The 260,089-nt window shown below is 42.7% G+C and overlaps 20 protein-coding genes across 71 annotated transcripts; 7 read left to right on the forward strand and 13 right to left on the reverse strand.

The window, feature by feature from the left end:
* Positions 1-3,184: 3,184 nt before the first annotated feature.
* igsf5b (immunoglobulin superfamily, member 5b) lies at positions 3,185-23,694 on the reverse strand. Of its 3 annotated transcripts, none has more exons than XM_072392742.1 (10): positions 23,515-23,694; positions 20,887-20,982; positions 17,285-17,590; positions 13,413-13,540; positions 10,590-10,755; positions 9,998-10,135; positions 7,536-7,560; positions 6,745-6,833; positions 5,151-5,215; positions 3,185-3,434 (listed from the first exon to the last, which is right to left on the reverse strand). In XM_072392742.1, the coding sequence occupies exons 2-10, from the start codon at positions 20,933-20,935 to the stop codon at positions 3,324-3,326; spliced, it is 1,077 nt and encodes a 358-aa protein (XP_072248843.1). In that variant the 5' UTR covers positions 20,936-20,982; positions 23,515-23,694; the 3' UTR covers positions 3,185-3,323. The 3 variants fall into 3 exon arrangements, 2 of the variants coding, with proteins under 2 accessions (XP_072248843.1, XP_072248844.1); XR_011917147.1 differs by lacking the exon at positions 3,185-3,434 and adding an exon at positions 5,309-5,401; XM_072392743.1 differs by lacking the exon at positions 9,998-10,135.
* A 1,381-nt stretch (positions 23,695-25,075) lies between these two features.
* On the reverse strand, positions 25,076-38,017 carry sh3bgr (SH3 domain binding glutamate-rich protein). 40 transcript variants are annotated; one of them, XM_072392746.1, is made up of 12 exons: positions 37,831-38,017; positions 36,640-36,825; positions 36,389-36,469; positions 35,298-35,358; positions 32,396-32,601; positions 31,782-31,811; positions 30,031-30,054; positions 29,639-29,665; positions 28,430-28,456; positions 27,252-27,281; positions 26,682-26,740; positions 25,076-25,782 (listed from the first exon to the last, which is right to left on the reverse strand). In XM_072392746.1, the coding sequence occupies exons 1-11, from the start codon at positions 37,873-37,875 to the stop codon at positions 26,723-26,725; spliced, it is 735 nt and encodes a 244-aa protein (XP_072248847.1). In that variant the 5' UTR covers positions 37,876-38,017; the 3' UTR covers positions 25,076-25,782; positions 26,682-26,722. The 40 variants fall into 40 exon arrangements, with proteins under 40 accessions (XP_072248847.1, XP_072248846.1, XP_072248845.1 ...); XM_072392745.1 differs by having other exon boundaries at positions 32,396-32,587; positions 35,284-35,358; positions 37,831-38,015; XM_072392744.1 differs by having other exon boundaries at positions 32,396-32,590; positions 35,284-35,358; positions 37,831-38,015.
* A 531-nt stretch (positions 38,018-38,548) lies between these two features.
* LOC140313645 (uncharacterized) lies at positions 38,549-41,658 on the forward strand. Its single transcript, XM_072391643.1, has 8 exons — positions 38,549-39,012; positions 39,095-39,354; positions 39,518-39,760; positions 39,955-40,092; positions 40,305-40,374; positions 40,455-40,567; positions 40,726-40,828; positions 41,094-41,658. The coding sequence occupies exons 1-8, from the start codon at positions 38,802-38,804 to the stop codon at positions 41,615-41,617; spliced, it is 1,662 nt and encodes a 553-aa protein (XP_072247744.1). The 5' UTR covers positions 38,549-38,801; the 3' UTR covers positions 41,618-41,658.
* Positions 41,659-41,746: 88 nt separating this feature from the next.
* Positions 41,747-44,482, reverse strand: get1 (guided entry of tail-anchored proteins factor 1). The gene is made up of 5 exons (XM_072392785.1): positions 44,329-44,482; positions 43,640-43,805; positions 42,746-42,813; positions 42,406-42,520; positions 41,747-42,014 (listed from the first exon to the last, which is right to left on the reverse strand). Exons 1-5 carry the CDS (start codon positions 44,416-44,418, stop codon positions 41,941-41,943), a joined length of 513 nt encoding a protein of 170 aa, XP_072248886.1. The 5' UTR covers positions 44,419-44,482; the 3' UTR covers positions 41,747-41,940.
* A 470-nt stretch (positions 44,483-44,952) lies between these two features.
* On the forward strand, positions 44,953-48,324 carry hmgn1a (high mobility group nucleosome binding domain 1a). Of its 2 annotated transcripts, none has more exons than XM_072392788.1 (6): positions 44,953-45,138; positions 46,242-46,271; positions 47,057-47,086; positions 47,195-47,237; positions 47,362-47,501; positions 47,588-48,324. In XM_072392788.1, exons 1-6 carry the CDS (start codon positions 45,124-45,126, stop codon positions 47,651-47,653), a joined length of 324 nt encoding a protein of 107 aa, XP_072248889.1. In that variant the 5' UTR covers positions 44,953-45,123; the 3' UTR covers positions 47,654-48,324. The 2 variants fall into 2 exon arrangements, with proteins under 2 accessions (XP_072248889.1, XP_072248890.1); XM_072392789.1 differs by having other exon boundaries at positions 44,960-45,138; positions 47,195-47,233; positions 47,364-47,501.
* A 1,270-nt stretch (positions 48,325-49,594) lies between these two features.
* On the forward strand, positions 49,595-71,901 carry brwd1 (bromodomain and WD repeat domain containing 1). The gene is made up of 44 exons (XM_072392796.1): positions 49,595-49,973; positions 50,087-50,145; positions 50,263-50,292; positions 50,510-50,569; positions 51,612-51,762; positions 51,995-52,093; positions 53,364-53,524; positions 53,747-53,968; positions 54,718-54,818; positions 56,478-56,548; positions 56,705-56,805; positions 56,939-56,979; positions 57,077-57,178; positions 58,314-58,467; positions 58,579-58,713; positions 58,968-59,096; positions 59,295-59,443; positions 60,009-60,085; positions 60,341-60,571; positions 60,661-60,844; positions 61,152-61,242; positions 61,528-61,650; positions 61,739-61,809; positions 62,042-62,267; positions 62,430-62,546; positions 62,872-62,979; positions 63,159-63,283; positions 63,513-63,595; positions 63,882-63,993; positions 64,428-64,489; positions 64,575-64,730; positions 64,847-64,967; positions 65,129-65,254; positions 65,394-65,467; positions 66,393-66,439; positions 66,611-66,736; positions 66,823-66,975; positions 67,109-67,269; positions 67,485-67,657; positions 68,106-68,234; positions 68,341-68,523; positions 68,617-68,940; positions 69,076-69,234; positions 69,315-71,901. Exons 1-44 carry the CDS (start codon positions 49,937-49,939, stop codon positions 70,718-70,720), a joined length of 6,750 nt encoding a protein of 2,249 aa, XP_072248897.1. The 5' UTR covers positions 49,595-49,936; the 3' UTR covers positions 70,721-71,901.
* An 841-nt stretch (positions 71,902-72,742) lies between these two features.
* On the forward strand, positions 72,743-99,471 carry LOC140314529 (mitochondrial intermediate peptidase-like). The gene is made up of 19 exons (XM_072392790.1): positions 72,743-73,145; positions 73,281-73,454; positions 74,497-74,585; positions 74,684-74,770; positions 74,876-74,939; positions 75,082-75,264; positions 75,605-75,761; positions 75,960-76,008; positions 76,579-76,639; positions 76,861-76,913; positions 78,223-78,376; positions 78,560-78,637; positions 80,259-80,466; positions 81,168-81,277; positions 81,400-81,474; positions 82,012-82,128; positions 86,323-86,444; positions 88,216-88,289; positions 99,162-99,471. Exons 1-19 carry the CDS (start codon positions 72,999-73,001, stop codon positions 99,260-99,262), a joined length of 2,103 nt encoding a protein of 700 aa, XP_072248891.1. The 5' UTR covers positions 72,743-72,998; the 3' UTR covers positions 99,263-99,471.
* Positions 99,472-100,711: 1,240 nt separating this feature from the next.
* Positions 100,712-116,639, reverse strand: tnfrsf19 (tumor necrosis factor receptor superfamily, member 19). 2 transcript variants are annotated; one of them, XM_072392792.1, is made up of 10 exons: positions 116,038-116,639; positions 114,562-114,653; positions 113,930-114,043; positions 109,650-109,828; positions 109,465-109,550; positions 103,855-104,019; positions 102,576-102,701; positions 102,295-102,397; positions 101,839-102,140; positions 100,712-101,403 (listed from the first exon to the last, which is right to left on the reverse strand). In XM_072392792.1, exons 2-10 carry the CDS (start codon positions 114,625-114,627, stop codon positions 101,399-101,401), a joined length of 1,146 nt encoding a protein of 381 aa, XP_072248893.1. In that variant the 5' UTR covers positions 114,628-114,653; positions 116,038-116,639; the 3' UTR covers positions 100,712-101,398. The 2 variants fall into 2 exon arrangements, with proteins under 2 accessions (XP_072248893.1, XP_072248892.1); XM_072392791.1 differs by having other exon boundaries at positions 102,576-102,704; positions 116,038-116,638.
* A 1,298-nt stretch (positions 116,640-117,937) lies between these two features.
* On the forward strand, positions 117,938-143,520 carry sacs (sacsin molecular chaperone). Of its 3 annotated transcripts, XM_072392793.1 has the most exons (12): positions 117,938-118,370; positions 121,508-121,581; positions 121,787-121,895; positions 122,627-122,777; positions 125,105-125,195; positions 125,274-125,359; positions 125,624-125,735; positions 125,854-126,000; positions 126,152-127,637; positions 127,876-127,967; positions 129,005-129,031; positions 130,757-143,520. In XM_072392793.1, the coding sequence occupies exons 3-12, from the start codon at positions 121,873-121,875 to the stop codon at positions 142,306-142,308; spliced, it is 13,767 nt and encodes a 4,588-aa protein (XP_072248894.1). In that variant the 5' UTR covers positions 117,938-118,370; positions 121,508-121,581; positions 121,787-121,872; the 3' UTR covers positions 142,309-143,520. The 3 variants fall into 3 exon arrangements, with proteins under 3 accessions (XP_072248894.1, XP_072248896.1, XP_072248895.1); XM_072392795.1 differs by lacking the exon at positions 129,005-129,031; XM_072392794.1 differs by lacking the exon at positions 117,938-118,370 and having other exon boundaries at positions 121,213-121,581.
* On the reverse strand, positions 127,473-165,146 carry rps25 (ribosomal protein S25). 2 transcript variants are annotated; one of them, XM_072392803.1, is made up of 5 exons: positions 165,078-165,146; positions 164,267-164,356; positions 163,997-164,180; positions 162,649-162,747; positions 127,473-127,488 (listed from the first exon to the last, which is right to left on the reverse strand). In XM_072392803.1, exons 1-4 carry the CDS (start codon positions 165,078-165,080, stop codon positions 162,653-162,655), a joined length of 372 nt encoding a protein of 123 aa, XP_072248904.1. In that variant the 5' UTR covers positions 165,081-165,146; the 3' UTR covers positions 127,473-127,488; positions 162,649-162,652. The 2 variants fall into 2 exon arrangements, with proteins under 2 accessions (XP_072248904.1, XP_072248903.1); XM_072392802.1 differs by lacking the exon at positions 127,473-127,488 and adding an exon at positions 162,495-162,557.
* sgcg (sarcoglycan, gamma) lies at positions 144,400-158,918 on the reverse strand. The gene is made up of 8 exons (XM_072392800.1): positions 158,387-158,918; positions 153,391-153,585; positions 152,764-152,868; positions 149,633-149,720; positions 148,714-148,833; positions 147,015-147,087; positions 146,670-146,793; positions 144,400-145,829 (listed from the first exon to the last, which is right to left on the reverse strand). The coding sequence occupies exons 2-8, from the start codon at positions 153,583-153,585 to the stop codon at positions 145,662-145,664; spliced, it is 873 nt and encodes a 290-aa protein (XP_072248901.1). The 5' UTR covers positions 158,387-158,918; the 3' UTR covers positions 144,400-145,661.
* A 205-nt stretch (positions 165,147-165,351) lies between the features above and the next one.
* On the forward strand, positions 165,352-167,206 carry trappc4 (trafficking protein particle complex subunit 4). Its single transcript, XM_072392801.1, has 5 exons — positions 165,352-165,569; positions 165,880-166,054; positions 166,308-166,411; positions 166,901-167,027; positions 167,114-167,206. The coding sequence occupies exons 1-5, from the start codon at positions 165,395-165,397 to the stop codon at positions 167,190-167,192; spliced, it is 660 nt and encodes a 219-aa protein (XP_072248902.1). The 5' UTR covers positions 165,352-165,394; the 3' UTR covers positions 167,193-167,206.
* A 197-nt stretch (positions 167,207-167,403) lies between these two features.
* slc37a4a (solute carrier family 37 member 4a) lies at positions 167,404-172,078 on the reverse strand. The gene is made up of 8 exons (XM_072392799.1): positions 171,743-172,078; positions 171,299-171,531; positions 170,441-170,684; positions 169,935-170,093; positions 169,759-169,844; positions 168,338-168,451; positions 168,113-168,251; positions 167,404-167,969 (listed from the first exon to the last, which is right to left on the reverse strand). Exons 1-8 carry the CDS (start codon positions 171,888-171,890, stop codon positions 167,803-167,805), a joined length of 1,290 nt encoding a protein of 429 aa, XP_072248900.1. The 5' UTR covers positions 171,891-172,078; the 3' UTR covers positions 167,404-167,802.
* A 246-nt stretch (positions 172,079-172,324) lies between these two features.
* Positions 172,325-176,753, forward strand: cfap45 (cilia and flagella associated protein 45). 2 transcript variants are annotated; one of them, XM_072392797.1, is made up of 12 exons: positions 172,325-173,899; positions 174,026-174,136; positions 174,253-174,329; positions 174,505-174,649; positions 174,753-174,923; positions 175,011-175,189; positions 175,327-175,456; positions 175,569-175,715; positions 175,816-175,929; positions 176,009-176,202; positions 176,292-176,516; positions 176,606-176,753. In XM_072392797.1, the coding sequence occupies exons 1-12, from the start codon at positions 173,897-173,899 to the stop codon at positions 176,673-176,675; spliced, it is 1,566 nt and encodes a 521-aa protein (XP_072248898.1). In that variant the 5' UTR covers positions 172,325-173,896; the 3' UTR covers positions 176,676-176,753. The 2 variants fall into 2 exon arrangements, with proteins under 2 accessions (XP_072248898.1, XP_072248899.1); XM_072392798.1 differs by lacking the exon at positions 174,505-174,649 and having other exon boundaries at positions 172,325-174,136.
* Positions 176,754-176,900: 147 nt separating this feature from the next.
* On the reverse strand, positions 176,901-197,866 carry LOC140314539 (clathrin heavy chain 1-like). 2 transcript variants are annotated; one of them, XM_072392804.1, is made up of 33 exons: positions 197,490-197,866; positions 195,713-195,920; positions 192,739-193,007; positions 192,434-192,595; positions 192,134-192,247; positions 191,654-191,827; positions 189,733-189,930; positions 189,342-189,542; positions 188,821-188,973; positions 188,557-188,679; positions 188,238-188,375; positions 187,807-187,971; positions 187,521-187,701; positions 186,835-186,998; positions 186,620-186,745; positions 186,389-186,531; positions 186,046-186,280; positions 185,799-185,921; positions 185,462-185,607; positions 185,185-185,368; positions 184,840-185,032; positions 184,545-184,702; positions 184,266-184,430; positions 184,017-184,124; positions 183,576-183,743; positions 183,334-183,483; positions 183,114-183,245; positions 182,852-182,962; positions 182,556-182,726; positions 182,214-182,435; positions 181,287-181,307; positions 178,651-178,726; positions 176,901-178,540 (listed from the first exon to the last, which is right to left on the reverse strand). In XM_072392804.1, exons 1-33 carry the CDS (start codon positions 197,529-197,531, stop codon positions 178,404-178,406), a joined length of 5,061 nt encoding a protein of 1,686 aa, XP_072248905.1. In that variant the 5' UTR covers positions 197,532-197,866; the 3' UTR covers positions 176,901-178,403. The 2 variants fall into 2 exon arrangements, with proteins under 2 accessions (XP_072248905.1, XP_072248906.1); XM_072392805.1 differs by lacking the exon at positions 181,287-181,307.
* Positions 197,867-198,832: 966 nt separating this feature from the next.
* Positions 198,833-224,966, reverse strand: vaspb (vasodilator stimulated phosphoprotein b). 4 transcript variants are annotated; one of them, XM_072392808.1, is made up of 15 exons: positions 224,442-224,965; positions 211,162-211,333; positions 207,859-208,039; positions 206,776-206,842; positions 204,322-204,419; positions 203,559-203,750; positions 203,470-203,522; positions 202,601-202,728; positions 202,431-202,482; positions 202,253-202,280; positions 202,102-202,141; positions 201,795-201,851; positions 201,084-201,153; positions 200,376-200,433; positions 198,833-200,268 (listed from the first exon to the last, which is right to left on the reverse strand). In XM_072392808.1, the coding sequence occupies exons 1-15, from the start codon at positions 224,444-224,446 to the stop codon at positions 200,234-200,236; spliced, it is 1,236 nt and encodes a 411-aa protein (XP_072248909.1). In that variant the 5' UTR covers positions 224,447-224,965; the 3' UTR covers positions 198,833-200,233. The 4 variants fall into 4 exon arrangements, with proteins under 4 accessions (XP_072248909.1, XP_072248908.1, XP_072248907.1 ...); XM_072392807.1 differs by having other exon boundaries at positions 203,470-203,558; positions 203,592-203,750; positions 224,442-224,964; XM_072392806.1 differs by having other exon boundaries at positions 203,470-203,750.
* An 8,360-nt stretch (positions 224,967-233,326) lies between these two features.
* snrpd2 (small nuclear ribonucleoprotein D2 polypeptide) lies at positions 233,327-236,331 on the reverse strand. The gene is made up of 3 exons (XM_072392810.1): positions 236,216-236,331; positions 235,202-235,381; positions 233,327-233,757 (listed from the first exon to the last, which is right to left on the reverse strand). Coding segments are annotated over exons 1-3 (357 nt in total). The 5' UTR covers positions 236,218-236,331; the 3' UTR covers positions 233,327-233,582.
* Positions 236,332-240,893: 4,562 nt separating this feature from the next.
* On the reverse strand, positions 240,894-242,136 carry foxg1c (forkhead box G1c). The gene has a single exon (XM_072391761.1). The coding sequence runs from the start codon at positions 242,134-242,136 to the stop codon at positions 240,931-240,933; it is 1,206 nt and encodes a 401-aa protein (XP_072247862.1). The 3' UTR covers positions 240,894-240,930.
* A 2,286-nt stretch (positions 242,137-244,422) lies between these two features.
* On the reverse strand, positions 244,423-245,743 carry pglyrp5 (peptidoglycan recognition protein 5). Its single transcript, XM_072391762.1, has 4 exons — positions 245,666-245,743; positions 245,371-245,566; positions 245,097-245,215; positions 244,423-244,923 (listed from the first exon to the last, which is right to left on the reverse strand). Exons 1-4 carry the CDS (start codon positions 245,676-245,678, stop codon positions 244,748-244,750), a joined length of 504 nt encoding a protein of 167 aa, XP_072247863.1. The 5' UTR covers positions 245,679-245,743; the 3' UTR covers positions 244,423-244,747.
* Positions 245,744-250,378: 4,635 nt separating this feature from the next.
* On the reverse strand, positions 250,379-254,097 carry polr2i (RNA polymerase II subunit I). The gene is made up of 6 exons (XM_072391763.1): positions 253,930-254,097; positions 253,710-253,764; positions 253,166-253,239; positions 251,396-251,470; positions 250,949-251,000; positions 250,379-250,673 (listed from the first exon to the last, which is right to left on the reverse strand). Exons 1-6 carry the CDS (start codon positions 253,989-253,991, stop codon positions 250,611-250,613), a joined length of 381 nt encoding a protein of 126 aa, XP_072247864.1. The 5' UTR covers positions 253,992-254,097; the 3' UTR covers positions 250,379-250,610.
* Positions 254,098-260,089: the final 5,992 nt, after the last annotated feature.

The raw sequence follows: 260,089 nt of genomic DNA on the forward strand, positions 1-260,089 counted from the left end.
GTGGGCAACTGCACTTATGAGAAGTGAAAGCGAAGGACCTTGTAAAGGCCTCTGCTGGAAAGGCAGATGGCTGAGCAGAACTGGCCTGGCTGGCTCTGTGATTTAAGAGTGACACAGGCAAACCGTTTTGTGGGGCGTCACTGACCCCCACGGAGTGCCCTAAGTAAACCCCAGGGAAGGGTAAGGTTAAGCTGGAAAACAAAACACTAAAGCCGGCCATGTAATAGGCCTCTCACTGACGGAAACCTAATTTATTTAATAGCCTGCTACTTCAATGCCGTGCTTTTGGTGGGAGAAAACAGAAGGCAGTGATGATGAAAGCATAGCAGGGGAGAGAGGGGACAAACACTTTCTTCACATTCACTGGAGAGATGTGTTTTCCAAACTGAGGATCTGTGTCAGCCATCTGGTGATGGAGAAGATGAGGGAACTATGTCAGCATGCTACTTTCAATAATGCAAACATGCATGCTGTCACAAGAGGTTTGAAAATTCATGGGGAGATTGCTCATTAATGTCAACTTCTGTGAATTCTGTCCATATAGTATATGTACACCGTTCACTGATGCCTGTGACCAAACATTGAAACTATTTAAGCTCCCTGCCTTAGCCTGCATCCCACTCTCTTATGTGATTGCTCTTATATTCAGCTAATCAAAGTTGCCAGCGGAGATAAATCTAACCTAAAGCATGCAGGTCACATCAGAATGTGCAGTGGCCTTCAGTAAAATTAAATGGATATTTCCCATTCAACAAAACACAAGCTGCTGAGTGCACCCCTCTACCCTGTTTGTTCCTTTTAGGGACTCTGAATAATTGTGAACTGAAAAATGATGGATGAATACTTCACAAGAACCTTTAAAGAAGTTACTACATCAGTCAGTTAAAGCCAACCTTCCACTGATACAGGGGTTTTATGTCACCTATTATAACAGAATTAACAATGATGATAACCTCAATGAGTGAATTATTTAGTCAACTTGATTTCTGAAATGTGAAAAATAATTCATGGGTACCAGCAGTACAATCAAACTGCCAGACGATCTATAGTGTCTGGCAGATTCATATACCTCCATCTCTACGCCTCCACTCCCCCCTATCCTTTACGATTAAGAAATGCAAATGTTATGTCAACCACTACACACAGAGATGAATCGGTTAGTCCATGCATTACAATAAGAGTTTAACCACAGCATCAATCTCTTAGCAGTACCAGCCACATTGGCAGTTTAGTTTCCAACCTCTCTCACTGATACTGTATTTCATAGACGTTTCCCCTTTTGTGACCATGAAATTAATTAAGATATCACCAGAAGATGGAGGAACTGGATTATGGTGCTCCTGAAAACTGGATTGGACCAGTACAATGGAACAGGCTGGAAATTAAACACTGATGTCAGGATTGTATGATGAGGTATTGTTTAAGTGATTCACTAGTGAGAGGGTCTAAGTAAGAACCTGGATATAGATCAGCACGGGGTAACTCCATATTGCTCACCTCTGATCCTCTTAAAATGTTAATCTCCCCCAGTAATTTTTCAACCTCATTAACATGTCTATAAGATGATATTTTTTGTGTATTACAAGGCATATCATGAGCATCAGCCATCAGTGCTTTGGCTGAGGATTCCCGTACCCCCAGAGCACAGCCGACATAACAAAGGTGAGGTCAGACCGCCTGTATGTTCTACATAGACTATTTTCAGGAACCAATCCTGACTACCTGTTGGCTCGAGCTATTCAGTTCATTTGCATATATCGTGAGGAACTGATGAAATGAGAAGCTGACAAGCTGTGAGGAGAAGTTAGCACAAATTTGGTGGAGAAGGCGGAAAAAGCAAGGATGAGCGATCAGCCAAGGCTCTCAGCCAGGTGATCGAGGCGCGGGAGCCTGGAGCTGGTTGAGAAGCCAGCTGACGGAATTCAGGGGAAAACCAGTGTCAGCTGCTGGTGGGCAGAGGTGGCTGGGACCGTTTAGCATATTCAGAAATGACCGCTCTTTCAGAGTCTGGTTGAGCTGGAGGTTACTTCCTGTTAAAAGGGAGTTTTTCTGTCCATAGTCACATGCACAGCACATTGGATTGATCCAAAGAGGAAATCTTGGCAACACAACTTTTTATTTATTGGCATGACGTGAGCTGGACTAATTTAGATTTGAATTAATGTCATTTAATGATGTTATAACTGAAGAACAATGAATTAGACAGAATGACTGTCTCTCTAAAGTGCCTTGAGATTACTTTGATTGGCACTTTATAAATAAAATTAAACGAATTATCGAATTAATGAATTATCGATCCCTATTTACTGAATGAAAATATGAAGAGTCCATTTAAAGGCAAGCTACCTTAAGTCCATAAGGGTTGGGGGTTTTTTTGTTGCTAAAATTGTAAATATTTGAGAAACAGTTTTTAAAGGGATTAATAATTGTCTGTATATAACTTTAAACATTTTTCACATTAAGATACAAGATTCCATTTTTCAATATTTTTTTAATGCATTTTTATTTGTTTGTAGTTGTTGGTCGTTTAAACACTGCACTGTCAGACAAAGTTCACTGCTTATTTCTGGGATTGCGGTGACAGTGAGACAAACTGACAGCAAAATGTACATGACTGTTGTTCTGAATGATCTGCAAGGTTAGCCAAACGTATTTTGAAAAGTAGAAAGACTAAAAATAACCAACATTTTAAGGATTCCATGGAATAACAGTCAACATGAGTACAATCTTCTCATAAGTGAAAGTAAGCATGAATGATACAAAAATAGCACCCAAGCATGGGCCAAACATTAGAAGAGAATAATGTGATCTCACAGAAAATGTTTAGCACCAAACATGTGCCTCCTTTGCATGACTTTATGGGGGAAAGATGTATTTTCTCATGAAAAAGTGTAAACATAGATCAGTCATCTTGTAACAATGAAATTAAATAAAAATGAAAATAGTACAAAGGGATAAAGCTCTCAGGCCTTCTTCATTACTTACAAAATTGATCTGTCCAGTAGAACTTCCTTGATTATATCCCTGCTTAGTAAACAAACCATAGTTTAGGTTTCTTGCTTTTATTTTAGTTTAGTATACTCTTTTGTCCCTACATGATTTACAATGAATGATGATGAATTACCATAGCCTACGTGGTCAAATTGAATAAACGCTAAGACAAACAAAAGGACACAGAAATACAATATTCTTATATATATATATATATATATATATATATATATAAGGCACATTAAGACACATTGGGCTAAATATCCTCTAATCTTCTTTAGAAAAACACAAAAATGAAACATTGCGTGCAAAAAATACAAAATGGAAAATATTCAAACTGTGGTAATTCTCCTGACATTCTTGATGCTTTCCTCCTCTTCAAACTCCGTAGTATGGCTCTCACTGTGTACAGATAGGCCACTGGAATGCACAACATCAGGCGCCTGGCAAACAAAGTGAACTTTTGGTTTAATTTGCAACCAAAACATACCTTCAGCAGAGTGGATTACAGTCACATAAAGTGATTCAGAATTGCAATGCAAGTTGTGAAACATTTTCTGGGGGAAATTGAATACTGTGCATACGGTACCAAAAAGAAAGGTCACACTCTCTCAGTTCTTAGGTTTTCTGTATCACAACAACATTTTTTTAAAAAGACGTAAACGTAACCATATATGGACAACACTGGACATATTACACTATATATTATTTTTTATTAACAAAAACAAACCCAAAAAGCAGTGTGTGAATAACTAAGAAAACCCATGTTGATTCCACAGGAATAAAATAATAAGTAGCAGCCAGGTACTTATAATGAATGCACTTGATTAATTGATCATCGGTAGCTGTGAGCACCTTTGTGAGTTTTGTCAGTTTGTCTGTCTGGAGCATTCAGGTGAGTGTTAACACAATGCCAAGGAGGAAAAACATCAGCACTGATCTTTGAGAAGCAATTGTTGCTGCCCATCAATCTGGAAAGGTCTACAAGGCCAATTTCAAACTGTTTTCATTCTATAGTGAGAGAGAGATTGTTCACAAGTGGAAAACATACAAGACAGTTGTCAATCTTCCCAGGAATGGATGTCCCAGCAAGTTCACCCCAAGGTCAGACTGTGTAATACTATAAAAAATAGACCAAGAGCTGCGGTGCATGAACGAATACCTGAAAATTATTACCTCAAGTTACTGCAGCTAAAGGTGGATTATGTTCATCGGAGCTTGTATTTCCCTAACCTTAAATCCTGGTGAGGACCATGTTGTTATTATGTCTTGATATGTAAAACCTTAGAAATTAGAGAAGGTGTACTTTCTTTAAACATGACTGTAAACGGAGTGCTGACACTAAGAATGTTGCTCTGGATTGCTCTTCTTAAGAAAGACATGAACGATCACCCCCAGACACATGTGAAAACAACCAAGAAATGACCACTACCCAAAGGCCCTCAAAGAAATTGTCTTGCACACTACTGATAGAGTATTAGATTTAGAAAACCTAAAGCAGTGGTCCACTACTTCAAGCCAATGAATCAAAATCAAATTTGAGGCCTCAAGACAGAGCTGCTCCACATCAGAGGTAATTGGGAGATGAAGCTATGATTTAAAGACTTTACTTGGACTGTAGACCAGCCCAGAGGAACATTCAAGATATCAGTATCATGTTACTGAGAATCCAAGTGAAAATCATGTAGGTCATACCTCTGAGGAGCAATCACCTCTTCAACACTGACATGATACATCAAGCGGAAATGACAAATGTATTTAGAGGATACAGAGAAAAGGGGAAAAGGCTTATCTTATCAGTTTTTTTGACACAGTGAGGGCTCAGTCTGTTCTGTCGCCTCACAATCTGCAAGACGTATGTAAGATAAAAACATAGCTGATTGCTATTATGGAATCATGAAGGGCTCTATAAATTTAGAATGAGCCATTATGGGTAAAGCATGTTAACCTGCATTTAAAAGCTGTGTAATGGGAGAAGCAGCGATACATCAGTGCAGCATCCACGTGAACTCAACATGGGAGGCTGTAGAACATCCAGCTACAAAGTGACTGACTGCTTTACTCAGCTCCAGTTGATCACTCACACTGCTGGCCTTTGTTCTCTCTCCTCTCTTTTTGTCTTTCTTCCCCTATCCAACCTCCTTTTTTCTCCATCTTACCTTGTTAAAACTGACAAGGTCCGCCCTGCAACGAGCCCTCAATGTAACCTCATCGTAATCTGCACCTGCAGGGTGAAAAACAGCTTTTTTTAGATTGATCTGACCCAGCGGCTCCTACCAACAGCTACTGCTCATTTCAATCAAGACTTAAAGTGTACCTCTGGAAGATTAGGTGGGTAAGAGTTGCCAAGCAAACAACATATCCTGGGATTAAATCCATACTTCAACCTTGTTTCGAAAATACTGGATTGCTGTGTAAGATTTATTAAAGAAAAGACTGCAGTCATTTTGTAAATCAGTTAAATACTTAATTTAACTGAAAATACAACATAGATATGTAGACTTTTATTTGCTTTTTGAAGAAAAAAATTGTAAATGTTATGTTTCCAAAAAGCAGGAAAAGTGGTGACATGAAAAAAGACATGAAAGGGCGTGCAAGGCTAAAATGAAAATAAAATACCTGGAGGAATGTCTACCAGCTAAACAGGTTAAGTGGCAACATGTCGGTAACATGACAGAGTGTAAAAAAAAGAACATGTCAGAGAGGCAAAGTCTGTCAGAGGTGAAAACAGAGTGTTTCATCATCTGTGGTACATAATATTCTCAAAAGATTCAGAAAATCCGTGAAAATCTCTTTACACAAGGGACAAAGCTGAACATCAATATTAAGTTGTTGTGATCTTTGATCTCTTTGGTGGCACAGCATTAAAAACTGACTTGTTTCTGTGGAAATCATTGCATTCCCTCGGGAATACTTCTAAAATCCATTGTCATTGAACACAGTTTGCTATGGTAAATGGAAGATAAAAGTCTGCCCTATCAAGACAAAAACTTAAACCAGACACAGTGATATATTGTCCTCTGATGAAACCCACATCAATGTTGGTGTGTTGCAATTAGTGCTCTACAATGCCTTCTGTGGTGGATTATGAAATAATAAGTTCAATTGTACAATTAACTTTCTTTCAAAATTACTGATCAGTCTCTTCAGTTCCCAAACCTTCTTAAAAGAAGGGGTCATGCTACATTGTGCAAAACGTGTTGCTTGCACTAAATTCTGAATGAACGCATATTTTTTTTCCAAAGAAACAATAGCATTTTCTTTTTATTCAGCATTAGATTTGTTGTCTTCACGTTATTCTGAATCAAATTTATGCTTTTAATCATTTCACTGCATTCTGTTTGTAAATACATTTTACCAAATGTTTCACAAAATGCCACACAGATGAACAACCTAAAGCTCGTGACCTGCACTCAGATGGCTGCTACTGGAAAGGTCCTGCACTGTGAGTCAAGCTTCAATGGGTAATCTAGCACATCTCAGGGTAATATGGCAATAAAGCAGGGAAGTTCCAGAAATGACAGACTGTACAAACAGGGCACAAGTTACATCTTGCCACTACTCTGTTTGGCTCAAATGCTTTTGAAGGGATAAAAAAAGAAAAATAAGAGATAAAAAAGAATAAAAAGATTTTTAAAAAACTCAATAAATAAAGTCATCATCTAGATACCCAAATAAAGCAGTCTAATTGCCGTCATGTTGTACATGAATAATGCCATTTGCAGCTGATTATTCCAGTTGTTATTCTCTTACCTGCTGGGCCCTCACCGGAGTACCCCAGGTTGACCTTCCCTCCTGTCGTCGCAGCAACTGAGCTTCTCCCAAACGCCGATAGGTCGAACCTGAAAAATGCCCAAGAGAACTGTCCAATGGAAGAGATAACCTTTAGCTGCGAAACGGCAGAGTCACATTGTGAGAGGCCATGCTGTTGAGAACAGACGATTTTCCTTTTTCCACAGAGCTGCAGGATATCTGAGGCCCCTGCATTGTTCTCATCATAAAGTGCTTTGACAGATAAAAAATGAGCACCATCATCTTTTTTCACACTATTTCATTAGACCCAAGCAAAGTAATCAAGCCTGACTCTGTACCTCAGCTGTATAAAAAAAATGCTGACAAATATAATGCTTAAGATATCCGCTTCAACCATCTGAATCTTAATGAAGTTGTTATAAATTATGATGACTATTTAATGTGTGTCATTTCAAATTCATGTCTTTAATTTTCTCTCATAATGTTGATCAATAAAGACCTGTTCTTTCACAGAAATAAGTCGAATGTATTAAGGAAGATTCATGCTGAGTCTTCAAATTGGCTCAAATAGAAGTGGAGCTCAGTGCAGCCTGTACTGTGCGGTACGTGTCTGATTACTGGGAGACCCATCCCTATGCAAGAAAGCCACTTTCTTTCAAGGCAATCTTTCAAGGTGGTTGACTTTTAAAGGTCTTTTTGGTATGTGAATAAAATCCTGTGTTTTCATTGTTTGAAAACTGCTGCATGAAGGAAGCAAATACTGCCTCAAATAAAGGGCTTTTAAATCTTACCTCATTGGTTCCTGTGGGTTTGCCTCTGAAAAGTAAAAAATTAATGATTAGGTTCAGTATTATGAGCTTTCACCTGACCAATTTTTGTTATTCTCACTGCATTGACTACATATCCACTGAGCTTGCTCGCTGCATCTGCAGTACAGCAACATGAAAGCTGTAAATGTCCTGCTGTTCATTTGCTTTGGGCCCCGCACTAACATCACAGCCTTCGGGCAGCTCGCAATTCAGCAGTAGAAGCTGCAGCTGAGCATTAATGAGTTTTGTAACATGGCTTCATGGTTGCCTCTGGCAAAGGTCCTCGTGGCCATTCCGAAGACACAATATTACAATTACAATGATGCAGATGGTGCTTGCCTTGGGAGAGATGTAAAATGTGCGCTTTACAGAGAGAGAAATAGCTTTTGCCTTTATATTTTTAATCATTGTGGATATACTGGCCAAAGTCTTGTAGGGTGACTGTATTGGATCCTTTCTCTTTTCTCAATAATTACAAAGCATACTTTGCTCCCCATTGAGGAGGATTACTCAAAGAGAGGCTTATTGACTTGGAAGCATGCCACATCCCCTAACTTGTGAAACATCCTCACGTTCGTTCAATTGTTCAGGGATGCTTCTCTAAAGCCAAAAGATTGGAGCAAGGACAGCAGCGAAGGGGGTGTCAGACTTCAGGTGTTGAAAGGTCACACCTGCTTTACGATAATCCCTCAGCTCCAAACCAGAGCCATGATTTGCAGTGGTCCAGAATCAGTCACAGAGATTACAATGACTTAAAAACTGTGACTCAGGGCCACTTTGTCTTATCACACACAAACATGTCTTACCCCTCAGAGCTGGACTTTTTACCATCAAGGCTTTCATCATGCAAAATGATTTTTTGTAGTGAATAGAGTAATTAAATGGATGACACTAAACTATCAGTGTGTCAAATATGAAAACAAACTGTATATGTATAAAGACAGCTAATTATCATGTTGTATACAACTTGTATAATCCCTACAAAATCAAGATGCAAAAAGTGAAATGAGATACATGTTCATATGTTTTGTTGGTGTCAGCAGATGTTGGCAGCACAACAAGGCTCGCTGTGTTACAAACCCATTCTGACAGCTAACATATGAAACAGTAAAAAATATATATATATATATCTATTTCATGCGCCCGCACACAAGGTTTCACTGCATTAGTCTCAAATGACTTGTTGCATCCCATTTAACAGTCAGAAAAGTCTGTTTTTGCTGTTTAACACATTCTAAACTTCTTGGTTGAAGTATTTTTTTTCTTTTTAAAAAGGTAGTTAAGGTTAGGAAAACAGTGGCTTACATTAAAGCAGACAAATCAAAATATCTGAATAACTTCCTGGAGAGTCCCCTGTTTCCATCACATCCCATCTGCACTGTCATCATGAACAAAGCTAATAAGTCTGCTTTTGCTTAAAGGTCCAGCTTTTCCCATTAGCAGAATAAACTGCGTTCTTAGTCAGGTGCTCGCACATTCAAAGATAAACTTTCCTCTTATGTGCCAACAACTGTTATCCTGTTGGCAAACAGGTTTGTAACCGGTTCAAGGTTCCTACATTCCCACCAGCCGTCAGTCGTCAGTCTGTCATTCTCCCTTGGACAGGAAGCAGGACCAGGACACTGTGTCTTTGTTCCACTAAAATTTCCACATAGAGTGACATGCAAATGTTTGGGCTAATTGTCCACGCATATGAGTCACTGAGTAAAAACTGAACTGATGTCGAAAAGGCAAATACTTCCTGCTTAAACATTCTTTTTTCAAGATTTTAAGCAAAATTTTAGTTTTGTTTTGTTTTGACAGCTTTGAGTGACAGAGGGGGGAAAAATGTTGGCATCCCACTAAAATTTAAACTTTTCAGATAACTTTTCCCAAGGTCTCTGGCCTAAATTAACTTGCAAGGGCCTTCTCACGTCTCCTTTTGAAAAAACAGTTGATAAAGGTTGCAAAAACCCAAATTTCGCAGCAATAATCAGCAACCATGTCCAAGAAGCTGCACAGACTGATACCCAAGTATTAGGAGAAGGCTATAAGAAGACAAAGAAGTGTTTTCATGTTGCTGTTTTGTCAGTTGGTAATATAGTTTAGAAATGGAGGTTAAAAAAGGCAAATCACAGCACCTGTTTGGCAGCAAAATGCCTCAGGAATATTTCATCTGTCCACCCTTTCTCAGCTGTTTTGGGGCTCAGACTACCGACCCTGCAGTCGCACACACACACCTTTTGTCTTTTGTGCTGCTGCTTTGCTGACAAATCGTGTTCCGCTTTTGTCAGAAAAAATACTGCATGCCCTTGTTGAAGGCCACCACCGGGCAGTCCCGAGTCACAGCTTGCAGCCGCCCATCTTCTTCATTACATTTTAATCACAGCTTCTGTGCTGGAAAATTGTGGGGTGTGGTGGCATTTGTACACGCAGGGCAATTTAGGAGGGAGAAAAGTGCCTACTTGCTTGTCTCCTTTGTGTGTAACAGAGGGCAGTGCAGATGCAGAGCAGGACAAGCAGCAGAATAGCAGCGAGAGAGGCAGTTACTGCCAGCGGGATTGTGCAGTCATCTTTTTTTTCTTCTTGCAAAACCTCTGCAACTGAGGAAAAAAAAACGTCACATCATTACTTCAGGACAGAGGTGTGGAATTAGAGTTAGCACAGCAAAATACAATCAAATCATTTCATTGTAGCAATGTGTTGTTTGACTAGGACTAAATTACTATAGATAAGTATTTTGGCCCACAGGGAGAATTGTGGCCTGAGTTACACTTTAATTGGAACTAAAGCAGTGTTGATTTGGCAGCCTTTTGCACAACCACTTTGCTCCTCGACAGTAATGCTTACTGATAACTCACATGCTTCTAAAAAGAAAAAGGGACAGAAAAAAAAGAGAGAATAAAATAAAACACACAGAAAGAGACAGATTTAAAAGGAAACCCATTCACGTTGAGAGAGAGAAAGAACCAGACTTTGACAGACAATTTTTACTGCACTGTTCACTGCACTGCACTTCTTGTTTCAACATAAAACATTACATCTGTGTTTTCTTACCCACTGTCAGATTGATGCTGCTCTTCAGTGGTGTTTTCAGGGCAGACACTGAGGCCAGACAGTCCACACGAGAACTCTTTGCAGCCATAATGCTGAGGTTGCTGGTTACAGTGAAGAGGCTCTTCTCCATATCTTCTGTGCTGACGTTGTATTCATTCTGACTCACCTTCACACCATTACCAGTAAGAGAAATTAAAATGAATAAAAATAAATTAGTACTTACAGGTTATTTTGTTCCTAATCTAGATGTTTATGAATCTTTACATGCCACATGGATAACAGAATTTAAAAAAGAAAAGGGGAGCATTTCGAAGGGAACAGTCATGGATTCAACATAGGACAGCGACGGGACTGGAATGCCAACACAAATCTATGGAAGTGGGAGGTCGATAAAGGCTCCACTATAAAGCTAGCTGTAACCATAATGAGTGGTTGACAAATGAAGCTAAGGGGAAGATTAAAGCAGGATGTTATAGTGCAAACACAAAGCTAGGGAAGTCTTCGATCTGGAAAATGTCCTGTGTTGCAAACACACTTATTCTTTTAAATGAAAGAAGGTACAAAATCAAAGGAACATTTGCATGAAATGTCAAAGTATGGTAACTAGCTTTTGCAGGTGGGAGCATGTTTGAGAAAACAGTCCTGGCTGGACTCTTTTTGTGCCATTTTAATGTAAAAAGTATCCTGTTTAAATGGATTCATTAAACATGAGTATACCCACTCAAACAAACCAGCTAAGTCCTTTTACCATTAGCAGCGTGTTTACTTTCAGTGCTCCCAAGGCTACATCTTATTCAATACTGGCCCAGTACATCACTGCCTCCAAGAAGACGAGCCTGTAACTACAGCAACATGAAAGAATGGCGTTACACTGTATCCTACGGACTGTGTTTGATCAGTGTCCGTAAGCAATACTTTTTTGTGATAATTAGGCTCGTTTATTATTTATGACATGACCGCAAAGAACTGCTGGGCCAAGAGTGAGCGACCAGCTGACTTTCTGACAGTAAAACCAATCTTGTATCTTCTTGTCGCTGCTGTCAGTTTTAGAACCCCCACGTGAGACTTTGTGAATGTTGCTGCCAATTGTGTTGTTCTGTCGTTGTTGTTTTTATGCGACCGATTTGCCTTTTTAGAGATTAATATATTCTATCACAGAAAGAGCGTCTCCGCTCCCCAAATGTTGAGCTGTTGGCTGTCAGTTTCTGTCCATGTTATCAACTGAGAGTTCACCCGTGTTGCCTACCAGTGCTGCATGTGTACTCATTAGCTAAGTTGTCGCCAACCTACGAAACTACACTCCAACCCATCATTGATGGTGATTTGTGAAGACTTCTACCACACCTTCCTCTCTGCTACACTTCGTACATGTTTGAATTAAATTGAATAAACTGTTAGTGAGTAGGTCAAACTACAATGTAGTCATGATAAAGCTGCAGGTTCAAACTTCTCAGTGAAATATCATTTATATGGAAAAATCCAATTAACCACTACAAATCTGATTAACCACTACAATTACTCTGTGTAAAACCTTCACTTTTAAACCAATTTCTGTAACCTTTTCATAAGAAACCCATGTCAGTTTTAAAATTACAGAAAAAAATCTCACAGATTTGAAAGTCAACATGAAAAAATATCATTTTCAGCATCAAGACCAGCTTTAAACGGGTGATTTTTAAATCCATATTTTGCTGAAACAGCTCGTGCTGTTCATGGTCAATTACTTTCAACATCATTTCGGTAATCACCTGCAAAGCACAACATAACTGATGAAAAAGGGCTGGAGTGTAATGATTTTATTGTTAACATGAAAAAATTAATACCACCCAAAATGGGATGAGTGGTCAATCAAATAAACTTCAAATTCAGACACATGCTTCAAAACTCATTGCGTAACATTTCATTATTGAGCAGTCCTCCATGCCTAATCAAGTATAGGGTGAAAAAATAAAGTAGCTCCAACTGACTAAATCAATCTGTTGATCCTGATCAGACTGAGCACTGAACACTAAAGTCAGTGATGACAGTGGAGTATATCTCCTACTGATCTCCTACTCTATTATTGTTGATTCAGCCAGAATAAAGCTAAGACTTGGCATGGTAATAGACTATCCATTCTTTTTTTCATATTGAGCAAATCTGCATGTCTCCAGTGATCCACTAAAAATAATACGTTTAACCTTTTAATCTTGAAAATGTCTATAAGGTGTTTTTTGTGTGTTACAAGGCAAGTACCCAAGCTAGCCAGGCAAGTTCTCAGTTGAGCAGGCGACAGTGGGATTTCCACAGCTATAGAAATCCAGGCTTGCTAGTCTGAGAGCTAGGTCGGCTAGCTCTTGAATTCCCTGCAGAGTGAGCTCTGAGAAGGTCAGCAACTTCAGAGCACTCAGCCAGAAACTTGTGACCTGAGATGGGAGCTTGCCTGCAGCAGCTCTTAGCCAGCAAACAGTGCCTTTATGATACTGTAGGAAACCATATAAAATTGATACAGTGCCATTCAGAAACTTCCACTTGCATGTGATCTTGAACAATTTAGCTTAAACTTTATGGGATTTGATCTCTGGTTTAAACATTACTCACTGACTTACCCCAATATTAGAAAAACTAAGCAAAGCATAATGTCAACAGCGTCAGAGTAAACAAGGAAGTCTAATGTAAGCTGTTGTGGGCAGAGATGTGTTTTTTTTCTGCAAAACTTTCAAAATGTATGATTTTAAGGGGAAACAGCTGAGTTTTTAATAACTGCTGGACTGGGACTTTAGTAAGTTACACCACAAAAATCTGAAACCAATTAAGCATTAAACATTGGAATTAAGAATTTACCTTTCTGTGGTCCACCTGCCACTGCACAATAGGATGAGGGTACCATCCAGCTGCTTGACACTGAAACAGGACTGACTGCCCCTTAAAAGCCAACCTGTTGTCTCCAAAGACTGTCACGCTGCCCTTTTCTGCAAATAGACAATAACTGTAATCACAATTGATGTACTTTTTTCTCTTTCTATGTGTCTGTGCATATATGCAGTTTATGTCCACTTGCCTAATCCATATGCATGACAGTAAATATACTAGGGATTGTTGACAAAACTGGAAATCAATGAATTTCATCATCAGTCTTATTTGACATTCATCTGTTTGGTTGCTCATATCTCCACTCAAAGATAAGCATCCCTCTGTGGCTGGCCCGATCACTTACAAATCATTCATACGGGCTGATTGATCACGTGTCTGGGTCTCACAGCCTGTGACAAATGGTTTTTCCCTTTTCCCCTTCATCTTCCTCCCTGCCAGCAAAATCAGCCACTTTAGGCACTGCAACATACAGTATTTTATATGTGAAGCTTGTTGAATCCCAGAATAAAAGCTGGTGGATGCAGCAGAAAATTGCTACAGACAGAAAGATAATTACTGGGGCTTAGGTGCTTTGTCTAAGCGAATGACACGTCTGAGTCGATTTAGGTTCAAAACCTCAGATGTTTTGTACGCATTATAGGCTGTCCTTTTTCTGCAGGCACTTTCATTTGATGCCTGATTTGGTGCCATAAACGCTGTACTATCCTCTTTTTACAGCGACTGGTTCTGATAGTGGGACTTCAGCAGTTCTCTCAAAGTCTCAGCACCACTGCAAAAAAAAGCTTGGCCTGGAACCAGCAGCCTCATTTGCACTGAATGATTGGGAGCTCGTGGCTGATTGATACATCTGAGCAGAGACAGAGTGACAGCAGCACTCCTTCCCAATGTTCCAACATAAGTGATCCCTGGAATAGGGTTTCATTTAGTTTGTTAATCGGTGTGAGGAAACTGGCTGGAAAGTGTGAGGCAGGGAGTCTTTAGCTAACTATAATTCTAGTCATTTTTCAGCTGGAGTCCTCAGAGACCAAACTGTTGCTTCAAGGGCTGTTTAAAAAATGTATGACTCTAAATGTAGAATTGGTGTGTATATGCAAGTCATTTGTTTTAAATGAACAGTGTATAGTTAGAGTTTATTCCGATTAATATACCTACTATGTCCCAATAAGGCAAACTACCACAGACAACCACTATTTTCTCTAATTTATGTCAGAGTTGTCCTCCAGCCCTTGCCTGCACTTCAGATCCAGTTTGGAATCAACTGTGCATGCAACCATATTGAGTTGCTCAAGGGAGGAGTTTGCTTTGATGTACTGTATTTGTGATTAAATGTGTAAGCAGAGATGGGGCAGCTAGTGTGTGGTCATATTTAAATCATCTTCATATAGGACAATTAAAGCAGGGAGTGTGGACGACAGCGCTCAGAGTCAGCCGGCCTCACTGTAAATTTGTGGCTCTATTCCAGCGGTATATCTGAGGCCGCAGTATACAAATCAAAGGCAGAGTTGCTGACTGTTAACTGGGCGTGCCAGGATGCACAATTAATTCAAAGAGTATGTCAGGCCATAGTGATCTTCTGCATCCAGACTGGAGGGCCTGATTCACCATACACTACTGTTAATGGCTGCATATGTCAGGGGGGATTTGTGGCACCGAGCAGTAAGGCAGGCTCTCTCAATATAATATATTGGAAGCTGTGGGTCGTTGGTTTTATTTCTTGACGCTTTGTGCAGAGAATATGTTTCCACGTTTCTTTTCTTTTTTTTAGCTGATCTCTCAGCTCAGTTCAAGTGCAATTACAGGAGATGCAAATTAAGTCTATGATCATGTCAAAAGAAACACAGATCCAAGCAAATCCAGAGGACATTACTGGGCTGCCATTTTGTTTCATACACTACGTCCGTGTGAGCAAAAATATTTTCTTGTTATCTTCTTGTAATCTCTTGCAATAGTTCCCCAGGGTTTCTGAATGTATTTTAAAGTTTGTTTGGGTTTTTTGGATGTTGGCTGCTTCTTTTCAATCGTTTTCGGTACAGTCCTTGCATCTGACCATTCTTAGAGATTGTGGTTCTGTGTTTGTTAAGCTACTTAACACTAACCTATAAAACATTTAAGCATAAAAAAGACACCTAACTTAAGGAATGAACTAGTGTTGTGTCTACACATATCAGACAACGAAAGAACCAATTTGAATAGTATCTTTTGGCACTTTTGTGACTTGAGAGATGCATCTGGCCCTTCAGTTAATCTTTTCCACAGAAGTCTCATTAGAAATGGTCTCCGTTCAAGAGTTGCTGTCAAGAAACCATTCTTAATGAAGGGAAACAAAATAAAAGCCTGGGGTATGCCAAATGACACAAGAAGTGTACTGAAAATCAGTGGCGACAGGTCTTATGGAAGGATGAATCCCTCCCTTGGAATCCAGACCTCAACATTATTGAGGCAGAGTGGGATCATCTTGACAGAGACAGGAAGAAAAGGCAGCCAACACCCAAAGAAGAGCTTTGGAATGTCGTTCAAGAAGCCTGGAGAACTATTTTTGAACAATTCTTGAAAGAAATTAACAGAAAGCTTGTCTATGAAGGTTCAGAATGAATTAAACAATAAAAGTAGTCAAATCAAATATTGACTTTTTAGAAATGCACAGGCTGTTTTTGCTTCATATTCTGTATCTGCATTCATTTGTAAATTGTTTCAATACATTCTTGTCACTGCTTTCTGTTTTCCTGGCAATATAAACGCAATGAGGGATTGCTCGAGATTTTGCACAGTACAGTAACTCCAACAGAGTGACAGAGAACTACTGATTCCCATCGAGTTCTGAATAAGAAGTCATCACACAAGCTTTGGTATAGCATCTGTATTATGCACTTAATAGGGAGAGGAGAGGAGAGGAGAAAAGAGGAGACTGACTGCAGCCTGTAAATCCTGCTCTGCTGTCTCCTCTGACTGACACGGAGTCTAGCCTATTCCAGCTTGTATTTTAATCAATATCTATCTCCCACCCATGCTGTCATTAACTGTTGTCACAGAGACCATAAAACATGCCAGGGTAACTCTTCTCCCCCAAACAGGCTGTGATGATTTACCCCACTCCTGATATACCCTGTGATTGTTCACTCATGCGCTGGTTTAGCTGCTTTCATAGAAAACTGAAAGCTTCCATTCTTCAGTCCCCCACTTCAAAGTGAGCTTAAACAAAGGGACTTAAGAGGTGCAGGATGAATGTTAAGACAATATCTACTTCTTTTGTCTCTTAGTGGAGCAGGCGGTGTGTGTGTGGGCGGGCAGAATCAAAGCAGCAAGACAACTTCAGCTTCGACCCTTCATTTACCTCTCTTTTTTCTTTTCTTTTTTTTTTACACATGCTGCTTTTTGCTTCATCAAGGTTAAATTCAGTGTGTTTCTGCACTCTCTCGCACGGCAGTGGTTTCCAAGAGACTTGCCATCTGCTTGTTTTCTTTAGCTGGTCGGTTTGTGTGCACGTATGTTAGTGCACAGACTCTCGTTTGGCAAAAATTGAGAATCTTTGAGAGAAACTGCAAAAAAGAAAAAAAAACCTTGGAAAATCTCTGTAGCAGAAATAATACTGCTATAGAGAATCAAGGTAACATACCTGCATGAATAAATGTATCCATTGTTATGGAATTCAAGACCACACCACTCCTATCATTTATAGTGAATTCTGCAGGAGATTTATTTCATTACAACTAAAATCAACATCATTTAATGGATGAATGCATGTTGGAAATCATCTTATCTAATGAAAGTGGTGCATTTCAACATCGTGTGAGTACACAAATCATCTTCCTGACACAAACACACACCCACATGAATGCACACACCTTGTACAAACAGGTTTGCTGTTCTCCTGTCAATGAGCTGGAGATCACAGGTCACTTGGCCCTCGTTGTCCCTCTCTGTGTTCTTCATGACAAACCGCCAGCCGTCTTTGTTTAAAACTGCTGTCACATTTGGGTGGATGGAGGGAAGGACACCAGTCTCCTTGGAGATAGTTAGTACCGCTCTACCATTCAGCAGCCACACCATAACAGTCCACGCAGAGTTGGAGGGACTGCAGGTGAAACTGGCTTCATCTCCTCGCACAACTGTTAGGCTTTCAGGTGACAGCTTCATCTTAGCTCCAACTCCTAAAGACATATAGCAGTGTAACATAAACTGTATTGTTACACTATTGAAATAGCCTTTGAAAAAGATAAATACATTTAAAAAGTGTGACATTTAAGAAAATGGGCTATGCTCATTCGTTGTCTTGCAAAGAGTTCAGTGGAAATATCTAATACATGTCCTTGTCTAATACAGCCACTCCCTGGCTTTCCAGGATCGCTTCAGATTTGTTAAAGGAAAGGAAAATTGGCCATGTTTTCATTGACTGCTTTGTTGTTGTTTATGCATTTTGCAGATGCTTTCATCCAAAGCAACTTGCACTCATAGCCCAGGTAGCTATGCTATCTTAACCAAGGACCCCTACTGGAGGTAGAACCTTTCATGCAGGGAGGGAGGTCAGGATTTGAACTCTGGTCACCCACATGAAGGGCAGCAGTCTTACCACAACATTATCCACTTGCATATTCACTTTGGAATAAATTGGACTGCATAGTGACATGAGAAGTTGTAGGTATGGGCTCCATTGTTAGCAGTTGTAATTAAGTAGAAGAAGTAGTTGTCCAAACCAGAAACAAACCTTGAGGAGAGGAACAAATTCTGCAGTAGACATCCTCAAGAAGAAAAAGCAGATATGGCTTTTCTTCAGGACTTAATTTAGTCTCTGGGAAAATCTGGGATATCATATATCCGGGAAGACACCAGTTAGTTTACTGCTCAGACAGGAAACAGCTGGTCACAACATTTCAGTTTTTGCCAGGTCAGAGATGATTCACAAAGTTGTTTCCATCCCCCCTCATTTTCTTCTTCAGAACATGCAAAAACCACCTTAATCACCACTAACATTTTTGCACACAAGTGGAAGTTTTTTCAGTTTTTTTCTGTTTCCAAATCGCTTTTTTTTAATTCGCATCTTCTAATTGCGACTCAACAACAAAAATGGAAAACCAGCTCTGCTCAATTAGCTCAGCTCAGTGTGCTGTAAAGACTAAACGCAGAGGAGCAGCCTACTTGTCTCTGTGCCGTGGTGTTAAATTTAGCCTGCCAACACATGTAAATATAACAAACTTTTAAATACTGTTTATTCAACCCACACAGAGTGTAAAAGTAGTGAGCTGTGGTTTCAAATGGAGTTATTTACTGGACTATCATATCCTTCAAATTGCCAGGCAACCATGTGTGTTGTACATTTCCCCAAACACCATATCACTCATTTGAAAACACTTATTGAAGAACTTGGCTGCTTAAAATGTAACACTTACACCACACAGTACTGCAATATTTCACTTCTGACTAGTTTTGCGGGAAAGACTTATGCAAACTGCAGATATGCAGTTAAACAAAATTCAAATACTGTCGTTCTTTTGTGCGATGCAAATTTAGCAGGAAATAGACCCAGTCAACTTTTATGGCCTAATTAGCATTAGCTTTCTCAAAATGTAACCCAGTGCTTACATGCAGCATGCAATTGTGGCAGAAATATTAGATGGACAGGTTTTGATGAAGGTGTAATAGATGTAATATTTGGGAAGAGAATGGTAACATTTTATATTCTTATATGCACTAAGTGTTAGTTCAACAGAACTGCTGGTTTTGTAAGCAAAGAGCAGAGATTTAAAGGTAAAATATATTTTTATTGGCAACACAATAGATACAATGTGGCATAAAGTTGTTAGCATTGCAATCAGTTCCATCAGAGGACAGCAGAGTATGAATTGCCAATATAAAATACTGTTAGTTACTACCACATATATAACAGCCATGCAAGTTTTTCAGCTGTTGTGTGTGTAGGGTGTAATTGACAGTGTGACTGTTGTTGTGACATTTGCCCACTTTTTAGGTATATTCCATTGTGTGTTTTTTCATAATAAGGACTCTTTCCTAGCCTAAGATGGAAGAGACTTAGAAGGACGCATCCTACTGAGGAAGCATCCCTGACGTTGAAGAAGAAGAAACTTCAGAGGAGAATAATGATGTAACCACAGATTCTTACCAGATGGAGATTTGTGATTCAACCAGATGTATGAACTAAGGCTAATAGAATTTTAAAAAGAAATATATTATAAAGGGGTACATTAATCAATAAGAAAATAAAATGTATGTGGCTGCATAATTCTTCTACTTCAAGGACACCTTTGCGATCCGATGAGAAATGCTGCAGTGGATAGGTTGTGTATTTCTCAATGTCAATGCCTCTCGTCTCACTTGCACATAATTTAAGTGAAATGTTCTATGTTCAACTGGCAGAATGGGAACAAGACATGGGTTTTTTTCCATTCAGGTCAGGTATTCCAACAAGATATTTTTATCGTGTGTGAGGGAATTTACCATGAGAGGCTATCTGCATGCATACTGTATATTTACATCTGTGCACTTCTCTGGTTCATCTTTTGAACTGGGATTTTTATTGCTAATATTGCCGATTCCATTTCTTAACTTACGTATTTGTGCCTTTTTTTGTGAATGTGTTTATAAGCATTCTCTGCTTTCCTGGATACTGCGACTCCACGTCCTAATAAATCGTATGCAATAAGATAGGGACACACTCTAATGTAAAGAGACAAGGGAATGCTAAATACTTAAGATGAAAAAGAAGCTAAGATCCAAGAGGTTAGTCTAAAGAAGGTTCCCATCACCCTGTTTCTTGATCTTCTCTGTTTTTAAAAGAAGAAGAAAAAGAGAAGACAATGTCCATAAATAGCAGAGAGATAGGTGAATCGTGCTCATTTCAATGTTGCAGTAAACAGTTGGATAATACCCCGTAGAAATGGACAAGATAAGCAAAAAAAGTCTATGAGGAAACATTGATAATCCACTGTGCTCTGAATATTCTGTGTTCTTTGGTCACACTAAAAAAATATAGACAATATCCACAGCAGAACTAAAACTAATTTGATAGCAGGTTTAGGGCACAGTACTCAGAGTGATATAGTCCTAACTTGCTTGTGGTGAGCTAATCGGATTACCTTAAATTATGCATCCGTTTAGTAAATCAGGTCTTGAAAAATATTTAGGTCAGCATCTACAGCATTTTCTTTCAGTGCTATCTGAAACTAGCAAACTAATGAGTATTACTTCTGCTTCCTATTGGACACATGAAGTGTTTACTTTAACACTTGCTTACTATTAGATACCTCTAACTCTCAACTAAATAGGCTGCCATCTTAAAGAAAATCGATGATAAGGTGCATGTAGCCTATCAGACCTTCTGTCTTGATTTGATATAAAATCTGAAGGGTGCAGTTCTCAAGCACTCAATAGTGCTGGCCTCTGTAAAACATCTCCAACCAAACATGAAGCTCTGTTTGTTTTGAACTCTCACCTTCAATCCTATAGGAAAGCAGGAGCACTAGCAGAGAAAGGATGTCCATGTTTAATCTGTCGATCCACTCAGTCCATTATTCAGCGCAGAATGATTCTGAAAAAAAAAGAAAAAAATATATGAATGTTTGATCATTGCAGATGTTCATTTTCTAAGGTTGTTGCGATGACCACGGAGGGAATAGCAGAGTCAATCTGTTGGCTTGCCACTTTCGTCCAGACTCATTTTTCGCAACAAGCATTGGAGGAATGTCAAACTATTTGGTTATGAAACTCATATTCCTCTAACACGAGAGCATGACTGATGAATCCCATTTACTCTGAACTCTGTCTTCCTCCCACCATCCAAAATCATGTGTGTTAGGTTAATTTGTGATTCTAAACTTGTCCCTTTGAGTGAGTGTGAGCATGCATGGTTGTTTGTCTCGTTTGTCTCTTTGTGGCCCTGTGATGGACTGTCCAGGGTGCACCATGCCTCTCGCCCAATGACAGCTGGGATAGGCTCCAGCCCCCGTCAGCTCGTTAAAAGTATTTACTTGTAAAAACATTCATGGTTCTCAGAGGATAAAGCCACCATTTGTCATTTTAGATAAGATGTCTTCGTACCATCAATTAGATGAGATTTTGATCAAATTTTCACCCCCAAAGGGAGAGTAAAGCGTCTTTTGGAAACTTTTTAAAGAGGTAATATTGTGTGTTTCAGGTTGTTTATGCCTTGAGATTGTTTTATGTCTTTCTGAGGATGAGGGCATTTCATGGGGAGTAACTATTTCCCACAGGGTGCAGTGTTCCTGGAATGACTGAAACGCCTGGTTTGTAGTTCAGATTTTTCTTCATTTGTTAGTCTACATGACCATGAAACACATTTGCCTTAATGCCTGTAGGTTTGTAGCTTGTCTGGAAGGCACAAAACACAGAATAAGCAGTTGCCTCATGTTTTTTTTTTGCAACACGTTACACCTTTTTTCTGTTTTTTAACTATTTCAGTGGACTGAAACTTTCATGTCACGCACAACGAGAACAATGTTGCTGCATCAATGTACAAAACAGCATGGATGAATATCACTTCAGTTAGCACTCAAGTTCTTGCACACTCCAGAAATAAAAGAAACTCATGTGCATGATATCGCCCTTTATCTTCGCAACAGCTGCCATCGTGTACACGGTTTTAAAATCCCTGCAAAACTAATTGACTGATGACATTTCAGACAGGCTAAATTCCCATTACCAGGTTTAAATGACCCAAACCAAATGTTTTCCGTCGATGTGACTCATATCTTATCATGTCAGACAGAAATCTGATCAAAAAGTCCAAGTTTCAAATATGATTTGTGCTGCTTTATTTATCTGATACACGGCTGTGTGACATGACCGATGATGCTTATTTTTGATCCCCTGCGTCTTTTTGCTTATCCACATACAATGACAGTTGCTAAACCTGGAGCAACAGCCGCTAAAACAGCAAAAGGTACCCGTCCAACTTTACTTGTCATTCTCTCATTTTTTCTTTGTAGCCGGACAAATGTTTGCCAATCTCTATATTGAATCCACAGATTTGTTGAGATAGCTTATATCATGATCTGTGGGTTTTGTTGTGTTTTGGTTATGTTTTGGGACAATGGCCCTAAAGTTCCCAATGCAAATACATTTTACAAAACAAGACCACAAAAGAGAAAACACAACCACATTTAATTAATTATGGCAAAGGTAGGGATTACAAATCCTGCTTGTGATTGGACTGAACCCAAGACCGTTGCAACCCGATAACGTAATTTTTTGGTATTCACTACCGCTATCTCATCAGCTTTTTCATTGAATTTTCAGAGATTAAAAGAATCAAAAGACTCTTTCAGTGTTTTAAACTGATCTCAAAAAAGAGTTTGGCGTTTCCAAAAGAAATTGAAAAACAGTAACTAATCCCATTTGACTATGTTAATTATTTCTAGTGGTGGAATGTAACTGAAGATATTTACTCAAGTGCCATATGGTGCCACTATACAGTTTCCATGTACTTTTTAACTCAACTTCACTCTCAGATGCCAATATTGTGAGTGTGTTCTTGTGTAGACTTAGATGAATGTGAATTATGAATCAGCTGATTAAGGCCATTTCATTAAAGATTCAGCTTTGCAGAAGCAATCAGTCAATGTTATTCCAGCTGCATCATTAAAAAAAATCTACACAAAAATGAATAATATTCATAATCCAATTGTGTATTATTTAAAATTCTGAAACCAGTCTGAGTGCAGAGTACTATGATTTACAAACAGCATTTAACTTGCAGTACAAATGTAGTTTCTGCACCACGGCCATCTTACTGCTTTAGATTTCTCACCTCTACACGGCTGCTGATAGTCAGTCCATGCAAAAAGATCTATCACTGCCTGATTACTTCACCACAGTTTGCAGTCCAAGCGCAACACTTTCAGTTATAATAAATTCAGGTCACATGCTTAGAAACACACAGCGTTGCCAAGACTACATCACTGAGATCTTGTATTAGATGTGCCAAACCCAGTCTCTTAAACATTCGCTTCCTGTGGGGTCAAAAATCATTGTTTCTATGATAAAATTAAAGTCTAAGTGTGCAATAAATATCCACAAACCCAGCTCTGTTGCAATGACTCACCTCAGTGTGGTGTTTCTGTGGATGAGCAGCATGTGTCACACAGAGTTGATGCATGTCCACCATGCTTCTTCCCTCTCATGCCTGGAGCCTGGTCATGTAACCCAAAATGGCCCTGTTAAATATTACCAGATTTGGTGGGAACTTTGTCCCATGCTACACACACACAGTGTGACTCAGACTGCAAACAATGTCCCCTATAAGTCCCCATTTCCCAGAGGACCTTGTAACTAAGCCTCCCTCCTTCTCTTTTCTTTTTTTTTAAAATGAGCCGATTTGGAGTCTCCATTCTACAAGACTTAATACATTATGCAAATCTCACTTCCAGAAAAGTAGTAAAGATTATGTAATAAGAGTAACAAAAACTTCAATCTGTCATCTAACAGAAACAGGCCCAAATAATTCGAAGTGTCTTCCCTGACTACCTTCATTGCATTTGAAAAATATAAAGAAATCTACAATTTGACGCCAACAACACACTCAAAAAAAAGGTTTTTAATAGAAAAATCATGGAACACCATTCTGGAAGATTCTAAAATGAACTAGTCAATTGGTGACAGGTGAGGGGGTCAGGAATAAAAAGAGCATCCATATATAGCAACGGCCACAAAGTTTCTTGGGACTGAGCTCATCTCAGATGGACAGAAAGACAGGTGTTCTGTGGTCAGATTAGTCCACCTTTCATCTATTTTGGAGGAAAAAAATTATGTCTGGTTCTATGTGCCAAAGATGAGAAACAAATTATTCAGTTTTGTTATCAGAAAAAGGTGCAAAAGCCTGAGATGGTGTGGCTGTGCATCAGTGTCTATGACATGGATGACATGCATATGTCAGGGTTTCACTGATGCAGAGGTGTATTTTGGAAGTTTGGAAGGAGATATTTTCCTGGTATAGGGATCATTTAAGCTGGACAATGTCAATACTTTACTTCTGCCTGCAGATCTGTTTCCTACTGAAAATGTATGCTGTATTATGTAGAGGAGTCAGACGGCGACCATGGACAGTTGAGCAGTTGACTGTCTCTTCAACAGTCAAGAACAAAATTCAACAATTAGTATCCACAGTTCTCACAATTAAAAAGTACTATCAAAAGGAAGGGTGATGTTAGATAATGGTAAACATGCCTCTATCCCAACTTTTTATGTTTAAAAAGGTTTAATATTAATACAATGAAGGTTGTCAGTAATTTATTTTGCGTTTGTGGCGGTTCAAACTAGTTAACAAATCACATTTAAATGTTGCATATTTCAAGATTCAAAACTCCCAGTCAATTTTGCCCACTTACAAATACGACTACCAAAAGAAAATATCAACAGGGGCATGTGTGTACTTCTTCCTCTGTCTGTAACTTAATCTTAATTGCAACAAAAACAACATTCCTGTGTTTAGTCTTGGCATTTTTTACAATGTTATCCAAAAATAATAGCACAAGTTCCTGCTGAGCTCTAAACAGAGTCTCGTGAGACGTAGCATTTGCTTTCCTGTTGAACCCGTCACTGCTTTGCTTACACAATGGTCCACTGATCTATAAATATGCTATCAAAAAGGTTTAAAAATAAAACAGAATAGAACCAATGAAACTTTTTTTTTTTTAACAATTCCACTTGATTTAATTTTCCATTGCATCCAAGTCTTAGCCACATGTTTCACTCTTTGTTCAACAAAGTGCATTGATTAGACAGCAGCACTGACAGAAGTAGTAGTAGTAGTGGTGGAGTAGTTTGAAATCTTGCTTGTGCAAATGTCCTTACTCATGGGGTCATTACAAATCTCAGTTGGCATTTAAACATTCAGTTGAAAAAAGGAGTCATTAAGGCACAAGATTGGAACAAAGGAACAGAACAGTAACAAGAGGGTGAGTTATGAAAGGCAGGAGCTACAAGCTAAGGTATGCCAAGGTAACGTTTTTTGATAAGGTCACTGCTTCTTTCTGTAAGAAAACTAGAATTTCCTAAAGTTAAACATGAGAAATCTGTTGGACTTTGACACAACTGTGAATTTAACAAAAACTACTCTAAACAAATACCACTAAGCCACTCTGCGCATCACATTACAGTATGTTTCTACACGCAAAATATAAAAATTAAGTCAACATTGCAGTCAAAAGGGATAAAAGAGGGGCAAATGTGGGTTAGGACTTCTGAGACTTCAAGCACATGACCAATGGTTTCCAGAGGGGTCGGGTGAAGCATTGGGTGAGGCAGAGAGGCTGTCGGACGGGTCAGAGGGGGTCAAGCGTCAGACTGAGATGGAACGAAGGTCTCCTTTAGGCTGGCACACAAAACAAAAAAAAAAAAAAATGAGGTCACACATTTGCCTGTTTTCTAAGGCAGTCGCCAACACCACCTCTACGCCTGTGCCGCCCAGTGTGCCCACTCCTCCTCCGGCACATATGAAAGCTCATTTAGCAGCTTCTTCTAACAAAGCGTGACAGGGGCTCGCAGGGACTGGGAGGTAGCTAAGGGAGGAGGGAGACTAGCATCCATGACCCTTCCTGCAGCAGGTCATGGATGCCCTCACGCGCAGAGACAAACTAATAAACAGGCTTTGAAGATAAAGATTATTACCATCACAGCCATCATCATCAGTGCCACTGCCTCGGGGGATTTCAATTTTTTTTTTTAAAAAACAGGAATTATGAGATGCTTTTTGTTGTGGCCCAAGATGATCCCCAGGCACTCTGTGTGCTTACTGAAGCTGCTTACAGATGGAGCAAGTGGTGACAGTCCCTTGTTAAGGGGGCCGCAGCATTATTTGGTCTCCACTGTTTAAACATCTATTATAGGGCTACTGTAAGAAACTTTTCTTACCACCACTCAAACTGTAAAGGGAAGCAAGGAGAGTCCCAATGCTAGTATGTGACATTATGCATTCTATATGTAAAAAGCAAGGATATTTTACTACAGTGAGAGCATGCCAGTGATTTACGAGTACATCATGAATTGTAGCTACAATGACAGGTTGAGGAACATTGGCATTTTGCATATGCCTTTGATTTTACCGAGGGGTCAAAGAGGCAAACAAAAGGCAAAATGCAGTTCTGAATGCAGTTTTTTTTTTTTTCAATAATGTGATTGCATAAAAGCGTAAATGCTCTATCAATCCTGATGATGCTGTACTGCCCTCTAGTGGTAAAGTAGGAGCAGTTAAGGAGAGTAAAATGATTTTACCTGGACAGTATTGAGTTATCAACGTTGTCGCCACACTTAAACTACTCAGCCTCTTCTTCCTGTTGAAAATAAAAGACAGTGCCTTGATGAACAACACATAAACAGAAAGCAGTCAGAAATGGCAAGAGGAAGAAGACCGGCAAAGGTGTATGCGTTCTGTTACCATATTAGAGCACATTCAAAATGTTTTTGATGGCACAGTTTCATTGACTTTGATGGAAAATAAAGCAATAATGAGTCGGTCTGTCTACGTGTCATTTTCAGGCACCTTAACTCAGTGACTTTAATTAATTCCACTGCAGGAAGATTACTGTGTTCAAATGGTAAAGGTTACAGTTGATGCATAACCAAAAGCAAGAAAGTGTTTCAAAAGCAATTGTTTTGTCTCCGATTGCTCTCCACCCATACTGGTAATTCCTATACAGCCAGTCATTGCTGGAAGTGGGCTATGGGGATTCTATACTTGGTCCCGCACAGATCTTCTCCTCTTAGTGCGACCGGAACAAGACGTTGTGCAGACATGTCAAGCACACGCAGAATTTCAGACGTGACAAACTGAGGTAATACTACCTGCGTCTCTTCCAAGTCGTCTTCTTCTCCCTTTGACACATTAAAAAGAAAGAAAAAGATAGGGGGCTGTGTGAAGTCACGGTCCGTATGGCAGGAGAGTGAGAGGGCTTCGCATGTTAGTGGTGGCAATGAGGGAGGGTTAAAAATGGTGAAGATGAAATCCAAGGGAACTGAGGGTTTTTGTGGGTTAGCGTGATGGAGGGGTTGAGTCAAACTGAGAAAACTAACAACTGACAGTTTTCTGTGTGACCTAAGTGAGACGAATGTGGTGCTTAAGATGGCTTTACTTTAAAATATCAAGGTACAGATCCTGCTTATATGTTACCAATTAAGCTGCAGTGGCTGAGAGCTATTCCCTGCAAGTATAGCGTGATGACAGCCTTATAAAAGGTACAAATGAATTGGCATTGTTATCTAAAATTAGACGCCAAAATCACTTGATTCCTTCCAGTCGCACAGTTTAAGACTGTGGTTGCCACAACACTATCGTAAAAACAGATTTACTGAATGTAGAAACAAATCAGGCAGCATGTCATAACCCAGCGGGTCATCTAATGTGAAATACCAGTTTGCTTTCTCCCAAAATCTGTCCAATAAGTCGATGTGCTCGGTCCCCCTTCAAAACTTGTCGCAGCCACTCCATATCCACTTTGCTCAGAGCGCTCTTGGCACAAAAAAACCACAGACCATGACTTCTTAGAAAAAAAGAAGACGCGTCACCCTGTCAAGTCGGCGTATCCCCCATCTCCGTGAACGCAACCAAGCTGAACACATGTCCGAGGTATGCTCATGTGCACGCAGGCAGAGCCAAAGAACAAGGAAGAAGGGAACAAATAAATTCCACCTGAGAATGTCTTGAGACATCAAAACAAAAAGGGAAAAATGTCTCGGCAGAATAAGAGAAAGAGCATCAGTGGATATTTTTTCCAAAAGCGCAACAACACTGAACAAATGTTGTGTTGTGTCATCTTTGAAGTTTTGCTTGTGAATAAATATCTGAACTGCTTCACATTTGCACATTGTGCACTGGACTGCATGACATACAGCTGCCTTGGCAAGAGACAACAGTTTCTACATAAGGCCTTTGTTTGTGGTCAGATCATGCATGAAAATCCCACTGCCAGTATGATTCACACCATGCCAAACATGGACAAAAATACTACAATCCAAACATATACCTCTTGTGCTTCAGCTTCTTCTTCTTCCTATGGGAGATGAAATCGGGGGCATTGAGTTTAAGAATACAGAAAAAAGGAGAATAAGATCTACATAGTGGTCCATACACGACTGATTCATCTGTTACCACACTAATTCCACCTTAAAAGGTTTAAGTAAAATACAGTTATCATGCTGCACACCATCAGGCAGCTTTGTAGAAAAGACTCTTAAAAGTCCCATGCAGCACGCAGAAACAGAGAGAAAGAAAACGAGAACAGTGGAAATCTAGAAGCCTAAAAGATATAAGATGCTGCAAACCACAAAAAAACTACCTCACTGCCTTGTTCATCTTGGTCCTGCAAGAAAGGTGGGACAAAGACAAAGCGGATGGAAAGGAAGGTTGGAAAGAAGGCAAAGCAGTGAAGCAGAAGCGACAGAAGCTCAGGCAGAGTTTGGAATGTCTCAGAGAAGCCGAGCCCTTTTCACACAGCACTTTGAACAAGGAAATGATTATGTCCCGTACTTTTGTTGAACCGCAGACTAACTGAGGCTTCAAGGTGTGACTGCAGGGAGTAGATTCTAATTTGAGATCCAGTTTGGTTAAAACTCTCAGGGAAAGTTAAGCACTGCTGTGTGAAAAGGGACTGAAGTCATTGTGGACTAAGTGAAACTTGCCCCTGTTTCCAACAGGCTCAGTGTGCAGAGCGACAAACAGAAGGACACAGCTGACGTAGGGGATCTATTTGTTTAAAACCTGACAGGCAAAGCCCAGGGCAAATAATGGCCCATAAAGAACTCTCTTTGTTGCTCCCTGGGTTAATTCATTTGAGCTTACTGTAATAACTGAAATCAGTGAGGAAATATTCTCAAAAAGGGCTTGTTGTAGAAGGCCACAAAGACATAATCTCATTTAACTGCACTCCTAACAGATACCATTATCAAACAAGGGAAACAAAAAGTGGAGAATAAAATTAATTCACCACCAATTAAACTTCATTTTTACGTGATGACGAGCCTCGTGCTGACATCTTTTCTAGTCCCTTTAGGCCTAATAGCTTAGCAAACTTTGGACGTTTATAGAATGTTCCTACTCAGACCACTAGGAAGTAGCAAGGGATGCAAAATAATGATGAGGTGTAGGTCATTTGAAGGAAAGGGGGCTCAGGAGAGCTGAGGGCAGATAATAAAATAAAGGCAAAGTAAGATCAAATAAAATCACATTAATCTACCTCAAGCTGTCGTAGCTCTTCTTCCTCCTAAAAGAAATAACAAATAGCAGGTCAGCTGGCTATGTGGGAAGCAAAAGAGCAACACAGACATGCGCTACAGGGGAGTCTTCTGATCTAAAAATGGAATCTAAGGAAACGGTTGAAGATGTCAGGAAGCAGCTACCGCTGGGAAGAAAGGAGGATGTTAGCAAAAAGAACTAGGTGGGAGAGAGGTGAAGTGCTGAAGTGAGCAAACAGAGGAATTTAAAAATGAATGAGAGCAACAGACCAAGATCTCCTCCCACCCCATCCCAACCACAGCAGCCCTCCCTGATCTCTGCACCATCAAACCCACAATGCCGACGACTATATGGAGGAACCGTTGAAAGAGACGATCACCGTAGCACGGTTACCTCTGACTGCAAATCCTCTTCCTCCTGAAGGGAGCAAACCAAGAGGAAATGGACAATAGAGCAAAGAAGGGGTCAAATGCTGTACAGTGTGTGTGCATGAGGAACATGAATGGTGTTAACACCAGCAGACAAACCTCTGACACCGATTTACTTACATGGCGTGTTAACTGATATGTAACTGATGGACAGAAGCATGGACTGAGGAGATATGTCAACTCAGAACTGTTAAATGAAATGAGACTGTGTGACGTGTCAGTGAATTATTGTATATAAGCTTTCTCAATCAAAAGTTGGCAATTGGGACAATGAGAGTTGAGTAAAACCCAATGTTACGATGGCATGCACTCTAAGTCTATAACATTAACAGCCAGGAGCCAAACCCTTAAGCTAAAAAAGGTGATGTAGCATTTTTGAAAACCTTTCTGCCAGTAGGATTTATTATAATAGGGAAATGTTCAGTAAAGTCAGACAAACAACAAATCTGAACAGCAAGAAGTGCATTTCCTCCAAAAGTGCCTGGGAAACATGGCGTGATCTGAGGTTATTGAAAGATACAAAATTGAAAAGGTAATTTTAGGCGCATTCCAAAGGACTGGGGAATAAAACACCCACTGTTCTTTATGGAGATAGGAACTGGAAGTAGTCGTATAGATTTAAATAGATTTTATACTGTACAGCATTAGCCCTTTACCAGTCTTTACTGAATTAACCGCTTGTGTAACATTACAAGACAAACCCTCAACAGAAGAACCTAGCACCGAGGCTGCAGAATCAAAACAGCATCTGAACAAAACATTGTTGCCGCCCAGCTTAGATGTAAGGAATAAAAACAAATGGAAAAGAAAAATTCATTCTAAGTCAGTTTGAACATCAATAGATATCCTTGATGCTCAGGTCACGTAAGTAATCAGTCATGTTATGTCGTGCTGTAGAATGACTGGCAAGCAGACAGAGATGGGGCAGCGGTGGGGACAGGTCAGAGCTCTCATTCCAAACCAACAACAACTGCAAAGTAAGAAACCAGTTCATGAACATCCACAAAATGTAATGTGCATGCTTTACATGATATGTGATTAATAGGGACAATGAAACATACATAATTTTGAGTGAGTGCAGTTCTGTCCTGCCGCTAGTAATGTTGGAACAATCCACTACCTGTACTGACTGCAATTTATGGCCTGATGTTATCAAAGAGGTCATTTTATGCTTTTCTTAAGTGTGCAGTGTAGATGTCTGGGCTTGTAAAATGTCTGCATAGTTACAAAGTCAAAAGGTCCCGTCATGGAATTTGTTCTCTTGCTCAAAGAAACATGGCTCCCGAACTGCTTGAAAAACCCAGTTTGTAGTCCAAGTTCTTCTTCAGTTACTTATCTACCTCACTGTGTAACATATTTGCATAATATATTCCTTGTGGCTAGTTTGGCAGGCTTCGGACAATGAATGACCAGCTGCTTTGCATTCCACCATTTTTGGCCAGTCAGACTAGTCTGGGCTTTTTTGGGAGGGAAGGGGGGACTTAAAGAGACAGTAGCTAAGACTGAGTGTTTTAGACAGAAGTCAACAAGAAATACTGCAGCTATGTGCAACATTTTTAGATTAAAAGCATGTGAAACTCCTATAGTTGCCCAACAAAATCAAACCAGAGACTTCTATTTTAGCACAAGTTGAACTCTTTAATAAAACAACAGAGCATACTCCCTTTCAGCACTAACTTCAGTTTAGCATGCTAAGAAAAGTTTTTAAAAACTTACCTGTTCTTCTTCCTCTTCTACCTGGGCCTGCTAATAGAAGACACACAGAGGACAGTATTAGAGATGCCAGATGCTCCACGCACTTATGTATATCAATACACCATCCACAGATCAGCCTTATTGAATCAGTTAGAGTGGAGTGGTTGTGGGACTCTACTGACACACCTTGAGCAGGACAGTTAATCGCTAATGATTATGCAGTGCAGTGTGGGTCACATCATCAAGACAAGCGGTAACAGTGTCACTAACTACCCCAAAAAGACAACAAAAAAACTAAAGACAGGGAACGTAAAAGAAGGTAGTCCATAAAGACATTAAACATCTACTGTGACTGAGGAGACATGTAAGAACGATGAACAGGAATGTTGCACACTGTATTAGTAGATGACTGAATCTAGGGAGAGACTTGAGGAGATGACAGGAATATAAGGATGACAGGAACTTCAAAAGCAGGTAAACCTTAAATAAAAGGAAGAGGACATTAAAGGGAAAGAGGAGATGATTGGAGGAAAAACAGACAATTCAAGGAATGATGGGAAGGTACTTCAAACATTTAAGGGAAGGAGGAGGCGGCAAAACGACAGGAGATTGGATTCTTTTTATGTGGCAATTACTGTGTCTTCTGTGACCTCGTCAGTTTCTTCCACTGCCTCCTCCCCCTCCTCCTCCGCAGGGGGCTCGTCTCCTGCCGTTTCTCCTTCTGTGGCTTCATCACCTGCCTCGCCACCCTCACCTTCCTCTTCATCAGCTGCCTCTACCTGCTCCTCCTCTCCGTGTGCATTCCCGTTACGCTCCTCCACTGGAACCTCCTTGTTGTGGGGTGAAAACAACAATGCATGATCAATGAAATAATAAGAATTTAGGGTGAATGTTCATTCAGTCACTGCTTCAAGGGCACTGAGGTGGTCAGCTAAATCAGTGGGAGGGGTTTAGAAATATAGAATGAAAATGTGTTAGGTCTGTAGGCGGGAGTCCGGTGAGTGCAGTAGAGGAGGAGTTAAAAAGGGGAGATAAATGTTTTAGTACTTTGGGAAGAAAAAAATTACAATCAACAAGACAGCATCACAAAAAAATTATTAAAAAAAAGTATCGTATGCTATTTTGTCATCTGCAATACAAATATAAAACTACAGCCAGCTGAACATGAGTTTGGCTTAGCTCAAAGACTGGAAACAAAAGTGAAGCGCACAGCCTGACTCTGTCCTAAGGTAACCATATTTATCTTGTGATGATATGTGGCATGCAAGTTTGTAATAACCTCAAAGCATTACAGGAGTTTGGAGAGTTTAGGATCACCCAGAAGCTGCACCTACACCATGACCAACTCCAGGTCTACTTCAGGCTGAGTTGGGGATATGGCAGCCGGTTGGGGAGCTTCACACAAATATTCACGAAAATGAGAACCAACTTTAGGCCGTCATCGTTCTAAAAAATGCACAGCAAATTGTCTGAGGTGGGTGCTTTGTTCAAAACTGCCAGATTCCATCTAACCGGACATGTTCTCCACGTGTCTTCAGAGAGCATTGTTGAGAGCTTGTTTTAACTTCAGCACATAGCGCACAGACAGCCAGCTTAGCACAGATTGTTTTTTGTGCCTCACAACACTCAGACATTATTAGGTTTGGAAGCGGAGCACAGTGTCTGCCACATCCTATGGAAAAAGTCTGATAAAACAAGCCACATGTAAACTGTTAATTATGAGTTTAAGTGTTGTAGGGTGGATTTTGCTACCTTTAGCCAGAGCTAGAAAAATGTTATGCACCTGTTTCCAGTCTTTGTATGGATTGATGACTACAGCTTTAAAAGAAGCACATTCGTATAACTTTTAGTTAAGAAGCAAGGATATTTCTCAAAGTGATGCTTTCATCAAGACAAGATTTACTAAAAAATTAGTAAATGCAAGTGTCAAACTGAACTCCTCCTGGAAACAAAATGAATATGTTTGTAATTAAATCTCTTCACATAGCTCTACATTACAACCTGTAGGGTAAAGAAAAAAAAAACAGCTTATCATCAGTTTAGTTGATCAGGAGCCTGATGTTAATAACTATTTTTTAGCTACTTTAAAGGGGAACTCCAGTATTTTTAAACCTAGATCTTATTTCTGGCATGAAATACGTTTATCTACTTACCGAGAACAATTTGGCCAAAGTCAGCGTCCATCAGAAGCTATTTAGATAACTCGTGATTGGCGTATATCCATATAACGGAGTGAACGGGGCAGAGACAATGTAGCCTCTAAATAAGGCATTATCTGTCTTTATTTCACCAATACTTTAAGAAGAATGAATGAACGAACGAATGTGTACTATAGCTCTGTTAGCTCATAGGCACTGTTATGTGGTTACTTGCGGTTATAGGAGAACTAACGGAGGGATTTCTACACAGGCACTCTACTGGGACCACTACTTCATCCACACGCCCCCTTGGAGCACAGTTTATTTACTCCTTTCTCTGTGACAGTCGGCTAACTTCACACAGAGTTTGCTACTGCTAGTTTTGTGCAACATGGCAGAATATTTATCAAATTTTGACAATGTGAACGACGACTTTGAGTAAGATGGACTGGAGTGAATGAGCTGTGCTGCAGCCATGCGTGTCGATGAAGTGGTCCCAGTAGAGGTTTGTGTAGAATTCCCTCAGTTAGCTCTCCTATAGCTGCAAGTAGTCACATAACAATAGCTATGTGCTAACAGAGCAATAGTACGCATTTGTTCATTCATTCTTCTTAAAGTATTGGTGAAATAAAGACAGATAATGCCTTATTTAGAGGCTGCATCGTCCCTGCCTTGTTCACTCCATTACATGGATATATGCCAATCGCAAGTTATCAAATTAGCTTCTGATGGACGCCGACTTTCGCCAAATTGTTCTCAGTGAATAGATAAACGTATTTCATGCCAGAAATAAGGTCTAGGTTTAAAAATACCGGAGTCCAAAGGCACAAAAAGCATGTGAGAATCCTGCAACCACGTCAATAACCTGTAATGCAGATAAAGCAGTGCAGTAAAGCTGAGTTTTTTTTGTGTGTCCGCCGTGTCGAAGCCCCAGTGTGACCGGCAGGACTGGAGCTTTCCTCTGAGATTAAAACTGTTAGACAGTTACTGGAATCAGAGAGGATAAAATACACAAAATACCTCTTAAAATTAAGCACACAACAAAACCCAAACAACAAACCAGGAACATCAGTTCAAACTAAACATGATGGGTACATGATGCTTCCCAACTTATTGGTGGTCTGGACACAGTGAAGCAGTGTCACAGTGCTATGATCACAACTGAAAATATTAGGTTAATGTGAAGTGAAATCTCATGCAACACAAAGATTAGTCGATATAATGGAAGGATCTAGTGGCCATGAGGAAATTACAAGCCTGTTGAAGTTAACAGTTATGACAGGAAGGGAAGTAGTTAAGCTATGCCCACCGAAGAGGCAGAGGTGAAGCACAGTGAAAAAGAAACAAAGCACGATGGCAAAACGGGAAAGTAACGACGGCATTACTATTGAGTCGTCAGGGTTTTCCGCAGCGTGGGTCCCGTTCTGCACAATGTGCTCCTTGTCAGCCTGCACTGCTTCCTGCGTCAAGGAAATGATGAGGTTGAACACAAATCATTAAAGAAGCAAGGCGAGATATTTACTGTTTGTATCATCAATACCACAATTCTATGTAACTCGACAGTTGTCTTCAATAATCCACTTAAGTTTATGGCAGACTAAATGTGACTCAGCATCTTTGAAGCCGATACAACTTTGAGCTTTTGGTGAAATAGTTTAAAAGAACCCTGAGATGTTCTGGTTGACAGATTATCGGTTCCTGCAGCATTCAAAGTTTGAAAGGATGTTGAACTGAGGTGTTTCAATCCAGTTTAATTTGTTTCATAAGCATGAAACAGAGGGTGAGATGGGATGTTAACCTCATATGTACTTTGGTGTCCGTGGGCAAATTTTTAAAAATATTTCAGGGCTCGCCATTTTCCTTATTGTTCTGTAAGACTTGTGGGCTGATTTTATGTGAAAACCATGAAAACTACATAAATCATGTACAATTCCTGTGATGATTGCTTGACACAATTATTTCCACTGACTGCGCATCTTATATGGTTTAAAAACTTGCTTCAGCTGAACAAGTTGCTCTGTTCATTTACAGATCTGTGTCGAGAAAAGCAGAGAAACTGTGTAAAATGTAAATAAAAAACACAATTTAATCACTTGCAAATCATAAAAGACTGGATAAGCTGTGCTAAAAACGAAATCTTCTGGTGTAATTTACATTTTACACAGTGTCTCAGCTTTATCGGAAAATAAATAAATATCTGCTTATTGAGCACTTTTTTAAAGCCCTGGTGAGTGCTCGGTCCAAAGATTTCTACAGAGCACACAGCTGAAATAGTTGTTTTGCTGTAAATATATGCAAAATCCTGGAGACTGTCACCAATTAACAAGATATCAGAGATTCAAACTACATTTAATTTATGTGAGTTTAATCATTCCTAAGGAACTTCTATTGGAGTTTGGTTGAACAAACAACACTCCCAGCAGTGATAGCCTGACAGAGGGATAAAAGAAACTGAACTGATTTGTTTCCATTTGATAAAAAAGTGCCAACCTTTGACCCAGGAGGAGGAGGCAGGCCCAGGAAGGCATATACTGAGTTGTCCTCCTTAGCATCGAAGAATGTGTCATAATCCTGCATGAAAAAGAGAGAAACAATAACTATTGGAATTACAATGACTTGCAGACGCAGTCCTCTGAGGCTAAACTTGCCCACATGGTTTATGACCCATATCAATATGGGATCATTTAATTCCACATTCTGGGGCAGGCAACAATTGAATAATAATTTTTCTGCATGCTCACCCCACAGTACTGCTCTTCGTTGAATATCTGCGGAGGGAGGGGGATGCCGTTAGTGGGCTTCTTCTCCTCAGGGACGTTCTGTCTCATCCACATGCGGTTCTCCTCGTTGCAGGCGATGTCCAGCTGGGTGTAGTCCAATTTCAGAGCTTCCAAGAAGGCGACCACATCTTGCTGCTTCTTCTTGATCTGGGGCGACAGAAAAAGTCATATAAAAAGTGATATATACGCTTCCAGGAGGTATCTACTGATTGCACAGTATGTGGGGGATGAGGTGTTAACTTTTTAAAGAACAGTACGATATGACAATATGGGTTCAGGTCAGGTACAAGATGCTCCCTTCCTTCCCTTTTCTATGAGGCCTCAACCCTTAAGAAACTTTTTTATCTTACTTTTTTTTAATGGACTATTATATAGAATAGAAAATGTCATGAATAATTCATTATGGGGTGTGGGGCATGTAAAGGGTTCTCTTTTTACACTGGTTTTCACAGTACAAACCATTCAGTTGAAGTCATTGTTCAAGATAGACCAGTGCAGACAGTGATGAGGTGTCATCTGCTAATCTTGGGTAGAAGACCAGATAAACTTGGGCAAGAGCCAACATGCAAGCAAGTCCACTCAGAGGACAAAGCCCTGGACTTTGGGTTGAGGGACAACCCTGCTAACTACTGAGCCAACAAGTCCGCTCTGCTTCAAACTGCTTATTTAGCTTTGCCAAAAGTAGAACTAGGGAGTGAATTCACCCTCCCCGCAACGGTTATCACCCCACCCAGCACACACAAAATGTTACATTAGGAAATATCTGATCACAAATAAGTAAGTAAGCAAAAACCCTTTAATTTGAGGGGGGGGAAACAACTTTACTAACACAACCTGTGAGCTCTGGATAGGCAAAACTCGAGGCTCCGTTATGTTAAAATAAGTTTGGGAGCCCCTGTTCTGGCAAGCTCCGCGCGTGAATCACCGCGACTCGTGAGCGAATTAAACAAAGAAGACAAACACTCCTCAAGCAGGAATCTACGCACACGTCAAGTCAAACACTTGCCAAGAGATTTCAGGCAAAATAAATCAAGGGGAGTGATTTAAAAGAAAATTTAACCCGCTTGTGTCAGTGTGAGTGACAAGTCCTGCTCGGTTTAAGCAGTTCAACCTGCAAAAGTTGATCCAAAGGGAACAGAGCTGACATCTTACCGCTGTGGATCCCGATGAAGAGGCGAGGAACACTTTGATGACCATTTTGTTACAATATATTTTGGAGAGTAATTTGCAACGAGAGGGGTCTTAAAGGAGCAGGCAGCCTCCTCTATTATTAGAGCGCACCCAGGACGGGGACATAGCACTGAGATCACACACACATACACGCACTGCGGGAGTTATTTTTGTCTCCAGGCTCCATTAGTGAGAGATCGGTGGGTTGGCCCCTAAGGGGGACGCAGCGCCACACACACACTGATTGGCAACTTCAGCTGTCTGTTCGTGCAGGGGACAGGGGCGCTGGTGTCTAAGTCCTTCCCGAGGAGGACAGAAATAGCACTGACCAGCCCTGTAGGTGGATTTCAAACGCGAGGATGCGAGCCCCAAACGTGGAGCAGTTTGCAGGTGCAGTTGGGGCGCAGTGAGCACGACCTGACAGGTTCCTCCCTGCGTCGCACTAGTTTTGGGTTTCCTATTACCTTTGTTTGTTTACCTTTTTATTTAGTCTTTACAATAAAGTTTTCTTTAGTTTTTTTTTTCTTCTACAGCCTAAGTTGTTTGGTTTTTTTTCTTCATAAGCCCATTAAAATGTGCAAGATGCTTCCAACTAAAGAAAAATTGTGGCCACGAAAACAGATCTAGAATTTAGTGTTAGTCTCAATTAGATAGCTTCTTGTGTATGTTTGTGTTCTTGCTTAACCATAAGAGTTTCTCCGTTGGCGTTCCAGCTAATTGTACCGCTTGTAACCATGACAACAGTATCTTTATGAAAAGTTCGTTGGCATCCAGATGATTGATCTATATACCGTATTACTGCAGCCTGTCAGTGCTTCAGAGGTGCGTAACAAACTTCATTGGCATTGGGATTTGTTACTTATTTCCTCTGGAAAAGGGATCTCCTACTTTACTTTTGGTCGACCTTATAGTCAAACTTTTCCTTGAGCAGTTCCTCAGTGGGAAAAGACGTCATGTATGTGAGACAGCAGGTCTTTGGCCTCAAAAAGGAGTGTGATAGTGACTCCGTGAACTGCAGCACCGACACCTCCAGGTGGTCCACTCCCTCCAGACGGTACTGTGGTTCTGATGACCCTCGGGATTCATCTGACTACGAGGACAAAGCTGACTCTCTCCTGACTCCAGAAAACCAGCCGGGTCCAAAGGAATCTGGATTCAAAAAAGGCATTTTGTTCATTTATTTTTTTCATCACACAAGGTGTGTGTTTAGATGTCTCGCAGAATGTCACGATTTTCCTCTCTTTAGATAAGAAAGGTCAGGGGAGTAACAAGCAGAGGACAAGCCATCAAATACTGAGGTTGCCTCCAGTCAAGCCCCTGCAGGGTTCAAAGCCAAGGGCCCAGTCTGCCACCATGAACTGCATCAGACAGCTGAGGAGCCAGGTGTGGGATCTGCAGCAGCAGCTGAGTGAAGCAAAGACTGAGAACAAGCTGCTGAAGACAGTCCAGCATCGCCACACAGTGGCACTGCAGCACTTCTACGACTCAGAGAGCAGCGGTTCACAGGTTGGAGTGGTCATGTCTCCTGATGCTCGGGCACATTTACATCATTATCAAATAACTGTTTCCTGTCTATCCCTCCTCATAGATGACTTTTTTTTTTTTTTAAGAAAATGCCAGCGTGTTCCCACATCACCAACATTAAAATCCTGCTTATTTTGGTGCCTAGATTTTAGCCAAGCATAACAATGAAGCCAGAGCCCTTAAGGGGTTGCTCCGTGACACCCGCATGTGCCGTGACAACCTTGCAAGGCAGCTACAGGCCACAGAAATCAAGCTGCTTAACACAAGGGCCACTCTCCAGCACCTGCAGCTGCTCAGCCAGGACCAGAGCCTGCTGGAGAGGGAGGAGCTCGCCCTGAGGCTGGCCAAGGCCACATCAGAGCTGGAGGAGAAGAACAGGAGGATGCAGGTGGGCGAGTGTGGAAGTTTGCGTGAGATGCTGTGACACACTTTGCAGCTCACACAAGCATCCATGGTCACGCTCTAGAGTCATGGAATTACAAAGTAGATGTGCTTGATTTTATATATATATTTCAATTAATTTTTTTGGGGGGGGAAGTGGGAGCAATTTACTATTTTCTTTATGTTTTCTCTGTATTCTAGGACATGGAGAGGAATCTTGAGCTGTGCCAAGCCTCATTCAAACGCCAGATAGTCACTGAGCAAAGGAAGATCCGAGAGGCGATAAAGACATCCTGTTATCTGCAGGAGCATATCTACCATCTAACCAGAGGAATCCAGGTAGGCTGGAGTAAAAACTGACCAGTTCCTGAAGGTGCAGTTCCTGTTTAGTGGCTATCAGCAGCGTTGAGTTTTGAGAGTAGTTTTTAAAACGTGTTAAAAGTTTTAATATTATTCCAAACTGTCTCTCAGTTAGTCCGTCACAGATATTGAGACACCAGGTTCCACTTTCTAATGTTGGACACACACCTTTGTTTCTTTTCCCAATTCAGGACAGAGAGAAGGAACTGGAGAAACATAACATTTACTTCCACCGATTCCTTCAAGTATCGAGCAAAAAAGGTACACAAAGTTAATGAGCTACTTTCACACTGGGAAGCCGTTCCTTAGTGGCCAGCTGAGATTTGTGTTACATTTCCAAGGTAAAGAAAGCAAGATGGTTCAGACAGATGGATTAGTAACTATCCCAAAAAGTGCATCAAAGCTGCTGGAAATTAAAGAGAGGCCTGGACGGCAGGACAGCTCTGTGAACTCGGTACAAAATATTGTATGTGTTTCAGCTGATTTATGTTGAGCGTTTTTGAGACAAATTGATATTTCAAGTTTTTATCTCTGATCAATTTTAATGAATCATAAAAAAAAAAAAAGATTTAATCCAAAGATTTTCTCTCATACATCTGTATCTCATTTCAGTCTTGTAACAATCAAGCGCAGGACTGTATGGGTGTAGAAAACCCAGAGAGAGCGTTTTCTTCACCAGAGGAGGACCACCAAGAGGATACTGAGACCTGTGCAGGTGAGTGCTTCAGTTTTCCTTCACCATGATCAGCCAGCTAACGCCGCCATGGCAAGGTTTCCATTCGCCAAAGGGAGCAGATCTTAAGCAATCTATAAAAAAGTGGCACATGAAAAAACCAAGATCTCTCTTTAATATCTGCTATTTGATCTGATATCTGGGAAGATGTTAGTCATGCAAGTTTATTAGCTCAACGGCGGTATTAATCCACTAATATGCCTCTCTGTGATAGACCATAAGCAAGGAGGTGCTCGTGTGTTCTCAGGTCTCTCAGAGTTGTTCAAAGAAAACACAAGTGAGAGCAGTTGCTCAGAAGAGAGCGCAGAAGAGAGTGCAGAAGAGAGCGCAGAAGATACCCCCGAACACCAAACTGAGGACAGCTGTGCTGAAGACATGGCAGCATCAGAAACCCCACAGGTGTTAGAAGAAGAGCAGGAGGAAACCGACGTCGCTGACATTTTGGAAAAGTCTCTTAATGCAACAGAACTTAAGAGAAAAGAATACAAGCTCCCCAAAATCAGACGCAAATACATATTCAAGCAATCTATAAAGAACCTGCATATTGGAAAACCTGCCTACAGCTATGCTGACATGAACCCGGCTGAAAACACCAAGAGCACGATGAAGGTGGAGGACCGCAGCAGTGGCACCGAAGACCTCTGTCTATCAGGTGGGAAACTCAGGGGAAGTGGAGAAGAAAGCTCTCCGCAGTGGGAAAAAGGAAGGAAGGCAGAAAGCATCGGCTCATGCGGACTTCAAGTGAAGCCACTTATCGGTTCAAACTTTTAGCTAACAGCGCACACCTTTGATTGACTTCAACGGAAACTACCCGACTTCTTGTTGTGGGACAATTCCCCAACTTGCAACATGACAATAAAAATAAAAATACAAGTATTCTTCTTGTGTCATCTTTTATTAAAAAGAAATGTCATAATAGGCAAATGTCATATACACACACTGGGATAGGTTCTAAAATACAAATCATTTTAACAAAAACTCAAATAATAAATTACCACGGGAATTGGAAATAGCAGAAATGCACTGCGTTTCTTTTACATTCTGGTCAGCAGACAGAAAACGCAGCTTCCATCATTCTGACACAGCAGACATCTCTAGCTGATGGCATTAAGCCCCAGTGTGACGACTTTGTTGCAAACCACCAGCCAGCATGTGATTCCCACTCCACCTGAAAGCAAAGGCCAACTCTGTCAGTGAATCGGATTCAAGTTTTAGGAGAGGATAAGAACATTGTCTGCATCTGCTGTGAAATTCAGTTGGAACAAAACAACCAGACCTACAGTGTCTACAACAATCATTTCATTTTCTAGGTCAAAACTATGTCAAATTAAGATGATTTTTTATGCAGGATCAGACGGGGTTAGGAGGATTTTAATAATTAACTTAACTGACAACTAATTTCGGTGCAGTCTAATGAGGGAAGAAACGTTTTGTTGCCAAGTTGGCTAACTGCACACATCCCGAACATTATGTTCAGCAAAAAATGCTAAATCATCCAGTCTGCTTGCATTATTCAAGCTGCTGTACGTTCCATCAAATATGAGAATGAGGCTTATTACCTGCCACTCCTGTTGGGAAAGCCACAAGGCGCTCCACAGGTGCAATCCACCTGCTGGGTACCACGGTCACAGGATCGGAGTAATACTTCCATATCAATGAGATCATCAATGCAGCCTGAAGAGTAACAGAAAGAAATGTGTATTTCTAACTCAGAAGAAGTCCATACAGCCTAACCACGTTCACACTTTATGATGCTGTCATCGCTTACATTCGATTTCTTAAAGAATCAGAATTAAGTTCTCAGTAAGTATGAACTGGAGGTTGGGAACAGGATAGATGGCCCATGAAGGTACTCATCCAGTTAAAGTTTTTGTGCTTCCACTTGAAATCTCCACCTACCTGCAGTATGTAAAAGACAATGTTCACGACCCATTTCATTTTGGCTTGTTGAGCGGTTCTTGATTTCACTGCAAAAGGGAGGGAATGAATAACAATTACACTCGACTAAAGGCATTGATTTTCTTATGGAACACAAACATCTTTAATAATGACCCCATGAGACTTTCAGCCTTTGATCGGATTGAGTTAACATTTTGCCTTCAACTGGATTTACGTCACTGAAAACGTTCAAGACCAGGCTAAGTACTTTTTATTCCACTTGTTTATTCCACTTGGGTGATATCGAGAATGTCAAAGATGGATTCCTAGCAAGATCTTGGAATAAAACAAAACATACCTGATAACAAGGATTACCCAAAAAAACGTGTAAAAAGTGCAACTTTGGCTCATTTTGGACAATTCACAGAAATGCTCTTCTTTGAAACGCCACAAGAGAATCCTGAGACTGTGGGTGAGAGACAGGAACAGGTAGCAGCTGTTCCCTGCCAACACTTGGTAAGCATCAAACCTCCGGCCACTTCCTGCAGTTGCTGGTTGTGTGCGAGAATCTGCTTGAGCACACCTCCGCAGCTGTGGGAGTCACAGCATGTGCCTCTTGTGTCAAAATGTAAACCTCTGTACAGCTTTGAAACGGGACACAAACATGTTCATAAGCTGTACAGAGGTTGACCTTAATAACAGTAAGAGTAAATGTAAGGCATGCAATAAATGGCCCCTTTCTAAAAGCTTGTGTGTTGGCATTTTGGGTCGACTGTTTCTATGTGCTGATTTGTCAGGTTGATATATGCACAACAGGTGGACTGCACTGTTGGCAGCTTCTCAAAGGCAGTCTGCTGCCAGAGCTGTTGGTGTTCCTCTTAATTTGGCTAACCTATGAATTAGTTTGTATCTCACCATGCGTTTTCAGCTTGTCTGTTGTTTTGTTAATTTTGCGCTCCAATCTTGCATATCTGGCAAACTCATCCATCATGCTGATGGAGGACTGCTCTTTCTTCATCTCCTGGATTTCAGTCCTCATCTCGCTCTCCTGCTCAGCGTCTTTCTGCACCATCTTCGAGAGCTTGAAGGAGGGGAGAAATGAGTCGTTACTGAACACAAAGACATTTTGGGTTTGGCTCCAACATAAAAGTCGACAATTGTGGCTAAATCACAAAAATGCTTGCTAGACATTAAGAAGTGACATTTAGTTCAAACGTGACCGTTTTGGACGGCGGGGCTTCATTATAGTAAGCTATATTTAGCACTAAACCTAAGCTGTTAACACAATTAGTTGAATCATTTTCTAACGTTACAAAGGGCTCCTTAACTTCATGATGATGATGATGAGAAGCGACATGTTTCCCACCAGTGTGAAGTAATACACCGGCTTGTTATGAAAACCCCACCCTCTGGATGTGGTTGTTCCAAGCTAGCAAGCTCACGTTACCAAATAACATCACTCGCAGGGTTAGCCTTACAGAAGCTAATAAGCAGCGCTATTTGTCAGAGAGACGGACCTACGATTTTACACTGAATGTAACGAAACATATTCCGAAGTCCCATGTCAGGCACTTCATATATGCAAGCAATAACCCCCTACTTACAAAAGAGGATATGGAAGGCAGGAGTGTTTTCATGAGGTTGCATAAAAAAACCGAGCACAGCACCAAGAACCACGCATAGCCGGTCGCCATGTTTTTTTCCTGCAGTTTGTCAGTGAGCCTCCTCCTTGTTGCAGCTGTGAAGCCGCTGAACTGCCCAGTGAAATGACATTATGCCGAAAATAACTTGGTGCAAACCAAAAATAAGCGCCAAGGGTCACAAAACCAATTTATTGGTTTAATTGAATACTCCTTTTTTAAACGGCATGTTGAAATCTTATTTGTATGCACTTTGTGTGTTTGTTTGCGGGTTTATCAATGATACACTCGGGCTGATAGCATATTAAACTCCAGTATAATATCTATTTGCCCAAGAATAAACATTCGTAATTAATTGCATAGCTGTAATGCTTTCTCCACATTTGCAGCACACACCCTTCGTGTAATAACCGCTTGTGGTTAAACGTGAGAGTAGGCTGATTGGCACTCGAGCTTGCCCACACAGGTAAGCTGTTATGTTTCAAAAATGTGCTGTCTTGACCTCAAAGCCAATCAGTGGATGCAGGGGGCGGGGATTTGCGCTTCCTGGTAGGTTGGTAGGATAAGGGATAAAATATACCGAGCGAGGGATCCAATCCGGTTTCAGCTAGTTCTGGTACTGGTCGGACGTTAATGTTACGTTACACACTGTTCTGTAGGTGTAGGCTGAGGTGTACGGCTGCCCCACATTTCTTATAGTTTTCTGAACATTTAGAGCTTGTGTTATCTCTGTATCACCGCCGCTCTATCTAAGCAACAATGGGAAGGAAGAAAGTAAGTTGAAATGTGTGCATCACATGGTATATGTTTCCTATATTACGCGTATTTGAAGATTGAAGTGTTGCTAAAAGTACATGGTGTTCTGTTCGGCTACAGTGAGTCTTGTAAAGTATACGCGCCGCGGGGTAAATGTCGGGTAAAAGAAAAAGGCCACGGCGTGGACGTGCATACACGGAGTCCACATTTGCTCTGCTCAGGTCTGTCGTGTTATTACTGAGAAGTGGCGCCTTTTTACTCAGTGCGCGGAAACGTGCCTTCTCGTCGACCAAGTTTTTCCCCAATTGCACAATCTTTGTGCGCCTCATTCCGTTGCTGTATAATGTATAAATTGTGTGCGTTTGCCAAGTGTTTCACTGTGTGCTGTGCTCAAACAAAGGGGTGTAACCAGCGTCGTGGTACAGGTTGCAACTTAAAGCAAATTTCGGCCCTGGCTACGGCCGTAAGCGCCACAGGTTATTGGAGCTTGTCCTGCTTTGGTAGCGTTTTTTTGGCAGTTAGTATATGTCACTACGTGGTATTTGCAGCCCAGATTGCGGAAATTTTGACCTCTGACTGTGCGCCCGTTTAAGATGGTGCGTGTCACTCTTGAGGTGTACAGTCCCTTTCTTAAGGATCGTCATGGCAGCTGTCTCCTGGGGGAAACGCAGCGACACTACTGGTCGGTTATGGGTTAACACAAATATTACACGCGTATTAATGCATGGAGGATGAGTTTTAAGAGACTAATCTTTCCGTTTCTGCACGTTCATTAATGCAGTTTGCGCGTGAGGATGTGGGGCGACTCTACTTCTCTTGTCATAAAGTAGCTACAGCACCACGGTCCCCTCCAAAAAAAGCAAACAAATGTCTGCGCTGCGTTGCCCTTTCGGAAAACAACTCGGAGCTGTCCAAACCTACTCGGGAGCGTTTATAAAAACGCGTCGGACCCTCACCACGTAGCATACATATTGCATAATTTCTTTGTGACCTAAGGGGTGGGAGATGTGCCCATCCCCCCCTTTGCGTTACACACCCACTTCAGCTCACTCATGAATGGCTGTTGTTGTTGTTCACGGCTTGTTAATTTCTTTCTCATCTCCCTCTGTTTTTCCACACAGTCTACCACCGATGCAGATGCAGGCGCAGAGGTTTGTATCCAAGTTTGGTGCACCTAAGTGGACATTTTGTTCTGCATTATGTGATGATGAAGACACGGTCTCGACTGCCACTTAAAACCGGTTGTGTGCATAATTTAGTGCAGCCCGGTTTCAGCCCCGCTGTTGAAATTGCGGGGTGTCGTGGACGAGATGTTCTCCATGTGGTTTTGATGTACAGATCACGATCCAATTTGCTGAGTTTGTGAAGCAGCTTAACCTCTAGGTGGCGCAAGTTAGTCTCTAACCGCTACAGTACATTGTGTTGACATGCTTTGCATTTAGCTGAACCCCTGCAGTGACTATAAGTGAGCCCTTTTTGCCCCAAGAGACCAGTAGAGAAATACATGTTAACCCAGACTTCCCTGGGTTTCATGGATCCTGATTTAAATGTTTATTTATTGTATTTTTTTTGTCGGTCAAAGAAGATTTTCTAATTCTAAAGGTTTTTAACACTTATACTCATCCAGCACATAGTTTATTATTATCTTATTATTATTATTGTCCCAATTTTGACATTTTAAGACCAAACCTGTTCACCTTCATAATAAGAGAAAAGAAGGAACAACACTTTGGAGCAGGCATTTAACCGCAGCCTGTCTTCTTCTTAGTGTCAATAATGCTTGCATGTGTCTTTTGTTCTCACACAAAAGCCCTCGTCGTCCCCCCCCCGTCCCTGACCAGGATTACAAAAGTTTTTTGCTGACTCTAAAATAACACAATCTTGTACTCATCAACGCTTGATTTGATTAATGCTGTATTCTTTGTTTTTCTCTTAGCCAAGGCGAAAGTCTCAAAGGTTGTCAGACGTGAGTTCCACAGAGCCTCGCAAAGACGGCTTGACATTTAAATAAAGATGTTTCTTTTTTCTTCTTTACAACACATTTTGTTAATTTTCCGGTGCGTTTATGTTCCAGAGAGAGACACAGCCAAAGCCACAACCAGAAAAGACAAAGGTAATTAAAACATTTTTAAGAAAAACTTGTCATATCGGTGCTAAGGATAAGATGGATCTGTTAAGCTTGAACAGGGTGATTTTCTCACAAACCTGACTGGTGGTGTGTTTTGGTGTGCTCCTCTCAACAGGCGACTCCAAAAACCAAAAAGGTGAAAGAAGTGACGAAGGCCGAGGTGACGAAGGCCAAGGCAGAAGAGAAAAAAAAAGAAGAACCTGAGGCAGAGAAGGAAGTTCCTGCGGAGAACGGAGAAGCCAAACCAGACGAGGTACTACACGTTTGGTTCTCTCTGACTCGACTTTGCAAAGTAAGGGATGAAAAGATAAAACGTGTTTCTCTCCATCCTCCCAACAGGCCGCACCAGCAGACGAGGCAGAGAATGAGGACGAGGCTAAAGAGGAAGAGAAAGCTGCAGAGTAGTCGAGCCGGAGCTCCTTGTACCTCGTTTTTGTTGTAAAATGCAGAGAATATTTTTATCCACTATTTTCTTAAGACAGCAATGTTTTTAAGGACGTGATTGCAGTTTTTTTTTTTTTTTTTGTTTGTTTTTTTTTTAATACTACAATTTCCATTGACTTTTCATGGCTTCTGTGAAGGGAATATGTCTTCTCTCGTGTTCTTACAATTATGTTTAGGTTGTAGTTTTTTTCTTCCCGAGATGCAATCATGCCTTCATCAGTGTGGGAGAGTTTAACTGCAGGACTATGCTGTTCACGACGGCACACCAAAATAATGTGTGATTGATGATTAAACGTACGGTTTGAGAGTTGTTCTGTGCTCACGGCGCTCATATTCAGCATTCTTACAAGAAGCGGGGGGGGGGGATCTTTTTTGTTGTTGTATTTTTTAACGATATGGTACAACTGAGAAGAGTTAAAAGTGAGCCGTGTTCTCAGCCATACTCTAAAGAAACAAAAATGCATTACAGAGTTAGTCATACTTGTCATGGTTTATCCTGGTAAAATATGTGGTTTTTGGGGGGGTGGTTTCTCTATCATTGTACAGTTTCCTCCTTTTTAAAAATGTTTTTTTTTTTTTTTTGTTATGGATGGTATAAAATGCCAATTAAAGTGGGGAATTTCTTTATAGTATTTCTCTTGTCTGTCTGCTGTATTCTGTCCTGTGTACTGTGAATACGTACAAAAGGCTTACTCCACAAAGTGACGCTTCACCACTTCAGAAGGCCCGACACAGGGGAAAAACTGCCAGTGAGACTAAATATTGCGTTTTGATTTGAAAGCAATCGGTGTAACTGCTGATTCATAACGTTTACCAATATTTTCAGTGCATTGAAGCCAGTTGTGCAGAAATGAAAACATCTACGTCTTTTGTTCAGTTTCCAGTTGATAGTCAAGCTTCCAGCATTGCATATTGCTTGAACATTTAAGTTATTTTACATTTGTTTATCGTAAATGTGGAAACTGACTTCCTTCGGTTGGAAAGTCCATTTAATAGGCAACTAAGCTGGAAACTGGATGATAAAATGGCACAAAGCTGCAAACTTCGATTCGTCCTTTGAAATGCTTTTTAGCAATAAGTCTAAAATTTGTATTATTTCCTTTTATATCTGGTTCAGCCTTGTAGTGTGGACATAAACATCTGAATAGATGGACGTCGACTAAATGGTCTTGAGTTTCTTCCCTCCGAGCTGAAACTAAAGAATTCATTACAAACCTATACAGAGAGGTAATAAAGTTAGAGCAAACCCAAAAGATTGTGGTTTATTAATTCACATGTATGCTGCGCTGTTCGTAGGCCAGGAATGAATCTTACTGCTCAGATATAAGTTTTCTATTATTGTACTTAATCTTTTCTGTTTATATATTTCTTGTAGTCCCTCACACCTGTAGCGTTGTCTTCAAATGACCCTGGTCGCTTCAGATGGCAACTGGAGTCAAAATACTACTATAAATTGATGGTGTTAGTTTTGGGATTTTATTTTGAAAAGAAATGTCTTTATTGCAACAAAGTCACAAGCAAGCTAAGAAACAATAATAACCCCTCCTAAAAAAAAAATTATTATTATTAAAGTATTTAATAAAATTGCATACAGACCTTTCTCAATGAGATTAGCGTGTGTGCATGTGTGAAATCGTCTGGCATGCTATTTATTTGCTGTCTCGGTACAGAACGAGCGTGTATTAAAGATCCAAGTGGCAATAGTACAGTCTTTCTAAATCGCAAGTGTATTGGTTTGGCAATTTCTCAAAGTCAATAACACAAGTGTATGGATCAAACATTGATAAAGCCAACTGGCAACCATTATCAATGACGTCATCTGCAGAACTCACGACCTTGGTCTTAAAAAGGGGGCGGGCGTATGAATACGGCGTCGTGTGTATTTATTTTCAATTTAAATTGCTAAGTTATAGTGTACACGCGGGGTGGAAATCGTATTTCTACCCGAATTTACGCTCCAGTAAAACAAATGTTGCTCGGCTACGAGCTAACGTACACTCTTTTGTTGAGAGAGTGCTCCTCCCCACCCCCTTTTTCCTGTGTTACTCCGCTCTGGCGGAAGTAACTCGTATCGCCGAGGCCTCATCCTTCCAATGGCGACTGCAAACAGGCTGAATAGAAAGCGGGAGCAACCGTGGAGGGGGTCAGAGCTGTGTTACTGAAATTAAATAAATATATCATATTTTCTATAGCCATAAAGTTAGCCGGGTATTTGTTTCACCTCTCCAATAAACGGCCGATTCAATGGCCAAAAATCGGAACATTTCGCTCCTTGAGTCGGGTAAGTAGCAGAAGTAAAGCCAATTGATAGCTTGATTTACATCGATAACGCTCGTGCTAATTGATTTGCCAATTGCATTTATGGCTGTTTCTGTACTCACTGTTCAATTTCAGAGCTCTATTACTTGATTTCGCGTTTCCTAACTACGGGTCCATGTCGGAGAGCGGCTGAGGTGAGCTGGTGTGCTTTGACTAGCGCAGTGTGTTGTATTTCAACATAGTTTGACGAGCTAGTTGATAACAGTTAATAGAGGCTTTGTGATCTGAATCGCAATTTTGCTCTTCTGCAGGTCCTGGCGAGCGAACTAGAGGAATATCAGGTGTGTATCCCCGCTGTCTTTGGTTGCTAGTTAACTGCTAACTAGCTGCTATGCGTTGGTGTTTACGGAGTCTGAGCATAAAACTTGCTTAACTCTGTCGACTTTTTAAATCCCCCCGTACGTCTCGCACGTTTGACATCACCCGGTTTTAAGTTAAATGTGAACCTGTTCGCTAATTCTACGGGGAATCTGCTTGACCAAACTCTGTTTTCGGCAGCTCTTACCCGGGAGATTGGACTGGCTGGGAAACGAGCACTCGAGAACATACGAAGATGTGGTGAGATTTAACTTAATATCTGTTAAGTTCATTGTCGGCTGTTGTTATTGTCTTGTGACAGGGGGCCGTGTGTCCATGCTCTGTGCTTGTTTACGGTCTTTGTTCTTTTTCCTATGGACGACTGTTGGAGATTGTGTAGTTCTAACCATCGACAAAAATGTTTCCCGCTCCCGCCGACGAAATTGTTGAGAGTGAACAGTAGAATTGTGCTGCAAAAACGACATTTGAATGGGAAGTTAAATGTTATTTTGACTGTGATACTGCAGTTAGGGTGGGTAGTTCGGCTTCTCGCTTTGTCGAGACCGCTGTGCTGGCCAATCACAAGCCGAGATGCTCTGTCTCTGCGTTGTTTTGCATGTGACCTGCACTGTGATTGGTCTGTAAAAAAGGAAATCTGCATAAGAAGCCACGCCCAACGGAATAGGGGTTTAGACACATTAAACAGTAACTTTGTCAGGCGTTTTGTGATCAAATCTCTAATACCAAAGTGCAGGAAACTCTTATCCCTTTAACACAGAAAATGAGCATTAACTTGATGTTAGTGCATACACATGGTGTGATCCTGTAGATCATAATTGGCAAACTATCAACACGGTACAAAGGAATAATTAGTCAAACTATTTAAAACGAAAAGAACACATTTGTTTACAGAAATAAGGTTGATGACAGTTATGTAGTTCTGTCAAAGGGATGAAACTGAAGTATGGTTATGTCAGCAAATGATGTACAGCTCACAATACAAATGAAATAAGATTGTAAACCAATCTGAATCAGTTATGGTCACTGATATGGAACTTATTCCAACATCTATCTCTTATGATTAAATATGGTTATTTGATTCCAAGCATTCATCATGAAGTCAATCATTTTCTAAATGAAGCTTGATGTTTTTGTTGAATTTTTTTACTTCGACCCATCTTGTTCTTACTTCTTATTTAAGAGGGTTGTGTCAAATTTTAGTTTTTTATGGTTGACTGTAGGATCTGTTGTTTTATTTAGTCACTTTGTGGACCTGTGTCCCTGGTTTTATTTGCCCTGACAGGTCGCAGCCAACAGACATATTGCACCTGACCATTTGCTACAGATATGCAAGCAAATCGGACCAATCCTTGACAAAGAGGTGCCATCATGTGTCCCAGGTGTACACTCTCTCCTGGGGTCTGGAAAGCAGTCCATGCTTAGAACTGCAAAAGGTAGAGTCTTCATGCTGCCTGCTTATACTTCTCTGGGTGTGTGAATGCATTATTTAATTTATTATTTAAATTATTTTTTTTTTAGTTACACTGCAGGTTTTCCAATGTAAAGTGTTTGCACTATATGTTTCCACAGTTTAGAGCAGTTGCCAGGGCAACTTTCACTCATACATCTGTCAGTCAGCTGAGTCATTGTGTAAGCTTTTTGTTTTGATTTATTATTTTTTTTCAGAATGTGACAGTGTGCGGTTTGAAGCTTCATCATATGCAGCCCTTCACCGGGGCAGACCACCAGAGAGGCCTTTGAACTGCAAGAAACCTCCACACCTAGGTAGGTCCGGCATCATTCTGCAATCCCGTGTTTGTGTGGTCAGACATGAAGTGGACCACAGGATGCGCTTGGGGTTGTTGCATGTTCTTGTTGTGGCATTGCCATGCCTTTACTTATTATGCATTCCATGCACAATGCCTAAAAGTAATTGAATTGATGACTAATGTGCTCATTTGAACGCAATTCACTTTTCATTTCTGTTTTAGCTCACAGTTGTTGATAACTGTGTGATAGTCATGACTCAGGCAGATTGCTAGCCTTGTCAGCTACATTAAAGTGCTTCTTGTTATTAACACGGGAGGTTATATTGGAAATCATAATTTCATCCAGAGCATTTCCCTGGAATAGTTGTTTTGGCTTGCCTGATTTTGGAGGATTTCATATCACCCCTCTGTGATCCTGCAGTGAGGTATCCATCTCCTTAATGGTCCGTGTTGAGCCTGTTTGCAACACTGCCTTCTATTTTAAAACCTGTTCTGCCGCAGGGAAATTAATGCACTTTTAGGACTTTAGTATATTTAGGAATTTTCAGGAGAATATGGAAAAAAACAGGAAGGAGGTTTTTTCGTGGCCTTTGGTACATTCTAATGCCACTATTGTAACTCCAAGCCTGTTTGACAGGTATGTATGTGTGTATGCCTCGGAGGCTATTTCCTTGCAAAAAATTTGGAAACTCTTAAATATTTTTTATTTAAAAGATTGAAACCACCAAAGAGTTAAATAAGTCGCCACTTATAATGACCGCATAAACATGAGATTCTTAAAATCAACTTAAGCTCGAGGCAGTAAAAGCAAAAAAAATGTTGCAGATGGAGGTCTTGTTTCGTTTTTTTTTTTTCTCGTAGCAACAGATGCAAACCAGATGAGCAGATTGAAGTGATATTTCTGTTTCCAGAGCAGATTTAATGAAGGGTTGGCAGTTTCATTTTACTCTGCTGCTGTACAAAACAAAAACGTGTTGCTGGCATGATTAGAGCACAGGGAAAGCTAAAAGTAAGCTAGCTTCATGATGTGCAAACTAATGTGAAATTTAAACTCGCATTTTGTGCTGTGCATGGAAGACAAAGCTCTATGGGAAGACATCGCCCTTACTTGTTTGTCCAAAGAAGAGAAAAGCCACCTCTCGTATTTTCTTGGATTTAATCTCATCCCCTGATAACGCCCCTCCACCCCTGCCCACATTACAGTAAATATGACCGTGATTCTGGCCTTGTTCCTGCTCAGTAATATCGTCACCGTTTTCTGATGCTTTGCTTCTCGCCATCAACAGTGAAGGTACATCGGGGGAGAGAGCTGACAGGAGTGCAGCGCTTCAGCTCCATCAGTCCTGTCAGCAACTATGAGCACATGCGTCTGCATAGGCGGATCCTGGGGCATCTGTCTGCAGTGTACTGTATCGCATTTGATCGCTCTGGTCTCAGGATCTTCACAGTAAGACAGAAGTTCTTAACATATCCCACAGCCTTGAATCAGATCAAGTATGTATGAAGTATGTTATGATGCTCACCAGACTGTGACTGTGCAGAAGTTCTTCATGTTGTCTGGATCTGAATAAACGTTTTGTCAGCTAACTTTAAGGGCACAGTGTCAATGCTTTGTCCCAAACCTGTCTTTCAGTGTGTCCTAAAGCGGGAAGTCATTTTTCTTTTTCAGGGCTCAGATGACTGTTTGGTGAAGATTTGGTCTTCGTTCGATGGAAGGCTGCACTCGACGTTGCGAGGACACTCTGCAGAGATCACAGACTTGGCTGTCAACTACGAGAACACGCTAATTGCTGCAGGAAGCTGTGACAAGACCATCCGTGTATGGTGCCTTCGTACCTGTGCCCCTGTGGCTGTGCTGCAGGGGCACAGTGGATCCATTACCTCCCTTCAGGTAAAGGAATCTGTCATTATGTTTTATTTTCCAACGGCACTGTGATCCAGTTAGTCAGAATTTTTTCGTCAAATCCACATCCTCGTCCTCTTAAACAGAAACTGTGGAGTAGAAGTTCATGTTTCAGAAACAGACCCGGTGTTTTATGTCAGGGTTAGCCTTGAAAGTTCAGCAGACGCTATATGATGTATATTCGCTTTGTAAAATATACGTCTAGATGGCTGTGTTAGCAAAAGGGGACAGGAGGCAAAGTTTTACGTTCTAAAGCCAAAACACACTGCCCACTTTAATGATTGACTTAGGTGTTTTGGTGTCAAAACACTGACTCAAAAGTATTCCCTCTTAGTCATTTCTTATGACCCACCGAGTGTGTGACGGTGCATTTCTCTGCTCTCTTCAGCCGCACTGCCCTCCTTCTGTATTCACTTATTTATTTTGTGCTGTTTGGTATGTTTTCAGGCGTTAACATGCACACACACACACACACACACAGCCGGAGGGTGAGCTGCTTTTGAAAAATGTTTCTACAAGGGTCTGAAGCTAGAGAAAAAGCTTTTCTGGTCCAAACGGTCTCTTCGTCATTATTTCCACGCGTTAACGTCAAACGCTGTATGCTCTTTTAGAAACACCAGAATGTAAAATTGAACCTCGTTCTTGTTGGCTCACAATCATGAAGTCCACAGGCAAGATGGGATGCTGTGTGTGTCAGCAATTCAGCCGTCTGATGTGGTGTTTCTTTGGGTTTTCAGTTCTCACCTTTTGCCAAGGGCTCCAAACGTTACATGCTGTCCACTGGAACTGATGCTACAGTCTGCTTCTGGCAGTGGGACGTCAACAACATCAACTTCAGGTGAGCGCTGCTTGTTAAACTACAGCATGTATTTGAAAGTGTGGCTGAGAGACGTTATTAAGAGTCAACTAAATCCCTTGGAGCATTGTTGTTCATGAGATGTTCACGTTGCGGGTCAATTCTGAGAGAAGGCTAACATTATGGATATTTGTGCAAAACGGCTGCTTTTTGCTGCTTTTTGACATGTGAATTGGAGTTGATGATGGCTCTCCTGATGGGAATTTGCAGAAGGCTGAGGGCATAACTTAAAAATGAATCAAACCATGTTGGCTGAGTTTTTCTGTCCTGTTACTGGCCACTGGAGTGACGACAGAAGGCTTTCATACACTTTGAAGACGTGTTTTCTTTAGTTTCCATTAACTTTGAATGCTGATGGCTTTTTAGGTACACCAGAAGGCTTTGCTACAGAGCTGTGGTAAAGCAAAAAGCCGCTTTGTTAATTTCTTAGTGTTAAAAGACAAAGTATCCAGTGTACATACATATTCAGCCCTTTTGCTGCCACACCTGCTGTTTCCGTATGTTGCGTCCCTTCTCCTGCAGTGATCTTTGAAATGCTTTTACGACTTGATGAGTCTATTGGTGCCTATATCTCGAACCAGAACACCTGCCTACTTTGTTTTAAGCTGGAAGAAGAGTGAAACCACAAAGCAGACTTTGTACATCCGACTACTCCGCTAAGTCGAGTTATTAAGTATGAAGACCACGGCTCCCTGTGAATGACTCTTACAGAAGAACAACCAAGTGATCAAGCCTTTATGCTATAAATGCTTTAAGAAATAAAAAGGCACATGGCAGCCTGCTGGGAATTCACCAAAAGGCACCTGAATGAGTCTTAGACCACGGGGAGCAAAATCCTCTGATCTGATGGAACAAACATTGAATTATTTGGACACAATTCACAATGATGTCTGTATGCAGGAAACCAGGCACTGAGTATGACCTCATTATTGCATCCCCACAGTCAAACGTGGCGATGGCTGAGAGAGTGGTTTGTATTGAGGGAAAGACGGATCCAGACTGCCATTAATGCCGAAAGGCATCGAGGCTAAACAGATACTAAATGAATGGTCACGATACATATGTAAATGGTATTTCTCAGCATTTAATTTGTAATGAATGTGCAAAACGCCTAAAACAAAACAGTTTATTGCTCGTCATTGTGGATTAGCTGCTTGTTAAGCAGTGAAGAAAAACTCATTTCCTTTTAGGTTCGACTGTAATGTAATGAAACTGGAAGACCTCGATGCATCAGAAAATCTACTGTTGGCACCACATATTGCTGTTATGGTACCTTTTTTTTTTTAATTTAAAGTGCTGCCTCCACAGTCTAGGGGAGGGCCGCTGAGGGTAAAGAGCCGAAGTGAAACACTGTCGGAAAATGCCTGCTTTACCATTGGCAAAGCTCGACTCAAAAGAAAGTTATCGATCTACAGTAAACAGCGAGAGAAACGTATAAAGTTCATCTGGTATGTTAAGAGAAACGCGAAGAAAATACTGATATGAAGGGATTTATGTCGCATGCCATAATGTGGACGAGCCACGTGCACGCAAATGAGGCTGTAAGCATACGGTCTCCTTTTTTAAGCTATCGATGATCTTTTTTTTCTCCTGTTATGCTTTTGTATAAATTCGGTGACGTTTTCTTCGTTTTCCTTTAAGTGATCGGCCACACAAATTTACAGAACGGCCCAGGCCGGGAGTTCAGACTGTTTGCTCCTCGTTCAGTCCAGGTAAGAGTGTTTCTGTTGTTAGTTTGAATGCTTTCAGTGTTGGACACGCCTGCATATTCTGCCTCCCATTTCATGTCTCCTAATCAACGGTTCTCAGTATTGTCAACTTCTTCGGTTGTGTTTGAGTGCTTTAACCTATCATTTTTTTTCCTCTAGGTGGTATGTTCTTAGCAACAGGAAGTACTGATGATGTCATTAGAATATACTACTTGGGAAGCGGGAGCCCAGAAAAGATATCGGAGCTCCATGAGCACACAGTAAGCTGACTTTGGACGCACTGCATGATGCATTAACACAGAACTTGTAGCTGCATGTTTTCTAACCGGGGACAATTGTTGTGTGTCTGTTTTTGACTCGTTGTCTTCATCCACGCATCTACTCCCTTTGCAGGACAAGGTTGACAGCATCCAGTTCTGTCACTCAAGTGAAAGGTATAAAACCAAACAAAATGGGTATTTGTTTTTCAAATATTGCGCGGTGTGCTTGTCCTGCGAGTTGATGTTGGATGCCGTCTCCGTGTCGTCTCAGGTTTGTGAGCGGAAGTCGAGATGGGACGGCACGAATCTGGAAGCTCCATCAGCGGCAGCAGTGGAGGTGCATCTTGCTCAACATGTCCGCTACTCTTCCAGGGTAAGGGCTGACTTGTTTTTGTTGTAAACCAGCGAGGCTGAAAGTCACCTTTTTGTTGGTTGTGCCAAGTTTAATTTGTGCTCGGTAATCGTGTAAAGAGAGGAGGATATGCACTGAATAAGCAGAAGATCTCAAAGAGCTGTCGGAGTGCGTTAAAGTGAAACGGGTGCTGATGTCAGCTGAGGAATCGATTTGTTCGGGTGTCAGACTGCCTTGGCTCTGTCATCTGTTTGTACATCAGTCATTTCCAAGCTGTGAACATTTCGCATCACCTCCAGCCAAGGACTCACTTAACTTTTCAGTGGTCGAGATTTAGTAAACCTTTTGTTTGCTGATGTACAATCCTTTAACCGATGACATTTTTCATCAGCTTTTATATGTTGTGCATATCTGTATTAAGCTTAGATCTAAATGTATTTGTTAATCAGGCTGCTAAATCTGCACTGATTAGTAATAAGAAAATTAAGTTTAGTGGTGTTTGTCCTTTTGCTTTCTGGCGCAGAATTGTGCTGGAACATTTGTGTGTGGTCATCCTCAGCGTTCTTCAACACATTTCGGCCATATTTCACAGTTTAATGGGAGCAGAGTTTGTATTTGCAAAGCTGAGCAAACGTCTGATGTCTATTTCTGAGCTTCAGCTCTTCTTTAAATTCAAGCTATAAACAAACAAACAAAATAAAGTCCACACAGCTTCTCTTGTCTTGGAAGAACTGTAAAGCTGTAAAGGAGGAGAAAAAAGTGCAAAAGATTCACAGAGTCTGGGAATGAAAAAGATGAAGTGACTGTTGTATCACAGAATCTGCTAAATTGTGAGCTTGTGTAATTATGGCACAAAACGGTCCGACTTGCACTGTCTTTCTCTATTATTGCATAAGAGAACCTACCAGCTCGTTAATAATCTTCCAAGCAAGAGATTTTACACTGACAAGTCCTGTGGAAGAGGCTGCAACATATTGCAAGAGTTTCTTTGGAAAATACAGCCCTCGTTTCTGACGGTGCAGCAGCACTTGCAAGCTGCCAGTTAATTTTCTGGGTTTTTGTGTGTGTGTGTGTGTGTGTTAGGTAGGTGAATAACTCATTTGATGAGACCCTTTCTTGTGTCGGTTTTCTGACGAAACGTTCCTTTTTCTCTCAGTGCTGAACCAGTGAGCGAAGAGGAAAGCTACTTCAAACCCAAAGTCACCATGGTGGCGTGGGATCGCCATGACAATACAGTCATCACGGCTGTTAACAACCATCTCCTCAAAGTGTGGAACTCCTACACAGGGCAGCTGCTACATATCCTTAAAGTAATTGTTCAGAATATTCTTGTTTTGGACTGTTTTCAGACAGTCGCTGCATATATAAATCGACCCCCACACATTAAGAGCAGAAATGACCGGCGTTAACGTTGTTTTCAGGGCCATGAAGCCGAGGTGTTTGTCCTCGAACCGCACCCTTTTGATCCCAGGATCATCCTGTCTGCCGGCCACGATGGGAACGTGTTCATATGGGATCTGCTGCGAGGAACAAACACACAGCACTACTTCAACATGGTACACGAACACTCTGCACCACCAGCACGGCTTTTTACAGAATAAAGAACACTGCTATGATGCAGCATGAATCAATTGAGTGATAATACCTACCTTGAAGTCCTGGTGGAATTTAAGCAAAAACATGCCAAGTGTGGAAAAGAAAACAGGGAGAAAGACATTTTTGCTGTTAAACGTTCTACTTTTGTGCCGATACTGTGCGATGAATGTATATATATATATGTATATATATATATATTTTTTTGTTCATCCAGATTGAAGGTCAGGGTCATGGAGCTGTGTTCGACTGCAAATTCACTCCTGATGGCCAGCGTTTCGCCTGCACAGACTCTCACGGCCATCTGCTCGTCTTTGGCTTCGGCAGTTCCAAACCCTACGAAAAGGCAAGAAAGATGGTTTCATTTGTTCGGATTGAGAAAATGCTACATCCTCTCTTTAACACTTCTTAAGCTCACCTTTTTGGTATGAAAAGATGATGAAAAATGAGTGTTTGTCTGTGTTTTCCCTCAATAAATTGATATAACGGAGCTGCTGGGGGATGTCGTGCCCTGAATTATTGCTTCTCCTCCTCTCCTCGACAGCTTCCCGACCAGGTGTTCTTCCACACAGACTACAGGCCACTGATCCGCGACACCAATGGCTTTGTGTTGGATGAGCAGACACAGCAGGCACCCCATCTCATGCCCCCACCATTCTTGGTGGATGTAGATGGAAACCCGCATCCACCAAGGTACTTACACTGTTGGCAGACACTGCAGCTAGAAGAATGACAGCAGGATCTCCATTCAGCTATTTAAACTCGCTGTTACAGGTTTATGTTTCTCCTCCACCTCTGCATTTCTCTCTGGAATGTTGTATGGCATCGCCATCCCTCCGCCCAGTCGGTCTCAGTCCAGGTTGTTCTCATTTGTGGCTCCAAATGGTGGAATGAGTCACCAATTCATGCAGGGCGTACCTTTTCTACCTTGAAGAATTTCTTGAAAACCCATCTCCTCCAAAAAATACCTCCTCTCCTAACGCCTCCAAAACCCCTTAAACACAGATGTTTTTCACATCTTTAAACGCCTGCAGTGATTCGGGCTCTGAATTCCGAATCAAGGGTTGAAAAATGTCTTTGCAATGCTGCAGAATTCTGTGATTTTAATATTTATTTGGTATGCTGTTACTGTAGGCATAATATCTCTGACAGCCAACAGCCTTTAGACGTATAACGAGGAGTCATTTGTGTTTTAATTTAGATAAATAATACTGAACTCTGCAGTGCTTTGTACTGAAAAATATTCCCTCATATTCAGATACCAGCGCCTGGTCCCTGGGCGGGAGAACATCGCTGCCGAGCACCTGGTACCTCAGTTGGGATACGTTGCCACAAGTAAGTCAGTGATTTAGTGATGCTTACCTTAAGTGAGGTTTATAGAGAAAAACATACTTTTTGATCAGCTTTCAGCTATGCGTGAGCCAATCAGGTATAAGAACACCTCAACCATTTGTTTTGTGCTTAGACAAAAAGCCAAGATAAAAGCCAAGTTGGATCATTTTCAAAACTCCCCTCAGTAAGTGTTGGATTATAGCAAGCCTCCTAGAAGTCCGCATTTATGTCCCTGATCCCTCTGTATCTCCTCTGCAGGTGACGGCGATGTGGTGGAGCAGGTGATCAGCCAGCAGACGGCGGAGCACGAGGAGATCGCAATAAGGCGCAGCAGTCTTCTGGACGAGGCCATCCGACAGCTTCAGGAGCAACAAGACCGGCAGAGCCAGCCCGGGACAGAAGCCGCACCGGGCTCTGGAGTAGGATCGGAGGGGCAAGCTGAGGCACACGGCCCAGTGTTGGCGCGAGCACCAAGTACACCTCGCAGAGGTATCACCATACCACCAGTTATTTTGTTTTTTTTTAACCTGACATGCAGAGTTTTACGCTAAAGATTTATTTGTCTTACTTGACTGCAGTGTCTGTGAACGACCGAGCAGATGTGCAGTCGCCGCCCAACGTGGGCCTGCGCCGCAGCGGGCAAGTTGAGGGCGTGAGGCAAATGCACCAAAACGCTCCTCGCAGTCAGATAGCTACAGAGAGAGACCTACAGGCCTGGAGACGCAGGGTGGTGGTGCCTGAACTGGCAACCAGCAACTATAGGTAGAACGGCATCTTTTGTCACCTAAAATGTATCAGCTGTGTCTGAGTTTACCATCGTTTTGATGGTACTTTATGTCGTGGTACCCCTTGGTACTTCAACCTCACAACTTGGGCGATTTATTTATTTTTTTTGGATCTGCTGCTAAGGTCTTTGAAGGTGCCACAGGGTCTTACAGTACCTTCAGAGGCGTTGTAAGCTCTGTGCTGTTAGAAATGAATAAGAGTGTGATTTACACGTCTTACGGTATTATATTTTCTTCCCTTTCTGTATCTTCATAAAGTAAACCTTTTGGAACTTACTTTTCAGGAACCAGGAGGACGTTCGGACAGCCAGAGGAGATGAGGAGGTGCTTCAGTACAACTATAAGAAGAGACGCATCATCTACAGCAGCTGTCGGGTGGGTTTCTTGTTCCGTCGTGAGAAGATGGGCCTTGGTTAGCAGTTTGAATAATGATTTGTGTCGACTGCGGTTGGATGACAGCTCGTACAAAACATTAACCATTCAGCAAGGGGAATGTTAGAAGGGAGAAACAGACTTTAAAACAAACAGGATAAAAGTAAGTTTTTAGTTAATAATTACCTGTCGGGATGATTGTTTTCAAAGCATTTTTTTTTTTTTCCTCTGCAAGCTACGTTTTGTTTTTACTCTTGTTGAATCGGTCCCATCTGTCCCCCCCCCCAGGATGACTCAGACGATGAGCCCTCCACAGCGAAGAGAGCCCACGGCCACAGAGGCTCACTGGAATACATCGAGTTGTCGTGCGAAGAGGGAGAGGAGACATTAAGTTCAGATGCACACTCTGAGGTAGCGCATTGTTCCCTTCGTAAACATGCGATATAAGAGTTTTGCTTTTACTATTTAAAAAGAAATAAAACCTTTCTTTTCTCTCCAGGACAATGAATTGGATGGCAGTGAACTGGATTCTTCCAATGATGAGGAAGAGTGGAAAAGTGACAGTTCAAGGTACGAGTTCATGTAAACCGGAGCCATTCTTTCAATTCGTTTAAACTGATTTAGGGTACTTTGTGAGAATTTTTTTTCTTTTTTTCCCCCATTAATCACCAAATTGCCATGTCAGAATCTTGTGATACCTTTTCATTGGTTAAGATGACGCTCTCGCTGCAAGTTACACAAGTTGCTCGCTTAGTCCGTGTTGTTTAAAATGGAAACGGTTGGTTATTTTTTAATCGGACAGCCACACATCCAGCGAGTACTCAGACTGGACAGCAGATGCCGGTATAAACCTGCAGCCTTCGACCCCCTTGTCATCACGAAAGCGAGCGAGGCAACGACTCAGCAGCTCCGAGGAGGAGGAGGAAGACCATGAGGAAGAGGAGGAAAAGCAGCAAAGCGACGAAGAGGAAAAACCTGTGAAGAAAAGCAAAGAAAAGGAGAAAAAAGCAAGGACAAAGTCACCCAGAGTGAGTTTACCAACCCTACTTCGTGAAGCTGAAGTGGTTAGTTATTTCTCGTGAGCTATAGAGTTTGTCACGTACGGAACATAAAGATTAACTTTATAACTGATGCTTCAAGCTTAATTTTTTTTCTCACTTGATGTTTTTTCATCTTGGTGCTCCAATCAGCGTCCAAAGGTCAGACCATCTATTAACAGGGAAGTGTCGAATGAGTTCAGGCCGTCGCCGTGGATCACTGATGTCATTCCCAGGAAGTCGCCATTTGTCCCTCAAATGGGTGATGAGGTACGTAACATTAAGAGAGTCTCATTACAGGATCATAAGGTGGGCTGGGGTGTCATTTCATCTCCACGACCTCAGTGTCTATTTGTAAAATTCTTATTATAATTAAAATGACCAGACCATTTAAATTAGTCGATTTTGCTAAATTTTCGTCATCAGTAGATGCTTGTTTTTGGCTGAAGAAGATGTTAGAAACCACGAGTATATCAGCCTAAACAGCCATGTTTGTCTAAGCATGTTTACTCCGTCTTGCTTGACTGGGAGCGCAGCACTCACGGTCACAGTTGGAAACCGTTTTGCTAAACGTTGAGCGTTCCGTGTCTGTCAGGTGATCTACTTTCGGCAGGGACACGAGGCCTACGTCGAGGCCGTGAGTCGGAGCGAGCTCTACCCCATCAACCTGGAAAAACAGCCGTGGAAGAAGATGGAGCTGCGGGTATGACCAAAGGCAAATAGCATGGTTGCAAATTTCCTAGAAGACGAGTTCATGAAAACGCACTCGGATCAAAAGTTGTTTGTGTTCCACGGCGTTTCTGCTGAGGTCACGTGAACGCACAGATGCTAGTTTAGAACGGACTACGAATGAAATGATAATCCTCGCCGTGTGTTTTCTAGGACCAAGAGTTTGTGAAGATCACTGGCATCAAATATGAAGTTTGCCCTCCAACGCTCTGCTGCCTAAAGCTTACTCTGATTGACCACGGCACCGGCAAAATCTCAGACAAGTCCTTTTCTATCAAGTAAGTGGCTCAGTTGAATGAATTACCTTCCTGTTGACAAACACTTTAAGGCCCTGAATGAAGGCAGCATCCAGCTAGCTGAGTTCCAAAATAAACCATTAAAATGATGAACACTTTTTTCCTCTTTTCACGGTGTGTATTTATTAGTATCCTGTAGCATCATTATCACATGGCTGATGGCACACTCTCCTTTTAACGTGAGATTTGTTTCGTTTTTTTTTTGCCTCAGGTATCACGACATGCCGGACGTGATTGATTTCCTGGTGTTGAGGCAAAGTTATAATGAGGCGCTCCGTAGAAACTGGCAGCCAAGTAAGTGAGCCCATTCTTCATTTCAGCCTCGCCTTGTGCGAGTCTTTTTTTTTAATTCAGCCCGAATGGATGAAATCTACTGTAATAACATTGTTTCGACAGACTAAAATGTACACCGGTGGGAATCATTACTCCAGTTTGAGGAGGATTTTCATTTTCTGTTTTAGCTGTTTTAGCTGTTTTTCATCCTAGATGTTGACGGATGACTTGTTTTCCACTTGAGCGAGTGGGTACCAGGTATTTTTACTCTCTCGTGTTGATTCGGTCATATTCTCCCCAATTGCAGATGACAGATTTCGCTCGGTGATAGACGACGCCTGGTGGTTTGGGACCATCGTCTGTCAGGAGCCCTATCAACCAGAGTACCCAGACAGCCTCTTCCAGTGCTTCAAAGTCAGGTGGGGGGAAACAAACTGTCAGTGTTGTTCCCTTTCATGATTTGTGTTGTGATTCTACCAATAAAAGGGCAATTCAATTTGCTGAATTTGATTTGATTGAAAAAGGCTGCAGGGGTGGCATTTCAGCGTAAAACACCTCTTCTACTGCACTTTAAGTCCGACGTTACATCTGATTATCTTAGTTAGATTTACATCTTAAGTATAAGATTGGAATAAGGTGGAATTGTTGGGCCCTCTTTGTGCGTGACTGTCCTGTTGGAGGGAGAATGTGAGAAATGCGCCTCTGTCTCCGAGCGGCTATTTAGAGACATGACGTGACACAGTGTGGTGTCTTGATAGCAGTTATGGGATGATCTTTTTTATTAATAGTATCATCGAAGTTGATATAACTGAAAAAAGGTAGAAATGTTGTTTTTTTTGTTTGTTTTCAACAGATGGGACAATGGTGAAACTGAGAAACTGAGTCCTTGGGATGTGGAACCTATTCAGGACGATGGTAATAAAGGCTTATTATTAGCTGAGAGCCATCACAGAGATGGAGTATTTGAGTCTGTTTTGTTAAACAGGTTTTTGCTTTGCAGCCCCGCAGCCTGACACGGAGGGAGGCGGCATCCCTGTGACTGCAGATGAGATGAAGGAACTGATGTACAAGCCTCTGCTCGGGGAGTGGGGCGAGAGGAGCAGGGATGACGAGTGTGAACGCATCATTGCTGGCATCGATCAGCTCATCACTGTCGGTGTGTATACAGAAGAAGAACTTGTATAGGTTCTTGACACCTGCAGGTATTTTTACCAGTGGAAGGGGCTTTTCACCAGTCACACTGATGCACCCTTTTGTACTTCTTTGCTACAGAGATCGCAGCTCCATTCTCTGGTCCTGTGGACTTGATCCAGTATCCAACGTACTGCACTGTGATTGCCTATCCCACAGATCTGGGCACCATTAGACTGCGACTCTTCAACAGATTCTACAGGTCAGTTCCTCCACTCTTTCCATCGACATCGTAATCCAATCAGCTTGGGATTGTTGGTTTAGTTATATCCTTGAAATATCTGAAATTCAAACAACTGGTGTTTTGTACTATACAAATAGCACTTATCTATCTTTTTATTTAATTTTTTTTTTGCTTCACAGACGCTTATCTGCATTAATATGGGATGCCAGGTATATTGCACATAACGCCCGCACTTTTAATGAGCCAAGAAGCAAGATTGCCCACTCTGCAAAAATCATCACAAATGTCCTCCAGAGATTTGTCAAGTACGTCTTAATAATATTTTACATGTGTCTGGATATATATGCATGCTAGATCTTTGGCAAAGACACAAATTATAAGCACAATTTTTATTCAAATAGTTTGTTTTTGATACTAAATTGGCACATTTTCTTACTTTCTCAGTAACCCAAGCTGCACTGATATCATGGAGATTTACAATGCTGTGGAGGAAATGGATGATGATGATGATGAGGCAAGTCTCGACCCATAAATAAGAAGGCTTTTGTTTATAGTGTAGTTGTTGGTGATTTTTTTTAAAGATATCGCACACCTTAAATAAAACTGGGATGCAGTTGTAAGCCAGGACCTCTTATAATGGCAAATAGAGGGAGGAAGGAAAAGGAGAGGAGAAAAACATACATTCCATTCCAACGAGCATGCCAAAGAAGGATCCTGGAACAATGACGGCATACCTTCCTCCAATGGATTTCTTCATGTGAGGGAAAAGGAGGCAGATACAGAACAGGTTACAGCAAGTGTGCTAGGAGTTATTTCATGTTTTTATACACATGTTGCTCTTCATTTCTTGTAGATCCGTCACAATGCATAAAGAGTTTTCTTTTTAAACGTTCTTCTTAAGACTCTTGTTAAGATGTTCTCAATGATGAACACTTTTTTCTCTTTTCACGGTGTGTATTTATTAGTATCACATGGCTGATGGCACACTCCTTTTAACGTGAGATTTGTTTTGGGGGGTTTTTGCCTCGGGTATCACGACATGCCGGACGTGATTGATTCTCACAGTTCTCAATCTGCTGTAAGGAAAATGCTGCAGAAAGTGCAGCATCGGGGTTATGTCTTTCCCTTCGTGGACTCCACCCAAGGATCACACTAGATTGTTTCCAGCTTGTGTCACAAAAGCGATCCCCTGCTGCCTGATGCTGCCTGACACGTGTATGCTCAGATAGTTGAACAGTGTCTGGTCCTGATGATCTTCACGTTAGACAGTGATGCTGAGGGTCGTGCTCTGTGAGGGTCAGACCACCTGCTGCTGATTATGGTTGTTCAGGATTCTGGAGAGGGGCGTTTTCCATGATCTGTGATCTCATTTGGAGAAAAAAAAAAAAAAATGTCTGTGACGAAGTATAAGAAGTCCACATGTGATTTACTGCCCATAGGAAGAAGATGCAGAAGCCCCGGGAACATCTTCCGGACACAGACTGCGTCAGGTATTGTGCTCTGACGATAATCCATTTGTTGGTCAATCCATTAGATTGTCAGTATTGTCACTGTGCAATACTGCGACATGATTGTTTAAAACAAACAAAAAAAAACTAGAAAGAAGAATTGAGTTGTATTTGCTACTGTCGCTGATCTCTCTTTGTCCTTCACACCTCCAGCGATCTGTGGAGGTGCTGCCCGACAGAGATGCCTGGAAGGAACAGTGCAGGAGTCTGCTCAACTACATTTTTGACTGTGAGGACTCCGAACCATTCAGACAGCCCGTTGATCCTCAGAACTATCCAGTAAGTCATCCCGGCTGCACGTTTCCTTTTGAGTGGTGCGCTCCTGTGTTTTTGAGGTCTAAGTCATGTTTCCTGTACACGTCCAGGACTATCATGGCATCATCGATACGCCAATGGACTTTGGCTCAGTGAAACGGACCTTGGAAGAGGATCACTATGAAAATCCCGTCGAGCTGTGCAAGGACACGCGCTTGATATTTGCCAACGCTAAAGCCTACACACCCAACAAACGCTCCAAGGTGGGGCTTAATTATAGCTCGTAGCTGCAGGAACTTTAATCTTTTGAAATGATCTCTTGATTCAGATGTGAGACAAACGTACCGAAGCAGTTTAGAGAAGCATCTTCTTTTCTTTTTTTTTGCTCTATTGTAGATTTACAGCATGACCTTGCGGCTCTCTGCCTTCTTCGAGGAGCACATCCGAACAATCATATCCGAGTACAAAACGGCGGTGAAGAGCAGCGATCGGCTCCGCCGCAGTCAGAGGTTTCGCAAGAAAATGCAACAGCAGGATCATCCCTCGGCCACAACCAGGTCTGTCTGAGTTCTGCCTCACCTCTGCTCATCTGCTCTAAAACGATCGCTCAGTGTGCCGCATACACCCGAGAGCTGGGCATTTACATTCAGCTCCAGTGCTCTTTGGTTGCAGATTCTTTTCTTTGTTCCAAACTGGCACAGTGCAGATGTTTGAAAAGAAGTCTCAAATTTCTTCATCTCAATTTTTTTTCTTTTCTGTTCTTTCTTTCAAGTCAAAAGAGGTCTGCTGTCCAATCTCAGGAAAAAACGGATTTAACGTCAGTAACCAAATCTACCTCAGCCAAAGTGTCTGTTCCTGAGAGGGCCAGGCGGAGTCGAGGCAGCAGCTCGGGTCGCAGCTCTTCAGAGGACGAGTCCGGTTCCAAAGAGGCCTCATCCACACCAGGTGTTTTATTGGGACTTTGGGAGGAGTATTTATTTATTCATTCATTCAGAATGGAACCGTCACTGTCCACCACACCTACCACAACACAAGTGAACCCCCCCCATCAGAACATCCCTCCTCTGCTTGGTGCTTTCTGCTCTGTCTTGTTTAGTAAAACGATTTTTAAGTGCAGCAGCAGGTGCAATATGAAATAACGATTTGATATTTTGAGCTGAAAGTTGAAATGCAGGTTCTGGGTGCGTGTGTGGGACCTTATTTAGTTGTTGTGGTAAACGGATCTTATAAGGCCGCTGCTCTTCTCTGTCCGGGTCTCACAGCGTTTTACTGCGAGATGAAAACACTCGTTTATCTTTGTGCACTTTAACTCACGTGCACTTTTAAATACTGATAAAGGGAAATGTGACATAAATATAACTTCTTTCTTCCTTTTTCCTTTTTTCCTCCCCAGAGTCTGAAAGCGACAGTGAGCTGAGTGAGTCAGACGAGGACAAGAAGCGTCCGGGTTCTAAAAGGCACCATCAACACAGACAGAAAGCCAGAGTTACAAGAAGCAACCGTTCCAAGCAGAAGAAAAAAGGTCAGCACTGAAGTATTCCCACATAAACTCCAAGCACATATCCAGAGTGACTTTCTTAAGCTGCGTGTTGGTAGAAATGTTTCTACATATATGTTATTGTTGCTAGTTGCTGAGAGTGACAGTGAAGATGGGGAAGATGATGATGAAGAAGAAGAGGAGGAGGAATCTGAGAGTGAAGGTGAAGAGGGAGAGGAGGGAGAGGTGTCTTCCCAGTCTTCCGATCGCCGCTATCCCAGCAGGAGAACACGGCTGACCAGACACAGTGCTGCTGGAGACAGAAAAAGGACAGGTAAACGCGGGCTTCAGCCTCAAAACCAGTGCAGCACAAAAGCCGCCAGTCGGTTTGTTTGTGTATTCATCCTTCTGAATGGCTCGTTTTCAGAGGGCAGAGCTGAAACGAATGGTCACAGCAGCAGGTCGTCTCGCAGGGAGAGGCGTCGCCACCGGGACTCTGACAGAGCCACGTCCCACGGCTCCGACAGGGAAGAGGAAGCCACGGTCCGCAGGCCCCTCAAGAGGAAGACCGCGAGGGCTGCCGTTAATAAGATAAAACTTCTCGAGGCATCCGATGAAGATTATGAAGATGACGAGGAGAAGAAGAAGCCAACGAGGAGCAGCAGCCGCCTTCGCCAAACACCCCGGGTCAGCAAACGCACCGCGGTGATCCAGAGCAGCTCAGATTCAGACGGAGAGTCGTCAGCAAGGGGTGGGAAAACGCTCCTAATGTCAAAGCAGTAGAACACTAGAAAATGTGCAAATAATAAATAATGTTCAGGCCTTTTAGTTTGAGTAAAACGAATTCCAATGCCTTAACATTTTTTCTTAATCCCCAATTTTGTAGCCTCTCAGAATACAAGAGAATCAGGTGGTGAATCCAAGGATGAAGAGGATGAGGATGGCAATGACAGCGATTCTTCATCCGCCTCCCAGATTAAGCAGAACGGAGACATTTCCACCAAAGGGAGGACATTGAGAGAAGATGCCAAGAATAAGGGAAATGGTGAGAAACATACTTATGTTCAGCTGTGCTGGTGGTGATAATTGGGTTGCTTTAATTAGTTGGACCTTGTTTCCGTACAGATACTGCGTCTCATGTGAATGGACACAGTAGAAAACATCACAAGTCTGAGAGCAACTCTGAGCAGAATGAAACTGCAGAGGACAGCTCTGGGGAAGCTGAGGAAGAGGAGCACACACCCTGGTCTCAGAAACCTTCCAAAAGCCCAGCAACCACTTTAACGAGGAAAAGCAGGCTTGCGAGCGAGGAGGAAGAGGACACAGAACGTCAACCCCCCCGACGTAAACCTCCTGTAAGCTCTGATGAAGACAAAGATGCCCGTTCCCAGAGTCACCCCCAGCAAAATGGAAGAAATGTGGAGGACTCCATCCGCAGGGACTCGAAGAAAAAGAGTAAAGTTTCACCGTCAAAAAGCCAAGACAAACAAAAATCTGCCTCAACTAATCAACTGGATGGTGCAGAATCAGACGAGCGCAGTGATTCTCCAAAGAGATCCAGCCCACGCAAGAAAAGAGTGACAAAAGATGAAATCGAGAGCAATCGCTCCAGCGACGGCTCCAACTTGGAAACAAAAAGGCCAGCAAGAAACAAAAGTAAAAGACCTCGTGAAAACACCACCGCTTCCGAGAGTTCTGAGCAAGAGTACAAACCCAAGAGGAAGTCGAGGAGGAAGCACTCCACTGGCTCATCGGATGAAGAGTCGGACAATTCAGACAAATCATCGAACAGACGGCCGAGGCTTCGAGCTCTACCAAAAAAGAAATACATCAGTGACAACTCGTTCTCTGAGGAAGACTCTGCCCCGGCAGACCAGCGTAGGCAGAGGAATGGGAACAAAAGAGCCGCAGAGTCGAGGGAAGACGGGTATAACACACGAATGTCCATCAGAACAGCCCCGAATGAATCCAGGAATCAGCTGTCTTCCAAGAGAAAACGCATTTACACCTCAGACTCTGAGGATGCAGAGGAGGATGGAGAGAGGGAGCCAGCGCACAAGAACAACAGAAACTGCAGGTCGGGCTCCTCGATGCGCTCGAAAAGGGAATCCAAGCAAGCAGCTAGTGACAGCAAAGCGAGGGACACGTCCTCCCACTCCGATTCCAGTCAGGAAGACGAAGATATTGGTCATTCGAGGAAGGGGAAGAAACACGCGAGTCAGCCAAAACCTAAACGAAAGGAAAGCTACAGCAGCAGCAAACACAGTTCGGACTCAGAAAGCGAGCAGTCATCTTCAGCCTCTGAAAACTCATTCGCCAGCTCAGGGTCCCACAGCAGTCCAAAGAGGAGAGGTCGCACACGGACGGGGATGGGTGAAAGGACTGCCAGCCGCCAGCTGAGGCAGCGCCGCCAGCAGGCTGCCTCAGAGGAAGAGGACAGTGGCGAGTCGTACGGCCGGCCGCAGCGAAAGACACGCGTGAACACGCGGAACCGCGGGAAGCGGACGGTCAACTATCAGGACAGTGAATGAAGGACACGGCGGCGGGAACTGAAGCCTTTGCAGGGAAGACGGACATTAACTGGAGACGTTAAAGACACTTGAAGGCAACGTTATGGTAGCAGCACTGGAGTCCTCAAGAATAAAAAATGCTGTGAATCTGTTTCATTCAGGGATATTTATATTTTCTATGAAAAACATGTTTATAGATGTACTACAAATTCAAGCATTTGAACTGCTGGTTTTCACAAGGATACAGAGCAAAACACCACCTCCCATGATGCTTGTTGTGATTCAGCCGGCAGAATAAACGTTCTGGGGAATCTTGTCAGCTTGGGTGCTATCTAATATACCTCTGTTTAATCGAGCATATTGCTGGCTTGCACTAAGAAACACTGTAATGAGGTATTTCATACACTAGTTTTTGCATTAGAAACTCAGGGGTCAACTAAGTTTACTGTAGTCTCAGACATGCAGAGGCTTTTTTCGAGCTGAGGTAAGGAGAAGAAATAATTCCAGATTGGCAGATGTCCAAGCACACTGACAGGGACAGACGGATCCCGTATTCAGACTTTTGACTACAGCACTCCTTTGTAAATCCACACACTTAAATGCTTGACTGTATTGTGGGATATGAGCCAAATGAACTACAACAATTTCTTTTCCCCTTATATTTCTGTTTTTTCTCATTAATTTGTTTTGTATTCTATCGAATAGGTTGTAAATACGTGATTGAGAATTAAACTGTCTGAACAGCTTGACGATCAGTTGGTAGCGAAGCATTTTATTTAAATTTGATGTTTTTTTTTTCTTTCCTCTCTTTCTTGCATTTAATTGCAGTGTCTTGCCATAAGTCACAAATTGGTACTTTTTTTTTTTTGCCAAGTACAAACCAAAAGTACTACATGCAAAATGCAGTGATTTCTCATATTGGGAAGACCGTTTTTCTTTTTAATTGTCATCCTGTGTTACTTACTTTCAGTATTAAATTCTTTTTTTCAGAGTTGACTTAAACATTTTTTGCCAGTCATGTTTTTTTTTGTTGTTTTATGGGCAGGTTTCTATAATATACAGTCGCTTGATGACATTTTGCTTCATGTTTTTCGTACTACACCATTAATAAAAAGACTTCACAGGGAAAACTATTAACGCAATGTGGTCGTGGAGTGCAATGAATGAGTTATTCTTCTTATTAATAAAAACGTCAGTTCCAAGATATATTTTGTGTCGGTCCCAATCAATATAATACTGTGGTAGGAAGGATTTTTGTTGCAGTAGGTGTGAAGTGTCCTGGGTTTTCTTTTCCTTTTTTTTTTGGTTTGGTTTGTTTACTTGCATTTCATCTTATTATTTTGGGCTTAAAATGGAAAAACGACTGAACACTTTAGATTAGTTATTTATTGAATATTTTAGTCCAGGCGTAGTTTGTAGCTTGTTATTTCTTTTTAACCATAAATGTTGAACAAATTGAAATTATAACTACTTTCAAATTTAAGAATCTACTAAATCAAGCCAAAACTGAACATAAAACGGTGGATGTTGAGGGTTTTTCCTCTGAATGGCCGGATAGCTACATAATAACTAAGCCGACAGTCTCTGTGCTTTCTCTCTTCTTTACTCGTAATTCAGTGTCAGCTGCTGATATTTTTCGGAACATATGTCGTAATACATTCATATCGTAATGTTACGATACTACTGTTCCCTGAAGAGGAGGAACGAGGTACAACACATAATATATTTATCCCTGCTGATGAACACCTTTGTTTTGAAAAACTGGATCAGGGCAACTTCCGCGTGACCACATCCTGTGTCGATAGCTCCTCGCGCTTTCGACAAAACTTTATTTGAACAGTTATCAATTACTGCTATTTAGCCTTACCTTCGAATTGCACCAGTTTCCCGGAAAATAACGGCATTAAAAACATAGTTTAAATATATATACATTTGTTTTTCCCCCCACAAGGGGAACGGGACTTTCTTTAATGTTTACTTGCAATTTATTCACGAAAGTACCGATATGTACGGTCAGTCAGATTCGCTTTGATAAGTCAGTGAGCAGTAACTGTTATGCTTGTTTATAAAATGGACTGGCACGCCTCATATGTGACATAAAACCGTTAGTTTGTGTTTATCCGCGAGGAGAAGAGCTTCGAGTGCGTTGACGTTATTTAAATAGGCAAATTCCATTCACGGCTTTTGCCAACAGGCTAACGTTAAGGCTACATTTAGCATGTCCTCTGTCAGCCTCTGTCAGCACAGTTAGAATCAGCAGACTTTTACTGGACAAAACCCACTACAGATTTGGCACAAGATGTCTGCGTGTAAAAGGCTGATTCACCTCGTTAAGCGAAGGAACCTTTGGACACATTTTCAGAGAAAAGTCACCACATGGTCTCCCGTTGGAGCTGCCTTTAATGCTAAACCTCACAGGCGTCTGGATCTCTTTGAGAAAAACGTGGTTGGTGTAACAACATTTCTAAAGTCACAGCGCTGCCCTGCTAATGCACACAGTGTCATTGTGAGAGTACAACTTGGACGCTGCTTAGTAAAAGTTTATTGTGACCTTCCCGGCCTGTGTGACCTGTGGTTTCAGGGTTTGTTTGGAGTTCCTGAGCTCAGCTGCCCTGCAGGCTTCCAGGCTGCCGCAAAGACAGCCCTGAGGAACACGGAGCGTCTGGTGGGGAAAGCCTGTTCTTGCTCTCCTGGTGTTGAGACAGTCGAGTGTTTTGACCAGCTCTCAGATGAGTTGTGTAAAGTGGCAGATTTGGTGAGTTCCTGATATTGACCAAGATTTAAGGCAACAACAGCAGTGTTGGTTGCTCCTCTTTGCAGGGGACTTACCCAAATGAAGGGCTTGTATAACAGGGTATCTCTCATGTGGGACTCTAATGTCTAAAGCCATCTATACCTATCTATAAATCTATATAATGCTACACACTCCCCATTTATTATTTTTTATGCTGATCCTGTACTAACACAAAAACATTATTGATCTCAAACAGGGTAATGTTATGTTATGTTTATGTATTTAGCAAACACTTTTATCCAAAGCAACTTACAAATGAAGATATAACAAGCTATATAAAAAGCTAACAATAAACTACATAGAAGGAACCCACTAGTCTGACTATGTCAGAGTTGACACAGTAGAGATAGGGTGTAGGCATAGAAAGAAGTGCAGAAAGATAAAGTGTAACGATAGAGGGGGTAGGTGAGTACAAGGTAAGTGCTAGGATAGGAGATGCTCTCTGAAGAGCTGGGTTTTCAAGAGCTTCTTGAAGATAGACAGGGACGCCCCTGTTCTGGTAGCGCTTGGTAGGTCATTCCACCATCGTGGGACGACACATGAAAACCAACCTTATATTATGTCATCTTAAGGATAAAAAAGAAGCGTGAATCTCGCTTTTCCAGCAAAATTGACTTAGATAGTTCAAGAAGTTGAGATAAAAACAAAAACATTGAATTATTTTGGGAAATTGCAACAAATACTGCCTTTGATAAAACCGTGCGTTGCCAAGATGTAGGAATGTCAACAGGGTCCTTGCAGAATATCTGAAGCATTAGACAGGCTCAGGGGGAGACTTGGTGTTGTTAGTATGCATTACAAGCATTTTATGGCAGCACCTGGCTGTTTTGACCACGCATACTAAAGTAAAAAGTGGGGGGAAACATGGATGAACTGCAATTGAAATAACTTGATCTATGTTTGTCATCTCACTTGAGCAGGAATGTGTCCCATTTATCGTCTTCACTTTGCAAGCTGATTGTTATTAATTGGAGGCTTGACTGTCCCCCCCCCCCGTATTCAGGCAGACTTTATTAAAGTCGCTCATCCAGATCCTGCGTACCGTGAGGCTGCAGAGAAGACCTGCATAGAGATCGGCACAGTTGTGGAGAAGTAAGAAACGATGTGCACGAAGGTCTCCTTCACAAGTGTCTTCAAAAGCTTTGTAACGCTGGAAAGATGACATAATGTACTTGCTGCCTCTGTTTCAGACTGAACACCAATGTCGAGTTGTGCAAGAGTCTAAAGACTTTACTGAACGACCCAGAAGTTGTGGCTCGGCTGGACCCAGACACGAGGTACTGCAGCTTCTATGAAAGGCGTTGACATCATTGTGCCCAACACCTTTCCTTGAACACATTGATAATCACTGATGTTGTATCCTTTTATGTTTGCCCTCTTAGGCGAGTGGCAGAGTTGTTCATGTTTGACTTTGAAATCAGTGGAATTCATCTGGATGACAAACTGGTGAGGAAATCAATATATTGTCACCCCGACTGCAGAAAAGCCTGACAAGAAAAAGCAGGATTGGGATGATAGTTTTCAGCAGTATACTAAGACAACATTACGGTGGGATGTGCGCACGTCCCTGATATCTCTTTTCCTGCAGAGGAAAGAGGCTGTCCGCCTTCACGTGAAGCTCTTGGATCTAAACAACGAGTTTCTGATCGGCTCCCACATGCCCAACAGAATCGCTAGGTCTGCGATTCCGGAGCACCTGCACCTGCACTTTGCAAGCGAAGGAAGCTTCATTCAAATTGGGGGATTACACGCAGATTCTCCCGATGACTTGGTGAGTCGGAGTCACTGGGACGTTTCTCTCTTTGCTCAGCAGGTGGCGCCATTGCTGCATCACAGACCACAACACTGGATTAAGGCGCAGGCTCATGTGTTTTCATGTTGTCGGTAGCCTGTTTTGCTCTAACAGGTGGTGAATAGATGTATAAATTAGTATGGCAGAGCTTTCTGACACCGAATGCCAACCAAAGTCAAAATGTAGTTATTTGATTAATTCATGAATAGGGAGATAAACACAGTAAGACTGATGCAGAATGAAGGTTACGAAGGTGTCCGTGAGCTGATTGTAAAACATCTTGTATCATAAACTTTGTTCTGTCCTCTCCAACTTGCAGCTACGAGAGATTGCCTACAGGATTTACCTCTATCCCAACGCAGATCTAATGGAATGTCTGGATGAGCTGCTGAAATGCAGATACAAACTGGCCAAACTCGTGGGCTACGAGTCCTACGGACACAGAGCGCTGAAGGGAACCATGGCCAAAACGCCAGGTTGATACATCTCGTCTTTTTATGTAGTTTCCCATGGAGAAAGTGAGGAAAAGATCCCTGTAACCTCATAATTCACTTTGCAATAATTTGAATAGACTAATCAATAGAATAATGTGAGGAAGGGCCACAGAAACGCTTTCTCTGTGCTGTGCCTTTGATTCCATGTCTCACAGTTTTATTCCTCTCCCCTGTTTACAGAAACGGTGATGAGTTTTCTCCACTTGTTAACAGACAAGCTGTCACACAGGTATGGCGTTCTCTTTGAAGTGCTTAACCAAACGTGTAATAGTCCGATATTCCCTTTTGTACCCTGTGTTTTTTGATAGTCTTTTAAAGGCTCAAATGAATTATTGTCTCCTTTTAAGTAGTTATTGCTAAGTTTGTGGGCCGTTTATGGTGTTTTCCAAAGGCTTGTGTTTACTGAAAAGCTGCTCCCATAGAGTCGCTCGCTATTATTAACGATGAGGATTTAATTAGTTGTTGTCATATTTCCATCAGTGATTCACATTAAGAACGCCTGAGGCTTTCCGTGTTCTTGTTTTATGAAAGTGTATTCTGTGTGGGCTGGATTAGCCAAAAAAGAACAAAAATCTGCACGTCAGGTGGACCAGGAGAGTCTTCTAAATTACCCTCGGGTGTGATTGTAAGTTTGTTAGCCTGGCAGCCTGTCCAGGGTGTTTCCCTGCCTTCAGTCAAATGCATGCTGGGATAGGCTTTGGCCCCCTTTGACCCTGTGCGGAAAGAGGTGCGTGCAGCCAGGAATTAATGCCTCCAGTCAGTGAGTTCATAGCTTTTTGTTTATCTTTTTATCTCTTAGAACGGCAAAAGACTTTCAGATGATGAAAGACATGAAGAAGAAACTCAACCCTCGCAATTCTGTGAGTCTTTATTTATTCTTTTTTCCTTTTTTTTTTTTTTACCCGTCACCATCCTGATACCGATATTACACATCTCCCTCCAACATATGAGTTAATGCATTAATGGCATCGATAGATATGTTCTAATGCAGTTTAATTCTGTCCTAAAGTCACTAATAATTCTGTCTTAAACCGTTTTCCATCGCATGCAAATGAAACACTTTTCTTTTTTTTCTTCCCAGGAGCTAATGCCCTGGGATCATCCATTCCTCAGTGGTGTCTTGCGTGCTGAAAGGTGAGTAATTGGCTCTTTTGAAGCTTTCTCTTTTAGCCCGCTGACATATGAAAAAGCCACGTTAATCTGTGTCTTTTATGATGGGTTCAAAATGTTTGTAATTCCATATTGTTGGTCTCACTGCATGCCAACCCTTCTTGAGGTGTCACCGGCCACAAAAGGTGTTCAGGGAGAGACATGGGAGTTGTCTCGATGTTGTTTCTGACACCTAGTCGGGGTAACAGGATGCGGTACTGTCCAGAAAGAGCTCTAGTTCTTAGCTATCTTTACTTTCTGCCATGGCAAGCCAGCTGTCTCTGCTGTATGTGTGTTGGTGTTTCTTTCATGCCTTTATTTAAGTTTATTGTGTATTATGTATAAATGATTGTCTGACGCTTCCTGTGTTTTTATGTAAAGTAACAAACTGCGGCACCGTGCACGTGACAGATTTCCCTTCGGGGTCAGTAACGTTTATTTTAGTTTGCCTAAGAAGTTCAAGCTGCCATAGTTTCAGCCCACCAAGTTTCTCCCATTTTACTGGGATCTGTCCTTGATGAAGCCAACTTTTCCTTCCCTCTACTTGCCAGAAACTTCTATCGTGTGTACATTTTTTCAGCAAAGACGGGAAATGTGTATTAAGGGAGCTGCTTCTGTTCTGTGTTACCCACAGTTTCGTGCTTCTTCTCTCAACCTCTCATTTTTTTATATGATCTCAGCTTTCACATCAGTTACCACTTGAACTGGAGAGCTCTCAAACCATAATAAAATTACATATAAGGTGTGTGTGTGTGTGTGCATGGGTGGTAATCAGAGCTGGTAGCTGAGTTTAGCAGCAGTCTGTTATTCATCACTGATAAAACGCAGATGCAGAGTTCAACCGTTTTGTTTTTTTATCTAAAATGCCTTTTAGACGGCACGAGCAGATCTATTTTGAGCAATAGATGTGGTCCCAGGACAGAAACAACCCCGCTAACCCAGAGCCTTGGGATCCCACCAGTTCAGATCACATGTGTAACAATTATTTATTTATTTATTTTTATTCTGACTAATAAATTCATGTGCTGTAATGGTGAATCATAGAGTGGTTTAAGAAATCCTCCTGACATGCATGAAATCATGCATGTGGTAAGCATTTGTAGTGAAAATGGATTTTAAATCACAGATAAGAGTCGGTTTCTGACCAGCTACCATGAATATGGTATAGAAATAGTATTTTTCAGATTTTTCGGGGGATCAAGGTATCGGTTTTTTCATAAAAAAAAAAAAGAAAAAGAAAAGATGAATGTTTATTTAATTTCTGATTTTCTGGTCTGTCTTTTGCTGATTCCAGGTACAACATAGAGCCCAGCCTGTACAGTCCCTACTTTTCTCTCGGTGCCTGTATGGAGGGTTTGAACAACCTTTTCTCTCAGCTGTACGGCGTCTCCCTCATGTCTGAGCATCCCAGCGCCGGAGAAGTGTGGAGCGAGGATGTCCGCAAACTGGTAAGATCCTCTGCCGTGGTGCAGAAACGTCTTTGGTTGCGCTGATCCTTTGAGCTGATTTGGCTTCAGTACGTCTCTGGTGTGGTGTTTTGTAAGCTTTGTGCCTAACTAAAGAAAGTTTTCACAGACACTGCTGGTGTGTTAAATGTGTGATTGTATCTGTGTGTGTACGTGCACATCTAGGCTGTGGTGCATGAGACGGAGGGATTACTGGGTCATATCTACTGTGACTTCTTCCACCGGCCAGATAAACCTCATCAGGTATGTAAACACACACACACACACCACCTACCACACTTCTTATAGTCTTATAAGTCAGTTCCTTCTGTTTCTTTGCACTGTTTGGATTCCCTTCTGGTCTGTAATTATTCCACTGAGTATCCTAAACGCTTATGTTGTCCTCCTGATCACCAGTCAGAACTAATTTAGTCTCCATGTAGACATGAGCTGAGACAGTTTTTCACACAGTTCACCATTTCACATTAGAAGATTGGAGCAATCCAAAATATCCTCGTTGATCGTGTATTTTCTGATGAAAAATGAGCTTGTATGTGTCCAGTCCGTTCATTTTCTCCAGCACAGTCAAAAACAGCAATAGTAGAACAAAGCGCTGTGGGAAGAAATTACATTTTTTTTTATTCAGTTAAGTCGTTAAAACAAACTGCAAAATCACTGGCATTATCCCAAGAGAAATGGTCGTTAAAAAGAATCATAAGTAGGTAGAGAATATATTTTTTTTAGATGAGATTTCAACTCTGGTAATGAAGAGGACGACCTGATTTCAAAGGGGAGGCTGTTCCAGAGTGTTGGAGCTGCAACTGATAAAGGGACAATGAGACTGTGATCCACTTGTGGATCTCAGAACAACCAAAAGCTCCCAGTTCAATAACCTTCGGCTACAACCTGGAGCATAAGGAAGCAGCAGGTCTGACAGTAGGTTGGTAGTGTCCACAACTTGCTATAAATATGTTTTATAACCTTTTTGTGGCCCAATGAACAACACCTCTGAGGCCTTTCAGAGGTCCTCAGAAATCTCTTGTTCGTGTGGTGACACACTTCGGCAAACATGTGGCACGAAGATAAGGATACACACCTGTTCTCGAAGTAAAACAAGGCGTCTGGTCACACCTGACTGTCATCCCACTGACTGCAAACATATGACTCAAATCTCACCTTTAAATTATTTTATACTCCTCAAAGTTTGTGTATTTTTCCACTCACGAATATGTAATATTTGGTCGGTTTTCTTCAGTTATTAAATGACTGAGTATAATAGTTAATTATATACTACAATAGACTGTATTTATGCAGCATTTTGTAAGGGCTCGCAAACTTTCAAGCACAACAACATGAATATTTGCACTGCTCCTAATGGCATTAGCATGAATTAATTTATCAGGCACCTTTTTTCCAAAGCGACTTCAGGAAACAACATTCAAGCTTCAGGGCAGCATGAAACCTTGTCCATTCTTTGAGTGCTAAATCAGCATAAATCTCTCTGAAGGTAGAGAGGGACGCTGCTGCTCTGATAGCGCTTGGAAGCTCATTCCACCATCATGGCACCACAGATGAGAACAGCCCTGAATTGAAATTGCTTTGTGCGAAGGGATGGCTGTACGAGACGGTGCTCATGAGAGGAAGGGAGTGGTTCAGAAGAAGATGATGCATGTTTGATTTTACGTGGCTGGGTGCAGACCCTACAGCCTCCCTGCAGGCAAGCAGCCAGTGCAATTCATAAGTGTGACACATGGCATGTGTGGGTTTGTTTGGCTGATCAAATACCAGACCAGCCATGGCATTCGGAACCATTTGAGGCTGTCATTTCATCTGCTTTATCCCCTCACTGCTCACCTCTGACCTCCTCTTCTTTCATTCATTCCAGGACTGTCACTTCACCATCCGCGGTGGCCGCTGGTGCCAGGAATCGGGTCGCTACCAGCTCCCAGTTGTGGTGCTTATGCTTAGTCTCCCCCACCCCAGCAGGAGCGCCCCCACCCTGCTCACTCCCAGCATGATGGAGAACCTTTTCCATGAGATGGGACACGCCATGCACTCCATGCTGGGTCGCACACGCTACCAGCATGTGACAGGTGCAGCGAGAGCTCGTGTGCACTCTGAACACTGTACACACGTGGCTTAAAGGCCCTCAAGTTTAGCTCCACTTTGGGGGATAAAACAGAATGTAGCAAAGTAATAACAATCCACCAGTGTGTGTCGTGATCCATGTTTGACATTTTATGAGCTCTGTCCCAAATGTCAGGAGGCTAGAATTACTTTGTTTGATACGGCGTCAAAGGTTTTTAATTACCGTGCATTGAATTGAAAATTCAGGGTAAATCCGAGCGAGCATAAGCCCTAAGGAAAGGTTCAGATGATATTCAGTTACCAAAGCTGCCATTTGACACTCTTTGACATGTCAGACAAAGCTGACGAATGTCTAGTAATTTAAGATCTGGAAAGTATTTATTTTAGCCTAATAACAGTATCCTTTAACCTAACTGGAAGCTGTTTCTTTAATGGACACCATGTTACACCTGTTCAGACATTCATCTGAAATCAAAGTGATCCATAAACGTTGCACAGTCAGTTGGTTAACACCGTCTCATCCCTAAACACACTTTGCTCTCGGATTTAAATTTCCATAGTAATAGCCAGCTGTGGTTTGGTCATCTCAAACAGCTTATTGGCCTCAAGCAGTATCCTTAATGTACCGATACCAGTGGAACGGTGAAGGCAGCCATATCTGCCTTTGTTTCAAGCTCAAGTTTTTTTTGTTTTGTTGCTCCTTTAGGAACCAGATGTGCAACCGATTTTGCCGAAGTCCCTTCCATCCTCATGGAGTACTTTTCCACAGACTATCGAGTCATCAGCCAGTTTGCGCGCCATTATGAAACTGGACAGGTATGCCAATGCTCTCAAAATGAAGGCCAATAGTACTTGACACAAGCATAATTTTCGCACATTTTCATCAAACATCCAAGAGGATGCACACTGACGGCTTTTCTCTGTCACCGCCCCTTCAGCCTCTGCCTGAGAGTATGGTGGCTCGCCTGTGCGAGTCCAAAAAGGTGTGTGGAGCGGCAGACACCCAGCTGCAGGTAAAGCGAGAGTTCAGTAATCCTTTCATCACGCTTGTCTCAGTTATGACACATTCATCTGATCACAATTATCTGAGCCGACCACTAATTTAGTTCAGATTAGTTCCATTCACCCAGATAAAACTGTTCCAACACCACTCGGATGCCACCAGTTGCCCATGTTGAGGTATTGAACTTGCTGCAAAGCCAAAGCGGCTTCACTGTGGTTTTAAGATGAAGAAGAGAAGGGTTGTGGGTCAAAGCCTTAAATACTGTCAATATAGAACTGAACGGAGCAATAAATTGACAGAAAAGGAAAGTTGAATCATTTCTTGTTGTTTTTTGTTTGACATTTATTCATCCACGATAGATTATGATCGTAAGAACCTGCTTTTTTTTTTTAAAGAAAGTCTTTACCAGTCATGTGACCTTGTGTTTGTCGTGTAACTTTAAATGAAAGTTGTTGTTTTTCATGGGGTTTTTTGGAAGGTTTCCTCTTTGTTTTTGTCGATGCACAACAAATTCTTGTCTGGTTGTTTGGTTTTATTTTTGTGGCAGATCTTCTATGCAGTCTTGGACCAGATTTACCACAGCAGACCGCAGAACCGCTCCACCACAGAAATCCTGGAAGACATGCAGCAGAAGTTCTACGGCTTGCCTTACACGCCCAACACGGTACATCCCAACTGTCTTTCTCTTAATGTCTGCCACTTCGGTTCTTCACTTTAACTGATGTCTTAAAAAGAAGTTGTTGCCAAAAGAAAATAAATTGCAGTCTTAGTGGTCGATGCTAATTTGTGGTTCTGATTCCCCACCCACTACAGATGGTTACAGCACAGAAACCACACAACTTTGACTCTCGTGCTTAAACTTTCTTCTCACTTTTCCCCCGTCTTTCCTTTCCTTCTTTCTCTGTAGTTTTATATGTTTTTACTCGGGCACAGCAGCATTTAATGGATTAAAGCCCCCTTTTGAAGCCCTGCTAAAATAACAAAGCAAAGGAATACATGAAATGAGCTCCCCCAAAGGGGAGTATTTGAAATTCTTCCTCCCGGTTCTTAAAAGAAAAAAAAAAGAAAAGAAAGTGCTCTGCTTCCCCCACTTTTGCAGCTGTGGGACAGGGGATGAGGCCAGGAAGCAAAATGGAATCAAAAGCACAGTCATAATTTAGACGGCAATAGTCTTCATTCAGCATTCACTCTGGGCTATAATTATGTGGAGAGCCATGAGGAATAGAGATTACGGAGCTGCTACATGCGTCCTCCCACTCCTGCTTGTTTCCTGCATTGTCGATCCCTCTCCAGAGATTTTATTAAGTGTCATTTCTCTTTCAACTTTTCAAACCATACGCTTTTCCCTCCTTGCTCACCGCCAAAAATCCCGTCCCCCATTTGAACTGCGGGTGGTTTACCGCTTGAGCATTTAACACTCGATCACCGTTGCAACAGCCCAAGTGAAAACAGATTTGTTTAGATCCTCCAATGACTGCCTTTTTCTTTTTTAATCCATCATCAGTTTTTCTCTCCGACAGTCTCTGGAAAAGTTTCCTCACTAAAGGGAACATTTGAGCGGCTAATATGTTTTGGAGAGCCACAGATCATAAACATCGGGGTGACATTGACATGTGTGTGGTTTATAGAGCCGGGCTCTCGCTTCCTGCTTTGCACAGACGGAGCGGATCAGCTGTGAGTAACACGGACCACATGCTCACCCTTAAGACAAGATAATATTTGGAAGTGAGTTTCAGAAGGCGAGACGTTCGGGGCCCGCTGTGTTGACATTTCAGCCATTCTTGGCTGGAGCGCTCGTGTGTTTATTCCTCTTTTTAACGACGACCCTCATGTTGGAACAGCGTAAAAACTCAGCCCTCCTGAGAAAATCAGGGAGTCGCAGCACAAAACACAAGTTTACCAAGGAAAAAATGTCTTTTATCTCACAAGAAGAGCAAAGTGAAAAGCCCTTGACTTACTTTGTCGGCTTTGAATGTAAGGATCAAAAGGATCTCTTCCTGACATGTGACCCACTTGCACTCTCTTAGAAAAGTCGACATTAATCACTTGATGTGAGGCAAAGGGATTAAAAACAAAGAGAAGCTTGGAAGTCTGAAAATCATTTTGGTGGCACGTTGTGGTGGGTGCTTAAAGCATCTTTACAAAGACTGAGATTTCACGCCAAACAGTTCTTCAATGGCTGCTTATTTGTTACCAAAAACATCAGTGGCCATAAAACCGCATGATGCTGGGAAATCAAAGCGTTGTCAAATAAAAGGCCGGCTAAAGCATCGGTTTAAAACTTGAACTATAAACAGCAGCTGTGTATTTGTATTGTTTCTCAATTCTATCAATCGGCTTTGTTTGGATGCACCATCACATTTGGTCTAATGCTCCTTTTCATATGAATTAGTCATTCAAAGGCTAAAAGCAGCTTTTAATCTCCCTGACCCAAACTGCCGTATTGCTGCTGTGCAAAACAAACCCGGCCAACTTGCTCTTACCCGTAGTTTTTCTGAGTCATGACCCCTCTCAGGAGTGCCATTCACTCTTATTAAAGTCCTCTCAGCCCTGAAGAGAGGCGTGTCAAGTTGACACTTCGGAGCGTAAGCGTTTCTTCTCCCTCTTGGCTTAACCAGAGGACATGAGACCACTGAGCTGTGTGAGGACTTCTGCAGCGACACTGCAGATCTCAATTTCCAAGGGACCCGTAAACGTGCTGCCGAAGGGTTATTGGTATTAATGAGCGCTCTGCAGCTGAGGGCTTAAGTCAGGATTTATTGTTTCAGCATCCTACCAAACTCAGACACATCCTGTGCAAATATATGTCCCGACATGAAATGACTGTGGCTGCGTTTGAGCCGCGCTGTTGGAATAGGAACAATGTGACACTGAAAGAGACCGTTTGCTTCCCATCCCACAATATTTATTCATTTTAAGTTCAACAGCGACAATACATAAAACTGTGTTAAATCAAGAGAAAGTTACAACGTATGGGACTGCCAGCCGTGGCCGTATTGCAGACCTTGTTCGTTTCAGGCTTTAAACCAGGCTGAACTCATTGGTTGAAGGTTAAAGCATGTACCAAGCATGTAACTGCATTGAGCTTTCCTGCATGTCTTTCTCCCCCTTTTTCCTGTCTCTCTCTGATGTCCTGTCCATTAAAGGCAACAATTGCCCCAAAAAGTAATAAAAAATAATTAAAATATATATATATAACAGCAAAACATCTAAGACCACATACAAAGAAAGGAAGATGCTACCCAGTGTATTATGGTGTCCTTTATAAACTCGGTTTTTGTACAGTTTCAGGGCTGAGAATGACTTTTTTTAACCGCTGTAACGCTAACCCTTTGCCCGCCAACTAACTGCATCCTGTTGTAGAGTCTCTCTTGAGCCATATACTGTGTGATGGCACGATGCATTTGGCACTGGGGGTCTTTACAGCTTTCTGGTATGTTCATTAACATGAAAGCAAAAGGCACTTTTCTTAGCAGAGCTACAAAGTGCTATGGAGAAAAAAACTGGACGAGTAAGCACATGTGCATAAGTCTCCAATTCAGAATTTAGGCATTTCTAACCATGTGCAAATGGAATATAAAAAAAATAGTTTTCATGAAATTAGCTTGGTAGATCACCTAGCCTCTCTTTTAGGATTTTATTCAGTGTATTGCTTATTTAGGCATTAATTGCGTTTAAAGCTTTTGGCTTGATGTAAGTATGAGAACAAGGACACAGTCAAGGAGGATATAGTGTATTTGGGAAAAAAAAAAAAAAAAGCCTGAATAATTGTTTTTAGTCTGACCAAAATTGCACTTTGAAAATGCATGTAAACATGTTGGTTGAGTAGAAATGGTACGAAATAAAGCTGTAAAATAAATTACAACTATACTGTAATGTGCGATGATCTCCCACAAAGAAAGCCAGAAGAATGTTTTGAACATTTATTCCCACAGTCCACAGCACAGACAAGCTGCAGTCAATATAACTCGGTTCCTCTCTCGCGCCTGTAATTGTGTATGTAAATGTGATCGGTGGTCCAGTTAAATGGAACAATCGTGTAACTGTACTGCCTGATTGCTCTTATCGATCAGGGGCCTGCACCAAACGATTGTGAGTGAACACAACGGGACATAGAACAGTTCCTTCTGTCATCCTTGGACGGCCCTCTGGGCTCCGCTAATGAATACTCAGGCCATTTGTGAGCAAACACGTCACACATGTTGTCAGCATCCTTCCATTATTTCACTCTTAGCAGGAGTAGAAATCATTAACTTTTCTTCACACGGCGGCGTCTGGAGTCTGTTATGGCTTTGTTGACTACGGCAGCTGCTGTCTTTTCTAACAGGCTGAATGTTTGAGTGTTTGCCAGCTGAATTCCCCAGAGTCCCCGTTTGCAAAGATCATAAAAGAGCTCGTCTTTATAGATGTGAAGCCCCCCCCCCCTCCCTCAGGCAACATCAGGGGAGAAAAACAAGGAAAGACGGGGCTTTCTGCCATTTAGGAATTTCCATGTTATGTCCTTTAAAGAATGACCTGGCAAGTCTTTAAACTCTTTGTACAGAGTTTAAAGAGGAAAGCTATGTTTATTTCCCCATTCTAATGATGTCAGTAAGAACCGTGGAGGCGCCTCACTGTTTGGTGTGTTTGTCAGCAGACCTTAAATAGTTTTTTTTTTTTTCTATTAGTATCTAACTGGAATTTTAAAGATGAAACCAAATTTTTTCTTTAGGTCTTTTTTTAAAGATATTTATGGGTTCATAAACATGCCAAGTTTTAGTTTCAGCTGCAGACAAAAGCTTTAGCCTCATCTTGTGTCATCTACAGGAATAGTTAGTAGTCTCAACTGGTTTTTATACCTTTTTTTTTATTTTTTTAGGCGTGGCAGCTGAGATTCAGCCACCTGATTGGCTATGGGGCGAAGTACTACTCGTACCTCATGTCTCGGGCCGTGGCTTCCATGGTGTGGAAACAGTGCTTCGTTCAGGATCCTTTAAACAGGTGAGACGGTGGGAACCAAATGTAAAAATAAAAAAATCAAATAACCAGCCATCGTTAAGAATGCAGAGCATGAAACATGAGTAGAAATGCAACCTCTTTGTATTTGTATTGATGTATTTCTACACTGGTTTCTTTTCTGCACAGCGACTTAAAACTCAACTCATTTCACAGCAAGAAAATATGTCTATGTATCTAACAACAGCGTAATGAATGTATTCTAACAGATGTCTCAGTGTCTTAAGGCACGGTTCACACCGTATATGTGTGTGTGTGTGTGTGTGTGTGTAGCGTGTGCTTTGCTGAGTTTCTGCATCTCTGCTTCATATTCGCACCAACAACCTTTGTGCAGCTACCTGCACACTTCGTGTTCAACAAAAGGTATACCATAAATACACACTTTTATGTGATCCGTGCTTTATATGACTTGATAAATGAAGGTGTAGAAGTTGCCCAGCTGTAGCTTGAGAGCAGTAACACGCGACTGCTGAAATGAACTGCAAAATCGCTCATTCTCATTACAGGTAAGCTGTATTTTTAATGTCTCCGGCTTGTCGCCGACACACTGAAACTGTGCTGAAAGGTGCATTGCTGCTGGTGTGTGATCAATATGCGTGACCAACAAATGTTTTTAGGGTATATTTTATTGAGAGCAGCTTCCCCGACGCTTACTTCAAGCATGAAAAATAGACACCATGCCGAGACTCTGACCGTGTTGATGTTCTATTCTGTTAACAAGGTAGCTGAGGTCACAATCTTTGCATACTGAGCTTTAACAATAAGATTCTCCAAAGAGCGACTGTTTTTTTTATACCCACTCAACGAAGCTGTAGATGCAAAGGACAAAAGCAGGACAAATGATTTAGTTTATTGCGCATTGTCATCATGGAGTTTTAGACTTTCATTGAGGAGAAACTGAAGCTCAGCATTTGCAAGTGCAAACATTGATGTGCAAAAATTTCCAATCCGGGTGCCGACATGTAACTTAATCTGTTTTTTGTTTTTTTTCTTTAAAAGCTTTTCAATCTGTTGGTTTAAAAAAAGAAAGAAAATGGCTGACTTTTAACATGGGACGACTGCGGTTTCTTTTAATGAAGTTTGAACATTTGGGGTCATATTTTCTGATTTTGGTTCAGTCAGATTTTCACAGGGAAAACAACTCAGCCCTTTAGCTTCGTTACATTTAAACTCATCTTTTACAATCTCTTTCCAATCCTTGTACATGTGCTAAAGCGAGGCACACATTATTAGTCTTATGGGGACAGTGTGAAACCTGTTTTACGCTTGGACAGCTGAGACGGACGCCTCCTGACAGGCCGCCATCCTTTGAATACTTTTTAAGTCTGCGTCTGACGCTGAGTGTGACAGTGATTTGGAGCTGCTTCATCTTGACAGATTGGATTCACACCCACATGCACATTACCAGACCCCTTCGGTGTCAGAAGTGTCTGACCCCAGACAAAGCACAACGGCTTTGTTATGGAAAACAAACTATCCATCTCAAATGAGTTCATCCCTTTGGCGTTTTTCTTTCCTTTTCCCCCTTACTTGCTCGCTTGCTTTTCTCTGAGATTGTTTTAGTTCCACCTGCAGTTGTCGGGTCTGTTTCCTGTCACCTGTCCCTTGAGAGCAGGCAGCTCAGGAGATGTTGGCCCTGGGCTGCAGCAGAGTCGACCCGAGCGAGAGGAGCTGACGGGGGTGGGGGGGGGTACAGGTATCTGTAACCGTATCTCCTTGTGATCTGTGTCTCTCTGTGCCCGTGTGTCTTTGTCAGGGACATGGGTGAACGTTACCGCCGGGAGATGCTGGCACATGGAGGAGCCAAAGAGCCCATGCTGATGGTGGAAGGCAAGTCCAACCCTTTTTTGTTGTTGAATATTGAACCTTTTGATGTTTACTTCCAAAAACCTTTGAATTCCACCAAACTTACACCTTTAAGCCTAATTGCTCAATAGTCTTGAGTTTTTCCACCTTGACAGTAGGCCCTTTAGGCAGATTTCACTGTTCTGATTCCCTATAATTCATCTCTTGTTTTCCTTTAAGTGAGGAATGAAAATGTCATTCAAACCGCTTCCTGTGGCAAGAGTTAAATTATGTCTGTCTAATTACTTCAACACTATGCAACTAAATTTGCTTTGACAGCCTGAAGGGGTCCACCTCTTGTTAGATGATCTCCTGTCATATGAAGCAGAAAAAGGAAAACATGGCAGCAGCTGATCCAGCTGCAGTGTTTTGTTAGCTGCTGTGGTCTGACACAGTCTGTGCTCGATTGCCTGTGGCACATATTTACCGGTGAAATACTCCTCCCAAGGTTGCTTATCCTTGTTTATATCAACTTTGTCAACCCAGAGACAAAGCCAGCCACCCCTGTGGTATAAAAATCTAAAGTTTGCTCACTTTGTAAACAACCACCCGTCGTTGGTGCTTGTCCAAAGCCTCATTCAGTCTGTTTTGAAATTCTAACTAAGAAAGGATAATCTTAAGTCAAAGACGTGCTTTTCTTTTTTCTTTTTGCATAGACAAAAGCAAGAAGGAGGGAGAGAGAGAAATAGCTGATTATAGGTTTGAGCTCTCAACACTGCTGACTCGGCAGGGCTGAAACCCAGACGGTGCTTAACCGCTTCAGACCAAGTCTTTTTCATGCTAGCTGTGTGCCTTTTACACTGAAATCTCTCTAAAATATCAGTTACATGGAGTGGTGGTTTTGGAGAGTGAATCCTACTGATTTTGAATGTCCTGCCACCACCGTACACTGTACCGTGCCTCAATGTCCTCAAGGTGCTGTGCAAAAATGAAAATTTCATGCATCCCAGGTGCTCCCATTGAAAAGATGTTTTAGATTTTTGGGACATGAAAGACGAGATTGACATATCTAGTCGTCATTTTAGTTTCACGTCAGATGCAGCTTGTGTTTAGACGTTTACATCCACTTTCAGATGAATGGAATGCCAATATTTGGGTTTTCAGTCATTCTTTGCAGCTTTTATTTCTGGGGCAGGATGATCGTACAACATCAGTACGACAAACACACATCTGAAGCACTTCAGAGCTTTCTGAAATCAGGTTAGGGCCATAAATGCAAACACACACACACTTTGATGTGGTACTGGAAGTTCAAAAATCGAATGTCTTTTAAGTTTCAGATGAATCTGAACCTCCTCTTTGTGTCAACCTAAAAAGGCTTTGTTTTACGGCACCAATCACACGGCAACATGCGAGTGATTGATTAAACGGCCATCGTCAGCCTAAAAGAAATATTCCTACCAAAGACACACATCTGAGTTTTCCATCTCTGTGGACCTTATAAGAACAAAGCTCCTGCTTTAAAGTCAACACATTTAACTCGCCTTTAAACTAAAGTTTGGAAAACCTCAGATGAGACGATGTTTCGACTTTTTCAGCCACAATGAGCAGAGATGTGTTTGGAGGAGCAGAGGAAAGGAACTGGGCCACACTGTGCCAGGGTTTAGGCATTGTGGAGGCAGCATCAGGCTCTGGGGTTGGTAGATGAAACAATGAGGGAGGACTGTCTCAGATCTCTGTACCTTGACCTCGAACACAGTTGAAACTCGGACCCAGTTGGGTGTTCCAGCATCAGAATCACTTCAGGTCAAATCAGAAACTGGTCGCAGAATGGATAAAGCTGACGGATTTTTAGGGTTTGGAAATGTTTGCATCAGCTCTACCGAAAAGGCTGGGTTTGTTTCCCCTCAAAGATGCCTTTTACATCATCAGAAAAATACCAGTTCAAAGACAACATTCGGTCCCGTATTGCGATTAACGCTCATGAGGGGTTGCCGTAAACCTCCGATCAGATCTGCATGTGGTTTACAAGCACCAACACGTCGGTGAGGGAAATCTTTGCAAATCTTTAAGCTCAGTTGGGAAATAAACTGAACACTCATTGTTTTATGAACACAGCGATTAGTTTTTAGTGTCCCTCTTTATATATTAATATATAATATTGACGATCGAAAATCCTTTCCAGTAAAAGGTTTGCTGGCTTAAGTCGAAGCGAGGACTTTTCCTGCTGTTGCCTTCATCCCTCCATCCTCACTTCACCCCTTCGTCTCCTCCCCTCCCTTATGCAGCCGCTGTGGCTTGTCTGGACAGGACAACAGACGAGAAGGTGGGAAGACAGAGACACAGAGAGTGGGTAGTAATATCAGATGACATTTGGGAGTGTACAGTAAATCTTTCCCTCAGGGTCACCCCCTCCCTCCTCCCTCGGATTGTCCGTCTGATAGCTCCAAACAGGGCTGCACCCAGCCTCTGAAATTACAACCACCGACCGATGAGACCCCTGTTACAAGATCCGCTGTCCAATTAACTGTTGTTCAACTGTCAGCGTTTGTTTTTACGCTCGTCTTTTGAAGTGAATGCTACTCTAATTATAGGCCAAAGCCCTGTGTGCAGAATAGTTATAGGGTCATTTTCACCCCTTTGGCTGTCTTTTCTTTCCATAAGTCATTGCTGTAAAAATCTCTGCGCTGGGAATAAAGATTTGCCAAAACAATTAGACTTTCGAACAGAAAGTCCAGATCAAATTAAAGAGCCTTGAAATTGCTAGATGGCAGTTCCAGTCTTGCATTTCTGCTCTCGCCGCCGTGCACGGTCTGGTTTCTTTCTGTGCACCTGCATTTATGACTTAAAAAAGGAAAATAACTAAGAAAAATCTTTTTTTTTTTTTTTTATCCCTTGTCTGGAAAAATGTTTGAACGAAGCCAAACGCCCCTGCTTTTCTCATTCAGCCGTCACACCGTTTAATAATTAGATACATCTTTGTCATTTTATATCTTTTTGATTTGCATAACATCACGAAAGCTGATGTCAGGGTTATATAAAACTGCACCGGCGCAGGTGTTGGAACATTCAGCTTTTAACTGTTCTTCACTGAGGGGATGAGGTTCACGGCGACAGCCCTGAATCCCTGTTGGCGAATGGAAAAAGGATATGTGTTGAATTAGAAAGGCTCTTTTATACGCGACGCAGAATTTAGGCCACGAGACACCAGAACACTAGAGGAAAAACACAGAATCCAGATCCTACCCCTTACACATAAGCCTTTCAAACAAAGACCCTTATAAATGGAGGTGTGTATCATATCCCTGCCGTCCTCAGTGGTGAGGTGGTAGAGGGGGCACAGGTGCTCACAGGGAGCTGAAGCAGAGCTGGCAAGGCCAATCAGAGGCCAGTCTTTATGTGGATGCCTCCCTACCCACTGCTGGATGTTTCCCAGGGAAAGATGGTGTTGAAATGTAAACCCATTTATTAAATCCAGTGCACAAGCATCGGGACAAGGGAGGGAAGGGGGAAAAACAAGAGAAAGGGAAGGAGAGGATGAAAGGTGATCGACTGGCTGGACTGAACCTCAAGTCCTGCTACAGAGAGGGCTTTCATGGCCTGGACTGTTCCCATAGCCTCAACCGCTGAGCACAGGAAATGGATCTACTCAGGCTCAGTAGCTGAGTCCCAGGATCCCGTTTGGTCTTTTGTCCAGCGGCAGCTTGACTTGGTAGTAGTTTTTATTCCTGCTGCCATAGTGGCTCCTAAAAGCCAGGAGAGCACAGTGTTCTGCACAGTCCCACAGCACTTTTCTGACAATGATTTATGCTCCTGTCTGAAGTCAAGCAGATGATTGGAGTAGCTTTACAGCGAAGCTGTAAAAACATATAATTATAGCTAGTACTTGGAACCAGACGTGATTTGTGATCGGTTAAATCTGTAACTCAAGGACTTGCAGCTATAAAAGCCATCCATCTATTTGTGGATGCCTCAAATTAGTCTCGTAATTATTTTATACCTTAGTTTTTTTCATCATGTGTGATATCTGGTTTTGATGCTTGTGCAGACTCGTTATGTAACTAGTTGCGTTTTTTTGATAACAGAAATCAAATAGGTTGTTATCTCCAGAACAAATCGACACACTCAAAAAGTAATAATGTCCTATTTTTTGTCGCTGTCTGGTACAGGCATTGCATTTCTGGAGTATTTGGACTCACTCAACAAACCTTACAATTTTTCTATGAGGTTTAAATTTGGACTTTTTCCCGTCCAATTGGAGGAAGTTTGGCGTTTCCCTGCTGGAAGCGAGTTTTTCAGCCAGGCATCTCTGCCTATTCCCTTCAATAAAGCTCGTGTGTCCACAGAAACGCAAGCACGAGCCGTGATGCTGGCAGATTTGTTGGTACCGATCAGCAGCAGGCACGTGTGGCTGTTTTGCCTGATTTGATCGCGGACACATCGACAGGTTGACCTGGTCGCGCTTCCTCCCTTTCTTCTGTTTGGTCAGCCATGGCAGACACGTGAGAAGGGTTTCATTTCATGGTTCTTTTATAGTTCTCCACCACACTGTTGGCTGGAGTGGTTAAAAGAGTTTGTCAACCCACTTGAGGAGTAGCCGCTGCTCGTCTTGGGACAAAATAAAGTGTTTTTTTTGTCGCAGCACAGAGAAAGGAAGCAGGAGAAATTCTCATTGTATTCATCAGATTTCTGCCTCATTAAATGACTAGAAACACTTTTTCAGATTATGAATGTGGATGGTTGGTAATAAAGTTGATTTCATTAGTGATAAAAGGGACCTTTCACTTCTCAACCATAGCTTATACAGAGTGAAGAGTTGTATGTTTGACTTAAGAGGAATAATTTGTTTTAACTTTGCGTTGAATCGGCTGCTTTTGGCCTTTATTCATTCTGAGCCCTTCTCTGCTAGCATCTCAGGAGTTTGTCTCAGCAGTCTGTTTGCTTTTTTATCAGGTAGCGAAAGTGAAAACTTCGACCCGTAACCATCACAGGGGGAAAAGCCAGGGTCTTACTAGTCTTATTCGTAGGATTCACCCTTTTCAGAGAATAAAACTCAACATTTCACGAGTTGCACTGAGTAAACATTGCTGAACAAAACTAATCTGGATTCTTTCAGGAATGTTCTCTCGCATCAATAGGTTGGTTTGCTGAGTTTTCAGGTGTTTATCTCCAACAACACTCCCAACTCGCTGCCTTTTTGTGTGCGTGTGTGATAGCTCTCGCCCAACAAAGATCTTCCCAGCGCAGTGTTTGTCATCACCCTTGTCTTGCTTGTTTCTGGGCCTGTCTGAAGTGCGCTTTGTAGAAAACACTTCCTGAACTTCAAAGGTGTAATTACAGAGGCAGTGAACATTTGGTTTGCCTCGGGGGCCTGACAGGGAGGACGGCTTTTTTAAACCATGACATGTTTCACATAGCAGCAGCTATACGGCTACTGAAGCAGCCAGATTTGTGTTTTGAGTTGTGGGATCATATACTCTTGTCAGACATGGGTAGCTTAGGATAAATGAATAATACAGTTAAAGAGAATATGACACCGCAGAGAGGGTGAGGCTGAGGATCAGGTTACCTATTGCCGCAGCTCATTCATGTAAATGTACAAATGTGTGGGTTGCTGTAATTGATCTATAAAAGCAACCAATTAAGTCATGAATGAACAGAACACACAGCCAAGCCCATGAGACTTTGATCTACACCCAGTCTCAGCTATCCCCTGAAACGGGTGAAAGGCATTTCTACAAAATGTTGTTTGGTGCTTTCATTGCAGAACACGGGTCTAAAACTCAGTAGAAGAACGTGCTGCGTACTTTTTAGACTTTACATTTTAGTAAAAAATAAAAAATAAAAAAAAACTTCTCTACATGAATATATTTAAGAGTATAGGTCATCAGACCGTTTCCTCCCAAAGTCTTTCTTTGTGACAGCAAAGCAACTCTTTCTAGGCGGCAGCTCAGATCTTTGATAAATTCAACCAGCATTAGCTGCAGGCTGGACTGCAATTTTGAAGTGTTTCTGCTGAATTCCCGTCCCCAGAGCTGTCATTACCGAAACTCAGAGCCGCTAGCAGCCCACAAAGGTCTTCATTTTCTAGATACCCATCGTCCACCACCCTTTAAGCAAATAAACATGCTTTTTCTCCACATGCTGTGCTCCAGTGTGAAAGGTAAAGCAGCGTTTAGTTTAGTGTGATATTGAGCAAAGTACGATTGTAGAAGAACACACAGACACGGTTTGAGATGTAAAGTTGCAGCCAGTCTGTGGATCAGATGGATGAATGCAGTAACAGGTTTTGCTCCTCAGATGTTTAGTACATTTGACATCAAAGGAAAAGTCACATCTTATCGTGCAAAGCTGATTTTTAAGAAGGCTTCCCGTTTCTCAGCGAGAATCTCTCTGTTCTGTATCAAAAGGAAAAGGCAGGGGAAGTTTAGCTAAAGAAGAGCGTGTGATTGAACGTTCCCACACCAGCTTTGACAGAATTGGCAGGGAAAGCGAATGAGTGGTCCATTTACCTCACTCAGCAAGCACTCTTGAAGTACCCTTGAGCAATGAACTCAACTGCCAGTTGCTCCAATGAGGCTCCAGTTCCTTATTTGTGCTTTAACACCTGCTGTTTTACCCAGAGTCTGTTAGCCAAGTTGGCTAAAGATCCAGGCTCTGAGATAACTGGAATAGGAAGGAGCCCCGTTCCTCAATGGCTGCGTCAGCGGCATTATGAATGGAAATGGAAACTCTTAAATACGGGATGACTCACATGGCAAAGCCCCTGTCCTAAGGCTCTCTCAACAATGGACACAAAGCACAGCTATGTTTAGTTTGGCTCTGTTTTTTTTTTTCTCAGTACTTAGCAAAGAGTGGGAGTGCAGCTCTGCACACTGTAACACTATCGGGTATGCTGAGAAACTGTTACCGTATCCACACAGCTGAAATCCTGTTGTTGTAAACTACCAGTTGCCGGATGATTGTGAATCTAAACAGCAACTAGAGCCGCATGGATTAGTTGTTTAACTGATGACTAAATCTAGAACTGTAAGCACATTTATGCGACACTAGAAAAATACAATTGTGTTAGCTCAACCAAAACTGGACTTTTGAAATAAGATGAGCTTCTCAAAGCCAGAGAGAAACATCCAGCTAACGAAGTTACGGATTAAATCACTCCTGCATGACCACATGGGCCTAGATGCTGTGTACATGCTCCAAAGTTACAACTTTTTACATATTTTTCTTTTTAAACGGTGCATCTCAATACAGCCGGATTTCCAACAAAGCTGCTCTTATCGATATATTCTAACATTTCTTTTGTCAGATGGCTAAACGCATCAGAAGGTGTGACTGAAAAGTAGCCCATTAAAAGCATTTCCACACCGTCGCTCTGCTCTAATAAAATCCTGAGTTCATTATCTGGCAGACTTAAAGACGGCATCTGTCCAGTGAACATGGCTCTCCTCAGATGTCCGATGCTCTCCCACAGAGAAGGTTAGAAGCAGCAGAATGTTTTGGATGTTTACTTGCACAGTAAGCGCTACCACACAAGGTGTTAATGGAACCTAGCAGGAAGGGCCATGGACAGAGGTTTGGTTTAACCGTGTGGCACCAGCTATGACCACATTCAAACCAAAACCAACTAGTGGCAGAGCATCATTTGGCCTGATGAGCTGCAGAGTGTTCATGTGTACTATGTTAAATGTAAAGTTCAAAGCCAATATTTCCTCTAAACACTTCTTCTGTTGTCGTTTATGAGCCCTCAGACTGGATGAAAACTGTGCGCGTGTATTGGTCTTTTTACAGTGTTCCGACTTGCAGCCCCTCCTCTTGTGTGAATCTATAAAAGCAGCTTCTGGGACCCGACGCTCCTCCACAGTTTTGTTATGACTGTGAGGTTATCTGCACATTCCTCTCAAACTCTCCCAGGAAAAAAGTGTCGCTCTTCGCCGCTTGTTGATGCGCTCGTCCTCCACCGTTAAGTGCTGTGTGAGATCCGAGCGCCGGCACCGTTGCCGACCGGTTGTGCGAAGCCAGAAATGGAGCCATTGTTTACCTGACTAATCTGTCACTATCACAGCTCCCCTTTTCCGCCTTTAAGTTTGCTTATGTTTCGTCACTCTGGCCATGTTAACGCGTCTTGTTAAAAAAAAAAAAAAGCAGCTAACCTGTGGCAGGGAGGGCTTTAGACATCAGACCCCCCCCATCCTCCTGAGAATACGCAGCACAGGAAATAACATCTATTAGAGAAAGTGGTGGTGATGCTGCAAGCTGTGTTTGGAGAGTTCAAACCAGAAGCCAGCAGCTCTGCCTGTACACATACAGCAAAAAGCACGTAAACGAGTGTCATCTTAGAGCATGAGTCTACCTGTGAGCTGTTTCTGTGCTGCGTGAGTCTACCTGTGAGCTGTTTCTGTGCTGCATGAGTCTACCTGTGAGCTGTTTCTGTGCTGCGTGAGTCTACCTGTGAGATGTTTCTGTGCTGCGTGAGTCTACCTGTGAGCTGTTTCTGTGCTGCGTGAGTCTACCTGTGAGCTGTTTCTGTGCTGCGTGAGTCTACCTGTGAGATGTTTCTGTGCTGCGTGAGTCTACCTGTGAGCTGTTTCTGTGCTGCGTGAGTCTACCTGTGAGCTGTTTCTGTGCTGCATGAGTCTACCTGTGAGCCGTTTCTGTGCTGCGTGAGTCTACCTGTGAGCTGTTTCTGTGCTGCGTGAGTCTACCTGTGAGCTGTTTCTGTGCTGCATGAGTCTACCTGTGAGCTGTTTCTGTGCTGCGTGAGTCTACCTGTGAGCTGTTTCTGTGCTGCATGTTTTAGCAGTGAGGGGGCAGATAACTATCCTTTAATCTCTGAGGCTGCTGCAATTATGCTTTTTTTTGCTGCAAAAAGATGGCAAAGTGTCTTCACTTTGGCATATAATTTAGAAACATACTTAAGTCCAAAATAACTTTCTATGCGAACTCCTTAAAGGAGTGCTTGAAAGGCTGGTCAGAACACAGACCCTCAGGTGCACACGGATATCTAAATGAGTTTAGACCCAGATGAATTTGTAATTATCAGGACTTCAGTTGAGCACAGAATGGGTTCAATTAGATACCAGAAATATCTTAAGGCAATGATCCCACCATCTATTTAAGAAAAAAAAAAAAAAAAAGCTGATAATGTAAAAAAGGACGGCACTCAAACACTCAACTCTTACCGCCGGTCTTGCACCAAATATGAAATATTTGTGTCATTTCGAACTCCCTGCTTTTTGTAAATTTAGTAATTATTTTGATTTGGTTATTATTCTGTAACTATTAAGTGTGACGAGGGGTGGCCAGACGTTTCCGTGCCACTTTCCATTTTCAGTTTAAAGCAGCAGGTCTCAGATCATAAAGTCACTCCTGTTTTTGTTTTTTTTAATGCAGAAAGAACACCATGTGTGATGAGAAAGGGTTCGCTTACAATGCCAAACCCAAAACTGGATGGAATGTTGCTCTCTCCTGATCAGATGCCTTCAGGGCCAGCGGACTGAGATTCAGGGTTTCAATTATAACACTCAAAACACATTTCCATCACCCATGTGATTTGGGGCGTCACCTGATAGGTGGGCCTCGATATCCTCTCGATAAAGATCCATTAACTCGGCTGTTCTTAACAACCACTTTAAAGCGGTCATCAAGTGCCACAGTCCTCAGCCAAGGTCAGAAAAAAAAACCTGGGCTTTGTAATTAGGGTTATGATTTATGGTTGGAAATCATCACTTTGATGTGGCTGCCTTGTTCTCAGGGATGGAGGGGCCTTGCGGTTTTAGCGTGTTATGAACCCCGGTGCGTTGGTATCATCTTGTAGCCAAGGGGCAGGGTGTGACGGGTGGGTAAGAAGAGATGATAATCCCCTGCCCCGGTGCTCTCATGCGAGGTGACTGCACTCGGTCTCTGCCTGCTGCGACTGTATTTGGGTGGCGGTAGCATTAGACTCCCCAGAATTTCCGTGTGTGTGAGTGACTTTTCAAATCTCGATACGAGCCTGTGTGTTCAGTTCAGTTCTATTCATGTGTGTCCGTGCAGACATGCTGGTGCGCTCGTGTGCACGAGCGTGCTCAGTGGAGGTGACCCATGCAGGAAAGAAGGGGGGGGGGCGGGGGCTATTTACATTGGCAGCAACACAAGGGGAAATGAACTGACTTCAAAGCGGGTGAGCGGCTGAATTGTAAAGCGAGCAAAGGGAGTCCTCCACACATGAGCTGGCAGACAGGCTCTCAAAACACACAGACATTCCCAGGACTCGCTCTCAGCTACACAGTCGTATTTGCTCCACAACACTAGTCACATTCAGTCTGTGTGCGTGTGTTTGTTTAGTATCACCCCTGTAAAGCATAGTAAAATGTCCAGCACGCTGCAGGCGAGAAAATACAGTAAAATGGACCAAAGACTGCGTAAAACGTGTAGAAAAATGCACCGTGGGTTCTGGGTAGCATGTTTAACTACACCTTAGCTTTGCTAAAGGTGGAAACGGATGATGTTGAAACGTCATAGTTTTGTTTTACAACATCAGGTTAGACTTTTATCCCCATCTGAGGTCTGTTAAAGTCGCCTGTGAAGCTCTGGGCTCGTCTTCCAGTCCACCAGGAAGATGTGAGAAAGCTCTGTTTTTATAAATGATTGCGATAAAATGAAGGGTTCTTTGGTTCAAATTATTACGGTGTAGTTAAATGCAAAGTTAAATGAATTGCTTTTTGTGTTTTTTTTTTTATATTTAGAAATAAACAACAGAGGTGTGGAAGCGAGGAGCTGAAATGTGGCACAATGTGGGGGAAAAAAAGGACAATTTCAGTGTCCAGAAAAGCCAAAATTGAACTTTCCTCGTGGGGATGGTGGAAAAGCAGTTCATCCCGGTGCCTCATCAGAGCTTTTTCCTGACGCTTCTTGCTCTTTGTGTGTGTGTGACAGGTATGCTGCAGAGACAGCCCACCATTGAGGACTTTGTGGACGCGCTGGTGTCCGAGCTCAACCCAAACTTTGAGACTTTCATCATGGACTCTGAAAGTTGAGCGACAGAAACGGACTTTACGAGGCAAAGAGAGTGGACTCGTTGATGCGAATGAACACATCACCGTCGCAGCAGTGATCTCTGCCTCTGAAATTATCGCCAACAGTTTTTTTTCTGTGCTTTTATGGCTCATAACCCTTCGGGTCACACTGACTTGTTCAACATGTGTGCTCCATTCTCCTGTCAACATAAACTTTTATGTGAAACAAAGATTTGCCATAAACTGTGGGGTTTTTTTTGTGTTTTGTTCTATTCTCAGGCTCTTTTCCAGGCTTCTGGGTTCCCTTGTGTCACCTTTAATTACTTTTCAACAGGTTTAACACTAATTGGAGCCGGGCCACACACTGTTCATTTGTCATGAGAGGATTTGGAGCCTCTGCACAAACTTTTGCCTTTTTTCTCAACACCGACCTGATGAATTAGACGTGTGCTACGCAGCGTGGTTTTCATCTTTTCCTTTGCTTTCATTTCCATCGATTCGTCTGCCTTCCACTCTCTGAAGATCAGTTTTCTCCTTCCATAACAGAAGGACATTGTTTTTTCCTGCTCGGATCAGCACGAGGAAGAATACTTAATCTGTTCTTCCTGTCATGTGATCATTGTTTAGGCTTTGAATTAATACCGCTCCATCTGTTTTGTCTGTCAGGAGTTGAGAGGTGGTGGTGGTGGGGGGGTGGGAGGATGGGGCCAGGCCAGGCAGAGAAACAGAACTCAAGAGTTGGGAATTTTCACGGCACGTACAAAACCAGACCGTAAAGGTCCGGGCCCATAGAAACGTACACCATTGGTCGGTTGTGTTACTGCGGCGAGTTGTAGTTTATTTGGGAAAACATTTGGCACTTGGAGGCACTCATTCTACTCGCCAAAGTGCCTGTTTGCGTCCGTTTCAGCTGCCTCAGCCCGTAATCATGAGCTAAGCTGGGAACGCAGCTGCTCCCTGCAACAATGTCTCTGCTTGCCTGCCTCAGACCTGAGGCTGAGAGGTAGCTTTACGTGGTTTCTGACGGTGTGAGCGCGCCATCGCAGATATGGAGCAAGGTGGGTGGCTCTCACTCGCACCGACACCACAGTTTGACTGTAATGTCTCTCCAGCATGGCTTTAATCCCAGTCTTAGCTCTGTGATCTTCTTCCAGTTAAAACTCCAAACACATTCTATCAAAAGGGACTTCAAATTCAACTGCACTCCAGGCGCTATGTAAACACTCAAAAAGGTTCCGTCTGCTCCAGCTCGGCGCGGACGGGTTTATTTTAAAGCCTGAAAAGTCTGGGAGTTCAGCAGCAAGGGAAGCTCACAGATGAGTTGTGACTGGTAAGTGTGAAAAATGAGTTGGAAGTTTGACACATACACATACATCGATGAGTCGCTTCGGCTCGGGAGTGTCGTCATGAGAGGTAAACGGGTAAAAAGGGGGCAGTTGGTCCATAAGAATAAAGAGAGCGCCGAACACGTCATGTTAAGTGGTTTATTTACAGCCAACGATTCGTGGAAGTGACCATTCGCAACCAACAACACTATAATTGGGCGTGAGAAAGGCAAACGGGATGCTGTGATATTACAAAAATATGGACCTATGCGCTATTTTACAGTATCTACAAAACATTTATCACGTGGACATTCCTCGTCTTAACTTGTTCCGTGTTTCATCAAGATTGTCTTCAATGTGCAACACTGTCGCTTTTGACACTTTTCTTCACACTTCAAACTTGACAACCGTCACCTTTCCACACAAAAGCTTCATAACACCAGCTGCTAGACGAGCGGTACAGTTCTCCACTCCTACATGTGAAGGTGCGAGACGGAGGCTCACTTTGATTCACTTTGCTCCACAGTAAAAAGTCAGTACTCCCTCGATGTTTGGACTTCATATGATTTAACCCTCTGGGCCGACAAGTTCACATTCTGTGTGTGTGTGTGTGTAAGAGTGCAGCTCCGCCTTTCGCCCCAGGATTTGCTCGGCCGGGCTCCAGTTTGCATGTATGTACATATTCTGATGGGACCATCTGAAGGAGAGGCTCTGAGGTCGGCGTTTCAAAGAGGCAGCGAGACTGGTGAGTAAGCTGAGACGGAATCTGGCCGTGGCTGTTGTTGGAGTCCGCGGTGGTTCAAGGGTGGAACGCAAGCCAGAGAAATCCATGTCATCCTAGGAAGAGAGCAGGAAGAGGAGCGCGCACACACACACACACACACACACACACACACACAGTGATTAGAAACACATCTTGCCTGAGACCACCAACAGCTGACTTAAAAAACAGGAAAGTCGTGTCTACGTCTAAGAACTTGTCTCTTGTTTCCTCTCCCGGCTGCTCATCATGGACACGGCGACTCCCAAGTCTATAAAAAGACGAGGCTGGGAGGTTTTGCGAGCAGGTGATAACTTAAACTCTCCATAGGGATTAGGGTATTTATTTCAGACGGTCTGGATCTGGAGAGGCTTTTTGGAAATGATTCATACTCGCGGGATGAGTTAAGACAAAGTGTGTAACTAGACGTAATTTAAAAGCTAATCCCGAACCCTGGATTTCTGTCATTTCTGGTCTCTTGTGTGAACTGTGGTGGTAACATATCTGCTCACCTTCCTGCGCCAGTACATGCAGTTTGGGAAGAAGTGCATCAGTCACAGCGCTGCTGCAGTTCTCTGCAGGCAGGTTCTCCCTTGGCCTGGACCTGTCCTCCTCCTCCTCTTCCTCCTCCTCCTCCTCCTCTTCCCCCTCTCCCTCCACCACAGGTCCGTCTGCAGGGTCAGTATTACGCTGAGGCGAACCGAAACATTCTGGAGGCTCGGAGCTTCCTGTCATCCCACCTGTGACCTCGCACGCAGGCTCTGGATGTCCCTCCAGCTGCATTGGAGCCTCTTCCTCATCCAGGTTTGTATTTCTGGGGGAAAAATACTTTATTTGTGAATAAATGGTTTCCTCATCATTATCTTTTCTATATACCTGATTGTTCTTAAAGTATAAGCCTGGATTGTTGTATCAGTTTAAGTCGCATTTAGTGTGCATTCATCCCTGAGCGCATCTAGTTCTCTTACCCATCGCTGAGACTCATCTGGGACTGGAAGGGACTGATGTCCTGGCTGCGGCCCAGACTGCAGCTCTCCTCACAGCAGAAGGCTGGAATCAGGTGTACTGGACCTAAACATCCAACACAAACACATATTACTTCACACTTCAGTCCACCTGTCTGACTAAAAGCATGACACTTCCACTCTCCAGGGCGCTTACAAAGCTCTAAATGTATTATTTTCCTTACAGCCAGCCTTAGAACAGAACTGTGGTGTGAAATCTCTTTGGTCTGAACCCCCTGACCTACCACAGGTGTGTCCTGGGCCCAGGTGACACTGGCAGCAGGGTCTCTGGGGAAAGTCGTGGAGCCAGCGGGCGTCCAGACAGGAGAGCTCCGCCCCGCTGTAGGGACAGTCCTGAGACCTCAGAGAAGCTGCTGAGGAAACGCAGAGGCAACAGTCAGCTGCTGGGACGAAACCTTCTGCAACGTGTTACAGACCAATGATAAAAGAGCAGCTGCGCGACAGCTTCAGCGCTGCCACAAAACAACTTCAAGTGTTTATCGGAAGACTGTTTTTTATTAGGGGCTCATAAGTAAACTATAAAGTATCAAAAAGTGATCAAATAACCATCAGTGAATTCATTAACTACTCCATTAATTCAAGCCTCTGAACCCTCACGGAACTTTAGCTGCGGTGTTATCAGATCAAACTCAAACGCTCCCTTTTGATGAAAGCCTTCGGTTCGTGAGGCCAACAACTGTTGCGTGTTTCAAACCACTGACAAAAAACTTCACTGAGTATTCGCTCTGCAACTCTGAAGTAAGAGGGTAAAAAAAAAAGAAGAAAAGAAAGAAAAAATCGACAACACATAAGCTGGAACGCCTTGTTAGCCTCTAACACTTTTTGTTCCCGATGACTTTCGTGGAGAAGCGTGACGTCAGTAATTCGTTGCCCCGGGATGTTTCACATACTCAAAGACTTCTGGCCTCACGAATGCTGCTCATTATACAAGTTCCCACAAATATGCTGCATCAAGCTGTGATGAAGCTTAACGCTGCACCCTGTTTGTTAACAGAGCAGCAATGCAGTCATGTTCATACAGCAACACCTACCTGTCAGCAGCCGACCAAGGCCTTCTCAATCCCTGCATATGCACCACATTATTAATAAATTAGAGTTCTCTTTATTGGACCGGGGTGGGGGGGGGTCTCTTAGTAAAGCTTCAATGGAACTACCTGCTCACCAAGTCTCAAAGCATGCATTTGAGATAACTTCTCTTCAGTGTTTGATCACATCTGAGCCTCCTTTTGTTTTGAAAGTCTGAACTAAAGCACGTATTATACTGGAATTTTGTTGAGTGTGGATTTGAAACGCCAGCAGCTGCTGTGGAGGTTCAAGGTTCAATGCAGCATGAAACCGCATGTGGAGAGAAAAAAAAAAAAGACGTCGCTGGTTCCAACAAATGAGTAGAAACCAGATCCCCGCTCATTTAAAAAAAAAAAAGTGGAAACGATGACATGACAAATGCTCCTTTTTGGACACAACAAAACGTAGAACATGCAGTTTCAGAGTATCACCACTGACCGCTGGGCTTCTTCTCCAGCAGCTGTCTTTTGCAGTAGATGACGCACAGGACGAGCAGCGCCAGCAGCACCGTGGCCAGAGCGCTGCAGATGACCGCAGCCAGGGCCATGTCCCGCGGACTGGTCACCACCGAGGGCAGCGGCACCAGGTTCACACGCCCACTGCCTGCAAGAGGGGAGCGGACAGGAGATGAATGTGGGGCAGCAAAAGTGCGAGCCGATGGCGGCAGACCTCCGCAGCTTATTGCAACACGGTGAGCGCTACTTTAACACAACAAAATAGTCCCTTTTTTCTTTTTCTGTAAGAGTTTCAGATGCAAAAAGTTAATTAGCGAGGACATAAATAGAACTGAGGATGACTAATTTACTTCATAGTATCCAATACTCCCCAGCCAATTAGGACAATTATCTCTCTGAGCCTCAGGACAGTCATCTCTTTGCTTAGGTCTAATAATAATAAGTGGAGGAGTTCAAAGAGAAAATCCCTGCGGTGGATTCTCTCTTTATCTGCCTCTGTCTCATCCTCCCCAGAAGATGATTTACAGACATTCCTCCACCTCCGCCCCCAGGGTCCCGCACACATGCTGGGCCGGCTTTTGTATTAAGCCAGAAATGACTGTGCACAGACCGACATTTTAGTGCATTTTCACACTTGTGCGTGCGTGCCATCACGCGGATCTCATGATTAAGCCCCATTATAGCTCTCCCCCTGCTTGAGGGGGGAAATGTGATGTCAGCGTTCGCCCCCACCTTCAGGACCCCTAACACGCACCCATATAAAGACTTCAAGAATGCAGCTCATTTTACAAGTTCCCACAAATACGGAGGATCGGAGCTTAATGCAACTTAATGCTGAAGTGTCACAGCATATGACAGATGAACTGGCACTGAAAGAATTGGCTCCAGCTACAATAATTACCTTGTAATCAAATCAAATGTTCCACAAAAGGTTTTGGAAGGACAACCAAAATGTTTTTTTTTTGTTTTTTTGTTTTTCTTTCCTGACAGTAGCTCAAGGCTGAGTTGTGGTATTAACAAAGTGTTTATACTCTTGTAATGGGTTACGAGGCTCTTGGAGGTAATTATCACACATTATTGTATTTTGCCAGAAGATTGAGTCCTTCCTATAGACATTAATCTGCAGACTGTCCGAGTTCCAAATTTTCCTTTTAATGGATCTGCTGAAAGACGAAAGAAGGAAAAAAAATACAAAAATTTCTCTCATGCTATTCAGTACTGCACCATCTCGTCACTTCCTGTCCGAAATGCTTCGTTTCCTGTCTCTTTAAGGCTCCCCTCCCAAAAGGCCCACTTTGCTCTGATTGGTCAGCTGCGTTGGTTAAAAAACAGAGTGAAGGAAGTGGTGCCAAAGTGAACCAAACTGCCCATTCTTTGCTGTAGAAGTGTCACTAATAAGTAAAAAAAATAAATAAAAAAGTTATGGAAACTTTTTTCAAGGTCATATCTAATTAAGGAGGAGAGAAGCCTGGACTTACAAGCATGTAGTTTCAGGCAGCTCAGAAGCAACAGCTTGGTTTCCACTCATTTGCGATGCAAATCTGAAGTGATCTTTTGAAAAGCCACAAAACCAAATGTGAATCCGACCGGTGTCTATTGACTGGTTTGAAGTGAATGAAGTAGGCTGTGCAGTGTCACCGGAAAGTGGCTGTGGAGGCTGTTGCAAGTGGTTGGAATTCAGCAGAAGAAGTAGTTGTCCTAACTGGAGATGAACCCATAATAATAATAATTGTTTTTTAAAAGTATATATAAAAAAATGGGCATTCATTCGTGGAAAATGGAAAATGACTCTGATCCCTGGGAATGTCTGGGATATTATATCATATCTGGGAAGATGCCGGTCACTCATATGAGTTAATAATTTGAGAGCTGAGAGTGGAAGCAGATGGCGAGTCAATCATTCTAATCTATGCCAGGTCAGACGCCATTTTCACTCCCCTTTCCTTAGGCGCATATTCTAAGAGCAAATCGGAAACTGCAGCGAAAACCCAGCTCGTGTGTCTTCTGGTGAAGACCAACTTCCTCTGGTGTGGCCTTTAGGCTTTTAAACTCAGCCGAACTTTTGCACGTAGAAAAAGACGACGCGATGACGGAAAGGTGAAAAAAAGCCTAAAAGTGCAAGTTTTGCAAGTATTTAAGCCGCGAGCGTCCGTTGGGAGGACTAACATCAGCATGCCTCCACTCTCAAACGGAGTGACCTCTTTCCTCCGAGGCCTGATTTTCCTGATCGATATGTGTGCGATGGCGCCGGTGCGGGTTAATGCGGGCCAAACAGTGAAAGTGAGCCTTCTAAGCTGCCAAGCAGATCCAGCAGCTCCCAATGACAATGGCAGGTGTAATAAATGACCTTTTATCTGAGAAAATCTGCTGTTTGCTTTTCACTATATTAATCATAAAGTCAACTAGTACAGGCCATTTCTCATTCAAGAGCTCTTTGTTTATGGGATGCTGTGTAAACATTACTCGAGCCTTAGCTTCTTCTTTTCTTCTTCTTTTAATTGAGACAGATAGGGGATAAGGGTATTTTAACATTCCTTCCCAATGGAAAAAAAAAAAAGCACTGCTTCCAAACTTAAGTCTGACACTGAAGGATCAACTTGATTAAAGCACTTCGAAGTGCATAATGTCAGAAGCATGACGCATTCCAGTGGCACATTTTTTTTGAAAAAGCGTTGCAGCAACACACACCGTGGCACAGCTTAAATCATCCCGGTCTATTTGATGTCCTGTTTAAACAGGGATGTTTGTATTTAAAGGCTCTGCTCTATAACCCGCCGTGACAGAGGTAAACTTTAAACTGTAGCGCAATGACAGCTTTGCTTCAACGGCGAGCGCTAACGTGCAAAAAATACAAATCTGTTTCATTTCTCTCCATGACCGTTGCTTGTGTGTCGGCTGTGGATGAGTCGGGTCCAGGATCCCTGTGCTGCGTCTGGCATGTGACCATCCTGTTTTAACTCAAGTCTTCATTGTGAAGGTCAGATTCAGCTCATCCGAGGTGAGCATCAACACAAAGGCAGCCTGTTATCGGAGAGCCAGCAGCTGCAGCAAACACAGATAAACACTGCTCCATTGAACAGGCCTCACCTGCTGATATTATCTCCACACAAACCAGACCAGTAAACCGCAGCCTTTCATAGACTCCCTGCCTGTTGACTTTATGGAATGCTATATAGTCCAAATAAAAGAAGCACTTCTTTACACCTCTGACGGATCTTTGACTTTTGTCAGTGCAAAGTCTTTTATAAGAGGTTCCCTTTTTTTTTGGGGGGGGGGGGGGGCTGTTCTACCCAGAGCCCTGAATAACAGAAATAAAGAATGCGCGCACATTTCTGACCGGAGTCCTCTTTTGTGCTCCCACGAGCTGTGATTTCCATCCGCAGACGTTCACAATCCTTTCAAATCTAAATGCCTACTTTGTTGCATAAAACTGGGCTGTTGTCTTGGGGCAGTAAAAGAAGATTCAGTGAAAGTAACACTCCTAACCTGCATTTTAAACCGCTTTCGCCTGTTTTCATCATCGTGAGTGGGCTCAGTGGCAGGAGACGCGAGTACATCTTATCTTATTCCTTAAAAGTGTTGGTCCTGAATTGGTCGGCCTGTTTTTAGCTTCCTCCAACTTGCTGGCAGATTCAAAGGTCCGGACCAAGTCAAACGACACGGCATAAGTCGGGTAGTTCCATCAAAGCTGGTGGAACAGGTACAGGTATCTATTATATTTGCGTATCAACTTGATCGGTCAGCTGTAAGGTTTCCCGTTTGCTCATTCTAAAGTCATCACTTCTAGTAAAGGAGCAGCACCGAGCATCACTGTTGCTGTGAGGTGGCGGATTGATAGTTGCCTTTAAATTTGACTAAGACAGCAGGAAGGACCAGTGGCTGTGTGCGATCCCCTCTGCCTACATTCGAGTAAGCTCTGTGAATGTGCTTTTGAATACCGGAGGCTCTGGTTTGAATTGCTGGTAGGCCGGAGTGTATCCTGTACTTTGCTCTGTGCCAGCTGTGGTCAGAGCTGACTGCGTCAACTTGAAGTCAATCAGCATGTTGCAGCAGTGGGAAGCGCCGAGGTTATCGGAGGACGGTTCCTTTGACTAGTTTCCACTAGAAGTTCCGTTTAAAAATGTTACAACGGCGCATTCCACTTCAATTCCTGTAAAACCTATGTTCAATTATAAACAGTGCAGAGACAATATTTAAAAAAAGAAAAAAAAAACCCTCTCTGACGTCTGTGTAGCAGCAAAACGGGACGAAGCTGCAAAGAGCTGCGGGTGTGCGTGTTTCTCTCTGAGGTCCACCAGGACAGTGAAAGACTTCAGCAGATGAAACGCATTAAACAGGCTGAAGGAATCCATAAAACACCACCTCATTTTTCACTCGGCTCCAAAAAGCCACTGGGGGAAAGGGAGGAGAGGGAAAGGAGGGGTTTAAGATTTACAGTCCACCCCAGACAGCAACTGCCTCCCCTGCACAGCTGCACCGTTGCCCCGGGCCAGTGTGGCCCGTTAGAATGATCCGCCCTTTAAGTTTTCACCACCCTCCTCAAGATAACAGCGGAGGGAGGGAGGGGGGGAGCAAGACTTTCAAACATTTGGAAAAGCTCCACCAAGAGTCCCTGTAGGAGCTAACGACCAGCTCTGTTCCCAGACACAATGGCCATTTTGTTTCACAGGCCTCCTCCAGTATCAAAACGGGAAGCAGCACAGATGGACAAATGAGCACACAGAGGGGGGCCAATTGTTTCAAGGTCATAATATACATAAAGTACTTTTTTTTTAACTAAACTAATAAAGACGAAAGATTTAAGAGCAAACGAAGAGAGAATGGTCTGATGAAACCGCCACTCCCTCTCCACCACCCTGCCATCAGGAAGTCACACTCAATTACCAAAGGTATAAGTTGATTCGCTTGTTGGTTTTATGAGGAAACCTGAAATCATAAGGTTGCACTTAACTACTTATAAAGGCCAGAAGGAAGAAGTTAATTGGATCTGCAGCTTGTGGAATGTGAGCCCCGCTTTGTGGACATAATGTAACACACCCCCTGCCTCCTTTTTGCATAATGTCTATAAATTACGCTGCTGGAACCAGGACCCTCTCCTAATGGCATGTGTTTCATCCAGGAACGTCAACAGAGGTTTTGTTGAAGGAAGTTTGCTTGTTTAATCCAAACCGAGTGCTGAAAACAAGTGTCATGTTCTGAGCTAATATAATCCAGGGTTGGCAAATCCATTGTTATTTTAGCTTTTCAACTGCTCGGCTCATAAATCCAAGCATTTATTTGCAGCTATAGCATAGCTGGCTGCCTCTGTGGGACTTAGTGAATTAAATATGGCCTCGCTCCACCCTTTAAAGGCTGCGGTTCTGGTTATACCAAGAACCCTGTGCTGGCATGTTGAGCCTGGGTTTTGGTTCTTGTAACATTTGGCAAGAAGTTCGTTAGTGTGCTGTAGGTGGAAGTGTTTGCATTCAGATTATTGCATCCCTGTTGTTTCATGCTGAAAGACTTCTTATTGTGAACTGTGGGTAATTGTCCTGTTTCATGGGAACATTTAAGGGAACTGTTAAAGGAGGTGAGAGAAAGCTAAAGTTCTTACAGTTGGGCTCATAAGGAGGTGGAGGGTCCCCACAAGGTATGCACTCCATGTCTTGGAATCCACTTAATTTAGTCTTCCTGTAATATCTGTTGAAGACACAAGATCAAGTGTTTATCAACCAAAACAGACGTGTTTTTTTACTGTAAAATAAGGAGCAATGAACCCCTCGCACGCCGTTCTCTTACCCCGGCAGACAGTCGCCACACACCGCGTTGCTGGTGGCCGAGCAGTTGCCCTTCTGGAAGCGGTTGATGAGTCCACAGTCCAGACAGGGCTTGCACTTCTGCAGGCTCCGGTCCTCTTTGAAGCGACTGCTCCGGCAGGGCATGCACCGGGCATCCTCTCCATAACCAAAGCCACATTCCTGAAGGGATTAAAGGGAAAAATACACCGGGTAAGAGGTGGGGTTGGTTGGTTTGGGGTGATGTGCAGATGGTGAAAAGAGGGCTTGAATGTGGACTACTGGGGGTCTTGGAATTAAAGAATGATCTTGGCTCACGGGATCAGAGGAGAACAATAGCCTGCCTCTTTTGAGAGTCCATCTTACACTGGCAATAATCTCCCTGACTCTCTCAGTATGAATGAGTGGCCTTCCGCTGCAAGACCCAGAAAGGCCTCGCATTTGAATAATAAAGGCTCTGGGGGACACCCACTGTTGTATTATTGCAGGTTTATTGCTGCGTTTCTGTGGGAGTCCCACTCCAAGCAGACTCCGCGAGTGTTCCCCGTTGATTGAGAGGCCAGCAAGCAAAGGAAATGCTTCAGGAAGAGGGCAAGGATTACGGAGAGGTGGATGGAGAAAACGAGATGAATACTCTTTTTGTGTTCAGCAACTGAAAGTGCACTTAAAAAGCACCACTTCCTGCAGCCGTGTGAACGATCTAATGCCAGACCTCCTTTTCAGTCCGCTCACCTGAGCCCACCTTTAAATGACTAAATATCTTTTCAAGAAGAACACCAATTAAAACATATCATTTGGAACAAAGTCAAACTTTTTCCTTGTTCATTACGCCAACTGAAAATGTAGAGAAATGACCAAAAGAGCCTAATGTCACCCCTGATATTCCATCCACCTGCCACTGTGCGTCTCGTCTTTTCTTCCTTTCCCCACTCATTCTCTTTTGCATCCCTCAAAATTCCGTTCAGACTGGTGACCTCAATGACAACCTGACATTTACATGACAGCTGACATTGCTGCACGCCACACAACAGTGAGGAGACCCAGCAAGGATGACATCATACATTGATCATTCATTATCAGCTCTGCAGCAGCTGCGCTCCTGTTATCCAGTGTTGCCTCGCTGCCAAGGAAGGGTCAGCTTCAAAAAAGGTCCCCTCTCCCCGCTTCTCTCCTTGCCCGTGTCCCGTTTCACTGCCTGGGCATGCAGTCCTGCCGGAATGTGGGCAGAAGATTCTGATACGGGAGTAGGGTTTGAGAGAAATTAAAAATGGAGGTCGGAGGCAAAGATGCGATCTTGCCATGGCACCGCAGAGTCGGGGAAGAAGATTAGGAGTTCAGTACTTTAAGCCAAACACATGTGAGCCTGACACTGAACCCAGCTCGGACTGGACTACTACAGCTGTTGCTATGAACTGTCCTTATAAGGTCTTATTGTCCGGCCGAGCAGAACAGAGATCCCAGGGAGGGATTGATGAGTGATAACGAGAGGAAAGGAGGAATAAAGAAGACCTGGCTGCCAATGTTTGCATGTCATCATCTTTCTGTGAACAGCACTGATCCCTGAAAATGGTCCTTAAGACAAGCCCTGCAGTAACTGCGGGACACCACACGGTGACCCACTTCCAAGTGAAGGAAAGGGCCCCCGGGATGATGCATCCCAATATGACCCAGCACTGGCACAAGCTCTGTCCATGAGGCGCCGCGTGGCAGGATGGGCCGATGCTACGTGGACACAAGCAGGTGGGAGCACTGAGACAAAAGGAAAGGAAGCTAACTCCTGCACCCACTGCAGATCACCAGGGAGCGATCTTTCTCCTTCCATCCCTGACAACAAAGCACGTCGGAGCCGATAACCTGCACCGACTCAGACCTGTTTGGCAGCTGAAAGGACGACTGTGGATGTTCAAGCTATTATTCCCAAGAAAGGGAGAGCACACAATGCATAAGAGTTCTGTAACACGTAGGCACAATAAAATAGTCCCTAACCTCACTAATAAAACTGAATCAACACCGTATCATCTTGTGCTGTGAAGAACCTCATTCAAAGCCAGCGCAAACTCTCATGTAGCACCTTTAAACAGTTTCAGCTAAAAAAAAGATGCAGATGCTGAACATCCCGTTTTTTTCTGCACGGCCTATCTCCTGATCTCGTTTAACTGCCAAGCATAACAGCCGTGTGAAGGAGAGTGAGGGGGCGAGCTGGCTGGGACCTGAAATATGTTCAGACGCACAGATATGTCTGAGATCAGGAGGGAATCACAAGGGCCGGGGGGGGGGGGGAGTTCATATGATCTGTTGATGAAACGAAGCTGAGAACAATGCCAAGTCAGTTAGAGCACGCTCACACCTCCCTTTGTGCTTGTGCCTCTGCTACACTCGTTCAAGCTTCTTTAGACACACGGATCATACAACCAGTGCCTGGACACTGGTTCTCACCCTGCTGCTGCTCGTGTCCTCCCTCAGCCGGAGCCACCCAGAGCTCCTTTGTCCTGGGAGTGTGGCTGGGGGAAATGTTATGCTCTTGCTACATACTACACAATGTTGACACATCAAAGTTGGTGTGTCCCTGCCTTCCTTTTTTTTTTTTTTTGTGCCACTGGCAGTTTTCCAACACGCGCTGGAAAGCCAGTAACCTCTTCCTCTACCATGTCTGACACAACACCACCAACTAAGTAACCGCCTCTGAATAAAACCCTGAAATAAAATATGTCAGGGAGAGAAAGGGGAACAGTTTTTTTCTTTTATGGACGTTCCCTCTGTGTGGGTGGTTCTTTTTAGCTACAGTTAAGTGTGGTGGGGCTAATTGATGTTTGTCAGTCTGCCTCTGAGTTGCTTCCAGAGGCGAATTTCCAGAGCTAACTGGGCCACATTCCTCTGAGATCTCTATGGCAGCTGCACAGAAGGACTCCAAAAGTCTGCTTCCCTCCCCACCGGTCTACCCGGCCTTTTAGAATATGGATGGATTGTCTTGGTTACTCGGGAGTTCAAATCACAAGGTTGCTGGTCTGGGAAACCTTCTCTGAGTCCCCCCCAGTCACTGCTTTGAGTCGGCATCCCGCTACCTTCAGAGAAAGAATAAGGCAGCCAATTATTAACCAGGACCCCAGGGTGGCTAGCTGCACTCATGCCTGTCGAGCTGGCAGAGGAACACGAGGACTACTGAAGCGTATTACCAGCCTCAGAGCTCGTGTCTGTGTGCACAGAGATTAAAGGCAACTGGGCTTAAATGCATGTGTGCAACACATGTAAAGGGAGTTTTTCACCAGCACTCAAAGATGTAGCGGAGTGCAAAGTAAGGCATTCTAAACATGCTCCTTACTACTCAATAAAAGAGTTAGAGGTAAAGTCCTCTGAAATGATTTAGCTGTGCTATAAATCAAGTAATGCTCTGGTTGTTTTTATTTAAGTTAAATTTAGAAGCTGTTAAATTGCAGCGTGTAATGGCCGGCATCGTGCAGATATCATGTCGCCGTTTTGCATGAAGCCATTTGAATATCAAAACGAGGGGAAACTGCACTTGGAAGGTGTAGAATTATCTCAACAGCTCCTTTCACTGTTGCAGCCTTGCTCGCTGCAATAATAGCTGTAGGAAACGATTGTGGATGGGGTTGCTGCTCCGCGCCACTAGTTTCTATTAGATCCCAATGTTTACTCACCTTTAAATCAACGCCTACACTCGCAAAAGTGGGTAGCTGCTGCCAGAGAGGAAAGCCTTTTGCTTACCAACTCCAACTGACACTACAGAGGCCTGTTTGTACAAAGCACACAAAAACCTGTGGCTAATGGGGGTGGAAAGAACTGTACTCCCTGTCGAGAGAGCGGCAGGCTTAGGCACGGCTCACTTCAGACGGTGAAGACAATAAGTTGGACGGGGTGCAGCGACGGAAAGACAATGGAAGCCATTCAGCTGCAGGAGGTCAGGAATATGGGTGGGACCGGTTGAAGAAGGGTCGATGTTCTACACAAGCTCGTAACGGTTTTTGGCTGCTTTGTGCATGAAAGAGAGGAAGTAATAAATAATGTTGGGCCCCTGGATGAAACACGTTTTCAGCAATTTTCCATTTGACCAACGTTTTTCGGGCCTAACAACAAAAGAAAAGTCAATTCAACTAACCTTTTTGTGTTACTACACTCTGTTACTACACTCTGCCCTTTTTCCCTTCCCTTTGGCTCTAGGGGAAAGAGTCAAGTGCGCACAGTTCTTTCATAAAATCTGCCTTAAAGAGCTGCTAAATGGGTATGGTGAGCAAAGGCAGAGACATTTCCAAACAGTTGCGATCTAACCTTAGAAAGCTCCTGTCCTGCATCACACTGTTTGCAGGGTTTGCAGCTCCCAAAGCGGTCCTTGTACTCCTGCTCTCTGCATTCTCTGGTCTCCTCCACGGCTCTCACACGAATCTGAGGGGGACAGACATTTGGTGAAAGTTAGGAGATTCCTGCATTTCATCACGGCCTTTATCCACAGCAGATAAAGCAGACTCATTCCTCAGCTATGCGTCTCTTTGTCTCTTCATACTATAAGGGGGTCTACCCCACGGAGATAAGCTCAAACCTTCATCAGACCTGTGGGAAAACTGCAGCGGCAGAGTTTGAGTCACAGGTCTGAGTCGGATAGCAGATTCAGCCGGAGCAGTGCGGTGGGTGAGGGTGGAATGAGACGCAGCAGTGACGGAGCAGCGAGCGCTTCAACACTGGCAGGGGCTGCAGTTTGAGTGACACAAAATCATGTGCTCATGTTCTACAAACTTACACAAGGAGTAGGTATTCAGAGTCTGCGTGTGCACTGTATCTTCCCCTTTAAATATACTTCCACACCAGGGCTGGCATGAGGGAAGATGTGCACGCTGTAATGAAAGATTCCAACAAAGTGCTGTAAAGGAATCGAAAGCAAAACGTACAACGAACAGAACCCCTACCAGAGCCGAATAGATGACGTGTGCAGTTAGCAGGAGCGCCAGGGTGTCCTGAAGCTTCCACGCCATTTCGATGGGCCACTCGTAGCCTGCAGCTGAAAGGAGCACAGTCACAGTCAAGACACGCTTCTCGACGACCCACAGGGATTTCTTTCAAGGAGGAAAAATGATCCATTTTGTCCTCAGATCGTCTGAGACAAAATGGATCCAATTTGATTTGACGGTTTCCACAGAATACAGGCAGGTTTGGATTTGTTTAACTTCTGAAACCGCACAGGTTTCGCTGGTGGCACTGTGAGTGCAGCCAGCCTTTTATGCAAATTTTCAGTGTTTCAAGTCATATTCAAATGTTTCCAAATAAATCTCACGTATCGGACATTCAAATGTCTTTAAAATGACAAGCAAAAATATTTCCATTTGATCTCCGTCAAAAGGACATTCCGCACACAGTAAGCACCAGTATTGCTCGAATTCGTGGGGGGGGGGGGGGACATCTTCAGGAGGACTGTTTTGAAAATCCGCGTCTCCTTTCTTGCACAGACTAGAAAACGGGCTGCGAAGCAAAATGTGGCTGAGAAATAAGTCATGAAACGGTTCAAAGAAAAATAAACTCTGTGAAAGGTTGCAGTTACAGTGCTCTGATTTCTGCACCTACACCTGAGTGGAGTTTCTTTGCTCTGTTTTGTATCTGTAAATATCCGCTTATTAGGTCAAACTATGCACATAGCTGAATTATTCATTTCAGAAAATGGCTCTTAAGAGCCTCCACTCGGAGAAACTGTGGGAAAACACGTCCCTTATCCGTATCTACTTGCTTAACTTTGCTCAATTCCTGGATGCCTGGATTTGATCAAGATTATGTTATTTGATCTTATTGACACTCGGGGATTGAGCCAAGACGGACAAATACTGCAGTCTGACATAAATCCAAACCAAAAAAGTCTCTCCAAATGCATTTATCAATGGACAGAATGGAATTTCTTCAGTGCCCTGAAACAGTTTAGAGAGCACCCCTCCACCAATTTTAAAGCCTCTGCTTTCTAATATAGATTCTGTTGGTGAATATCCTTATATTTCCAACATTGCTTCAGCAGTTGGGTAGAAAAGAAAGAAAACTTTATCTTGACAGTAATGTTGGGGTTATAACAATCCTAGAATTTAAGACAGCCTCCGCAGTTTATCATGAGAGCATAGTTTTGAAATAAAATGTTCCAAAACAAAAGACGTCTGCTAACACGTGAGCAACATTTGCTAAATGGTATTTTATCACCAAACATTAGCATCTCCAGAGGAAATGACCGTCAGAATCTGTGCACTTAATAGTATTGATGAAACAATGTAAAAACTCTTCAAAGAGTGGAGGTTTTGTCCGTGGTGACCTGGTCCAACTAACCAGGTAGTTTAGCGTCAGTGGATGGGAAAAAAAAAAAGAAAAATATGTCTATTCATATTCAAAACTGAACCAAAAGCGTTCCTTACCTGATAGAAAGGAGCCTGTTTGTCAAAGCGGTGGTTGGTAAAAGTCGACAGCAGACCGGTGAGAGAAGTGGTGGCTTGTTTCCCGCACCGGTCCGCTCACCGTGTCAGCCCCGAGCTTCCTCTCACAATCCCGCACAAGTCAACTCCGAGCCGCCGCTGCTCGAGCGCAGACTCAGCGCCGAGATCAAAGGCGGAGAGAGGGGCTGGCTTTATGGATCTGAAGCGCGTGTATCTGATCTGTGGTCAGCCAGGCTACATCAAAGACCCGGTTACACGCATGCACACAGAGTTAAAGACACATACACACACACACACACACTGCTCGGTATTCATAGAGTGATCAATAACAAGTTTCGATGTGAAAAAAAAGTTTAGCAAATGTCGAAGAAGATGGTTTTACGACCTCTCTCAAACGCTATTGTGTTCCAGACCGTGCGTTTGTTAGGCGTGTGAGGTCTTTTCACACGGCTCTGCCATTTTTGGGCATTACTCTGAATTTTGAGTGGCCCTCAATAAATGGTCGTCATGCTGGCCCACGCTACAGGACACAGCATGTCACCGCTATCTCGCTCACCGCTTGTCTATGCGCGTACTCTATCACATTAGTCAGAAAGCTCTCATCTCCACGAGCCTCAGATGTCATGACGTCAGTGCGCTGCTCCGTGATTGGCTGAGCATGGGCTTAGGCTTCAGTGCTAAATTGCTGACTTTGTTTTCATAGTTTTATTTCACTGGAAGGCTGGGGGGGGGGGGGGGGGGGGTGTCTTTAGGTGCAAATTATTCATCGTAAAAAAATAAAATAAATCAAGACTTTAGAGCCACAGGGTGTCGACAGTACAGTACAGTCGAAAGTATACTTAGGCTTATAGATAGATTAGTTCAGGGTATTGATATGATTTATTTGAACTACACGTAAGTCTCCTAAAAGTTTGCTCTTGGTTGTTAATTCAAGAATATGCTGCCATAAAAGCAACAACGAATCTGCTAAAGACCGAGGTGACACTGTTCAAGTTCAGAACCACAAAAAATATGTGTGTGTGTGTGCGTGTGTGTGTGTGTGAGTTGGAACTAAGGCAAAGACACAAAGGACAAAAGTTCAGTGCTGCAGTAAAGTGGCCAATTACAGAACAAGTCCGGACATGTTGTAGCATGTATCAATCCCAGCAAATCAGTGTCTACTTTGCAAATGTAATAAGCTGTGCTTTAGCTTACCGATGAGTGTAAATTTGTCTTATTTCACGCACCTTGCAGTAGGTGTGTGTCTGCCACGATTTTGCCCGACTTGGGTCTGAACTGACGCCTGCGCCATAACCACTTTTGAGGTTAATTACCTTCACGTGCACCTACGTGGCACTGCTGCATGGTTTCACACCAGAGCAGCCAGAGTGAGGATATTGTCCTTTGTTAATGTTTTGTGCCGACGTTAGTTACTTGTTGTAAAGAGCAGCGACGTGCCTGTCACTGACACGAATCAAGCCGTGAGAGGACGGTACAGTAGTCAGACTGTGCATCAGAGGATTTAAGCTGTGCCCATGTCTCCATCTGCTGGTGTCCATTTGTGCAAGCAGCTCTTTCAAAATTATGTTCCATGTCTTGAATGGTTTATCTTAAGTTAATTTGATCCAATTTTATTTTACTTTTGCATAGGTCAGTACCAGGCCAACGTGTTACTTATTTTTGCCCGCTCATGTCCGGTTGTAAAACATAAACAAATAGTCGAATGTAGTTTAAATTATGACAAATGAATAAAGCCCAATCTAAAGTGGAACCGGTATGTTGTAAACTAATGCGCTTTGCCCTCTCTGGCTCATTGCCAGCGAGCATATTTACTCTCCCTTCTATTCGCTCATCGATGGTTTTATTGGGTGTCCCATCGGAGCTTTACGCTGTGTCTGTCTCTTTAAGAGACCTGTGCGTTAAAACCTGCAATGTGAAACTGTCCTGAGAGGAGTTCACGGCCTTAAAAAAAAAAAAATTCCATCTTCAGGCTGAGTCCATTTGACCTACGATTTCTGAAGTGCTCAGGTCAGACAGCGAACTACTCATGCGGTCATTCGAAGGAACTTCTGCCCTCCTCTGCGGCGCAGAAGGCAGGGCAGAGATGCTGATGCTGATGCTGCCTTCCCTGCTGTGACTGTCCCCTTTCCTCTCCAATGCGGCATCACCTCCCGCTGTGATCCGCTGGGACGACAGGACAGCAAGAGAACTTAGCAAAGATATGTGCATGTCACGCAATAGTGCAGAAATACATGATTAATACTGGATAGGAAGTAAGTCTGCGGAGAAGGGAGGGCTGTAAAGTGTTCTTGGGCGACTGAAATCGGGTTACACTGGTAAGTTTGACGTCTCTTGTTTTTTTTGTTTTTTTTATTTATACCCAATATAATTTGTGTCATTGTGCAGGATGTTTTTTTTTTCATTCTTCAAATGATAATGTACAGTAGACCGAGTGCGTGTCTTCGTGAAAACCCAGGATGATGCCATTTTGAGAGTGCAGGTTTTTTTTAAGGGGCTTGGGAGTCCTCGACTTTCATGTGATGATGTCACTTTTCTACTGCAATCCATCTGATTTTATCAGAAAATATTCCACCACACAGCGGGGTTTTTAAATCGGCACAGAAACGTTGAACGGTTTCAGAGCGACGTCGTCTGACACAAACATGAAACCAGCCTCTGAACAATCAGCATCCAAACCATCTATGACCCAAAAAAGGAGAAATGCGTAGATCGCGTGTCTTACGCGTGTCTGTCGGATGTTCATGAGGATTCTCATTTGATTATGAGTTTCCGAAATGCGGAGAATAGGCCCGTCTCTCACCCACTTCTGATATATAAAGTTGATGTGCGCATCTTTGACTGCAGTGTGCTGGCGTGTGAGCTTTTTGACTACAATTCCCAGAATTCAACAGCATGCCCCATTGATGCCTCCATTGAGTCATAGCGAGCGTTCAGACTTGCAGCTATATTCCTGTATAGAAACCATAAATGATAAAATCAGAGAGGATTAAGTGATGTATTATTATATATTTCCCCTAAACTGTATTTATTTACATGTTTGTCGGTGTTTTGGTTGTTTTTTTGTTGTTGATTTTCATGTCATGGTCCCACCTCACTGTTACCATGCGTTATGCTGCAGTTTCTGCTTTGTAAATGATGCTCTTTGAGTATCAAATGACTGACAAAGTATCAAGAGAAATTCTGATGTCCATAATGTTAACAAGACAGATCATTCTGGAGTTGCTGAAGACCAAAATACATCTGAAAGAAAAGTGAAAAGCAAATTTAGAAGTGTTTTAATGTTTTTGAGCAGATTGGAAATTTCATTGTTTTTGCAAAAGTATACCCTGAAAATGTTACATGACTACTACATAAAAACTCAAAAAGTAGATCAAAAAGAAACAATTCAAGCAAATGAGACAAAAGAAAAACATGTTGAATGTGGAATTAGAGTCAGACGTTGTGAGGTGCCTGTTTTTACTTCATTCAAAGAGCATGGCTCTGTCGGAGCCTGTTTGGAGAAGACTAACATGGCGCAAACCAACCATAACTCCAAGGACCCTAAAGAAAGGGCTGTTGGTGCTCAACAGGTTGTAAAAGGTGACAAAAACATTTTTATACTTTTGGTTCCACCAGTTCACAGTCAGACAAAATGTGTACAAATAGAAGTGGCTCAAAAGCACAGCCCTCCCCTCAACCTCCCACCCAGGATGGATCAACCAAAAAATGCAATTAAAGTCCTTTAAGCTCCCAAGGGACCTTCTAATCAGCTAAAGGCCTCCCTTTAGTACACTTAGATGGATTTCACTATCAGAACAACACTGAACAACAATGGTGTGCATGGCAGCTGCAGGGCAGGGCTGCAAAAGGGAAAAAAAGACCCAAAACACAGCTGTTCAAAAAGAAAATTGCTACCTGTCTGCAGTTTGTTAAAGATTAAGTCAGAAAGCTGTTGAAAACACAGTTCTATGAACAGAGAGGACCAAAACAACTCTTTGGTTTAACTGAGAAGCTTTGTGTTGAGAGAGAGAGAAAAAACGCCTTATCCCACCCGTAAAACATGATAGTGGTTTCATTGTTTTGCAACTGTTTTGCTGTATCCAGGCCAGAAAAAGCATCTCATCAATGATGGAGTTATGAGGCTTCTATGAACTAAATATCAAGCATATCCGGATGCAGCAAGACAACAACCCAAAGCACACACAAAGTGATTGTTTTAGACATTCCAAATGAATGTCCTGACTAAGATATGATAGAAATGTTGTGGAGGGACCTGAAGTGAGTGGTTCATATTAGAAAACCCCTCGAACGGAGCTGGAGGTGTTCTGTACAAAGGTATAAGCTAGACTTCTCCAAGCTGATGTGCAAAACTGTTCAGCACAGTCAGAAATCATTTGATCCACTTTTTGCTGCTCAAGAAGGTGACTGAAAACAAAAGGTTCATGCATTTTCTTCGCCACCCGATATTGGATTATTTCTTTTTTATAAACAAAGTATCAGGATAAACATTTTGTCTGTTTGCCTCACTGGGTTCTCTTTTTGATGCATTTAAGGACTTGTGTGAAAATATGATGAAATATAGAAAATAGTCCACGAACTGTTCTCAGAATCTAAGCTTGAAGACCTTTCCAAACCAACTGTCTTTTTAATCTTCTTTGTCTGCTTGGTGCGTAACTAGGCAACCCTTTGGTACTAATTTCATTTATTTAGCCTTATACAAAAAGTATTTTCTACCCTCGTGTCCTAAAACGGAAATAAAGAAGAAAAATGCCTACTGTATCTTTAAATTCTATCACTGAACCTGATCACAGATGAACATAAACCGAAATTATGGTTTGATGAATATCCAAGCGCGCAATATACTCCTGCTGCCAGACGATCTCTTAAAAACGTCAAATCGACATATCAATAAGTTACATTCTGAACGCTGGACTGGTAGAAAAGGGCCGAGTGAGAGCTCTTGAATCTTAATGAGCTCAGCTCTCTGTTTGACTTTTCCCGATCTACAGATTAACTCGAATCAGGTTGTGTGTATATTCAGTTAGACAATACACTTAGTGGGACAGATAACTAAATTATATTGTCTTCATACCCTGTTAAGCGATTGATTCCTCAAAAACGATAATACGCATGCGCAAACCAAATTTTGATCTTCACCTGCTCGAACACAGGGGCGGCGTTGACTTATGAAAACACAAAAAAGCTGATACACAAAAATACGCTACAATACAGTTTAGGTAAAAATCAATGGCGGAGTCTCAACCGAGCCACAATGCGTTCTCGTACCTGATAAATCTCCCCGACGGGATTTATGACGACACGGAAGTTACAGGGGGGGTGAAAGCTCTTGCCTTATCTCTGCGGTTTTTCCCGCACTGTAATTTATTATTATTAGAACATCGCCTTTGAAGGAGTCAGTATGTTGTTGGGGGGAATTAACTATGTCATTTGCTGTTGTTGTTATATTTTCTAGGAACTCACGCTGTCGTGAAATGTATGAGCTTTTTGAGAGAAGGACCGTTTACGGCGCGCGCAGGACAAATACAAGTGAGTCGGGTTTGTTGGGATAAAAGAGGCTAAACGCAACACCGTGCACCGGCGATGCACGACTGAAACGAAGCCTCTTAGTCAATGTCACAGCAGTATATTATTTTTGTGTGTCAGATATATCTTCCAAGTGGTCTAGTGCAAGTTTGTCACATCGAACTGGCAGGTTTATGTAGGAAAGTAACGGTTTTCTGTCTCGTCACAGTCGCTTCCCGGGTGCAGTATCCCTGCGCCCAGTGGAGAAGATAGTCCAATGAAAGTGTGTGTGCTGGGACGCAGAGTACCAACGACATGGCAAGCTGTCCAGACCCGTGGTAAGTTTTCCTGTAAAATACTCACGGCAACATACAACATTTGGCTAACTCCGTTAGATGTGATGATTTAGCTGTTAGGAACTAAACCGTATTAGGAACTAAAGCCGTATTTTTCTCGGTCAGGTATCGTTCTGTAGGTCCGTAGTTTATTTGTGAGTTTAATACGTGCTATAAGGATCTTTTCAACCATCCTCTGCTGGAGCTGCTGCCACACCCACTCAGCTCCACTGAATGCACCAATGTGCACTTGGCTGCATGGATCCAGTGGGCTGCTGCTGAATAAGCTATAATATTTTGTTTTATTGCTGTTGACAGGCTAACTAATAGGTTTGCCTTATATAGGACAAATACATCCATCCTTACATGGAAGCATAGAGGATGCACATTGGATGTAATGGTAATGAAGGCAGAGGTGACCAGCACCTAAATGATTGTGATTAGGTCTTCTGATGGGTATTATTCGGACTTGAAATGGCACTGATGCACCATTAACAGATGGCCCTGGTGAGGTGCTCATGCTCATGTTTCTTCCAGCCTTTAAATTTGATCAGTAATGATTGTAAGGAAGACTCTAGTGTCCTTTACAGTAAGGATAACATTTGACACCTCCTTCTTTAATCTGCTCTTGAACTGCAGTGCATGGTGTTGTTGGTTTGTTGAATTGAAATCCAAATCCACGGAGACAGAAGTCTCAGTGTTAGATAATTGTTTTAAATCATTATTATGTTTAGGTTGCCATGGGTGACGGTTCGTCATGAGTGCATTGGCCTGAGGTCCTACCAGGTTTCCCCCCTCACATCTGTCCAGGATGTCAAACTGCTGCTCTACGAGGAGACAAACCTCCCGGTCAAAGAGCAACGACTGCTTCACAATGGGAGAATGGTGAGTGCTTTGGATTGTGCGGTCTGAAATTTGAATGCCTCCTGGATATGACTGTCATGCCATGATCCCATCTACACCAAATTATCCACGTTAAAAGTGTTTTTGATTTGTCAGTGGTATTGTTTTTTTGCTTCTTGTTCATGGTTGTCCCTTTTATTATTGAAAGGGATGAGAGCCATCCTCAGGATACAAGTCTGTCACTTTGTTTTCCTGTTGTTGTTGAATTCTTTGGATTCCTTTCTGTTGAATACATTTTGGGATCCTTGGAAATCTGGTGCCCGATGCTCTCTGGCTCGATCACATTTCACCAGTAACACTACACAACAACCAGAGGAAAAACTGAGGTTTTTCTTCCTGAGATGATTTTGAACTGTAGACAAAGACTCTTGTTTTAATGAGCACGTGTCATAACTGCGCCACTGTCAACAGTCCCTTCATTGTTAGGTTTGCCACGAGTCTGCCTTGTGCTTTAACAAATCTACTAGCCAGTAAGTGACCCCCTCATAGTGTTATTGATCTCATGACCCACCAAAGCATGACAAAGGTCATTGCGTATCTGTCTTACTGTTTATTGATCCATTTTTGCCTATCGATCGATGCAATAGCTAAATTACTACATTCATAGCATATGGGAAAAGTAATTCATATAAAAATGCTACATCAAAGGTTTCAGTGTTGGAGACATTATCTTGTCTGCTCTAATATTGCTCTAGTATATCTAATACCTGTATTTTTTTTTTATCTAATTCCTATAATTGAGACTCTGTGATGTGCGATGCTGTACAAGTCTCACTTTGAAACAAAAAGATGGGTCAGTGGTTTTGATTTTGATCGCTGTGCCACTCTCTTTTCAGGCAGATAAGTGCGCAGTGTGTAATTTATTGTGACTCACTCAGAGAATGACCTAACATAACAGCAGCTGACCCCGTGCCTCGAGCCACAGCTGACAGAAAGCGCCAGGTGGTGGTCGGTGCTTGGCAGCCCCCGCCTCCGGGACATCATAAGCAGAAATTAGCTTCGAGCCACACCTATCAGCTAATACCACATACACTCTGAGGGCCAGTTTTATGTTAAGGGATAATTAAATTTTCTAATTCTGCTCTGCCTGTTGAACTTGTCGCACGGAGCCATAAGAAGCGTTCACGAGAACTAAATGAATGAAAGCTGTTTCCATTGTGCCATCTTCATGCAAGTCCACACTTCAAGTTGCTTTGCTGTTTGCTAATGCAATTAAAACTGGGCAGCAGTCTGATGGAGGAGACACTGTGCCAGACGCTACATTTAAACCGAGGAGTGCTTAGCTTTTTAAGGGAAAGGAGGCCCATTTTTTTTCTTTTTTGTAGTAGTGATTGCGTGTCTGTGGATGATCTCAAATTAAATAAATCATTCAACATCAGAAGCCCAATGTTGGAAAACACTTTAAACTGTTACAGTAGTACATATACTTTGAAAGCACTTTACTTTAATCTGCTCTATTTAGAGTTTACTAGCAGCATCTGAGTGTTATCTAGAAACACTCAGAAGAAGGCCATCTGCTTACAACTAGATGTTATTGTCTTATAAATAAAAAAAGGCTGTGTTTAAGCTTTTCTCAGTCATTTTTCATGTTAACTATTTCTTAAACCGCATATATTCATTGTAAGCACTTTGGACGGCTTCCTTATCAAATATTGACCCGGCAAAGTAGACTTTTAAGTCCTTTTGTCCTAGTTGAACGGTCATTATATCACGGTGCAGTGACCATGATGAGGGCGGTGACTGAGGACTCTCCTTATGCACAGCTCAGTTGTCCAGGCAGCGTGTTGATAGTCAAAAGACTGCTGAGTGCGGCGGGCCACGGTGTCACCTTGAAGAGCCCCAATCAGCTGCAGCATCAGGCCTGGTGCCGACTCCCTGCTGCATTGATTTTGACACGTGAAATCGGGAAAAGATTGTCTATCATCCAGTGTGCAATAACTCACCGGAGATGATTTAGCAGTAGCTTTGGTTGGAGACTAACAATGCAGGAAGGATGATACACAGACGACTATATGCCTGATTATTGCTCTCATAAAAGAAATTATAGCTCTAGTTGCCTTTCCAACTGTTTTATAAGAGTTATGAGAAATAAAGCTAATTACAGAAGGTAACACTATGTTGAATATATGAGGATTTTGTCCTCCAGTGTCATTTCAAGACAATTAAGTTCTGTTAGTTTACGTTACTTTTGGTTTCCACATTGCTTTATGTTTTCCTCACTTAACCAGAGCACTTGTCAGATTTTAGTATAAAACCTGTATCTTGTTTTAAGTAAGGTTCTATGCTTTCTTTACATCAATCCCCTACAGCTGGATGGCAGCGTACAAATTGGCACTTTGGTGCCCACGGGAAGCCCGGAAATATCCGTCACTCTAGAGGGAAGAGGCCTGAAGGGAGGAGGTAAGCAGGAAACTTCTACATTTCGGAAAATGAACCAGCTATAATAACACTGAAGTTTACCCAACATGTCTGTTATAGGGAGGTTTGGACAGACTACACCTCCCCTTGTGGAATTTTTGAAAGATATTCTTAGGAGGTACCCCGAGGGAGGCCAGATTCTTAAAGTAGGTGTCCCTTTTTTATTACGCGCTCATTTTATATTGACCTTAAGGCATTTAACCTGCAAAGAGTGCACAGAATTATTGCTGAGTCTGCCTCTATTAGCTTTTATAGTAACGATTAGAGTAGCGAAACGATAGCTTAAGTTGGAAGTAGATTTTATCCAAAGTTCAAAATAAAAGCATCTGTCCAATAAACTGATGTCATTGTCTTGTTTCAGTGTAATGACCCACATAATGTTCACACTGATTACCCGCTTTATGTTGAAGGAACTGATTCAGAATGCAGAGGATGCCGGAGCCACTGAGGTCAAGTTCATGTACGATGAGACGGAGTACGGAGTGGAGTCGCTCTGGTCACCTGACATGGCTCAGCATCAAGGTTGGTGAAAGGCGCCGTTTTTGAATTATTGAAATTACAATTATTGGAACAGTGCACTGCAGCCGGTACACAGTTATTATGCATTAGATTTTCTGTGCTTGTTTGTGCTGACTTGTAGGAACAGCGTTGTATGTCCACAATGACGCTGTGTTCACTGTGGAAGACTGGAACGGGATTCAGGAGATCGCAAGGAGCAGGAAGAGAGACGATCCGTTGAAAGTTGGACGATTTGGTATCGGCTTCAACTCTGTGTACCACATTACAGGTGAGAAATGCCGTAAATTCTAACCGACAGTCATCCAAATATTTACTTATGTTCTGTTTTCTCATGGATCTCCATCTGTAGAAGTGTAAATATAATATGTTCACATTTTTATGTACAATATTTTGTCTTGGTGTTTGTATTTGTGTTTTAGATGTTCCGAGTATATTCAGTGGAGACCAGATTGCCATGCTGGATCCTCATCAGACCCTGTTTGGGGTAAATGAGTCTGGACAGTGTTGGAACTTGAAGACAGACATTAAGGAGATCACAGAACTCGCTGACCAGTTTGCTCCCTACATTGGGATGTTCGGGAGTTCCGAGAAAACCATCAAGGACGGCAGCTTTCCGGGAACTCTGTTCCGCTTCCCGCTTCGCATGAAACCTTCCCAGCTCAGCGGCAACATTTACAACAAAGAAAAGGTTTTGGAGCTCTTTGAGTCTTTCAAAGCTGATGCAGACACCGTGCTCCTCTTCTTGAAGAGTGTTCAGAAGATCTCTTTACACGTGCGGGAGTCTGACGGTACAGAGCGCATGTTGTTTCAGGTTACAGCAACAGAGAATACTGATGAGAAACTGGAGAGGCCGAATGCACTCAAGGCACTGGGTCAGGCTGTAGACAGTTACAGCAATGGGGTTCCCAGCTCTTCGATCACATGTGTCACTTACCAGGTCAACATAGAGACTCAGGATGAAACGGTGAAAGAGACTCAGAGGATGACGTGGCTGGTTTGTAATGGGGTTGGTGGGAGAGGGATTTGTACTGAGTTGGACTCTCTGGCAGATGATTTGAAGTTCATGCCTTCGATTGGCATTGCCCTGCCTCTTACCCAGATCAACAAAGAGGACAAAGGTGCCACATCCGGTTTCTCAGGACGAGCTTTTTGTTTCCTTCCTCTTCCACCCGGAGAGGAGAGTGAGACAGGGCTTCCTGTTCATGTCAGCGGCTTCTTTGGCCTCACAGACAACCGGAGAAGCATCAAGTGGCGGGAAGTGGACCAGTGGAGGGATCCAGCTGCCTTGTGGAATGAGCTGCTTATAATCACTGTCATCCCTACGGCTTACCTAACTCTCATAATTGAAGCTATAAAAAGGGTGCAAACAGAAAAGGACCAAGACTTTCCTTTGTCTCCTATAGGGACATATAGGGCCTGGCCAGACCCTAAGCAGGTGAAGTCGCGCTGGACACCCATTCTCCAGCCGCTCTTTCATGAATTGCTACAGCAGCAAGTCATCTTTTCCCTCAGTGAAAGCTGGATCGGGGTGGACCAGGCAGTGTTTTCAGAGCTGGATGCAGAAGAGGACATTTCGGAGACAGTGATCAATTACCTCCAAAGCTCAGGAATGCAAGTGGCAAAGGTGCCTGCCGCTGTGGACTTTGTCTTGGCTGCTTACATGACTGAGTCCACTGAAGTGAGAAAGGTGACTCCATCTTTGTTGCGGCAAACAATCAGGAAGAACAAACACAAAGGCCCCTCACAGGAGAAGCTGCTGCTGCTGGAGTTTGTGCTCAGAGACGCCAATTACAGTGACCTTATAGGACTTGAGCTCCTGCCGCTGCAAGATGAGACTTTTACAACTTTTTCACCCTCTGTCACTGAAAAGGATGCTGTTTACATCGCATCTGAGGAGTATCCCAGGTACAGATTATTTTATTGTCCAGGAGACTGAATTGATTTGTTTTTAAAAGATTAAATTGTATGCAATTGTATTTTCAACCTGGATTTTAGAAGTATTCCTTTGCATCAGTTTGCGGGTTTAGATTTAAACATGTAATTATTATTACTGTTGTTATAACCTCACTTTATCCAGGAAAAGTGAGACTGAGATTAAAGATCTAGTTTACACGTAACCTTTTTATCTTGGCTTTTTCTTGAGGTCTCTGTATCCCGGGCTTGAGCATCGGTTCATTCTGGAGAACATAAAGCCGTCGGTGATGGACAGATTGAAGAAAGCAGCCAAAAGCAGAGGTAATAACACGTGTTTACTTTGCAAGCACTCTTTGTCACATACTGGAAATGTTGTGCATGTTTATAACCATCCTTGATCCCTAAAGTGACTTGGAAATTTTGGTGTTGTGAAATATTTTGTCAGTGAATGTGTGATCGTAACAGTATAAATTGAATTTGACATACCATATTCTGTACACAGCGTACAGGCAAGTATTTATGGTATTATTACGGTTGTGGTTACGCCCCTAAAGTCTTATGACGACTGGGGTTTGGCCATGTCATAGTAACGCAAGATCATCTTACTCTGCAGCCGTGCCAGCGTGGCGTTAAAGCTGGCTTACTGCTCATGGTTAATTTAGGAGTTAGAGACAGAAAATGAAAGAGAGTTAGCATGCTGATTCATGAATGAGTTGTTCTTGTGCCACACTTTCCATTCGACACTCGTGATAAAATCCTTGGTTTATCCATCAGTCATGATTGTGATAAGAGGGACGTAAGCCAGACACAGGAAAGATGCTGAGTAACAGATCTGTCACCTGAACTCAGTGAAAGGCACAGAGAGTTGCAGTTCAGCATAACTTTGAATCATTTCCTACTAAAAAAAACTTCCTTAAGAAATGTCTCCTTGTCTACATTGCGTCACATTAGCTTAATTTTCTAGTATAGTCTACTTTGCTGTCCATTCAGGTCCCACCCCTGGTGATGATGTCCGAACGCCGCATTAGAGTTACTCAGACCAGCAGGAATCACATAACCTCCCACAATCCAGCCCTGGCTCCACCTGCCCATGAGTCACTCCCTCTAACAGTTATCCACCCATTTCCCATGCCCCCTTAATCCAATTCAGGGTCTTGGGCCAAATGGTATTCAAACTGTCATTTAAGTTGGAAACAGGTTAGAATTATACGGGATCATCATACACTGCTGTTGAAAAGTTCTCAGTCACCATTTCCGTTTCATGTGATCTTTAAAGATCCATGTTCATTTTTCTCTACGAATAAGGCAGAAACTCCAAAGTTCATCCACATATCTTAAATTTGTCATTTGAATTACAGTGCAACAGTTCCTCTGGGGTTGCTCAGGTAGGTTTTCTCAAAGTGTCTTGCATACCTTTTTGTTTTTACCCAAAAGTAACACGTGGCTATGAATACTCACCATGGTAACTGCAGTAAAGTAACTCAACAGATATAAGGAGGAAAACAAACAACCACTAACAGTTTAGACTCTGTATGTGAAAGACAATCACTTATCATTCAGACCGATGCAGAATTCATGAAGTGCTTCACTTTGTGACAGTCAGTGTACGTACTACTGTTAGTCTCTTTAAATAAATTCCTCCCCCTACACTGAAGTGATAAGAGTGAGCTCAGGATTATAATTTGATACAAAATGAACTAACTGGGCTTATGTATGCACTTACTAATTTGTTTGCATGGGTTACTTGACATTGTTTCTGTGTCATTTTAAAGATTGTGTTTGTGCAATGTCGCTCTCTAATATATTTACTAGAGCCGGGACTCGATTAAAAAATAATTTATCGAATTAGAGGCTTTGTAATTAATTAATCGAAATTAATCAAATTTTTAATCGCATATATTTGACCTGAAAACAATGAGAAGCAATTTTTTTCACATGGATTTTAGTATACCATTGAATAATGACTGGATACATAAGCTTAAGCAACAAAACATTGTTGTTGTTTTTTTAAGGTGGTACTTAACCAGCCGTGCTCTTATCCACGCTTCCATCCATCCGTCCATTTAAAAAAAAAAAAAAAGTTGTGCCTTTTAATGGAAAGGACAGATAAAAAGAGACAGAAAGCAGAGAGGGGGAATGACAGGCAGTAAAAGACCGTTCGATGCGGGATTCAAACCGGGAAGTCAGTGGTAGCGCCAGAGTAGTTTTTCTGGTGGTGGGGCTCAAATCAATGTCATAATTTCAATGTGAATATATATTCAATAAAACAACACCCTCCGACAGCTAGAAACACACACACAGACAGAGAGAGAGAGACAGTAAAGTTAACAGTTAAGTTGTCCTAAAGCCATATATATGGTCTACCACACAACAGCCAAGAGTCAAAACACAGCCCCGACCAATTAAGTATCCTAATTAGGCAACAAGACCGCAACAAGCAAGAGCATAAAACAGGCAAAACGCAATAACAAAGTCAGCAAAGTTTTCCAAAACAATAAAAACAACATTAAAACTCACCAGGTTGAGATGTTCAAATTAGTACAATCCGCCGGTTTTTGTGAGGAGCGTGCACTCAAAGCGCGCTCACATGAGTGACTGCTGTCATCGCAGCTGCCTGGCGTGGAGATGCTGTTGGACTCCGCACTTCTCTTGGTTTTATGGCAGGGCTAACACAATTCTTGGTGGAGCGATAGCCCAACCAAGCCCTACTGTGGCGCCTCCTATGTCTGAAGTCATGAACGCTCCAGTATAATCGGTATGCCTGAAACTCACCCAGTGAGAAATGTTCCACGGTGCAAAAATAAGTGCGATTAAAATGCGGCAGTTTTTTTAATGCATTCATTTTCGTGTAATTAATTCATCTTAATGAACGCGTTAAAGTCCCGGCCCTATTATTTACACTAACGTGCAGCGTTTGGCGTGACCTCTGTTCTGAGAAAAGAAAAGTACTTTAATGTGAAAACCCTACTTTACATTTTCATTTACGTTGCTGTTTGTTGTTGCTGCATCCTTCAATAACAGCGATAAATCTAACCTGTCAATCTTAACATATTTATCAGTGTCTCATGTCATGAAAGGGACTTAATGAAATGTTTTTGTCATCGTAACAGGAAGACCCTGCAGTCAGCTACAAGTGCTTAACCCGGAACGATCTGCACGTCTCATCAAGGAGATCCTATCCACAGCCTGGCCAACAAGAGACTTCAGTGTTGAGTGGGAACCTGGAAACAGAGACCTGAAGCATCCTTCCGTTTCTTGGTTGAAAATGATTTGGAAGCATCTGTATATCAATTTTGCTGATGACCTGAATACCTTTGAAGACATGCCTTTGATCCCACTTGTGCCACTTGAGGAAAGCATGAGCACGGCTAAGCTTCTTCGTCTCAAAACTCCCTCTCCTATAATTCTTGTGGATGTTGAAGAGGCACCGCTTTCCGAAAACCTTCTTGAAATCGTGGAAAAGCTTGGAGGAGTTGTGATAAAAAAGCTAGACTTGTGTTTGCAGCACCCTCTGCTGAAGAATTATATCCACCCATGTTCTCCTGGTGTGCTTCTGCAAATTATGGATAGGCTGTCAACGCAGCGTTTGTCTAGTCAAGTCGTCTCTTTCTCAGTCAAAGAGAAAATTGTGCTCAGAAACTATCTTGCAGGACTGTCTGACATCACAGAGAAGGAGAAGCATACCCTACTTGACGTCTCCATCTTTGAGAAAGCGGGGGTCCGTACTGAGGGTAACTCAGCATTCACATCACTGAGAGGCGCGAGAGCTTTACATCATAGAGCCAAGTACCCACCAGACGTGAAACTGTCAGAAAATCTTGTGGCTTGCCGTGACGAGGAATCAATTCGTCTCATCAAGATGCTGAATGTTGAGCAAGTGAAAACAACAGAATGCTTGAAGATAATTATCCAGGATATTGAGAGGGGTTTCTACACAAAAGACGAAACAACCCAAATCATGCTTTGGACTCTAAAACATCTGGCATTTCTAAAGAATGAAAACTCATCTGTGATAAGTTGGCTCACTGTCCTTAAATTCATTCAGTTGCCTTCTGGAAAGTCAGCCAAAGCCTCTGATCTTTTCGATCCTGAACTGGAGATTCTACAGCATCTGTTCTACATGGAGGAGAAAACCAGGTTTCCCACGAGTACATTCACAACATCCCCTGATATTCTTCATTCACTTCGACAACTGGGGCTAAGAAATGAAGTACAGCTCAGTGAAAAAGACGTACTTAAAGTGGCAAAGAAGATAGAGGAGTTGCAAAGCAACAGGGAGCCCGACTGGGACCTCATACTCAAGAAGGCAAAAACACTCCTGCAAATACTCAACAAACAGACCAAGCTTATAAAATCAGCCGATGCTCAGGCATCATTGCTGAAACTGAAGTGGGTTCCCGTTTGCAAAGAGAGACCTCTGACTTACCCTAAATCCCTTGCTTGGGTTGGAGATGCACTCAATATCTGCTCTTTGTCCGACATGTGTGAATTATCCCATGCAGTGCTGGTGGGATCTTCAGTGGCACTGGTCGAACACACATCTGCAGGTATGAAGAAGGCGCTGAAACTAACTATAGAGCCACAGGTGGATCAAGTATTGCAGCACTTGAAAGCAGTAAATGACTGGCATAAATCTCAGGCATTCACGACAGAGGATTGGTATCAGTTCCAGCAGATCTTGTTTGAGATCTACGGCTTCATGCAGGCTCATCTTGAGGATGCAAGAGAAGCGATGAAATCACTGCCTTTTGATTGGATGTGGACAGGGAAGACGTTCTCATCACCAGGCCAAACAGTCCTAAAGCCCCTCCCCAATCTGGACTTGCAGCCATACCTGTACTCTCTGCCAAAGACAATGAGAAAGTTTCACAAGCTTTTCAAGTTTTGTGGTTCAGTTGAAGAGGTTGTCCCAAGCCACGTGTTTGATGTCATCACCACCATTCAACAAACATGTGAAGGAGAGTTAACTAGGGAGGAAAGCAAACACGATCTTCTGCTTCTAATCAACATCCTCAGATGGCTGTACAATAATCAGATACCTGTAGACACTAATATGCATGTGCCCATTCTTTGTTACAAAGACCCAAGCAAATTAGCTATGAAACCCATTCACGAATGCACCTACTGTGACATCAAGGTTGACGATTTGAATGACTTGCTCGAAGATGCCTCAGAACCAATCATATTGGTCCATGATGACATACCCATGAAAACTGCAGAGTGGCTAAAGGTGCCATGCTTGAGTACGAGGTTAATAAACCCAGAGAATCTTGGCTTTGAGCAATCGGGCCAACAAGAACCTCTAACTGTGAGAATAAAGAACATCTTGGAGGAATATCCATCTGTGGCAGACATTTTTAAAGAGCTCCTCCAGAATGCTGATGATGCAAGTGCAACAGAGTGCAGCTTCCTCATTGACATGAGGAAAAACACTGACATTCGAGAAAATCTCCTGGACCCCGGCATGGTTGTTTGCCACGGGCCCTCTTTGTGGTCTTTCAACAATGCTGTATTCTCAGACACAGACTTTCTGAACATCACAAGGTTGGGTGGGTCAGTGAAAAGATGCGAAGCAGACAAAGTTGGCAAGTTTGGCTTGGGTTTCAACTCTGTCTATCATATTACTGATATCCCCATCATAATGAGCAGGGAGTTCATGATCATGTTTGATCCAAACATCAATCACATCAGTAAGCACATCAGAGACAGGTCTAATCCAGGGATCAAAATCAACTGGAGCAAACAACAGAGGAGGCTGAGAAAATTCCCCAACCAGTTCAAGCCTTTCATTAATGTGTTTAACTGTCAGCTGCCTTTAGCTCAGGACTCACCATACAAATACAATGGTACACTGTTTAGACTCCCATTCAGAACAGAGCAGGAGGCATCCGTTAGCGAAATCAGTAGTCTGTACTACAATACCACAGACATCTACTCTCTGGTTGATGAGTTCAGCATCTGTGGCCATCGGTTCATTCTGTTCACTCAGCATGTTGGAAGTATGGTCTTGAAATACCTGAAATATGAGGAATCAAACCCAGCCGGAGCACAAGACGTTGTCACAATCAACAAAAGTGTGTGGTCATCCAAAGCCTCTTATGGGCCTCTGAGTATCCTCAAATCTGCAGCAAAGGTTATGAAGAAAGTAGCAAGCACCAATAGGGTACCTGCTGATGTCCCCAAGTCTGGCTGCATCATACGCGTCGTGGTAGAGGAGTTTCACAACGTGTTCAAACGCATCGTCGATCTCCACTCGCCACTGTTCAGAGGTTCAGAGGAAGATCCCAACCAGTACTTCGAGATGGCGGCCAAAGGTGTTCAGTCAAGAAGACTTACAGATGAAATGCAGCAGAAGGCAGTTGACATGACCAACTGGCTCATTTGCTCATGCATGGATGCAAGTGAGGCTCTCAAGTTTTCCCTCAGTGATAGTGGAAAAAGACTCGGACTTGTGCCTTGTGGAGGGGTGGCTGTTCTGCTCTCAGAGGAGGAGAATCGCAAATGGACTGTGAAGACGAGTGCTACGCCAATTGGAGAGGTGTTTTGTTACTTACCTCTCAGAATCAAAACAGGCCTACCAGTCCATATCAATGGCTGCTTTGCTGTTACTTCCAACCGCAAAGAGATCTGGAAGACAGACACCAAAGGACAGTGGAATTCTGTGTTCATGCGACATGTCATTGTCCAGGCGTATTTGGCAGCACTCACAATGCTCCGATCAATGGCTGAAAGTGGAGAACTGCTTGAGTACAGCTACTATGCAGCATGGCCTGATCCAAGTCAGGTCCATGACGACTTTACACTGATCAGCCAGGGTGTCTACCAAGAAATCGCTAAAGGAGGTGACAGTGAGCAGGCAAAAGTTTTTTCAGATGGCTCAACCTGGGTGTCGATCAAATATGTCAGATTCCTTGATGATGCCTTGCTCTGCAGGCCAGACATCGGCCCGGCTGCCTTCAAGATATTCTTGAAATATCTAAAGAAGAGTGGCTCACAAAACCTTTGTGCTGTTGAGCTGCCTGACTGGGTGAAGGAGGGATTCGATGATGCTGGATGTAAAGGGAAATTAATGGAAAACACTCTGACAGAGAAGCAGTTCTTTTCAGAAGTCTTTTTCCCTCACATCCAGGAAATTGACAAAGAGCTCCGAGATCCCCTGATGCATTATGTCTTGAATGAGAGACTGGAAGATTTCGCATCAATCCTCAGGGTTACTCCTTGTATCCCATGCTCTGGTCCCAACAAGGAGCTGGTTTTACCTTCCAAGCTCATTCATCCAGAAGGAAGAGTAGCTAAACTCTACAACAACGATGATGGAAGATTTCCTGAAGGCACCTCCAAAGACTATGTAAACCCTGTGTGTTTAGTGAAGCTTGTGCAGCTGGGCATGGTGAAAGATGATCTGTCCTGGGAGGACCTGATTGAGCGTGCTCATTCAGTTATTGATCTAAATGAAAATGATCATACAGCTGCTTGTTTTCGTACTAGTATACTACTCAGTTTGATTGATGAGAAACTGAAGACTAGGGATTCAGGAGCATCCGAACACTTGGAGGCGCTACAGGACATCAAGTTCCTACCATTTCTGACAAGGCCTGCGGGTTTCTCTTTACCATGGCATGGGAACAGCTTCTCACCAACAACCATGTTCTCTCCTCGAGAGCTCTTCACAACTGAACATCAGGACACGGTGTGTTTGATGAAGCCAATCCTGAACGAAAGTTCCCCATCCTTCAAAGGTTGTGGTGCAATGTCACTGGCTGTGAAAGATGGTCTTGGACTAATAAGGAAGCCTTCAGTTGTACTGGTCATCAGTCAACTGAAAAAACTGTCACAGTCATTTGACGGTGTCACTCTGTATCAGGAGAACATAACAAATGCATGTTACAAGTACCTTCATGAGGAAATGCTACAAGATGAAAATGCAAAGGATCAAATAACTGAGGAACTGAAAGCCTTTAACTCCATTTTGGTGGAGAACACATACGTCAGTCCCTGCAAAGTTGCTTTCCACCTGAATTTTGATGCAGCACCACATCTTTATCAGCTCCCTAACAAATACAGAAACAGCTGCCGTGAGCTCTTTGAAAATGTTGGCGTGCAACCCAGTTTCACAGTTGAAGATTTCTCTGTGGTCCTTGAAACTGTGAAGCAAGACTGCGGACGACGAACACTCACAGAGGAAAATTTCCAGTTGTGTCGCAGAATCATTAGCGAAGGAATATGGAGCTTAATACGAGACAAGAACCAAGAGTACTGCCAAGCAAATTATGGTAGGATTCTGTTACCGGACTCCAATCTCACACTGCAGCCATCAAAATCACTGTGCTACAATGACTGCCCTTGGATCAAAGTCAGAGACTCCTCTGTGAAATATTGTCATGGGGACATCCCAAGAGAGGTTGCTGTGAAACTAGGAGCTGTCCCAAAACGTCACAAAGCCTTGGAGAGATATGCTTCGAATGTCTGCTTCACTCCACTTGGCAGTGAGTTTGGACAGAAAGAAAAACTCACAAGTAGAATTAAAAGCATTCTCAATGCTTATCCCTCGGAAAAAGAAATGCTGAAAGAACTGCTTCAAAATGCAGATGATGCCAAAGCCACAGACATCTACTTTGTGTTCGATTCGAGGACACATCCCACCGATAGAATATTTGATGATAAATGGATCCCAATGCAAGGACCCGCCCTCTGTGTATATAACAATCAACCATTCACAGAGGATGATGTCCGAGGTATTCAGAACCTAGGAAGAGGAACGAAAGAGGCCAATCCAGGCAAAACTGGTCAATATGGCATAGGATTTAACTCCGTCTATCACATAACTGACTGCCCGTCCTTCATCTCAAACAATGACATCCTGTGCATCTTTGATCCACATGCACAATATGCACCCGGAGCAACGTCTGTGAGTCCTGGAAGAATGTTCAGAGACTTGGACTCTGACTTTCGCTCACAGTTTTCAGATGTTCTTAACCTCTACTTGGGAGCTCATTTTAAGTTGGAACGCAGCACAATGTTCAGATTCCCCATCCGCTCCACAGAGATGGCAAAGACATCAGAGATCAGTTCTGTCCCTGCATCTGACAGAATGGTCCAAAACCTCCTGGATAAGCTAAAAACAGACGGCGCAGAGCTTCTCATGTTTCTCAACCACATGGAGAAAATATCAATATGCGAAATCGATCATGCATCTGGTGAACTTAAAGTGCTCTATTCGGTGACAGCCAAAATATCCGATGGGGATCGGCTAAAGCGCAAACAGTTTCATGCCTCTGTCATCGATAGTGTGACCAAAAAGAAGCAGCTCACTGCTATCCCAGTCCAACAGATAACTTACGCAATGGACATAGAGGACACTGATGGAAATCTGACCTCTTGGATGATCTGCAACAGATCTGGCTTTGCAAACATTGAAAATGTCTCGAAAAGTGTGATCTCGGCTCACAAAAACGAAGACATAACTCTGTTTCCACGTGGAGGTGTGGCTGCATGTGTAAGCCACAACTACAAAAAACCCCACAGAGCCTTCTGCTTCTTGCCGTTGTCACTGGAGACCGGGTTGCCTTTTCATGTCAATGGTCATTTTGCCCTAGACTCAGCTAGAAGAAACTTATGGAGAGATGACAATGGAGTCGGGGTAAGGAGTGACTGGAATAACAATTTGATGACCACACTGATAGCCCCTGCTTGTGTAGAGCTGCTGATTCAGCTGAAGCGTCGATACTTCCCAGGTCCTGATCCCACCATGACTGTGCAACAAGGAACACCGCTTCATTTAGTTAAAGATAACTTGCGGAAATATCTGTTCTTCTTCCCGGCTAACAGACTTGACATACAGCCAGATTGGTACTGCCTGGTTAAAGCAGTGTACAACTGTATCCATGCTGACCTAAAGCGTCTGCTCCCTGTCGTCAGAGCAGCACAAATGGACAACTCTGACATGCTCTCTGTCATTTATATTTCATGGGTGAATACCTCCACGACAAACAAAGGTAGAGCCTTCTTTGATAATCTGCTACAAGATGAGCTTCAACACTTGAAAAACACAGATTACAACATCACTTCTAGGAAGTCTGTGGCAGAAAATGTCTACAGGCTGAAAGCTTTGCTGCTTGATATTGGTTTCAATCTGATTCACAGCTGCGATGAGACAGCAAACATCTACCTCTGTTTGGAGGATGCTGGGATACCAGTCAGTTATGTAACACCAAGTGATGTCCGCAACTTTCTTCACACTTTCTCATCTCCAGACACTTTGTGCCATGTTGGAAAACTCCCCTGCCGTCTCCAGCAGTCCAACTACAAGTTAGTCCATAACCTGAAGCTTCTCGTTGACTACTGTTTCAAAGACATAGAGGAGGATGAGGTTCGAATCGAGGGCTCGCCTCTGTTGATAACAATGGACAATATGCTTCAGGTTTTTGATTCCAAGAGACCAAAGTTCCTGACAACACATCATGAGCTAATATCACAGAGGAAAGAAATGTTCATGAACACATTGTACATGAGATACAGCAACATCCTGCTGAAGGCAGGGGCTGCAAAGAACTTCGACATCAGCAGCTTTGGTGAGCTGCTAGGGTCTGTGCTTCCAAGAGAGTATCGAACAAGGATCCCAGTCAAATGGAGAGAAACCTTTGCAAGTGAATCTTGGCTAAAGAATGTGTGGAACTTCATCAGTGAAAATATGGCGGTTAGGGATGATCAGATGGACATTAAACCCAGCTTTGACACAGTGCTTGACATTCTCAAAGACTGGTCTTTGCTACCTGGAATCAAATTCATGGCAAGAGAGAAGATTGTTGTCCCAGATCATGATGTGCTTCTGCCTCTAAGCTTGATGAGCATTGCCATCTTTCCACATGGCCAAAATGACAAAGTCTTTCACACCCTAATGAAATCAGGGTGCATCCAGCTTGCTGTTAACAAAATTTGTGTGAAAGAGAACCAAATCATGCCTTTTCTGGCACAACATACAGCAAACATCGAAAACCCATCAAGCATTCTGAAAGCTGTGGAGTACATGATTCAGACATCTGCGTTCAAAACAGCAAATCTCACTGACAAGGACTTTGAGGCGCTTCTGTTGTATTTCAACTGCAACCTGGCTAACCTCTCACAGCAAGATGCGCAGAGCCTAAAGCTCCTCCCATGCTTTAAGTCGTATAGTGGGAGATACATCAGCATTGCTAACTATGGGGCAAACTACGTTCTTGCGAAAAGTATCCCAACCACTGACATAGACAAATGGGCTCACACACCCTCCTTTTCCTTTCTGGCCGACAGTCCACAGCTGAAAGAACTCTATACCTTCCTTGGTTGCATCCCAATCGATGACCTCGAAATTTACCTTCAACACCTCCTGCCAAAGTTTGAGAGTCTTGCCTACGATGCCAAAGTTGAACACATTGTCTATTTGAAGGAAAGACTTGTGTCAATGGAAGAATCGTGCCAGATGAAGGACCAGCTGTATGAGAAATTGGAGGGGCTCTCATTCATCTACGACTACACAAACAGACTGAGGTCAACAAAGTTTTTCTACGATGAGACCGTGAATGTGTTTGAAGTTATGTTGCCTAAAAAGTCATTCATTCCAAGTGACTTTTTTAAGAAAGTAGAGCAAGTGACAAAACCAAAGAATGGAACGTTGTTGCTGACCTCGTGGATAAACTTTCTGAGAAATATTGGACTCAAGCATGAGATTTCACAGCAACAAGTTCTGCAGTTTGCGAAAGAGGTCAGCATCAAATCCCAAACAGAGAGTTGGACCAAAGAAAAAGTTCAAACCATTGTCGATGTGCTGTTGAACCATATTTTCAAAGAGAGGACGGATCTGTTCCAGGTCACGTTTCTCAAGGAGCTCTCCATGATAGCATTTCTGTGTCCCGAGAGAGCTCCTAAAGAACTCATCAAGCTTCACACTCAGTACCAAGAGATGAGTGGCACCCTTCCTCTGATTCGTTTCAGCGGGTCTCAAGTAAACCCAAAATTTAAGCAAACGGACATTATTCACCTTCTTTGGACATCCTGTCCGATCCTGCCTGAGAAAGCCACACCCTCAAGCATAAAGGACCAGGAGGACAGCGCTCTCAGCGGACAGGAACAACTTGACCAAGTGCTGAACATGTTGGGCGTCAACTTGGACCCGCCACTGGACAAAGTCATAAGCAACTGCAAGAACATCTGCAACATATCCAATCCAGACGATGAGATGGTGAAAACCAGGAACAAAGTTTTGCGATCCACATACGAGTTCCTCAATGCAGACAAGCGAGATTTCCGTTACCAGCTTCGTGGGGTGGCTTTCGTCATGGTTGAAGATGGCTGGAAGCTGCTAAAACCGGAAGAAGTGGTCATCAACTTGGACAACGAATCGGACTTCAAGCCCTACCTGTACAAATTACCTCTCGAACTTGGTACCTTTCATCAGCTTTTCAAACTTCTTGGCACAGAGGACGTTGTGTCAACCAAACAATATGTTGAAGTGCTGTGGAGAATTTACCGGAGTTCAGAGGGAAAGCAGCTCGACCCAAACGAAATGAGAACTGTGAAACGGGTTGTTTCAGGATTGTTCAAGGCTCTTCACAACGATCCAGTGGAAATTCGCAAAGATCTTGAGAGTCTCAGAGATTTGACGTTTTACCTGCCAAGCCATGATGGTAGACTAGCAAAATCCAATAGCTTGGTGTTCGATGATGCCCCACATTACAAAAGCAGAATTCAGGGGAATGTTGGGGTTCAGATGCTGGTGGACATGAGCCAGTGTTATCTGGGAAAAGATCACGCCTTCCACACTAAACTTATCATGCTGCTCCCACAGAAGCTGAGGCCCAGACTGTTGAGTAGCATTCTCGAGGAGCAGTTGGACGAGGATTCTCCAAAAATGTGTCAGTTCGGAGCTCTTTGCTCTCTGCAAGGTCGCCTTCAGCTGCTGCTCTCATCCGAGCAGTTTATCACAGGCTTGATCAGGATAATGAAACACGAGAATGATAACGCATATGTTGTGAATGAAGAAAAAGCCATACGTCTATGCAAAGCCCTGTGCGAGGGACTGAAAGTGTCCTGTTTTGAGAAGCTTCAGACAACTTTAAGAGTGAAAGGATGCAGCCCCATCCTGAACAGTCGCAGCGAAACACTTGCCTTCCTTAAGAGATATGGGACCACTGTGATTCACCTCTACATCCAGCATTCGGACAGCAAAGACATTAACTTTCTGCTAGCACTGGCCATGACGCTCAAGTCTGCTACAGACAATTTGATTTCTGACACATCCTATCTGATAGCCATGCTGGGCTGCAATGACATCTACAGAATCACAGAGAAGTTGGACAACCTTGGTGTAAAGTACGACTCAACGGAGCCTTCGAAACTTGAGCTGCCCCTCCCTGGAACCCCAATACCAGCTGAAATACACCACACTTTGCTCATGGATCCAATGAATGTGTTCTATCCAGGGGAATATGTGGGCTACCTTGTAGACTCCGAGGGTGGAGACATATATGGGTCCTATCAACCCACCTACACATACGCCATCATTGTGCAAGAAGTGGAAAGAGAGGAGGAGGAAAATACAAGTTTCCTCGGGAAATGCTTCCAGATCGACATCGGTTACAGCGAGTACAAAATAGTCAGTTCTCTCGACTTGTACAAGTTTTCAAGACAAGACGAAAGCACCCACGTCCGAGACACTAGTGTCCCATCAACCCCTACAAGTTCAGAGAGTCACCCCTCTGGCCTACGAATGGTCCCTCCTCTCTTCCCTGGTAAAGAAAACCTTCGACCTCCCACTCAAAAACAATCACCCAAAAAGATCAAGCTTCATGCTTTGCCTGAGATTCTGAAAGAAGTGACCTTAGTCGTCGAACAAGCTTGGAAGCTGTCAGAGATGGAGAGGAAAAAGATAATCCGTCGATTGTACCTCAAGTGGCATCCAGACAAGAATGCAGAGAATCTGGACATTGCCACAGAGGTGTTCAAACACTTGCAGAATGAGATCAACAGGATGGAGAAACAGTCTTTGGCAGATCAGCAAAATACAGACAGGACTTCCAGGAGATCCTACCCGGCATCATCAACCCGGTTCCAGTCAGACAAGTTCTCGTTTCAAAGGTTTTATTCATCCTGGAATCAAGAAGCAACCAGTCACAAGTCAGAAAGGCAACAGTTCAGGGAACATTACACAAGCTATGCAGGGTCATCACACTCTCATCGTTTCTTTGTGCCCCCAACCTTCAAGACAGTTGGGAACCCAGTGGAGGCCCGCAGGTGGCTGAGGCAAGCCAGAGCAAACTACTCCGCTGCTCGCAACGACCTTCATAAAAACGCTAATGAGTGGGTTTGCTTCAAATGCTACTTGGCCACGAAGCTTGCACTGATAGCTGCCGACTATGCGGCCAGAGGAAAGTCTGATAAAGATGTAAAACCATCCGCTTTGGCTCAAAAAGTGGAGGAGTACAACTCCCAGTTGAAGGGCCTCGCCAACGATGTTCAGATCCTGGAGGGATATGGCGTGGACAGCCTAAGAACTCGCTACCCGGATCTCCTGCCGTTTCCACAGATTCCCAACGACAGATACACGTCCGAGGTGGCGATGAGAGTGATGGAGTGCACCGCACGAATTATCATAAAGCTCGAAGCGTTTGTGCAGCAAAAAATCTGATCCCGTTGTTTAAAAAGAGTACGCATAGATCCTCAGTGGAAGTAAGATCATCTTTGGCTGTGTGCAATACAGATCATTTAGTATCCAGCTGGCAGCTTGTGGTACATATGCAGTTTATATCTGTGATAATGGGGCAGCGGCCCTTGCACAGGAAATAAGTGTATGGCTCTTGTAACCCAATAGGCCGCGTTTCTGCATATGCTGTACATACAGATGCCTCAGCAATATGTTTGGTTTACCAAAGTCCCATGTTGACTACATTTGCTCTGAGTTAGATTCAAAAGAATTGCTGCTTTTTTACTTTATCTTTTATAAAAAAATGAATGAATATATTTTCTTGCTACGGGAAAAAAAACAGTTGAGTGTATTTAAAGGATGCGCTTACGAAGTAGATTCTCTCTTGTCAAAACACTTGTGCAGCATGTCCTCTTTGCAAAAGTCAGAATAAGTCAAGTCAATACAATCATGTTTGTAAATTTTCATTTTTTTTATATACTTTTCAGGTTGTTTTTCGTATTATTTCTGTAAACGATGTACATTTCCTGTAACATAGCCAGTCCCTTGTTTATGGACAAAGCACCTTTTTTGAAACTCATCAGCCTGCATTTGCACTTGTGTAGCGGCGGTCGCCTCAACAACTCGGAAGACTCCAACTGTGAATAGAAACTTTGAATTAATTTAAACTCACTTGTTAACCCTTTTCTTTTCTTTTTTTTTTTTGGTCTGGCTTTAAACTTTAACTCAACTCACCATTTTTTTCTGTTTTGTTACTTGTTTAAGGACACTCAGTAGGAGATTGTGACAAAGAGCCATATAATGTTGATGTTATAATGTGGGCACAACCGCAACACGTAAACTTTTGCCAGCTTGAAACCACGTTCATATTTTTTATTTTGTGATTTGAACTTTCTTTTTTTTTTTTTTTTTTTTTGGTTTAAGGAACACAGGACGGTAACAGACTGTGGTGCTTGTGTATTTTTACTGCTTTCTCAACCTTCTTCAAACTTTAATTTTAACAAGCACACACACAGTGACCACATATTGTACATGCCATTTACAATGAACTATAACTAAAAAAAATGTGTTTCTTGGTATCTCTCGTCTTACTCGAGCTTGAGGTACCTCAGTGGAGTTCATCTCCTTGATTGAACCATGGGTACCATACATGTTAATGTACACTGTGCCATAGCAAGGCCTAATAAATTCCCCTTAAATAAACCCGGTCGGTTTGTTTTTCTAAATGATTAGACTGGATATATTGTAGTGGGGCTGCGCGGTGGTGTGGAGGTTAGCACCGTCGCCTCACAGCCAGAGGGTTTGATCCCCACCTGAGGCCTTTCAGTGTGGAGTTCGCATGTTGTGCAGACAATCCGTGTATGCGTGGGTTCTCTCTGGGAACTCCGGCTTCCTCCCACCGTCCAAAAATCAGTTAATTGGTGTCTCTAAAATTGTCCTTAGGAGTGAGTGTGTGTGGTTGTTTGTCTCGTTTGTCTTTGTGTGGCCCTGTGATGGACTGGTGACCTGTCCAGGCTGTACCCCGCCTCCTGCTCAGTGACTGCTGGGATAGGCTTCAGCCCCACTGCGACCCAACCGACAGATTAAGCGGGTATAGAAAATGTATGGATGGATATTTGAAAGCTGTTTGTGTAATACTTTTTTTTTTTTTAGGACCCTGCTCTGTTGTTTTAAGAAAAAAGGTTTAGTGGTGGAAAGATGTTATTTAGGGCTAATTTTGATGGAGATTTCTAGATATTTTCTAGACTTTTATCATCGTAATTATCCTAATGATAAAAGATAAGACGTCAGTCAGACTCAGAGGCAGGCAAATGCCATGACCAGGCAAGTGCTGGTTTCTCTGCTGAAACTCCATTTCGTGCAACTGCAACCTTCTCCACTAGAGGGCATCAGAGCCATCAGAGACTAGAACTCATAGATCAAAACTGTGTCCACCTCATGCATTAAATGTACTGCAGGAAATAATGTGTGGAACCTAAAAATACGTATCCTAAGTGATCTAATGGAAAAAAAAAGACTCCGGTGCGTTTTTCTCCATTGGGTTTAATAAGAAAACACTAGAGCACTCCTCAGAAAAACAGTTGTGTGTCAGTTGCACCGACACACTAGAAGCATAACACAAAGTTTATTCAACGTACAAAATGAACAAACACACGTTACACACACCAGAGACCTGACCTGAGGTGAGGTGAGAACACCACATCACCTTTTTGCTGACCGTTACACCGACATTACAACAGCACAACGTAAGGAATTTGCTAAAAACGGCGATAACGTAAAACTCACAATAACAATTATTTAAAAACGTCGTGGTTTCAGATGCAGTTAACAGAGAAAGTCACTCTTTAAGGCAAATGCTATGCTCGTGTTAGATGAAAACAAAGCTAAGTCAATCTGATATAAAAGGAACAAGTGATTTTTGAAACAATTAATTTTTTGCTCACGTAACAAAGGGTTTCTTTAGTAAAACGTTTTTTAGTTTTGCCTCCATGTCGCTGAGGTCAAAGGTTACGTTTTCTTTGTACGGCAGCAGTAACTACAAAACAAACGTTTGCACACGATTATCAAGGGCTCCAACATAACACGGCCACACAAACGTAGACTTACAAACTGGAAAGAACAGTCACCACGTGAGACTGAACCACCTGTTTCACGTGGTGTTTTATATCTAAAACCTTTGTTTCAGTTTAAGCAAAAACAAGAATGAGCTTGCCTTGTATCTGACTTGCAGTGGTCGGATACACCTCCCTTTCCTTTGTGTCCCTAAAGGTTCGATAAAGCTAAACATGCTAAACACTAAAACAAAAAACATCACATGCCAAGGGCTTGGAGCCAGTGAGGCTTGCATAAACCCCAAATAAATATTGTTGATAAAATTCTGGCCCGATTTAGGAGATTGCCATTTCCAATTGTCCAAGTCCTCGAAATGTTTTTCATTTCATTTATTGCACCACAAGATAATATTGCATAGGATGTAAGCTGTTACCAGCTCCTCATTGCCCAGCCATGATACTGTGTGTGTAAAATATTTTCTACAAAGCTCTGATGCAGGCAAATTTACAACTGAGAGCCAATTAGTTTCAGCTTGAATGGTCGGAAGTCCATAAATGCAACTGAAAAACATTGTATTTCAAGACATCTCAGACATGTATGCCAGCGGGCGTTTGTATTTTCACAAGCCCCGATGTGCCAGTGGGATCATCGCAGACGTACTGTGCTATAAAGATTTTAAAAAAGAAGAGAGAGAAAAAAGCACTCCGTATGAACAGTTGTGCTCATTGCTCCTGGAGCATGCGTCCTCAGACAGATGGGAAGCTGTTGACCTTGTCAGAGTCTATCTAGCACTCCTGATTATCGCTGCAAGTGGAAGTCCTTCCGGCCTTGGAAAGGAAGAGCTTCCCGCTGGGACAGACGCAGACCTCGTAGAGACTCTGAGTGTTTCCAGAAACCTCTTCCTTGCTCAGGGGCAGGTTTGGCAGGCGCACCGTCTCAGCATCCAACACCAGCTGCACGGCGGAGACCGGGAAGAGTGAGGATGATTAAAGATTTCATTTAAAGCGAGGCCACTTGAATTCTGTAACAGTATGGAGTTACCAACAGGGGTATGTCCAGACTAAACAAGGCGCTGGTAACTTCAGGCGTTATAATAAACAGAATGTGTTGGTAAATAAAGCATAGAAAGCATAGAACATAACAACTTAATCAACTTTTGATATTATCATGTACAACATGTAGCACAGTTATCTCACAACTAGCAAGAAGAGAAAGATGAGGAAGCATTATGCCCTGAATCTATGTTTTTATGCACTGTGAATAAGTTCAGAAGAGTCAGATGAGTCCCAGTGATGTAAAGACTTAATTCACCACAGAAGTTAATCAGCCCTGATTCAGTCACACTCGATTACCAAAACTTGTTGTTTACAGACGTGGAAAAAAAAGAAAAGAAAAACCCTGCACCACAACAGAGCCCACACCGATGTTTGGTCAAGTCTGAAGACACTGAACTCACTGTAGCCTGTAGATGGGGATCTCACTGTTATTTTAATGGCTAGATAATAATCTAATTTCATAAATACAGAATAATGTTGCTGGAAGTGCACAGATATACCAAAATATAGTATAGCATAAGTAGGTGAAACAAGCTCTCTGAAGACAATCTCTTGAGTATTTTGGACATAAGTGTTCAGTGAAGAGCTAAGTTCTTGCACCAGAGCTCCAAAGTGTGACCGGCAGAGATCACTCCTTCCATGTTTTCCGGTAGGAGCATACTGCAGATATTCCCTGGGTGATCTAAAGAAAGAAGGAGCCTGACGATGGCATGCGGCAGTGTGAAGTGGGGTTCTTACCAGCCCCGTACTTGACTGCAGGATAACGTCCATGGTAGAAGCTGCTTCAATGTTTCCAGCCAGGGCTTTGATGTGAACTCCTCTTGGTGCGTCCATTGTCAGAGAGCGGGTGGGGCACTCCAACCTACAGAAACACATCTCAGCTTTAGAAACCTATCTGTGTGCTCCAGAATCCAGAATGATGTTACAGAATGAGACTAAAGTGTGCTGGATGAGCTTAAACAGTTTTTCAGCAGGTGTTAATGCAAACGTGTTCACTGGGAGGAAAGATTTGCTGCTTGACTGTTGCTTCCACATGACCTGGATGACACGTCCAGTGAAATAAGAGACAGCTGAGGTGCTCACCGCAGGTCTTTGAAAAGCTCCGACTTCAGCTGTGGCACCTCCACTGAATGCTGGAACAGAGCTCCCTCTGGACCTGACGGACAAACAGACGCAGACACGAGGCTCAGTCAACATATGCTTTGTTGTTTTGCCCACTGCAGTCTGAAGGTGTAGCTTTTACACACCTATGCGTAACACTTTTCATTTCTCATCTGCCCTTGACTGAAATACTGTGATTTTTACCTCTGTGCTGTTTAGCATTGGATGGGCATCAAATTTTGAAGGATTTACTGCTGCTGATTTTGATGATCCTCTCGCTCACAGCAATTCGCAGCCAACGTACAGTCTCAGAGATCTGCTAACATGGCTGTAAATGTCTTTTTAAAAAGGAAAGATGAGCTGGCTGCTCGCTTTGACTTTGGTAAACCCAGTAACACCAGACAAAGAGTGAAGATGAAGGCTGAGTATGAAAGAAACACAAACTATGTGTTTTGCATGTTTGGTTGGAGAATTTGAGAAAGCAGCTCTTCGACCGCTGTGGCCGGCTGCACTCTGCATATCAAACTGATCGCAGGCGATGTGAGGCTATCAGCTGACTCTCTGTTTAGCATTAATCAGTCGTCACAGTGAGCGGTCAGTGGCTCAAACCACCAACACTGACTCGGAATGCAGGACAGAAATGTGTGAAAATATTTACCCTTCAGCTCCTTGCTGTGTAATGTGATGTACTATGTGAGACTGTGATATAGCCTGTCGCATTCTTTAATGTTCTTTAACCCAACGAATTAGGACTATTTTGGCAAAAAGTCAGACAAGTGTTCTCAAATAGCTCTCAGTCCAAGGAACAACCGCAGATTTAAAAACCAGCGACACAACCGTACAGACATACAAGTTATTGGAAGGGGGCTGCCACAACATCTGGATGAAGACCAAAAGTGCCACCCTCAGCTCAGAGGAAATTTGTTTGGTTTGTCAGGAACAACTGAGGAACCACAAAGGCAAAAATCTGAGTTGGAAATCTCTGGAGCACTCGTGTCACTTTTTACTGAAAAGTGAGCGTTATATCATCAAGCAGTGACAGGCTACTCTCCAAGAAAGAATACCCTACTTTAAGCACAAAACCTTCAAGCCGACGGAGTAATGAAGAAGGAGGACTACCTCTGATTCTGAAGCTAAACTAACTCTATAACACAAGATGGGCGCAACAAGATCAAAGCTGACTGTCGACTGGATGAAGCAGGTTAACTCTGAGGTTCTGATTCTTCACAAAGTGGGCACCACAAAGAAAACGAGTGTTTAAAAGTCTAATCTGTGCTCGAAAAAAATATACAGACAAATAAAAAGAAGAAAATTTATGCAAATATATCTTTTTCTGTACTAAATACGAAGAACAGCTCAAAGACATCACAGAAAGCCAAATGTTTCCTTCAGCATTCATTTCCATGATGAGTGGCCATCAGCTTCTGAGTGGAGCTGTATATGTACTGTCTGTCTTCTTGAGAGACAGCCATGCTCTGAACAAATGACCATGAAAATGACTGCATTAGTCTTTGTCCTTGGCTTCTGGATAGTTGCTCAGGTATCTGCCTTCAAACCAGACTACTGTTGATTTCACGTCTGATGTCAGTGTTATCTTTTTCCAAAATGTTCCCAACACAACCCCACGCCAACAGGTGTGCACCGTATCCAAGGTAACAGCACGTAGCCTGCGCTGGTATACCTGTGACTCGTAGTTTGTCTGGTCCGATCACAGTCTGGTCGCCATCTGCACTGAACAGCATGTTGCCATTGTGGGAGTTAATGAGCAGATTTTGCGTGTGTCCCTGAGCCTCTTTTGGACCTGCAACAACAGCAAAAATACCTGAAGGGGGTTGGCAGTAATACACACATAAATCTGAAAATACATAATCTTCCTCTCCCTGTGAGTCTTTTTAAGTGCTGAAAGAAATATGTGACGCTTTCACAGTTTGCAGCCGTATTGTGTATAAAAGGTGAACAAACAGACACCCGCTGAGGAGAACTGCATGGATTAGTTTGTGTAAATTCAGGAGGGAAATGAGAAAATAACCTCGTGTAAGGCTGTTTCACTTTGCCCTTCACTACATCTGCACACAGATTTACAACCGGTAGATGCCTCTTTGAGATACCCACATCTGTACCTACAGCTGTGAACCAACACGCAGTGTACCCTAACAAGCATTTCAGTTTTATGCTCAGAGGGCCGAGAGCATGCCGGCTGCGCTTTTTACAGCTTAATGATCAAGGACACATAATGGCACTGTGGAACACAGTAATTAGTTAGGTCATTTGCTGGCCTTTTAATTATGACAAAATACCCTAGCGTGGCCATTGGTGAGCTATAAAAGATGTGCACATACGACCTCCCACAGGCCTCGGGCCCTCGGTGTAAGACAGAAAGATCCAGAAGTGTGGACAGAAAAAAGGAATGCTGCGTGTGATGGGTTTTAAATGGAAATTTAGGAGATTTTAAATTGAAAGATGGCCTCTTGTCACTCCTAATGAGGGATGAGAAATGCCCACAGGACAAGAATATGAATGTCTTTACTGTCGCCCTCATACATCAAATGGATGTGAGGCGTGAGCGCTGTATGTGTCTGTGTGGACATGTGAATCCTTACCCACAGATATCCTTCCTCTAACATCACCATTCTCATCGCGGGCATTAAGGGAAACATTTTCCGATGAACGTGCTACAAGTGAGGAATCCTGTGGGGGGGAGAAAAACAAAACTGCCACATCAGCTTGAATCTGCAGCAGATAGATGGCAAAAATTGAAATGGGTTTGATCACACAATATTGTGTTTAAAACTTGGACACAAAGAGTGGCTCTGTTTGCATCACTGTTGATAGACTGGTTGGTCCAGGATGAAACACTCGAACAGCTTATTAAAGGCCAATGTCTGTCGTTTTACTGAAGTCAGGTTTGGTTATGATCAAAGTTTGGAAAACTAATGAATTACCCATCGGCCTCAGCTGTCCTTTCCCTCTTCCTGACAACAGCATTTCTCAAATAACTGGAGGAATGTTTCTCCGTACATCTTTAGTTCTGTGCTATGATAGAGATGCCCCACAGAGCACCCTCAGCTAATGCTAGCATGCCTATCTGTGTGGTAGTTTAGCATTTAGCACTAGCTCATCCTTACTCAGTTGGTATTATGGCACTTAATGATAATTAAGTCTTTAAATAATTAAAGTTCAATAAAGTACTTGCATTCTGCCTCAATTATGGCAAACACATTTGAAAGAGCCCTGTGATGGACTGGCGGCCTGTCCAGGGTGTACCCCACCTCTCGCCCAATGACAGCTGGGATAGCCCCCTGCGACCCTGAGTTGGATTAAGCGGGTTATAGAAAATGGCTGAAAGGATGGATGGACATAAAGATAAATAATAAAGAGATAAACAATGAGAATGTCTGGGTTGACACAAATTATTTTAGCTGGAATGAACAGCTGTTTTGTCTCTTAGATCATCGAGAATTTTCCTGTATGCTTTATTAGTTCCCAGAATGGAAATTTATTTTGCAGCATGAAGAATCAGTAATCGCTACTTATTAGTCATTAGTCATTGTAAAAAAAAAGTAATAGTGTGGATCTATTGCTGTGGACAGGAATGACCTCCAGCACTGCTCTTTGTTGCAATCAACCTGAAGAAGCCTCTGACTGAGCATGCTCGATTGTTTGATCACTGTGTTGGGAAGAGGGTGTGTATTGTTGTCCAACTTGTGAAGCAGCTTTTGCAGCATTCCTCTTTGCATGATCAATACTACAGGGTCCAGAAGAGCCTCCAACACGAAGGATGCCTTCTTTATGTTTTGTTCAGTTATGTTGTGTATTAGATTGACATTAAAATTGACTTAATGTTAACTGATGACTGCTCATTATTATCTAACATCCTGATGGAAGAGTACACTAACAAGACAAAATCACTGTTAAATTAAGGCTATAGTCTGTGTAAGATGGTACTCTGGATCCTCTGTCTTACACAGGGGCTTGTCGAGGTTCATACTTTTATGACTTTTATGGCTCACCAGTTGCCACACAAGGATATTTTATCATAATCAAAAGGCCAGTACAGCTACGACCTTCTGCTTATAAACTCTTAAAACAATCAGTATGGTAACAGGCACAGGTGAGTCGAGCTTGTAGCAGATCATTGTACATGTAAGTATAGTTAAATTCACTGCACAGATGTTGTCTTTACGTTACTCGAACAGTGATTTTGTAAGGTGCCACTGTAGTTTTAACAGCAGGATTTTATTAGAGCAGAGTGACAGTCTGGAAATTCTTTAGTTGATATATAGTCTTATTGGGCTACTTTTCAGTCCCGATTTCTGTCGTGCTTAGCTATCTGACAAAAGCTGTCTAAAGATTTCTGATTTTGGTTGGACAAACATTTTTAAAAAGTCAGATTTTGGTCACAATAGTTTTTTTTTTAGCATTATGTTAACATACTTAGTGAGTCTTCAAACATAATCTGATTAAGATTGAGGTTAAATCTAAAGCCAACTATTCCTTTAGTTACGCTGCTGCAGGCCTAGACTGCTGAAGGACTTACAGTGATGGACTGAGCACCTTTACTCTTTACCCTCCATGTATATGTTACATTATTGTTGTCATTAACTTTGCCTCCCTTTCTGTTTCATTTTTTCCCATAGCAGGTGTCAGTGTCTTGGTGTTGTGTTTATTTGTGTAACTGTGCTGTTCTCTTGCCCTTCCAGCAGGTTATGGCAGATGCTACCCTTCCTGTTCTGCTGGAGGTCTCTCCCTGTTAAGGGGGAGTTTTTCCTCTCCACTGTTGCCCGCAGCCCTGTTCATGCTCAAGGCTGGGGATTGAATTAAACTGATGATTCAGTGCAATTCTCTGGTTTCCCTAGCTAGGCAACTTTTTATGAATAGGCTAGATATGAGTACAATCATTTTGCACTCATAATTTGACTGAATGAGATTCTAATGCAGTGAATTGGGCCGTTTATAATTTCACAAAACAAAAAAATTAAGTGGAAAATAATCGGGTCTGTATCAAAAGATAAAGAAACACATGCTTTCATAAAATGTTGGAATATGGCAGCCCAGCAATGAATCACCTCTGTTCCTGTTTAGTTATAAGGCATGTTTATGAAGAATACTTCGGGCAACAAAATTGAAATTGACAGGTTTAGTTAATTCTCATAAGAGAGCTATATAATGCATTACAGCATATGTCCATCCATAAATGAGTAATCCATTGCCTATTTAATGAGGGCCAAGAAATAAAGATAAAATGCCTTTTAAAATTGCTGCTGTGTGCAAGAAAAGCCATAACATATAAACAACTGCAGCAAAGTGTTCCCATCTGCTGCAGACCATAAACTACTCCCCACCACAAATATCCCTGAGGTAGGCTCATGGGGAGCTGAGCGCTCCACCATGCGCACTGTGTGAGACCGCCAAATCCAGTTTGTTCTGACACATCTCTCCCAAAAAAAGGAGGGTACAGAACAAGCTTTTCGAAAAAACTGCTTGAATGTTTGCAAGGAATTAGATTAAGATGATAAAAACACATACCATCTGCACATATCCAACTTGCACGCAATTTCTAAGTTTGGTAAGCGACAAGACATTACAACGGCCAGGCTGTCGAGTTACACTGGAGCAAACAGCTGTTTGAGAGCTAACTGGGAAACAGAGGGTAGAGGTCTCTGGTAAAAAAGTATGAGACAGCAAGGGATACTGTAGAGAGAGGAAAATAAAGTGTTTTTGATTATCCTACTTCTCTGGAGTGGATTTCCTCAGCATAGACGGGGAAAAGAAACTCCGATTCGCCCTCCTCCAGCTTGACCCCATCAGAATGTACTTGTAGGAGTCCCATCCCCTCCTAGACAAGACACAAAATTATGGATTCTTGATAAAGATTCAAAGATAAAAGGTTTAACATCAATGATTCACCTGAAAATAAACGAACGGCTTTGTCTTCAGGCCATAAATATGCATGTAGTAATGATCCTTGTCGCATTTAAGACTATCATACTATAAAATAGTTGCATTGGGCTCCTATGTAAGCTCTTCACTAGATATTGTGTCAACATATGTGTATCTGTGATTGTTGGCTTGTTTTGTTGCATCTTTGTTTTTGCATAAATCCACAGTTGCCATCTGGACTTGAGACAGGAAGCTGAAATAACAGATGCAACGTCCTGTTTAAACACCAAGTTCCAGCTGATGATGGATAATACCATCGTTACGACTGCAACAACAATAAGCTTCTTATTGCTACACTTTGTTAGTGTAGTATAGCGATGATATAGATCATATATTGTTTATACTAAAGACAAAAAGAAAAAAGAACAAGGCCAAAGATCCGTCTGACCATGCTATTTTCTACGTGAGCCACACATACCGTATTGAACCACATCACCCGGAGGATCCAGATGGTGAGGGCAAAGTTGACCACCAGAATGACGATGAGCAGCAGCACAAACAGGTAGAGGCAACGCTTCCTCCAGCCATAGATGCCGATCTTGTAGACGTGGTCAGGCACCGACCTGGGTGAGCTGCTGCCCTGGGTGGTGGTGACATACTGCTCTCGTACCATCTGTTGGTTGAGCACAACACTAGCTGACAGGTATGCAGGCAATAGAAACAGGTGCTTTTCAGTGAGATTGGACATGGCATTCCACAAAATGAGTGTGGTCAGGGATCAGAGCGAGGAGGCCATGGAAAATAGCTTTTTACACGCGTTGGTCAACTGGTTAAACCTTTCAAATCCCTTCAGTGAAGCTGTTGTTTACTTAGACTCTTGCAGATGAATAAGTATAATTTGGTATAATTTGAACTCTGTATTTGGTCTCTTGCTATTCTTGAGAGACATATTTCAAACTCACTAGCTGGACCCTTTTTCTGCAAAAAAAAAAACATGTTCTTCATCCGGTCATCAGTCGGGGTCTTTTGATACCAACACAGACAGCACTTCCCCCATGTTTTGCCCTGCTAACACAATAACGTCAGTAACAATAATCTGTGACTGGTGTTGTTACAGCTCAGCTTGCTGAGTTTGCTAGCAGTCTGATTTTATTGTCAGCAGTAGCTTGGTTCCTTAAAGATATTTGAGAACTTCATGAAGTGTTAAAAGAGTTGTTGATTTTGACTGAAAATACATACAGATAAACCATTCAGCAGTTCATGGTTTCATTTTACAATTCAAACTTCCTTTTTCTTTTCTTACTATGAAACGAGACGGAATGGCTGATGGGTGATCTTGCCATTGATCATAGCACAGTTAGTTGTTTGCAGATCAAATCTTGAGAATTGTTAAAAGTCTTTGTAAAGATTAGTGCAACTGCTGCAATATAATTGATTTTTTTTTTACCATTTCCCCCCCTTACTTGTTGTGTGTTTTAGAGTATTTTGTGCATTTAGAAGTTCTGAAAAGTTACAAAAACACCTAAAAGGGAATTATTCCCTCCCACAGAAGACTCTTCTCGAAAAGTCACATTTAGATCACATTTTTCTTGTGAATGATCTATATGGGTTTTATGGAAGAAAAGGTGCTTATCTCACTTTTGACCAGTTGGCCAGGAGGGGGTCTTAAAGACAAAGAAGCTGAAGTGGAGGATTTTAAGCAAAAGATAACAAGAGGCGCTTCAGCAATGCACAGTATAAGAAAAATTAAAGAAGCACGTAAACAGGCTCAAGAAGACCACTATGATCAAATCACGAACATATAAAATGATCAGAATATGGGCTCTGATAATAAAAATATTGATAACATCAACAAAATTTGATTGGTTTGCAAGAGCAGAGTAAAAGAGATGAAAACAGAAGTACAAAAGAATTTAAATGATTTAAATCTCACTTAATTTATTCCAAAGAAAAACTGTGCAAACTGCAGCATTCATCAGACTTGCTTTGTAATCATCTTAAACACAAAGAACATTAAGGAGCCTCAGCTCAGTCGCATCAATAAATCACAGGAACATCTACAGAATTAGAGACCAAAGAAGGCATATTTTTCTGCGAGGCCAGAGTGAGGTGCATGACGTATTTAGGCAACAAATAGCTTTTGCTGTTGATTGTAGCAGATTTAAGTGCACAATCATAGGGATTAATAGCATACTTACACATATTTCCAGAAAACCATTTGCCAGTTCCAAATAGGACTTTTCATTTAGTCAGTTACTATATCTGATGTTTGTTCGCAATTTGTCTATTTTTATTTTAATTTTTCCCATCTAGGGTTATATAGAGGAGTCATTCCATAAATCTGCCACCATCATTAGAATGAATGCTGGCATTTAGGAGAACAAAATCAGACATCAGTAAAATGTGACCAATGATACTGTAATACAAAAGATGCATGAGATTAGAGCTTTTATTCGTTTGTGGTCATAGGTTTCTTTTCAGTTAATCAATAACGTTGTTTGGTGGCTTGTCATTGCTGACACTGAGTTGAGAGTTAATGCAGCCTCCAAGTAGACGCTGCCTAAGGCTGCCTGCCTGATACACCTTTTTTTCATGAATATAACCTGCTTAATGGCACCTTCACATAATGCCTTGCTCACACAGTGTGCAGTCTATGATTTATGATTCCAGAGCTCAGACGAGGGGAATATCTGGATCATTGTGCCAGTGGAAAGCTTGACATAATTTCCAGGAGTTTCTCTAAAAAGGCAAAGAAAAATGCCACTTATTAAAGGGCAGAGGCAGTACTTTCTGGTGACGCAGCAGCAGGCTATCAGTGACTAAAACCTTGCTGATGAATGTCAGCCTATTTCAAAAAGCAGCCAGTATTATAAGTTATGGCACAAGAGTTGTTTTCTGTGTTTTCCGTGAGGGCAGAATGAGCTCGAACAGCAGAACCTGTGAGCAAGCCCTCCGGTTAGCACATTAGGACCATCTGAAACAGGGACGACAGGCAACCTTGGGAACAGGGAAGATTTCACAATGACAAGAAAAGCACAGTGTAGGGCTGCAAAGAAAGAAGTGGTGTCACTTTCTGTTGAATAATCAGTGTTAATAACCAGAAGCAGGCTGCAGAGAATGATGTCGTTTCTCAGGAGAAAGCCTCAAGAAAATTAAGTAAATGTTGTCAGTTTTAGACAATCATAAGTCAACAAAATGCCCAGAACAAACAGAAGCACGGAGACAAAACTGCTCCAGATTTTCATTAGTTCTTTAGAGCCACGAGGTCTAAATCTTGTAGAAAAAGTGTGCAAACATGTACCCTTCTTGTCTCAGCAGTGTTTTGTGAACTTGACAGGACTCAGGCTGGAGAGGCAAGACTGATTTACATACAGATGTATAGACATCCCAGATGTTGCATCCCAGAAAGGGTGTTTTCCATCATGTTAAAGGAGACATTTCTCAAACCGAAGGGCAATTCTTCTTTGGCATGAACAGATGTTGAGCTGAGCACCTTCCCCTGCTGCATCTCATGTGGGCCGATGATGATGCAGACAGGAGACGGAAACTAACAGAATCCGCAAACTGCATAAATAGTCTAAAATATGTTTCTGTGAATAATGAAGGTATATGCCAATCCACCCGCACTCCAAGGGGTGATGGATAAAAGCAAAGGAGCTCGCCGCTGCGCTCTGAGACCTCTGAGGTCCAGGAGAAGAAGGCGCGCGGCTCGTCACTGAGAGCAGGCGTGATGAAATAAAAGGCCGAGAGAGTTTCTGTGACCAAATCTGTCACATGGCCTGCAAGCCTGGCTGTGATGAATAGCCTCTATTTCACAAGCAAACAAATAAATGTTGCCTGCAAATAGGAGGGAAAAATGACTGTGATATCTCCACAGGGGCAGAGGAGAGTGAAGCTTGATAAGGAATAAGTTATTGTGGAAATGCTCATTTTTCTTGCCTATATCTCACCTCATTTATATTTATTAATCAGATGTGTAAGGGTGAGTTACAATGAGACACTGAATCTCAGCCCTGCAGCTGAGCAACAACAACTTTTAAGAACATGGCTTAACTCTGCTGAATGTGTGAAAGCGAATTCATTCTAGTTTTAATGTTTGTGTGTTGTTGTTTTTTTTTTTGTTTTTTTTCAAGGGCGTCCTCCACTGAGGCTTGAAAGAGGAAAAAGACTGTTGGTTTCAATTAAACCACTTCCAATATCCCCACACTGCACCTCTTAACGTGCACAGACATTTGTGTGCTAACATGTAGATCAACTCATGCACTTTGAGCAAGTGAGCAGTCAGCATGAAAGAGCTCTTGCTTTGTTCATTATGATGTTAATGAATTTGCTGTAACCCGGTCTAATTACTTGAAACAAACACATTAAGAGGCCTCAGTACCTCTGCAGCAGTGCGAGCAGGAGGCAGCTTTGAGGCCAGATCTTCGGCTCCAGTTTCAGTCTTACTGTCTGCCCTTCAGCCACAGACGGATCCTTCCATGGCAACCCAAATAAACACTGCCTGGACAACTTCACAGCCCAAGTGCCAGGAATGCTCAATGTATGGGATGTTCTAACAGGAATATTCACTTTCAGGCTCTTGCCTTTAGTTTTCAAGCTTCCTTGCCACTGATATCTGGTTGTTTTAGATAGGATTCTAAATCTTGACATGACACCATAAAAAGAGACAGCTCGAAGGAAAGAAAGCTCCACACAACCTGTGAAGATGAAAGGAAACTGGTTCAGCACAGTTAGCTGGGCTGTTTACCCTGAGGCACCCTGACCTCTAACAAGTGATGCCCCCTGCCTGTTTTCCGTCTCTGGCCCCGGGATGAGAGCCCAACAGGACGGGTTAACGGCTCACTTATAATCCACATGGCCAGGTTGTAATGTAATCAGCTTGAGCTGATGGCACGCCAGAAGTTTCAGCCAGTTAAAAGAGCTCAAAATTAGTTTAGGCAAAGGACGTTCACAGGGAAATACTCAGAGGGACTCTGAGCACCGGGTTGGAGTTTCTTTCTGTCTGCAAAGTAAGTGGCCGACCTCATGTCTCCACTCTGCTGTGATGCCTTAACGTCTAAAAATAGGACACAGCAGTGTGAACTAAATTTAAGAGAGCACTAGAGGAAACAAACGTACTTGACTTATCGAGTTTCAACTAATGGACAATGATAAGACAGCAGCGTTAATCATAACACACAAACACAACATTTCTGTGCAGTTCTTTTGTGGTTGTTCGTGTATTTCAGTACTGTTGGCCATGTATGGTAAAAACTGCTGACAGCTGGCTGACTTAAAGCATATTTTCCGAATCCCAAGCACCCTCTGAAAGGATTGGAAAGTAATCACAGTACAATATAAAACACAAAGGAGGACAAAAACTGAAAACTTGGACAGTAGGTGAAAGGTTGCCCTGAAAGTTTATCTCGAGACGAGGCAGTGGGAGACACAGATGACTAAATGAATATTACTGAAAGGAAAGGCAAACTACTCACCCTTGTGTGTTCAGACGCAGCAGCCCTCTTTCCAAAGCAACAGCAAGCACAGCTCGAACTGGTGAGGCAGCTTGAGAGGCAGCAGCGCCTGGGCTCCTCACACGTCTGTCAGCCGCTCAACAGCTGCGTGCCATAAATCTGGCGCTGGAAGTGCAATGGCTGATCGCCACAAGACGGCGCTCCCACTCCCCAGCATGCCCACTCCGACTCCTTCTGCCTTCTGAGCCGTACTCCACACGTTTGAACATTATCAACAGAGTAAGTGAGAGAGACAGAGAAGGAGGGAGGGGGAGAAGGCAGAGGTTCAGTTTCCCTATTACAAACACACACACACAGACACACAGAGAACCATCCATACTGAACAGAGGCAGATGTTTGTCATGCACTGAGTCACTTTCACTGCCCAACTCAGGGCTTGATGCAGTGTGGGCTCATATGAGACTACAGTCGTGGCTCTGAACATGAAGCGTAGCTGGTATCTCAAACACTTCTGCCAGGTGGTTAGTCAGACAGGAGCAAGAGACAGGCAGCAGGCACAAAAAAGTGGCCACTTAAATATGCAGTACCTTAACACGTCTTTGCCAGACTTCATAAAAAGCCACCAGTAACTGCAAGAATATTTGAATTATATAGATGGATTATGAGGTACAAACATTTCCCATCCAAATTCTACCATTAAACACCAAAAGAGTTTTTTTTTTTAAATAGGTGACCTAGTAAGTCATGCAATATTTACATGTATTTTGTCTGTGAATGCTCTTGTTTGAATACTAGTAGGTGTAAATCAATTATAACACTTAAACTATTCAACACAAATTCAAAAACACTTTATTAATCCCCAAAGGTTATTATATTGCTGCAGAATTCATTATTATCAAAGACATGCTATTGTTATGGATAGATAACAAAATAGAACATAAATCGTCATACGGACACGTAGAATGTTGAAGTGTAGTAGAGGGGAAGGTGTGGCAGAACGGGGTCACCATCAGTAGGTTGGGGTGTTCCTGTAGAGTGGCAACAATTTAGCTGATGAGTGTATGGTTCAACATCTGGTCTACAGCAGCATGTCCAGGATTCCACTATCTGTTGTTAACAGGCACTGTAATCCTCCTCCTTCCCTGTTATCTCTCTGTCTGCAGTCTCTGTCTGCCTGTAGAGCCTTAAAGCTGAGTAGAGAGGTGTTGGAGTTATTCCTGCAGCCATGTCTCAATGGAAAAATAATATTACCTCCCTGAACTTCCTGCTGTGTTCTCATCAGGGTCCAAGCTTGTCCATTTTATTTGCCAGTGATATCACACTTCCCATGATGATCAGGGAAAGAAATGAACCCTCCTTCACTTTCTTCCCCCTCTATTTTCTTCCTGCTGTGTATCCTAGACGTCTCCCCTTCAAGTCATCTGGATTTGAGGTCTTATTTCAGGCATTACTTGGGCTTTTGGAAAGCTCACTTAGCTGCTCCAACAGGCTAGCAACTTTCCAGTTGCCATGGTTATGCATCATAACAGATCACAGTTCACAGCGTTACCAGCAGAAATCCTTCCAGCAGCACAGCTTCCAAAAAAGAGAAAAGTTTCAGAAATCTGTGCTCGCACAGGAAAAAAGCTGAACAGAAATGCTCAAGAAGATGCCAAAAAAGACACAAAATGTCCCGAGCTACTGCAGCCTACTGCCTGCTCTAGAGTGGCACCATTCAATAATACAGGGATTACACTATTTTGACCCTTAATTATCATCTCAGTTGTCTTACTTTCATTCCTCATCTTCGCACTCCTCCATCTTCCCACCTATGACCACCACAAAACAAGAATTTATCCCACTTTCTACCCTTAATTCCACTTCCCCACTGTTTTCCAGCGTGGTAAAGGCAAAGGGCTTAGAAAAAGAAAAAGCAGGCCATTTTGTTCTTACTGAACCCTCTCGCCACAGCAGGAAAAATCACAGGTGTTGCTCATGTTAACGATGACTTTATTCTTTTTGAAGTGTTTACCATGAACAGCACGCAGAAAACCGGGCACATGAAACCGAGGCAGCTAATTGGAATTTGGCTTTCATTAATTTAATTTCTTACATTTCAGCTTTTCTGGCTTTTTTCCAAGTCCCCCCACTCCCGCATGTTTAACTCGATGCACTTTATTAGTGTCCTTCCAGCTACTCTTGTCATGTATTGTAGTTTTTTTAACATCCTGTTTTCATGTGGACGACTGCAGGGCATTTTCATGCCATTGAGTTTGACTGCACCTTTTTTATGAAGTCTGGTGGTGTACATTTCATCAGAGGCAACCCACGTTCTACTCGTGCAAATGACAAACAACTGTCTACATGCGATGCATTCATGAATATATTACATTTAGAAAACCTGTGCGCTGATTGCGAAAGCCAAGATTTTAGTAGTGTCCGTGTGAAAAGTAATTTTCTGAGCCACACGGGCAGGTTCCCTCTGCAGACTGTAAACAAACAAAAAAAGCCAACAGGAACTCAACACTGTATCTGAATATGAATGTGAAGCAGCAGCACACCCCCCCACTCTGCCTCCGACAGAACTGTTAAAGTGAGGAAACAATTGCCTCTTCGTTCACAAAATAATACACCATTTGCAGTTCGGCTAAAAAAACTTCCACCTGAACAAGAAGCTAACCTTAGAATAACACTAAGAATCCTTCTGAGGTGATGAAGAGTGTGTTTAGAAAGCCAGTCGCGGGGCCATCAGTGAAGACAAACAGCTCTGAGGTTGTTTTCTCTCAGGCTGATGCACAGCCGCATGTTGGGTGGCGTGAACCCCGCACTTTGTTTCGCACTTGCAGCTAGAGGTGGTGCTGTGTGGTGACAAAGAGACGGCTTACGGCATCCATCACAAAGCTCCCGTGTATCTGGTGCCCCGAGCGCATGTTTGACAGTAAAGACAGCTTCTTTATTTCAAGGCACCCTTATCAATATCTCATACCATTTCGCTGCCGGCGGCTTTTAAAAAGACAAATGGAGAACTTGAATGATTAATCTCTCAAGCCAAGTTAGAAACGATCCATCTTAACCCTGAAAGCAACATCAGAGGAGTCAGGATTTTAAATTCACTGCATGGTAATGTTTCACAGTAGAGAGGTGAACGCCGTCATCAGGACCAGCATCAGATTGCGTTAAATGACGTGTGTGTGCATCCAACAGCAGAAGTGCTTATTTTGTGCATCCATTTGGGGTCATTTTTAGTGGACACTGATCATTAAATGTTTACTTCACTCTTACATGACGTTTTGATTAAATAACGGCAACTGCTCAATAGGTCTCAGCTCGAGAAAACAGCTTCAAGTACAGAAACGATGCAAAATCAAACTCAAACACAAGTCTAAACGAGGTACAAAACGAGGAAAGTGGTGCAAATGAAAAAAAAGTGCTGCAAAAAACAGACGCATGCATCACCATCATCAAACGTGCTGCAAACGAAAAACGATCGTGCTCCAAACCTGCAGGGGGCGCTCTCAGTGTAACAGCTCAGACACAGGATGGAGAGAGACAACAGCTGACTGAACCACAACAGTGCAAGAAAATACAGCGGGGACGGTAATGTGACTTTTACTTAAGGTGACCAGACATCCCCGATTTCCGGGGACAGTCCCCGTTTTGGGTGACCTGTCACCGAAAATGCCTCATTCAGGGTCAAAAATCGGGGACATTTTCATCATTTATCCTGATACCACACACTTTGCAAGTGGCCGTTCGCTTTTTTGCTGTCTGTGTGAACGCTTTATAACCAAATGTGACAACGTATGACACAGTTCCAGATGAGCTTGACGTTGCCATGGTAGTAGTTTGACATCAGTGGCTGCAGCATGCCTGAGGCTATGTTGCTGAGACGTATTGAGCAGGCGTCGTTAGTTTGACCCCTTGTCGGCCACCGTAGAAAAACAACCACATCTGCATAAACTTTTAGAGGACTCATTTCCTGACTTCATGACTCTGGGCAGTGTGACGTGGTGCATAACTCCGTGTACATTTACTGATTAGGGTCGTCTCTGCACACTGTCAAAGTAATTAACTTACATTTCACATCTCTCCTCAACGGATACATGTATATGAAACATGAACAGCACACAAATTAAGGACAAGGCTCGCGTTTTGTCTTTACACTTTTATTACACCTTTCATTACAAACAGCTCACAGGAGACACAGGAGAACCTGCAAGGAGGGAAAAAAAGAAATGTATTTAAAAAAAGCTGATCAGGGTGCAGAGCTGAGAACATGATGTAGGGAAAGTCTTTAGCTGTACCTGATTATGCTTTCTCTGCTGCTGCCTCCTCATCTCCACCCTTGGTGTTACGTGTGTAAATCAGCTGTGCTCTGTGTTTGGACACCAGTTTGATCATGCCTAGAAGAAAAAAAACGGGACAATCCACAGTCAGCGCAATCTTGTTTAAATCTATATTCATTAATGCGGCCGTTTCCCTGTCAGACAACACAACAAAGACAGGAAAACAAGTCTCAAAACACCTTGGTTTTCAAGCAGAGATAGAAATAAAACCGTCTGAATGGCTTCACAACCAATGCAGTCAGGTTTCATGCAGTTGTTTTGAAATGATGCAAAATTCTCATTTATTCTTGGAACATTTAATAGGCATTGAATTATTGACTTGCACAGTTAAATATTGGTTTGCACCAATCATATCGGTTTAGTTTCATAATCACAATTACTTTATTCTGTGAATACATATTCATTTTTATATTATGTATATATATATATATATATATATATATATATATATATCTTAGTCTTATTCTCTATTTTTCTTGTCTATAGTACAACTTGGTTTATGTGTGCTTACTGCTGCATCAAAAGAATTTCCCCTTGCAGGATTAATAAAGTACTTTGATTGATTTGAAATGCAAGCTGGAGCCCTGTATGCTCTCACAGGGCATTAACAAAGAAGAAATGAGTACCGTGATTCATCACTTTTTAGCATCACAGAGACAATCACACCAAATAACCACTTGGTGATGTGAGGCAAGGACATGCTTCATTTATTTAGTTTAGAAACAGCAGTTCTACTGTGCCGCCTGCTTTCATCAAACACGTTGGATTTTAAATATTTAAAAATAGGAGAGGCTAAATGATCTCAAAAGAAATAAAAAAGTAGCTATGCCGCAGATTACCCGCGCGATAGTGTCATTTTGGAGCACACGATGAAATGCTGCAGAACCAGTCTGACCTAGATGCATTTACATTTACACTAAGGGGCACATTTGCTCAATGTAGCGTCCCAACATTTGAGGCAAAAGATGCTACCGTTGCCATTTTGTAAAGTTGGACCCACAATCATCTCCACTTCTGCACTTAATACAAGACGTACGCATTCTGTTGAACAAGCTTTCTCTGAGTTGAGAAAAGTCCATTTAAAGCTTAAAATGAGGTCTGTTTGGGGGAAACAGACCTCTGGGGATTTATTTATTCTGGGGAATAAATCACGCAGACACCTCAGTTTCCCACTTTCAAAAATAACTATTGGAAAAACAAACATGCGAAAATGCACAGGTGCAACACATTTCGATGCCGGCCCGTTTCATTTCATCCAATTAAACACGTTTAATTTAAGACCTTAAACTAATGACGTGTGGTTCACCTTTGGCGAGCAGTTCCTGGAGGGCGTTCCTGGCCAGAGAGCCACGGATCTTCAGCCTTTCTGACACAACAGCGGGGGTGATGAGCTTGTAGTTGGGAACTTCTTTGTACAACTTGTCGTAGGTGGCCTTGTCGAAGAGGACCAGGTTGTTGAGCTTATCCCTCACTTTTCCCTTGGACCACTTCTGCTCACAATCAAAAACATTTTTTTAGGCAAAAACCTTGCAAGTGCTTAGCGTAAAGGGTCGGATGGATATTAACTGCTGCATACCTTCTTCTTGGCTTTGCCTCCTGACTTGTTGACTGGGTCCTTGTCCTTCTTGGACTTCCCACTGTCCTTCTTCTTATCCTGCTTAGGAGGCTGGAAACAGAAGACACACATTATAGCACTTTACACTGACTCCTGCTCAGACTCGAGCTATACGTGTGACTTGGTGGAACACACCATGGATGGCGATACATCTGAGTTATGTTAAAAGAAATGGAAAGACCATTTAATACATCTCCTAAGATGACAGGCTATATATCTGACATAAGGAACTACAAACGGTAGGTCTTTGACAATACAGCAGCTACTTATCTAGGAACAAGGATCCAGTACAAAACTCAAGATGAAAACATTGCCAGTAAATAATCAAGCCACAAAGTGTGATCCGTCACAGAATCTGGTGTTGCACCGGCATGGGACGGCCTAGTCTTTTTTTCCAACTGGAAATCATCGATAGAACGTCTTATGATCGTGATCATGAGCGGAAACTGCTATAAGTATTTACTGTCATCACTATTATTTCAGTATTAGCGGGTATGGTTATGAATAATGAGCAACTACTGGTAACTACTTTGTGTTGGCTTCGTGTCTGCTAGCAGAGCTGAAAGCATGGTAGAATTAGCAGACTAGCTACCAAGCTAGATGCTAACTCCGCAAAATATAGCGATTGGTGGCTTTCTTCACACTCTCTTGTCGGAATAGGGAAACCGCATTCTTTCTGAATAGTTTCAAGAATGATTATGACCCCTTTTAATCAAATGCAAAACGAGAGAGGTTCACTTTGCCACACAAAATGTGGAATAACTGTCCTCACCATGTTTCCTCGTCAAGATGTCGGAGCGAAAGGAAGTTCACCCGTGCAAAAACCCCTTAGACAACCTGTATATGCGGAAATGACATAATGAATTATGGGAGTTTGAGTTCTCTCCTATTTCGTAGCCTGTCTTAATTTTTTTTAATCAATGTAGCACCGGAGAACTACTTCACAAACACCATTGGGTAAGAGTTGGTTAAAACTACAAAAAAAATAACATTAATCAAACGTGGAAAGAAGAAATTCGGTTGGTTGTGGGTCTTCCTGCTAGATGAGGTCACGTGACAGTTTAGTCAGCTGGGAAGAACGTCGCAAAGATGGTGATATTCAGTGTGTACCTGGTGAATAAAGCTGGAGGTTTAATTTACCAGTATGACAACTACGTCCCGAGAAGTGAGGTCGAGAAGACCTTCAGCTATCCTTTAGACTTGGTGCTAAAGCATCACGACGAGAAGGTGATCGTATCGTTTGGACAGCGGGACGGAATTAAAGGTAACGCATATCGTTAGCTAGCTATACCCTTAACTCTGTGTTATCCAATGCTGACTGATCAACAAAGCTATCTATGCTCAAGTTATCTATGTCGTGTTTGCACTCAGCAAGTCCGTAGTCATTCTGGAGAGTTTTCTGTTCCATAATTTGGCTAAAATGTTTCTCCTTTGCTGTCTCACTGTCACATTCAAAGTGGCCCAGATTCAAAACAGATGCTTGTTGGTCCATTGTTACGGAGTCATCTTTTCTGTCTGAGTGACTTAAAACCGTATTGTTTGAAAACTGAAGCGCTTGCCTCGTTGTTTCCTAGTGGGACACGCGGTACTGTCCATCAATGGAGTTGATGTGATAGGAAAGAACACAGCCGACGGAAAGGACAGCCTTGAATATTTAAAAGACCCCGCAAATTACCCGGTGTCGATTCGCTTTGGACGTGCTCGCCTGAGCTCCAACGAGAAGCTGATGCTGGCGTCCATGTTCCACTCGTAAGTCTGGGGTTGTTGTGGGTGGGGTGGGATGGGGTGTCAAGTCTCCCCTGATTCTGAAGTTCACTGTAACACTGGGTCTTGTATGAGTAGCTTAATTTTTTTCTGGTCTTCATGTTGTGAGTGACCATAGTGTCATAGAACTTTCTAAAGGGATAAGTGCATTTCATACTTGTCGGTCCATTTTGAAAGTCAACTGGACCGGAGTGTGCCTCTGATGATAAAACACACTTGTCTGTGTGTCCCCCAAAAGATTATTTGCCATAGGTTCACAACTGTCTCCTGAAGTTGGCAGTTCGGGAATTGAGATGCTGGAAACTGACGTCTTCAAACTCCACTGCTTTCAGACGCTCACAGGTCAGTGTTTCATCCAAACACTGGATGTGTGGATGAAGTAGGAATAGAAGTGCAGCGTATGGATAGGTGATTGGAAAAAGTCTGAATCCAAACGGTTGTATTGTGTTTTTGCTTGGTGATGGGACGCTTGTCTGGGAAATGCAGGGGATAACATCAGTCAGCCACAACTATAAAACCATATGCTTTGCCGTGCTCCTTGACACATTTTTGGCTGTTGTGTGGCTATTATGTGCCAAGGGAACATGCACTTGAATGCCACAATGGGACGTTTCCCAGCAGCTGTGTAAGATAATGATCGGTTTTACTCATTCAAAGTGACAGCGGTTTTAATGTTGTGGCTGATCAATATACCTCCAATATACAGCAAATACCTCCTGACTCGGTAAACTTCTTCCGAAATGTGTATGTCTTAGCGCTCGCTGCGCATTTGACTGTGACCACTTTTGAACTGGGCTGTTTCTCGTTGCTGTTCCATCTCTGCTCTCCCAGGCATCAAGTTTATTGTGCTGGCAGACCCTCGGCAGTCTGGTACCGACACGCTGCTGAGGAAGATCTACGAGATCTATTCGGATTTTGCTCTCAAGAACCCGTTCTATTCTCTGGAAATGCCAATCAGGTAAAGGAGAGATTACGTTGCCTTCGGGGATTAGATCTAACATTGGCGTGTCCTGCAGTTCAGAGCTGGTGTTCTTTGAATTTCAGGTGTGAGCTGTTCGACCAGAATCTGAAGAGTGCACTGGAGGTTGCAGAGAAAGCTGGCAACTTTGGAGCTGGCTCTTAAGGCAGAGAAGACAGGATGTTGACACTGGACAGAAATGAGTGCTTTTTTTTTTTTGTTTCTTTTTCATTGTTGCTTTTTAAGTCATTGTAAATGCATCATGTTTTTGTAAATACTTGACAGAATAAACCCAAACTGTACATAAATGTTCTGTTTCGCCTTTGTTTTTGGCTGTCTGTGTATTGGCTGCATCATGGAGCTTAAACTATGAAAATGACATAAGTGTAGTTTATTCAAGCCTCGGACTGTCTCAGGATTGAGACGACACATTTGCGCTCTCTTCCGAGGAGGTTGTGTCAGTCTTGCACTTCCAGTCAGGATGAGTAATGAGAGCATTGTTAAACTCTTTTGAGAAACAAACAAACAAAAAAAACTGGCTTTGGTGTCATTTTTCACATTTCATTGTTAGAAACATGCCGTGGAGTCATTTCCATTCCCCTGCCGATGGCGTTGACAGACTGAAATAAAAACACGTGGCACAACAGATTCTTCAGGAAAAAAGGTTTTCAACTTCTTAGCTTCATTAATGTCAATGTCCTGTAATGGTTACAGTGGAAATACTGTGGTGTGTATATATATACAAAAAAAAATATAGTAAGAAAATGCAGTCGTGTTAGTCTTCCTTCTTGGACACGTGTCCCATCTTGGTTCGGATGTTGCGTAGCAGGAAGTATCCGATGGTGGTGACCAGACAGCTGACCTCTGCTACCCAGAAGGCCATTTCCCAGCCATGGTGCTTGGCAATGGTGCTGAATGGTAATCCAGAAAGGAAACCACCGACTATTGGAAACAAATTTGGAAAATGAGGAATATAAGATGGCATCTTATGCAAGGCACCGTTTGTGTTACTTCAGGCTAAATTCGATTTTTCTTTTCTTAGCTGTGCAGCCGATTAATGTGGTGCTAAAAAACAATAAGCTTACTGTTGGCCATTAGGGCAACTATGGCATGTGATGTCCCACAGTAGTTGGATGGGGCACTCTCATTGGCTATAACTCCAAACAATGCTATTGGTCCATAGGAGGAGAAGCCAAAAACGGCACCCAGGGTAAGAATCCACACCTGAATGAACAGATGAGGGATGACTGGGTCCGACATGAACTGTGTTGAGTGAAATGCTTGCATCTATTACGTTGTGTCGGTGTTACCTTTGAGCTGTCAGGAGTGACCGTGACTCTGAACAGGTACATGGATACAAACATCCCAGCCATCATCCAGATCAGGATGAAATGGCGGGGGTTGCCATAGGCTCTCATCCCTTGCTGCACAGAATAAGGACACGATGAGACTGCAGTTTTGCTGACAAAAGGAAGGATTTTGTATAATAGGTTAATTGTGACCGTATTTTAAATTCAAACTCCTGTAGTGATTAATCAACTGAAACCTCATTTGCGTTCCACAGATATATGCATTCTCAAGTTTTTCCTATGAAAACAACTAATATCCATTAAATGGCATGCAGTATGAAAGCATACCCTTGTTCTTGATTCAGTAAGCGTTAGGGGTGTGACGATACACTCAGCTCACGAGACCAGACACAATATTGGGTACATGAGAACGAGACGAGATTTTAAGAAAACTACGATGACAAAATATACGATTGGACCAAACACTTTTATTTAACCGAGTTGCACGTGTATTTTGAAATGTTTTATTATAACTCTTCACATGCATGATATAAGCATGAGCTTTTAATAAACTTCTTCTTCCACGAATTCCATCATATTTATCTGAGCTTTTAACTGTCTGTAATCCTGGTAGAGCTCTGAGGTCAACAAATCAACTTTTGTTGGAAGTGCCCAGGTCAAAATACAAGCACTGGGGTGACCGAGCCTTTTCCGTTGCTGCCCCCAGGCTCTGGAATAAGCTCCCCCCCGAGATGCGTCTTATTTCTGACCTGGGCCTCTTTAAATCTAGGCTAAAAACATATTTATTTCAGATGGCTTTTAATATCCAGTAGTATGGTGACTCTTTTATATTATCTTATTCAATTTTGCTGTATTTTATTGCGTTTACTGTTATTTTATTGTTTTGTACTAATTCTCTTCTTTATTTATTATCTGCTGTAAAGCACTTTGGTACACCGAAATGGATTGTTGTAAAGGGCTGTATAAATAAATTACATTTACATTTACAAATTGAAACTAAAACTAAAATCACACCCATCGTAAACGTGGATGGGTGAATATGCTAATCTGTCCAAAGTGACAGTGAACATGTCGGGCCTTTTCAGCTCTCCTCAGTGCTGAGCATTAACAAATGCTTGTATTTGTCTAAATAACTATTGCATTGCACGGCTTAAATCTTTGGTGTTGTATTATAGGAAGACATCTGCGTACAATCTGGCTGTGGTTTGGTCCTAATGGTTTTGTAACCCTTTTCGGCCTTAAAAGCATCAATAAAACATTCTGAGAGGAACTCAGAATCTCTTTTATGTGCAAAGAATATATACTCATAGCTGATTGCCATCCTAATGATTAAAATCCCCTGACTTCAATTTCACCCGTTTCTTCATAAGAATAAAATTAAAATAGAAAAAAAAAAAAACAGATCAAAAGAGTAAACTCACTTTAGCCACGGCTTTGTCGGAGAGGTAACCTGCTGCGAGACTCCCTAACAGGCCTCCAACCTCCAGGGCGCTCATGTATGAGCTACCTATGAGGAAAGAACACAGCCATTAACAAGAAAACAGAAGCTAAACTCTCAGCCTGGAGGTGTGCGTCTACTCTGTCCCCTTGTGCATACCCATGAGCGTGGACTGGCCCTTGTCCTGAATGAGAAACAGCTGACCCCAGTCTGTGCAGGCCGTCTTCACGCCGAACACCACCAGGTAGGACACGGACAGCAGCCACAGGTACGGCGACAGCAGGAACTCAGACAGGGTGCTTTCACTGCTGGAGGAGCCTGAGCAGGAAACAGACAGGTGACCCCTCATTATTTGCAGAGTCTTAAATGAGTGTTCCCCCATGACTGTGAAGGACTCTCGTCAGGCCGATGCATTTAACGCCTCCTTACCTTACATGCTGTGACCTCACTCTGCTATTTGTTTTTGAGCTACGAACATAAGTCGCATGTTCGGGGCACATTGGGTGCAGAGTCCACCCAGTCACTTACCTTTAGTCCCAACACTTGAGGCTCAAGCTGCATGACAACACACACATCTCCCACAATCAACAGTTACATGTTATCTAAGAAATGCCTGTGTTGAAACAGCGGTCTGTCAGAGAAAACTTTCACGAAGTCAGTCTCACCTCCTTTGCTCTTTTTGGCTGAAGTCTCTATGTTGGGCAGCCCCACATCTTTAGGCTCATTCTTGATCACCAGCAGGCAAACGAAGGAGACGGCCATGCAGATCATTCCAGAGACGGACAGTATGGCCCTCCAGCTGTAACTCTCGGCCAGCACTGTGGCGATGATAGGGCCCAGGCTGCCGGCCAGATTCATGCTGCAGGAGAGAATGGCCCACCATGTCCCGAACTGAGACGGCTCAAACCACTGACAGCAAGAGAAGCACATACACAAACATCAAAATCATGACAGCGCTTCACAGGAAGGGTCAGAATCTTGTGTTCTGCATCCACTAATCAACAGCAGATATAATCACACCTGAGGGCAAATACTTTAAGAGCTCCCATGCTGCATGTTCGAATGGAAAGTAACTCGGTATATTTACTCACATAGTCTTTTATTGATTGGCTCAAAAATGTTCTAAAGAGACATCTTCTGCATAAGCTGTTATATCTGTTTAAGCTTGCTTGTTGTAAGTCAGAACATTTATTCTAAGAGTACAAGCTTGATTTTTTCTTAAGTGGACATAATGGTTATTTGTGTGAAGTTAAGTTTGATTTCATTCTGTACTCATCTCACTTTGTCATGACTGTGTAATCAATAGAAAATTTAAGGAAACATGTCTAACATGTAACGCTCTTTTTGCCGTTTCATACATTTGATTTGAACCAAGTTTCTCAGCCCAAATCATACTGTGCGCTCCCAGGTTTAAAGGACATCATCGTTCCTGTTTCTTCTTTACGACAGGTAGGAGACAGAGACAAATAGGCATTTTTCACCCTGTATCTTTGCACTTATTGACTGAGACGGAGCTCAAATACCTTCCGCAGCACCCTGCCGCAGGGGGGCCAGCCCAGGCCTTGGCCCAGGCCGTTCAAAAACCACAGGGCAGAGAAGACGGCGACAGTGGAGGACCAAGAGAACACCACATTGATGCCGCCCACCACAAACAGGCCAATGGAGAAGAGCCAGCGGGCGCTGATCTGGTCCGAAAGCACACCGCTGATGAACTTACTGATAGCATAGGCCAAGGACTGACTGCTCGTGATCATTCCTGGACAGAGAAAACAGCAGAGGAGTGCACACACAGCAGATAAAACTGGTAACAATATTATTCTGGTCCTTAATATCTCTGACAAGTAAGTTGCAGAAGTTAGACATGAGCCATGCCTTTGATGTTTAAAGGGTTAATAAGAGATATAACAAAGAAATGAAGAATGCACAAAAATAGTTATTGGCTTATTGCAAAGGAAAGTGTATCATACCCAGGTCATCCTTATCCAGCTTAATTTCTTGCATCAGAGAGGGCATTACAAAGGAGAACGTCTTTCTGTTGAAGTAATACAGCGTGTACCCAACAAACATGGCCAGAAATATCGTGCTTCTGTAGTATCCGTAGCCTGCCGATGCCATGTTTGCAGCTGTCGTCCTTACAGATGTGGAGAAAAACGGAGAGACTCCAGAGAAGGGAGCACGCTGCCTGCGACACTGAACTTTGCTTCAGGATCCACGGTGCAGAAGCTGCAGCTGGAAAGTGAGGAGGTGTTTGCAATCAGTGTGGGAGGTTAATGGTCAACTTCTCTACCCTATTGAAGCCTATTGAATTCGGGTCGCTACCATGTGTGTCGCAAGACAGCCGGAGAGGGGTTGGAACAGAAAAAGTGTCATTCTGAGCCACCCAGACGAAACGTGCTCTGTTGTGTCCCTTGTCTCTTACCAGCGACCGGGCTGTTGTTGTCCTTTGATGCGGTTTGTCCATGTGAGCATGTTACTGAAGGAGTCCTGGGACTGATGCGATTAATAATTTACCAGCGAGTTTCCATGCTTATCACACAGCAAGGGAAGGCTCCTGTCCTTGTGAGAGGGTGTGTGAACTAATACCCTCATCAGGAAAGAACTAACAGGCAGAAACAATGTCTGCAACAGGCACCGTTTGTAACATGTTGATCTAAAAAATGCTCTTAAATTACAAATGTGAGTTACAGTGAAATAAACCTAAAAAAGATCACATTTAAACTTTTGGTCGTTCATTAAAAAAAGTAGGCTGTGTGTAAAACGTTATGTCCTTACGAGAGTCCTTACGTAATTATTCGCCCGTGCCTTCTCGCAAATAAACTTTACCTCAGTGTGTTATTTAGTAGTTCTGAATTAAACTATATCAACGCCGAGTGCGAAACTTCCGCATCACGTGTGGAAGGGGGGTGGAAAAAATAAAAACCATACGAACCTGTCAGAGACTAATCCATCTGCAGCAATGTGGAATAAATAGTGCAACCTTGTTTCTTTTCTTTTAATGTTTTCTCCAAACAATATTCCATAACGGGAGGGGGAACTGATAATCGATAAGCTTGCAAGGAAACAGTAAATTAACGGGATAAAATCCCGTTAATTAACGGTATAAAAAAGGCGGTTTTATCCTTTGTACTGGTGTTTGGAGGGTTGTAAATAATCAAACAACTCATATTAATTAGACCATAGATTCGTGTAAATTAAGTACATAGGGTCGAAAGCCATATCTTACAAGTGCACTATTTCTAATAGCCAGCAGAGGGCGACTCTGTCGGTAACAAAGGGAAGATAGTAATTCCGTTAATGTTAAGGAAATATATCTGTAATGAGGTGATAGTATCAGTCTCTATTTCAATGTCCTCCTCAACACATAATGGTGTCAATTTTGTAAGTTACGTAGACTTTACATGACAGTAAGTATTAGTTTTAGAGGGTGGCTACTGTGTGATTGACAAGCCATGACCGTACCACTGCGACCTGTGATGCAGTAGAGTCACGTAGCCATGCCAGTGTGCACATTTGAAAATAGCCGTGAACTTTAAAAAAGAAAGAGTTTTAGTTTAAGAGCTTTATCGGATACACTGTGTTTTACTTCATTAAAGGTACTTGAAATATTTCCGTGGGGCCAAAAATGTCCCGTAATGGGGCGTCTACTCGTTATTCCCCGGTGAGTATGAGGAAAAAAACTAACAAAAAAACGGCTAACTTCAATTAGCATCTTGTTTAACAACGCATTTAATGGGACTTCGGTGTTAGTGTTAGCTAATAAAGTAGCGTTTAATAACGGTGCCCTGTCGGGTTAAATATGCGTCGGTAGGCTGTGAGGAGTTGCAGTTGGTTAATTTCACGGTGGCTGTTTAGTCGAAGCCCGACAGAAAGGCAACACGACCTTAACTCGGGGCTCTGTTAGCAAACACCTTGAGTTCACTGCATTTGTTCCCATGACAACCGACAACAAACATCAAAACCGAAGTCATTGAACAGAAGCCTTGCACTTCGGTCAATGGAAAACAACAATGGTGATTTCCTTTCATTATGAGTCCTAGAAAGTCTAAGACAAAACTAGAAAAGTGAACGTTTCGTTATATTTCTAATTTATTCCTCGCGGCCACAGACAAGAACCGAGGATAATGGTAAATTCCATTTTAGCAATGACGTAATGAGGCAGTGCCGTGCTTCTTCTCACTTCGCGTTACACGTTAAAGGCAACTTCAGTGTTGATTTCGTTTGTTCTCCAATGATTGTCACACTCTCCGCAGAGAAGTGCGTCCAGCTCCACGTCCTCAAGGACCAGATCTCATCACGGCAGGTACCGCACGCTGGACCCAAGATCTCGAGTGGACGAAACCCTGTTTGGGAGCCCAAAACCAGTAAGTGTGGCCCAACCGGTATGTCATGTTAGTCTCAAGTTATGCCAATTTGATACCTATCCTATTTATACATTTTGAAAAGTTGAGACTATGTAAATAAGAACACTGCTCCGCAGGCCAAGGACTCGCCCCAGAAGAAAGAAGAAGGAGAGAATGTTCAAATTATCACCAAAGACTTCATCCGCAATCTCAGGTGGGCCAACACTCGCCAAAAGCTGGGATTTCTTTGTGGCTTTGAAATGCATATTTTGTGTTGTGGTGTGATGAAGAGCAATACAGTATTGTCCAAATATAACACGAACGTTAGGATTATATAAAAGGGGATTTCAATAGAGTGGTAATGCTGCACTGAAACTCTTAACACACAGGGTGCCCCGAAGGGATCCTTCGAAAGAGTCCATCATTCTTCCATCTGCTGAGTTTGACAGAATCACCTCAACAACACAGTTTCTTTGCAAGGATGACAGAGAGGCCTTGAAAAAGGCTTTTGTGAGAGAGAGGGAGGAGAAGATGGTAGGGAACATTACTCCGATTTAAAAAACCAAACAAAGAAAGTCATTGGCCTTACAGGTAACTATTACATCTTTACTTTTTTCTTCTTCTGTTCCCGATTTAGAAAGCTGCAGAGGAAAGGAAGAGTCAGATCCACGAGGCAGACCTCACCCGCAAGAAAAACCAGGCACTGACCGACCTGGAGCTGGAGGCCCGGGACCGCGCGCAGAACCTGGTGGAGCGGGCCGACGCTTTGAGGATGGAGCAAGAGGAAGAGATCAAAAAGCTCAACCAGGTGCAACGCTAATGTAGACACAGATGATGGGGCTTAAAGTTCTGAAACCTGCACGGACATCAGTAATTCTGTGTGTGATCCTCTCAGCTGATTCTGGGTGCTCAGTGTCAAGCCACACGTGATGCCCAGATCCAGGAGAAGATCCAGATCCAGGCCGAGCTGGCTGAGGAGGAGAAGCGCCTGGACATCATGATGGAGGTGGAGCGCCGCAGAGCTTTAGAGACCATCGAGATGCTCGATGAGCTGCGCAAACAGGCGAGGATGAAGTAAGGAGAGCACATACACACACGCAGTTAGATTCTAAAAGAAATTCACGTTAACCTGATTTCACACCGTTTCAGAGAGAGCAGCTGTTGTTAATTTACATCGAGCCTCGTCACCACTTGTGTCCGTTCCATTTCAGAGGAAAGCAGCAGATTCACAACCAGATCCAGCAACATCTGGACGAAAAACAAATCCAAAGCGAGATGAAAGAGCTCGAGAAACAGCAGGCCCGTGAGAACCAGGAGAGAATGGACCTGGAAGATCTGAAGGTGCGAACGCAGCCACGCAGAGACTGAGCACATGAGCACGCTAAAACGCACGCTCAGATAAACACGCAACCGCTTGAGTCAGTTTCCTCTCTGAAAACTTGTGTTCTTCCAGGCCTTGGAGAGGAAGAAGATGGAGCAGCAGCTTCTGCAGGAAGACATCATGCACATCAATGCCGAGACCATGCGGGCCAAGGAGAAGAGGCTGGAAGAGGAGAAGATGGCCGACATGAGAGACATGGAATACACGAAAAAGAAACTGGTTAGATCAAAAGCAAATGCTCACTGTTCCTTTAGGAACCACAGTCTCTCAGGATTGCACACGCTTAGTTTTACAGCAACATTTTTTATGACCTCTGCAGGAGCGGGAGGCGGAATATGAAGCAGAGCAGAAGCGAATCAAGAAGGAGAAGGAGCTGGACATCGCTCGGCTGAGGGCGCAGCAAGAAAAAGCAAAAGACTACAAGGCAGAACAGGTCAGTGGCGGCCGTGGCACCCGCTCGTTGGGACCTCGCCGCAGATGTAATCGCTAATGGGCTCGTTTGCTTTTGGAAGGATGAGATCCGCGCTCGGAGGAACCACGAAATTATTGAGAGACAATGGAGGCTTAAGCAGATAGAGATGGCTGCAAAGAAGGCGCGCGAGGAGGAGATGCTGAGGGTGGCTCGTTTGGAGCAGGTTCAAGACAAAGAGCAGTGCCAGTCCATCGAGGCTGGCTGGGAGAAGGCGACGTTCGAGAGGGTGCTGAAGTAAGACCGTTTCTTTTTTTTAAAAATGAAAATGTATTCTCTTCAAATTTTCCTCAACTTCTCTCTGCCACTCTGACCCGTCTCCACAGGGCCCAACAAAAAGCAATAGTGAAGCAGAAGGAGACCGAGGAGAAGCAGCGTCAGGGAGCGCAGCGCCATGCACAGGCCATCCGCCAGCAGGTGAAGGAGCGCGAGATCTCAGCTGCGACTAACTGCAGAGAAACCTTCAAGGAGGCCGACCGGCTGATCGAGGAGGCCCGGCAGAGACGCATGCGCCTCGATGAAATCAAAGAGAAGAAGCTCGAGGAGCTCAAGTAAGCGCGGGCGGGTTGGCAGACCGTCCAGGAGTTTGGTTTTTCGAATGTGTTCATTAAAAACCGACTTGTTTTTTTCCTATGTGCAGGGCTACGGGGCTCTCTGATAAATACTGCACTGAAGTGGAACGAAAGGCCCGCACGACTAAAGTGGATTAAAATTCTGAGAAGACCTCAGGCCCAAGTAACAAACTACTGATACGAGCTCAAAGGCAATAAAGATTTCTATTGCACCTGTTCAAACTTTTGGTCATTTGATAAATACACATTTTATGGGGAGATATTTTGGGATGGGGTTGTTTCTTTGCAAAGATAAATCAACAAGATAAACTATTAAAACGGTTTGTGTGACAGGAAATAATGTATCAGAGAGGAGACCGGAGGCTATTTTTCATATTTATTTAGGCTAGTATTTCCCTTTCAGTTAAGTCATATTCTTTCACATATCAATGACAGAACCCCTTTTATCATTAATATGCATGACAACATAAAGGAATGAAACTTATGTTAGGGTTAGGATGACACTTTACACACACAGCTTAAAGCATGTAAGGAAGTTAAGTACATCAAGGTAAATAACAGGCTCTTATTCCACACCATTCCTGACAAAGAACTGGATGAACAGAGACCTGATTTCTTCATCGTAACCATCTAAATACACAACCTACAGGAGTGTTTATGGATCTTTATCAAGCTGTCATTAGAACACCAAAGGTTCCACCAGCCCGCCTTGTTCCGCCTCGTTTGTCGCTGCCGCAAAGCATCAACAAAGGAGGGAAAGGGACAGGGGAGTGGGTGGAGGACAGACAAGGTGGGGGTCTCCATCTAGAAGTGTTCAGTTTGTCATGTTCACATCTGTACACGCAGGGAGAAAAGAAAAGAAAAAAAAAAAGTATCGGTGACCAAGGGAAACACCACGACACCTGGCATACACGGACCTCAGCACGAGGAAGGTTCAGAGTAAATACACACACACACGCACACACACACGATTAGGGGGTCCTGGGGTTTGGTAGCTGTGGTCCCATCCTTGCACATACACAGATACAGTCTCACACAAGCACTGTACACGGCACAAGAGGTCACCTCAATACATGGAGCGGATGAAGAGCTAACATCTAGGGTGGGGTGGACAGCCCCGTACAGGCTGGAGGGAGGGTTAAAATTCTTATTTAGACCTTCAGGTCACACACACGCAGGCGCACACACACACACACATACCACCAGTCACACAGTGACATACGTCCGTATGCATTTAAAACTCCATAAAGCTACACACTTGTGCAGAATATACTATCATTACTTAGTGTTGCTAGCTATAGCCATTGAAATGGCAATATATGTTCAATATTTTACGTAACTTTTTTTCCCCCTCAGAATATACAACGATGAAATGCATTTTACAGACAAACAAGACAATGGACGCCGTTCACGTGTTCAGTACATCGAAAGTAAGAGCTTCTCTACATTAATTTCTTCACGAGTGCAAAATCCAATGCTCCTCCACCTACTTCAACGGTTCGTTGCTGAACTTTAGCAAGTCCACTTTTGCACAAACCAATAAAAAAAAAAAAAACAATGACATTAACATAAACGCACAAACACAAAATAATTCTAAATAAGTCGTCATAAATATGGAATGTGAAAAAAAACAAACATGTGGTCCAATATCTTTCAAACAATACAAATAAAAGTCTTTCGATGCCATTAACTGTTTTCTCATGTAACCGGAGAACAGAATAAAAAAAATAGAGTACTCGGAGCGAGAGTGGGCTGCCGCTTGCTCGTGGCCCCCTGTTGTGAGTAGAAGACCATGGGAAGCCGGTGAGAACGCAAAGAGAGGACGAATGGAAGGAACGGGGCTGGGAGGTCGGAGTGGTCGGGCGTTCACATGCCGTAACCGAAGCTGGCCTGTGGCGGCTGGGCGTAGCCTGGCGCCGCTGCTGCCGTGTAGCCGTAGCCGTACGCCTGCTGAGGAGGCACGGCCACGTTGGGTCCCGCTGTGAGCATGAGCTGCGGTGTGCCTGCAACAGTTAAAAACAGCACGGCTGTAGTTGTTTGGTCAAACGCACTCGAGTTCTTCAAAAGTGTAAAAACCGGATCACTGCAGCACATTCGTGAGACGGTGTTTTACCGTAAACAATGGGTTGAGACTCTGTAGCCTGCTCCTCCTGTTTCCTCAGAGAATCCGAGGCTTCGAGTTTGTCCACCTGTGGAAAACACAACATCGAAAACGCGTCAGACTTCGAGCTAAAGTGCTGGCGACGGGGCTCTTTAAGAGCAAGGGCTGAGAAGCCCGCTTTGTAAAAACTGACCTCGGGGTTATTTCACTGGCTGACGGATGGGACCATTCCTGACAGGCGAAGACGAATACAGTCCAGATTTATATAAAAAAAACAGGCCGCAGAAGGCAGGCCTTGCTCATGTGTTGGTGCCCCTCCATTAGGCAAGAGGAGTAACTACAAAAATGGAGCGACTGGCTACTCTATCAAGCCTGGCTACAGCAGTCTATGAGAGAGACGTCCACTCATTTGTGGAAAGAATTAGGGAATTAGAGGGGGGTGAAAAAGACAGACAGCTACTGGGCAATAATGGTCCCACCATCCAGCCACTCAAGACATCTACTCTAACATACTGGACATGTACGAGTATGTAGAGAACCAACTCCTTGCCAGTCAAGTAACATTTCTACTCATTGTTTTTTTTTTGTCCATATCAGAGCAGAAGATCCAAATGTTCTGCATGCTCGCACATCTGGACGAGCCACAGGAATTCATTGTGATAGATGGAAAACTACCTGCAGCCTGAGGTGATTCTGTCAAACCCCCCCCAACGAATCACACAAGCTGCCCGTTTTGGTGCTCGAGTGTTTGCTAAGCAGCTCAGAGGCAGGCGACGACAGGGAAAGGACAAAAGGCAAGAGAATTAAGCAGCCAGCACAAAGCTTCAGATATCACTGCTTAGCCTCAGAATGGACGAGGGAAATGTCCATGAGATACAGACCGTGCTTCCCTCTTGAAGTGGTTTCGGGTTCAGTTCTCTACATACCGTCTAACGCACTACTTCAGAACAATCTGGTTAAGCAGGCCGTATCAAGGAAAGACAGGCTGTCGTGTCATTTGAGAAGAGAAGGGTTGAGGGACATGCTGAAGCAGCAGTTTAGTCGGTTTCGTCTTGACAAGTGCACGAGAAGGAAAGAGAGAGGCAGAGAGCGAGAGTGGAGGGAGTGTGAACGAGGGTGGAGGGGATGCTTTTCTTTTTCCCTCAGCCAGTGAGGTTTCCAGAAGCAGGCACAGCCAACATCGACGTCTCCAAGCCTGGCCTGAGTGCTGCTGATGCTAACGAGGAAGGAAGGGGTGGGGGTGAGGGTGGTGGTGGTGGTGGTGGGGGGTTTGCATGCTTCTCGTTCAACTAGATTTTTTTCTTTTCCTAAAACAACGCGCTCAGGTTGTTGTATTTTGCCTTCTTACTCTAAATCAGTCGACTGAAGCGACCACACTTTGCAGTAGCAGCGGATAATCAGACCTGATGAGAAAGCAGGAACGCACGCCACAGACAAAAAGGAAAGCAGGAGGTCTCTGAAAGGATGCCACCTCATTAAAAATAATGCCTCAGCGGCTGCTCTCTTACTCAGATCATGTCTTGCACTGAGCTGCAGTCCAAGCTACGGCCCCAAACACAGCGATAATAATAGCCCCACCAACTCTGGATTGAAATTCGTGATTAAGAAACAGCATTGACAAATCTTAGCCACGCCCTGTGGTACATTTACAATGTCTGGTGTGTGAAAACATGCTTTCAAAGATTCTGCTGAACCAAGTTTGGGGAAACAAGTAGAGGCAGACTGCAGCTGAGTGATGGCAACAAGTCAGTTCACTGTTAGAATCCATCTGCAGGTCTGTGAGAAGGGGGCAACTACCCAGAGTGGTGCTCTTCACCCTCAGCGAAGTAAAGCTGCTGGGCGTGCTGGCTCAGCCGTGTGGCTCCACAAGCCAAATGGGACAAACGTTTTGGGCTTCTGGGCCGAGACTTGACGTTTCCACTGGCGCAGGAGGCAAATGTTTACCACCAGAAAAGGTGATAATATGTGGAAGATAGTTTAGTCTAGTTTCCCGCTACCTCTATTTATCAAAGGTGAAAAAAGAAAGTTGGTTGGAGGGAAGCTTGCAACAACACAAACTAGCAATCAACAAAGTTTCAGTGTCCAAGTGGAACGTACTAAAATCAACCAGCCATTCAAATAAAAGTAGCATTAACCACTGATAACCACTGCTGGCTCGTTATCTATGAGGTATGTAACAAATATGGGTAACTGACAGTAACCTTAACATTTAGTGCAATCTGTTGGGCACCTGGAATCTCACCGAGGAAATCTTACCAGAAATGACTGAAGAGGAATTTGACCTAATGCCACGGAGGATCTCACCTAAGAAAACTAGCTCTAAAAGTAGCGTTCTGAAGTAGAAAAAAAACCAACTGAGCGATCACGGACACCAGCAAACCAAGCAGAGCCTCGAGGGATGGGTGTGAAGAGCCCCGCGGGTGGGTAGGTGGTCCAGTGGAAATGTGGAGTTCACAGTCAGAAGCAGCAGAGTGATATGAGGAGGGAGGGAGAGGGAGAAGGGGGGAGAGAGAGAGAGAGAGAGAAAGAGAAGGGGGAGGCATGCAGTTTCTGCTAATTTTACTCCTGCCAACTACAGGCTATGGGACGGGGGGGGGGGGGGGGGGGGGGGGTCAAAAGAAAGATTAGAAAATGGATTCGACTTTCACCTTTTCCTTTATCGCATCAACCTGGAAAGGAAATTCAGAGAGGCAACTTAAGGAGGAAAAAACAAACGGGAAGTCTCCCAAAACAGAAATTGACAGAGAGAAAAAGAGCAAACAGAGGACTTGTCACTTAAAGAGGAAACACCCTCAGAGCGATGCGGGTAGTTAAACGCCACTTTTGATACAAATGCTGACTTGAGATTTCTAAGTTAACGTTCATCTTTTACTTTGTGTTTTACACAAATGTTAGAAAGAGAAAAGATAAACTAAAACAGCAGTGCTGACGGGCGACACAGTAAATCTAAATGCAGATCTAAAATCAGATCTAAAAATACTGCACAGTGTTAAATATACGGTGCCCGTGCTTCACCCTGGTCTGCCGTCTTCTATGAAAGCAACGCAGGTTGTTTTTCTGCCATGAAGCAGAGCTAAATGGCACGATGAGCAGCACAGCAGGTATGAATCTCCTCTAACACATTTGTATGGAAAAGTAGCTTGAATGGATGGAAACCCCAATGAAAAAGGAAACACTGCTGATGACACATGATGACTGACAGAAGCGTAGGAAGGTGGGCATGAACAGAGGAAAGAAATGGAAGCACTGAGGCAGGGGGGGGGCTTTACCTTTGGTAGTGTGACTGGTTACTGTCAAATAGTATTTGCAAACACACCTTGGCCCTAAGTTTGATGAGAAATCATTTCTGTGGTACAACAATGTAACTCCAGACATTTAGCACGGACAATGCAAGTTTGCAAAAACTATCCCGACGACTTTTCACATCTGTCGGCAGGAGGAATAATCTATCACCGACACGTAGCTCATCTTTCTCATCTAGAAAAGGAGTCAATCGTTCTCTCTTTTGAGTCTTAACAAAGCCGCGTGCGTTTCCATTACACGCCGCCCGTACAGGCAACCTCCGACCAACCCACCTTTGAGAGATACTCCCTCATGACCTGGATGAAGTATGGCATGGAGAAGTCCATGATGTTGTGTCGCCAGGCGGTTTCCAGCACCACATCTGGCCGCAGCAGGTCGTAGCAGGTGAATAGGCAGGCGGCAAAACACTCCTTCTTGTCTTCCTCTAGGAACCAAGCCAGGAGCTCCTCTGCCAGCTCGGTGTCTTTGGACTCTGATGCGTACTGCATGGCGTCCTGCGAGGGGACAGAAAGCAGGTCGGTAAGTCAGTTTAAGGGAGAGCGGCCGAGGCTGCCATTTTATTTTTTTTCAAACACAATCAGCTCATTTCTGGTGTGCTACTATCAATCTATAACCTTATAGAGCTTGTCCTTCTTGCAGAGCTCGACACTCTGTTTCCAGCGGTTGTTGCCCTTAAAAAGGTACGCTGCGATCCTCCTGAATTCGATCAGCTCGTGCTTCTCCAGGCCCTGAGCCAGCGAGATGTTGTCGAAGTTATCGTACGCGTCGATGGATGTACGCAGCGCCTAAAAGCAAAGAGGTGAGACGATCAGACGGAGCTGACATTTCAACAGTGTGAAAACACTCATGAAGCTACTGAAAGAGAAAAAAAGCCTGAAAGTTAAGATTTAAAAATGGCAGCACATCGTACCGCATAGTCTTCCTCAGTGATGAAGAGGTTGTTCAGCGCCTCATTCACTGACTTGTTGTTGTGATTCTGGACAGACCTGAGGTAAGGTTTAACCAGGGGCAGCTGCTTCACCTGAACAGAAACACAGTGCGATCATCAGTTTCCACTTGGTCAAACTCTTTCGTGCAGCCGCAGCGAGCTGTAGCCTTTTCAACAGCATTCGCTTTATCTTATTCATTCATTTATTTTTGCCCCTCCCAGGGAAGCAGTAACAGCACAAAACCTTGCTGAAGAAGATGACGGCGCGGGTGTGATCCAGTCGAGGAGAGAGAACGATGAGCAGGTCGTTCAGCAACAACGGTTTGAACTCCAGATAAAACTGGACGGCCTTGTAGTACAGCTCAACGTTCGCCACCTGCAGCGACAAACAGACATTCAGCTTACCATCCACAAATCATTTTTACTCCAGGTAAAAAGATAAATTGTTTTTTTTTCTTCTTTACTTTAGTGACAATGTCTTTGAACTGGCCCTCCTTCCAGGCATCAGCTGGATGGTTCATCATGGTGATGATGGCATTGTCATATTCCTCATACTTGTCATAGAGGAACACCAGCTCTGCCCAGAGGTGGGCCTGCTCAGCTGCCCTGAGAACCTGAAACGGACACCCACAGTATTTCATGAACGTGTCTTTTTCCTTCATGCTCAAAGGTTAATAACAAAGATGAATAGGTTTCACGCTCCTACCTTTGGAATGTTGACACGGGACCAGAAGAGCTCCAGGTGTTCCCTCATCTTCTGGGGTTTAAATTTGGAGTACAGGATTGCCAGCTCGGTGAACATGCCCATGTGAGCACGTTCCAGCCCCAGAGCGGCCTCCAGCATGGTGATCAGTTCTTCAAAATAACCACGGTCCTGCAGAATAAAGATGCGCGGACATAATGACGTCAACGGAAACTCTCACGAGGCAACTCGTGTTCGCACACGCTGAAGATAAACTGACTGAAAAGTGCAGCTTCCTGTCCTGTTCTTTACGTGTCTGATTAACTTTTACAACATTTTGATCACATATTTAACTCTACAGGCAAGAAAAGCAAATGGATTCTATTAAAGTAAGGGCTAGATTCTTAACAGTGCATGCACCCAGTAAGTGGCCCGTTTAACACTAGCACCAGTTACCTTACATACCTGGTAGTAGTTGATGAGTTCCTCCAGTTCATCGGCATGGACGACAATATGCAGGCCACACATTTGGGCAAGACGGAACTCCTTCCCATCCACACAAGCAAAACACACCTGGAAGAGCAGATAACCCAAGAGCACAACTTGTTTCATGTACTAGCAGAAGGCTGAGGCTCAGTCGGCGAAGAAGACAGGATTCTTTTACTCTTTTCTCTTCTCAGAGAGTTAAACTGTGACTGCTTTGTCGCTCCTCACCTCCTTCCAGGTGCGGGTGCTGTTGGCTTTGCGGGCTCCATCCACAGCTGCCTGGTATTCTCCCAGGTGCACCAGCGTGGAAGCCAGACGGCCAAAATTGGACACGTTGTTGTAAAGCAGTTTGGCTGCTTCGTACATCTTGTCGTCATAGCAACGATCACCCACCTGAGGGGAAGATGTGCAGAAAGTGAAGTTGAGAGCAGTTAACAGAGAGCTGAGTGGCAACGGCTGCACATCTGTGAGTGTGTGCTGCATGTCTGTGTGGGTCCAAGCACCTACTTGCTGAATGTGAGCATTGTTGGGACCATTGATGAACTCTTCCAGCTCAGCCAGGCGGTTGGTCTTGGCCAGGGCAAAGATCAGCTCCGTCTCAACGTATGACTCGCGGGCCTTCTTACGGGCCATCTGCAGAAACTTCACCAGGTCCTCCCAGTTCCCTGCACACAGCAACCAGCTCCCATCAGTTTCACGCTAAAACCCACCAACGGTACCTTTCCCCAAACCCCAAAGTGTCTTCGGTAAAGAGATCAAGGATAGAGTGACAAATCGGCTAATATGAGAAAGATCCTCTTACCGCTTTGGGCTGCAGCCTGCCCCACCTCCATGTAAGCAGAGGGGTCATCGGCCTTGATGTAAGAGTCGATCGCCTCTTTGACCAGACCCTTCTGAAGCTGGGCCTTTGCCAGCTGACTCCACACTGGGGGCTCATTGCAGCGCTCTGCAAATTCATAAGCTCTGTCTAGGTTGCCAATGTGTTCAATCAGAACCTGGAAACAAAACAAAATCCTAATGAATGAAGAGCAACGTCTGTAATGCTTCTAGAACACTTCTCTGGCCATTTCAACAAGGCTTTTAACTGAAGGTTGACTTCACCACAGCGTATTTAAAAAGCATCGCAGTCCATAAGAAACACACTCACCTGCACCGCAGAGGTGTTGACATCGAATTTCCTAAAAATAGCAAAAGCCTCCTCAAACAGCTCGTTGCTGATGGCGATGTTAGCAATGTCAGGGGCGTCGTAGTTGTCCAGACGGTTAATGTACTCCATAACACGTGTCCGATCAGCTTTAATGGCTGTCAGAATGAGCAGATTCTGGAGGTTTCTAGAACAACCAAGACAGCAGCTTTTCAGTAAACAGCTTATAAATGATACCTTAAGACACTTGTATCCAGTGTTTAGATGGCAGACGCATCACCTGTGCTCGCTGAAGACAGAATTGTCCAGAACAATCTTTTCCAAAAGCTCAATGAGCTCATTGGGAAGGTCGGCAGTCATGAAGGCCTTGACTGTGACAGACACTTCCTCTGGATCCTGGGTCTCCGATAAGGCTGTTTGGACAACCTGCAGCAGAGAGGGACGACACACTTGATGCACTACAGCTGACCTCGCACTGAGGAAACACAATGATATCTGCTGGCAAGCAATTCCCCTCGCTTCACAGCAACGTGTGCCAGGCCAGATTTGGATTTTGGCTTGGCCCGAAACTCAAGTCTAACTCAGTCTGGAATTTGTGGAACTTTTTAAGGTCAGACCTGGTCAATGAGTGGCCTTCTGTAGTTGTTGGTCTCCAGCAGCACGCTTGCCCACAGCTCCGGGTTCTTGCGACGCACAAGGTATCGAGACAGACTCTTGAACAGCGAGTTCTCATTGCACACCTAAAGCGTGACGTAGAAAAGTCGTTACCGCGAGCAACCACAACAGCTCGGAAACACGACTGAAAGAAAAACAGCCAGAAGGCGTTACAAGCTACACTGAAAATGACTGCAGTTTGAAACTTACATGAATGAGTTCCTGGTCACACTGTCCTCGTTCATAAGCCACGCAGGCCAGGTGGGGGTCTCTCTTCTCGCAATACTTGCCCACCACGCGGCTGTCATAGAAGGGGTTCTCCCTTAAGAAGCGTTCAGGGTTGTTGTTGCTGTCGATGTAGATCTTGGCCAAAGCGTTGTGGGTTGCAGGCTCCTCACAGCCTTCGTGAATACGAGCCTCCAGCCAGGGCAGCAACAACTTCAGTCTGCGCAGAGACAGAAACGCAGTCAAGAACAAAAAATACTGTCATGGTGCAACACTGTGGTTTGAGGATGATTCTCCTCTGTCTCGCCGCTTCCTTCTTCATTCTCACCGATTTCTTTTCTCCACTTCAGCAACAAGTTCATCTGTGGAGAACTGTCCTCTCACAACCAAGATCAGGTTCTTAATCACATCCTCAGCACAGTCCACATCCAATAACCCTCCAATGACTACTGGCAGACGGCTTGGGTTCACCTGGAATAAATGATAAAAAGATGTAGATGATTTCAGTCCAGCGGCGGAAAAAGAGGAGCCCACCGCTCCTCTAAATGTGGCATCTTACCTTCTGGACATAGATCTCGATGTATTTCTGCAGGCTGTTGCGATAAAGGTACAGAACCAGGTCGTGAACAAAATCAAAGCGGTCACACACGATGATTAAAGGCAGCTGGTCGGTAAGCTTGGCCTCCTGTTGGGGGGAGATATTCAGAAATGTTACTGGCAAAATATTCTTTGCATTTGTTGAATGTCAGAAAGGTTTATTTGACTGCTTCTTACCTTGAGGAAGTTCTTCACACGCTCAGGATCGTAACAGTTGCTCTCTCTGCAGATTCTCTCCACCTCTTTGATCTGGCCTGTTTTGCAGGCTGCCTGGATATACTTGAAGTGGACCTCTGGATCCTGGCTGAAGTTCACAATGGAACCCAAGAAGTAGAAGAGACCTGAGAGACACACACAAAGGAAAATCCAAATCAACCGGGAAACTAAATGCAGTTATTTATTTTTTACAGCTCTCATACATGAACTCCGGACGATGGCCGTTTCACGAGCCCCACAGTGTCCATAATCATGACTGTTATTAACATTAGAGGTGTTAACACTTCTTCAGAGTTTGCTTTTCTGAAAGTATAATCTCTTGATCACAAACTAAAAATAAGTTGTGAAGCAGACAGCTTTCACCATACCAGCTTGTTTTAAGCTTGGCTAATATACATAAGCAACAACAAGCCATTACCAAATGATTCCTTCGTATTTAATTAACAAGCCATTTCTCAGCCTGTATTTACACACATGCCTTCATCTTGGGCTGAGTGGAGCATGAAGCAGCAAATCTCAGCAGTAACCAGCACACAAATGCCTGCTCTACCTGAGACCTTACACCAACTAAGTTTGGACCTTTTGGGATGGAGATGATGAGGTCCACTAAGAGAGGCTGCTTATACCTTGACGTGTCGGCAACTTACCCTCGAAGCTCTTGAATGACTCAAAAAGTTCAGTGAGGGATTGAGTTGAAAGCTGTTCGTGGTACTTGGAGGCAACCTGCACGCAGATCTGCAGGTTCTGCCGGATGTTGGCAGACAACATGGCCCTCAGACACTCCAGAGAGTCCTCAACCGAGAGGGAGCCAAAGAAATTCACCAGCCACTGCAAAGACGAACAGAAAAGATTCAACAATGCAACTGCAGTGATCGTAGTTCTTTAAGACATATGCAGTTCTGTTAGTTTGGGTGTTTTCTGTCTGTGTTGTACCTCTGGATTGAGAAGGTGTGTGTGCACCACAGCGCGCTTTATGTCATACAAATCAGTGTAATGCTCCAGTGCCCTCTGCAGGAGACCAGCCTTCTCACACAGCTGTGCCACGTGGGCGCGATCGTAGTGGGTGAACATCTGATTGCCCAGGATGGCATCTGCAACCTTTAAGACAAGACATGGGGACGCACACATTTCAGTACCAGTTGAAGCTTTGAAGCCACGAGAACATGTTAAACAGGGGCAGCAAAAGTTTTAATTTAGAAAAAATAAAAATAATTCCAAAAGTGTGTATCTGAAGATATTCTTTTAAAAAAATTAAAAATGGCACCGAAAATTCTGATTAATTCATTCAAATTAACTCATCTGTGTTAGTTCAATGACACCAGCTGGTCACTGGTGTGTGTGTGTGTGTGTGTGTGTGTGTGTACCTGTGGTGCGTGGACCAAATTCATTTCCAGCAAACGCGTCTGCAGTGGTCCTTCCATGGGCCTGTTGTTCTTCAGGGCATCGAGCAGGAAGGATGTGCACTGCTGGATCAGGTTGTACTCCATGAACACATCAACGATCTGAAGAAACAAACAACAGAGATGTTCAATGTGTCCTTCGCCGTATTTGTTTAGGTTCTGATGGTAAGGCTGTAGCCACTGCGTAATTCCAATTGAAAGCTATTATGTTAATAGTTACAGGGTCTACATTTTAGGCTACCACTGTGAAAAGAAGTCTAAGTGCAACGAGAAGCGCATGTACCTGTGTAATGTCTGCAAGGGGCTCTTCATCCTGAACCAGCATCTGGGAGAACTGGAGGCCCTGCTCTGGACTGATCCGCATTACGTTCCTGAGCAGAAAGATCCAGTCTGGGGTGTAGCCCACCTACAGTAATGACAGATCCATAGCTCTCATCACTGAATCCCATTATAAAAACAAATTAACTTGGACAACAACCGCTCCTCCTCAATTCCAATGTTGTGTCAAACACAATCAACTTGCAATTCAAATTCAGTCATCACAAACCTTTTTGGCATAAAGGACAATCTTCTGGAACTGTCCAGTCTCTGCAAAGCACTGAATGACTTTATTGGGGACGTTGGCTCTCAGGTAGACACTGAGGGCCAGAGTAGGATCTACAGACTTCACCAAGTCTCCAAGCTCCTCAGAACATTCCAGCTAAAAACACACACAACAGCTGATGTTAAAAACAAAGCCAAGGGATTTAGAAGAGAAATGAATCCAAGACAAAGTCATTCATGAACCAGCTGGGTGAACAGCAGAGATGGCTTTAAAACTTTTTAAAACAAACAAGCCTTTGGACATCATTTTAGAAAAAACTGCACCAACTTTTAATTGGTAACATTTAGATGATGGAGGCATCACCCTTGCTTTCATGGGAAGATTTTGCAAAAATCACTTCACTCAGAAAATCCAAATCAAAGTATGAAAATTCAGCCCTGTGAATGTATTGGTACCATCTGTAAGGGCAGATTGTAGTTAAGATTTTATTTTCCCTCTCATTGTAACAACCACTGGACACATACCTTGTCTTCCTTCAGCCATTTCTCCAGTAGCTGTTTGCGGCCTTGCTGAAGAACAGGCCTGCACAGCTCCAGAGACTCAAACTTATTAAGCTGGCCTTGGTCCAGCAGGATGCCAAAGTACTGGAGCAAAGGTGAAGTCTGGCCTGGTTGGGCTGGAACGCTTTGGAACCTTCGGATTGTGTCTGGGGTCCGCAGAATACCCTGAATTGAAAAGGGGGGGGGGGTTAAGAGGATTTATATAGGAAACCTTTGATGTATATATATCAGGCTAAACCTGTGTTACAAACACCCTTGGGTGTTTAACGTGTTAAGCTATAGAAGTCCACTTAATCTGAACAGTCTGAGCTTTGGTGTCATGTTGTTGGAGTGCATGAAGGCAGGCTGGCAGTACCTTGGGTGCATTGGCTGCTACCTTAGCAGCTTCTGAGTAATTCCCTGCTGCAAAGAGAGTGTTGAACTTGCGAGCGAAAAGCTCCTCAGCACCGGCAAGGTTGTTGCGTACAGCCATGCGAAGCGCCAGGTCCGGGTTTTGGAGCACATTAGTGATGTAGGGAATGATGTTCTCCTCCTCAACGCACACTGACAGCACCTGGAAAAGCACACGGGTGCAAATGTTCTCTCATCTGTACACACCAGTTACCTGATGGATGGGAACACAGTTTTGGAGTCTAATGCAGTATCTGGATTATTCTTTAGAGAATTCTGTGTACTGTGACTATTCTGCAACAAGCAGTTGTTTTCAAATCCAAATGGACCATCTTTACTCTTCTTATGGTTACTTTACTTTAACATATTTTACTCATATCCACATTTAACTTAGAATATTAAACAAACACCAAAGTCAAAAAGTGCTCAGTAAGGAAAGATTAAACACCTTCAAACCAATCCCAAGCCAGGATTTAAAGTAGCCATGATTTACATGAAAAGTGACACTAAGTAGCAGAGAATGTTTAGTCATTCTTGTTAAGCCCGACACCAAATGTGCTTAAAGCAAAAACTGCGGGAAAGTCAACACACAGTCTGTGAGAAACACCTCACGTTCAAGCCCTGCACACACCTCTGTAAGCAAAAACAGATTTAAGTCCCTCACATCCTAAGACGTCGTCTTGCAACATTGCTAACCTACACATAAAGATTGACTCATGCTTGTGGTAATGAGCGGCACACTGAGCTGTGTATGGAGGACCAGCAGCTACGGGCCAAAAGAAATAACAGGATTAGATCGTGCAGCCTGCCCTGCCAAGCTTAGCCTCCCTGCTGTGGTTGTCACATGCTGCCTGACACTGGAACTGGTGCTGCGGCGTGATTTCTTTTTCTTTCTTTCTTTTCCCCCCACACAGTCAAGGTCACATCCAAGGACCCACGCTGATACAGAGATTGGCTGACATACCACAGGGAAAGTGAATCACCAACAAATGTCGAGCATGTGCATAAACTAAAGTGTTGTGTAGGGCTGTTACTGCCGAGTCGCCGGCTGGCACCGATTTAGAAATTAGTTTACTGTACAGTGATTTTAAATGAATGCTCGGTTTTCAGAGGATTGACAACAGGATCTATTGTACAAATACATGTGAAACTGTATGATGAACTTGACTATTCCTCTGGAAAATTATTAAGAGCTGAGTGCTCCAAATAAGGACATAAGCACATCATTTATTCTCCAAGTACAAATAAGATTCACTCTGCAAGACTGTAATTACTGTCAGTCCTTGATAATTAACAATGAATCTTAGTGTTAATCGTATAAATACAGCTACAGCTACTGCTAATGGGTACAGTGATGCTGTCTGTGCATATATACTAATAAGCTTTGCGTTAACTACTTTACATTGAGCATCTGTCTCAAGATTCAGGTTGGTGAAGTTAAAGCAACGCTTTCCTGTTAACGCCATCGAGTGAGCGCATGGTTTTTTGTTTATATCATTTAATCAAGCGTATGTGTGTGTTATCCAACCTGGATATGAAGCCTCAGTAGCTGAAGATAAATAACAGTTCAATGACTAAACTCCAGTTCTGAGAGGGCACCTTGCCCTCCAATAGGTTTTGCTTGAGATGGTGCAACTCTCCCCCCTCCATGAAAAAACTATTTTTTCCCCAACAAATGAAAATAATTAGAGCAAACAATTGGCCTTCCTGATCGTGCTTTTTAGTGGCTGCCAATCACATCATTGAGGAGTCATATCAGATGATAACAACTGGTGCACCCTTAATATTTGTTCTTAGGGCCCTGCTTTAAAGCATTTGCATATTTTAAACGTATTAAATGCCATCATGTCAATAGAAATTGAACTTTTTTTCAACGTAAAGAGTACCTGTCCTTTTCTGTTTACTCCGATGATACCAGCAGTGGGTTCGTGGGGGGCTGTGACAAAAATGGTCTCCCCACTGATCCTGTTCATGTAGATGCAAGTTCCAGTCTCCAAGTCATACAGGTGGATGTAGCCGTATTTGGTGATGAGAAAGACGACATCTTGCTTGGAACTGATCTAGATTGACAGAAAGAGACGTGAGGTTATACATAAAGCTTATTACTAAAACACCCTGCAGCAGGACACTGAACTAAAAGCTAATGAAGTATTGACAGGCTCCAGTCTGTGAGACATGGAGGGATAGTTCAGAATGGCTTATCAATAATATAATTATCAAAAACACTCCCTTATACAAAATCCTGATGGCAACGATAATAAATTAAGCTGTTGGAGATCAGTTTCCCTTCAAACTTGAGTCCTTCTTTAAAAGAATAAAAACAACAGCCCCCACAAGTTCTATGTAGTGAACTGCATGTTTTGTACCTGCATGGCCACAGGGAAGTCATTTTGGGCTTCTGGGGGAAAGAAAACATCCACAGCTTTCTTTGGAAATGGCTGGTTCCCAGTTGGTGGAGTCCCCACTTCAATGATATGAAGCTAGAAGCCACAAATAGTGAAGGCAAAATGAGGAAGTGAGGCTATTTTGGTACGTGCTTCGGCTTTTGCATACATTAAAATCTGTTTTTGGATACTTTTCAATGCATTCCTTATTTCTACTTCTAAAAAAAAAAAAACAAGTGAGCCCTGATCCCCTTATCAAGGCTTTGCACTGCTGGCTCATACTTTGCCTCCTGCCTGTCCGCGCACAGCAAAGCAAAACAGGGTCGACTCTTCGGTGTTGCCTTCCATCTTGAACTGTGCAAAGCCAGCAGCATGGCCCTCAATAGGCTGAGACACCTTCCTGTCCACAGAGTACAACTGCATGGCTCCAACAACACGGTTTTGCTATAAAGGAGAGAGAGCCCACAAGTCAGGCCACAGGATGCAATTGTGTGCAATTCATTGTGGCATTCAGTCTTCTTTTTAAATTATTTACCAACTAGTTTAATATTAAGGTTGAAGCGACTCTTCAGACAGCGTTAATCTACCTGCGCTGAAATGCCAATGAGCAGCAACCACTTCTGTTTGGCATCGGTGCGGTAGTTGATAATCTGGCAGCCTGCCAGGCTGGAGTGACGGTCGAAGACTTTGATTGGTTGAGAGTCACCCTCCATGCTCCAGTGGTAGACCGCATTGTCTGTGACCAGGGCAACGGTGTTGAGGGATATCCACTTCCAGAAAGTAACATCATCTGTCATCGTGTGCGCCTTCATCTTGCTCTTCATCTCAATGTTAAAGATCTGCAGGGTCTTTGCAGCTGAAAACACCAAGAGCCGAGGTTCACATACCGTCACAGAGGCGAATGCCACGAACCCCACCCACACCCACACCCCACTGCGCCCTTACTGAACTAAATCAGTCGAGTGATTTGAGCTACAACACACAACCCACAGTAGACTTTGGGATTAAACAAACCACTTGGGCGCATCTATTCCAACTGCTGGAGAGACATTGGTAGTTGGGGTTTTGTTTGAGTTACACTAATGCACCATCCAAAAAAAAAAAAAACAGAAAAACAAACAAACAAACAAAAAAAAAAAACAGGCCAGCGCCACCGTCAAAACAGGAAGCAAGACCAGCAAAAGGGCAACTGAAACACCATAAGAAGGCCGCAGAAATTTTTCTAGAAGCTGAATGTTTCATCACAATGCGAAGCAGCACCATCAGGAGAGGTTAAATTTGGAGCTCAAAAGGTTGATTTGCAACCATTGGGCTTGTAATTATCACAATGGGTGAAATGTCATATCTTTGCTTCCTGACTATATGCAATGCTAATACGGAATTATTAGTCAATCTCTTGGATACAGTTTCATTGTCTAAACAGTGTGTGCAAAAACGTGCCTCCATCAGTGCATCCGGCAGCATTTTCTAATGCAGCGCAGGAGCTTGTTGACAGATATTACTGCTGAAGAACTGCGTGCTTCTCAAAAGCATAAATAATCATTTCCCATGCTGTTTTGGGATAAATTTTCTACCAGCCTTCTCAACCAAAACCAGATAAGTTAGGAAGTGTCATCTGCAGAAAAACAAACATGGTGCCCAGTGCAAGTCAAAGTGAGAGACTTTCTCAAGCCCTCGAACCCCGAGAACTACCAGCAGCATGAGACTCCAAGCATGTTGTTATAGCTCGAAAGGGATTCACACGGAAATTGAATCCTTACACGGGGAATTTGTGAATTTGGGTTGGATGTGAAGGCGGATTAGCAAAATAAGAGCACAAAGAGGACAAACGGGTGTGATGATGATGAAGGGGATGATGTACAGATGCGCTCACATCCATTCATTTTTATTTTCCTCCAGTTAAGTGTCGGTGGAGGAAAGAGGCGCCATTGTTTGGACCCAAGACATACATCTTAGATTCAATCTGGCCAAAGCAAGCCCCAATTAAAATCAACTGATAATACAGCATAAACAGCAGTATTGTGATGCTTCATAACAAATACTTTGGCAATACTGTGTGATATTCGTCTTCTTGTAATAATCTTAAAGGTTTATGGTGAGGTTAGCTCAAACTACAGACGATTTAACACACACAAGCTTTTTTAAGCCCCTTAAAACTTTGACTTATGACATGTGAGTGGACCCAGTCCCTTTACCTGCCGTAGCATAAAGCTTCGCTGTGTAGTTCACACAAGTCAAAGGACTGCGTGTGATAAATCTATACCAACTCATTCAGTGGCTCCATTATTTTGTCTATAAGTCTGATTTCATGGAGATTCCCACGATCATCATTACCAATATATATATATATATATATATATATATATATGTGAATCTGATCAACTTATACGGTCACAAGCCAACAGCAAATAATTCTATCTTCTATTCCATTCCGCCGGCTCATTTCATTAGTTAAGTGTCACTGTTTTTTCTTTACCCTTCGTGTTTTAGTGCTTTTACTACTGTCTCCCACATATTACCACTGACCATTTCCCAAAGGTGACTGACTTCTCCAAAATAATCAAACTTAAAACACTTTTGCAACAATTATCTTACAACTAACACAACAACATGAATGAATGCTGCGGTTCCTCTACTTTCTGCTCTTGAACATAAATGCAGCCAAATAGATGTGTGTTTGCTCCTTGTTTTGTCAATTCTAAGTCAACTTCTTCAGTGTTTTTAGCATTTGTTCAGCTCCAACACCATCATGTGTGCAGTTTGATCACCACACAACAACAGGAAGAGATACATGCAAGCAGGGTGTTGTTTGCAAATTATCTTTTTCGGGGCTCATTTTAAGCCTTTTAAATTGTCATTTTCATACTGTACAAAAGTCAATGAAGAACAGAGGTACTTAAATATATCCAGTACAGTATGTTTTGGAAAATGGTCAGCCGTAATAGAAAATATATGTACAATATAGCAAACAAGACAAACACACAAACAAATCAAATAAACACACTCCTTTAAGCTATAATAACTGCGTTACTGGCTGCTTACGCTATTATTTTTCTTTTTTTCAAGCATCAAATAAAATGACTGTCGGTACAGTGCAAACATTTCAAGACAGTGCATACAGAATCACTTTGAAAACTCATGATATGTAAAGTTCAACTCACCGTCTGCAAACATAAGAGAGCCGTAAGAAATGAAAAAAAGAGCAAAAACAAGCAAAAATAGACAAAGCATTCATGACAGCATAACATTTCCTTAATACTGTCTTAAAAACATCACTGTGTTTAACATGGAAATCTGTTACGCTATACTTCAGTCATTGTTGTCGACAAACAGAGATGGGGTGGTCTACTTATGAACATCAAAATGAAAAGCAGACTGTGACAGCTACGTAACTGACGACACAAAAAAAATCTACACAAATGACCCAGTGTATAAGAGAAGCAAAGTAGCAAGAAACCAGCCCATAATGTTAACGGTTAACTTTTAAGTTTATGTGCTTTGACAAACCTCGCACACTCGCTACGTGCTAACAGTGCTATAAGTATTTAAGCTCCATCTTACCTTTAAGGGCAATGACTTTGCTCGCCGGGTTCATGATGGCGCTGTCGGCAGAGATGGGCCTGCGGATGGGATTGTTGGGGTCGGCCATGTCAATGATGACGACCTGGGCCTGCTCGCCCACTTTCTCCCGTACGCAGATGAACTTGTCGGACTCCATAGTTAGAGTGCTAAAGCCAATGTTGGCCGGGTTGATGCCCAAGTTCTGGAGCTGTCAAATCAACGCAACAACCATTTTAGAGGCGACACCACGGCTTACAGTGAAAGGGTCCTGACTCATGTTCAGTATGGAAATATATCAAACAACGTCAATATGACAATGTGAAAAAATCCAAGTGAACAAGGGACACTGTATGACAAATAAGTCCAAAGTAAAAAGTAAGACCAGGATTATAGACTTAGCAATTGTGTAAGCAAGTTGCCTGTTTATTAGGAACATATCTGCAAAGCTAACGCAGCCAAACCCATCGGTCATTTACTTGTTTATGATGATTAATCCTGTATCCTAATTTTCTTAAATTAGCAAACATTAAATTAGTTTAGGGCTCCAGTGTTATGGGCATACTTGGGATATGTTCTCTGCAGTGAGAATGAAAATCACAATAATTAATCAAAAGTAACCCAGGTTTCTGAGCTTGGGTACAGATGGGTCACACCACCGGTAGAGAGAGTCCAGAATGAAGTGTTTGGACCTTAGTTTCTACCAGAGCACCTTGTGGCATATACATGGCAAAACCAGAAAGAGAATGTATACAGGTTACTAAAACTCAGGAAAATATCATTTTCCTATGCACTGGGATATTGTAAAAATCCAATGACATTGAGCTTCCATGCACTCTCATAGTATGAAAACGTTAGGTGAAGGTGGTAGTGAGATCCCGAAAGAAATTCGAGAACCCAAAAATCTAGGCTTTGAATTTAACACACACACACACACACACACACACACATATATACATATATATATATGCAAGTATGTAGTCATGTATGTGCGAATTACTTTCATTCACACTGATGGACCGTCTGGTTCCCATCACTCGAAAGGACAATAACGTTAGACTAGAACCAGAAACCGCTACTGAATGATCTCATCCTCCCTTCAACTGTAAATGTGTGTCGTGACAAAACCTTTTAGTATGACGTCGTATAGTACCAAGTCTCGTCAGACTGCAGCTGACCGCGGTTTCACAAATACTAGTTTAAGCGCATCGCCGAACGCATGATCATCCCGGGGGTCCGTGGGACAGTTAGCGCCATGGCTACATTATGACCTCTTTTGCTGACGATAATTTATGATAGCATCCCAATCAGTGACTGAAATGTCTAGCGGTGCTTATAATTAAATTACGTGACTCCGACACCCCTCACGACCCAGAAACTGTAACGGTTAACAAGCTACTGCAAAAGCTATTAGCTAATCTGAATGTAGCAAGACATTCATCAAACGTTATGAGAAAATATACATTCGTAGAGGTCTGTCGAAGGATGTAACGTTGCATTAGTTTCAGCCATCAGTGCGTGAAATACTTTATCAGACAGCTAACGTCGTGTCGACTGGGAAAAGCGTTAAGTGTGATGAATGAAAGGGGCTAGCGTAGGAAGCTAGTTATTAGCTGCTGGCTAAACGGGGGAGGGGAGGTCATTCATTCGCTGAGGGTATTGACGTTTAACATTAGCTAGGCTAGCAAGCTGTCAAATGGTTATTTTGCGAGGAAATCGTCGAATAATGTGAATTATGAGGTTTCTATAGCTAGTCTAGCGGTTATATGTCTCCACATACCTGCAGGTGCTCCTGGAAGCGGATAGGCAGGATTTGAGCCATGTTGGTTTTCTTGAGCTTCTCCGGAGTCCTGAAATTCTAGCCGTGCAGCTAGCTAGCTAGGCAGTAGCACCGCGCTAGCTACGACCTCCTCACTGTGCGTGTAGGTCGGAGCCAGTCAGTGAAAACGGTGTCACGGTGGGAAAAAAAATGCTATATGTAGTGTTATCAGTCGTGTTTCCGATTTCTGGCGCCAGTGAAAATGTTCAGTTTATCCCCCCGGCTGTGTATGCTTTCTGCACTGCATCGATGGAAAGCAGCGGCTATGGCTGATCTTCTCGCTGAAATCCGCAATGGCGGCGGAAGCAGCTCAGAGCCGAGAGCTTTCCCAATCCGGAAGCATCCAGGGAGCTCTGGAAGGACACTGGCTCTGCTCCCATGCGAACAATTTTAAGTTTGTAAACGTAACCAAGAATAACTCGTTTTATTTGAGTTTCACAGACTGTATCCTGTAAAACCAACTTAAAACTGAGCCCGGTGCGTCAATTCAACAAATTAGTTTTTTTATTTAAAATAAACAAAACAAAACCTAATACATACCTTTTAAGGCTCATTAGGTCTGAAATAACCCTTCAAAGAGAAATACTGCAGATAAGATAATACAGGCAAGGAATGTCAAAATTAGTAGATTAATAATAATAAATCCTGCTAATGAAATTGTAATATAACTAGACACTAAAGACTGACTCTGTGCAGATTTGCTGTTTTGAAGGTGAAATTTCACCATGAACTAAACAGTGATGAACACTGGTAACCTTTTATTTTACAGCTTTTACATTACCAGGTTTTTATTTCTTCTATCTGTAAATTATATTGACTTAAGGTTGTAAATGAAGGGCTCATTTTAGTTATTTTATACTTTTTATCCATACAACCAAAATGTCAAAAGTAATTTGTTCTCTTCCTTTAGAAATTAATGAAAAGCAACCAAACTGTTTTTTTTTTGTTTGTTTTTTGAAGGAGCTGTTTGAATATCGCTGCTGGGGTTTTGGACCCCTCATCTTTTGCAACAGTGTCCAAATCATTGAAGTTCATAGCTTTATTCACATTCACCCTCCTCTCTGGAGGGTTTTAGATTGTCTCAGCTGTCGCTGTAATTCTGCATCTAATATGACAAAAATATGCATTTTCTGTTCAAAACCTCTGAAGCCGGACTCGAACTCTAAATGTTTATCCAAGACGTTGCGTTAAGATTTCAGTGCAAAGAACTTTGTGTGGTACGGCCATGACTGATCAACTTTTCCCAATTTTAAATTCAAAGAAATGGTCAAACAGGAAGCGAAAGATGACTCGGGACAAAGCAATGCATTTCAAGAAGCAGCTGTATTCGACTACAAAGGCATTTCTAATCCAGTGTCTCTAAGCTGTTTTCTTTACGTTTCAGTGTAAAAAGCCTAGACTATTAGAAAAAAAAAAAAAAAAAAAAAGGAAACCCAAAATAACATTTTATAAGAAAAAAACAATCATTGAAAAAAAAAAAAAAGAAAACAGAAATCCCCACTCACCAGTCATTTCAATTAAAATAGAAACACCATTTCATTTTTGCTAACATTTTTTCCCTCAAAACAAATATATATATTTCCTTATATATAGATATATATATTTATATACTTATTCTCAAGGCAGTTGGTCGTGGCCAAATTAATTGACCTCATCATGGCCATTTTTCATGTTTCAAAATTAGAAAACGAAAGCTAGAATGGAGCAAAAAAACAACTGGCGGAGGCACAGCGTACAGTAGGCCCACAGCGCCGGCCAACAGGTACTATCTCATTTTCAGTGAGAGGGAATAGTCCATCAAGGCAGCGTGGCACACAGTCACACTTCCTCTGGAACAAGTGCAATGCAAAAGAGAATAAAGTTCTCACACGTTATAAAACTACAGCACACTCCTCTTTCACAGCACTCGGGTTGTCCGTCAGATTCCCTTTTGCTTGTCTCCTCTTCCTCTAAGCATCTATAGGTTGCAGCAGTGAAGGCTTGCGTTGGGCTGTTTTAGTTTGTGGCAGTTGCTGGGAGCTCAGAGTCCATTTGAAGGAGACACGCTGCAGTAGTGAACAAGGTGGGTTCTCAGATTCAACGCTGATTATTGTCATTTCACCTTCAACGACCATGAGGGACAATAACCTACGAGCATACGTGCGAACAATACCGCCAAAAGACAAAAAAAGAGGATCCCAGCATCTTGCCATTACAGTAAAAAAATATCATGAATACACTGTCCCTGAATACTGAAAACTGCTCTAGGAGTAATGATGTATCGGATGTGGAAATTAGAGGATACAAGTAGCGGGATTTCTGCCGCAAAGAGGGATATAAAGAGGAACTATAAGAGCGACCTAGCTGTAGCCATGTGCTCTCTCTTCAGATGAGAAGATCACAGAGGACACGAGGGGACGGGATGACTGAAGAGGGGCGAGATGGTAAACAGACGCCATCATTAGTGAGGGATCGTCTGGAGTGCTGGATGGCGACGTGAGGAGGTCCCTGGGTTACCGTTTACATGAAGTGAATATGTTTGTTGTACAAATAAGCAAGAATGCTCAGGTGTGTTGGTGTAAGAGAGATACAGAAAAGAGGAAAGGTGTAGGAGAGAAAGAGAAATCCCTGGGCTACATGAGAGGACGCAGTGGAGGGGAGGGGCAGACGTCCCTCAGCCACCTCCATGTATCGCAGCCCTCAGTTACACCTGACACTCAGCAGAACTATGTGCTTCTCTTTTGCAGCTCCTGAATAAAGGCTGTGAAAAGGGGGGCAGAAAAAACAATCGGTAAGGACCTGGAATGCTTCATCCTGAAGCCTAATGAAACATTTTTGATCACTTCTGAGAGTACAAAGTAACATCACCTCCAATAATTTCCTCTTTGACTTTTTGTAGCTCTTTCCGCACCTCCTCCAAGATCTCCTGCAGAAATATGACAGAAAACATTGTGATTGACAAAAACTAGCATCAACTGAGAATGTGTTGACATGCACTGGAGTTTTCACACTTTTAGACAAGTCGATTAGTCTATTCTTCTTTCCCAGTTTAACATATCAAGATCTGAGGCTCCCTCTATACGTGAACACAAGTACAAGCTTATGTAGCATCAGATCTTAATGGGTTAAAGCAGGGAAAGGTGACAATGAGAGGGAAAATGAGACATAAGACATGATTCGTCTTAACCTGGGAAGATGCTTTATTTTTTCATTTGTGATATTAGTTGTTTTTAAGGTTCTCCAAGTCTTTTACCATTGATAAAACTAATATTCAATTAAAGACTGGGACCCTTTTCATATAGTGGTCGAAAGAAGTCTTTGTTAAACTGCTGTTGTTCCCCTTTGGTAATTTACACAGACCAAATAAGAGCGGCCAAGCGCCGCATCAGTGTGCTTACGCACAGCAAGAGTACGCAAATATGCCAAAACATTGGTGCTTATCAATAATATGATCTATTAAAAAAAACCAAAAAAAAAACCAAAAGCATCAGGGCTTTTTTAATGTTGGGATTCGGGACCCATTCCCATTAAAGTACATGTACACGCTCTTAAGTTTTAGCGAATTTGACCATTCACCTGTTTCATTTTCTCTAAATCGGAGTCATCACTTCCACCTGCATCATTATTGTTGCTGGCACCCTTTGCTCTGTAAGAAGACAAAAAACAAAAACAGACAGACAAATATAAGCGTGTTTCATGTCCACGTGTCACAGAAAAATCTCTGCGTTGTCAGGGTAACAACTAATAAAGCTCGTCACTGTAGTAAAAGAGGGATGAAGGAAGAGTGAATGGGAAAAAAATGCAAAAATGTACACCTGGAGTGGCAATGAAGGTAAGCCTTTAATGAAAGAAGAAAACAAGATGACCATAATTAGTTCCATTAAGAAAATAATATTTTTTTCCCCTAATTGATACTGGCTGGAGTTTATCCACCCATTAACCACAGCAAATGTGTAATCATGCCTCAACTACAGTCGTGAGAGAAGCTGTGTCAGGAGAAGGTATAGTCTATAAAAAGATGACAGCACAAGCCCCGGCGATGAAAAACCAACATAAAAATAAGTGTAAGTCACACAGCCAGGCTTCCATCTGTATGCGGAGACAACACATACAGATGGTACATCTACACCTCCCCTGGGCGTACATGTACGCCATTCTCTGTTCCATTAGATGGTGCTATCAACTGTAAAATATGCTACCCCGGCACGTAGGCTGCGGCGATGCTGCGCTGGCCTGAGAGGGGAAAGAAAGGCAAGAGAAACCCAGGTCACGAGACAGCATGTATACCTTAAAACTTGGGGCAATGAGGGAGTGGAGTCCATGTTCTTGGAGATGGAGTTATTCCTGTTAGTGAAACACATACACTCTCCTCTTAGAATGAAAATGAACAACAGTCACACAAAAATAAGCACACTTGTCCTCAGGCAGAGACAGATATACAAATAGAGCAAAAGTATAAAAACAAACACACACACACACACACTCGCACTGATGAAGAACTAGTCGTGTGGTGAGTTCAAACGTGAGACACCTGGGGGGTGGTTACAGATTTACTGATGGGCAACTGCCGAGAAATAACTGAATTTAGGGTTACCTGCTCATGGTTGATTTCTCCCAAGGTCTTCTTAGTGTGTCTAAGAGGGAGGATAAAATAAAAAATAAAAATCATCCGCTGCTCATTTTAATTTTGTATCAGACTGATCAGTGTGGGCGGCATGCTATGAATAAAACTGTTCACTTCTCACCGCTTTGACCTTGAGGCTCTGAATCATCCTATGCAGAAAAGACAAGCGAGTTCTGTCAATACTGAGTCATGTTGAACTATTTCTATTCTTTAAGCTTCCCATCTACAGCTCTTCATGTGTAAAACACGCAGTTTGCTTGGAGTTAGACAAAATAACGTGACATAAAAGCAGCCCTTACATTGTCTTGTGTCTTCGCGGGTACCTTCTCTCCTGTATCTGCCGCTTTTCTCCTGTTAGGAAAAGAAAAAGATGAAGTTAAAATGAATGAGGCATAAACAAAGAGCAAAGTCGATGGAAAACATTATGGGAATTGGAAATTTTTGACAGCAAACTTTTGGAGTCACCCACCTTCGTGCCAATATGGCACTCATCTCACCCATCAAACCACCTCCACCTCCTCCTCCTCCAATGGAGGAGGCACTGCTGCGGCTGGAGTCGGCTCTGCCTATTGGAGCTGCAGGGGATCCGTCCTCCTGCTGAGGGCAGCAAATAGCAAAAATCATTTTAAAAGGATATTGGTGTGACACAGCTCTGCTAAGATCAATAGCAAAGACCTGGTCAATAAAACAGCCAAATACAATCTGCATAATTAAAAAAAAAAAAAGCAGAAACACTTGTCATCGCAAGAAAAGAGAATATGACGGTACGGGCTCCACCCTATAAGGAACGCTCCCCTGTTATCCACCTGCAACCATTGTACCCTGGTTGTTTTTTTCTGACCAAAGGAAAAAAATAAAATAAAATAAAATCCAAAGTGTTGGCAAGAAGGGACGAGATTCACAATGTTGATAAAGACGTGTTTTAATCTTTAAACTCTAAAAATTTTACAGTGGACAGATATGTTGGAGAGTAGAAAATGGACTGCGATACGATTTTAGAGGCTGATCCCAAAGTGTGATCACAGAAACGCTATCCTGAAGTCAGAATTAAGGGTTCGAGTATGTAAGAGGTCCTCAGACCAAGGGTAATGCAGCACGGCGTCTAAACAAACCAAAGGTGCTGTCGACTTCAAACTCTCCATACGGCAGAGGTAATTCATATCATTAAAAATGACTGTGTTGCATTTAGGTGAGGTAACTGAGGTAAAGATTATCTAAACCTGCCTCACCTGTGCTGTCACACAGAGACGAGTCAAAATCTCTGCGGTCAAAAGGTCACAGGTCTGCAGTAAGAGCTTAAACTAAAAGCATCAGTGATGAAATTAGTTAAATACTCACCTTGGACGTTTTGCGTAGTTTGGCTCCTGCCAGGGCGGCTGCTAAGCCCCCTCCTCCCCCTCCTCCCCCACCACCCCCACCTCCCCCACCTCCAAGGCCACTGATGCCATCTCCTCCTCCACCTGCAGTGGGCAGGGGTGGGGCTGGTGGAGGTCCTGTGGGCGGTGGCCCCGGAGGAGGAGGGACGATTCCAGCAGCTGGGGGAGGTCCAGGGGGTGGAGGAGGAGGTGGAGGAGGGGGAGGACCTCCAGAGGCCATCGCTGGAGGAGGGGGAACAGGGACTAAAGACAGAGAAAACAGACTTTTACCACAGAGGAGAATCAAGATGTACAACAGTGACGGTGATGCAGCGCACTGCGCAAAGATGCTAACATGTGTCAGGCTTCGGCCCTCAGTGGGAAAGGATGGATTTACCATTCATGTCCACTACAAATAACTCGTTTGTGGTATTTATCAGCTCCAGATTCCAGATTTATCAGCTCTAGATTCACATGACATACCAGAAAGACCGATCATCACCTTTTTATCATGTTTACCTCAGTTTAAAAAATGGAAATACTTGCTCTGGAATAAAAGGTAAGATGTGAGTTTAAAGAAACATGGGAGAAAACAAAATACCGGTGTGATACCATGCAGTCAGACGGCCGCCGCAGAACCCGTTTAATGCAGGGATATAAAATATAAAATATAAACCAAGACAAACTCGAACTCTGAGGGTCAGACATGCAGCAGGATTACTTTTAGCTTGACCTGGTTCTGCACAATTACATAAGGGGCGTAATGAGCGAACTACTGAGACCGCACTGCACTGTAGTTAAGTGCAGTGGTGCTGAATACCAGGTGTTTCCTGACCTGCAGCAGCTTGTCTTTCTTTCTCCAGTCTCTCTCTTTCCTGCCGCTCCCGCTCCTGTTTTTCTCTCTCCTGCCGCTCCCGTTCTTGCTGCTCCAACCTGTAAACAAACACACACATCTGTTACAATCCCATGGAAACATCTTCAAAATAAATCACTGGATTTGGAGTCATTACAGTCTGTCCAAACGCCTACAGAAAGGCGAGACACTAAATAAAGCCGAGAGGTGGTCGGCACAACTTTACCGTCAGCTTACATAGAAACTTATGTTACATCCTTAAGGTCAGCTTTGTCCAAACGGTAGAAACACAATCAAACAACCCAGAGGACCTTTTGTCCAAATGTGCTGCAACTTCTCACCCAATGCCGACCAGAGACGTAACACGGCTAACACGGAAAAACAGGCCAATTTCTAAAGAAGTTCATCATCCCGATTGGACACATGATGACTATGAGTGGAAAAAATGTCCCAGAGCTCGAGCAATAACCTTTGAGCAAATAATACTTTGACGGTACAGTTTGGAACATATCTAGAACTAACCGCTTTCTATCCAGCTGAGGCATGCTTTGACCTTTTTCTCACTCTTTAACAACAACATCCTGGCTTCTCTCCTTTGGCTCATTACCTTCAAAAATTCTGCGTAGTCCTAATTTTGTTGGGCATTTGTAGAGGTGAGAAAAGAAGGTGACAAGTTTTATACACCGAATACTACCGATTAGTCCTCGGCTGGACACAGTGGCCTACTTCAAGCAGCCTCTCTTTGCCGTTTCTCCCTCCCTTCTCCCACTAAACATCTGGGACTCTGCATCACAGCTGTATACAGAACAGTATGCAGACAATGCACACGAACACGCATGCAAAGTCAGGGTTGTTGGGATTAAAGCCAAGAAAGGATGCTCAGGAAAGAGTAAGGGGAGACATTTTTCACCGCATTCTGATGTCAGAGAATATTCTGAACGTTCACCAGAACATCAAGAAGAATAACACCCTCAAACACCTGCGCCTGTGAAGGAGATCAGAGGCTTTAAAAGCTCAGTAAGGCACTGCATGGCCGCAGCGAATGGGACGGCTACTAACTTGATGGACAGCCCCAATAGCCAATCACAAAACCTCCTCCACTGCGCAGTACATGATCTTTTAGTCCAAATGGGATTAAAAGGTTAATGCCTGGTCTACCTTACAGGTCTCTCTGAAGGAAAAGATAGCTGGATGGTGGAGTAGATGCGAGAGCTTTGCTATCCGTCTAACCTTTGACCTGACTGAGGGGTGGAGTGAGGGTTTAGCAGCGTCAGGTTAATGCCATTAAATCCTTCACATATGCCTGTGTGCAAAACTGTGCCAAGAGGGCAACTGCAAAGTCAAGGCAGCTTGACTAAGTCTGCAGGACAGTTTGCTTCTGCCAGGAGTACAAATTTCACATGTACAAGCACACCCACTTAGGTGCCATCAGACTATTTAAAAATCAATTTTTGTACATGTTAATTGATAAAGTAATGATGAGGGAGCACAAAAGGAGCAACTCGGAAAAGCGGAAGTGAAGCGCCCAGAGCGTCCTCAGCATGAACAAGATGACTGAGCGAGAAATCCGATCAGCGTCATCTCCATTAAGAGTCAGCATACGGAGGCACTTTGGGATCTGTGAATCTTCCAGCAGGAAAGCATGAAAAACAACCGGTTGCAGCTGAGGAGCATCGAACAAGCGATGTCACAGCCTCATCCTAACTCTGGATGAGCGAAGCAAAACACAAACACGTCTGCGACGTTTAATGCCGAGGACTTGTGTCTATATTCAGTCAGAGATGCGAGGTGCATTGTAGTGCCCAGATACAGCGTCCCACCTCAAAGATGTTATCCAGACGCAGAATCCCCTACAGCCTTCAAACCAAGGTCATGAAATAATTTTTAAAAAGCGGACAGGATAGCTTTAACGTGACGTATTTGACGATGAGCAGACGGCTTCAAATGTGCTCCAAACAAGAGCAATGAGTGAATGATTATCTAGCAAGTAGATGGGAGACGTTGGCGAGTATCCAGACCCTTGTTAGTGATTGACAATATGCTGATATCTATATTAATTTACTACCAGTACCCTGCTGAAGGAACACTTCTTTTCCTGCTGGTTCTTCTTTCAATGCTGGGAAATATGTTGCTAAATGTAAACGTCCAGTTAACCAACCGCATCTCCTCTGTTTTATTTGCAAAAGATACCGAGAGGAAGTTAATTATTGATCGTTACAAATACTTCACTAAATCCTTAATCGGCTGAATCTTAATCAAATCGTGAGTTGCTTTGAGATTCCCACCCCACGTGTCGTTTTGCTCATCAGTTGCATAAACAATATTTTGTCGCCTATTTGGGGCGGCGGCCAAATGGAACTTCAAGTGGAGCAAAGCCAAAATGTGTCCAGCTGTTTTCCTGACAAAATATCACAGCAAAGGGTCACAAGAAGGTACCTCCGCTGCTGTTCAAGCTCTTCTGGAGAGGGTCCGTTTGACACTGGGCGGGGAAGAGTTGCATAACCTGCCAAAACAAGATGGAAAATGCATTTAATGTCAACATGAGGTTAGATGGTGCAGTAAATGGGTTTAATTGCTCTTAAACAATCAGTCTTTGAACTGTATCCTTCTGCCCATGTGCTTTTATTGATGTACACACCTTTTGCACTCTTGCTGCAGAGAGTACAAAGTCTGTGAACGCCTCTGATGTGACAGAGGAGCTCGAATGGTTGGAAAACACCAATCGAGCTTTTACAGTACAGTTAGACTCAGTTGGGTTAGATACAGTCCATTGATGTTGAGTAAAACTTCAATGAAACAGTGTGAACCGGGGGGGGGGGACGGACCAATCTTGTGCTCTACTTTTTCTGCCCAAACCAAGAACAGACTTGGCACAACCGTCTATAAGACAAAACAAAGGGCCCCTCCCCCACCTCCACACAACAGGATGGGCCCCGCCAAAGCATCTTGTTTTGAGATTTTCTTAAACAACTAATTCATTTCCCTTGCATCTCACATCTCACATCTCGTACACACGAAAATTGGAATTTTGGGAAAAATCCTCCTTAACCCCCCCCAAAAAAGATCAAATCCACACAGCACCACGAACGCAATCAGGACACCCAAAGTTCCACGGTAACGGCTAACAAGCTGTGCCTGCTTTGATATTTCCTAAAGTACCTATACTGACAATCCTGAGGCATTCGTTGTCATACATGATCTCCCCTCGCTGCTCATTTTCTCTGTTAGTCTACTGAAAAGGTGAAAATTAATTATTGGAGTGTTATATTTCATTCAAGACTCAACACTTGATTGCTTTATCAACATAGCTGAATGGAATGTGTCATGGTGAGTTCAACCAGTGCAAGCAAAGAAATCCCTCACACATGAAATACATAAAGAATGCTCATTTGGAAAAGTCTATCCTACAGAAAAAGACCCCTACACCCTATTTCGCTATTTGTGGATAGCACAACAGGAAAATGCATGAAGTAACAACAAATGCTGATGTAACAAAGAGTCAAATGAGGAGTCCTTTACCTGCATCTGCCATGGAGTTGAGGACCTCCAGAGCGTGAGCCATACCGTTGGCGAACAGAGCCGCATCCTCTTTGCTGCCAAAGTTGAGTCCCCAAACCTGTCGGGCATCTCGCCACTGGTGAAAATTGGGCGTAGCCTGGTTGTACTTGAGCCCTCTTACAATTGGACAGTTTATAACCACCTGAGGGAGGAGAACACACGATCGGGTTCAGGAGGGTCGCTATGACAGAGCAAAATTAGAACGTTCAGCCGTGATGATTTGTCAATATTCAAAGAAATGGCGTCAGGTCAGGAGGCAGAGCTGTGATCCAAGCAGAAGATCTGTGGCTCATCGCTGGCTTCCCCAGTCCCCATCCTGAAGTGTCCTCACGCATGATACCGTACCCCACATTGCCGCATTATGCGTTTATATTTGGGTAAAAGTATTGGCTAAATGACTATATGTAATGTAATGTCAGCTCTTCTGATTAAAGCACAAACCAAACCTGTACTTGCTGTGGAGAAGTTTCAAATAAAGGCAAAGATATGGGAAAAAGAACAACTGTTTTGTCCGTGGGGATGTATTCTTTACTAGAAAACCTACTGAAAGCGCCTTATAAAACCACATATCTGCGCTTGCCTAAAATGATGCGTGTGCTTAATTTTTTACGAGTATCATACTGGTTTATATTCCACCCAGCAGGTGGCGTAAAGCCTTTTAACCAGGAAAAACTCCTCTGGGTTTGAGTGTTGTTTGAATGTGCTGACATGCCATTTCACTATTTGTTTAACAGCCTCTGGATTCCACTGGGCAGCAGGGGAGGAGAGGAGACCCTGTCAGGCTGAATATCACAGGGAGCAACATGCTCTGAAAAGAGAGGGCAGCAAGGTCAGCTGCCACTGCAGACAGTGGCATTTTCCAAAACTAGTCACAATCTTATCAAAATGCAAGAACACGGTGAGAAAGAGCGAAAAAAAATAAATCAGGATAAAATAAACTATCAACCACCAGTCTCGATATCTTATAAAGGGAGGTCTGACAAAAAGAAATCCACTTGTTTAAAAAGCCAGAAAGTCTTCAGGGAAACCTTGATGGCATGGCCTCACGAGTGTTTTCACAGCTGTTTTGATCATTCAGACACAACAAGATGAATAAAACAAAATGAAGACGCAAGCCTGACGACTAAAAAGTGAGGAAAAACAACAAGGTGAAGAAAATGGAACCAGAGAGAAGAACCGGCTGTGATCGCCTGCTTAGAATTTACCCCCTGCTGATCTCATTCACCACAAGTCTAAACCAAGTCGCATGTCTCCATCAGAGACAAATATAGAGTCCTTACACGCTATCAGGCTTCTTTTTAAATTGTCACAGGAAATGGCTGAACATGCTACAGGAAACATCATCCACTTTAAGACCTGTCTCTGGGGAACAATTCAGAGTGCTGAATGTTTAAAGTAGAGAGGCTCTGTTGCAGCAGGGACGAGAAGGGCTTAGTCAAGAATAGACCTACCTAAAGACCCAGGTTTCAAACTTAGAATCTGACCACTTGCCACAACGATGGGTCTATTCTTTGTTCAGTCGTTTTTACAGAAGACATCCTGCCTGGTAACAGTCCCTGCTGTGAAACGTTCAGAACTTTGAATGAAAAGACTTGAAACTCAACTCAAAACATAACAAAACTATAAATCCATCACGTCATATGCAGTGAATGTTCTCCGTATAATTGAAATTTCAAGCTCAGCCAGCAGCACCCTGAACTTAAACAGGCTGGGACTGAACCTGGCTGGGTCTTTTGCATTTCCGCCAAGTACAGGACAGATTAGGCAAACCAAATGTGTTTGAGTTCGTAGCCACTCCCTGACACAATGTTACCGCCGTGAAACAATTTCAAATATATGTTTTATTGCTTTGATTCAGGGCCTTCTCTTTCAGTCACAATCTGAGTTATTCCCAAATTCACTCAAGCATCGCAGTCTGCACTGCGCTGCATTTGACTTTTGTCTTTTCATGTAGGACCGGGCAATAAAACGATGTCAAAGTTAGATCAAAATTAAATCTATGCCACCCATGGTGACGAGCGCTTCACATTTTCAGTTGATCCGCTGATGGACCGAGCTGCCTGTCTCCCTAAGCCCAAACAAATGTGACAACAGCCAATGTGTCTGGCCACCATGTCACATTCACACTCATTTATCACAGCAAAACACTGTTGGAGCCAACAGGAACTGAATGCACGTGGGGGAGAATGAGTGGACCTAATGGGAGGTGCAAAAACAAGGCAGGACAGAGACGGACAGTGAACTACAGTTATCCTCCCAAACTGTTGAGGTAGTTTTTTTTTTTAAGCATTCTTTCACTTTTCGAAATAGCAACTTCTTCTTTTGCCGTAGAGCAGCCCATCCATTGGCTCCTTCTCAAACAGCACAGGCACACCACACCAGCCACTTTCCTCTATATTCACCACATCAATGTGGTTTGCTGGAAAGGGAAAATGAAGGCATCGTGTTGCATATGTAATGATGTGTAATGTAAATATAGCGTTAACCGTAATTACATGTGAATATAGCTAAAATGTACGTTGTTACACGTAGGGATTGACAGCAGAATTAAATTCTATATGATTGCCCAGCCCCATTTACAAACCATCACGACTATTCCTGTGGTTTATCTTTACACTTATCAGATTTTATGACCTATTGTGGACATAAAACCTGAGATGTGTGAAACAGAAAGGCTGAAATAAAAGATGAGGCAGTTCCCCTTTTTTTTTGTATGTAACTAGTATTCAGAATAGGAGCTATCCTCGCACAAGAGGAACCATCTGTGATCCAGCTGTAAGCTGATTGGCCAAAATTAGATGAATGAGTGCCAGGACCCAGGATTACAAAAAAAAACAAAAAACTTGTAAATATCACTAAAAGGTTAAATCATATTAGCCTCTACAAACCTGAACAAAACAGAGGAACCGAACAACAATGAAGTCCAGAGGTTGTCGAGCCTAAATGCAACGGAGGGATTACGACTACAATTTTCACCCACCGGTGGGTCATGACGTCACTCCAGCATTCCTATCTGCAGTGCAAATGCAACCAGAAAAAAAAAAAAAAAAAAAAAGCAGCGTTTGAAGGGTTGTTGTATTTTAGGAAGCTGTGCAGGCCTCGTAACCCTCAGAGAGCCCTAAGAAATGTTTGCTCAGACAAAGATAAACCATCTCACAAGTACTTTCGCACCACAGATGTCAGGCTGTCGCAGAATAACTTCACAGACATGACCCAAACACACAAAGTCGGTCAGACGCATGCGTCCAAAACCGGCAGATGTACCTGCTGGTCTGACTGCATCTTGCGCCCCACTATCCTGAAGGCATTGTTGGTGGGGTTGTGATAGATCTGGACTCTGCTGAAGGCTTGGGGTCCAGAACCTGCTGGGAGCCACTTCTTATTGCCATCGTCGTAGATCATCACAGTGGCCCGAGCCTGGCAAATACTTGACTCACTGCAAGACAGAGGACAAGATGGACAACAGAATAAATACACAGCACAGTTGGGGTGAGTCTTGAGAGAGAGAAGCTCTTGGTAAGAACACATTAAACTTAATATCTGTGTTGGTGGGGTTTTAAGTACCTACAACTGAGCTTCATGATAAAATTCCTTTTAAGGAGCTATGAAAAACAAGACAGAAGCTTTTGCAGAGTTCACCTCTGACCAACTGAAAGTGACACCACATCAATTTTTGGAGAGGACATAAACCTCAGCCCAAAAGTGTAACAAACAAACTTTGTACATGTTTGAACTAAAGGTAAGCAGCCACACAGAGCGAATGTAGAGGGATGACAGATCTTTATGCCGACGTGTTTTTGGCATCAAAACAAACCTACAAATTAAATGATGCTCATACAAATGTTCAAATGCAGCATTTTGACATTATAAGCTGCAATATGTACGTCAAAATGTAAAGTTCTGTCAGAGTTATATAGAGCAAGAAGAAAGAAGAAAACACACGGATGGGGACGGAGGCTGGACCGGATGGACAAATGACTGAAAAACAGTGGATCATAAACAAAGCCTGCACAAAGAGGAGAGCCGGTCCATCCAGACTCGCCTGGTCTCATTCTCACTTCATCACAATCACAGTGGAGTCCGCCTGCATGTTAGCTAGGACTGGAAGAGGCAGCGCTGACATAACCTGTGCGGTGTAACAAGTTTAATCGGTAAAACGCAGAAAAAAAAAAGAAAAGGTTTATTTCTGCTCGGAGAAGCAGTTTCGTTTGATCCCAGACATGATGGGAGGTGAGACAACAATGGAGAATGACAAAGACAGGAAGCTGCGGCGAGCTCCGCCAAACAAAAGAGGTCCTGGAATCTTCCACCTGCTTTACACCAACCTCCTCCTCCACAGACACACTTTGTAACAAAACAGTCACATGTGCTCCGAGATCAGTGACAAAATGTTGATTTATAGATGTGTGCAGGCAGGATACACACAGCTGCATGCCAGTCAAGTGTTACCATTGCAGTCTGTGTTACACACCAGGCAGGAAGAAACAAAGCTGAATATTCACTTGTACAGATGTAGCCATATCACAACAAAAGCTGCCTGTTGAAATAACTCAGACAAATGTTTATTAGGTTCAAGCATTTACTGACTGGTAACAACAGATTCATATTCTAATCAGTACTTTGTGAAATTTGATTTAAAAAGGAGAAACGGCAGAAACCAAACCAGTGTCCAATAAAAACAGTTAATATTGAGCTCAGGAATACGATGAGGGGGGCAGAGACACAGAGGAGCAAAGGTGGCTGCCAACTGTCAATTCCAATTTTCTATTATTCCTCCCAGTCCTCTCCTCATTTGCCTCCCATGCTTTCCCAACAGTCCCCTAATCCATCTCTTCCAGCTCTCCCTCCATCTGTCCCACCCGTGATACAATCTGCTACTTCCTGTGACAAGGCACTAAAGACACAACCCACTTCCTGCTGCCAACACTGCCTAATAAGGACCGCTCCAGTCTGAGCAATCGATGCTTGCACAGACAAACAGGTCCTGCATTTTCCTACAAGTTGATAACATTTAAATTCTGTCTGCATTACCTGGGAAATGCCCCATTAGCTTTGCTGTGAACAGCATGACGGGGGAGAGCAACGTGCAACAGAATTAGGATTCCAGAAACTTTCCAGGTAGTTGGGGGAAGAGCCAGCATACCCAACCAGGAAATGCTCAAATGTTTAGGCCGACAAATATCCCAAAAGAAGTGGAGGGTTTCTTGGGAGAACAGCGAGTGACTAAATGGAATCCGTGTGTGGTTCGGGGGCTCAAAACAAAATGGGTGCTTTTGGCTTTGCTGTCAATCACACAATTTTTTTTCTAAAAACATCAAAAAGTCTTCCTGTGATTGTGTTGTTTGGCACTCATCTTATAAATGTGCCCACAGACACAAAGACACCTCCGTCCATTCAGAGTGTCCATTGCAGCTTTCTCTTCTCTGAGCAGATTTCTGAAAACATCCTGCACTTCAAACATTTCTCAATAAGTCTTTGTTCGACTTTTCTTCTCTCTAAATAATCTCAATTTCCATATCGTCAAACGACTCCTCTGAATACCCAAAATAAAGACTAAAGAGTTGCAGTTGTACCGATTGGATCTGGGCCCTGAATGAGTGGTATTGGGGTTACTGGGTACACTTCAAGTCTCATTTCTGTTGCTTTACGTCAGCCACGCAGTAACACAGCTGCCCTAAAGCATTGTGGCAGGACACACGTCAGCTGTGAAAAACATTTTAAAGCAGAAAGTGAGAGCAGTCCAACAACCACTTGTAATGTCTGTATTTGAACAATTTCCCTAGGCGACAGTAACAAGGCTTTATTTAATACGACCAAATTGATTAGACGCACAAAGCTTAAACACTTTTGAACACACATTTGTTCAAGTTATGTTTTAAATGAACCCCTCAGTGTTGGGGCTTCACATGCACACACATCTACATGTTGCAAGGCTTGCTGCCATTTATGGGCAATTTCAGAAACATGTGGAACGTTGTGTTGGTGCTGTTGTTGGTGCTTTAGCTTTTCTCAGCTTTGGAAAAGATAGAAGTCAGTTTGGACAAAGATCCGCTTAGTAATGGACTGCTTTGTGATTTGGACAAAGACGAGGAGCAGAATAACTTGTTTTTTGTTGTTGTTTTTAAGATTTTGGGGGATAATCGCTTTAATCCACACCTCTACAATGTACTATATAGACCAATTAGACGCCCATACATGCAGCTGACCCAGTATGCATGGGACTGCAAATATGCCTGTACAGTCCAAATCGGTTTGTGCACGTGGATTCAGAAAGCATAAATCACGTTATTTTCGAAGGTATAAACCGAAGCAAAAAGACTAAATAAAGTTAAATCCATCAGTCAGCGGGGCTGAGAGCGACGTAGACAGAAACCTTCCCTGTTTACCATAAAGTGTCAACTTTAAAAGACGAGTGAAGTTTCCATGGCACTGTGATGAGGTAAAAAGGACAACTGAGAGGGTGACTGATTTCACTCCACACTGCCTTAGTTGAAAATATGGCATTTCATGACTACGTCTCTGCCACAACTTAAGAGGTATTTAATCTGATGTGTCCGAATAGGTTCTGCATGTATTTGGACTTTGGAAGTTCCTCATTCCTTAACCTCTCTGTTCATTGGCTTGAATTCTCATTTGATCAAAAGCTTGCAATGCTTTTAACAGCACAAACAGCGGCTGTTTTATGTGGCGTCAAGCATATAAATGACTTGAGTTTAATAACTTTAATGCACGTATGGTGTGTAGCTTTCAAGTTTGTGCAGTAGAAAAATGCAAATGTCAGATCGAGACTAGGAATCTGCAGATACTTTACCTTAAATGACCGCTAGCTCAGATGTATGCTAACTGTAAAGCATGTACAATAAAGCATGCTAAAGAAGAGCTTTAGATTTGTTTGACATCATTTTGAAAAAGCACAACATTAAAGCAAACACATCTGGCTTAATTAGCTTATTTTTCAACGTTACTGTTGGTTTATTTTAAAATAAGGAACTACGGTAACCATGTTACATAATCAATATGTAAACTGAGTTTAAAGTGAGCGTTTTTACCAAAGTATGCAAATTCAAAACTCTCCAAGACATCACTGTGGCGTCTACTCCCTCAGTGGGCAGCGGCCTGCCCATCATTCACTACAGGCAGCTTCAAAACACCTATAACCGAACTGGTCCTGCATCAAACACGGCACCGCATGCTGTTGATGTGCGGGGCAGAGAGGGCATATGGGAACTGGGAGGGGGACAGAGACACAGGACTGGGAAACGGATGCATATTTAATGGCAGAGAAAGCAATGGCTTAGGAGTGAGACTGAGTGAGCGGCTGCATTATTGATAGAACTACGGACACAGACTCTAAAAGGGTTAGTGGCACATGTGCATGAGGACGTGGACTTGCAAACACCCTCACACCTGTCAGCTTGCCAACACGTGTGTCCGTGTTATCCCAGTTCACTGGGCATAACAGGCTGCAGAGAGTTGGACTGGATTAGACTGGACTGTGCTAGTACTAGTGGAATAAATCACCACAGACGTGGTCATAAACGATCTATTCCTGTACTTGCTCAGACTGAGACCACCAGTTAACAAATGAGGGAACAAAAGCCATCTGTGTAACCAAACGACCAGGCGACTTAAGAGGTTTTCTCTTAAGCACAGACCGGTCGCAGGCTGATGCTCCCGGAGGGATTTGAGACACCAGCTTTTAAAACAGAAAGAAAAACAACAAAAAAAAAATTACATGATTGCATGTAAATTGTTTCTCTCGCTACACTTTAACCTAATCAACTTAATTTCATTATCACAGCCAAAGGGAGTTCGTCATCCTTTAGGGATTCTGTCCTACCGGTCAATAAGGAGTTAACAGGAAATCACTGCATCGCTGGGGCACGTGCTCTCTTGGAAATGTCTGTATAAGGCTGTGCTCTCAGAGCTTATTTTCCAAATGTGCTGGCAAGTATAGTCAGGCCCAGTGGCTCTGCTTCTCCCCCATACCCCCCTCTCTCCTCCTCGTCTTACCTGACCCTCCCACTTCGCTGCTCAGTCATTCTTTCTCTCTCTCCACATCAAAACTTTCAGCATGAATACAGTAGAAATACTGAGCTGAGATGCCTCTCGCTGGCAACCTTGTAATGACGTGTCTTATGTAATACTGCAGTATATGTGGCCACAGATCAAGTATTTCTGATTTACAGCTGAGGAGTAACTGAGCACAGATGAACGCCACTTTTTCATTGACGTATGCTTCCGTTCCATGCATCACAATAACAGTTTAATGAACAAAATGACAATAAACAGACTTCCTTAAGCCCATACAAGAAAGACAGAGGCTACATAGTGCTGCCTGGACAGCAGAGTAATAAGGTTTGTCTCTGCTTCCTCCACAAGCCCATAATACCACTATATGAAAAGCTTACACCCCGGCCTCGGAACTAAAGCCAAGTATAATTTCTTAAAATGATGTTCAGGTTTTTTTTCCCCCAGTTATTGTTGCCTTCAGGAATGTCCTTCTCTGAGGCCAACAGACAGTGAAGAGGTTGCAGGAATATCTCATGCAAAACCATTCATGACATACGAGTGCATAGAACAATAGTGTCCATTCAGCGCCGTGTCTCTTTAAAACGTTTTTTGAGCATCGAGGAATGAGTCACACACCATGCACGGCTAAAGAAGAAGCACAAAAGGTGAGAAACAGAAGCCGCATTTAAATTAGTAGCCCTGAGGTGGCCGTGCTGCGCTTTAGATGAGTAAACGGTGATTCATTACTTATTTTCTTCTTTGCTAACTTAAAAATAAAACTTCAAAACCCACCAGACACTCAATCTAGACACGTACTGGCAATAAGTCACTAAATAGTCTGTGCAGTGGGTCTCCTTCTACTCGACGGCTTGATAAAAAGGCTTCCTATCGTTTCTGAAACATCGCACGGCACGATTCATACCGAAACGTACATTTAATTTATTTTTAAATGCAGCTATGGTCAACTAAAAATGATTCAAAGCCACATTCAACGCTCACGATTGTGAGAAATTGAAGCTACGATGCGGCACGTGGAGAGAACTCGTTTGTAACTGCGCGAGGAGTGAAACTTTCCACCACAGCACCTGTGTGGCTGACAGTCGCGTTCCACACATGCACACAGCTGTGGACAAAAGTGAGAAGAGGAAGTATCCTCAGTGAAGAAGCAGCATGGGAAAACCCAGCGTGTCCCTGTGTGCACTCCGGGCTGCGTGTGGAAATAGAACGCTTCCTATAAAGTCAGATAACTAGCAACTTTAATAGGTTCAGAACCACTGAGCTGCACCTTAAGCTAAACATAACTGGAATATTTATCAGGCACTGAACATCACTACAGTAAATTAGATACAATATGCCTGGTAGACAGGATCAAACTGAGAGCACATTTAACTGAGGTCATGATGGTGGAAGGAGTACTTGACCTCTGATGCTGACTCGGGTATGTGAAGCCCACACAATAGTCTGTTGATACTGGGCTCAGTCATCTGACACGGTACACTGTCCTCACCTCACCCTCCGGCCATGTATGCAGTTGTCAGTTCAGCACATGACTGAAGTAAATACATACAGAGACTAACACTGAGGTGCAAGATAAGCTTTCGGACTGCAAAGAACAGGTCCTGTTCCGGGATACAGTAAAATGTTAATATGTAGCTCAACATCCAGATGCCCGAATCAAGTTGTTACTCATGTGGCTTCTTTTCTTCCACTGGCAACACAGATGAGGTCATGGTGATCAACGGAAAATGCTAATTATTCTGAGGATTACACTGGTCTTCTCTGTTTATTTAGGGAAATGAACGATTCTTTGTTTTCCTTAAAAAAACTTTTTAAAATAAAAATAAAAAAGAATGGCAAAGCAGAACTAATTTAAAATAAATGGCATAACTTTTCCAAAGAGATGAACTTTAAATGAGTCAGCATCTCATTTAAAGAGAATGCTCGTGGTTTCCGTTAAACATTGTAATGCCCTGCCCTCACAACTGGGGACATAACAGGAAAGGTAAATCTCCGCTAACTCTTTTCTCTTAATGCGCTTTAAACTTCAAGAACTTTGTCTTTTTTTCCTCTGCTTCACTCTTCTCACACAGGTCCTGGCTTGCTGCTACAAACACTCACTGCAGGCTACTGCTGTCTGATCCCCGAACCAGCCACACAGACACAGGCACCTCAGCTATCCTTAAACTCTTGTTCTAAAAATCTCTGAATGAAGTCAGACATCTTAAAACTCTCCAGCTGAGAAAACGTGTCAGCATTCCTTGAGGGCTGACTCATCACTTGCCAGGCATTGGAAAGACTCAAAGACATCGGCTTTGGTTTTGACCACTTCAAGAACAGAGACGAATTCCTTCCTGCTTTAGAGGCAGGGAAGGTTGTGAGTGTGCGTTTGTGTGTGTGTGAGCACATAGGTGGAGGGGCATGACTGGCACGCTCGATGCCCATATTTGGAACCATCTCACCTCTGTCCTCCTCACTGAGCTCAATTCCTTTTACAGGTTGGAGCACATCCTCTTTGACTCAGGCCAAGGAGGAGGGCTCGCTCCCTGAGCAACTCATTTTCTTGACTGCCCCGACTTGTACGCTCCTTTCCTTTGGATTAAAAAAAAAAAAAGAAAGAAAGAAAAGAAAGAAAAACAGAGATGTCTCTTTGTCTGAACCTTTGGGCCAAATCTGAGAAAAAGGAAGAAGGCAACACCTAAATCATACTTCCTTCTGAAAGCAGACTTTGATCTTACCTTAATTTACTTTGGTTACCCGGTCAGCTTTAGTCAACTCTGGATCAAACTCTCGAGGGGTAATGTTATCCTTGCTTATAATTCACCATACAAGTACTGCTTAATGATAATGCTGACAAAAAGATAAGGGAAACTAAGATTCGAGGACTTGAATGATAGGAATGTTTACAATGGCTGACAGCTTAAAGCCGTTTTTATACCAACTGGGGTCCATTATGCTCCATTAAGCAGGGAACTCCAGATGAAGGCATTGTGTCTTCATGTCCATTAGCTGTGCTGACCATACAGTATATCACTACAAAGTCTATACTCAGAACGAGCTATGGTTTCATGACAACGTTAGACTAAAGCTCTCCCTTAAGCTTTGATGATGTCACTCAGTTTGAGTACTGCCGAGAGGACCACAGGGGATTAGATGAGACTTTGACTTCATTTGATGACAGCAAAAATCCTTCCTTCTGCTCAACTTCAAGCAAATGATGGCCAGATCTTTGCAAGAAGAGAAATCAAACAAACTGAAATATAGGTAACAGCCCATAAAATCCTAGTTTAGTATGCTCATCTCAGAATTATACACATAGGGCACTTCGCAAACATTTCCGTCACTTTAAATTCTCGTCCATTTCTCAAAAACTTCTCTTAACGGCCCGAAAATTCTCGGCATGACAATAATCACTTATATACTGCCCGATTCATAACGAACCGCCCAAAATTAAGAGAGATGGCTCCCAGAATCTTACAGTTAGCAGTCAGGAACTCAACCCAGAAATTATACGCAACAATTTTGAGAGGAGCTGGCAAAGATCAGGCTCAGCCAAAGCCTAAACGGAATGATATCAGAGGGAGGAAGTGGCGCCACAGGAAATTGTGTCAAGTTCACAAGAGGGCATGTGGCTCCATTGTTCCCAACCAAGAACCAAACATTTTCTCCAAAACCCCCAACACATCCCAAATCTCACACAAAAATATAACCATGACAACTCCTAAAGCTAGGTGCTAGTTCTGGAACAGCACTCAGCGAAAGATCATAGTCAACATTTTCCTGTCACTTTCTGGGAATTTTTAGACTCTAAAGAGGAATTCCAAAGCAGAATCGAAAGAGTCAGAAGTGACGCAGGCGCAGAACATGATAATGAGCTTTTATTGATAACCCACTGATGAGTTTCTGATCTCAGCAGAAAAGTACAAGTTGTTCGCTCAAATGTCCCAAAACTACCAAAAGAAATCATGTGACTGTAACTGAATTGTGGGTGGACCATTATGCTAACGTAACTATGATAAGGAAAGCAGAGATCGTCGCCTCATGCATAAAGTCTGGGCTGCAAAACTGGCAACACAACAGATCCGAGGAACCGTGTTAACCGTTTTTACTCTGACTCGGTTACATGGTAACCGAAGAATGTAAAACATGAAGATGCATCAAGGCGCATTGTTAATCGTTGTGGATGGACTGGCAAGTGAATCGCAAACAAATCGTGAGACCAGTGAAGATGCACAGCACACCTCTAATATTAATGAGTGATATAAACTATAGTCCATCTTTTTGTGCCCCCGAGTTATTGAATTTTGTTAAAGACCAAGAAAGAGTTGATGTCGCTCTGGATCTAAAATGTTAAAAATCGGTTCCCAGTGCTCAAACGACACTGACCGATTTAGGGCTGCTTACTATTTTCCTATTAATTACTATTTTCCTAGTAATTAACAGAAAGTGTTTTGAACGATCAGCAAACTATGCAATATCAGATGAAAGTTGTTACTTTTTGCCCATTATTCATTGTCTGTGTCCAAGCTGACATCCAAAGTGTTAAAATGGTTGTTTATTGTGATTACAAAGAAACAATACTCGCATTTGGGAAACACGAATTTGGTTTGGACCGAACCGGTTGACAAAAAGTGGGTTCGAGACTGACCCAACGTTTCCTACATTTTAAGCCATGCTTATGTGTATTGTGGACACTGGTAAGTCCCCAAGAAAATGTTTACTTTCCTCATCCATCTTTAGCAGGAACAGCTTCACCATTTGGGCCTGGATTACTTTACATAAATCGAGCAAATCCCAGCTCATACCTACTAGGATGAGGGGTGAAATGCCAATGAAATGACATAGACGGAGTTGGTCATTAGTTCAAAAACTCTGGTTTAAGAGGGCTGTCAGCATATTACACACATTACTTTTACTTAGCACTTAATTACCTGGGTGATAGGTTTCAGCATCAGATTCCAAACACTAAGCTCACTAACAAAAAAACGTGAGAAACGACTAACAAAGCAGTTAAAGTAAAAATTTTGCTTAAAATAAATGACTACAGACAGAACACAAGAGCCTGAAGGCACAATATAAGACAAGAACAGCAGCTACCACCAAGGAGACCGGCTTTGTCACGAAGTAGACAATGGAGGATTTTGTATGTTGAGCAACTCCTGTAGCAAAGCGTCTAATCCAAGAGGCAAGCCAGCATAATGGCCTATTTATGAGTGTGAGAGGTGGGAGGGCCGAGAGGGGTAAATTGTTTCAGGGAAGGGGGTAGCAGTCATTGGGTGCTGTGGGAGACAAACTCATGAGGCAGGACCCTTTGGAAAACAAGGTGTAAGGACGAAGCATGTGCGCTTTGTAAACATTTGAGCTCGCCATCGTACAGCAACACACCGAGTAGTCCCTTTGAAGTCCATATCAACATGCAACTCTTTATGATGCATGAAATGAAGCCATTATTCTTAATCTATAATGGATAAGAATTCCCAAAAGCGCACCCCAATTACCTCAAATTGTTATTGCTTCTGGGGTGGAGGGGCTAAGAGTGGATATGAGGAGGCGTTTAGCAGGAAAACTCATTTTGCCGTGCTGCTGGTGTTCATGCTACAAAGTGCAATTATCCTTGCATATAAAGAATCTCTCCAGTGTTCGGAGGCACAGTCAGCGAAGGATAACAGACTGATGGTAAATCAGAACTTCCAAGAGAGAAAAAAAAAAAATAAATCAGTTTCACCTGGTTCAAACAAAGCAAACAACAACAAAAAAACCACACCGATGTTAACAGACTTCACTGACGCATCTTTGATATTTTCAATTGTACAATAAAGACTAAGCTCAAGATGAAAGACTTCAAACAAACAGAAAAAAAAAATGACTATGCTAGGGATCGTGAGAACAAGTAGAGGCATGAAATACGAGTATCCCGACACATCAGACACACACACGAACATTACACAACAACAAAGCAAGAACACATTGCTGTCACAACCCCGTAATGAGTTTCATTGAGCTACCCTTACAAGGGCATATGCAATAAATATTGCCAAATGCCTTAAATAACAGCCTGTTGGGACATAGGCTGACAAAGAACATCTTAATACTGGAAGATGATATGACAGCAATACCGCAAAGGTCACATTGGAGCTGCATTCCTTTCTAGCTACTGCAAAAGCAGAGAAAAGTGGTGTCGAGACACAAAGGAGACCGGAGGGGGGGGGGGGTTCTCCCTGCTTTTAAGAGTGATCAATAATAAGTAGAGTACAGAGGAGGAGCCCCATTTGCCATCACTTCCAGACATGTAGACGGAAAACAGCGCTGGCGAGTGGATGCACTGCACCTGTCTGTGGGTATGATCGCATCACAAGCCTCAATTCTTCAGCCCAAGGCAGACACACTGCAGGTGTCAATCGGGATAGGTTTTTTTTTTTTTTTTTTTAGTCACAGACTCAAGTCAACTCTGAGTGAATCACAGTGCAAACAGTTGCACTTCCTGTGGCACCTAACTCACCCCAACCCCCAGCCTGAAGTGCTGACGTAATGATCTGTAAAACAGTCATTGTTATTGTTCACTGTGGAGAGGATGCAAAAACAAAACACCAAAGAGATGCCTGGTGGTACGTCCCATAACTGGAAATCCAAAACTGAGCGTTAAACCACTTTTCAAACGTTTCCCGGTCAACACTTTTAATTTCGGGGGGAAGCCTCGGCTTCCCACAAATAAAGATGGTGGGTGTTGTGGGTTAGTGGGTTAGTGGGTGTTGTGACCCGCCGCTCCGAGACAGGACGCTTCTCGGCATCACTTTCTCGACCGAGTTGACGGCTGAACTTTTGACCAACCGACTGCACTCCCCGTGTCAACATTTACATTCCACGGGGACAATGAGCACGAGAGGAGCCGCATACCAGTCAGCACCCATTATGCAAGGTTACATGAACCGTTCTGGGTCACACCAGAGAGCCAGTCAAAGCTGGGTCCATTTAGAGGAAGAACACCCTCAGCGGGCAAACTGTAACCTTCCCCATGCCAGGAGACGCAGCTACACGTGCAGCCAAGTCGCCTTCAAGCTTCATGGTCAGGAACATATTTCGTCTAAGTGCTGTGGTGTTGTCATGGTGAAGCGTATCTGTGTCGCCAACAGCAACTTTTTGCTCATAACTTGTACATACGTCAAAGATTTGAAAAAACAAAACAAAACAAAAACAGATGGCATCCCTTCTAAATCAACACTACATACTACTCTACATCATATGGAAAGAATGCTAGCAGAGTGCTCCTTGATGATAAGAGCATTACCTTTATCAATAGCCAAATTAATATGGTATGCCTGATGCGATACTGTGACACATTTTTCATTCAGGTCAAGCGCCTCCTGCTCCCGCCGCTATCAGAGTTACCACCCAGAAAAATGTGCCAGACAAACAGAAACTCCGGACCAGCCCATCAAACTCAGCCGAGGTATATTGTTACGGAAAAGGGCACTGCAGACAGTTTGAGATAAGAAAGAAAACAAAACAAAACAAAAAAAAAACTTGTTACTCAGGTTAGCAGCCCTGCACCACCTCAAGGTCCAGAAATTAACCCTCAACTGGCAGGCGTTCCTAAGACAAAAGCTGCTCCTTAACACCAGTGATGCCTCATCCTGTTTAAATGTGAGAGCACAGAGGATCCGACCAAGAGGACTGACCTCCAAGCGCGTAACCGCACTGGGCTGCGACAGGACGTGGAGTCTTGTAACACGGCGATTTTGGCAGTGTCGGTGCAAAACCCTGCCATCCCCACAGGGAAGAAAACAGTGGGGGTGGGTTTCATGTGTGTCTGTGGAATGCATGACATGTTATAAACAGCACATGCGTTTGCGGAACGACCAAAGTGATCTTTGTGCAGCTCAGAGCCACGAATCCACCGCGCTTAAGTGCCTTTGAGCAACACACTGGACCCTTTAACGTGCGCTATAAATCAAGCTGACCTTTGACCTCTTGGTTATGAATACACTTTTGTCCAATCCTCTGAGGTGTTCGCAGCATTTTCGCTTTTTCCCCCTTTTCCGTGATAGTGGCCGCGTTTACTTGCATGCACTGTGCTCCTGCGGCGGGTGAAGCCAGTGGGGGAAATCTTGTCAAAACTATCCATGAAACTTTTTTTTAAAGAAGCACAAAAGTGTGTCGTTGTCAACTGGCCCGCTCGACTGCCTCAACTTGTGCATACTTCTTAACTTGAAGAGGGAGGGGAGGGGGGCTTTCGTTACGGTCAAAGAAATGCAACATTTAAGTTTTCACAAGTGAAGGTCACAAAAAAACCCCTGTCCGAGTCCATGGAAGTGGAACTACACCAAAACAGCCACAAGCTCGAGTTATTCCTGAATGAATGTGCCATTTGGTGAGCTGGGAAACGCCGCTGCGGAGATTAAAGCAGCAGGCGGAACGAGTAGGTGTTACGGGGTCATCTTTTTAACGGTCGCCTTTGATTAAACTCATAGCCAAAAAACACAAAATGTAGCCTGGAAACACAATGAAGATGACGGGATTTGAGCCGCTTTACCAACCTCATTGTTCGGCCAGAGTGGAGATCCTCTCCTCGAAGGCAACTTCGGCTTACTTCAGGGGTGAAGCCCGGCTTTGAAAGTCACACTGGTGAAATAAAAAACCGACCGAAATGGGAGGAAAAAAACAGCGCATCTACACCCGCAAACGGGGTAGCCACCAGCGAGATAAAGAAGCACACCTCGACGATTTCCTGGTTGTGTTGGAGCGGGAGAGGAGGAGGGTGAGGACGAGGACGAGGACGAGGACGAGGAGGAGGAGGAGGAGGCGCGGGTAGATACAGTAGTGGAGCGAGCTTGTCAACTCCAATCACTATCCCACAGGGGTTTCTACGAACAAAATAAGTAAAGCCGGGAAGAAACGCAGCTACACAAAAACCCACACTCTTCCTTTCACACTTTCAGCAGGTTTACCGCTGCTCGCAAGAGCCTAGTCCTATGCCTCCGCCGGTCGTTTCTCGTTTCTGTTCGGTCGCACGGTAGGACCGAGTAAATTCATTGGAGTCTGGCCCAACCCGCCAGCTTCAAAGTAGGCTACAATCCCACGATGCGTTCAAGTGTACCTCGTAAAACGTTCCGCCCGGGATCGCGGGTGGCTTGTTCGTCTTTTATTGAATCACTTTAAAATCACAGGCTAAAATCTGTAACGTGGTTATCAAAACGTAGAAAGTAACACATTCGTTTACTCTTACAACATCCTCAAATCCGCATTTGACGAACACATCCTTTAATTGAGAACCACAACCCAATGTGTGTTTTACACATTAATTCATCAACAGCATCTATCAAAAGACATAATATACCAACATGCCAAGCTCATTTTGCTGTCTGTCAGGTGTGTTTTTACATCCTCACATGTCCCTGGAGTTAATATCACACTGTGCTTTACAATAATAGCGACAATGCTTCAGACATGACAATAAAAAATGAAAAATCGACAGACTTGAGTTTATTCCTTGTAGTTCTTTAAGCCGTCAAATTAGAAGATGAGAAGCCATGACAAAAATACATAAGACTTTGAGGCTCTGTGCTGGGGACTACTGTGGAGCCCTTAAAGTCGATTGTAGAAATTTCCCCCAAAGTTCCAAGCTCAACAAACACCACTACTCATCCTCAGCACAATATGCTACTAAAACAACAGCGTCTTCAGTCAGAGGCTTCTTCAACTGTGCAGCAATGAAGCCCGTTACAGTCATTCATTCCTGACCAGCGCAACAACCTTTTAAGATTACTCTATTTCCCTGGAGAGGAGTCTCCTTTAGGATCATATTTGTAGATAATACACAGCAACAATCTAATTTATCTTTGAGATTATTAAATTACTTCAATTTCAGAAATCTTCCTTGATATTAAATATCGGTTGAGGTAGCAGTGACGAAACCATGAGTGCAGTATTTATATTGTTAAAGAAAGTAGTGATTAGAACTATTAATAGACTGTACATTGTTTTGATTATTAAATGGTTGCTTTAGACACTCCTCACACACTCCCCAGCGTCTCAGCATAACACTGACACCTATGGATAATGTTTCACACAATTATGCTTAAACTTTATGTTAATGTACTTTGTGCTCATATTGGCTCACAAAACCCTGTTTTTGAAGTATTTTATATTACAGGCAACAATAGTTGAACAAAAAAAAAAAATCAAAATGCAGTTATATTGCTCCTGCTTAATTCCTGCCACAGCTGAACTGTCAGGAAAGTCCCAAATTGTAGCTTGCGTTTGGCTTAATTGACTTTCCAATAGCACTTGAAGGCAGCATTTTATCCAAACTATGGGGCCTTGTCAAGCCCTCCACCTCGCCTACTGGCTGTTTGGGTAACTTCAGGTTCCTACACGCTACAGACTGTTTGTCTTGGACCATAGAAAAACTTTCTGAAGCATTTGATGAGTAATACTTCTGGAATGAGGAGGAAAAGCCAGCTTTGATTAAAGGAGCAACAAAATCTCCATATTGAAAATGTGGTAACAAAAAGAAAACTAGCTATGAATGGAAACAATGTTTGAGTCCTCACATGACCCAATTTTTAAGTACTGAGATAATGCACACTGTCAACATAAGTGGAAGAGAGGATGTGAAAAGAATGCATTACGTCTACTTGGCATGTGTAAACAACCAGAAAGCCAGTGTGCCCAGTTTCACTACACGTGTGGCTACTCTCAGGTATTAAAATCTGACTGCTCTGAGCAAATGTTGGAATTTTTTTTCTTCTTCTTTTGTCAGCCAGAGCGCAGGATTCATAAACTCAAACATCTTGCGCGAGCCTTTGCACCCTATGTGGACGGGTTTGTGTGGCTGCTCAGACTCAACAAGTCGGTTCTGTTCCTGTAAAGCGGCCCTTAAAAGAATCAGAAACAGTCAACTGAGGCCTACCATGCGCTCCGCCCATTTACCACAGCTTCATTTCCTCAGATTGACGTCAGTTGGTCAACACCACCTGCAGCTGGTGGAGGACTTGGGTGACAGCGGCGAAAAGCAAAGTGGCCGCAATGGCTGCTCAGAGGTGTTGACGTGAGTTGGAGAACAATGAAAAATAAGATGCTAAAGAAGCACGCACATCAGTAAGGTTTTGACTAACTTTGGCTTGCCAGGCTCGATTTCACCTTCAGCTATAAATCTATTCATCACTGTGAGACTATAGGGAGGCTGTTATGTAAACAGACTGCACTTTGGCATCTTACATCAGCGCGTCCAGGACTTGTTAAAGGATATAGTCTCGAGGCAGCGTCTGAAAGCTTCTGTCCCCACTTTTGGGTGAATTGGAGACAAATAGTGAATTATACAACTGGACCTCAACCAAGGAAACAAAGAGGCTGTCCTGAACCCGAGGTTGGCAACGGTTGGCCAGAACAGGATTAAATATAACAGTATGAGCAGAGAGAACCGAGTGGACACAGTTTTCTCCTTAAGCATTTTAGAATCTCCTTCAATCTCTTTTTAATGGCGAGGGAATGTGACTGGAGAAGGGTAAACTCAAATGGGAGCAAGACACAACTGTTCACTAAGAGGTCCGAGCTGGAGGCCCGCCAAATAAAGGGTGGCAGAGGGATTTTTAGAGACGCTTCAGAAATGTGGGCCCTGAACTCCTCAAGGGGCAAAACAGCACCACTACACACTGATAATGAATGTCCGGCTACTATCCTTAAAAGTACTAAATATTAGATTAAGCTCAGCTCAGATCAGCTTAATTATTTTTCAGTTTGTGTTAAGACAAATGGCCTTGCAAAAAAAATGCATTAATAAAAGTAAGCAGAAGACAAAAACAAGTATTTTTAAAAGAAGTAGTGCACAGAAGAGATCAGTAAGTGAAATTCTAATGTCAGCTAAGCCCAGCTTAGTTTTAGAAGCAGAGAGAGTGTCTGTGTCCCGTCCTAAAAACTGGCAGCTGCCTCCGCAAGAGAGGAGCCTGAAAGCGTAAAGGCCTGCCCCTCATTCTAGTCTTAGAAATTCTGGGAGACACAAGGAGGCCAGCTGTCTGGGAGGCCTGCTTGCATTGTCCAACCCAAACTTACAGTTTTAATGCTGGAACAGTGAGCTACATACGGTCAATATTTGGAAGCACATAGCCAAGAATCTCAATGCTGAAGGTCAAAATATTTTTCAAAAGAGTCCACAGGCATTTGTTGCACATCTTTCACATTGTTGCATAGAGTCTCTTTATGTTTTGTGTATGAGGACATCATTAAAAAGAAAATCAGAACAAAACATCTGGTTCTTACCGGGTCTTAAAATCAGGTAGATACAACATCGGATGAAACACAACACATGACATATTACACTGTGTCATATTCATTTAACTAAAAACCAAGCCAAAATGCTGAATAAGTGGGTGAAAATGAAGTACATCCCATGATTAGTAGCTTGTGGAACCACCTGTAACAGCAATAACTTGAAGTAAACGTTCTCTGTATGATGTATCAGTCTCTGAATTTTGCCCAATATACTTTAAACATTGCTTCAGCTCATTGAGGTATGAAGGTATTTGTTCATCCACAGTTATCGTCAGGTTCTGCCATTGTATTTCAATCGGGCTGAGGTCTTTACCTTCCATTCAAAGCCATACTTGTTCACCCTTTTTCTAATTGTGCTGTCATGAGCTTTAACATTTAACATGCTAACCGAGGCCTGTAGAGTCTGAGATGTAGTTCTTGGAGGGTTTGTTTTGCAGTTTCTCTGAGCATTGAACCTGGACCGTTCAACCTGAAGAGAGCTGTGGGTGAACATTACATCATTTGATCATGAACTGAAATGACACCATGTGAGCAGTTGAGAGGGAAAAGTCACGGTGTGTTGGAGCTGTCAGCAACTTATTTAAATCTGAAACATGACCCCAGAGTGTTTCTTTTTGTTAGACACCAGAAGCCAAATAAGTTGCTAACCATTGAAATAAATGTACCATATATATTCTGCTGATGGATAAAACAGAGGGGTTGTGAAACAACTACTGGGAAATGGAAAAAAGAAAGTTCAAATATACAAATTTATGTAGTCCCCGCCCGTAATCTTTGATTTTGTGCGGTTTTTGGTAATTCTGGACTGTTAGAAAACACTTACTGAAACTAAACTATGTGAGAAATTCAGAGGGAAGACTCTCTGTTTGCAGGAGCTATTTATAACTTACACACATTTAGGGTGTGACTCTGACAACAGTTTCTCTTCTTGTGAGCCACTGGAGATCAGAAAGTGGTTTGGTCTCTCTGTGATGTTTTTGAGGAACTTTTCATATCATCCGCAGTGTTTTTTTTTTAATCTCAGCTTTTTTTTTTTGGCAAGTTAATTCTGTCGATTTTTCTGAAAGAGAAATGTGAAATATGTTCCTCCGAAAATAAACAGAGTGGTGGCAAAAAGTCCATCACCTCAAAATCTTACTGATGCAGCTCCTTATTCTTTCTGTCAACAGAGTTCAGGTTGTGCTATTTTTAACTCAGCTGCTTTTCTTCTGTAAATATATCTATATTGTCTACACTTTAATACTCTGCACCAAGTCAGATTCCTTGTAAGTGCAAACCTACTTGCCAATAAACTTGATTCTGATTTTCGACCTTGTTGCAATACTATTGTAATCCAGCAGGTGGCAATATGATCTCACAGTCAGCAGCGGTACTGCATCTGTGCTGAACCCAACCTGAAAGACCGAAATGATTAAATGACTGAACTGAAACGTGGTTGATGAATTCAGTTTATGCCAAATTCGTTATAAACATGTTCTATAAATGTTACATTCAGGGTGATTGGTTCTGACATAAAAGGAAAGTTCATAAAAAAAACTATGATCAATCGGGTGCAACTGATGATATATACAGCTTCTGATTCCAATTTTGTTTATTTTTCTTTTCTTTTTCTGCGTACACTTTCGAACATTTGCACAACATTTGGCTGATAAAGAATAAGCGTTAAGCTAGACGTTTCATAGGGTGATTTCTGGTCGGCCGACACCGAAGCTCTGGTGCGTTTTATTTCAAGTTCTAAAAAAGTAATAATAATGATAATAATAATCTACCAACAAGACTTTTGCAGTAGGTTGTCACATCACTAGAAACTTCACGATGCTACTACAGAGATTTAAGCTCCTTAAATGTGGTGTCTATGTCCATTTTGTGGCTCCCCAACGTTGGGACCTACACAATTATTTAAGGCACTTTTGTCTATTGCTCGTTGACGATGTTCAGAATTATTCTTTATATCAATTAAAATGGCAAAAATATTAATTTTGTGTCAAGTTATAAAGTATTTTAGTATCTTTATGAAAAAATATTTAACTGTATAGCGTATGTTAATATAGACTAAATTAATTACATTTGTATTAAATAATATGAAATACGAATCTTTCCAACTTTTTGTAATTTTTTTATTGTTTGCATAATCGTGTCATTCGTAGTTAAACCTGGCATTCACAAAGCAATGCGATTTCAACTTAAAATGGCAAAGAGACCCCTTTATATGACGATTTTCTGCTGACTGGTTCAGTCAGGGATCGAACCAGCGACTTTCCCATTGACAGATAGACGGTTTTTCTCCGAGTTCCGGCCGTATCCTATATATTATGCGTATGCATGGTCAACTTCTACTGTTTCTTTTGATTTAGGGAACATGTTACATTTTTCAGAAAGTTCTGATCTAAATCAGTTTGCGAGAAACTGAAGCATCACCACTCATCCAAAACCACTTTATATATTCATATAACCATGATTGCATACAACTTGTCTCGCCCCCTTTCTTCACTACACTGGTGTTTGCTTCTAAACCGGGTCGGGGTGGACAAGCATCCGACCCCCGTTGTTCCGCTCTGAGTTGTCGCACCGCGCGCTTCAAGAGGACGAGGTGTTTGTATTTATTGTATTTACGGAGCTGATACCGCCTCCTCCTGCTCTCTCTCACGCTTCCATCGCCATCTTCCCCTCCTCTGACCCCACCTCCCCCACCTGACACCCGGACCGCGGCTCTGCTTGAAAACAAACTGCGGCGGCGGCTCCGGTTACTGGAGGCCGGTCGATGCGCTGCAGGGTGTCGCGTTGCTCGGAGGGTTGGGTATCGATGCATGGCCGATCGCTATCATAATCACACTTCCCCTCCCTCTTATCGCTTACCTCCTGAATAAAACATCTGCCTTCCTGCTCGTGGATCGTTCGCCCCCAAAATCGGGAGGGAGAGAGGCTTCTCGAGGCGCCTTCGAGATGAGTGCAGTAACATGAGAGAAGTGCGTGATGACAGCCAACAAATGAGGCCCTCAAAGTTGTTCTCCAAAGAGACCCGCGCAACCTTTTGACAGCTCCTGTCCCAGGATGCTGCAGCTAAGTTTCATTGTTGAAATGTGTCATCTGACCCAAAACAACCTTTAAATGTCCAGTTTCTGATAGAGTCACTCCAAGTGTGTCTGTCGGTGGTTTGGGCTTTTCTCAGCTTCGGCCACACACAAAAATGACCCATTAATGAAGAAACTGCGCTGATGTAAGGCCTGGTCCTGCATTGACAGACCCAGTTGCTCTTTTAGTTGGTCTTGTTTTTATCTTTTCTAAATCTCTGTAGTCTCCCCACATAAACACTCTTTGGGAAACCTTTAACGCGGAACCATCAGATCTGCTACCTTTCCTGTCCCTTTGTTCTCGTTTTGCATGTTTTTTGTGGTTATTTTGGGTCACTTTTTTGACGTTTTGCATCCTTTCAAAGCCCCTTTCTGTCTGTGATCATCCTGCATCTAATAATGGTTGTTTAGGGTCTCCCTTTAGTAACTATGAGCTTTGTTTTGTCTTATGTTCACTTTGCATCTAACTTCGGGCATTTCGTGCGCCAACTTTTTTGCACCTACTTTTGACCTTTTCTTGGCATTTTACATCTCTCCGTTCACATTTAACTTCCATTTGATTTGAGTTGTTTTGAGATGCCTCCTTTGACTTATGTTTCTAAGATAAGACCATGTTCAGCAATGTGACCCTGATTGGATACGTCTTTTAATTCACTTTGGATTAAATGATGCGCTGTAAAAAAGGTTCAGTATCACCTAGGAAACACTGCTACAGTAACCAAGCGATCGTCATCATAACAACCCTTCATTTAGTCAGCATGAGCCTGCCACATATATCCAAGGCATTCAGCCGACACACCAAGGTTTGGAAATGTTCATTTACTCACTTAGTTGCCTGAACGTTTTGATGTTTAAGGTGGCAACTCAAATCAGGAGCGTTTTAACTAGGTATTCAAAGTGCTTGTAGGGTCAAAGGTAAAGCAGAGTCTAAGATAAAGCCGTAAAGTTTTACTGTCAGTCATGTTTCCTGCATTATCACCTGGACATGGTACAGAGCTTCAGTTCTCCAGTGTTCAGACTAAACAATAATATCTTATACTTAAATGAGTTAACGTTTATTTACGGTGGCATAACGTACAGTACAGGCTCATTTATTACGGAAGTGAGATTAAAAAAAAGTGAGATGACTGTTGGAGGCCACAGAGCCTGAAGCAGCTGCTGTGCAACAACTAGTCATGTTTTCATCCTCCTGCTATATGATCTCCTTTAACACTTAAGACTTGCCTTAAGCACAAGAGCAGAAGGTATTCCAGCGGTCACCAAGGTTCACTGTATTTCATATTTCGGCACTCGGACCGGCTCTCCCGGTGGTGCAATCCTCCCCTCCGGCAGGCCTCACCTGGAAGCTGTAAATCAGAGGCCCGCACACAGATGCTCTACAGGTGCGGGCCTTACGGGCACACTTGGGCTCACACGGAGAACGTAACTTAAGATTCAAATGGAAGATGTTAGGGCGGCAGGACACCACAGCAGGGAGGAAAAATTGGGGCTACTTATGACATGACGGAAATTTGTTACAAATTAATATAGGATGTCCATCCTGGATATAAAATCTGCTTTAAAACCAGAGGGAATACAAAAACCAATTTAAAAAAAAAAGAAGAAATCGATGGCAATCAATTCTCCAAAACTGAAAAATACACATTTTATTTACCGACACTTCACCGCTGAATTTGAGAGCACCGAAGCTCAGAGGTTAAATGTTGGAGGGACGTAAGGAGACACTCGCTGTTGAGCTATTAGGACAATTAACAAAGTGGTCAGGAGGGGCCGGAATGGAGAGATGAGGGTGTGAAGTGACAGTCAGCACATCTGGTCTCATCAATAATGCAGCGGGCCTTTAAACGGCAGTTTGTCACATATTGAGCGCTGCTGACTGAAATCAAACCTGACACCCAAGATGCTGTCAGGGGAGAGTGAAACGATGGCAGCGGAGGGAGGGGGAGGGGGAGGCATGGAGAACTTTTCTCCAAGGTTTTCACTTCTATACGCAGAAGACGAGGTGAAATAAACTCTCGTGGAATAGCGGTGAGGCAGGAATCGATACGTGGAAGAGACAAGAAAACAAATAGCCGCACAACTTTCAAGTCCATCCCTTTTATTATTAAAAATGGAAAAGCAATAATCAGACGGCGTTACGCCCAACTGTCTAAACAGTGGAAAGATACATTTGTTGACACTTTTTTTCTGTGAAGGCAGCGCTCCACCAACAAAAATCCAATCAAATTAGTTAACATAAATGACAATGCACGGCCTTTAAATCTCTCAAAAGAAAAAAACTGAGCTGTTCAGCTGGGTGCGCCTTTAAAAAAAACAAAACAACTAAATAAACAAAGTTCATTTTCCTGTGATCAAAGGATTTCTCAGCACGACGATGACAGAGTCCCCCCTGAGGAACATTTTGGAAATGTAGCGGTCTTTGTTCACGGGCTTCGACTTCTTCTTTCCCTTGCCGCTTTTGGGAACTTCCGTCCACATCTCCTTCACGTTCTCCAACACCATGTTGCAATGCCTGAAACGACGGTCGGGACAGAAGCCTGTTAGAAACTCGTCTCACCGAGACACACAGACAAAAAGTTGAAATCAGCCTGCGACGCTGCGCAGACGGGTGGGTAATCCGGGGGCCGTTGGGGAACATTCTTGATGAGCAGTAGTATTTGTCATCTTTTCATTTCATATTAAATAAATAAATAAATAAAAGTAAAGTCATAATTGGAATACTTTCAGTTGCCAGCTAAATCATCCAACCGCAAAGCACTGCTCAGTCATATTCCCCGGCTCATGAAGTCAATAAATGTATCAATTTTCAACGTCCAAGTCTCCCTCCCAGCGAAACAAATGTGAATGTAAATTCAGTAAGACGTCGGGGCAGGCTGTGAACACAAAGCCAGATAAACCCGCCACACTAACGTTTCATTCTGCAACGCCACTTCATGAATTCCTGCCAGCACACGAGCTCGAGTACATCAAAGGAAATTAAACTTAAATATTCCACAGCAGACAAAACAGTTAAAAACCATTATGAACGCAACATAAGAATAATTTCACATCAACTTTCATTCATTCTGACAGTCTGATGTGTGCAACCCCCCCCCCGTTGTCTCTAAATGGCAGCGATTACCATGGATGAACTTAGCTGTAGTGACCAAAGCCGATGTGTGTCGTCAATAAACGTGTAAAAGGTCTGAAAAACTTTAAACTGGCCCACCAGCTTTGCAAATAGAAATGCATTCATAAGAAAAAAAAAAAAAAAAGGAAAGAGTAAGCACATTGTTTTGTTTCACTCCCTAAAGTTTTGCTCAGTTTCCAGCATTTTCTACGATGCTGCTTCAAAAATGCAAAATTTGATTCATCCTACTGTGACTGAAACTGCTTGTTGTAAAAAAAAAAAAAAAAAAAAAACTTGTACTGTAAATGATATAATTCCACACTAAAGTATCCCTTCCAGATGCTCGAATAAGCGAGCACTGTTTGAAACCGCTCGCCCTTGTCTCTACTGCTTTTATAGAACATATAAAAGACCAAATCAACTCAGTTTCCCCGATTTCTACCCAAAGCTCCTCACTGCTTCCAGACATTAAAATGCTATGTCTCTCAAACCAGTTCTCCTCCCAAAATGAAACGTATCCGCATCAAATGAACAGAAGCAGTGTCAAACTATAAATCTGACTATCACTTTGCTACGCGTACACAGATAAATTCATACCAAACTGCACGGTTAGCATTGATACTTGTTGAGTTTTATGCTGTTTCAGTTTTGTTTCTCCATGATTAATACTAATCCTCCACCTACAGATAAAAAAATATTCCATAATCTTTATTCTCCGTAGTCTTTGGAACGGTCAAAAATCGCATCTGGGACCTTTTTTCGGTCCCAAAAATTGAGATTGTGGCCATTTTAAAGGAGAAACCCTGATAATACCCTTACGCTCGTTTATCAGTCATCGACTCAGTACCTGTCAAAAGCTTTGACTCTCCCGAGCAGCTTCTTATTGTTGCGACAGTTGATGAGGACCTGAGTGTTGTTTTTGACCGACTGGGTGAGCACCGAGAGGGGGCCGGTGTTGAACTCCTCCTCCTCCCGTTTCTGGAGCTCCTCGGGGGTCATCTCTGACTTGGGCTTCGTCAACAGACTCCTGGAAATTACAACCACACAAAAACCGACTTGTATTATCAGACCAAATAAATGCACACAGGGGTTATTTTGCCTTGCCATATACCCCCCCTCTCCCCCCTCCCACAAGGTTTAGGTTTTTATTATGTTTTTCCCACTCCATGTTTGAATTCATTTACAAGAATAACTGTTGACCTTCTGGTTTAACAAAAAAATATATTAAATATATAAATAAAATATATACAAGCAAAAACTAACAGTAAAGATTTTTTGCCTGAGGTTGCCTGCAGGCGTGTTTAAATAAAAGAAGCTAACAACAACAAAAAAAGAAAAAAAACAACCAAACAAAAAAACCCATCCAATCAATCCATAAAGTATGATTAGCAAAAGTCGAAAGGTTCCACTGAACTGTATAAAAATAAAAGTGTGAATTATGACAGGGTTCAGCAGAGGTTAACATTAAACTGTATTTATAATCTGCCTATGCACATATTCATCCGACCGCATACGCAAAATAACCAAGCAAAACACGCACACTAGCACGCTGTTAGCAATTAGCAAACAGCGTTGATCGATTCCTAAAAACAACTTTCAACAAATTAATATTAACGTTGTACAGACGTATTTTTTTTATTTTTCGTTGTAGATATAACAACGTAGCTGTGACATAGCAAGCTGCAAAAACAGCTTCGGTCAAGCAGTACGAAGCAACACAGCTAAAGCTGACTAGCCTGGGTCGGTGAATAGGCTAGCAGGGTTAGCATTCTTACTACTAGATGCCTAAAGTCGTAGCTTTGCTTCTGAGTTTAAATGAGAGCACCTTTCTGAAGAATGGGTCATCCTCCAAGATACTTACATGATTGCTGGTCAATAAAAAAAAATTTTCTCAAGTCCTACTGAGCTCTTCTCCACGGTTGCCTTCGTATTCGCGACGATTCACTCGACTCGCGTGGACAGAGCTACTTCCGGGTCACGTAGTACGCGCTTCAAAATGTTGTTACAACTACCGGGTTATTACAGGTGCAGCCCGGACTTTCTCTTCTTCTTCTCCTCTCTCTTCCTTTATTTATTTATTTATTTCTTTAGCAGGTGCAAATACAGGGGACATTGATTAATATATAGAACACAAAGGAGATGTCATGCATACAGGTTTCTAACCATGGCTAATTTGCATCTGTGTCCCTGGCTCCACTATAAACTCTTACAAATCTAAACATAAAACTTAAATAGAATACAAAGCATATAAAAACATTACAATATACTGCAAATGAAGTGAATGAAATACAGTATGAACAACAACGATAATAATGGGTAATTTGTAAATTAAAAGAAAAGCTAATGTCACATACCTGCTTACTTGTGTCTATCTTTCACTCTTTTTTCGCCATCGTTTTGGAACCATGACGTTCACGTTAATTTAATCACATTTCTTATATATATTTATACATATGTATGCCAATACACTGCAATCAAAGCGGTCTATAATGTCAATTTGCTGTGTGCTGCTTAGAAAGAATATATTTTGTTGATTAGTTGATTTAGCTGATCAAGACTGAATAATGATGATGATAATGTGAAAAGTAATGATAACAATAATGATGATGATTCTCTAGGGTGTGTGATTCAAAATAAACCAAAAAAAGACATTGTCAGCAGACAAAAATAAGGGAGAGGAAGCTGCCACTCTGATACTGCAGACCAAACAGTTAGGTCTTTGTTTTGCTATTAAATGTTGTAGGACAAGGAGGTGTGTGTGTGTGTACACATGTGAGAGCAAAGAGAGAGAGAGAGAGAGCCAGAGAAGGGAATGTATGCTCCACAGCAGCAACGAGACACTAAGAGATTGGCTTTCTGGCAAGAGACAGACAGACGCCTATGGGTGCACAACCCTCCCACCTTATTCCAAAGGTTACAGATCTACCTGTGGAAATCACTCGCTGCAGATAATGGCAGCCTGTGTGCTGCTGGGAGAGTTGACTGTGTGGGATTGATTTCCAGAGAGCTACTATACCTTCGTGAAGCACACCCGGCCAAGCCGAGAGACTCGCATCTTAAGATGTTGAATAAAATGAGCGATACCTTACATGTGATGGGACTGCAGCGACTAATCTGGAAACACTTTGCCGCCACTCAATTTAGAGGGCAGCATCCGTTAAATCAGATGGGCAAGACTAAGATACGTGTTGGCCTGTCGGTTTGGCACGGCTTGAATAGTGTAAGGCTGATTTGTAAAACATCATTTCTGAATCTCAAGAAGGCCCAAACGGATTGCACTTTGTCAGGGCTTGTGTATCGTGATTGGATTGAATAGGGGGCAGGGTCAGTGTCCTCTGTACAGAGACCAAACACAACTTATAATATTGTTATGGGTGCTGCAGTGCCCTTAAATCCAACCTTAGCACTTATAAGATGGAAGACAGACATTTCTAACTCTACAACACTAACCGCTTCAAGTTTCTTTATTTATCAGAGTTAATCAGTGGCGGCCAATATTCAAGGGCCTGTTTGCGTTTCACTGCTTTGCTCCTTTGTGGTGCACAAAGAGGAGATGGAGATGGCCTGATTTCACAAAATCCTTATCAGTTTGTGTCGTTCGTGGTATATTATTTGTTTGTTGCTTGAGTCTATGAAGGACATCTCACAGCCTTTTTTCCCCCACCTACTAGTTGTAAGTAATAGTAATTTATTAAAACAATGGGGTTGTGAATTAAAGTACCAAAATAAAAAATATTTTGTAGTTTTATAGGGGAACGTGTAATGGAGCAGTGAGGGTGAACTCTTTTGTCAGGCACTGTTAGTAAGTTAATGTGCTTTCTTTGTTTGTTAAGCCACTTAACACGGACCTATGAATCACTGAAGCATAAAAATACACCTCATTCAAGGGATGAACCAGTGCTTTGTCTACACATAACAGACAATACAACAAAGAACCAGTTTTGAATTCAATCCTCAGACACGTTGTTACCAACAGCCTGTCACAAAGACATACAATTTGTTCACAATACAGTCACATCCTCAAAAATGCCACCAATAACACGATCTGACAGACATGAAATAATATTTTGTCACCACCAAAGTGATTCCAGACGACCTGAAAAAAGCTGTCAACTGAAAACATATCTCAGCATGGTGTGCAATGTGACCTTTAAAAAAACGTTAAGACACTGGACAAATGGAGGATAACAGATGAAACTATCTACACCAGATGAACTGTGTGTGAAAGTGATGTACTTAAGAAAAGGGAAAATATCCAGCAAAGACCTGAAAGATGCATCTGGACCTTCAGTTGATCCATCTACAGTTTACTGAAGCTTTATCGGAACAGGACTCCATGGAAGGTTGGCTGAAGAAAAGGCTGAGCTATGCCAAATGTCACAAGAACTGGGCTGAAAATCAGTGGCAACAGGTCTTATGGAGGGATGAATCCAAATTTGAAAAATTTGGTTAAATCCTTTCTCAAAATGTAGAGCGAGAACAACAGTCAGCAATTAAAGATAACTGTCAAATGGATGGAGGCTCTGTTGTGGTTTGGAGGCTGGATTTCAGCCAGCAGTGTTGGGGATCTTGTCAAAATTGACATGATTATGAACCCCTCAGAAGTGCCATCAGATTTGGATCCTGATCAGATATTTATCATGCAACAACATTGGCAGAAGCTTTACTTTTCAGTATAGCAATGATCCCAAACACACTGCAGAAGCAATAAATGTACACTTGGGTAGAAAGATACAAGAAGCACGTGTTTAACAACAGAATATAAATCAGGGACAGTGAAAAAGATCAATAGACACCTGATTGCTAATTTTCTAAAAGTAACTTCCCCTCTTCTAGAGCCCACACATATTCCAAATTGACCACTCGGTAGTTTTGCGGCTATTTTTGTGTAAAAAAAAAGAAAAAGTCTTTTCACACACATATTTTAGTCACCCTGAGTACGTGATCGGCGACAGATATCAGCATCGACCCCTGTCAATCCAAATGGAAAAATTCTAATAAAATCATACTTCCGTGATTTATGGTATTTGGCAAAGCTTTCAGAAGGGAAGGTGATCGTTTACTACATACAGCAAAGCAGTATCTTCTTACTCCTGCCTCAGGATATAAACATTGGCCCCAGAAACCTGTTGATTCGGCTCTGTGTGTGTTCCCCCCCTCCCTTCTCTCTTCTCTGACGACCGCAATTACTCATGCCAGTGATGAAAATATTAGACTACCATCTACGTCTCTATCCAGACGGTGAGTTTGCCAACACTGACGTTACCTGATCTGGCCCTGTCTGCTTTAACCACAGGCGACTGTGACTGTGACGGGCTCAGGTGTTTCCACACAAAGGGCCTTTTGTTTGAAAGAGGCAGCCATTCAAATAGGTGCTCTAATCCGTTTCCTCATACATACATATATATATGTTTTTTGTATCAATTTGTGCCCGAGAGGGGGTAACGGCAAAGTTTCACTTGAAGCGATCGCGTGGAACACAGGACTGATCAATAAGATGTGCCGCATTGGATACCTGAGGGGTACCTGTTGAGGTTTCCTCTCAGTCCTCAACAGACTGAACTCTTGATCCTTAGACACGCACCAGTTTCCCCTTCAAACGCTTAATTCAGTTCACTTATATATGGTCCTTGTGCGGGCTCAAATCTCCAGAGTGAAACGTTTAATAACACAGCCAAATAAGAACAATCAACAACAGTATAAGACTTTAATGAGGCAAAAGGAAAACACAATTAAAAATGCATTATTTATCGTTTAATTACATGTAATATAATTAAAACAGGAATGTCTTTTTTTTTCCTTTTTATAGCTGCAACATCAACGAAATTGAAGGCAATCAGTGCAGCAAACCAACAGTTTCAGTGTAATCCCTTTTTTTTACACTGTCATTTTTACTCACTCAGTAACTGCAGCTCTTCGGACTAATTCAGGGATATTTTTGCTTTTCGAATGAAGTTACCCGGAACGCCTTGTCATTGCGTTTTAAACATTTGGTCTTCAAATGCTGGAAAACACGTTGACTAACAGACTGAAGTTAATCTTATTTGTTCATTTAAAAAAAAAAAACAATTCCTTTTCTGAAAAGGCACCGGGCCTAAAATGATAACATGCGCACAAGCATCACTTTTCTGTTCCACACTGATTAGTGCGTCAGTGGAAAATGAATGACAAAGGTCAACTGGAGATATTTCTCCCTTAAAAAGGAAACAAACAAAAAAAGAAATAGCTTCAGCTAACAGATGCAGACCATGTAGTCACTGATCACTTTATTGTTTTAGGAAAACATCTAAGTGCATCTTTTGCGCATCTTGGAAAGCATGTGAGGCACAGGTTAGGTAGCGTCTTTTTTTTGTCTTTATTCATCTGGATACCTGTTTTTGTTCATTCAAATCACACTGCATGGCACTAGTTTTCATGTTGTCATTGATGCCATTTCAGTCTTCCAGTGCAACACAAGGAAATGATCAGATAAAGTTGAAAGGTTATGCGTCCTTGACCATATAAACATGTTTTGGCCTTTTATTCGCTCAGCTTCCAAATTCTACACTACTGTATAATGGTCTCATAACCAAGGGTTTATTTGTTTATATTCCAAGGGCTTGAACTGACTTGTGGGCAGTAATTTGAAAAGTCATTACAGCATCTCCCGAGGTCTGAGTGACCGCTCTTGGATAAAAACTGTCCCGGCGACGTCCTGGAGCTGACGCACTCTTCTTGACACGGACTAAACGCGGCTGCACGTGGTAGTTGGTGAGAGTAAAAGTAGCTGGCTTGTCCGGAGATCATGTTAAAAGAGCACGGGTCAGGCAGTGGCAGGGTACACGCGGGGAAGGACGTGGAGAAGGCGGTGCAGGCGGTGCCCATCTGATGGCGGCGGGATTGCGCGCAGCTGACTCCGATGTAAGACATCTCCTGGTGAGTCTGCACGAGCCGCTCTGCGGCATCTGCTGCAGAGGCGCTCAGCCGAGCCCGCTGGGAAACAACCGAAGTGGAATGGTTGGAAAAGCGGGGTTGAGCAGTCAAATAAGTCCCTGCGCCGAGGTGTGTGCGCACCGGTGTTTGGAGAGGTATAAACGGCGGCACAGGCCAGTAAAACGAACTTGCTGCGGCTAATGTAACACTGGTTGCCGTGTTGGAGGACACGAGTCGACCCCCTCCTCTTTTTAGACCAAGTTTTGTTCTGGAGCCTATAGTTGTTCTGCGCCGGAGTTTCCCTGAGGTGCCCCCTATGAAGACATCATCACTGCAGGGGTCCAGCATCCAGTAGTTCCCCTTTCCCGGGTCGTCGTAGTGGCGCGGCACTTTAACAAAACACTTGTTCAGGCTCAGGTTGTGTCTGATGGAATTCTGCCACCCTTGTCTGTTCTGTCGGTAATAAGGAAAGTTGTCCATGATAAATTCATAAATGCCATTAAGTGTGAGTCGTCTTGCGGGGCTTTGGCGGATCGCCATCATGATGAGCGCGTTATAACTGAAAGGAGGTTTCTCAGTTTTAACGCCTTCCTCTGCTCCTCCGGCTTTCTTTGATTCCCCCTCATTCTCCTCTCGCTTTACAGACACTGTCTTGATATCCACTTTAGTGCTTCGTTTTGAGTTTTCGCAGCTTTTCGCGCGGTCAAAGTTCTCCTCCTGGGTGGCTTTCTCAGGGTGAGTCGAGCGCAGTTTTTGGGACGGAGCAGAAGACTCCTGATCACCCATCACACCATCTCTCCTCCACAGCAGGCTGCTGATGCTGAAAGAAGACTTGTGGAGGCATCGGTTCGGAGTTTTCAAATCCTCCATGTCCATCTCGGTGCGTCAATTCACCCCTTCACTTCTCAGATGAGAGCGCGTCACTGAGCGCACAGAGCAGAGATACGATGCTTCAAAGTGGTGAGGAGGCAAAGGCGCACTGGCTAAACAGCGTGCCAACAAATGCGCATGATCACAGCAACTCAGGAGTCGATACCGACAAAACCTAGCGCATTAGTTTGATAGGTTACTTGATCAAATGAGGCGTAAATCTACGGCGTAATCTGCGCACTTTAGACTAATCAGTTTGAAGAAGAATAGAACAAGTTGCGCAGAGGAAACAGCCTATGAAATCGCCCTTTTCTGTGTGACTGATAAAAACCAAACAGAAGTGCTTCTCACCTAAATAAAATGAGTGTGCTGTCAATCTGTTAGACTGATCGCTGAACTCTCAGGTGCAATTATAACACTTCCGTGATACGAGAAACGCAAGATCCTCGCATGCACCTCGCCCTCTGGGCTTACACTTCATCGTACTCTAAATTTATCTGCTCCTTTTACCTGCGCACCTTTAGTCTATCCAAAATCACAATTTGACAAAATGCCAATGAAAGACAGGAAGAAAGCGACAACTGCTGTCTGCACTGTCATCTGTCCTTAACAGGACATCATAAAGCATGGACACATACACCACACCAAGCGTTGCAAATTCTTTCCATGTTTTCTTTGGTAAAGTGATCCATGTTCGGTTAAATTGGTGAACCCAAAAGTATTCCAGCTGAGCCTGATCAAAAGTGATCATAAATCGTTGCTTGGCCTGTCTTTAAGAAGCTGTGAGAAAGGCTTTTCTTCTCTGAATGAGGCCAGAATAGATTTCATGATGAATGTGAGGGGGCACGAAGAGGGCAAACAGGCGAGTTTTTCCTCGGAAGGAGAAAAGTAAGAGAACGTTTATTTGTCTTCCTCATAGATAGAGACAAAAAGTAAAATAGTCCTCAATATTCCATGACTCTTAAATGCAGAAATGTACGATGCTGAAGTCAAAATTTAACAAAGGACTTGATTTGAATCAGGGCCTTGTATAACTAATTAAATTCTACAATGGTTTAAAGCAGAGACAGGCCTATTTTGTGTTTGTGTTATGCTTGATGACATGAATCAGAGCGTTGCTTTACATTTCCCCGTTGAGGTTTTGCTGAGGAATCTCTGTGTCTTCTATTTTTGTCATTTAATTTTCTTAAGAATATGTTGTTTAGCACTTAAATAGACAAGACTTAATGAGAGGCCGTGCAGTGAAATATGCCCGAATATTAGTACTGACAAGGGAACAGGTCTAATATTCCATGCTATACACATTTTGTGACTGGTAAGAGAAGAGAGCAGTGCTTTTAATGCAATATATATATATAGATGTGTATATATACAGGCCTGTACCACCACAGACAAGAAGTCACACTTTAGTGTTTGGTTACCAAAATTTCAACTGTGAATGATCTGTGCTGTAAATTCCTCATTTTCATTGGAGCTGACTGTTCTGGCCGATGATCCTTGCAGAAAACACAGAAAACAAATCATAGCCTGCTTGCACTTTTAAAGAAAAACATTTTATTGTGTTACGATTTCTGGTGGTTTAATGCGTGATTAAAAAAGGGCTGCAGCTCAGAATACTCAGGCCTAAAGTCAACTCTGACTGTTCACATACGAGACAACAGAGAAAAGACATTTGTAACTACACATACAATCTGATATATTCTCTCTTAGTCGGTTTGATAAAGGGCCTTTCTCTGTAAATGCTGTGCTGTGCAAGTGAGCACTTGTTGGGAATTCCTTTGGCCCTGCAGAAAACCTGCAGAAAACCTGCAGTGTTGGCCTCAATATTTATAATCCCACTGGGTCTGTTTTTTCAATCCAACACTGAATGCCACGTCTTGCATTGTTTACACTGATCTTGCCGTGGCAGCTTGAAAGAAAGAAAGAAAAAAACCCACAAGAACAACAAACACAGCTCTTGCAAGGACAGCTTCATTATTCAGCTGCGTTTAAGATCCAGATGGTGAAACCTGAGCAGTAGTGAAAATCACCTTATCCAACTATGGGAGGAGGGATTCAGCAAAACATTAAAAATGAATCAAACAATCTAGTCATTTCTCAAGATATGTCAATTTTCCAAAAGAAGTGTGTGTTTATTTTACACCATTAACAGCCAGCCTGCATCAAGTCAAGTTTAAATTCAGTAAAATGTATTGCACTTTAATTTTGCAGTTGAGTCGATTTGTTTAACTAAAAGATAGGAGAACAGAACATATCAAAATAAAAAAAACATTAGAGTCAGTTTGACACAACAACAAGAAAAACTGCAGTGGTGTGAATGTTTAAACCCAGCAGTTTTCAATGGTGGACAGCAGCAGCATGTTGGTCTCATCCTTTGTGTTGGCTCCCTCTGCTGTAGGGGAATCTCTCTACAGCCTTTAAATGCCCGCAGGCCTCTTCCTGGGCACTACAACTCAAGCCTTCCTTTGATTAAAACAAGATCCAAGTGAGAAATTTTGAGTTTTTGTTTCATCTGCAAGCTTCTATGTCCTTACAATTTGTTTGTTACCTACAGGCGATTTAGAAAGAGCTGCTCCAGTGCAAATTTCTCTTGGACAATTGGAAGTGAGCTTTATGTTGTACTCCTCAGTTGTGGCAGTGCAGCGTAAAGATTTTCTCCTGGGCATGCTGTGGTTCCTAAATCTCTGTGCCCATACAAGACATACTGTGGGTGTAAAAAGCCCTGGGAAACTCCAGACAGCAGCAGCTGTTTGACTGACGATAGTGCCTCTTTGCTGGGTGTGTCATCTGAAACGACAGTAAGTAGAGGCATTATTATTACAGGCTGTAAAAACTCTGTCATAAACTTCATCTGTCTCCACAGTTTGCTTAAAGATACGGCAGCTTTTCAACCCTCGCCTGCTTTTTATTCTGTTGCCAGCACACAAAGTTATTGTAACATGTCAAAAAAGAATCTTTACTGTTGAAATTGCCCATGAACGCAATGCCCAGGGAGTTGCTGTTGTGGCCTTTGGTATGTGCCCCTACCACACCCCAGCCACGGCCTTCAAACACGGTGCCGTCTCCTCCAACAAGAAAACTGAAACATAAAGAGAAAGTTAAAGCACCCTACAAAGCACACGTTTTTTTCCCCCTCCTGTATCTCCCCTTAGTAAGTTACAAACCTTCATAAATCACTCTACAATTTACAGGTTCTTCTTTTTAACACTAAAAGCAGGTAAAAGGTGTACTCACTTATATCCAATGTCATCGAACTGTCTTTCGCTCATATGCATTCTCTGAATGCTCACAACAAGGTCCTTGCATCCTCCCAGGCCTTCGCAGTTTTGGAGGGCAGTGTGGTGTATTACAACTCTCCGAGACGAACCTTTCATAGTCTCCTTTTGTTTCGGGTCGTCTGCTCCCCACTGCAGCCTTGAAACGATGTTCCCTGAAAAGCAGTTTGAAGGCAAAGCATTTTCAATATTACAGCTAGACTTATGTTATGACTGAAAATACATTTATTGAGAATCTCTATATGCTTGCATACCACTTTGCTCCATGAGTCTTGCTGTGATGACTGATCAGCAAGCAGCCTGTGCACCTCCCTTATCAGAGGGAGTTTAGGAGGGCGTGGTCATGAAAAGCACACCTTCCTCCTTCTTTGTTGTTGCACACGTGGATGCCTGCAAACAAGTTATTTTACAGCTGGTCTTGCGGGCAGATTACAGTTGTCCAACCAGTTGTTAGAAATATACATGCTTGAAAAAAGAGGAAGTGAAAGTAAGCAATGGGCAAATACTGCTCACAGTGACAGAAAAACCGTGGCAGTTTCTTTCACAGAAGTCTGACATGACTTATTTGTTCTTATATTAAACATTCTTGGAGTTTTGAGAGGAAATCAATCATGGAGGTTTTGTAATTTTGAAAATGGGTTTTCCAGTCAAAGGAAACCAAACAGGAGGTGGCACTTTCAAATGCTCTCCAAAGATCTGAATGATTAAAAAAATATTCAATGAACCTCAATTGCTGAGAAGCTGGGAAGTTTTCTACAATGCAACAAAAAACTCACCTCTGTAAAAGCACTTTGCAATTTGTTTGAACCTTAAATTAACACACACGCAGGCGAAGGAAATGATTTTCAAGTCATGTTGTTTGACAGCATATGTCTCCTTGAATTCTAATACAAACCCCTGTTTAAACAGAACAGTGTCTTCACGCTTTTGCAAGTCATTTATGCCAAGGACACGAAGCCTGTTTACACAAAACAAAAAACAGTGGTTTTTGCATGTTCTCCCCCTGTATGCATGGGTTTTCTCCAGGTACTCCGGATTCCTCCCACCATCCAAAAACATGCATGTTGGGTTAATTGGTGACTCTAAACTTGTCCTTAGGAGTGAGTGTGAGCGTGTTTGTCTCTTTGTGGCCCTGTGATGGACTGGTGACCTGTACAAGGTGTACCCCGCCTCTTGCTCGATGACTGCTGGGATAGGCTCCAGCCCCCCCGCGACCTGACCGATGGATTAAGTGGGTATAGAAAATGGATGGATGTTAGATGTTCATTTTAATCAAGCAATTTTTCGATTCAAATTCAACCAACACACCCAGATAATGCAACACTCAACGAGGCTCAAGTGGGACATACCGCTTTGCACATGCACTTAAAAATCTATATTTCTTTTACAGAAGTATTAGAACTAAATGTGTACTGGTACAGTCAAATTCTATGTAAAGCTGCTCTCATTTATATGTCTTTGTGTTTCTTTTGTCAGATGGCTAAACGCTCATAAATTGCGGGTGACAGTCTACCCATTGAAACGTGTCCACTCATGGGGGAAAGCTATCGCTCTGCCCTAATAAAATCCAGAATCAACTGGATAAACTTTCTCATTGTTGGCATACAGAACCAGGCATAGTTTTTCTCTTGAAATCAACTGAAACATTTACTCATCTTATCACAGAACATGGTCATATGCATCCCACAGGAATTTTCAGCCTTGGCCTTTACACACTAAGATTACCAAAGACTCCCTAAATCTTTTCATGATATTACAAACCATGTTTACAAACTGATCAAATATTCTCAGAGTTTTGCAAAGCGGTGAGCCACGACTCATCCATGCTTGAAGCTATTTCTAAACCCAATTCTGACAACCTCGCCTGTTTCCAATTAATCTGTTGCTGACTGCAGAATCTTCCAGGACGTTGTGACTTGTATATTCCATAAACGGATATTACTTTACCTCTCTCACATTTTATTTTGAGTGTGCTGCTGCCATCAAACTCTAGGTTTTTTTTACATGATCTGAATACAATAAAGTTGGTCAGTGAAAGAAAAGTTTGACGCGGGAAAGAAACTTCTCATATATTCTTAAAATGAGGTTTTTATCATGTCCCATTTAAAGTCATCGCCTTGTGTAGCTTTCTGCGATGGTAGAATCTAAAAGAGCTCGGTCTGAGCTGCATCAGGACCTTAAAAGCAAGTATTACGCCTTTTAAGGTTTTTAAGGTTTTGACTGATTTCATCTTCTGAAAAGAACAGGGTAGCTCAGATTTCGTGTCTGTATTAAACTGTTTTTGCCAAATTTGCCCTTAAAGGCAGTTTGCGACACAACAGTTGCAGTTTGTTAGCGTATGATTGAATGAAAGATAACTGCATATCGCTTTCAATGTTCTTTAGTGGCATGCAGCTGACTATAGAAAATGTATTCTTGTTTAATAAAAAAAAAAGGTTAAAAAGGACAAACACACTAGTCCCTGGTGACATGATTTCGGTGTTTACACTGTAATACCGGAAGAACCCAGTCTTGCTTTGACCACAACTGGCAATGAAACATGCCACAATCTTACCACTAGAAACTCAATCTAATTCCTAGCACTTGTCCCACGATGTGTCAGTTCTCAAGTTACAACCCAAGAGAATGGTTTTGTGCTCAAATTATCCGTTGCCTTTAATTTAGCAGAAATTTGACAACCAATTAAGATTCTTCAAAGCCACAAGGAGTAACTGTGGTGTAAAAAAGAAAAAAAGAAAGAAAGACCGACTGAATTTCAGTTATTGACATAACACAGTTCTCTGAGTAAATCACAGTGAGGAAGGAATGTAATGTTTACCAAGCTGCTGAGCCTTAGTCATCAAAATGTTCTAATTTCCTTGTTTGTCCATGGTATATTTCCCTCTGATCTGTTTGTGACACCTTCAGCAAAGTGAGTCATTAGACTTTCCCATGGGAATTCCAATATTAGGGAAACCCTACAAATATATAGACCGAAGAATGTCATTTCATTTAAGTGATCGCCACAGTATGTGAGGAAATCGAGGGAACCACATCAAGTTGGGTAAATTGTCTAAAGAGACTGGAAATGCAGAAGGCTCTCTGGTGAAATGCCTTCTGTGTTTGGTGTGCAGAGTGGGGACAGCACCTATACCAATTAGCACAAAGGGAGTGGTTCCGATTTCTAAATAGAGGTACCAAAGGAGGGGGACAAACTATCTCTGCAGCTTTGAACCATTAAGAGAAAAATAAGGAAAACTAAATGCAACTCAAACACGATTAAATCAAAATGTTTTTTTTTTTTAATATTATCACAAAAACATATATTGATGTTTTGGTAAGTTGCTGCTCTGGAGAATTCAGATGATTTGGGCTCATTTTGCTGCCACAGCACCTGGACACCTTGCAGTCATCGAGTCGACCACGGACTGTACACCGTATTCTGTATACCAAAGTATTCTAGGACTTCTGTCTGAAAGCTAAAGTTTGGCTGAAACTGGGTTATGGACCGTAATCCCAAAGATAGCCAGAAATCTGACACAGTTAAGCTGAAAAAGAAAATTATAAAAGTCTTGAAATGGTCCTCAACCTGACTGAAATAGTGTGGTGGGACCTTCAGAAAGCTGTGCATCAACAAATGCCTGCAAACCTTGATAAACTAAAGCAACATTGTACAGACGAGTGGAACAAAATTCCTCCAGAAGACTGATAACATCATACAGAATATAATCAATTCAAGGTATTGCTGCTAAAGGTGGTTCTACAAATGATAAAATCATGAGGTTTACATGTCCTGTATGTCAAGAAAATGTAAACTTATTGAAGCCATTCACGATTTTGCTGGATTTGACAATTTTGATGTTTGAAGTCCTCATGTTACTTCTCACAGAATAATTTTCTACCCTTCAAAAATGGCCCTCAAGAGTCATAGAGTACAGCTTTAATGATAATCAGACTGGCAAAAAGCCGTGGTTGCTGTTCTGTTGGACATGTTTTTTTTTCACTTATTTCAAATCATGCTAAAGCTGTGTTCGTTGAATCATTAGCTGGCAACAATTGTGGTTGTGTTGCACACAATCAGGAAACCACATCCGAGTATACAACCACCCTGGAATATAAAAAAACCCTGGAAAATCTGGAATTCATCTCCCTTGACTCGCCTAAATTCATTCTGGGAGACCTCCACCACTGCTCACTCAGAGAGGGTTGTCAAAACATCCAACAGTGGACCAATGACAGCATTGAAATGCTGCAGGGATGTTTTGAATCCACCGACTGGGACAAATAGCTGGGCACAATCTTTGACTGCACCCTAACGTTTGCCTCCAACACCGAGGACATCTTACGGAGATGCCAGCAGCGGCAGTATCTCCTGCGGAAGCTCAACAGCTTTGGGATCAGCATGAACATCCTCCAGAACTTTCATTGCTCCTTTACTGAGTCACCTCACCTTCTCCATCGTCTGCTGGTACCACTCCATCAGCCTGCAGCACGGTGAAAGTCTGCTCTAAAATCATCTGACTCCCAGTTAGAGCTCTTTCGTCATTGTGTGAGCAGCAGACTCAGATTCTCCAGGACCCCTTCCATGCTTTTTTTCCCCAGAGATTGAGTGGTTCCCCTCAGGACACCGGCTCCGCTGTGCAGGATGCAGGACTCAGAGGAGGAGAGCGACCTTTGCCCCCGAGGCCGGTCAACTCCTCAACTTATAGAATTCTCTACCTCCAGGACTCTCACACTCTTCTCACAACCCACCCATCACCCTCACAAACACACACTTACATCCTGCCCATCACCCCCACCCACTACACACACCCTGCCCATGTTGCCTATTTGTGTCACTTCACCTAAACCACCTGTCAATTCGGTTCAAATATCTTTACTGTGGGCAAAAGAAGGAGGACAAAATCATGGGTAAGCAAAATAATGTGAATGTTTTTAAATGAATGATGAATAAAGAATAAACAAACATTAGAAAAAAAACTGTTTATTCCAACAACCTGATTTATTCCATCAGCTCATCTGAAAATCACAACTGCTAAACACATAATATTCACAAAGCGGTGAAAGACAGAACTCACCATGCTGCAGTGCAGCTATTTCACACAGAGTTCTCACTTTAACCGTGTAGGATTCTGTTTGACGAGACAGGATGGATAAAACTCAACTAACTGCAGAGCTGCTTATAATACAAAATCTGGACTTGTTCGCCATCAGCAGCTTTTACTCGGTCCACCGGTGTCCACAGTGAGGGGCTGTGCAGACGTAGTACAGTCTCATGGCATCCTGTGTGGGACAGAACGCAACAACGGTGAGTCTCTGGTTGTGTGAACAAAATCACTCAAACAATTACTTGATCATCACCATAGTTGTAAATTTGTCTATGGATTTAATTGATGAATCGATGAATTCCTCATCCTGAATGACAAAACGAGACAGGAAGTCTCTTCCTTGATTTTGACAGCTGTTTGAGGGAGAGTCTCTAACTTTCCTCAAACCAGACTGCAGCGGCGCTGTTGCTCTTGGCAGACAGTTGACCTTATTTCATGAACAATCATTACCTCAGCCTTCATACTGTGAGACTGGAAGAACACTGCCTCCTTGTGACCACATCTGTGAAGAGAAATGGAGGAAGCACAATGTTAAAACTACCAACTACCATCACATTACTGCGTTTCACATTTCACTGAAATTCAAAAGGACTGAGAGCTGCAGGAGTGCATGTCCTGGCACTTCAGCAGGAAAAAAAAAATAAATGTTTTAACTGAAAATATTGTGTAAAAGCAAGTAATAAGTAGTTAAGAATCAAAGCGCAAACAAACTGAATTTAAATCTGTTCCCTGAAGGAGCTAAAAGCTGCTGATCCCATTATTCTTCAACATCAAATCTGCAGCTTGATTTGTGCTTGGAGTGCTTGCTGCTGGGCCACCACAGCTGGTTTCTGGAGTAAAATACACGTGGCACACAAAAGAAAAACCCAGGTCAACCGGAATATGGTACAAACTTACTTCGGACAGGGGTGATCTTCTGTTCTTGGAAGTGAGGGATCCTGGGCAACATCAGCGATGATCTGTGTCAGCTCACTGAGGAAAGAAGACAAGGATGGTTGGAGAGACTTTACATCAGCAAATGTTAGCCTGATGTATCCCAATGGTGATCAAGCATTGTCTCAAATATGCAGCGATTCAGTATCTGTTGAAAGTTACTTGATACTTAAAATCTTTGAAAGATCAATTACAAGTCGAGACTCAGTGTAATCCGTGTTCCCTTTAAAGAGTCAACCTGATGGAGCCGAATATATATATATGTATATATATATATATATATATATATATATATATATACACACACACTATATTGCCAAAAGTGCAGGTGTTCCAATCCCTTCCATGGCCACAGGTGTGTAAATTCATGCACCTAGACTATTTTTGAAAGAACGGGTCGCTCTCAGGAGCTCAGTGAATTCCAGTGTGGTACCGTGATAGGATGCCACCTGTGCAACAAGTCCAGTCGTGAAATTTCCTCACTACTGAATGTACCACAGTCAACTGTCAGTGGTATTAAAACTAAGTGACAAAGGGAATGACAGCACCTCAGCAATGAAGTGATAGGCCACGTAAAATAGCAGAGCAGGGTCAACGGATGCTGAGGTGCAGAGTGCGCAGAGGTCGCCAACTTTCTGCAGAGTCAATCGTTACAGACCTCCAAACTTCATGTGGCCTTCAGATGTAGAGAGCTTCGTGGAATGAGTTTCCATTTGCGGAGCAGCTGCATCCAAGGCATACATCATCACTGCCAGATGCAGTGGTGTAAAGCACACCGCCACTGGACTCTAGAGCAGTGGAGATGCGTAATTTGGAGTGATGAATCACGTTTCTTCTGGCAATCTGATGGACGAGTCTGGGTTTGGCAGTTACCAGGAGAACGGTACTTGTCTGACTGCATTATGCTAAGTGTAAAGTTTGGTGGAGGGGGGGTTATGGTGTGGGGTTGTTCTTCAGGAGCTGGGCTTGGCCCCTTAGTTCCAGTGAAAGGAACTCTAAATACTTAAGCATATCAAGAGGATTTTGGACAATTTTAGCCTCCCAACTTAGTGGAAACAGTTTGGGGATGGCCCCTTCCTGTTCCAACATGACTGTGCACCAGAGCACAAAGCAAAGTCCATGAAGACATGGATGAGCAAGTCTGGTGTGGAAGAACTTGGCTGGCCTGCACAGAGTCCTGACCTCAACCCGATAGAACACCTTTGGGATTAATTAGAGCAGAGACTGTGAGCCAGGCCTTCTGTCCAACATCAGTGTCTGATCTCACAAATGTGCTTCTGGAAGAATGATCAAAAATTCCCATAAACACACTCCTAAACCTTGTGGAAAGCTTGTCCAGAAGAGATGAAGCTGTTATAGCTGCAAAGCGTGGGCTGATGTCATATTAAAGCCAATGGATTAAGAATGGGATGTCACTTAACTTCAAATGCGTGTAAAGGCAGATGAGTGAATACTTTTGGCAATATATATATATATATATATATATATATATATATATATATATATATATGTACATACTTGATATTACTGTAATCTGTGTTCCCTTTAAAGAGCCTACCTGATGCCGAATATGTGGTAACATTTTACCGTCATGCTGTCAGATATATATATATAAAATGTTACCACATCTAGTTCCTTCTAGTTGCACCTAACTTGATGAAGCAAATTTCAAGCGTATTGAAACATGGATGAAGCTGCAAGGACTCACATATCAACATATTTGCTATTACTTACTCAACCTCATGCGTGATCTTGTTAACATAGATACAGCTGTTGTCTGCCTCTTGCTGGTAGTCACAGTTCCTGCACTGCAAGGTCAACAGAAAACGTGGAGACTCAGTAACATCCTTTCAAACATACAATGTAACTTAGGGTTGTAGAAATAAGCTGGTCTCGCTGTATAATATGGTACTTGTGAAGTATGAAACAGGAATACATTTCAGTAATAATAATGACATTCTGTCACTTTCAACATAAAAACCCCCAAACATGTACATTCTGTTTTCGGTCTTTAAGATCTTCCTTTCAGAGCTGATACATCCAAGTATATCAGCTCAAGTGGAACAGCACAGCGTTTTATTTCCTGTATTCATGTTAAAGAGACCGAATACAAACAGGGGCACCGTTTGACCCCGTTCATGGGCAAATGATGAAGAAAACAACAGTAACTTTAGAGCTAATAACACTGTATAATGCTCAGGTTACTTGTGTGACCTGAGTATGTACTAGGTCTCGAAAATGAGGGACAGAAGCTAAAGACTTCCAACCAGATACTTACCGCATACAGCAGGATGCGGTTCTCTTTGTCCTCCTTAGGGTATAACATGTTATTACTGTGAGGGGGAAAGCAGCACGATTAATTGGGTTTTCATTTCGTCTATTCAGACGTGGTTATGTGGGAAACAAAATGGTAAAGTGTTTGAATCATTTCACGTAACGACCTGGTTAGCTAAATAGCTAGGTTCACTTCTTAAAACTTTATACCAGCCCAGACTCACCACTCTTGGCAAAAACGTATACCAACAAATCCCGGCTCGTATGTACCACTGTCTAAATCCATCAGAAACGGTATTTCTTAAAGAAAACTGCCTAAAAACAAGAATAATGTGCCTTTGTCAGTTGATCATGCCGCTTCAAGCTTCTGCCTGTTAGAAAACAGACTACCTGCGCATGCGCTAAAATTTCAATTGTGTTGAGTTCAAAGACAGCGCCCCCCAAAGGCCGACCGACACCAAAGTCGTGAACCCTACCATAACGCTCAAAGGACACTATAATGAAATAAAATAAGAAAGAAACACAAACACACAGTTTGACGATAGCAGTACACTGATTTTATTGATGGTGGTTTTGGTAAACAAAAAAAACCCACCCCAAATAAACATAGAGAAACTCACAGGCTACCTTGTACCAGCTTAAAAGGACAATGAAAACCCCAGGAAGGAATTGCTCTCATGTTGTGACATGTAATTAACCCAAACGAAACCCAGAGAAGACAGTGTCGTTATCTTCTGTTGCAAAGATGTCGTTTCGACCAGGGCCCCAAAGATTCACAGACACCTCATCAGTTTTGGACAGCTTCACCACACTGCTGATACTGGCCACTTGGCTGCATTTGTCTGGCAGAGAGGTGTGATACAGAGACACTACTGGCTCTTCATTCTTGAATATGCCACACTGTCCACGGCCATACACAGACACATGCACAGTAAAGTTGTAGAAGCCCTCCAAGGGACAGGTGAAGACACCTGTTTCAGGGTTGTAGCCTCCTCCCTCGTTAATCAGCACGTTGCGAAACTTCAGCGCTCCAGAGTGACAGGGATAGCTCTCACACTGAAGTAACTTGGCAGTGAAGGCGACAATGCCTGCCATAGAAGTTAGACAACAAATTATTTTATCGTTTTGTGACGAGTTAGATATATAAAAGTAATCGTAGAGTGAAATTTTTACCTGAAGGAGAGATGTTGTCTCCACGAACCGGGACACTAGTCATGACTAAAAACAGAAAAATAACAGAATAGAAGGTTTAAACACAATGTCTGTAAGTAATGTCTGTAAAACTGTGGTAAGTTGGAGGTAACATCAAAACTACAAGATCACATGTGACAGATTTTTTGTGGTTAAACAGATAATGTGCCAAATGACTTTATTTTATTTTAACAGAAAATTCAGTCAAATTTCAGTCAAATTTCCCTTCTCTAACCTTAATTCCTCTGCATTTCTCTTATTTGTGTGAATCAAATGCATACTAACTAACTAAGACAAACCTTTTGGAGCTTTTTGCAAACTCTTTCAAAGGTTCTGGGCTATAAGTTTATAGGTTATGTGTTCCTTGAGAGAATAGAACATCTTACCTGTCGCTGACTTGCAGGGGAATGCTGAAAATACCAACAAGACAAGCACAGACAACCTGAAAAGTGGTTCAACCGGTTTGCATTTGTATTCAAATTACATGTGAGATTTAACTTCTTAGGAGCCAAGACATACCAAGCCGTGCTTATTTGAATGTGTTCATTGCAAATTGACTAAATGATACAATGAAGGTCAAAAACAAACAAAAAAAAGTATTGAGAGCGCTCAAACGTCTTTAAATGGCACGGAAACCATAAGAAAAACTACAGTAAAACCTATGTAGACTGACTCAAGCAATGACGTTAAGACAAAACCTCAAATGGAAAAATGTTTTATGTAATGACAGAAGATCAATTGAATCAATTTATGTAAAAACAACATTTTGAAGTAAAAAAGACTGGGTTGTTGTATAAAATGTGAATAAAAATTGAATGTAACCTCCTTTGTAGTATTTTTCTTTACTTAATGCAGTGTTTCTCAATTCCAGTCCTCATTACCCACTGCCCTGCATGTTTTCGATGTTTCCCTCCTCCACCACACCTGATTCAAATGATCAGCTCGTCATCAAGCTCTGCAGTGACCTGATAAGGAGCCATTTATTTGAATCAGGTGTGGTGGAGGAGGGAAACATCGAAAAACATGCAGGGCAGTGGGTCATGAGGACCGGAATTGAGAAACACTGACTTAATGTGACAAATATTTGCGATGGGTGATGGATCTGGACAGCAGTCAGGGCAGTTCAGCATCTGGACTCTTGTGCAACGAAGCCACGCTGTTCTAATACGGTAAATGTGGTTTGGCATTACCTTACTGAAAAAAGCAAGGCCTTCCCTCTGTCTGGGAACATGTGTCGCTCCAAAACCTGCTGATATATTTCAACTTTAATGCTCTTAATGCCTTAACATATGTGCAAATTACCCATGTGCACAAACGCACCCCACACCATGGAGGATACTGGCTTTAGAAATGTATAGATGTCATTACAAGCTGGATGGTTCTGGTCAGCAATAGGACACAGTTTCTATAATGCTCCGAAGTGATTTAAATTTCCTCAAACCACAGGCGTTTTCTACTCCGTCTCAGTCCATCTTTAATGAGCTTCGACCCAGAGAAGGCAGTGGCAGCCAGATCTGTATGATAGTTTAATGTGATACCTTCAAGTCAAACTTTGATGCCTGGAGAAATTATTATTTTTTTATCATACAAGATGTTTTTTTTCTATACACTAACATCACTTAAAAAGCTTATAATATATTGTACAGTGCAGACAGACGGCATTCATGCAGTCCAATACTTTCAAATTCCTTTTTTAAAAAGAGCAGGTTCTTATTCAGAGCATTCATGCTATGATGACACACACTGTTAAGTTTGTGTCGTCATAGCGTGTTAAAGACTGGGACTCATGCGGAAAGAGCAACTTAACAACTTAACAGACAGCCGAAGCTGCAGATGAGTACATTTTAACTGGTTGGCCCTATAATTGAGCTTGGAAGCATTTGGAAATCCTTAATTTGATTTTGAAAAAATCTATCAATCAACAAAGCCCATTGCTGACCCCATGTGAAATATCACCCTTCTTTCTGGGTACAGGAGATGACACACCAAGGAAACACACTGAGCCTGTGTTGTTGATCTGCCTGCCTGTTAGCCGTTGTTTTCTATGACAGGAACTAATAGTGCAACTCTTTCTGAGCATCTTGGCAAATTCATCTCAGTTCCCCTGAGGTAAGTTCACCCCCTAACCACTAACTTCCTGTGGTCAAGTGGGTTTGTGAGTGTCGTGCCATCTGCTGCAAAACTCTTGTTGTTGCTGAAGATAATTTTTTTTTATATGATTCTGTCCACAAGTTGGATGTTGTAGTCATGTGCTAGTAAGAAAATGTGTTTAAGACCAGATCAAATGCCTCCCTAATGGTATTATAATACTCCTATGACACATGCCTTAAAACACGTGAAAGCAACAGAAAGCAAAAAAAGCATGTGAACAAAAAACATTGTGTTGGAAACTGTGAAAGTATAATGTGCAAAAGCTGTAAAAGTCACATATGGGTATAAAGTCTAAAGGTATGAAAACACAGATACCCCCCCAACACACACACACACACACACACCAGAAGCCATTCTTAACCCTAGAACGCTGACGTGCATTTTTGTTGGGTGTATTTTACCTCATATAATAAACCTTCCAAAAAATACTTCATCAAAATAAATAAAAACACAACAATACATGGCAAATCAAAGTACTCTTCTTTTATTTAGAGCCATACAACAAAATATAAAACAAAAACATAGATACCATTGGGGGGAGGGGACCCTATAAAATTTGTCAAAAATTAGGGAATTGTTATGGGATACATAAAATACATGAATAAAGAATACAGCTGGGAACTTGTCATACAACCACAATTGCATGGGGGGGGCATCCAACGTTAATGTTCTAGGGTAAAGGGAGACAGGGAAAAAAAGACTGACATATGACAAATTGTGTTAAATAAACATAAATCCCAATAAAAAATTACTTTGAGTGTGAGTGAAAGATAGGAACAAACATTTCTAAACTCTGAGAACTGGAAATGACCGTTCTGATCCATCCAGAAAAAGGATGAAAACCACTAAATCATCACTTAATGCAGGAAATGATTGCTTGGTGCCCCTGTTGTGCCTGATTCTTTAAAAATCCATTCAAGAGACTTACTGGTTCCTTCTCTCCTTTGTTCCATATGTAGCACTTTGACTTAGCCCACAGAGGGGATTACTCAATGCTGTCAGTAGTGCCCTGTCTGTTTAGCAACAGTTGCTGCCAGTTATATATATATATCCCCTCCCCACCCCTGAGCCCTTGATCCCCCAAGCTAATTCCATGAATCGTCCAAATCTAAATCCATGGATAGAGAGACAGCACACATGCAGTTGACAACACAACGGTCATAACGGACAGACAGCATTGAAAAGATAAAAAGAAATCATCATATAAAGTGCAAAACTTCTCAATGCCCATCTCGTTGTCCATCCTTTTTCTATCGGTAGCAGTGCTTGTGCCGTCTGTGTGCCCCCACTTTAGAGATGCACCAGTGACCCACTGCGCCACCTCACCAGAGGGGACTGTCAAGCCTGACTGACGTCACCCATCCAGCCTCTGTAATCGAAAGAGACGCTAATCCTGCTCCACTCCAAAGCCTTGCATTCGGGTGGGGTGGAACAGGGAAGGATACCGGCAGAGACATGAGGAAGGAAGGTGGATACAGCCGTCAGAGGAGCTCGTGTAGATTTGGACAATAGTGACAAAGGGTTGCCTTGACAGAAAAAGGAAGCTGGGCAAACATCTACCTTCATATCATCTACTCAACTCCTGGGATCCCTGCTATTTGGGACCCCATCATCCCCATCCAGGCTTCGCCGTGGAGGCCATAAACTCTGGTGAGGGCTCTGCAGAGGGGGAATGCTGCGAGAGCTGCTCACCTCCTCCTGCACCCCCTCTTGTGTCACCTGTGCTCACTGTGGAGGAGGCAAGCTTCACTACTGTGGAACTGTGCCAAGATGGAGAAGATTTATGTATGACTGCAACTGAGGGGTAAGAGCATTTTGTGTCAGTGAGTCTGTGTGTATTTAAGGTCCAAATTACACTTACACAAACGAGATATGTACGTTTTTCGTGGACTGAATCCATTGATCTTATCCTCATGACTCCCACAACTGAACCTCAACAGCAAAAGGTCATGAAGATATGATCGTGCAAAGTAAAAGAACTACATGTTAAAATCCCCCCCAAATTTCCCTTTAGTAGTTTTACACACTTTGGTATATCTCTTGACCCACAGCGATTTCTAAAAATAAAAGTTGTGATTCAACTGTGGAAATGAAGACCTCATATTTTGCAGCCACGTCGCACAGATAAGACCAAAAGTTCATTCTTAATATTGGAAACAGCTATTCAAAAGAGGAAAAAGATAAGTCCTAATAAGATAAATAACTTGGAACTATTAAGTACAGCGATCAAATCTTGCATAAACATTAGTAAGCACTTACATTTTTTACCACATGCATCTGCTATACTTATGTAAGAGGGTAGATTCCTCAGAGCATCGATGTATGTAGGGATGGAGGTGAATTGAAACAGATAAAAAAAACTAATGATAAAACAAAAATACACTATACATTACTCATTTTAGGGAGGTCTGAGTGTTCTGAAGATCTTCAGAGGTCAATTCTTTCTTGTTAATTACTACATGGGTCATTTAGCGTGCAGCTTGAAATAATGTAAGAATACAGCTCTTGTGAAGCTGAACAAGTCTAAAAAAAGCTATCATTAAACAGGAAACCTTAAAGGACTGTTGCAATGTCACCTTAGAATTTCTTAAGTGTGACTTCAGCCATTGCATAACAAGAGCACGTTTGCAAGAAATGTGCTCCTCTTTGGGTTATGGCCCATTTCTCTCAAGAAAGCAACTGTGGAAACACCTGAAAGATTCCACTGAAGATGTAAGAAGGAGATAAGCTTGAATGTCTTGTTTGAATGGCTTGCTATCATAACCAGTTGAGGTATAGCGGTCTTCAGATATGTATCTATCACAGTTTCTTCTTCCTTGTGAAACTGATCTGAACCTTATAGCATGAACCCCTTACACACATCTGTGTCACTCATCATGTGGCATGTGCTCAGGACAGAAATCTGACATTTTTCTTTTTTTCTGCATAGTTGGTGATTAGAAACCTTTTTTGCAGTGTCAGTCAAATGTATTGCATGCCATAAAAAAAAGAGTGATTGTTGATTGGGCTGAATCGTGCAGGTGTTTAGAGCAACTATGCATG

Source organism: Leuresthes tenuis, unplaced genomic scaffold, assembly GCF_036924035.1.
Source record: "Leuresthes tenuis unplaced genomic scaffold, fLeuTen1.0.hap1 SCAF_9, whole genome shotgun sequence".
Classification (NCBI taxonomy): domain Eukaryota; kingdom Metazoa; phylum Chordata; class Actinopteri; order Atheriniformes; family Atherinopsidae; genus Leuresthes; species Leuresthes tenuis.

Excerpts from the sequence above, each read along its gene's own strand:
- igsf5b (XM_072392742.1), bottom strand. The coding sequence starts at position 20,935 with ATGGACATCCTTTCTCTGCTAGTGCTCCTGCTTTCCTATAGGATTGAA. Across the intron at positions 5,216-6,744 it reads CTCCGGTGAGGGCCCAGCAG|GTGCAGATTACGATGAGGTT; the intron begins GTAAGAGAATAA and ends TTCACCCTGCAG. Across the intron at positions 3,435-5,150 it reads ACCTTGTCAGTTTTAACAAG|GCGCCTGATGTTGTGCATTC; the intron begins GTAAGATGGAGA and ends TTTGTTTGCCAG.
- sh3bgr (XM_072392744.1), bottom strand. The coding sequence starts at position 37,875 with ATGGTCATCAAAGTGTTCCTCGCCTCTTCATCGGGATCCACAGCG. Across the intron at positions 32,591-35,283 it reads AAAACCCTGACGACTCAATA|GAGGTTCCAGTGGAGGAGCG; the intron begins GTAATGCCGTCG and ends CCCCACAACAAG. Across the intron at positions 30,055-31,781 it reads TAGAAGAGGAAGAAGAACAG|GAGGAAGAGGATTTGCAGTC; the intron begins GTAAGTTTTTAA and ends TGCTCCCTTCAG.
- LOC140313645 (XM_072391643.1), top strand. The coding sequence starts at position 38,802 with ATGTATGTGAGACAGCAGGTCTTTGGCCTCAAAAAGGAGTGTGATAGT. Across the intron at positions 39,761-39,954 it reads AGAAGAACAGGAGGATGCAG|GACATGGAGAGGAATCTTGA; the intron begins GTGGGCGAGTGT and ends TCTGTATTCTAG. Across the intron at positions 40,375-40,454 it reads TCAAGTATCGAGCAAAAAAG|GTAAAGAAAGCAAGATGGTT; the intron begins GTACACAAAGTT and ends TACATTTCCAAG.
- get1 (XM_072392785.1), bottom strand. The coding sequence starts at position 44,418 with ATGGCGACCGGCTATGCGTGGTTCTTGGTGCTGTGCTCGGTTTTTTTA. Across the intron at positions 42,814-43,639 it reads AGACAAGCTGAAAACGCATG|TGAAATCAAGAACCGCTCAA; the intron begins GTGAGATACAAA and ends TCCCTTTTGCAG. Across the intron at positions 42,521-42,745 it reads TTGTCTTTTACATACTGCAG|GCTGCATTGATGATCTCATT; the intron begins GTAGGTGGAGAT and ends GTTACTCTTCAG.
- hmgn1a (XM_072392788.1), top strand. Across the intron at positions 47,238-47,361 it reads ACCAGAAAAGACAAAGGTAA|AGGCGACTCCAAAAACCAAA; the intron begins TTAAAACATTTT and ends GCTCCTCTCAAC. Across the intron at positions 47,502-47,587 it reads GAGAAGCCAAACCAGACGAG|GCCGCACCAGCAGACGAGGC; the intron begins GTACTACACGTT and ends TCCTCCCAACAG.
- brwd1 (XM_072392796.1), top strand. The coding sequence starts at position 49,937 with ATGGCCAAAAATCGGAACATTTCGCTCCTTGAGTCGG. Across the intron at positions 49,974-50,086 it reads CATTTCGCTCCTTGAGTCGG|AGCTCTATTACTTGATTTCG; the intron begins GTAAGTAGCAGA and ends GTTCAATTTCAG. Across the intron at positions 50,570-51,611 it reads CGAGAACATACGAAGATGTG|GTCGCAGCCAACAGACATAT; the intron begins GTGAGATTTAAC and ends TTGCCCTGACAG.
- LOC140314529 (XM_072392790.1), top strand. The coding sequence starts at position 72,999 with ATGTCTGCGTGTAAAAGGCTGATTCACCTCGTTAAGCGAAGGAACCTT. Across the intron at positions 76,009-76,578 it reads ACAGACAAGCTGTCACACAG|AACGGCAAAAGACTTTCAGA; the intron begins GTATGGCGTTCT and ends TTTATCTCTTAG. Across the intron at positions 81,475-82,011 it reads CGGCAGACACCCAGCTGCAG|ATCTTCTATGCAGTCTTGGA; the intron begins GTAAAGCGAGAG and ends TTTTTGTGGCAG.
- tnfrsf19 (XM_072392791.1), bottom strand. The coding sequence starts at position 114,627 with ATGGCGTGGAAGCTTCAGGACACCCTGGCGCTCCTGCTAACTGCACAC. Across the intron at positions 104,020-109,464 it reads ACCTCCTTATGAGCCCAACT|GCAGTGGGCGTGTGAACCTG; the intron begins GTAAGAACTTTA and ends CCCCTCTTGCAG. Across the intron at positions 102,705-103,854 it reads GCTGGAGAAGAAGCCCAGCG|CAGCTTCTCTGAGGTCTCAG; the intron begins GTCAGTGGTGAT and ends GCGTTTCCTCAG.
- sacs (XM_072392793.1), top strand. The coding sequence starts at position 121,873 with ATGGCAAGCTGTCCAGACCCGTG. Across the intron at positions 125,360-125,623 it reads AGGGAGGCCAGATTCTTAAA|GAACTGATTCAGAATGCAGA; the intron begins GTAGGTGTCCCT and ends TTTATGTTGAAG. Across the intron at positions 127,638-127,875 it reads GCATCTGAGGAGTATCCCAG|GTCTCTGTATCCCGGGCTTG; the intron begins GTACAGATTATT and ends CTTTTTCTTGAG.
- sgcg (XM_072392800.1), bottom strand. The coding sequence starts at position 153,585 with ATGGTACGAGAGCAGTATGTCACCACCACCCAGGGCAGCAGCTCACCC. Across the intron at positions 149,721-152,763 it reads AGGAAATCCACTCCAGAGAA|GATTCCTCACTTGTAGCACG; the intron begins GTAGGATAATCA and ends TCCCCCCCACAG. Across the intron at positions 145,830-146,669 it reads TGCAGTCAAGTACGGGGCTG|CTGGTGTTGGATGCTGAGAC; the intron begins GTAAGAACCCCA and ends TCCGCCGTGCAG.
- rps25 (XM_072392803.1), bottom strand. Across the intron at positions 164,181-164,266 it reads GAGGCAAAGCCAAGAAGAAG|AAGTGGTCCAAGGGAAAAGT; the intron begins GTATGCAGCAGT and ends GATTGTGAGCAG. Across the intron at positions 162,748-163,996 it reads CCAGGAACTGCTCGCCAAAG|GCATGATCAAACTGGTGTCC; the intron begins GTGAACCACACG and ends TTTTTCTTCTAG.
- trappc4 (XM_072392801.1), top strand. The coding sequence starts at position 165,395 with ATGGTGATATTCAGTGTGTACCTGGTGAATAAAGCTGGAGGTTTAATT. Across the intron at positions 165,570-165,879 it reads ACAGCGGGACGGAATTAAAG|TGGGACACGCGGTACTGTCC; the intron begins GTAACGCATATC and ends GTTGTTTCCTAG. Across the intron at positions 167,028-167,113 it reads TCTCTGGAAATGCCAATCAG|GTGTGAGCTGTTCGACCAGA; the intron begins GTAAAGGAGAGA and ends TTTGAATTTCAG.
- slc37a4a (XM_072392799.1), bottom strand. The coding sequence starts at position 171,890 with ATGGCATCGGCAGGCTACGGATACTACAGAAGCACGATATTTCTGGCC. Across the intron at positions 169,845-169,934 it reads GGGCCAGTCCACGCTCATGG|GTAGCTCATACATGAGCGCC; the intron begins GTATGCACAAGG and ends CTTTCCTCATAG. Across the intron at positions 167,970-168,112 it reads AGTTGCCCTAATGGCCAACA|TCGGTGGTTTCCTTTCTGGA; the intron begins GTAAGCTTATTG and ends TGTTTCCAATAG.
- cfap45 (XM_072392797.1), top strand. Across the intron at positions 174,137-174,252 it reads TGTTTGGGAGCCCAAAACCA|GCCAAGGACTCGCCCCAGAA; the intron begins GTAAGTGTGGCC and ends ACTGCTCCGCAG. Across the intron at positions 175,190-175,326 it reads CGCAAACAGGCGAGGATGAA|AGGAAAGCAGCAGATTCACA; the intron begins GTAAGGAGAGCA and ends GTTCCATTTCAG.
- LOC140314539 (XM_072392804.1), bottom strand. The coding sequence starts at position 197,531 with ATGGCTCAAATCCTGCCTATCCGCTTCCAGGAGCACCTGCAG. Across the intron at positions 189,931-191,653 it reads GAGTAAACAGAAAAGGACAG|GTGCTGTCAGTGTGCGTTGA; the intron begins GTACTCTTTACG and ends GTGCTTTTCCAG. Across the intron at positions 186,281-186,388 it reads GAAGTGGAGAAAAGAAATCG|ACTGAAGTTGTTGCTGCCCT; the intron begins GTGAGAATGAAG and ends GTCTCTGCGCAG.
- vaspb (XM_072392806.1), bottom strand. Across the intron at positions 202,729-203,469 it reads AACTACGCAAAACGTCCAAG|CAGGAGGACGGATCCCCTGC; the intron begins GTGAGTATTTAA and ends TGCTGCCCTCAG. Across the intron at positions 200,434-201,083 it reads ATTTAGAGAAAATGAAACAG|GAGATCTTGGAGGAGGTGCG; the intron begins GTGAATGGTCAA and ends ATATTTCTGCAG.
- snrpd2 (XM_072392810.1), bottom strand. Across the intron at positions 233,758-235,201 it reads AGAGTCAAAGCTTTTGACAG|GCATTGCAACATGGTGTTGG; the intron begins GTACTGAGTCGA and ends CCGTCGTTTCAG.
- foxg1c (XM_072391761.1), bottom strand. The coding sequence starts at position 242,136 with ATGGAGGATTTGAAAACTCCGAACCGATGCCTCCACAAGTCTTCTTTC.
- pglyrp5 (XM_072391762.1), bottom strand. Across the intron at positions 245,216-245,370 it reads TTCGATGACATTGGATATAA|TTTTCTTGTTGGAGGAGACG; the intron begins GTGAGTACACCT and ends TTTATGTTTCAG. Across the intron at positions 244,924-245,096 it reads GTTCATGGGCAATTTCAACA|ATGACACACCCAGCAAAGAG; the intron begins GTAAAGATTCTT and ends CTGTCGTTTCAG.
- polr2i (XM_072391763.1), bottom strand. The coding sequence starts at position 253,991 with ATGGATTTAGACAGTGGTACATACGAGCCGGGATTTGTTGGTATACGT. Across the intron at positions 253,240-253,709 it reads ACCGCATCCTGCTGTATGCG|TGCAGGAACTGTGACTACCA; the intron begins GTAAGTATCTGG and ends TTGACCTTGCAG. Across the intron at positions 250,674-250,948 it reads CTCACAGTATGAAGGCTGAG|GATGCCATGAGACTGTACTA; the intron begins GTAATGATTGTT and ends TGTCCCACACAG.